Source organism: Photinus pyralis, unplaced genomic scaffold (genome assembly GCF_008802855.1).
Source record: "Photinus pyralis isolate 1611_PpyrPB1 unplaced genomic scaffold, Ppyr1.3 Ppyr1.4_LG9, whole genome shotgun sequence".
Lineage (NCBI taxonomy): Eukaryota > Metazoa > Arthropoda > Insecta > Coleoptera > Lampyridae > Photinus > Photinus pyralis.
The window spans coordinates 16,016,572-16,262,916 of NW_022170878.1; the positions used below are offsets into that span (position 1 = coordinate 16,016,572).

At 37.7% G+C, this 246,345-nt stretch overlaps 3 protein-coding genes across 10 annotated transcripts; 1 reads left to right on the forward strand and 2 right to left on the reverse strand.

The window, feature by feature from the left end:
• Positions 1-5,330: 5,330 nt before the first annotated feature.
• Positions 5,331-6,642, reverse strand: LOC116180017 (histone-lysine N-methyltransferase SETDB1-like). The gene is made up of 2 exons (XM_031499838.1): positions 6,625-6,642; positions 5,331-5,627 (listed from the first exon to the last, which is right to left on the reverse strand). The coding sequence occupies exons 1-2, from the start codon at positions 6,640-6,642 to the stop codon at positions 5,331-5,333; spliced, it is 315 nt and encodes a 104-aa protein (XP_031355698.1).
• Positions 6,643-13,803: 7,161 nt separating this feature from the next.
• Positions 13,804-212,707, forward strand: LOC116180512 (paired box protein Pax-5). 6 transcript variants are annotated; one of them, XM_031500527.1, is made up of 11 exons: positions 13,804-14,012; positions 59,578-59,718; positions 67,200-67,238; positions 153,627-153,792; positions 166,022-166,219; positions 191,211-191,446; positions 205,106-205,191; positions 205,241-205,457; positions 205,843-206,055; positions 206,141-206,251; positions 211,667-212,707. In XM_031500527.1, exons 2-11 carry the CDS (start codon positions 59,604-59,606, stop codon positions 211,876-211,878), a joined length of 1,593 nt encoding a protein of 530 aa, XP_031356387.1. In that variant the 5' UTR covers positions 13,804-14,012; positions 59,578-59,603; the 3' UTR covers positions 211,879-212,707. The 6 variants fall into 6 exon arrangements, with proteins under 6 accessions (XP_031356387.1, XP_031356388.1, XP_031356390.1 ...); XM_031500528.1 differs by having other exon boundaries at positions 67,203-67,238; XM_031500530.1 differs by having other exon boundaries at positions 206,141-206,262; positions 211,667-211,805.
• Positions 197,979-243,511, reverse strand: LOC116180510. Of its 3 annotated transcripts, none has more exons than XM_031500525.1 (4): positions 243,432-243,511; positions 219,949-220,325; positions 219,666-219,897; positions 217,657-219,620 (listed from the first exon to the last, which is right to left on the reverse strand). In XM_031500525.1, the coding sequence occupies exons 2-4, from the start codon at positions 219,973-219,975 to the stop codon at positions 217,711-217,713; spliced, it is 2,169 nt and encodes a 722-aa protein (XP_031356385.1). In that variant the 5' UTR covers positions 219,976-220,325; positions 243,432-243,511; the 3' UTR covers positions 217,657-217,710. The 3 variants fall into 3 exon arrangements, 2 of the variants coding, with proteins under 2 accessions (XP_031356385.1, XP_031356386.1); XM_031500526.1 differs by having other exon boundaries at positions 219,949-220,052; positions 243,432-243,494; XR_004147137.1 differs by lacking the exons at positions 217,657-219,620; positions 219,666-219,897; positions 219,949-220,325 and adding an exon at positions 197,979-198,351 and having other exon boundaries at positions 243,432-243,506.
• Positions 243,512-246,345: the final 2,834 nt, after the last annotated feature.

A 246,345-nucleotide genomic window follows, 5' to 3' on the forward strand; every position in this document is an offset into this window, starting at 1 on the left:
CCTCGCTTTAGGAGGGGAAGAGGGGGGGGGGGTTGTTATCTTTCATGGTACTCTAATTAAAGGTCTCAAAGAAAGGAACTAATTTCAACCAACCATAATCCTCCTTCACGACCCTCAAGAGCGGATTGTCGAAGAAGGTGCCTACTTCCCAAAGGCGATTGGAACGCATGGTAGAAATAGGTATACCTACCCATTGTGGTGATGAAAAAACTTGCAGTGCGAGTATCTCAAGATTTGAATGGCGGAGTAGAGTAGTCCCAAAGGGTTATTGAAACTTCTGGAATAGAGGCATATTATCTAATGGTAGGGTCAAAATGAATATGTCGAGAACAGTGTGTCGGAAGATGCGATTAGGGCGTTGGAGGCAACTACAATTTGTAGTTGTTCTTCAGCTGTTTTCTCGATATAAAACTTCATGTTCAGAGTTTTTGCGAATGATTTAAACAACAAAATGGCGCTAAAAACTGGAATGCGTTCGATTAATCCTTATGAAGACGGTTCCCAGGTTAATGCAGTGGGAACTGCACTCACGTGTGCGGTAAATTAATAAAAATGATTAACACGTATCTATATTTTATATTTACAAGACGTTGTCGTGTACTTTGAGTATTTAACTACTTAAAATGATGTACATGAGTGCATTGTGCACTTCGTTAGTTAATTGGCTATCCATTTAGCTCGCCGTTACAAGTCCCGAATTCCAATTACCCAAACAACTAAAGCACGCGTTCGGCCTCTATAAATAAAATCACTCGGTTATTAAAAAGATCGTCACGTGGCACGATTCCAGCAGTTCGACCAAACACTTCCGGCAAAAATTTCACCTCCTCGCGAGATAAACTCATCATCGTTAAAGCGGGATCGCGTCCAAGTAAGCAAGACGTTAAGGACGACAAAGTTACGCGGATGAATGATGCGACAACTCAAATAAAATAATTACAGACCTGCCCGTACAATAAATTATAAATTTATTAATATTATAGAACCGGCTGAGGTTGGGAACCGCTCAGGGGAAGGTTTTTTCGCAAATTGTAGGTACATAGTAGCAATTATTTGATGTGCAATTTACCAGCTATAATTTATTTGCGTCTCGTGTATTTAAATTTTATTAAGTGGGTTGTTATATAGATTTAAGCTTAGGCTGGCATTGCGGCGACTAACTAGCATACCAAAGTACCAGGAAGTCGCGGTACCGGTGCATCGCCCGCATTTATATACCCATTTTTTGATAAAACAACACTCATTGGTATGCTACGAAAAATTTTTAGCCTGCAAACAATGTTAACGCAATATCATTCTGTAGAACTGCACTTTCCACCTACGTTTCCTTCTCTACAGCTCTTATTACATAGGCCACGTCCTATACCAGGGCTGTTCTCGTCAATCAAACTGCACGTGCATTCACATTCACAGCCAAAACTCACTTTTGGCTCAGCGACGTATACGTCTGGTTAATTTCCCATTGCGAGTACCCTCTTCCGACAACAGCTCGCTAGTGTAAATAATCCTCTAAATAGCCCCAATAGTTTCAATAAGTTTCAACGGCATCAACGGTTTCAATAGTATCAGCAGTGTGTCTGAAAGTTCGGAACCTCGGTGCTAAATGTACCACATCACAACAACTTACCCGCAATGTCTTCAACTTGGAGCCCTTCGAAAATGATGTACGTTAACCTTGGAAATAGACTGGAGTAGTAATACTCTAATTCACAGTAAAATGACATTACGACAAATAAGTCTCTTAAATGTAGATCTCGATCAAGAAGTCTAATCAGATAAAGAACCAAATTTACTTCGTGTAATTAGTACTCGATCACAAGTGCAAAGTAAATTTTAATTAAATGAATGTAAAAATTCAGCGTTAACTAATTTCGGTTAAATCATTGGTTATGCTGTTATTGATGTCGTACATGTTATCTAATATAGTTCTTCACAAAATGTCGGCAGGATGTCATGAACGGACAGTTTTCCTTTTCGAAACCTTCCAATTGTCCTCAGTACACAATTTACAGTGAGAGCAATACGAGTCTCACTGACGAGGCCAGACCCAGTTGACGTCCTCTAAAAGTTAACCCATCAAGGTCCGCTCTCCTTCTATTCGAAAATGGAATAACTTCGGATTTTTTCGGGTTAACGGAGACAAAACGGAGAGACCATGGCTACTGCACCACCTGCCCACCTGTTCAAGAGCCCTCTGCATGAGCCCTTTCACGGTGTTTGGAAACTTTCCAATTATGATGATCGCCAAATCGTCCCGCGTACCCCTGTGAGGTTTTGCCCCGTAAGGATCTTACGAAGTTTTTGACCTTCAGGAAGACCCCCATGTTACAAAAGAAGGTCCTCCATGATCCTCGTTTAGACCTTCGCTTCCCAATTCACAAGCAGCTTCGTTTGCATGGTTCCATTAAAGAGAACCTCCTTACGAACATTTTCTAGGTCTGAGTTCGACCAGGGTGTTCTCTCCGTTCCTCAAAAGGTCTGCAGTTTGTAGCTGTCCTCATACGCCACTGTTATGACTGAAGGTTACCTTGTCCATCACTGATGTACTAGGTTCCCCACTTCCCTTGTGGTGCCGACGATTCCCACCACTGATCGAATCCAACAACCGCCACACAACCCAAAATCACTTGGGGGTCACTATCGAGGTGAGCCCCTTCCGTCGCAACAGAACTGGGCCCCAGGTTCAACAGTCTCAACAATCTCAAATATACAACAGCCTCAACAATCACCAGTCTCAACCTAGGGGGAAACAACTTTGAATTTTCGTGTACACCCCTCTGAATTAATTTGAATTAACGTGAATTAATTTGAATTAGCCTGAATTAATTAGAATTAATGTGAATTAATTAGAATTAATGTGAATTAATTACAATTAATGTGACTTAATCTGAATTAACGTGAATTAATTTGAATTAATGTGAATTTATTTATTCATGTTCATGTTAGGGTGCAAAACACACAATTGTCAAAAAAATTTTACATGTAAAAGTGTATATAACATAACAAGTCAAAATTAATTTGAATTAGCGTAAATTAACATGAATTAACATAAATTAATTTGAATGTGAATGTTTGGTGTACACCAAAAATGGTACTTGTTCCCCTTAAGAAAAATTCGTTTCTAAAAAATCATCGATTCCTGAAAAAATTGCCCTTATAAATCCCCAGAAAATTCGCTTCAGAAAATTTTGTTGCGCTTAAAAATTCGCCCTTGGAATGTTTCATCCCTAAAGGCTTGTTCCCGGGAAAGTTTCTCACTGGTGATATTCGCTATAGAAAAATTCTCATCCTGAAAGTATAGCCTCGAAAAAATCGCTATTGTGTTTGATCTTGAAAGACTTGTTCCCGGAAAATTTCAAAATTCCCTATGGAAAAATTCGCTTCGGGAAAATGTAGGCTTGAAAAAGTCGCCTTGGGGATATGCGCACCGGAAAATTCTTTCCTGGAATAATTGTATAACAAATTTTTGACCTGGAAATTTAAACACGAAAAAATCGTTTTTGGAAAACTTTTCCCTGGAAAAATTTGCCCCCAGAAAATTTAGTCTCGAAAAAATCTCCGTTGGAACATTTGAACCACAAACACTCGTCCTGACAAAATTTGCCCCGGAAAATTCGTTTCTCAAAAATCGCCGATTCCTGTAAAAAATCGCCCTTAGAAATCTCCTGAAAATTCGCTAGGAAAAATCGCTCTCATGAAAAAAGGCTCGTAAAAATCTACCTTCGCTAGAATACTTGCGTGGATAATTCCAGAAAAGTTGATGCGCTCTAAAAATCGCTCCTGGAATATTTGACCCCTAAAAACTTGCCCTCCGAAAAAAATATACGAGACAAATTCGCTATGAAAAAATCGCCTTTTTAACATGGTTCCGTGCTTCAACCCGTAAATTCATACAGGAAATATTCGCCTCTATGAATTTTCCTCCCGTAATATTTGCGTGAAAATTTCACCCCCAACAATTTTCGGGAGGGTTCTTCCTGGAAAACATCTTTCCTAAAACTCCCAAAAACTACAAGGAAAATTGTTCTGGGAAAATTCGCCTATGGAAAAATTCTCTTCCGAAAATTTTGCGGAAAATGTAGGCTTCCAAAATTGCCCTTGAAACATTCGTCCAGAAAAGGAAATTCGTCTACAGAAAATGTTGAAAAAATCATCTTTCGAATATTTGGTCCACAAAAAATCGTCAAAGAAAAATTTGCGTTGGAAGTTGACGCCCTGGAATACTCGCTTAAAAAACTCGCCCCGGAAACTGGCGTGGAAAACTTGTCTTCAGAAACGTAAAAAGATCGCCCTTGAAATATTTGACCCACAAAAATTGTCCCCTCAAAATTCGTCTTGGGGAATATTTGTCGTGGAAAAATTCATTTCCAGAAAATTCGCGTACGGAAAATTTAGCCTCCAACAAAATAGGCCTTGGAATATTTGACACTTAAAATCTCGTCTCCGAAAAATTCGCTCTGGGGAAATTCTCTATGGAAAAATTCTCGTCTTGAAAATTTAAGATGAATAAAATCGCTCTTGGAAAATGTTTCCCTGCTATACTTGTGTAAAAAATTTGTCCCCAGAAAAAATCCACCATTGAAATATTTTACTCGCAAACCCTAGTCCTGGTCAAAATTTGCCTTGGAAAAATTCTAGATGGAAACAACATTGAATGTTTGGTGTACTGTACACCCCTCTGTGTTAATTTGAACTAACGTGATTTAACGTGAATTAATTAGAATTAACGTGAATTAATTAGAATTAATGTGAATTAATTAGAATTAATGTGAATTAATTAGAATTAATGTGAATTAATTAGAATTAATGTGAATTAATCAGAATTAACGAAAATTAATTTGAATGAACGTGATTCAATTTGAATTAACGTAAATTAATTGATTTAACGTGAAAAAATTCGAATTAACGTGAATTAATTTGAAATGTGAATAAACGTGAATTATTTTTAATTAAAGTGAACTAGTTTGAATTTTTGATGTACACCAAAAATGGTCCTTGTTTCCCCCTAGGTCTCAACAATGTCAACAGCCCCAACAATCACAACAGTCTCAACAGTCTCAACAGTCCCAACGTCTCAACATTTTCAACGGTCTCAACGATCTCAACAATCTTAACAGTCCCAACAGTTTCAACAGTCTCAACAGTTCCAACATTCTCAGCAGATTCAACAGTCACAACAATCTCCAAATTCACATAGCCTCAACAATCACCAGTCTCAACAGCCCCAACAATCACAACAGTCTTAACAGTGTCCACATTCTCAACAGTCTCAACAGTTTCAACAGTCTCAACAGTCCCACAGTTTCAACAGTCTCAACAGTCCCAACAGTCTAAACATTCTCAACAGTCTCGACAGTCTCGATAGTCTCAACAGTCTCAACAGTCTCAACAGTCTCAGCAGTCTCAACAGTTTCAACAGTCTCAACAGTTTCAACAGTCTCAACAGTCTCAATCGTCTCAATAATCTCAATAGTCTTAACAGTCTCCATATTCCCAATAGTCTCAGCAGTCTTAATTGTCCCAATATTCCCAATAGTATTAATGGTCTCAATGGTCGCAATGGTCTCAATGGTTTCAATGGTCTCAATGGTCTCAATGGTCTGAATGGTCTCAATGGCCTCAATGGTCTATTACCCAAAGTGCACAGACTACTCAAATTACTCACACCACTCAACCTACGCTTACAACATTTTGAGCCAAGGAACAGAAATATATCTGCAAAATGGTATGAGTTTGAACAATTTAAGTAATTTGAGTAGTTTGAGTAGCTTGAGCAGTTTGAGTAATTTGAATAGTTTGAGTAGTTTGGGTAGTTTTAGTAGTTTGAATAGTTTGAATATTTTGAGCATTTGGAGTATTTTGAGTATTTTGAGTATTTTGAGTGTTTTGAGTATTTTGAGTATTTTGAGTATTTTGAGTATTTTGAGTATTTTGAGTATTTTGAGTATTTTGAGTATTTTGAGTAGTTTGAGTATTTTTAGTAGTTTGAGTATTTTGAGTATTTTGAGTAGTTTGAGTAGTTTGAGTAGTTTGAGTAATTTGAGTATTTGGGTATTTTTAGTAGTTTGAGTATTTTGAGTGTTTTGAGTATTTTGAGTATTTTGAGTAGTTTGAGTAGTTTGAGTAGTTTGAGTAGTTTGAGTAGTTTGAGTAGTTTGAGTAGTTTGAGTAATTTTAGTAGTTTGAGTAGTTTGAGGAATTTGAGTAGTTTGGGTATTTTTAGTAGTTTGAGTATTTTGGGTAGTTTGCATGTCTAGGAGGACCAATTTTGGGACATTTCCAACAAGATGGCCAAGTCATACAGCAAACCCCACAACAGTTGGTTCAATTAATCAGGAGTTATGGTCTGTCAGGATCAAGGCCAGGATTTAACCCCATTAGATTTTTGTCTATTTCCCATCTCACACAGTTACCTTCGTTTTTTCGTACTCCTGGAAGTTGTTTATTAAAGATGCAAGAAATTATGCCATAAACCCAGATTTCTTCATTTAAAGGTTTTTAGAAGATATAGTATAATTGAATTCCGTGTCAGTAAAAAAGGCAATAAGGCTGTAATGAGGTGTGTTAAAATTAATTACACCTTAGAAAGTGCACTGGTACTGCGCTTACGTAACTTCACCTCACCATCAACTTTTTCACCATTTCGAATAATAAAGAGAGAGATTAAATGTTCAATGTATAGCAATGTTCATTTAAAACGGAATGATAAATCGTTACACGTCTTGTATTCAAGGTGTTATCAACAAATCGGCAAGAACGCCTACCTTTTTCCCCCGCATGTACGTTGTTTACCCAGCACAACACGCGGACGTGAAAAGCCTTTTTTCAATTCAAAAAATTTATTACGAAATGTTCCAGTTAGCGTACAGATTATTAATGAAGGCTCATGCTGCACTCCCATAATTTACGACAACTAGGAGAAGTGATGCTTTAGGCTGATGTGGGAGATATTAGAAATACAATTACAGGCAATTGAAAATGTTAGAGAGTAATCGTAAATTACGATACAAGTTCATATTTCCTTATTAATAAATCTAAATTTGAAATTTACATATTTCACTTATTCACCGTTAAATTATTGCTCAATCCACGAGCGCAATCTTCACCCGGACCACACGCTCGTAATTAGCGAAATCAACCGTCAAGATGATGGCGATTTAAATATAAACGCAATTGCACTTTGCGGGTGATAGGCCACTGGGTTACTTGTTTTATTCTGCACGATTAAACCGCCGGTCTGCATAATTATACAATTGAGGTGTATTAAAAGTCGCTCTTTATTAGAGTGGATATTGCGAAACTGCTTCAATTTTATTATCGTAGCTTAATTACCTGGTAGGTAATAGCAACTTGCCCATTCTAATTTAAAACGTTTCACTTCTGTCAAGGATTATACCAATCTAGACAATCATTTTATTACTCTCGGCTTCCTCTTTGCCGTATTGTTCAAACGCGACCGAAAATCGAGCGCGGATAAAAATTGTCCCAAAACATAAGGATGGAAATAAAGGACAATGACGTTGGCTTGCGCCCCAAAGGGTTGGAGACCGAGCGTGTTGATGTAGAGGCACTCTTCCGCGTGGCAAGCTGGATGAGAAAGACTGATGAGAAAATAATGGAAGTTATACAAGATAAAAAATCTTCACCTGAAATTGGGATGAGATTGGGCCACCAGGCTGCAGGGCTACGTAAACTGACAAGATGGCACTTATATACGAGGTGGTACGGAAGGTGAACCGATCACCGTCTAGTGAAGGGAATGAGAATGGAAGCACCAGGAGTATCTTCGGGATAGCCAAGGAATAGGACAATTTTTATAGCGACTACGCAGACGTTGTCAAAAGATTCTACATACGATAGTGGGAAGGCTTAATTCTTCACCAACTATACAACCACTCCGCTCAAGCATGCGGATGATTGACTTGAAATTATTTAACCGCTCAACGCGAATGCCCTCGTGGCTTGACGCGCATTGCTTCACAGCTTACCACCAACGACCAATTTTTGACTACTAATTTTTTGGCGCACATCGCACATTCAAAATCTGCTAGCTTCCTTCAGCCAATCCGTAGAAAAACCAAACTGACAGTTCTTCTCAAAACTTACACCATGCTCTTGTTGTGTCCGGCAGTCATACCACGAGTGTCGTTAGGTCACACAGACGGCTGTTGATGCGATCTCAAAGCGTCATTCACGGGCAATTCCTACGCAACTTGACTTACCGAAACAGACGTTTACTTTGCCTAGGTTTGTGCCGGCAGTCGATTTTGATTTGATTGGCACTGGTTTTAAGACTATATTTTGTTCAAAAGTTCTATAATAAGAGCCTAGGTCTATTTTATTTCGATGCGTAGAAAAGCACAATTTTGACACAAATTAATTTATCAAATCAAACTTTGCCCAGACTAGTAGTGCCGAACTCATCTTTTGTTTGCTGGGATTTAAAATAGATCTATTATACACTTTTCAAGCCGATTGTTAGTTCGGCACAAACCTAGGCAGAGTTAAAGTCTGTTTCTGTAGGTCAATTTGTGCCGAACTCATTTTCGGTTCACTTGGCACTGGTTTTAAAACTGTCTTTTGTTTAAAAGTTCAGTAACAGATCTATTTTAACGTGAGAGCAAGAGAATTTTCAGCACAAATTTACTTACCCCAGCAGACCTTCACATTCCCAGATTTGTGCCGTAATCGCATTCTGTTTGATCTACAGTTAACTGTTCAAGAAAAAGTAATAGTTACAAAACAAGTGCCGAGTTAGGCACAAACCTAGGCAGAGTAAAAGTCTGCGGCAGTAGGTCAAATTGCCAAAAGTGCTCTTTGATCGCTACGCATTCTGTTCGTGAACTTTTGAATAACAGGTGGTTCTAAAACCAGTGCCGAGTGAGTCGAAGGCTGATTCAGCACAAACCTAGGCAAAGTAAAAGTCTTCTGCGGTAAGTCAATTTGTGCCGCACCCCCCTTCGGCACACTCGGCACTGGTTTTAAAACCATCTTTTGTTCAAAAGTTCTATTCTAATGCGTATAGCGATCCAATAGCAATTTGGGCACCAATTAACTTACCGTACGAGGCTGTGACTCTGCCTAGGTTTGTGGCGTAATTCGGACGGACGTCGGACTTTTGTTCAAAAAGTCAATAACAGATCCATTTTAATGCGTAAAAATACAAGCACAATTACGGCACAAATTTACTTACCGCACGAGAGTTACTTTGCCTAGGTTTGTGCCAAACTCATCGTCGGCTTACCGCTCACTCGGAACTGACTTGACTTTTTTAATAGTTCAATAATAAATTCATTTTAATGCCTAGCGTGCAAAGGGCAACTTCGGCACAAATTGACTTAAGGTAACAGACGTACTTTGCCTAGGTTTGTGCCGAACTCGCCTTCTGTTTGCTCAGCATCAAGATAGATCTACTGTGAACATTTGAAGCAAAAGTGATTATTCCAAAACCAGTGCCGGAGCCCGAAGGCGAGGTCAGCACAAACCTAGGCAGAGTAAAAGTCTGCTGTGGTAAGTCAATTTGTGCCGAACACATCTTCGGCTCACTCGGCACTGGTTTCAAAACCCTTTTGTTCAAACTTTATATAACAGATCTATTTGCGTAGAAATACAAGCACAATTTCAGCACAAATTTAATTACCGCAGCAGAAATAGTTTGCCTAGGTTTGATCCAAACTTGTTCGTTGCGCTCGGCGGTAATTTTGAAACTATTTTTTGTTCAACAGTTCATTAACAGATCAATTTTAGTGCTTAGTGAACCGAGGGCAAGTTCGGCACAAATTGACTTTCAGCAGCAGAATTTTACTTTGCCTAGGTTCGTGCTGAATTCGTCTTCGATGTAAAAGAGATCTAGTAACAATATTTTAAGCAAACGTGCTTATGCAAAAACCAATCAGGGTAAAAGTCGAAACCAAGGCCGAAGGCTAGTTCGGCACAAACCTAGGCAGAATAAAAGTCTGCTGGGGTAAGACAATTTGTGCCGAATTCATCTTCGGCACACTCGATACTGATGGTTTTAAAACTGTCTTTTGTTAAATAGTGAAATAATATATCTATTTTAATGCCTAGAGATCATACCCTGGCAATTTCGGCCCAAATTGACTTACCGCGGCAGCCTTACTTTGCCTAGGTTTGTGCCGGAATTGTCTTCGGCTCGCTCGGCACTGGTTTTAAAGCTATCTTTTTTACTCTGCCTAGGTTTCTGCCGAACACACCCTCGGCGCATTCGGCAAACTACCATTTGTTCGAAAGCTCACTAACAGGTGTATTTTAATGCGTAGAGACCTAAGAGCAATTTCGGCACAAATTGACTTACCGAAGGAGACTTTTACTGTGCCTAAGTTTGTGCCAAATTCGCCTTCGGCTCGCTCGGCACTGGTTTTAAAACTGTTAAATAATCGACTAATTTCAATGACTAGCGATCATGGGGCAATTTCGGCACAAAGTGACTTAACGTAACAGAAGTACTTTGCCTAGGTTTGTGTCAATCTCGCTTTCTGTTTGCTCACCATTATAATAGATTTACTGTGAACATTTGAAGCAAAAGTGATTGTTCCAAAACCAGTGCCGGAGCCGAAGGCGAGGCTAGCACAAACGTAGGCAGAGTAAAAGTCTGCTGCATAAGTCAAATTGTACCAAACAAATTTTCGGCTCACTCGGCACTGGTTTTAAAGCGTTTAAAGGTTTGTGCCGAACACTCCCTCGGCTCATTCGACACAGGTTTTAAAACTTACATTTGTTCGAAAGCTCACTAACAGATCTATTTTAATGTGTAGCGACCTAGGAGCAATTTCGGCACAAATTGATTTACCGAAGGACACTTTTACTGTGCCTAGGTTTGAGCCAAATTCGCCTTAACTTTGCTCGGTATTGAACGAAACTTATTATTAACCTTTCGAACAACCGTGATTGTGCAAAAACCGGCACAAATTTGCCTAGGTTTGTAACGAACACGCCTTCTGTTTGCTCGGCACAAAAATAGATCTACCTACTACTAACTTTTCAAGCAAGATTTATAGTTCCATAGCCAGTGCCAAGGGAGCAGAAGGCGCGAGTTCGGCACATACCTAGGCAGAGTAAAGCTTTGGTAAGTTTAATTTGTGCCGAACTCATCTTAGGCTCACTCGACACTGGTTTTGAAACTATCTTTTTTTTTTCAAAAAATCCTAGAACAGATTTATATTAATGCGTACCAATTCAAGCACAAATTGATTAACCGCGGTAGAATTTTACTCTGCCTAGGTTTGTGCCGAAATCTCCTTCGGATCGCTAGGCACTGGTTTTAAAACTATTTTTTTTGTTCAAAGGTTCAATAATAGATCAATTTTAAAGCGTAGAAATACAAGCGGAATTTCGGCACAAAGGTTTGTGCCTATAAAACCAACTTTTGTTCAAAAGTACAATAAGAAACGTATTTCAATGGGTAAGAGATGCAAAGACAAGTTCGGCACAAATGGACGTACATCAGCTGCAGACTTTTACTTCGCCTAGATTTGTGCCGAACTTTGCTCGGAATTAAAATAGGTCTACTTTTAATTTTGACAAGCAGAAGTGATAGTTCCAAAGCCAGTGCGCTAATTTAATTTGTGGCACACTAATCTTCGGCCCATCGCTCACTCGCCGCTGGATTTAAAGCTATCTTTTGTTTAATAGTTCAATAATAGACCTATTTTAATGCAGCCTAGCATTTCGGCACAAATTTACTTACCGCATCATACTTTTATTCTGTCTAGGGTTGTGCTAAACTCGCCTTCGGTCTCGAAATAGCTTTCCTAACAACTTTTTAAGCAAGCGTTATTGTTTCAAAACCAGCGCCGAGCGAGCGGAAGGCGAGATCGGCACAAATTTAGTCAGAATAACGGGTCTCATGGGGTTAGTCGATCTCACATTCCGCTCACTCGGCACTGGCTTTGTTCAAAAGTGCAATAACAGATTTTCAATACCTAGCGATACAAGGGCAATTTCCGCACCCCGTTACTGTGTCTAGCTTTGTTTCGAACTTACCTTTCATTTTAGAACTTTTGTTCGAAAGTTCAGTAACAGATCTATTTCAAGGCCTAGCGATTCCAGGGAAATTTCGGCACCCCGTCACACCTTTACACTGCTTGGGTTTGTGCCGAACGACTATCGTTTTTGCAAAAATGCATCAAATTATCTTCTTAGGCATCGAGCTAGTGCGTTTAAACGTTTTCCTAACAAAAGTCATTTTCGATGTACCTATACCATTGGGTTTGGGTCCACCCCAATTTGCCCTTCCTAGTCAGTTCTCATTCTAGCATCCATCACACGTCTAAGGAAGAGATTAAAGGCATTATCTAAATCTTTCAGACCCTCACTTTATTCTTCTAAAAGCGTGCTTGATTTAAGCCTCTCTACCACTCATTTTTTATATACCTACTGCTGTGTAACTCGCAGAGTTCCCGAGTACCTATCGGTAACTCAAAGAAAAGTAAAATGTCACTCAGAAACTTACAAATCACCACTCGACTTGCCCAAATTAACCAGTAACTCACAATTTTCCGAGTTCATAAACACACGGAACAATGCCGTTCAATAATTATCTTATCCAAACCCCATTAACTTTTAAGGCACTTCTCCATTTTTCAATTTCTGTATAGGGTGATAGTCATTCTTCCCAAATAACGTGCATATCCGCTTGGCTTTAGACACTTTAAGGTTCCTTCTAAAGGCTATCTTGAGGACACTTGAAAACCCAAAGATTTCTAAATCCACACAAAACCTGTTAAAGGCTCAGGTTTCAATTAGCCTATAACAAACGTCAGAGGCTTTAGGTCATCTTACAATTTCTACGAACCCTTAAAGGTTTTCATTAGGTATTGAAGAAGCAACTTCCGACATAACCGCAAGTGTCGCCATATTGGAAATGTATCAATTAATCAGTTCACTTTTTAAACTAATCAATTTTTGTTCGTTTTTAACATCAGCATATGAAAAAGCTGGATACGGACATGCATTACAAAGTAATAAAATAACCATTAAAAAGTCGTTTTACTAGCTGCAGATAATACGGGAATGGATCTGATCACGGCAATACCATTTCGTGGCAAGAAGAAGATTGCCATTTTTTAAGCATAAAAAGGCGACAAGGTTAGTAATGGTGTAATGCGTCTATTGTTATACATTAAAACAATTGTTTACATAAGATTTTTTCATCTCTTAAAATTAATGTCAGTTTAATGATAGAAATGTCATAGCTATTGTGTGTAATTTCCTGATTATAACTTTTACAGGTATGTCACGCCTCGTACCTGAGTGCCGAACGTGATTGGCCACAAACTTTTACACTCCTACTGAATACACTTCCTGTCAAACAATTCGGTGCTATACCGGTTTTGTGTCCGCATCAAGGTGGATGATTCGGCTTGGTCCGCTAGGCGCTTTTTTTTCTCCTCTCCGCCAGATTTACCTTTACTTCTATTTGTCGACAGTTTTCAATTATCTATTGCGGTCAGCGATTTGGGCCCTTCTCGCCGCTAATTACTTTCGTAAATTGGGTTTCTTGCGCGCAAAAAGGTCCGAAACAGTTATCGCAAAAAGCGCGAGCTCGACCGCAAGATTACAAGGTTTCGCGCGCGAAAGCAGCGGTCCCGATTCGAGTCCCTGGGGAGCGTTGCACCCTAATCGCCGCACGCTAATCGGAATGTTTCATTAACCCCAAGCATTTAAATTCATAACAATAATACCTGTTGGTAGGGTGGTAGATAGTCATATCCCTTCCACCTGAACAGGTGTACCTGGTTCTTGAAGCATAACAGTGCGTCGGACACTCACTCGTCCGGCACAGTCGGAAGAGACCAGTCTGTGGATATCATCTTCAGGTAGCCTTCAGGCGAAATTACGCTACTTCCGTTTTTGCGAGTGATCGGCAGTGTGTTAGTGCCCCGAGTGCAAATTTTCCAAAAATTCTTCTTCGATGTGATACCTAAACAAGTGCGCGGTAAATGGATAGTGTGAAGTGACTTTGTGCTGTGCTTTCTTTTTGAGGATTTAAGGTAAATTATGCATTAGATCCTTAAAATCATTGGACCGAGAAAAAATGAACCGTAATACCAAACAATTATGGTACCTATACGGTAATTACCCCGAAAATATTGAAAATTAGGCCAACAGTAAATTACATCACTAGTACAATTAGGCTGCAAGTATATAAGCGCAAATGTTAATTAACGGTCGATTTTTTACACAATTTAGCGATTACGGTTCTGCCATTATCCGCGCCGAACGCGGAATTAATTTTATTAGCCCTTCGCTGTTACGTAACCGGATTTTCAAAAAATTCGCGAAAGTAACGCCGTTTTCGAAATGCCTCTCGCCCAATCTAATTAACTTATATGAAGGTAATTAATTATCACATGACGTGTTTGCAGTAGGTAGGTACGTCGCTTGCAAAACAGAAATTTGCCTCGGCGTTTCCAGACCGAAATAATTACGAGCTCTTCCGGAACTGAATTGAGCAATCGGTAGTATCGATACTAAATTACCACGTAAATATTTAGATCTCCAACGCAAACTATTGTGCGTTTTCTAGACATTAAACAATTTTGGAATTGAATTCTAAGTTACTGTCCAGACGTATCGTTGAAGTCTCCAAGGATATTACTCGGCGCCCTTTAAATAAAATGATATTAATATCGCCCAGGCACATCATAGGTAGATATTTTAATTCAATTCTTATATAATTTGTGCATTTTCGAAATTGCATAATACAGCATAATAGAATTCAAAAAAGTGTAGGTAAATATTTACATCTCCCACGCAAATTAGTTTTGTTAAAAACGAAAAATTTAACCATAGGCTTAAAATGCATCTCGCTATAGTTAACGAAAGTGTCCCGCCGTTAAATATTATTTTTAATTTTTAGATGGATAAAAACATTTATACCTAATACTATTTAAAGTGTCAACGGTTAGAGCCTTAAAATTAACAAACTCGAAAGCGTCAATACTTCTAATCTTAGATAATCGTATATCGTATTAAAATCACCCAAGCAGATTATTTTGCCCCAATTCCTATTTTTGTATTGATCACAACATTTTGAAATTATGTCGAAAATTTGTTAATCTCCCACGCAAATTGGATGATAAAATTCTAAGCGTTTCTATATAAAACTTAAGTTACCAGTTCTTTTTGAATTAAATCGAACAGTAGACATCCGAAGGATAATAAAGTACAAACGTATATCGTTGAAATTTCCATACGTCAATGCATTTCACTGCGCAAACGATATCACTCACATGCAATTTGAATAAAGCCAATATTAATACTGTCAAGGCGTAGGTACAATATTTTGACTCAATTTCTAATTTCTGAATTCAAATAAAACCTCTTTTTTGTAATTTCACTGAAAAATCCAAAATGCGTCAAAATTGATACTCTCATAAAACATATCGTTGAAATCTCCAACGACAATTATTAAACTCCGTTTCGTTTAGCTAGTCGGCGTTTGCAGCGTTTAGAAGTAGAATATACAGAAGTACAGTATTTTATACCTCCTACTCAATTGTTGTTCAAATAAATTTAGTGACTATGGTCTAAAATTTTTCTGTAAAACGTAAATGGTGGAGCTCTTGTGGAATTGTACTGTAAAATGGCCATCCAAGAGTAGAAATTGCCTTAAAATAAATTCTTATTGTGCAGCGTTAAACCGCTCATTGAATAAATAATGATATTAAGATCGCCCATAGAATAGATTATCGACATTTTCAAAATTATTAAGTTGACGGTTACACAAATATTTGCATCACCCACGGCCCACGCAACTTAGTTTCTTGTGAAGATTTCTAATTTTTTATCGATCGCACAATTTTCAAAAATGTTGTATTCGACGTTAGTGTTAATAGAGATAACACAAAACTGTTAATATTTAGATCTCCCACGCGGCTTATTAAGTTGTACGGGGAAAATCAATATACTTTCAAATCTTCGAGGTTCTAATTAGTGGCGCTTATTGCACCTAAAAATTCCTCTATTAAGATCTCCCACGCATAAATAACGTAGTACTTGACGTCTGTCAGGTAAACTTTTTTTCGTCAAATTCCAATACAAGAAAGGCTTTAATTTATGGCCCCCACACCGTACATAGTTTCATAAGCAGATATATGCAAAATGACCCAGCGTTGAAATCTCCAGCTACTGGTGTTCATTTTCTATAAATCTCCACGACAAACACTCAAATGATTATAGTAGAAGCTGATATTAACATCTCCCATATACGTAGTGAGTTTTCATTACCGGGAAGTCTAGTAATTTTGTCTCTAATGCCTGTTGAATTTGTTTCAAATGCTTGAAGATGGAGTGCACAACGAGTAATTTGGTGCACGAGAGCAATAATATTAGCATCTCCCACACGTATAGTGAGTTTTTTTTAAGTGCGTTTGTAGCCGAAAGCATTATCGCAAAGTTGAACGTGTTTTAATACTTGGGAATAGCTTGCGCAACGAGTAATTCGGTCCACAAGAATATCAACTTTGTAAAAATGTTAGCAGTCGATATTAACATCTCCGACACGCATGTGAAGCGTTTTGTAGTTGAAATAATTTACGGAAAATGTAACAATTTGAATTTGTTTGGATCCCTGAGGATCGAATGCGCCAGGGGTATTTTGGCGCAAACTTACAGCGATCAATATTAACATCTCCGACACGTGATAAACTTGCAAGGGAAACGAATAAATCTATATTAACATAGATCTATATCTCAGTTTCAAATTTTCTTTCTGAACAATATTGTGTAAGTAATTTAAGAGGAGATTTGCCATCCCGGCAAAAAGTTTGTTTGCGAGTATCGATGTTAGTATCTCCCACGCGAGTAATTCTGATGCAGGTAAAGTGCCCCGTTAATGAATTTTCATCTCGTTTGGACCCTTGAATTAGCAATAACAACTACTTATCTTAAAAATAAGAACTCGTTACCTTTTGTGTAATGAGTAAATCCATTCACACAATGCGAAATCTCCCACACTTACTTTATTTCCATATGTTTTCATCGTAGCAATGAATGCAAAATTTAAGGCTTTTCTCAAATGATCTTAAAATATCCCAGTTTTTGAAACAACGGCTTCCCATTATCGATATTTACCTGGAATCTTGAACCCTGGAATTTGCTAAGACCTTGCAGGGACTGGAACTGAAAGCTTTAATTTTAAAATTCGCACAGATTTTTAGAATCGAAAGTTAAGCTTAGTATTTAGAACAATGAACCTTTAAACCTGACTCTGAGGTTTTGTCTGAAAATTGAACCTTAAAGCTTAACCCCGCAATTTTTAATGCTTGGGCTTGGCAGTGGATTTGAACCCATACGTTTCAAAATTAACTACGGGCGCAAAAAGTAGGTATGTAGACCCGAGTTGGAGCCGCAGAAGAATAGAAATAACCGTTCGATCCGTTATGAACCGAGTTTCCGTGTTCTAGAAGCAAAGATCGAAAGTCCAAATTTTTTTTAATTTTTCACGTGTCTTTATGAACCCAGTAAATTATGAGTTTCTTTTAAAATCCAGTTGTTTTGAGCTTTCTCAGTCCTTTTCGGTGTAGTCAATCTTATTTATTAACGATACTCGAGAACGTATTTCTGTCTGTTTGTCCGTCCGTCCGTGTACACGATAACTGTTGAGAAGCGTCCAATCGACTATCGAGTCAAAGAACGAACCAGTACCGAGTGAGTTCGAAAACGAGCCGAGTTTCGAGTTGAGCTGAACTGATTTTTTCGACCCGAATTGCGAGTCGAGCTGGAAATCCATAATTTCGAGCCGAGCCAAGTTTTCAAAAACTCCGGCCCGGTCCGATTCTATCCCTAATGTTCTTAAAACATAATCAAGCAGTTACAATCTTGAAAATTAAGGGATGAAAGCTTAGCTAAGAGACCTTTGTCATTAAATCTTGAATCTTCACTTAAATTTCAAAATGCAAAACCTAGGCAGAGTGAAGGTCTGAGGAGAACCGAAATTTCCAAGGTATCGCTAGGCACTAAAAAATTGCCATTGCACTTTTGAACAGTGCCGAGTGCTGAGTTCGACTAACCCCCTCAGGCCTTTACTTTGACTAAATTTGTGCCGAACTTCCCACTGGTTTTGGAACAATCACGTTTGCTTAAAAAAATCTATTTCAATACCGAGCAAACCGAAGGCGAGTTCGGCACAAATCTAGGCAGAGTAAAAGTCAATTTGTGCCGAAAATGCCCATTGATCGCTAGGCACTAGAATATAGGTCTGTTATTAAACTTTTCAACAAAAGATAGTTTTGAAACGAGTGCCTAGCGAGCTGAAGGCACAAATCTAACCAAAGTAAAGGTGAGACAGTCAGTCGAAATTGCCCTGGTATTCTTGGTTTCGCTAGACATTAAAAATCTACTGTTGCACTTTTGACCAATCTTTCGAAAAAAAAGTTTTGAAACCGGCACAAAACTAGACAGAACAAAATGTCAATTTGTGCCGAAATTTCTCTTAGATCTCTAGGCAGTAAATTGATCTGTTATTGAGCGTTTGAACAAAAAATAGTTTTGAAACGAGTCCCGATCGATCCAAAGGCTCAAATTTAAACAAGGCAAGGGTGTGACGGTGTGCCGAAATTTCCCTTGGATCGCTAGGCATTACCATACATTTAATATTAATCTTTTGAACAAAAGATCAGTGCCGAGATAGCCGAAGCCGAGTTCCCTACAAACCTAGGCAGAGCATATGTCAATTTGTGCCGAAATTTCCTTTGGATTGCTAGGCACTAAAATAGGCGAAGGCACAAATATAAGCAAGGTAAAGGTGCGGCGCTGCGGTGTACCCAATTTGCTCTAGGCTAGGCATTAAAATTTTATTTGCACTTTTAAACAAAACCAGAGTCGTCCCATCGGACCTTTACCCTATCTACCGTGGCTTGTTTTGGAACAATCACGTTGATTTAATTATTAGCACATCTATTTTAATACCGAGCAATAAGTCAAAGGCATAACTTTAGGCAGAATAAAAGTCCGCTTCAGTACCTAAGTCAATTTGTGCCGAAATTGTCCTTAGATCACTATACTCGTAGATTGTTATTAATCTCTTAAACAAAAGTTAGTTCTAAAACCAGTACCGAGCGAGTCGAAGGCGAGTTCGGCACAAACCTAGGCAGAGTAAAAGTCAAATTGTGCCGAATTGCCCTAGTAACTCTAGGCATTAGAAATATGTTATTCCATCTGCGAACAAAACCAGTGGCGAGTGAACCGAAGGTGAGACCTTTACTTTACTCGCTCGGCACCGGTTTTTGAAAAAACCACGTTTGCTTAAAAAGTTAAAAGCTATTTCAATACCGAACAGACCGAAGGCAAGTTCGGCACATCTCTAGGCTGAAGACCCTATACACAGAAAACAAAATCTAAGGCCATGAGTTTTGAGTCCTAGGTCCTGGGTATCTTGTTCTTTAGGTGAGTGTTCAACTATCGATTATTGAGTACCGTACCACGAGCTTCATATGAGCTGTTGATTTTGGCATTAACATATCTGTTGGATTTTGAGCTTTAGTTTTTAGTCCTATGCCTTGGACCTTGAACCTAGTCCTGTGGCTTCAGTCTTGGGAAAACCCCAGACTCTTCATTTCGTGCTTTAGGTTTCAAGTTCCAATTCTTGAGCTCTGTGTTTCGAGTTTCGAGCTCAAAAGTGATTTTGAGCTTTCTGATCCAAATTGCAGGTTGCTCAGTTTGAATTTCGACATCGGAGTGCCGGAATGCAAAGCTCGGGTTTCACGCTCCTAAATTCGAGTTCTGAGGAAGAATGAGTCTCATATTTTTGATATTTTGAGGTTTAATTCATGATTTGAGGCCCTGATTTAATTCGTTGGCATTTTCAAGGTTCACATATCTGGTTTGGGATCTTTAGTATCCTGAACCGTGACACGTGAGGACTCGAAACTTGATTAAGGTTAGTGGAACAAAGCTGCTGTGCATTAATAATATAATCTTAAGAATTCGAGACTTCTCGTTCCGAATTTCTGAACCCTGAAGATTTCGACCTCGGTTTCGACATTTTAGATATCAATCTCTCTTCCATGTTTTGGGTTTGGGTTTTCAAATTCAAGGTTTTAATTTCGAGTCCTGGCTTGGGTTCGTGTTTGTAACTTTACTTTCAAGCTTGGCATACGGTGAAGCGTGTTTTGAGTACGAGTTTCGAGTTTTGGTACTCAAGGTTCTATTCTTGGGTTCTGAGCCTTGAGTTGTGAACTCCGATTCCTTGGTACTAACTCCTCGGTTCCGAGTTCTGAATCCTAATCTTTAGGTTTTGCGGTTCTTGTTGGATTTCTTGCCCCTTGGGTTTGTGTGCTAGGACTTGCTTATTGAATCTTATTCCTTTAGTACTGAGCTTTCTGACATTACCTTTGAATAGGTTTTGAGTGTTAGATCTCGAGTATTTGATCCCGATGGTAGACTCTTTTTCGACCAATTAACTTGTTGCTTTGGTGTTTGGGTCTTAAGCCACGCGCTATGGTCCTTTAATTTTTCACTTGGATTCTTGCGCCTTGAGACCCAAAATTTGTTACGCTATATTTTGAATTTCGATCTATGAATTTAGAGTTCTGGGTTTTGAGTTTTGAGTATCAGATTCGAGCTTCAAGTCTCGATCCAAGTGCCTAGTTTCGAGCCTTGAACTTCTGATTATTGAAGGTTGAGTTCAAGTATCGAGTTGTTGGTAGTTTCTAGATTTAAAATTGACCAGTCGAAATTGAGCATTAATATTATAGATTCGATTGTAGGGTTTCCAAATGCGAAGTTTGAGGAAATCTTGGGTTATGAGCGTCGAGGTTTGGATTTACGAACGATTTTTTTTAGTTTCAGTTTCAAATTTCGGATTTCGGTATCGATTTTAGACGCCCTAGGTTCGACTCCGAAATTTAACCTTTTATTCGAGCTCATTCGTAAATTCCAAGTTCTGGTTCATGGCTCCTTAATGTTTGTTGTATGTGTCTTAAGCTGTAGGTCTGAATCTTGGATCTAGGGCCTTTGGTTTGGGTCTTTAGTCCTTTGTCTTGGGGTCTTTGGTTCTTAAGATTAAGTATTTTAACTTCAACATTGATACGTGAAGCTAAGCCCTTGAGCCATGAGCCTTAGGCCTTGAAATTTAATAGTGGATCTTGTGTCAAGTGCCTCGATTTTTTATTTTTGACCTTTTCACATTGCACCATCATACTTGAACCTTGGCCATCTCTTTCTTTGAAATTGTGGTTTGTGTCGAACTCACTTTCGGCTCGTTCGGTCCTGGATTTGCAACTGTTACTTTTTGTGCCAAAATTGCCCTTGGATCGCCACGCATTAAAATAGATCAGTTAGTGAACTTTTGAAAAAAAATTTCAAAACTACAGGCACAAACCAAGGCAGAATAAGTCTGATGCGGTAAGTCAATTTGTGCCGAAATTGCCCTGGGATGATCACTAAGCGTTAAAATAGATCTATTATTGAAGTATCAAACAAAAGACAGTTTTAAAACCAGTGCCGAGCGATCCGAAGGAAAGTTCGGCACAAACCTAGGCAGAATATCAGTCTGCCGCGGTAAGTTAATTTGTGCCGATATTGCCATTGAAGCGATAGGCACTAAAATAGATCTGTAATTGAACTTTCGAACAAAAGATCGTTTTAAAACTAGTTCCGAGCGAATCGAAGGCACAAATCTAAGCAGGATAAATGTGTGATGTGGTGCCAAAATGGCCCTGGGTGTCGCGAGGCACTAAAAACCTTTACTCTGCCTAGGTTTGTGCCGCACGAGCACGGCTTTTGGAATTATCACTTGCTTGAAAAGTTAATAGTAGGTCTATTTTAATGCCGTTCGAGCCTAATAAAGCGAGTTCGGCACAAACTTAGACAGAGTAAAGGCCCGACGGGGTGCCGAAATTCCCTTGGCATCGGTATGTAAAGTTTGACTTTGAATCATGAGACTATAGTTTGGATTTCTTATCTTAAAAATTGAATCTGGATGTTTGAATATGTATGAAGAATACTTGAAGCAATTTCTGTCCGTTCGATTCTGGATCCATCCGTGACTGAGAATTGAGTGAATGTTAATTTCTTATACGTAATACAGATTGCTTTCCTTTGGAATGGCAACCATTGGACCTATTCGTTTCACTTCCACGCGAAGAGATACCGACCCATAAATCCGGCAGTTCACTTAGCGCAAAACGTTATCATTCCACCACGGCAAAAAAATCGTCCTCCAGTAATACGATTTTCGTGTAAATGAAGTTGGTATAGATGAGATTAATCAATTTTATGGGTCTATTAATGGCGTTGTCGCCGAAGAAGTGCGTGACCACACGTTGTGTCGTATGCCTCGCACGTACGGCACAACTCTATCGGTGCTAAATTTCTGTTTACGAGAGATTCGCACGAAGACGATTTTCGATTACGCCCTCTCGCCGCCGCCGGCCCATGTTTGGAAGCGTACCCAACGGAAGTGCGCAAGGTTTTTTATCGCTTCGTCCAACTACATTGTATTAAAGTGACTACAATCGGACAAATGAGCTACGTACTCGACTGTAAACGTGTTGAAATTAATCGCCCTGCTGGTTTACTGGAATGCAGTCATTCTGTCAGTTCTGTATGAGTGGTGCCAGATTTATTTTTGTTACACGTTTCATCATCCGATTTCGCTACCGATTTTTTTTTGTAGCGATATTGCGAGTTGCGGTATTTTGTTGCAATTCCGCAAAGCTAGCGGATAATTATTGAGTTATCTTTAATGTAATCAATTCTGAATCGCAGGTGTGCATGTGGGTACAATCCCACAAGATGATTAAAGGATTTAGAACTGGTAGTATAACTACTTCTAGCTTAAAAAGTTCAATCTTGTCAATTAAAATCGAGACGAAGGATTGTGATGCAAATATGCAAGAACAAAGAAACTTAACACGAAGAATGGGTCGTTTTGTTAAAGGCCAATCATCAAATGATAAGATTCTCGGTTAAAGCCTAACGTTTTGGGCTTAGACGCCATCGTAGTGCCAAATTTGAAGCTGTCCATGGTCCTAGACTGCATTTGGTAGATGCTTATATTCGCAACATGGAAATTGTGAATTATCAACTACAATCTATACAGACTTCTACAGATAACCGCGAACAGAAAGAGGTCTACAGACTGCAGTCTACAGTCTACCGTCTACAGTCCACAGTTCACAGTCCACAGTCCACATTCCACAGTTCACAGTCCACAGTTCGCAGTCCACAGTTCGCAGTCCACAGTTCGCAGTCCACAGTCTACAGTTCAATGTCCACAGTCCACAATCTACAGTCTAAAGTCTACAAACTACGAACCTTTTTTTTGAAGACGGATTTTTTAAACTTGCAAAGACAATATGTATGGATCGCAGGTAAAGATACGCGAAAACGATCAAACGACTCCACCCCTCTCGAAAATCCGGCGTGTGGTCCCGGCGACTTTTCTGTATCTGTTTTGGATTCTCCGAACCTCTAGGATCCTTGGAATCTTCCGATTTTTTTAGATTGATCTGATATGTTTTCCAGGTCTTTTGGACCTTCTAAATCGCATAGATCTTGATTTTCTTAGATCTTCTGGAATACTCGGTTGTTTTGGGTTGATCGTCTAGATCTTTAAGATTTTTTTAATTTTTTGACAATTTTTCGTTTCCTCTTCTTCAAAATCAATGTTCCTGGATGGCTTAGAAGTCTTCGGTCTGTTAGATCTGCGGGTTTCTCAGGATCTTCTGGAGCATGTACACCTTGTAGATATTCTATTCTAGGTGCTCCCGGTTTGCGTCTTTGGGATTGTCTAGACCACCTAAAACTATTGAACTTTTTGTTTTTCGAAGCCAGGCCGTTTTTCTTCCTTGGTATCGAGTTTTCGGTTTTGGTACTCAAATTTCTGGTCCCTGGTCTATAGTGGCACCTGAAATTCACAATCCTTAATTTCTGGCGTTTCATGATCTTCTAGATCTATTAAGTTTTCTGAAGGTTTTAGAATTTCTGCACAATTCCTACCTCTTCCTAGCTTACTAAACCTTCAGAACTGAGAACAGTTCCATTGTCATCTCTGGTCACTGGGATGACGCTTATGGGGAAAGAGCTATCGAGTCCTTGTTTCTTTTTAATATTATTTTTAGGAAAGGGTCATTGAATCTTCCTTTGCTGAAGAGTACCCACAGATCCTCTGGTGCTACTTTTTCTGCAGTATTTCTTAGGAAAAGAGAATCTGATGGTCTTTTTTGGAAAATAGTGATGAGATTCCAGAAGATCGTTTTAAGCAAGATAGTGTAACCGGGGAGTTTGGGGGGTATGGAATTCCCAAAGCCCCCCCTCCAGCCTATTATACGGCAAAGAGAGGAGGCTGATGGTGAAAGACATGGAGCCCTTAATTGCTTTTAATGTGATTTTCCGGAAATGGGCATTGAACCTTCCTTTGCTAGGGGATGTCCCATACGTCAAAGACAATCATGACATTTCCGAAGGGGGAACTTTTTAATGGGGGTTCTGGGGGTATGGGATACTCAATACCCCCACCAAATTATACGATTGTTCTATTGGCATGTTCAGAAAACTGCAATGGCAAAAGGATGAGGCCTATGGGGTAGTTATTGAGCTCTTTGCTTTTAATATTATGTTCGATCCCATACCCCTAGCCCTCCTCTCTTTCCCGGTGCAAATTCGCTGCAATACTTCTTAGGAAAGGAAGATCTGATGATTTTTCCCAAAAATCATCATGTGATTACTGCAGGTTAAACGTTTTACTTAAGAAAGTGTTAATACTTAACCAAAGAAAACTGGTTATTGGTAAAATCCCCCCTTCTTGTTTACCTGTATTGCAGAAAATAATGTAAATTTAGTGTCTAACTGAATCTGCCTCAGAGCAGTTGAATTGTAATAAATTTTACATTACAGCAAGTATTTTATTTATTCAGTTTAATAGGCACTCGATAAGTTAAATTAACAATGGTCCTTCGAGCCGGATGTCCGGTTAAAACATTCAAACGCAATCAAATTTAGTCACAATAACGCGAATCGTGAGTGGTTACCAGTCAATTATTACAATTTCATCGGCAGTCCAAATACAAATCCATCGATACAACATCCAACAACAAAGAAAAGGAAAAGTGCATCCATTCATCTACCTGGCAAGCTTACCATAACATCAAGTAAGAATTCCTTATTTACCTATTTTTAATCCTTCAAGGCTTCGACACAATAACATTACTAACAATGCCCGATTCCAATAATACTGAAAAAATTAAAGAATTGCATTACAAACGCGGAAATTTTAAGACAAAGGTAACTTTATTTCAAAGGTTCATTAATGGTTTATCTCCTGATAATATTGCAGAAACAGACCTCATTAACCTGCAACAAAGATTAGCTAAATTTCAATTAATATATGACCAATTTGACGACATTCAAAATCAATTAGATAGATTAAACCCAGATTGTGAGGATAATTTAGAAGAAAGGGAACAATTTGAAAACAATTACTATTCATTATTATCTCAAGGTCAACAATTAGTGAATCTTAGAAAACCGCCAACTGAAATAGCAAATGTTTCCCAAACGGCCAAATCGGCTAACGTTAAATTACCTAAACTCACAATCCCATCTTTTGATGGCAGTTTTATTAATTGGCGCACCTTTCATGACACTTTTGTAACAATTATACATAATAATTCAGATTTAACAGATGTTCAAAAATTATGTTATCTCAGATCCGCTTTAAAAAATGAACCTGCAAATTTAATTAGCTCCCTTGACACATCAGACACAAATTATTCTATTGCATGGAAATTGCTACAGGAGAGGTACAATAACAAAAGGCGAATTATATACAATCACGTTCGAGAAATTCTGGATGTCAGTAATGTTAGCAAAGGATCTCACGTGACCTTAAGGCATTTAATTGATACAATTCAAAAACATTTAAACTGTTTAAAGGCAATGAACCAACCGGTTGAAAGCTGGAACGCTCTTTTAATTCCTATGCTGTTACCCAAATTAGATTTCAATACTATACGTGAATGGGAATCATTTCTCAATAAAAAATATGAATCGCGGGACGATATTCCCACTGTAGAGGAATTTATAAAATTTTTAAACGATAGACAGGGTGTATTAGAATCTCTTTCAATTAATCAGTCCTCATCAGTCAATTTTAAACCTTTTCCAAAACACAAAACAGATAACGTCAGTGCATTCGCTACAACTGCAACAGTAGATTCTCATTGTGCATCTTGCAAGGGTAAACACTACTTGTATCAATGTGAAGAATTTTTGAAACTCCCGGTCAATAAAAGAATTGAAAGAACAAAAGAATTACATTTATGTTTAAATTGTTTGAAAAAAGGTCATAATTCATTTCAATGTAAAAATGCACACACTTGCAAATCATGTCATCGAAAGCACAATACTTTGCTTCATATTTCCAATTCAGAGCAAGAACAATCCAAGGGCCCCAATAGGAACAGTAGCGAAATTAGTTCAAGGCAGGTACAGGCAATTAATGAATCATCTCAGGCATCGACGTCCTTAGCAAGTTACAGTTACAGTACATTACATAAAGGAAGGACGTCGTCCCAAGTTTTATTATCTACAGCATGTGTAAACGTTAAAGAGACTAAAGCTGGAAACATAATTATAGCCAGAGCCTTATTAGACTCTGCATCACAATCCAATTTCATTTCGGAGGAATTATGTAAAAAATTAAACCTTAAACGGCATGAAACAGATGTATCAATTGTAGGAATCAGTCAAACTCCCATAAAAACGATGGCGCGCGTTGAAATCAAGATTTATTCCCGTTATAATCATTACTCAGTCACATTGTCATGTTTGGTTATTCCAAAAATTACGGACAACTTGCCATCCTCAAACTTTAATGCAAATATTTTAGATATACCTAGCAATTTAGTATTAGCTGATCCTACTTATAATAAGCAAGGTAAAATAGATATTTTAATTGGCGCAAGTAACTTTTGGGAGTTATTAAGCGTTGGACAACACCAACTCGGTACAGGTAAACCGACCCTGCATAAAACTAAATTGGGATGGGTTATTTCTGGAAATTTAAGCCCGAACGAAGGTCAAATAAAAAGAACATTAGCTTATTTGTCACTAAATAAGTTACAAGATGAGGTTTCAAAATTCTGGGAGATTAACGAATGTATTGAAAGAGTGAGTCATTTAAGTGCAGAAGAAAAATACTGTGAGAAGATGTTTAATGAAACGACCCAGCGTGCCACAAATGGTAAATTTATTGTTAGGATACCGCTAAAACCTAATTATTCAAGCTTAGGTAATTCCAAAAACATAGCCATAAAACGATTTTGTTCTTTAGAAAAAAAACTGCAGGCCAATTCCGAATTTAAAGACAAATATGTAAAATTTATGTATGAATATAAGCAATTAAATCACATGACTGAAATTGAGGATACTTTAAAGGCTACATATTATCTACCCCACCACGCGGTACTAAGAGATTCCTTGACCACAAAATTAAGAGTGGTGTTTGATGGTAGTTGTAAAACTGATACAGGTATTTCTTTAAATGACATTATGTTAACAGGAAAAATAATGCAAAGCGATTTGTTTTCAATTATTCTTAGATTTCGATTACATCCATACGTCGTAACAGCAGATATTTCATCGATGTTTAGACAGGTAGTTATACATTCAGATGACAGGCACCTACAAAACATAGTTTGGAGAGAAAACGTAGATGAACCTCTAAAGGCCTATCAATTAAACACAATTACTTATGGTACAAAGTCAGGGCCGTATTTAGCAACACGATGTCTGTATCAGCTTGCATTAGATTTTGAAAATTCTTATCCCTCTGAAGCGCAAATTATTAAAAACGACTTCTATATAGATGATTTAATTACAGGGTGTGATAGCATAGAAGACTTAAGAGTAATACGAAGTAACATTAAGCACATACTGAGTACGGCTGGATTTATTTTACGCAAATGGTGTAGTAATGTGCACACACAATTATTTCAGAGTGACAAGGAGACAATAGAGCATGAATTTGTCCAGTTAGGTGACAATACAATAAAAACATTAGGGATACGTTGGGAACCAATTTCGGACGTTTTATACTATAAATTTGAAAATTTAAAGATCCAGAATCAAGTTACAAAACGAACTATATTGGCGATTACGGCTCAATTATTCGATCCTCTAGGGCTATTAGCGCCTATTATTATACCTTCCAAGTTAATTATTCAAGAATTATGGCATTTAAATATCACTTGGGACGAGTCAGTACCGACAAATCTATATACACGTTGGATAGAATTTAGGGATAATCTTAAACATTTGAAAAACATTAAATTACCACGTTACGTCTGCAACAAAAATCCAAACAAAGTTGAACTGCACGGATTTTCCGATGCTTCCGAACGAGCATACGGTGCAAACGTTTACATACGTACTATTACGGACGGTAAAATATCAATTTTTTTGTTGGCAGCTAAATCAAGAGTTGCACCCCTTAAAAATATAACTTTGCCCAAACTCGAATTAAATGCGGCTGTCCTTTTGGCACAATTAATTCACAAAATCCGTTCTATTTTAACGATTACCATTAACGAAGAGTATCTCTGGTGTGATTCCATGATAACTTTGTCATGGATAAAAACTTCTCCTTCAAAATGGAAGACATACGTCGCTAATCGAGTGAGTGAAATTCAAACATGTACAAACATTAATGACTGGCATCACATTAAATCGGCAGACAATCCCGCGGATTTAATTTCACGAGGCTTAAAGCCACAATCTTTACTAGATTCGAGACTATGGTGGAAAGGGCCACATTTTTTGAGTTCCAATAAAGAGCTACCAACCGATACATTCAAAATGCTTAATAATGTTACCGACGCAAAACGAGTTACCTTCACCACCACAATTGAGTATGATATTTTTTCCAAAATTTCATCTTTACGGACTTTGATTAATGTTAGTGCATATTGCTATAGGTTTTATGACAATACAAAGAAAATCCTTATAAACAAAAATTCATTACACATTGATCCAACTGAAAGAGAGGAAGTTCTTAAAAAATTGATAAAGGTAGCACAATCGCAATCTTTTCCGACTGAAATTAAATCGCTACTCAAGAATTATGCATTGAAACCCAATTCAGTTTTACTATGTTTAAAGCCCTTTATAGACAAGGATGGTTTGTTAAGAGTGGGAGGTAGATTAACTTTATCAGACTTAAATTATTCTGCAAAACATCAATTGATATTACCCAAACATCACATATTGACTAAATTAATTGCCGAAAACGAGCACGTGAGATTGTTGCACTGCGGATCACAAACATTATTAAATTCATTACGAGAACGTTATTGGCCCTTATCTGGACGCAATTTGAGTAAAAAGATTATTCATCAATGTGTAAAATGCTTCAAGGCAAACCCAAAAATTTCCAATATTTACATGGGCAACCTACCAAAATTGCGTACCACACCTACACCACCATTCTACAATAGTGGCGTAGATTATGCAGGTCCATTTAAAAGCAGAGATCGACGTGCACGAGGTTATAAAATTTATAAATGCTATATATGCCTTTTCGTTTGTTTAAGCACAAAGGCTTTGCATTTAGAATTAGTAAGCGAGTTGTCCACCGAATGTTTTCTTGCTGCTTTAAAACGTTTTGTTTCCCGCAGAGGGAAACCGAACACAATATTTTCGGACAATGGAACAAATTTTGCAGGTGCTAATCGCCAATTAATAGAATTATATCAGTTTTTAGAAAATAGCGCTACAAATATTATCGAAGAAACAGCCAATGCAAATATAAGCTGGAAATTTATTCCGGCAAATTCACCTCATTTTGGAGGCGTTTGGGAAGCAGGTGTAAAGGCAGTAAAGATGAATATGAAAAGAATTTTAGGTGATAGTATTTTAACTTTTGAACAATATACCACATTACTAACACAAATAGAAGCCGTCCTCAACTCCAGACCTCTTTCTCCCTTAAGTACCGATCCAAATGACGTAAATCCTTTGACACCAGCACACTTCCTCATAGGCAGAAGTTTGGTAGCAATCGCCGATCACAATCTAGTGGAAGCTCCAAACAATCGTTTAAACCATTACCAGCAACTTCAAGCCATGGTGCAGCATTTCTGGAAGCGGTGGCAGAAGGAGTATTTGCATGGGTTACAAATGCGAAATAAATGGAGAAAACCAACGACACCCATCAAGGTTGGTGATCTAGTAACCATAGTCGACGACAACTTACCTACATGCACATGGAAAATGGGGCGTGTAATACAACTTCATCCTGGCAAAGACAACGAAGTGCGCGTAGTGACCATTAAAACAGCCACTAGTGAAATAAAACGTGCAATAAATAAAGTTTGTGTATTGCCTTTATCAGACAATTAATAGGAAAATACGAGTAGATTAGTTATGTTTAATATGTTTGTATAATATGTATCTCTTGTTTCATATGTTTATTGATATCTTGTTTAATATGTTTTATTAATATCTTATATTGTTTAAATTACAAAAAGGGGGCAGTTTATGTTAATACTTAACCAAAGAAAACTGGTTATTGGTAAAATCCCCCCTTCTTGTTTACCTGTATTGCAGAAAATAATGTAAATTTAGTGTCTAACTGAATCTGCCTCAGAGCAGTTGAATTGTAATAAATTTTACATTACAGCAAGTATTTTATTTATTCAGTTTAATAGGCACTCGATAAGTTAAATTAACAAAGTGTTACGGGGGGGGGGGGGGGGCTCCAGTCAATACCACTCAGCATATCATACGACAGTTCTATTGCTATTTCCAGAAAACGTCCATGGCAAATGGACTAGGTTTATGAGGAAGGACTTATCCAGCACTTTTTCGCTTTTAATATTATTTTCGGCAAATGGTCATTGAATCTTCCCCCCCCCCGTTCTATTGTTATTTTCGGAAAACTGTAATTAGCAAATGGATGAGGCTTATGAGGAAGGGTTATCGATTCCTCCTTTACCTTTAATATTATTTTTGGGAAATGTTAATTGAATCTTCCCTGCCTTCCATGCTGCTCCGTCGGGAGGGTGAAATTTCAACCCTATGGACACTTATACGATTGGGAAATGGGACGCATTCGATAGCTGAAGTTCGATTTTTGAGAAGATTGCAAAAAATGGCCACGTGGAAGACGGAAATATGGAAAAAAAACAAAATCGCTCGAGGAGGACGGCGCCCTGCTTAGGGGTCGATAGGAAGGGTTCGAATTTAGTCGAAGACTTTTATCACCCCCCCCCCCCATGTGGAGGTGTGGGGACTGTTGTACACATAAAAAACCACATTTTCGGCCTTGGAAGTGAAGTCGTAAGTAAAAAAAAAATCGTATTGGACGAAGAAGAGGAACACAAGTAAACGTTGCCAGGATTTTCATTTCCTCCACTGTCTTTCCTCTTTCCATCCCTATTTCTCGGATTTTGCCCATCCTTTTTCTTCTTGGTCTTCCCCTTTGCTCCTTCCTTGGTTTTCCCATCTCCATTATTTTTCTTGTAAGTTGTTTCTTATTTATTTTTTTTAGTTATTGGCTCTTGTTCTGCTATTTCTCTGATTTTGTCATTTTGCACTCTGTCCCATTTGATTTTTCCAGCAATTTTTCGATATTTCATTTCTATAGCATCAGGTGGACTAGGTCTACTGGGGATACCACGAGAAAAAAACTCGTCATTGCTATACCTCAAGGTTGTGTGGGAATGAGAATTCCGCCAATGGGAGTGTTGTGATCTCATTCGCGGCACTCGCACACCTAAACTATTCGTCTGACGAAAAAATGAATGACAAAATTTTCCGCAAAATTATTTTTTATCTATTTTTGTTGACAAATCAATTGGTAAGGAGAAACGAGGTTGCACGGTGAAAATTCGGATAGAGCACCTCAAGATCTATTGCTACCAATTTGTAAAACTTCCACTAAACTTTCCTGCTAACACTGCCACTCTGTAATCCTTTCTTGTATATCGGAATTAAAAGGATTCTCGGGATTTTTTGTTTTTCCCACGCTTCTATACAGATCTACCATTCTACTCCTTTTTCCTCCAGCCATTTAATCATCTCCGGTCAAATGCCGTCTTCTCCACTTGTTCTTCTTTTGTATTTTGTCTTCTGGCTATGTCGTGTTATACTTTCTTCTGTAATGTTCTTTCATGTTTCAAGTATTTCTTTTGTGTCCGTTAGTGTTTTTTTAATTATCAGCGATTTTCGAGTAAAATGCGCTTTTCGAGGGTGAAACTAATTTTCCGTAGGAAAAAAGTAGAACATGACGTTTGGAAAATTGTAGATTCAAGATTTACTATTAGATCTTTCAAACATTAAATCCTATACCGACTAGGGCCTACAAGTCCTACAGCCTACAAACTACAGTCTACAGACTACAGTGTGCAGACTACAGTGTACAGACTACAATGTACAGACGCAGTTTACAGACTACAGTCTACAGAAAACAGTCTACAGGCTACACTCTACAGACTACAGATTATAGATCACAGTCTACAAACACAGTTTACAGACCACAGACTACATACCACAGTCTACAGACCACAGTCTACAGATCACAGTCTACAGACCACAGTCTACAGACCACAGTCTACAGACCACAGTCTACAGACCACAGTCTACAGACCACAGTCTACAGACAATTGGTAGGGATTGCAAATAAAGAAATGCAAAAACCAAGAAAGTGAATCCACCCTCCTCCTCAAAGAGTTTTGGATGAGCGCATTGTTTGAACGGAGAGAGGGGCATGCCATGCCGCTCCATCGAGAGGGTGAAATTTCGACCCTACCGACAATTGAACCTGAAGATGGATTTTTTTAATTTACAAAAGTAGAAGGTAAAAATAGGCAGCAAGATGGGAGAAATAACCCAAATCTCGTGGGAAAAAAACTAAAAGGCACAAAAACATACACAGAAGAAGATTATTCAAAGGAGACCGAAGAAACTAGAAAAGAGCTGAGAAAACAGGAATAGAATCAGAAAAGAGATAGATACATTACGCAGCGATTAGGTACAATAAACTAATAGTAAATGGAGATGTCTACAAAGTAGAACAATCAAACGGAATGGAAAGAACTGCAAGAGGAGTAGAGAACATAAGGAAACGCCTATAGAAATAAAAGGAGGAAGAACAATCAGTGGAAGATCCCCAGAGGAGGAACCGCAAGCACAACTAAGCAAAATAACACTGGCATGACAAAAAACTGAAACCAAAAACTTAAAACGCTATAGAAACAAAGCAACGGGCTATGAAAGAGGCAAAGATATAGGAAATGAGGAGACTCCATATATGTTTGAGTAATTAATTATAGACGTAAAGAAAAATTTGAGACTCAAAATGTTTTTTTTGAGTCTCAAATTTTTCTTTACAGGGATAGGAATTTGGAACATAAACACGCCAACAGGGAAGGAGATAGAAATAAGAGCAATAACATAATAATCTTAGGGCTAAGTGAAACTAAGAAAAAGGGCGAAGGAAGCATGCACTACTGGAGCAGGAGGAAGTGAACAAAGGAATAATTGATTTTAAAGTAATCAATTCGAGAATAATAGCTATTAATATAAAAATGGAAGAAACAACAAATATCATACAAATATATGGGCCATCACTAGAAGGAATAGCAGAGGAAGAAACATAAATCTACAACAAAAGATGAATTGAATAAAGAAGAAGATGAGAGGCCAATCATAATAGGAGGCTGTAACAGTAAAGTAGGAAAGGACTACAATAGAGAGATGGGATGTATGGGAGTACATCAGGAGGATACGATAAATAGAATTGGGATAAAAGACTTCTGCAAAGGGAAAGACTTAATAATAAGAAACACACCACCAAGATACACTACTGAAGAACAGAGAAAATTTGTGGGGAAGAGAAAGTACGGTAAACACGTCGTGTGGTGGTGGAATAACGACCATACAAAGGCTGACTAAAGAGCATGAAAGTAATATATACAAACAAAGATACAGAAAGACAAATAGGAATATATTCCAAGGAGAAACACAGTGAAAAGTGAAATCAAAAGAGTAAAGAAAGAATCCTGGAAGGAGTTTGGAGAATCGATTACCGAAGAATACAGAACAGATTGTAGAGAATGAAAATATTAAGGGGGGATAATAAGAAATTAATAAAAGAAATTAAACAAACACTAACGGACACAAAAGAAATACTCAAAACATTACAGAATAGAGTATAACACGACAGAGAAGACAAAATATAAAAAAGGAACAAGTGGAGAAGACGGCATTTCACCCGAGATGATTAAATGGCTGGGGGAAAAAGGAATAGAATAGATATGGGAGAGCTGGATAGAAGTGTGGGAAAAACAAGAAATCCCGAGGGACTGAAAAAGAAACCTATTCTTAATTCCGATATACAAGAAGGAAACTGCAGACCAATCTGCTATAGTCCAATCACCTGGCAGTATTAGCAAGAAAGTTTAGCGGAAGTTTTGTAAATTGGCAGCAATAGATCTTGAGGTGCGCTATCCGAATTTTCAATGTTATCATATTCATTTTTTCGTCAGACGAATAGTTTCGGTGTACGAACGCCGCGAAACACTCCCATTGGCGGAAATCTCATTCCCACACCACCATGAGGTAGAGCAATGGCGCGTTTTTTTTCTCGCGGTATCCCCAGTAGGCCTAGTCCACCTGATGCTATAGAAATGAAACGTCGAAAAATTGCTGGAAAAATCAAATGCGACAGAGTGAGAAATGACAAAATCAGATAAATAGAGAACAAGAGCCAATAACTAAAAAAAAAATATGAAACAACTTACAAGAAAAATAATGGAGATGGCAAATCCAAGGAAGGAGTAAAAGAGGAAGAAGAAAATGGATGGGCAACATCCGAGAAATAAATCCTGGCAAGAGAATGGAAAGAATGGAGGAATTGGACACAGGACAAGAAACCCACAATCCGCGCCTGAAAGGGCATAAGGATTAGAGAAGAAGAAAATATTCTAGGTAAAGTTTTTCCATGTTTTCGAGGTATCGAACATTCTCACGGTTGAATAGGCCACTTAAGGTTTTCCCAAAATTGCTTGGCTATGTGTTAATTAAAGGTGATTTCTGGAGGGATTCATAATTAAAAACGACACAATGAAGCGTGAGAACGATTTTTCGCAACGAAAAAATTGAATGACTATTTATACGAAAACGTGAATAGAAGCGAACCACTAAATGAAAAACGTTTTCAGATGTAAAGCACGAGAATCCCCCTCGTTCTCCCCTTCTTCGTAGGAATTTCAGATGAAGATACACTTTGACTTCGGTTTATTGTTTAACAGTTCACGTGTGCATAGGAAATTGCCTCCATTGTTTCGGCCGTTTTGAGGAAGTGCGCGTGGGGTTTTTGGCGAGTTCACTTTGTGCGCTCGCAACAAAAGATATCTATTCAAATTTCGCTCAAACAAGGTTGTTTGTTTCATTGTAATTTTCGGGGAATATTTACAACGAGCCAAGGTCAGTTCGACAACCTTCGCCATTTTTATCAAACTTTGTTTTCGCGAGCATCCGGCCGAGATTTAAGCCCGAAGAGAAAATCGATCGCATAAATTCCCAAGGCTTGTAATTATTGATGAAATTCAATTTCCTTCATCGGCGATGGTGCGCGCTAATTGAGATTCTGCAAGAGGAAGCTGTTTTCACTTTCATTTCCAATGAGTTTTCGCGCCGTGCGCAAGGGGCGAAAATTGCAATTTTTTTGGTCGCCAAACAGCATTTGCATACGTAAAAAATCGGCAGGCACGTAGCTGGAAAGTATAGACATTGCAAGAAACTTAAATTGCCTTTTTTGTCTTCGAGAATTTTGTGAATGAAATTTTCGGTCTAATACTTCCTATACAAGACAAAACCAACGCACGCTTTGATTCGTCTTTTAATCGTAAACAGACATCATTTGTGTGAGAATGTTTATAAGAAATAAATAGTGGAGAAAGAGTTAATCATGCATGGCCGCAATGCTAACGGTACATATTCTTGTTATTTACTTATCAGTTAATTTGCAGGCATTAAACTGTTTGTTCGGCTTATGCTAATCGCTGTTTACTGCTAGATTTGGGCGATTTCAATATTGATATCGACGACGAAAAAATCGAGGAATGATTTTCAATTAGCGTTACGTTTAGAAAACAATAACGTTTTTTAGCGGAGAGTTTTGAAACATCATGAGTCACTTTGTAATAATATCTTTTTATATCGATCTGTAAAATTACAATTTTCCATTGCTTTTGTTTTAGTGGTTTCGTATAAAATATCTAATTATTTTAGAAAGTATACGCCGTGCCGCCCTACAAAATGTAGGTACGAATTTTTACATTTCCGGTGACGAGCCGCGGTATACGCGAAATCATTGTCATTAGCGATTTCAATATCGACCGATATACCGTGGCGTAATTACGGGAACGAATTTTTCTGTTTAAATTTAATTAGGGTTTTTATATTGTTATTATTTATAAATAGCATAAACGTACTTAATTAGCAATAAAGTAGCGTGTATATAATATTTGAAAGGTTTACCGGGTAGATATAAGATCGCGTGACCAAGCAGGTGCCGTATTAGTTTTTTTTTTATTATTTATTAGTTAGATAAAATTATTTTTATGATAGTATTTCAACGTTATTGCACAACCTAACAAATTAGTTTGAAAATGTAATAAATGCGTTTCTCAATGCACTCTCTGATTTATTTTATGGCCGTCGGTAACAACCCTGCCCGTTAATTTACCGACGATATTTGTAATTTTCATATGAGAGGTAATCGCGAATAATTGTGGTCAATAGGCCGAACCATGAGGAACGCCGGAAGTATCTAATTTAAATAGTCCACTACCATATTCTCATACAACCTGCAATCATATTAATTGCAATAATTTGCACAATGACCTACCAGCGTTCATCAAATGTGTTCATCTCGCTTAGGTTAGTCGTCTTATACCACACCCCATAGGACAGTAGTGTCACATGGTTTTGGAAATATTCCCTTCTTCCATCCCCCTAGCTTTGGTAGGATTAATATGAAATCTCTCACCAATTTTTCAATCATTGCCTAGTTCTGAATCTTTTTTCTCAGGTTGTATTTTTCTTAAATTCGTTTCGTTTTCTTCTCAAACATTTTCCATCACATCCTTACTCTTAAGATTCTCTGCACATTTTCCCCCAGTTCAATTTCTGCACGTATCCTTTAATTTCCAATGAAATTTCCCTCAAGTTATTGTTACTTTTTAAGCGTCTCCTGATGATCTCAGTTTGCTTTGAAAAATGCTCTCAGTGAAAATCGTCCCTTCGTGTGCACTTTTCTTATTCCCTTCAACTTCGTATCAAATTCCTTCTTTTAAAATTCGTTGTTCCTTTCAGCTCCCTTCTATGTTCATCTTTAAGTATTCCCTTCAAGTTTTCTTCACACGCTTTCCTAAGCATCTCTAAATTTACTCATAAGAATTTTTTTTAAGTATCTCATGCCCTGCTATACTTTATTATCCCTGAGTTACTTATCCGTTATGGTGCCGCCGGTTTGAGAAAAAGCATCTTAACTCATGTCACATGGTCTAAGCAAAAACAACGATAAACCGGGTCCGTGTAAAATGCGAGAAGTGGCCCTTCCCCTTTCCCATGTAAGAAGCGCCAGGTACAAAAACTGTAGTCCGTGCAAAACCAGTAGGCGTCGAGAAAAATGTCTTCAATAGAGATGCGCCACTTATATTTTTTGCCCATTATGATGTAAATGGCAAATCCAGATATATCCTTAATTTGCTGGAGGATCCTACTTAGGCGTGGCGCTAAGCAGTGCCTGGAGGTCCAGTGGAGTGAAAAATTGAATGCACCGAAAAATTGCTCGGAAATCGTTGGTTTTATTTGCCCGGGAATGCTCAGGGGTGGGGTTACGGGGGTGTACAAGAGTAAAACCTATCCGTGGCAAGAAATTGCTCGGAAATCATCGAGCGGTTTTTGTGTGTATTATTCTAATTTACTCCGTCTTGAAACCTCAATTCGTTATCGATTACGTTAAATTACGGCTTTATAAAAAAAATCCCCGAAATGCAAAATTATTATCACAAAATGGCGCCGATAAGCTAAGGAGAAGTATCCCATAAAACAATCGTAAAACCATCTCCCCTTTAAGGAACACATAGCCAGTATAGGCAGAGAGCTATGTTCCCACACTTCCAGCAAATCGCACTGAAACAAAGGAAAGACACTTTGGTCCTTGAAATGACAGTGGCCTGAGGAATCAAAATACTCGTATTCGGATCCACAATCGACTGCGCTAATTAACGTGTTGTCCTGAATGAGAAGGTACGTTCACATTTAAATCGATCATGCGTCATTAGGCTAGTGAAGCTAATAATATTAAAAAAAATTGCATTGCTGTAATCCCTTGAAGAGGAACTACTCATTAATTAATTGCAACTGCAACAGCTAACATAAATGACACCTTGATCCAATTTCGCTATCTCCGCTCTACGCGCTGTTTGTCGTAGGCCATCTTAGATCAAGTGTGGTCCACATGTGCATCCCCAATATACTCCGGACAGATGAAAGTGCAATAATTGGACAAGTATCAATTATTATTAAAAATCTAACTCGTCATTAAACGTGGATCTAACACTTGAAATTAGAACATACTTACGTATTTGGGAAAATAACATTTGAATCCTCCACAATGAGACAAACGTGTTTAAACTGGATCCAATATTAACTCGAAGAAAACACAAAACCCGGTTAATCGCCAGAAATAATACTTAATGAATTTGCAATTATACCGACACTCACAACTCAACTTAAACATCCGTCTTCCATCGTGTTCGTAGTGAGAGAAGGGGTGAAAAGATAATCTAACTTGCGAATTCCAACGTAAGGATGCACCAATAAGAATTTGCCACTAACGTAAGGGCTAATTGAAAAGTGTACAAAATGTAAAAATGCACATACGCAAGTGATTAGGTGCATGTGTATAGATCGGTACACGAAATAGTAGAGTGCGACATAAACGAAAAAGAAGACTTGACTTGACCGGAGATGCTCAGGGGCGGAGTGCCTAGGGTGCAGTGGGATGGAAAATGTTGTTATTTGGGAGTTTTCGCAGTTGCCCAGTCCATATCTGCTCCAGGGGTGGTGGAGACGGTGGTAATTTTTTTAGTAAATTCAAATAATACACACAAAAAAACCCGAGTAACGATTTCTGCGCAGTTTCTCGACGCGGTTAATTTTTCCCTCCACGCCCCCGTAGCACTGGCGAGCACACACGGACCAATAAAATCGGAAGAGGGAAAGGTCACTTATCGCATTTTACATGAACCTGGTTTTTCGCAACAACCGCCGTTTTTGCATGGACCATGTGACGTGAGTAGCCGGTGCCTAAACGGCCAACTAGTTCAGAGATGATACCGTATCATAGAGCATGAGATACTTCACATCAGCTGATTGTTCAAAGGGCATATACAACCTTCGTAAATTTTCTCAAAATCTTCGAAATGTAAAATTATTATGACAAAATGGCGTCGATCATGAAAGTACAAGTATCCCTTAAAATAATGATAACCATCTTACCTTGAATGAAGAAATAGCGAACGTAGGAAGGGAGCTCGCGTACGTGACGTTATTAATCATCGGGAAGGGGCGGCCTTTTCAGTATCGGCTACCGAGAGGGGAAATCCGGCGCACCTCTCGCGTCTTCCATAGACCGATTCTTTCGCATAGACCGCCGATTAACTTCGATCGCCTTTTTCGTCTCGACTGCCTTACCACTCGAAAGGGGAAGGAATATCTTTCGCATCTTCCATATACCGCCCTGTTACTATCGACCGCCGATTAACTTCGAACTATTTTTCGTGTCAGCTGGTGACCAACATCGACCGCCTTATCACTCGAAAGGGGAAGGAACATCTCTCGCATCTTCCATAAACTACTTTAACTGTTAATAAACAAGCTAAACCCAGAATGTTTCAATTTAGTAGGTAGTGGAAGAAGTTAACATAACCTCTTACAGTCTTAGCTCTGACATTTGATTTCTCAGTTTCACCAACTTAAGAATGACAAAATAAAAGCAACATAACCTCAGATTTCAACGAAATGAGGTGAACTGTTAATTATGATTTCGCGCTTCTCCCGCAAATTTTTTTTTGAAAACGCTTAATTAAGGTATTGAGATACCCTCTACCCATTTTTATTAATTTCATGATCGTATCTGGGGATTTTAATAATGCCACGTATCGGAGAGCTCTGTTCCGACGCTTCCAGCAATTCATTTAAAACATCAAGAAGAAAGAAGGAACCCGAGTTTATCCACACGTTCTCAATCTCAAATACCTTTATAAAAACATCAAATGTAATATACCTCTGATTAATAAGAGAGTTATTTAAAAAACAAGAAAAGAAATACGACAATGGTTGACAAGTAAATTGGTTCAAACTTAGAATGGCAAAATTCTAGAACGTACAATGGTAACAGGGGGTTAAAAAAATGAACGTACTTACGCATTCGTGACATTCAATTTAAAACCTCCACAATGAGACAAAGTGTTTAAACTCGATCCAATATTAGGTCGAGAAACACACAAAATTCGGTTAATCGCCAGAAAGAATACTTTTACAATTAAGCCGATATTGAATTTATGTCTTCCAACGTGTTCGTAATGAGAAATGAAGTGAAAAGATAATCTGACATCCAAAATTGCAACGGCACCAACTAAATAACAGATAATTGAAAACTACAGTGACCCTCAAACAAGTGAAAATATTACAACCACAATTTACATCGGAATAGAGAAGGGTTAATTGTCGCATATTCCATGGACCTCATTTTATCGCAACACTCGCCACTTTTGCACGGACTGCAATTTTTGCAATGCCCACCGTTTTTACAGGGACTGCCGATTTAGCATCGACCGCTTTTTACATCGGAATGATTCAGGAAGGGCTGCTTTTCGCATCTTCTACGAAGCGCACTTTTAGCGCATTTTCTAACGAAGCCACCTTCTCAGTCCGTCCGTTTGCCCGGGGGCTTAACTACTCCTACAGTTTTCAATATATTTAGTTCGTTCTAATTGAATTCGGTAGCTTATAGCTCTGGCACCTGAACCAAGAAACATCTTGATGATTAATGTGCGCATATGCAGATTGCACAATGTCAACTTTCTTGGGTTTTCTTTGAAATTTTAGCCACAGATGCTTCTAGTACAGGCAAACATTTTTTATTTTTTCAAACCGGCTAAAGCAACTTTCACTGAAAGGAATCACACAACTGAAACGCACCCTGCGCCAAATTACAGGTGACTGACTTAACTGAGTTGCCCGCCCAACGCGTACCGGTGCTCTACGCAAACTCTCTCACGATGCTATGCCAATTTTCTCGTGGTTCAATGCTGATTGTCTCCCGGTTCTCCGGGATTTTACGCAGGCTGCGAAATAAACAAAATTCCCCGAACTGACTCGCGTCTCATCCCACTATTTATCGGTACCATCAGCATTCACACGCATTTACAAAGTCAGGACTGTATTCAAATGCCCTTTGGGTATGGAAAATCAAAAAAAGGAATTCTAAAACTTCAAACTTTTGCTCGTCTGAAAGTTTAAAGATTTTAACACACCTTCGATTGTTTTGAATTATTTAAATTTAACGTATTGCTAGACGTTTACTGCAAAGGTAAAAAATAAACCATCTTGCTAAGGAATGGCGTTGTTGGGGAATTTGGACAGCGTTGGTGGGACGCAACGAGAATTCAAGAACCGGAATGTAGTAGAAAGGGCTGTTGGTTTTAGAAACCCCGTCAGGATGGTTTTTTCGTCTATTTTGTTAAAATTACATCCCAATATTGACTACAAAAAAGGTGCACAATTAGCAGAAATTAGTGTTGTTCAGATTTTTTAAGTCGGCCATTTTGTATTATATACATACATATAAAATGGCGGCACCCCTTCCAAAAATAAACAAAAAAATCTCTACAAAGATCCCGATAAATTAGAGCGCGTTTAAACAAAAGTAAAGCGTAAAGTACCGAGTTCATGGGAACCTCTCGGAACTGACCCAATAATTACGAAAGAGTGGGTGTAACACATATCTCTGCTAATTACAAACCAATAACTTGTTTATTACGCTAATAATTTTCTAACACTGTCAGTTAAAAGGATCGCGTGAATTGCAAGTTAACATACGTATAGTGAGTAGATATAAAATATTTGATCGTCATTTTTGCTTAAGTTCAGTTCAACATTCTCATGTCCAAGTTCTACTCCTTTAAGACTTGTAGTAAAATGTGTAGGTTAAACTCCTCCATGGTAATTTATTGCATGCAAAAACACAGCGCGCGCTGGCAGTGTCTCTCTTTCTAAAGCTTTGGCCTGTCTCGACTTGGGTAAAAGGGAATGTTACAGATTTCTGAAATCTTTTACATATTTCACTTATAATTGGCATAATATATTCAAGGAGAGCGCAAAAACATACCTCTCGGTTATAAATTTCGTAATTAGCGAAATAAATAAAATCGTCAATGCAAATCGAGTGGAATACAGGACAGCCGTTGAAAGTTCCTTAATGCAGTGTCATGTTATTTATGTCCGCATCTTGAGCGTATCCATCATTCGCATTCTAATGCTGTTAGATGGAGACCTGCTTGAAATAATCCTTGCAACGACCGTCGTTGAATTTACTGGATGAAACCAACTAAAACCCGTCATAACTGTAACGTGATTGTCTTAAAAATCTCAATCACGATCGACGGTAAAGCAATTTTTACTATAAACTACGCTGAATCCTTTCGGGGGTCACGTGTGTAGATTGGATTTCTAGAAAACGTAATAGTTAGCAAGCAAGTCACTCATTATGTGCGAGAAGCGGACGATGCATAACAATTCGATTACGTATGCGAACTTATGAAAGTGATTGGAGGGACCAAAAATCTTGCTAGGAAAATGTCCCAAAATTAAGTACAAATTGTACACAACTCTTTTGCAGATGAAGCGCATTTTTTAACACGCTCCTTCTGGGTAACATCGTCCGACACCGGTTCTCGACATATTCGCACTTAGTTTTGAATCTACCATTATATATACCTAGTCCAGATCTTCCAATAGCCGTTTGTGAGTACTCTCCTCCGTGATTTCAATCTCTCTCTGTCACTGCAAGTTTTTACATCACCGATGGGTATATTTCTACCATACGTTGTTACGTTCACTTTGGGCCAACGTAACAAAATTACCCTAGATAAGCACACGATAAGCTCAGGCAAGGTAGAGGTGGGCGGGGTGAGTATGGGGTTCTTCTATACAAACACCAATAAGCCAAAAAGGGAAGGAAACAGTAAAAGTAATCCGGATAGGTGCCACTTAGTGTTTGATAAATCTAGAGGGAGAGGGAGGAATACTTACTAAAGTGATAAACAAGGCAGACTAAGAGATCCTTGTTCTCGTCTTACTAAACTCGAAGGAATGCAAAATTATGGGGAAAGAAACATAAACAATATTTGATATCATAAATGCGGGTGGTTTAATACTTTAATACAATGATCTCGAAATATCACAAATCTGACACTGTAATATATAGATCTGGCATGTCAAAATGGGAATTCAAAATAATCTCTAATAACAACAAATGAGAAGCCAACACGTTGCCGGGGAAAGTATTTATCCAAAAGGGCTTCCGTAGAAACAACTTTCAAACAAAGTAATAAGCACCGCTCGTTAGTATCAAAAACCAAAATGTAATCAAACGTTAAAAGGGAAAAACGACGAAAACAACTAAATTTACCTTTGAACTATGGTCGCAACCTTCTGAGCTCAGAGGACGCGAAACTGCAAATCTGTAAACAGACAGACACACAAACAAACAAAAATATAAGAAGGGTAATGATTCGCGTTGCACAATATATCGCATAAGCAATGGTTAACGTAAGACACGAAAGGTTATTCTTATACGTAGAATTGCAATCAATACTAAAAAGAATCAAAAATTCAAATGACTTTACGACAAAACAAAATTTGGTTCGACTAAGGGTTGGTTTTTACAATCGGTAAGAGATATCAAAAAGTAACATGAAGTCTTAAGGAAAAAAAATACTATAAAATGTACAAATAGGTGAATCTCTCTTCAATGACAAGGCAATCTTATCAATTCAAATGAAAACAAACTTACACGAGCAAGTTCTTCAGAGCAAAATACATAACGTTAATTAAAATTGTAGAAATTTACTTCGGACAAAGTCTCGGCATTTCTAAGAACTAGATCACAAACAAAAGTAGTTAAGGAATCAATCGTAGGTCAACGAACTTCGCAAAATTGGGTCATCAGTTCAAATCGGTTTCACAAGGAATGGCGGTAATTCTTCCGTCGATAAGGTAGAAATATGCAGGGCGTTTTTGACTGGTAATGGCGTCGAAATTTCAATGGAATTCTCTTGCACAATATCGAAAATCGGGAATTCACGTTTCCACTTAGAAATATCAATTCACAATCAGGAAGCAATTGATAACTCCAAAATAAGAAGTAAGAAGACTCAGGAGGGAGTACGAAAGTAGCCTGAAATGGATTATTTAAAGTAAAAAGATAATGCGTCATAGATAACATACCATAAACGGCCTTAAACTTGTAAGATAAATCCGCAGGAATGTGTCAGCGAAGTTGGAAGTAAGATAATAAGACAAAAACTTCACTAATCTTAATACAAACACCACATATAATATCCCAAAAAGCTAGACAATAATGTCAAGTAAGTGTAATGGCGTGTGGCTCAAGTACAAGTCAAGATCGATTTGAGTTCTTCAACAGGGCCTGCGCGCGCCAACAGCAAGTGGGAGAAAAACGCGCAACAGAAATCTAGACGGGAAGGTTTTAAAAGAAAGCTATATCACAGATAACGGATCAGGTTACAATGTGAACACCTAGCTAGCGTAAGGATTGCTATATAAAGGTAAGAGTTCGCATAATGTTATTCGAGAAGGATTCCACATCGTAATTCAAATGCAAGCCAAAGCAAAGATTAAACGGTAAAGAAAATAACGTCACAACGTCCCATTTGCTCTTTGTAGGTACCCTCCTCCGACAATTCGCTCTTGAAGTGAGGAATTATATTCGATTACGATATGGGGTCCAAGACGAGGACTATTGTTGGTAGAAATTCATCCCTTTCGTTGAGACCTCTCTTTGGAGTACCATGAGGGATAAAACCAGCCCCCCCCCTCTTCTTTATTTTGCAAAAATTCCAATCCCTTAAAAGTAGTTCAACACGGCGGAAGTGGGTCCGGATGGACAAAACGCAAGCAACAGAATTTTTTTTAATTAAAGAAATGCGCTAAAAACGCCATTCCACAACATCGATAAACGGGCGATGGCCCCTTTTTGAAAATTGTGTTACAAGTGCCAAAAGTACTAACAATTTGGACAAGAATGTAGTATCGGGAGTAAATGCAACGTTCATTTCTGTACACATAGCATGTCATAGGATTCTCGTGGCACTCCCCGGTTCTACATTCTTCCTCAAGACGTTCAGCTAAGAACCCTTGTTAAATAGTAGTGCCAAAAATACTAAATATTTTGGGGAAAATATAGTACCGGGGGGTCTGGGAGGTACGGAATACTCTCCAAGAAAAAAAGAAAAATTCTACATTGATTTCCTTACACATACCATGCCATGGAGTCCTGGTGGCACTGGGGAGTATTTCATATTTCCCAGACCAAAGAGTACTACGTTCTTCCTGAAGACGGTCAGCCCTAAAGACTCCTCTGTTGTTTTTCATAGAAGACAATCGAATATTCCTTTCCTAAGGAACATATTTACCACACAAACTTCTTGCGACACATTCGGCAGCCTCTTTTAGAAAATTATGCTACAATAAGTGCCAAAAACACTAAAATATTTCAGAGAAGAATGTAGAGCAGGGGGATGTGGGGGGTATATAATACCTCCAAGCTGTACACCCCAGGTAAAAGAAAGAATTCAACATTTATTTTGTTCCACAAACCAAGTCATAGGATCTTCCTGGCACTGGGGGGTAATCCATACCCCCCGAGATGAACGTAATACCGGGGGGATATTCAACGTTCATTTTTTATATACCGCGTCATGGAATCTTGGTGACACTGGGGAGTAATCCATACCCCCCAGACCGCTCGGTTCTACATTATTCCACAAGACGTTCAGTCGTAAAGACTCTTCTTAAATACTAGTGCCAAGAGCACTAATATTTCGGGGAAGAATGTAAAATCGGGAGGTGTGGGGGGTATTTAACACAGAAATATTCAACATTGATTTCCTTACACATACCATGTCATACAATTCTCGTGGCATTTGGGGGAGTATATTACACCCCAAGACGTTCATTCGACGGCCCCTTTTTGAAAATTATGCTACAAGTGCCAAAAGTATTGAATACTTCGGTGAAGAATGTAGAACAGAAGGTTCTGAGGGGCATAGAACACCCCGAAGCTATACACCCCATGGAAAAAACAATTCAACGTTGATTTCCTTACACACACTATTTCATGAATCCTTGTGGCACTGGGGGGTATGCCATATCCCCAGACCCCTCGGTTCTACATTATTTCCCAAGACGTTCCACCCCCCCGGTTCTAAAGGATTCCACAAGACGTTCAGCCCTAAGGACTCTTCTTAAATACTAGTGCCAAGAGCACTAACATTTCGTGGAAGAATGTAGAACCGGATTGTCTGGGGGGAAATGCAATACGTTAATGATGCAATTCACCCCCCGCGCCCCGAGGATTCTGTGACATAGCATGTGTAAAAAAAATTAACGTTGAATCTTTCTTCCCTTGCTACTGCTGCCAAATACAAAAGATTAATAGTATAAAATGGGCAAATGCAGAAGAAAAGTTCAAACTTCATTTTTCAAGATGATAGAGTCAACATCACATCACATCCCAGTGGGCTCCAAACTCACCTTTCACTTTTCCTGCGTTAAAAATCGTCTTTATTGATTTTGGTATCAAAGGAAAAGTAAGCTGCACCTTGGTAATTCCTCCTGATGCCAACCAACCGAATCAATTTTTCTACATAAAGATTGTTATCTCATTCGTTTTTGTTGAGACTTTGATATCAGAGACGCACACGAATAATATTGTAACGTAAATTTAATTACGTGTTTATAACAGTCTTCAAATTGATTAATTTACAGCAGTAGATAAATCACACCACTTATAACAGCGCGAGCTATTTATTACTTCGGCGTCGAAATGGGAACTGTATGAAATGCAATTCGATAGATCGCAAACTCGAAAGCTCCCGAACGCAACCGACTCTTCTAAAATGTTCTCGAACGAACACGTCATATTTCTCGAAAATATTACCTCACATCCGCCTTCGTTCTTTATTGCCGATGATTGTTCTTACGTGGCGCCTCGTTTTCTGGAATATGCGCTACAGAATTTTACCCGCGCTTATAATACAACTTACTTTGTTTCATCATTCAGTTGTGCTCCTGACAACGAATTCGATTTTTGTATCAGACAAATATGGCACTATCAGCCTTTAGTTACTCCTTTGTGTCAACGTAATTGAACTGCGCTCCTGATTCAACCAAGTTCTCTTTACAATCACATTCGGATTTGTGGCGATTATAGTGTCAGGGATATTGCAAACAAATGGTACTTTACCAAAGCTTGTAACGACATTGCCGTGATTCAACTCTGCTCCTAATACAACGAGCCGAATCAGTGTTTATAGGTAGCAGGGTTGTTAATGAGATTCGCCTTGTATCAAAGAAACAGTGCCAATAAATTGTTCCATCCATCTCAACTCAAATACATTATAGGATCGCTATCACATTCGTTTTTGTTAAGATTCGGATATCAGGGATATGTGACGAAAACGAGTAGTATTTTGCTGTGCTCCTGGTACAAGTTTTATCAATTTTTGTACGCAGCAGGATTATTATGATATTCGTCTTTGCTGAGAATTTGGTATCAGAAGAAGCACCCCTTGGTTCCAATAATAGGTACCGATACTCGTCACTCAACTGCGTTCCTGATGCAATCAATGGAATTAATTTCTCTTTACATTGCAGTATTGTTATTACATCCGTTTAATACTCGTATGTTGAAATTCTGACGTCAGGGATATGTTTATTTAATGTCATTCGGGATTACTAAACTGTGCACCTGATACAACTAATTCAATCAATTTTTATATGTAGCAGGATTACCGTGGGATTCATCTTTTCCGAGATTTTGCTACTAGAGGTATATGACGGATCGTACACAATCCCACTGTAATGAAATTTACCGTGACTCGATATTTAACTGTTCTCCTGATACAATGAACCATATATGTCAAACGGTATCACAGAGGAGTATTTTACCCCCCTGATAAAATGAATCAAATCAATTTCTTTTATAAAAGAGGGACAGTGCACAAGTAGCCTGTGGGAATCGTTGGTCTTTTGTAAAGTTTTCTGGTGTTGGTAGTCCAACTCCACTCCTGATACATGGCGCTGTGTTCTCCGATTCTGATACAACGATCCTGACACCATTAAACCAATTAATCTTGTTTATGAGAGATTTGTTATCGGGGGAACAGAACCCAAACGGCATTCAATGTATAAAAATACAGGCCCCTATGCTCCTGATACATAAAATTCGTTGGATCTTAAAAATCCTTCCGGTTTACATTTAATTGGAGGGATGAGGAAAAGACATACAGAAAGGCAGCATTCCACAGAGAAATGTCATTTAATTCCGGTTGCTCAGGCGAACTTGGGTCGTATTCGCATAATCTTATAAGGTCAATCAGCGTTAGAAACGAAGAAAATGAAAAAAAAAACCTCCGAGTAACTTCATTTTATTACGTCCACTTATAGGTAAAGGAATGCAAATGAAGTAAATTTTTAATAATAATTACTCCATTACGTTCTGCAATTTAATGTTCTCTAATGATAGCTAATACAGAATGCTAAAGTAGGTTGCCGATATTTATTACGAATTAAACAGCATTAGAGCCGAGTATTTTGATTATTTACTCTAAAGAGGACTTCATTTAACTGTGCACGCGTAAATAAATTTACATTAAAATTGTTTAGGGGCAAGGTGAGACGGGAGAGTGTTGCGCTTACCATATGGTGGTGTAGAGGCAGTCGGTGGAGACATTTCTGAATTGAATATTAATCGTGGAGCTTTTTCGAAAAAGGCTCTATGGGTATGGCGTGACGCCTTTTCAAAGGTAATCGAGCGTTTTTCTTTTTTTAATTTGCTTACGATTATAAAGCAAGTTTAAAGTTGATCTATTCCGGTGATGAATTTGGGATTAATTTGCTGTCTCATTGTATAAAAATTAATTTTACCTAATCTGTGTTACGGTTTTTATACGTTTCGTGTGTGTTTTTTTATCGGTTATGTCAAGAAACGGTTGTTAAAACTTGGGCAATGGAATAATGATGGATGGCGCGATCTCTTACGTAAAATTTACTGCAAGCCTTAGGAATATAATGACGACGAAGGACAAATTTATTGAAAGCTTGTCCCAAAAATTCTTTGAATGGTATTAATACAATTAACTTTGGTTATTATTCTTATGTACATTTAGCAAATTAATGAGTTGGCAAATTGCATTCAGAATAGAATTGAATGGTGACTTAAAAAACGTTATTACTGATACTCAAACAAAAGATTTACAAATGCTAAATAAAATGAGCAATTGAACTGGAGACACAAATTACTCCGTTATCGATCAAGATTTCCCATTTTCTATTTATTGACTGTTTAGTTGTGTCGAGGGTCCGTGAAGTTGGAATGACGACTTGAAAGGAATTAAGTTCCAAGTATCTCATAATTTTGTGCTAATTTTGTGCTAATTTGTGCTGCTAATTTAAAATGTTGTGCTCATCACGTTAAAGAGTAATTCATTTTTTTTTATCGCACTCACTTCTAACTTCGCATTAATTTGGACTCATTTTGTGCTAATTTGTCCTGCTAATTTAAAGTCTGGTACTCATCCTGTCAATGGGCATTTAAATTCGCCTGACTCGCTTGTGCTAGGTGGATATAATTGCGATCGCCGTTTTGTGGACAAAATTTCATCAAATGTTGACATTTTAGATCATTTTAAGCAAATTTTAAAGAATAAAATACCTATGTCCTATGTACATTGTACACTGTGCGTTGGCCGTTTTCCTAGGTAACGGCCCGACGGATTTTGTTCAAATTTAGATATGCATTGATGTGTGCAATTGTATGCGGCCACTACACTACTCACAAAACACCCGTCCAGCTAGGTCAAAACAAATCAAAATTGAAACTGAGAATTTTATCATCTCCCCTGGTACACATCCGGCATATGCTAAAAGAAAAATCGTAATAATGACTTTAAATTTCTCAATTTGAGAGACTTGGTGGCCTCGATCAATTTCCGAAGAGTCAACCACACACATTTTCATTAACACCTGACATAATTCTTAGGCACGAAAAGAAATTGACATGAAAACTCTATCCGGGTGGCACAATGGATTCGAATAAACACAATTAATTTATTGACAAACATTTCTTCCAAAACACAACGAAACAAAAAGAAAAGCTTATAAAGCTTGTTTGGACATATTACACCGACGCAGGCGGGCGATGAATAAAAAAAGAAACCTTAAAATTACTTACAGTGTTTTTCTTAACAATCCAAATAATCCGGCCGAGATTAGCGACATAAGGAGCACTTATCTCACTCACTGTTTATGAATTAATAACATTGGTCTCAATTACAACGGAATTTTGTGATAAAATAGTTACCCAATTTCCCTGTATAATTAGTCGTAATGAAAATTATCAGGCTGAAGAACGTAATGAAGTCTGTGAGTGGAAAATATGTTTGCACACTTTGCAACCTGTTTTAATTTAAAAAATTTGCTATTCTTAAATGTTTTCTATTTTTTTTAATGGTACAACCTAGTATTTAGCGCATTTTCCAACTGATGTTGGAAGACGCAACCATGGTCACTTTCTCTAGTCGTCCATGCAAGGACGCCACTATTCCTACAGCTAAGAAAAATCTTAACGATAATTGTGCGCATGTGCAGTCTGCGCAATGTCAACTTTCTTATTTATGGAGATATTTCTTTGAAATTTTAACCACAGAGCTCGCCACAGATGCCGGATATTATAAAAATGATATACCTACATCCTGGGCTATAGCAGTAACATCTGTTTATCCTAAATCAGTCTATTTCAAGCGCACAAGTCAATATTGTAAATGGGTAAAAAGGCAACCAGGAGTAAAACAAGCAAAGGAGCGTGTAACGTTCTTTTCTTACCAATTGATATTTCAAATTTGTATTCCATTTAAGTAACTTCGAATTTTACTCGTTGATCGTTGAGTGAGAAATATTAGAGGCGTAACTGTAATGTAATTGCGATAAATATTCCCCATCTCACTCACCGAAGCTTCCCGCACCCCACAGTCCACAGTGGGAGAGGTGTGATTGTGTTAGACGTGCGACTCTGATGCTTAAACGTCGCTCAACAACACGAACGCTACTACAACTGCGGTAATCGACTAGTCTTTACGAAATCGCCGATGTGCAGAAGCATCGAATTGCGCTTCTTTAAATTTCTCACTCGACGTTCTAATTTAAATTTAGTATTCTCGCTCTATCTAGGTATTTCCTTTGTAAACCCGTTTAATTTAGATGTCAGTTATGTCTGTAGTAGATTTGATATTTCCTTAGTTCTTTGGTTCGCCACTAGAGGTCGTAATCTTCTTTTCTTTTCTGAATACACATTCCCTGTACTTCTTTCCTTCAGAGACGATCTGGCCATCATATTTGTTGTGTGCAAATTTTTCTCGATACGCCGTCACTTTTTACTTGACCTCGTGTCTACCTATTTTGGCTATCAGCATATTCCTTTGGAGTATTTTCTCTCTATTTCTAATGTGCTGTGGTTGTGCTCCATTGAATACGTTTTGCATATTTGTGTTTGCAAGTAATTAGTGTGAGGTATGTACTTCAGCATTTTTCTTAACACGTATTTTTTAGGGCTTATCTTCCCTCAAAATTCCCTTAAACTTCTCTCTTAACTTCTTATAGTTTTCTCTTTTGGAACTTAACTCTTTTTCGAACTGCAATCGAGGTTTCCAAAATGATTCAAATGAATTCCAAGAAATCCTAGAGAGGGTTTTAAGATTGTTTCAAACTTTGGATGCTACAGAGTTTTCAGCGGGCTACAATAGAACTTTACCGGAACCATATTAGAGCTTCAGAAGAGTTTCAAAAGAATTTAGAAAAATGAGACGCTTTCAAGGAGCGCAGAGCTTTTCAAGGGGTTCAAAAAAAACTTGAGAAAGATGCACGAAGATTTCGAAGATCTTCAAGCGGGTTTTTAGAGAGTATGGGCCGTTTTGATACTGTCTTAGTTGGGTATGGGGACTTTTTCAAGAAAGATTAAAGTATTACAAGATGTCGATATCAAAGTGTTACAGACAGGATAGCTTGGGGAGGGTTCGAGAGGAGATTCACTATAGTCCAGGAAATAGAGACTGAAAATGGACCATTTCCTGCAAAACGAGAAGTAGTTCCAATTTTTTTTGCATGTCATGAAAGAATATCTGGTGGTTAAGAATCCAAGTTTTCGACCTCCCACCCCTTGTGATTCCCCCGCACCACCCTTAAAACCAAAGAAATTTGGTTGGTTTTTTAGTTTTTCAATCATATCTTTTTATAGATTCATTTTACAAAAAAATATTGTTATCAGAAATTGTAGATTATAAAATTCTACACAACTTTGATATACATTACTTTTTTGTGAAATGTTTATTAAAAACGGTATAGAGCTTCAGAGTTGCTTATATTTTTAAGAATTCTGAAATTTCTATGTAGATGTTTTAACCAAATTTTATACTTTATCTCTATAAGAGTTTTATGAGAAAATATCTTGAACTTATCGTGGTATAAATCCCCTACGCTGCACCCTTACCAAAGGGGATGCATAATAATTCAACTTTCAACCCTTGCTAGTGGGGATATTTGAATCACTGTGAGATTGTAGGGCTTTCTAATATTCGTTTGAAACAAAAAAATTATCTCACTTCAGTTCAGATTCATCCTTAAAATCCTTCATCCCCCCCCCCAACCGCGGTAGGAATAGATGTTTAAAGAGGAATAGAACACGTATGTAATAAGCGTTGTACTCTCTGACTAACTTCACAATCGCCACAAGAGCATTTAAATATCTATTTCTACCGCGGGGGGAGGGCGGGTGAAACTGAACGGAATTGAGACAATTTTTCAATTTTAAAAGTATATTAGAAAGTGCTACAATCTCACAGGGATTCAAATATCCCCACTAGCAAGGGTTGAAAGTTGAATTATTATGCATCCCCTTTGGTAAGGGTGCAGGGTTTTATACCACGATAAGTTCAAGATATTTTCTCATAAAACTCTTAATTATAAAGTATGAAATTTGCTTAAAACATCTACATAGAAATTTCAGAATTCTTCAAAATATAACCAACTCTCAAGCTCTATATCTTTTTTAATAAACATTTTACAAAAAAGTAGTGTATATCAAAGTTCTGTAGAATTTTATGGTCTACAATTTCTGATAACAATATTTTTTTCTAAAGTGAACCATTAAAAAGATATGATTGAAAAACTAAGAAACCAACCAAATTTCAGGGGTTTTGGGGGTGGTACGGGGGAAGCACAAGGGGTGGGAGGTCGAAAACGTTGATTCTTAACCACCAGATGACTGTCTATGACATGCAAAAGAAATTGGGACTACTTCTCATTTTGCAAGTTAAAACCCTCTATTCCCTGGACTACTAGATCAGATCAGATTATGTTACGAATTGTGTAATAATAATAATGATAATAATAATAACCGACTTTACGGTTCAGAGCGTTGGACTATAAATCCGGAGGTCGGGTGTTCGAACCTGGGTTGAGGTGAATTTTTCATCTGTGGCAGAGACGGAAATTACCGAGACCAGTTTCGAGCATTCTGCCGGCTACTCCGAATTAGGTTTTCCTGCAGTTTTCCTAATTCGTAAGGTAAATACCGGATTTGTATAGAACAACTTAAGACCTTCTGCAGAGGCAACTATAAAAAGCATTATGCGGGTCACTCTGTAATTGGGCGCAAGCCTGTTGAGGGTCCAGAACAAGAGAGGGATAATAAATAAATAAATCAGATCAAGAAAGTTTCGAAAGTTTCAAAAAGTATTGCCTCGAGGCTAAACATTTTGTGAAAGAAGTGTGTCTGGAGGGTGAGGAGTACCCTCCAGTATGCGATTATACCATAGTCATGGCCAGAAAACTCCCATGAAGGTATTGAATGTTCTAGGAAGGGAATTATCGTGTTCTCCTTGTCTGAGAGAACCGCTGGGAGTATTTCATACTCCCTAGACCCCACGGTGCTACGTTATCTAAAATTCTTCTTTGGAGAAGAGGACATGATAATCTTCCCAACAACTATTCTGAGATCCCTGAGGGCTAAACGTTTTGTGAGCGAAGGTGCTACCGGGGGGTCTGGGGTGTATGGGATACAGGGACACCCCCCAGACCCTTCGGTACTATGTTCTCCCTCAAACCATTTAGGGAAATATTTTTTGTTAAGGAAATCGAATTTTTCCTTCTTTGGTGCTACTTCAAAATGCGTACAGCCCTACAGCGTTGGTTTAGGGCTTAATAATACATTTTGGTGTACCACCAGGGTGTGGGGGTCGGGGGATACTCTTCGGGAAACACGGATAAAAGACAAGTTTACCAGAATTTCAATGGTGTCATAGTTTAGAGAAAGTTCCATCATAATTTCCAAAAAGCAAAGGTTTTCAGAGTAACTCAAGAGAGGACGCTTAACAACGTTTTGTGAAACGAGGCACGGAGGGACCTGGATTTCAACAATGTCTCACCATCGTGAGGAAAAAATCTGTATCAGACCTTTCAGAGACTTTCGAGAGGTTTATCAAATTTAATGTTTTCAAGAATTTTTGACATTCTGGAATCTCCGACCAGAGATTTTCAAGAATATTTACAAATTCCTTCAAATGAACTACAAGAATAGGGAAGGTTTCACACTTGTCGAAATTGGGTGCTACTGGAAAGTGTTCAGCAAAAGTCTGAGAAAAAGTTCTACAAGACTTTAGATAAAAGATACTTTCAAAACACCAAAGCTTTTTATCAGTGCTTCAAGAGGATTTTCAGAGAGCATGGGCCGTTTTGAAACTGGTTGAGAGGGTGAGGGGGGATCTGTAGTTTTTCGAGACAGTCTCAAGAAAACGTTACAAAATGTCGAATATGAAAGAGCTACAGATAGGATAGAATGAGGAGGGTTCAAGAGGAGTCATCTCCAGATATCGCCCATTAAAGTACAGCAAGTTACAGAAAAATGAGTTAGTTATCGAATCTTCCTTGCCTAAAAGTACCACTGGGGGGGGGGGGGGGTCGAGGTCGATATCCGTGCTAGGTTTTCTGAAGAAATTTTTCTTTGGAGAAGAGGATCAGATAATCTTCCCAAAAACTATTGTGAGAACCCTGAGGTTAGCCCGTACTGTGAGAGAAAGTGTTATCGGGGGTCTATATGCGATTATGCCATTGTTCTCCCCAGACGAAGCTCGTGAAAATGCAGCAGGAAATGGAGTTATCGAGCCCCCCCCCCCCCCCCCGGTGCGAAGTTGTCTTACATTTTGGAAAAGAGGACCTGATAATCTTCTTTAAAATTATTGTGAGAGCCCTGAGAGCTAAACGTTTTGTGAGGGAAATTGTTACCGGGTGGTCTGGCAGTATGCGATAGTTCTATTGTCATCTCCAGAAAACGCCCATGAAAGTATAGAAGATTGTAGGAGTTATCGAGTCCCCTATGCTGAGAGAATCCCCCCCCCCCTTGGCGCTTTGTTCTCCCCCAAACCGTTTAGGGCAATAGTTCTACAAGACTTTAGATAAAAGATACTTTCAAAACACCAAAGCTTTTTATCAGAGCTTCAAGAGGATTTTCAGAGAGCATGGGCCGTTTTGAAACTGGTTGAGAGGGTGAGGGGGGATCTGTAGTTTTTCGAGACAGTCTCAAGAAAACGTTACAAAATGTCGAATATGAAAGAGCTACAGATAGGATAGATTGAGGAGGGTTCAAGAGGAGTCATCTCCAGATATCGCCCATTAAAGTACAGCAAGTTACAGAAAAATGAGTTAGTTATCGAATCTTCCTTGCCTAAAAGTACCACGGGGGGGGGGGTCGAGGTCGATATCCGTGCTAGGTTTTCTGAAGAAATTTTTCTTTGGAGAAGAGGATCAGATAATCTTCCCAAAAACTATTGTGAGAACCCTGAGGTTAGCCCGTACTGTGAGAGAAAGTGTTATCGGGGGTCTATATGCGATTATGCCATTGTTCTCCCCAGACGAAGCTCGTGAAAATGCAGCAGGAAATGCCCCCCCCCCCCCCCCGGTGCGAAGTTGTCTTACATTTGGGAAAAGAGGACCTGATAATCTTCTTTAAAATTATTGTGAGAGCCCTGAGAGCTAAACGTTTTGTGAGGGAAATTGTTACCGGGTGGTCTGGCAGTATGCGATAGTTCTATTGTCATCTCCAGAAAACGCCCATGAAAGTATAGAAGATTGTAGGAGTTATCGAGTCCCTTATGCTGAGAGAATCCCCCCCCCCTTGGCGCTTTGTTCTCCCCCAAACCGTTTAGGGCAATAGGACTCTGTGATCACATTTGAAAAGAAAACCGATTTTTTCCTGTATTCCGGCCTGCTTGGGACTACGCCCAGATGTATTAAGCCCTAGACGTGTAGAGCCGAATACATTGCAGTGTACCACCGGGGGGGTCTGGAACACCCTTCAGGAAAGATACATTCGGGTTATCAAGAAGGCATCGGGCGGGTTTAGTAGTACTTAAGTAGAGAGTTTAGAGGAAGCTCATTGGCGTCTCAGGGACACTTCAACAGATTTTCAAGAGAAAACATTTAGGGTTCCCGAAAAGTTTTAGTTGAGCTTCGGAAAGGTTTCTACAATGTTCTAAAAGAGAGCTCCAATAGGACTAAAAGCCATCTTTACCAGGATTTTGATGGTTTCGGAGACTTACAAAGAAACCATCATAATTTCGAAAAACCCCAGGTTTTCAGAGGAACTCAACGGTCGATCGAAAGAATAAGCACTAGAATTTCAACAGTGTCTCACCGTCTTGATGAAATACTGTACCAGAGCTTTCAAAGTACTTTCAGAAGCTTATCAAAGCTGTTAAGGAATTTTCAACCTCCAGTCGACCTTCAGGAATGTTTCCAATGCGAATTCAAAGAGAGAGTTTCAAGAAGGTTTAAAACGTGAATCAAGAGGGCTGCTAGAGTTTTAAGCAGAGCTTTATCGGAATTTTGATAGAGCTTCAGGAGAGTTCCGCGGGAATTTAGAAAAAAAAGGCTTACAAACGGTGTTTGAAAGAGTGCTTCACAGGAGTTCAAAAAACTATTCAAAAAATAAAATTTTAACAGAGCTTCAAGAGGGATTTTAGATAGTATGCTTTGAATGTCTAACCTTGAAGGTTGAAATCTGAACTTTCGGTGTTGAACCTTGGTGCTTGTACCTTGTGTGTATACTTAAGACTTCTTGAATTCCTCTGATCTCTTGGGTTCTTCAGATTGCTTAGGTTCCTTGGATTCCTTCCATTTTGTAAATTCCTAGTATTCCTTGGAGTCCTCATATTCCTTAGATTGCATGGATTCTTTGGATTTCTTCGATTCCGTAAATTGCTTTGATTCCTTGGACCTTATATTTCTGGTATTTCTCAGTTTGCTTAGGATTATTTTTAATCAATCGTTGGATTCCTTGGATTTCTCGGATTCCTTCGGTGTCTGGAATTCCTTGGATTCCTTAGATTTCTTAGATGCTTCCTTTAACCCTTAGATTTTTAATTGTTTTAAGATTATTTGGATTCTTAGTATTTCTTGAATTCGGTGATCTCCTGGGTTCCTCAAATTGCTTAGGTTCCTTGCATTCCTTACATTCGTTCTAGTACTCCTTGGAGTCCTCAAATTCCTTAGATTCCATGGATTCCTTGTATTCCTAGTATTTCCAGTTTACTTAGATACCTGGTATTCCTTTTAATCGTCGGATTCCTTGGATTTTTCGACTTTTTGGGTTTGTGGAATTACTTAGATTCCTTATACGACTTATATGCCTTCTTTAACCCTTAGATTTTTAAGAATTCTTAAGATTCCTAGGATCTTGGGTACCTCAGATTACTTTGGTTCCTTGGATTTCTTAAATAAATTCGTTGGATTCCTACGATTCTTGGGATACCTGTTTGTCTTTGAATTCCTTGGATTTGCTTCATTTCCTTGACTCCCTCGATTCTTTTCAGTTTCACATCCTTCATCTTCTTAATTTCTAGTTTCTCTGATTCTCTAGACTCCCTAAACCCTTAAGCCCTTAAGCTTTCGCACGGGGAGTCCACTTACAAGCAATAACTTCTTGAAACTCCAGCAACCTGATGGGAAAGTTTTTTACCACTCACACGTTAGTAAGGGAGGTATTGCATAGGGGTAGAAAATGACCCCCTACTTTTTTTTACGGAAATACACGTTTTGAAGCAAAATGAATCCGAATTAAACAAAATCTCGATTATGTCGGTCGGTCTGTCTGCCTGGACTCTCATTTCCGGCTAAACGGCTGAGCCGATTGGAACTAAATTTCGTACGCGTATCCTTAGACATAGAAGGAAGATCTGAAAAGTAGAATTGCGCAAGGTTCGTATAAAGGTTGCAAAGAACTAGAAGCACTTCTCGAAAAACTGCAGTCGTTAAACGAAAAATCACGCTTTTGTCATTAGAACGGCCGAAGGCAAATTCGCTCCATTAAATAATTATATAGTAAGTGCTCTTTTTTTCGACGGACCAAGCAGTAGTCCAAATTTCTGTAACGGAATTTGTCGACCGAAAAAAAATTCAATGCAGTACACGAAGCAATGTAGGCCGCTCCAAAAATCGAAAGAAAAAAGCACCACGTCGCACGTCGGCCTGGTCTGGTATTTATTTTAATGCCATCAAAACGTAATTTTTGTTACGAACTGATTACTACAAAATATTTCATAGGCGATTGCGCAAAAGGCTATTAGAAAAAAGGCTTAATACGTTTTAAATTACAGTGTTTAGGAATGTAAAGCGCGGTTTTTAAATTAAAATCGACGTGTCCCATATTGTGCCGTTTTAGCCTCTTCCGGTAGTACCTGATAAACCATAAACCACAAGATGACTACCGGAGAGATTTTAAAACAAACAAAGGTGAGACGACAGGCTGCGGCAGAAGCGGCCCTTAATTTAAGTTTTCCGTTTTAACAATAGTTTACGAGCACGGGGGTAGAAATGATGGCATATGGCATTTTCGTTAGTAGAAATTCCCGCGCGTCGAGAAGGACCGTTTGCTAGTAAAAGGTCGGCGCCCGACTTTTACCGCGCGCATTTATTTATAAAGGAAAGGGCTGATGAGGTTTCGGTTAGGAACGAAAGTGATTAGGACTAACGACCCCTTCTGGTGTTGTATACGTAATCTTACGATCGAACAGCTGGACGGCCTTTTTTTCCGTTTTAAAAGTTAAGGACGCGTTCGTCCCGCGACTTTCACTGGCGGAAGCTCGAGAACGTACGAAACTAATCTTGGGATCTTTGTTGCAGATAACTTGCCCACAATTGAGGGCACTATGATTACGATGGAGTGCCAGCCAGGGGGTCATGGGGGTCACCTGGGGCACTCCATGATGATTGACCCCTCAACTGGTACGTTTCATCAGCAGGATCAGGAGCACAAAAAGAAAAGTAAGTATTACTTGATAGTTTCCCAAATTATAAGAAAAATCTTAGTCGACTTTTAGAAAATGCTCATTTGAAGCGCGAGGAGTTGCATAATTACAGGCGTTTGCCCTGTTAACACCCTATTTGGGGAGGATCTCGCCCAAGCTGCGTTAACCCCATCTACCAAACCAATTTAAACGTGGTGAACCCATCTCTTTTTTTTTGGAAACTGAGATGCTTGTGGCCACCAGTCTACTCCGACTTCGCGAGGAAGGTAAACTGGTTGATGAAGCTCCAAAAACTTGAAAGCGTGGATTTCTACTCGAACTTTAAAATAACTGGACAATAAAAATGCTCTAAGAGGATTCACCCGATTTCACTGATTCCTCGAATTTTTTGACGCAACTGAGCACGATAATTCCACGATTCATTGAATAGATGCTTCCTTTAACTTTTAGATTTTTAAGTTTTTTTAAGATTCTTTGGATTCTTAGTAATTTTTGAATTCCTCTGATCTCTTGGGTTCCTCAGATTGCTAGGTTCCTTGGATTCCTTACATTTGTTGGATTTCTAGTATTCGTTGGAGTCCTCAAATGCTTTAGATTCCACGGATACCTTGGATTCCTTCGGTACTGTAAATTCCTGGGATTCCTCAGATTTCTTAGATTCCATGGATTCCTTGGATTTCTTAGATTCCGTAAATTCCTTGGATTCCTTTGACTCTTTGTATTCCTCGTATTTCTCAGTTTGCTTAGATTCTTCCTCCGAGTGTTTGATTCTTGAGATTTTTGGCTTTTGATTTCGATGACCTTCGGCTTTCGAGACCTTGCATTCTGCTGGTCTTTCTACCGCGGATTTCTTTCGCTGCCCTTATTCATTCTTTGAAGGCTTCGGATACGTTGGATTCATTAAATTCCTCAGATTTTTTGGGCTCCTTCGGTTCCTTGGATTCCTAATATTCCTTGGTTTCCTCATATTCCTTAGAATCCATGATTTCTTTGGACTTCTTGGATCCCTTGGATTTCTTGAATTGCTTGGATTACTTGTATTTCTTGGATTCCTTGGGATTCCGGAATTGCATACCTCTAATCTCTTGGGTTATTTTCATTGCGTAGGTTCCTTGGATTCCTAACACTCGTTGGATTCCTAGTATTCCTTGGAGTCCTCATATTCCTTAGATTGCATGGATTCTTAGGATTTCTTCGATTCCGTAAATTTCTTGGATTCCTTGGACTGTTCCTGGTATATCTCAGTTTGCTTGGGATTCTTTTTAATCACTGGATTTCGTGGATTTCTCGGATTCCTTAGGATTCTGGAATTCCTTGGATTCCTTAGACGTCTTAGATGCTTCCTTTAACCCTTAGATTTTTAAGTTTTTTAAGATTCTTTGCATTCTTGGGATTTCTTGAATTATGCTGATCTCGGTTCCTCAAATTGCTTAGGTGCCTTGGATTCCTTACATTCCTTGGGATTCTATATTTGCTTTGATTCCGTAGCAAACTTAGATGTTTCCTTTAATCCTTAATCTTTGCATACTTAGGAATTCTTGAATTCCTCTGATCTCTTGGGTTCTTCAGATTGTTTAGGTTCGTTGTATTTCTTATATTCGTTGGATTCCCAGTATTCCTTGGAGTCCTTAGATGGATTCTTTGGATTTCTTCGATTCCGTAAATTTCTTGGAATCCTTGCACTCTTCATACTCCTGGTATTTCTCAGTTTGCTTGGGTTTCTCTTTAACCGTTGGATTGCTAGGGTTTTTTTCGGATTCCTTAGGTTTCTGGAATTCATTGGATTCCTTAGACGTCTTAGATGCTTCCTTTAACCCTTAGATTTTTAAGTTTCTTAAGATTCTTTGGATTCTTAGGATTTCGTGAATTCTGCTGATCTCCTGGGTTCCTCAAATTGGTTAGGTTCCTTGGATTTCTTACATTCGTTGGAATTCTAGTATTCCTTGGAGTCCTCAAATTCCTTAGAGTCCTTTGATTCCGTAAATACCTAGGATTCTTCAGATTTCTTAGATTCCGTGGATTCCTTGGATTTCTCCGATTCCTGGGACTTTTCATATTCCTGGTATTTCTGAGTTTGCTTGGGATTCTTTTTATCCGTTGGATTCCTTGGATTCCTCGGATTCCTTGGATTCCTTGGATTCTTTATATTCCTCGTATTTCTCAGTTTGCTGGTAATGTTGCGATTCTTCTTAGTCTTTTGGATTCTTTGAATTTGTTGGATTCCTTGGGATTCCGGAATTGCTTAGTCGTTTCGATTCTTTGAATTTCTTGGATTCTTTGGGATTCCGGAATTGCTTGGATACAATAGCGACTTAGATGCTTCCTTTAACCCTTAGGTTTTTAAGGTTTTTAAGATTCTTTGGATTCTTAGGATTTATGTTATTCTTCTGATCTCCTGGGTTCCTCAAATTGCTTAGGTTCCTTGGATTTCTTACATTCGTTGGATTCCTTGGAGTCCTCAGATTCCTTAGATTGCATGGATTCTTCGATTCCATAAATTTATTAGACTCCTTGGACTCGTCATATTCCTGGTATTTCTCAGTTTGCTTGGGATTCTGGAATTCCTTAGACGACTTAGATGCTTCCTTTAACACTTATGTTTTGACCGTTTTTAAGATTCGTTGGATTCTTAGGATTTCTTGAGTTCGTCTGTTCTCTTGGATTCCTCAGATTGCTTAGGTTTCTTGGATTCTTTACAGTCGTTGGATTCTTAGTATTTCTTGGAGTTTTCAGTCCTTACATTCCATGGATTCCTTGATTTATTTGATTCCGTAAATTCCTAGATTCCTGATATGATTTTTAATCGTTGGATTCCTTAGATTTCTTGGAGTCCTTAGACGACTTACATGCTTCCTTTAACCCATACATTTTAAAGTTTTTAAATATTCTTTGGATTTGTAGTATTTCTTGAATTCTTCTGATCTCCTGGGTTCCTCAAATTCCTTAAATTCCATGGATTCCATTGATTCCGTAAATTCCTTGGAATCTTCAGATTTCTTAGATTCCATAGTTTCCTTGCATTCCTAGTATTTCCAATGTGCTTAGATTCCTGGTATTCTTTTTAATCGTTGGATTCCTTGGATTTTTTCGATTTTTTGGATTTGTGGAATTCCTTAGATTGCTTATACGACTTATATGCTTTGATCCTTAGTTTTTTTAAGTTTCTTAAGTTTCCTTGGATTTTTGGTTCCTCAGATTACTTTGGTTCCTTGGATTTCTTAAACAAATTTTTTGGATTCCTACGATTCTTGTAATACTTGTTTGTCTTCGAATTCCTTGGATTTGCTTCATTTCCATGACTCCCTCGATTCTTTTCACATCCTTCATCTCTGATTTCTCCAAGTTTCTTTGATTCCCTGATTGCCACGATTAGCATGCTTCTTCCAATTAAATCTGATCCCCTTCGATGCCTTTAATTTCTCTGATACTTTTACCCTTGGTTGCATCTGATTCTTTTTATACCAATGATTCTTTTAGTCATCCTAATTCTAACGAATCTTTTAGTGTTCTTGATTGCTTTAGATCCCCTCATTCCTCTGGTTTATTTATTCTCCATTCCATAAAATATTTTTTTGATTCCCAAGTCCTCAAATTCTTTAAATCTTGGGTTTATTCATTCCTCAAGTACTTCCATCTTCCTTCTTCAAATTCTTCCTTGGGTTCCCTCCCTTGGTTCCCCCGGATTCCTTATATTACGTGGGAACTTTTGGGTCCTATGGTTCCTTAGAACCCATGGGGTTGTTGGACCTCTTGAACTCCTTTGGTTTCTTGGACTCATCAGATTAGACTTCTTCAAATTCTTTAAATTCCTTAACCTTCTTGGATTTCTGGGTACATTAGTACCTTAGATTTCTTGGATTTGAACTGTTTTTGAATTTTTTTCAACTGTAACCTTCCCCTCGACCAATCTGTTCTATTACTTAGTGCTAGTTTAGGTAGTCTAAAGAATCGCGAGAGTCAAGAATGGTCTGGGAGATGATGGTGACCTAGGGAATTCCTCAACATTCTTTCACATTCCCCAAGAGTTCCCAAGATTCTCTGTTTCATCTAACTCATTTGATTCCTCTGATTACTGACAATAACTTTTTTTAGGTTTTTCTCAGGCACATTTTTGTATACCCACAATTATCTCCTTACCTCTAGAATTCCTTCTTCACACATGGGATTCCCAATAGAGTTCCGTGGGTTCCTGGGGAGCTTTTGCTTTTCTTGGTTCTTCAGATCTATTAGGTTCCCTTGGTTTCTGTTTCTTCCTTAATTTCTCAGATTACTTAGTCAATGTTATAATATTCCCTGGATCCATTGGATCACTCCTCACGTTGCAGGGAATCTTAGGCTCTTCAGATTCTTTAGAACCTATGGTTTCTTTCGATTCCTTGGATACCTCAGATCCTTTATATTCGTCTGATTCCTTGGATTTCTTGGAGTTTCTGGTTTCCTTGGTTACGTTACACTTCAAAATTTTGCTTGAGGAGTGCAGGATAGTCTAGAGCACCTAGGGAATCTAGGGATGATGGCGGACCTAGGAACTTATTTACGTAATCCGAGCAATGTAAGGAACCCAAAGGCTCTCAGGAGTTCACGGAGTCTACGGAATTCCAGAAGTCGACCGTGCTTAAGGAGTTTGGGACGTCTACAGAGTTTGAGCCTTGGGAGTTTAGGGAATCTATCAGAGAGTCGGGGGAGTGTAGAAAACCTAACAAATTTACGGAATCTAGCGACTCCAAGCAGCGTAAGGAATTTAATGACTCTTAGCGAGCCTAAGGAGTCCAGGGGTCGAAAGAAGAGTAGGAGCAATAGTACTTAGAACACCTATAGAATCCATGGGAGATAGGGGACCTAGGAATTTAGGGTATCGGCTAGTCTGAAGGCAAAACAGTACCGTTAGTTATGTTAGCCTATGTACCAAAGAAATTTAAAACAGATTTAAGGGATCTAAAGGATCTAAGGGATCTAGGCATCTAAAAGATCTAAGCGACCTACATATGGGATCTCGGCTATTTAAGAGATCTAAGAGAACTGAGGAATCTAAGGAATCCAATAGCTCTAAGGCATAATAAGGGATCTAAATGGAGACATACCACATTTGCGAAACAAGGGCACATACAGTTATGTACAGAGCACATCCGGCGATTGCTTTAGCATCGTACAATGTACAGGGTGGCTAACTAAGAATGCGAGGTAGGTACTGTATCGGAGAACCTATCCATCGTAGAGGCTTGCGGTAAAAAAAGTTATTAGTAAAACGGCCACGAGCAAAACCTGTATTTTGTAATATTTTTAAGTTTCTGAAATGGCCGCTAGGGGGCGTAACTGCAATCTGGAATCTAAAAAAGTGATTTTTCTGTGAATTCCGCTATATTAACCTAACAAAAAATGTCCTTTTTTGTTTGACAATTTTTCCTGTATCTTTAAAAATTAGGTAGTGGGGGGTATTCCAAGGTTTCCGTAAAGAACACCCTGTATCTTCGAAACGGCTGAGCCAATTTAAACAAACTGGGGTTAGTTCAAAAGAGCTATTCCTCAGATACCGATATTATACTATTTGAAGTTTTGTTAGTTTCATATATCACCGCTGGAGGGCTCTTTTCGACATTCTGAGAGAAATGGTTAATTGTCTCAAAAAAATTAAATGCGTTGGTTCGATTTTTTGTTCATGAAAAAGTAGCTAAATGATGCCTCAACAAGCTCGCGAAAAGAGCATCTCGATAATATCTTGAGATAATATGACATAGGTAGATAGATATGTATCGTAATGGTCAGAATTTACGACGACATTAGGGCCACAAATTATATAATAAAAATAATTCCGGAAGTTAAAAAAAAAAAAATTTTGGGGGTATACAATCTTCTTTGTCCTAAATTTTAGGTTAGGAACAAGATATCGAGATGCGGGTTTCTCGAGCATGTTTAGGCATCATTTAGCTACTTTTTCATGAAAAAAAATCAAACCACTGCATTTAATTTTGTTGAGGAAATTAACCATTTCTGTCGGAATGTCGAAAAAAGCCCTCAAGCGGCAAGATGTGAAACTAACAAACTTCAAATATTATAATATTTGTAGCCGAAGAATAACTCTTTTCAACTAACCCAAGTTTGTTTAAATTGGCTCAGCCGTTTCGAAGACAGAAGGTGTTCTTTACGGAAACCTTTAAATACCCTTCATCATTAAAGATACAGGAAAAATTGTCAAACAAAAAAGGTTCATATTATAGTCGTCTTCAAAGACCGGATATTTTTTTGTTAGGTTAATATAGCGGAATTCACAGAATCACTTTTTTAGATACCAGATTGCAATTACGCCCCTTAGCGCCATTTCAGAAACTTAAAAATGTTTTCCAGGTTTTTCTCGTGGCCGTTTTAGTACAAACTTTTTTACCGCAAGCCTCTACGATGGACAGGTTCCCAAATACAGTACCTCGCATTCTTATTTGGCCACCCTGTACATACCTGTTATTTGTGCTGAATTGTGCGAAAAAGGAGATGTACTGCGACCGACGGAACACACGGTGTTGTTTTTTGATCTCTACAGTAACTAATCGAAAAGCCATGTCCATTGTCCATCGCACGTCCGGTAAAGGACATGTACACTCGCTTGCTTTGAGCATTTAGCACTGCTGCTCCTGCTTTATATAAGAACCAACATTGTCATTCTTCAGAGATATCTCTGATTGTCTGTCTTAGAGAATGTCCATTGAACGTCCAGTGGAGAACCATAGGCGCATATACTGTTGATTCCAATTTCAAGGGTTGAGTATTTCTGTTTTTGATCTGGATATTCAACAGAATTTGACGCTACTGTGCGTCTGGTGTATGGGTGTAGGTATTGACAAAACAATGGATGGCGTTTGGTTTCGATATGCAACATTGGCGAGGTGAATTTGTGCAACACGTGCATCGTTTAAGCTTCACACGAATTCGTCGTTAACCCCAAATTACCCGCAAATTTGGGCATACGTGCTCGACGTTCGCCCTTTAATAAGTAACTCGAGCACCACATTACCAACTTACGTCCGCTTAAAAATCGATCAGCATCACTTAAACTTCCAATTTCGATAAATATCCACCTACCGTGATTAAATCGAATCGAAATGTACTCGCATCGTCGAAAAAGGGGCAGATCTCGTCTTCGGGAGTTTAGCTCGCGATCGAGTCGAAGAACGGGTTGGTCGACTTCTTCGATGTTTATGAATGTCCCAAGTATAATGTAGAGGCCGGCGATCGGTTGTAATGGCTTGTAAATCGGTGCCAATATGATCTTTAGCGAAAACACCGACAATAAAAGTCGACGATTCTAAATTGTCTCTCGAGAAAGTTATGAATTTTACTTTTCCACCCACTCGTCGAGCAATATCAATAATAAATCGCACCAACGCTCCACGTTCCTGACTATGTAAACGCGAAAAAAGGACGAAACGTTACATAAATCTCCGATTTAATTAAATTACCTTAGACAAGCTACGACACCATAACTCTTTGCGATTTTTTTTGTTTCAGAAGATGGTGGTTCACATGTCGGATCGTCCAGTGGCGATGGTAAGTGCAAGATCATAAATAACAGTTTATTGTGCTGCGAAGTAGATCAGCGCGTAGGTCGAAAAATCGCGGAGCAGTTTCCAAAAACCGACAGTATTGCGGCTGTCATTAAACAACCCCTACCTGCTTCTAATCGCCATAATACATTCCAATATCAACCGATTTTACGCCCAATTTAATTCACATGCTTTCTCCGCAACCCCGCGGTCCCCCGATCAACAACCGACAATTACTGTTAGTACCATATGCAAAAAGTGCGCGGTAGGTAGGTATTATAAATGAGTATCTTTAACCGGCATTGCACCATCTTTAAGTATATACGTTGGGTATGAGAATGGATTGTTAGCATAATTTGATTTACAACGATAAAGTCGGCTATTGCGAAATTGTCGCTTGTAAAAGACTGGAAAACGTGATTCTTTAACTATATATAATCTTGCCCGCGTACACAACTTGACCCCGTTAAAGACGAAAATTTTTCTATCATTTTACAATAATAACAACATTACGATTTCAGCGTTGCGCAAAGGGAACGAGTTTGGTATTTAGAGTGCGCGGAATGCGATATGGTTTACGTTGGTCGAACGCCTTGAAACGCCAAATTTTTCTTCTCTGCACGTTCCTTTTGCTAGCAAACTCCAGGTAAAAGCTTCCATTTTCTAAAGCGTCTATGTACATCTAAATCTCTATCAAATTTCTAAAATTTCTCCTTCATTTAATTAACCCTTTAAGGTTGAAGTTGTCAAAGTCAATGTCCAAAATGTAAAATTATGACAACATGGCGCCCATAATGACAGTACGAATATGTTCTGACGCTTCCAGCAATTCACTGTAAAACAAAAAAAAAACAAGACTACTCGGTACTTGAAATGACGATGGCTTGAGGGGCCAAAAGTTGTATTCCGATCCACGATCGACTAAAGTGTTCAAATCCCTAAATGAAAAGGTATACTCACATTTATACACCATCAAAATGATGCCTCAATTAGGTTATTGAAGTTAAGTACTCATTAATGACTAAAATTTTAAGGAAAATTAATATTGGTGTAATCCCTTGAAGAGGAATTACTCATTAATTACAAACTTGATTAACTGAAGGAAATAAAATGATCCATTGACCCAATTTCGTTAGATCTCCGCTCCAAACGCCATTGTAGATTATATGAGATAAGGTGTCCCTGTACACACGTCTGCATCCCTTAAATTAATATATGCCGGCCAGGCCAAAGTGTCACGGTCACTATTGGAAATAAAACTTTGAATGGCAAAATCCTAATACGCAAATGAAACAGGCAGTTAAAGAACTGGTCGCGGACTCACGGATTCTAGCCATTGGTATTCAATTAAAGCCTCAACAAGGAGAGATACGGTTCAGCACTCAACCCAAAAACCACGATGGATATACCATCACTTCGATTTGATTATATTTAGTAATTATGCAAATAAATAGACATTGGTTTTCTCAAAAATGGACCAAACGACCCTAAACCTTACTAATTTAGGAGTGAAATATCAAGAAACGGAAACGAAGTACAAAAACTTTCCCTCCCTTCCCTCCACCACTAAAGAATAGCTTGATAATCGTCCATCCCCAGAAACACCATGAAACTATTCGTATATTCTTATAAACTGATAAACATAATCTTCGTATATTGGAGGAGGGGGGAGTATTCCATAAACCCCACCCCCACCCCCGGTTTATGTTTTTAAAAGTGTTAGTACTCGCGCTATACAATGTCTGGAAGGGGCCTTCGAACTTATCGAATAGTGTTCAAGAAAGCGAAGCTTGGAGGTCTTCCTTTAAAACTATCACAAGCGTCTTTCGGGCTGTAAGTTGTGAAGGAGAACCTAGCGCCAGGGGGTTTGGGGGGTATGGAATGCCACCCAGGAAACGAATATGAGTATCAGTATATAAACGTTTTCCCTACAATCATCACTATACACACAATTAATAAAATCTTCGTATGGTGGGGGTATAGAATACCCCACTCCCCGGCAGTTCTATGTTTTTAACCAAACAGTATTGCTCTTTAGTACTCCCCCTATTCATTTCGGGAGGAGGCCCTTGAGCTTATGGAATACGGTTCAAGAAAAGGAAGTTTGATGGTCTTCTTTAAAACTAGCCCGAGCGTCCTTAGGGGTGAACGTTTTGAAGAAGAACGTAGTACCGGGGAGGTTTGAGGAGTATGGAATACCCCCAGCATACGAAGAGCTCATTTGTACGAGTCTACATTGTTTTCTCTACAATTCATCACCATGCAGGTATTCATATATATTCATGTTAATAGAATTTTCGTAAGCTGGGGGGTATTCCATACCCCCCAGACCCCCCGGTTGTATGTTTTTCACCAAACAGTATTGCTCTTTAGTACCTACACTTCCTTAATGATTTCGGGAGGAGGCCCTTGAACGTATGGGATACGGTTCAAGAAAAGGAAGTGTGATGGACTTTTTTAAAACTAGCCCGAGCGCCCTTGGGGGTGAACGTATTGAAGAAGAACGTAGTACCAGGGAGGTCTGGAGCCCCAAAATACGAAGAGCTCATTTGTACGAGTCTACAATTTTTTCCCTACAATCATCACCAATGCAGGTATTCATATATACATGTTAATAGAATCTTCGTAAAATTCCATACCCCCCAGACCCCCCGGTTGTACGTTTTTAACCAAACAGTATCGCTGTTTAGTACTCTCCCTATTAATTTCGGAAGGGAGCCCTTGAATCTATGGAATACTTAAAAAAAAAAAGGAGTTTGATGGTCTTTTTTTAAAACTAACTAAACTAATCCTAAGGGTTGAAAGTTTTGAGAGGAAACGTAGCATCGGGGGATCTGGGGATGTAGATGTGGAATACCTCCCAGCATACGAAGAGTCCATTCGTATGGTTACCTATACATGTTTTTATGTTAATAATGATGATTGTATGGAAACAGTCATTGAATTTCTTTTTATGAGGGTATTAATTCTATAATCCCAAGCCCCACTCGCCATCCCACTTTCATTTCTCTGCCCAATACACGTACCGCTCTTTAGCACTAGGTACGCCTCCGGAAGGGACAGGTGAACGTACGGAATACTCTTCAAAAAAGGGAAACTTGATGGTCCTTATGGTTCAAAGTTTTGTGGGAGAACCTAGCACCGGGGGTGCAGTGTTGCTCTTTAGTGCTCGCCCTATATAGGGTCGGTGATAAGTCTGGCAACGGTGGATTATCGGGGTAAATACAAGCTATTATACAAAAGATTTGAGGTTCATTAATTTCTATTAGGCAGTAGTAATTTTAATTATATACAGGCGTGGCACAAAAATATTACCTTTTTTTAACCGGTACACCCTGTATATTATTCGATATTTCAATTCTTCTCTCAATTTTGAGCATAATTTGTAAGAAGCATAATGTACCTAAATCCAATCGCAGGTCCAATCGTTTCCGAGTTATCGAGTTTTGAAAATAAAATGTATTGAATAAAGAACAATAATTAATGACATCACAAATTGAATATTAAAATAATAGCGTTGATTTTTAAAACTCGATTACCCGGATGCGATTGAATTTAGGTACATTATGCTTATTACAAATTTTGCTTAAAATTGAGAGAATTGAAATATTGAATAATGTACAGGGTGTTCCATTTAAAAAATGCAATTTTGGTGTGCTGTGCCTCTATGAGCAACCTTATATAATTAAAATTATTACTTCCTAGTAGATATTGAAGAACCCCAAATCTTTTGTATAAAACATATTTCGATATCTTGTATATTTTCCCCGATAATCGACCGTTTCCAGACTTATCAGGCACCCTGTATACATTGGGAAAGGACCCTTGAAGCATGAAAGGGAATTTTACCTATGGTCAGACGGCATGTCGACCCAACATTTTACCGTAATGATCGCGTACGATGTGAAATTGTGCCTAATATATTGGTTCTTTTGCCAAATGAGCCTTTCTCCAAGTGAACGCCTAGTTGTCCTGTTAACCTGGAATGTTCGCCTAATGGTAACGTATGCGTCCCTAAACAAAACAAAACAAAACAAAACCAAACAAAACACAACAAAAAATAAAGAACAAAAAACAAAAAACAAAACAAAACAAAATAAAATAAAATAAAATAAAATAAAATAAAATAAAATAAAATAAAATAAAATAAAATAAAATAAAATAAAATAAAATAAAATAAAATAAAATAAAATAAAATAAAATAAAATAAAATAAATTGGTTATGTATTTGAATTTTCTGCCATGTCAAAATTTGACAATTCCGTGTTTATTTTTTCTGATGATATTTTAAAAGATACAAAAAAACACAAAACACTTTCTATTGCCACTATTTGAGCTGAACAAGTAACGGATTTCGGAGAAATCAACATGAACTTTATTTTTTTATATGGCAACGATGTACGGCACAAAAATCAAAAGTTACAATTTCTATTGGTTTCAACAGCATGGAGCACCCGTGCGCAACGACTAATCGTGTGGGAAAACCTATCGGGCAAATTAACATCTTACAATAGGTATTCTCACACGATTAGGGTGTTGTGCGCGGGTGCGCCATCCTGTTGAGACCAACCGAGTACTGAATCTTCACAATGCTTAACAATAACGGTCGACCTTGTGCCAAAATCCACAGTGACAATCTCGGTCCGGAATCCAAGACCACGGCCTTGATCCAAAATCCAAGGCCACAACCTTGATTCAGACTCCAAGGTCGGGACCTGGTGCCTGGTGTCCGTGTTCTACTATCTCTTTGTTTTACAGAGCTTTCTACGATTCTTCCGAAATCATTTAGGCAAATGTCTCTTACCTTTTAAAGTACTTTGTGGGTTTTTTGACAGCTCCCAATCACACCAGCCTTTTTCAAACTTTCAATGCTGACATGGTTCCATGAAATTGACGTAAGGTTCTTATCAGCTTTAGAAAAGATCAAGATGTCCATGATGTGCGCACTAAATACAGCAAAGTAAGGCGTCATTGTTTGGGCTAGTACAGATTTTTTGTTGAAAGTAGCTAGTGTTAATGCACGACTTCCAAAATGAACTTTTTTAGTGTTTGGTATAATTTGAGAAAATCCTCAGTAAGCACTTGCACAAAAAGGTGATTTCCAATACGTCTCTCACAATGAGACCGATTGAACCAAGTTTATTGTTGAAAATATCGACAGTTTTAGTTACAATTTCACCACTTAGTTTTATAAAATCTCCCGAGTTTTATTTACTACTTCAAAACTACAACACAAATTCTTCAAGCTCTGACAACGTTTTACGTTCGAACCCTCAAAAAATCGAATGTCTAATATGACAAGAGGTTCTATCGATATATAATACTTTAACTTCTATACTCCATAGCAATATTTTCTTTAAGTTACCTAATTAAATCATGAACGATTAGAAAATCATTGGCAATTTGTACCCGTTGCCTCCGAAAATTCCAACAGATAAAGTTATTAGCCTCAGAGCATAACGTGCGTAAACTGTTTACATTTATTCGGTTGTTAAAATTGAAGTGCCCACGTCAAAAAAAAATGACAGAATGATTAAATTAATTAAAGCGTTTTTCGCCTCGTTCCTTTCAGAGGATAATCACCCTAAACGATTGCAATTCCAATAAATTTTAAGACTCGATCTGTACACGATTCGTATCGACTTTTGCGTGTATCATGAATATCGAGGGTTACATAATAAATTAGGTAAGCGCTCGGAGCGCAATTGTCTGTTATTTGCGCTACGTTGCCAGCAAGAAGTTAAAATAATTAAGACGTGATTTTCGCTACTTTTTCCACAAAACTCGTCTAATCGATCCGGCATTAGCATAAAGTAAAGTACCTTCGCCGGCCATATAAGTCGAGCGCACCTACGAGGTCTGTACAGTTATTGCTGTCGAACACTTGTCATTCAACATTTTAACGCAACGTTTTACTAATTGATAAATTAATTGTATGTGTGTGTGTGAGTCAAATAAACACGATCAGCGTGGAGTACTTTCACCTAACCATGTAAACAAAAATTTCTTTGCGCGAGCTGGAAAACTTTCCAATTTCCATTATGCCTCCGATAAAGAACATCTAAAGTGCTCGTCGTACACAATAACTAGAAAAAAATTAATCAACTTTTTGTTCGATTATTATAATGATATTCGTAAACTTTTACCGCGCGCAGACTGCATTGTAGCGGCGCATACTTTCGGAAATTACGCTGCTTAATTCTAATTGTAATTAAACGTCATGTGACGGTAATTAATCTCGCAACCAGTTGGCGCGTTTGGTAATGATTGATTGTATCGAGGCGAAACTACGAGGTTACGCAAGTTCACACGATTAGGGTTTCGTGTCTGCTTTGGCGTTAAAGTCTCCTGCAAAGAACTTTACAATCGGAGTGTTTGGGGGTTGTGTACCATCCCAAACGGCATGCAGGTAACTAATTATCGAATGCAGATGGGTTGATGTAATTTGATGGGGGGTGCATGGGCACTGGTTAGTGTGATGTGGAGGTTTCTTTGTGCTACTTGGTGCTGTAGCCTAGATCCACGGGGGTAGAATAAATCAGAAGTTTAGAGTAACAGTTTCAATCATTTATCTAACTCCGAAAGCGAAAGCTTCGAGAAACAAATTAAATCAGGTTTAGTTTGGCTTTCCATCAGGGCACTATTAATAAATTACATTGGGAAATTGGACAGCTCTCAGATGTTTCTTTTATGTCAAGGAATATGTGTACCAAATTTGGTTTCAATCGATTCAGCCGTTTAGCCGAAAATGAGACTACAGCCAGACAGACAGACATAATCAAGATTTTGCTTGTTTGTCATCCGTAAAAACCCCCATGCAATACCTCCCTTACTATCGTGCGGGTGGTAAAAATAGACAGTTAATTGCTCGATAAATTGCGGAACAAGAAGTAATCATACAAAAAAATCAAAAAAAAACATCAGCAGTATTCCTTCCGGAGATCCAGGTTTCATTCTATATTGTCCCGTTGAAAGGTGCGTCCCTTTTTAAAAAGGCGGTACTGATATACTATCATCAATTCCAGAAAATGCTATAATTAAGGTAACAAAATTTTTTTTGATTTGTAATCAATTTAACTATCGGTTATCTTTAAGAAATCTCAATCAATTTTATGTGTGTGGGTAATCAATAATCGATCTTTGTTCATTGGCTGACTAGAGTAGAACTGTAGCATATAAAATAATTATGTTTGAACTTACCAACTTTACCATTATCATCCGGATATCACATTTTGTTGAGACCGAAATTTTTTTCGCACCCCGTTCAACGGCACATTTTCGAATTATTCAAAATCAAACGGTACCCGGCACATGCCTCTGTGATACAGCCGAAATTACAAATGCTGGCATACCGTGCGATTGCCACCTACAAAAATTGAAATTTGGCAACTGTGTATCACAGAAAAACATGCTTTAATAGTTGTTTGTGACTTCTGGTTAACAATTTTTGATACGACATCCTCTGTACATTTTGACATTCGTCTATAGAATGACACCTCATGTGTCAATTGTTGACATTTTAATTTTAATAATTGATTAATTCCAACGCACTTATTTATCAATACCGCAGAGGTTATTTTGACATATGACACATTTTTGCCCATTGATATTTAAGCCTACTTTTCTTTCCTCTTCTTCCTCCTATTGTTATGTACCTTTCCTCATTTCTTTATTATCGAATTTTTTCTCCTCTTTTTATTTTCTTTGTTTTGTTCTATTACCTTTCATTCATTTTTGGAGATTTGCGTTCACTTCTAATTTTGCATTGTTTCCTTCTTTATCTTGATATGCTAACTACCTCGCCTATACACAAAAGTCAAGAGAAAGTTGAGGAAGCTAAAATACGAAGCCAAACGAGATAAAACGAAGAAGTGAGGAGACGAATGGTGTGACAGAATTAAAGAAAATGAATAAAAATCTAACGGTGAAATAAAAACAAATAAAGGAAAAAAGAGAAGCAAAACAGGGGTATTAAAAATAACAAATAAAACAAAGACGTACAAAAATGAGGAAATCTGAATCTGAAATAAGTCAATTATGGCAAAATTGGTCAAAGACAGAGAACACAATAGCTAAAAACACTGAAACAGATCAATAGAAATGACCAAAAAATAGGAGAAAGAATGGGGAGGACACCGAAGTAAGCTAACTGTGAGGGGACTGAGAATGAAAATGGCACAAGAGACCAAAGAGAATTACTTGAAAACTAGAGATAACCAATAGAAAAGGAAAGAGAACAAATTAAAATTGAAAGCCACACTAAAGAAGTATGGGAGAGAGTGTACTAGAGAGACAGAAAAATTGTTTTATTTTATTTTTGGTCTTTATTTTTAAGTGGGCGGAGTCTCAGCCGAGTTTGTTCTACCAATCCAACCCAATAAACATTTAAAGGTATCCATGCACGAACCCGGATTCGAACGAGGGACTCTCAGTATCGCAGTCGAGCTTCCACACCCCAACGCCACACGGGCCGGCAAACAAAGAAGCAGTAAAGAAGTTAAAGAAGAAGAGTATAAAAAAGAATCAATTGGCGCCTTCAAAAATGAAATAAAACAAATAACAAGATAATAGAAAATTAAGGCATCCAAATTCGACTCCTTACCCCTTTTCATTTGGTAGTTTGCTTCTTTGGTTTCTTCGCTGGCGTTGTTCATCACTGACGTATCCATCCATGTCACCTTTGCCTAATTTCATCTTTTCTTTTAGCGCCTCTCTTTTTCTTAACTGTGTCATCTCACCCCCATGCTAGCCATACTCATCTGGGCGACCTTTGCATTTTCTAATTGAAATGTTGCGTGAGAGTCCATTCTAAGACCATAAGATCATGTGTGTAACCATAGTGTATTCTATTCTTGCACTATGGTGTAACGTACGAAGCTGAAGTATTGTTCAGAATGGAACGCTGCCCATGTGTACGACGGACTGGATTTTTGTAGCTTCGTTACTAGAGTTAAATTTTTTCTGGCTCCGGAGTACATTTTGATTTCTAGCGTTCGCGTGGCTGTCTCGCGGCCAGAAAATATTGTTTAGATGCAACAAAGCACACATATACATGAGTGATTACGGATCGCTCTAACCTAAGTACATAACGTACAATTATGGTATTTATAACTCGAGTCTTATTTTGATTCTAAAGATTTACATTTTAATTTGTCCCCAAACTTGAAGCTTCATGGAACGATAGGGTTTCGCGTCTAATGCGCCATTAAAGTCTCCAATGTAAAATACTCATATGGTCGTGTAATAAGTGCAGATGTCTATAGTTACCATATAATATCGCTTAGTGTTAAAGAAAGAAATATGAAATTGCCATTATGCAGATGGTACGATCGTAAATTAATACGGACGTCGCGATTTGAGGTTTTCCAGATCGGCAAAAATGAAATAGCCGGCGCCAATATCGAATTTCACTCGCGCCTTAATTTGCATGCGCGCGCCAGCCTCTACCCATATTTCGTTTCTTTTCACTCAAACCGCTTTCTATTTATGCATTCCTGATAATTACCGGCAATACCACCTACGCCGCTACACGTTCGGCAATTTGTTTTTACCTACACGCGGCTTTTATATTTTCTGAACGTCGGTAACCTGTCCCGCCAATCATAACGCTCGTCGCAGGTGTTTTGCGCGTATGACGGTGCCGTTTTCGCAATATCATCCCGAATCGTTCGCTTTGTATGTGTAAACGCAGAACTACCTGTATTGTAAAACGAGTTCTTCCTTTACATTTCAGGATGCGGTTACATTGCGTGCCGGTAATAAGTGTTCTATAAACGTATATGACAATCTAAACCGATACCATTAATTTGCTGACGTCGCGAGAAAGTGATTTCTTCTTGTCACGACAGACATAATAAAGAGAACAATTTACCTTTACCGGACCACGCTTCACTTATGCCGAACTCGCCTGAGATACCCTCGTTATGGACAATAGAATACCAAAAGGATAGCAGATATAGGCAATCAGTGGAAATTATGAAATTCAGTATGCGAAAATAAAGGTGGTATGCTCTGGTTATTCCTTCGGTATTCTCCATTACCCCCGGCATTCTCGTGTGGTACAAACTGAAAATAATATTAAGATCCCAATAGACTACCATCCAATACTTTTCCGCTCTAGGAAAGCGACGTTCATTCCATATACCTAAAAACACGCATGAAACGTGGAAATAGACTAGAGTAGTGGTACTCTAATTCACAATAAATTGACGTTACGGCAAATAAATCTCTTAAAAGCAGATATCAAGTAAGAGATAAAATTAGGTGACTTCAAAGAAGACGCTATTTTACCAAATAAACAAACCGCAAGCAAACAGAACAAACAATGCGTTGCAATTGATAAACAATGCGCTGTTTTTCTTTGACCAAATCTAAAATGTGACATTAAACCCCGTCAAGTATAACCTACGTCTCGCGCATTGCTGTTCTGGTACATTTTTCAGTTCTCCACCGTTTTAATTCTACACATTCGCGCACATACACGCCTTATCTCTACATTCCATGCTATAAATGACTTCGTTTATAATGTACAAGAATTTTCCCTCATTAGAAATAGAAACTCCAGAACTAAGAGGTCAAAGGGTATGTTCCACCTTTCAAATTTCCGATCTTTCGCTTCATATTGGAAGTTGTAGGCTTCCAATCCCGGTCCTTAGAATAAAGACTCCAGATCCATAACTTTCCTTTGGGAAACGAGAGATACGTGAAATCTAGACCTCTGGACGTTTCGCTGTAATGACTAGAGTTAAATTTTCGCTTTCCAGGCTTCCAGATCCATTGCTCTAAATATAGACTTCAGATCTAGAGCTTGGTTTCCAGGTTAAGGAATCGAAAGGTACACTTTTCAGCTTTTGAAATTTTTATAGCTTAGACCATTTGCTGTAATGTCCAGAGCTGGAGCTTTATTTTCAAGATTGCAAGTCTCCGTGTTAAAAATAAAGGCTCCGGATCTCTAGTCCTGGTTTTAACTTAGGCTTCTGTTTTCGAAATCCAGATTTAAACTTTTAAATCTCAGCTGTACTGTCACAAGTGAAACTTTCATGATCTAGTCATAGAGCCCAGAATAAGAACTGTAGGGTTTGGTTTCACGGTTATAACCAAGGAACGAACAGGCATGCTTTCGTTACGGACTCTCGAATGAAACTTTTAAGCCTCAAAGGTTTGGTTTTAATGTATAGATTTAGGGCTTTATGATCTAGTTTGTAGGCGTGCGCAGGATCAGACTAGGGTTCCAAACTGCAGGGCTTGTGTTCAGAGTCATAAGGAGCACATACATGCCTTATCTTTACATTCCATGCTAAAACTACCTCGAAAACTACTTGATTTTTTAATTTCCTCTACATTTGGAATACAAACGCAAGTAAATTTATATTGATAAATGTACCCTGTTACCATGCTTCAGTTTTCGAGTTAAAACTTCCTTGCCCAAATTGTAGTACTACGATTTCAGTACACAAAATAAAAAGCACCAGGTTCCAAAATTTGGGACGGGGTTGCTAAGGGATCTTCAATTTGTATGTTTTTGATTTGGAATCTCAAACCTATAGACTCAAAGCTTCAGGACCCAAATTCTGGTCTTTCAGTTCCAGTGCTCCATAGCTCCAGAACTTATAGTTTGAGTTCATATATAACATATTCGCGCACATACACGCCTTATCTCTACATTCCATGTTAAAAATTACTTCGCTTACGATACAATATAAATGTTCATAATCGACAATAATTTGCTCTACATTAGGAATAAAAACGCAATCAAATTTATATTGAAAAGTGTACCTTGTTACAATGCTTCAGTTTTCGTACTCTAGGTGTAATGTAAGCGTTCACACCTCAGGTGTTTGCTGAAATTTCTCAGGATCTCTCTGAGATCAAAATAAATGCTCCAGATGCCAAATCTTGGATTCAGGGTTTGAAAGAAGGGATAAAGTGGCGAGCTTGAATTACCAAACTGCAAATTTACGCTTTCAAACCCTAGACGTATCATTGTGATGAGTTGAAGCTTCATGTTCAAATTGGAGCTTTAACGTCTAAGTGCTCAAAATTAAAGCCTTCAGACCCAAAAGTTTGGTTCAGGGTCAGAATTAAAGGATGGCCAAACATGTTTGAGCTTTTCACCTGTATCTCACACGCACACAGCTTGGTTTCAGTGTCAGCCACTCAAAAAATACAAAAGCCTAATTCCTAAACTGAACTAAAAATATTCCTGCTGTCCAGATAATTTAACCGATCTTAGTAAACAATGTAACGATTAATTCTAAATAAACAAATTCAAATCATCCATTGAATAAATTCCGTAATACGCGCAAAACGTTAATCGATGCCGTTTATTTACTGTTCTCCAATAAGATGCGAGAAATACCTTTTTGTACTTTCCGATCATGTAAATTTCCTATTCTCGGGTTTCCGTTGTGGAGAAACCAACGCCTGCATATACGGATTCGATGTACTGCATCTTCCATTAGTATCTTTTTTACGTAGGTCTGATGGTGGTTCCGAAAAATCTATCAAATGCTTGGATTCTCGTACCGATTATCCTAGGCTTTAGTCACAAACAGGACGCTAGTTTTCCAAATAAACAAACCGCAAGCAAAAAGAATGAACAATGTGATACAGATAATAACTTTGGACAAATCTGAAACGTGACGTTAAACCCCGCCAGCTATAACGCACGTCTTTCTCTTGCGAGCGAAAACTCGTCCCTCCTCGCGCACTGTTGTTCAGCTACATTTTTCTCTTTTCCGCGGCTTTAGTTCTCCATATTCACGCACATACACGCCTTATCTCAACATGCCATGCTATAAATAACTTCGCTAACGATACAATATCAACGTTTATAATGTACAAGAATTTCCCCTCATTAGGAATAGAAACTCCAGAACTACGAGGTCAAGGGGTACGTTTCACCTTTCATGCTGCAGGCTTAGGTTTTCAAATCTCCGATCTTTCGCTTCACATCGGAAGCTGTAGGCTTCCAATCGCGGTCCTTAGAATAAAGGCTCCAGATCCATAACGCTTCTCAAGTCCTGGTTTTAACTTAGGCTTCTGTTTGTGAAATCCAGATTCAAACTTTTAAATCTCAGCTGTGTCTCTGTAATGTCAAAAGTGAAACTTGTATGATGTAGTCATAGAGCCCAGAATAAGAACTCTAGGGTTTGGTTTCAGGGTTAGAACCAAGGAACAAACAGGCATGCTTTCGTTGCGGACTCTCGAATGAAGACTTTAAGCCTCAAAGGTTTCGTTTTAATAGACCTCGGGCTTGATGATCTAATTTGTAGGTATACGCAGGATCAGACCAGGGTCTCCAAACTGCAGGGCTTGTGTTCAGAGTCATAAGGAGCACATACACGCCTTATCTTTACATTCCATGCTAAAATTACTTGATTTTAAATTTCCTCTACATTAGGAATACAAACGCTAGCAAATTTATATTGATAAAATGTACCCTGTTACCATGCTTCAGTTTTCGTACACTAGGCTTAAGCCTTCAAAAACCTCAGGTGGTGCGCTGCAATTTCAGGGCTGCAATTGAGGTCAAGATACATGCTGCGAGCTTAGGTTTTCAAACCTCGGGCCGTTTGTCTCATATTCCATGTTGCAGACTTCCAATCTCAGTACCTTTAAAAGCTCGATATCCATAGCTTGGCTTTAGGCCTATGGAATCTAGAGCCACGTTTCCGCTTGAAATCTAGGCCTCAAATGTTTCGCTCAGACTCTTCGCCTCGAGTTAAAACTTCCTGATCCAAATTGTGGTACTACGATTTCAGTACTCAAAATAAAAAGCTCCAGTTTTCAAAATTTGGGACGGGGTTGCTGAGGGATCTTCAATTTGTATGTCTTTGATTTGGAATCTCAAACCTATAGACTCCAAGCTTCAAGACCCAAATTCCGGCCTTTCAGTTCCAGTGCTCCATAGCTCCAGAACTTATAGTTTGATTCACATATAACACATTCGCGCACATACACGCCTTATCTCTACATTCAATGTTAAAAATAACTTCGCTTACGATATAATATGAATGTTCATAATCGACAATAATTTGCGCTACATTAGGAATAAAAACGCAATCAAATTTATATTGAAAAGTGTACCTTGTACCAATGCTTCAATTTTCGTACTGTAGGTGTAAGCGTTCAAACCTCAGGTGTTTCGCTGAAATTTCTCAGGACTTCTCTGAGCTCAAAATAAAGGCTCCAGACGCCAAATCTTCGATTCAGGGTTTGAAAGAAGGGATAAAGTGGCGAGCTTGAATTACCAAACTGTCAAACCCCAGACGTTTCACTGTGATGAGTTGAAGCTTCATGTTCAGATTGGAGCCTTAACGTCTCAGTGCTCAAAATTAAAGCATTCAGACCCCAAAAGTTTGGTTCAGGGTCAGAATTAAAGGATGACGAAACATGTTTGTGCTTTCCACCTATATCTCACAACTCTTCGCTGTGATTTGTAGAGGTAAAGCCACGTGTTTCAGATTGCAGTCTCCCATTCCAGTCTTTTGCTCTAAGTAAAGGTTTCAGTTTGGTTTCAGGGTCATCCACTCAAAAAATACAAAAGCCTAAAAACTGAAGTAAAAATATTCCTGCTGGCCAGATAAGTTAACCGATCTTAACAAACAATGTAACGATTAATTTTAAATAAACAAATTCGAATCATACATTGAATAAATTCCGTAATACACCTTTTTGTTCTTTCCGAATGTAAATCTCTTATTCTCGTGTTTTCGTTGGGATGAAACCAACGCCTGCATATACATGTTCGACGAAATCCACCAAATACTTGGATTCTCGTACCGATAATCACAAACGCTAGATTTCCAAATAAACAAACAGCACGCAAAAAGAATGAACAATGCGATACAATTAATAATTTTAGACAAATCGGAAACGTGACGTTAAAGCCCTCCAGCTATTAACACACGTATCTCTCTTCCGAGCGAAAACTCGTCTCACCCTGCTGTTCTGCACCATTTTTCATTTTCCCTCGGCCTTTATTCTCTATATTAACGCACATACACGCCTTATCTCTACATTCCATGTTAAAAATAATTCGCTAACGATACAATATAAATGTTTATAATGTACAAGAATTTCCTCTGCAAAATTATATTGAAAAATGTACCCTGTTACCATGCTTCGGTTTTCGCACTCTAGATTTAAGCGTTCAAACATCCAACTTACTATCGATTTGACATACGCACATTTCTGCGCGAGATTTTGCTTTAAACATTCAAACCTCTAGCTTCATCTTCCACGTTGGAGACTTCCGGTCACAGGACTTAGAATAATTGCTTGAATCACCTGACCTTGGCTCCAGTGTTGGCTGACTGAAACTTGAGGCAGGTTGAAATGCTTGGCTGTTGTTCTTCATGAATGAATTTGTTATACGGTTTATTTCAGCTCATTTTGTAAATTTGGGCCTTGATTGAGAAATGTAAAGGTTGGGGAAGCGGAAGGCGACTTCGGCATAAGTGCAACTTAAATCACTGTCTAGATCGAATTGTAAAAGACTAGAAACGAAGTTGAACTCTGATATTATAAGAGGAAATGGTATGCTAATCGTGGCCAATTTTGGATTACAAGAATCCGCACAAGAAGGAAAAGTAAACGGTATGCGAGAGGTCAGTCGCAACCTTGACATAAACGCGGATTATACCGGAGGAGGAAGCGTTAGAAGTGGAGGACCAAAATTCGGCCCGTTTCGAATCGAAACCAGAAGCGCCCGTAATAATGTCATTATGAAGTAGAAAGGCGAATAAATGAAATAAAAATAGCTGTTTCACATACGGATATCCGACACCTATAAACATAAGCCAGGAGAGTATAATTTAATTGCACACGATGCTTTGCCAATACGCTCGATAATTACAGTTTGTGCAAACTGGGCTATAATTTGAGGTTAGAGCGTGGCGTGCAGCGAATTAACAGAGCACCAGAAGAATGCAATTAAATAATTGTAATATACATAAATCATTGGGCCGCGAGGGTGGGGACTTTTAAGGTGCAATGATAATAATCCAAAACGCTACAATTAACTTAACGGGTTACGGCTGTGACCCGTCGTTGAAGTCTCCGTTACTTCAATTTAAATTTGAAGCACACGCTTACTTTCGATAAATGCACGTCGAGTCGCAGATGCAGATACGGATTCTAACGGTGGTCCTATCTACATTCGATTAGGCATAATTAAAGCTCAATCATTCTAGATCGTCCCAAATCGATAGTTGCGAAAGACGTCGAGCCGGAGGGCGACCGCCTATACATATTTTCCAAACCCAAACAAAGAAAGGCTTTCCCACGTACTTACCATGTCGTAATGCTCTTATTTTCTGTGCTGCGATAGTGCAAGTAGAGTGTAACAATGCTGGATGACTCGAAAAGTCGGTAGGGGTCAAGTCAAGGTTGCAATTCTCCTACAGATTCCAGACAATGCGAGGCGTGGGACCGATTAAGTAATGGACGCTGGGAACGTCCTTGGCAGCGTCGTTTGTTTTCGAAACGTGTGAACTGACTATGCTAATTTACCCCCGATTCCTCTTCGCGCGCTCCTCGTCGTAAAACAAGATCTTAATTACGTATCCGTTTGAGCATTTTTGAGTTAATCGCCTGAGAAAACGGAAACCACTAAATTTTGTATACAATGACCCTAACAACTGGAGTCGGTTGTAGGATATTAGCGAGACGCGTTACCAAAATTTCCCAACCGAACTGAAACAATCGGTCTTCAACCCTGACCCACGCCTTTTGCCAATGGTGCAAATGGTTTGGGCGTTGGTGACAAACAAACTCTCTTTTTTGAAAAAGTCCATTGATTTACCAAAATAGATTCTTCTAGTTTGACGCTTGGGAAGCAAAGTACCTTTCAAGCTTCCAAGCATTGTTCGCCTTAAAATTTAAGTTTTATGTCATTGACACTATTGTTGTTGTTCTAGATTATCTTCATTTTTCTCCAGTTATGATCCATTTCTCGGCAACGGCTTTTCATTGAAGGCGCCCCTAGAAATTTACGCACTGTGCGCTGTCCTAAAAGTCGTTCAGATCTTCACATTTTTTGTCGCCGAAAGAAATAGGGGCCGATTATTTTCATCCTAACTCCTTCAGTTCGAATGCTAGGAACCAATGAGATAAGATTCTTTCAAGCACAGGTTGTATTCTATTCATAAGGGGAGCACGACCAAGCATAACGTAAGGCCCGTTTCCTTCGCAACCAGGTTCAGAGCCCGTCTGTCTGTCCAACCCTATGTTTCTTTTGTTTTTTTTTTGACATAAATAATGGCATGCTTTAGACGCGGATGTCAAAAGTGTGCAAAAGACCCATTTTTAAAAAATTGCGTTTTACCAGAAAACTATACCTACCTATAAATGGCATAATTTCAATTTGATGCTATAGTCCGTATTCAGATTGTATTATATCTAGAAAGGAAAAATCACACTCTATAAACAACAAACAAATAAGAAAACTTAATTCCGGTGAATTGTTTCAATATGATAAACATGAATTTGCTTCATATGTTTACCGCGTCTTAAATGTTTTCCATCCCCCCGATCGCAGAGATCAAATTATCGGGACGACCGAAGCCGGGATTGCCCATTGCCGGGTTTAGATCGCCGGGATAACCGAAGCCGGGAAGTAAAGGGTCGCCGGGATGGCTTGTCGCCGGAAAATCGATGCCAGGATGATCATCGCCGGGATCAGAATCGCCCGGACGACCCAGATTAGCAAAGGGGTCCTGTTAAAAAGGCCCTGGACTGCCTGAGTTTCTTGTTGCACAGATTCGTCTCATAGATCTCATCGAGATCTACAATCGCGCAATTTTACGTTTTGCTCAACTCTAACGGTTTGGCCTGTAGAAAGCCTCAAAGTTGGAAAATGCGAAAAAAACCCTTTTCGAGAGTGGCGCTTCGGGTCGCGCCGTTTCCAAATTCGAATTAACCCCAGAATGCTACCGCCCCACGAATGCGCTCCTCCACCTCCCCCGCGATCTTCCGAAACCGCAAGAGGAAATCCGGTAACGTTTTCGAGTTACGAATTTTTTTCTAAAATTTTCGCTTCTTATGGCAGCTACCCCGTAGGTCGCAGGGCGAATTTTTTTTACCTCGCCGAAAGTCGCGCCAATTATCGAACCCCCCCCCCCTCCACCCGGCGCTCCGACGTCCTAACCCCAACCGTAGGGAAATGGCGAATTTTTTTTTGCCAATACGTATCATCCTTTTTTATTGGATCTACAGACTGCCTTTTGAAGACGTAGACTTTTTTGGTTGACAAATCTCGATCAAGTCTTAATTTTATCCGTTTAGGAATCTCAGCTGCCTTGATCATATTCAACAACTCCAAGGAATTACTTAAACACATTTTTAATGACACCTAGCATAACTCTAGACACGAATATCAAATTTAACATGAGAACTGGGTCGTAAAATTAAGGTTTCGATTAAACACAACATTGTTCATTGACAAATAAAATAACATTTATTCGGGTTACACACAAATTGGCAAAACTCAAAGAAAGAAAGGCTTTTAGAGGCTGTTTACAGATACCACGCATGCAAGCGATCGATAGAAAATTAGAAAATGAATCGCGTCGTTAATTAAATCTCCTAGCACCATTACTTAAACTTCCCTCTACAAAACTTTATTAGGAAAATGACATCTGCGTCTCCACTTCCAAAAAACGTATAAAACATGAAAATTCTGGAATCGCCACCGAAAAAGAAGCTTAGTTTCTAGTTATCTTCTCGTAGGCAATCAAAACCAAATCTGAATATTACGCCAGCTTCGAAATAAACTGCGCACCTGTTGGTTTCTTGTCGCCAATAGCACCTGCGTATCTTGAATCTAATTAAAATTCACCTTTCATATTTCAAATTTCATCATTAAGTGTTCGTAAAGTTCCCCTAGAGATTTTTTAACCTGGAATAGTTAAAACTACGTAAACTGTACATTTTTCGGCAAGGATAGATACAATTATTTGGGCAGTGATTCCAGGTTTGTAAAAACAAAGAACAAAAAAATTGAGTAGGTATACTTTATGGCGACTTTATCCTTCTGCAAAAGATGTTTTATATAAAATCCAGATTCAAAAATTTTAAAAAGAACAAAACTAAGATACTTAATTGCCCATTTATCCTTTTGCGGAACATGTGAAAATCATTTTGTAAAAATCTCGGAAATTTAAAAAAAAAAAATTACGTATAATTATTAGTAAGTAGAAGTAAAAAATCATTTTATAAAAATCAAAACAATTTTATCAAAAATTCAGAAATTGGGACCCCCTGACAAGATGTGAAATATCATTTTCCTTTAAATTCAGAAAATTTGGACAAAAATAACAATTTTTCTCTTATGCAAAAAAATCTGAAAAATAAAACCAAAATTTATAAAATTTAGACAAAAAATTAAGTATATTTTTTGACGATTTCCTCCAACACAGGATGTGAAAAATCATTTTATAAAAAATTGATCCAAAAATTAAGAACATTTAGGCAATTTATTAAATAAACTTTATGGCGATTTTATCCTTTGCAAAAGTTTTTTTAAAAAATCAAGAAAAAATTCAAAGTATTCAAAAAGAACAAAACTAAGATACTTAATTGCATATGTATCCTTTTGTGGAACATGTGAAGATCATTTTGTAAAAATCTAGAAAATTTAAAAAAAAACAAAAAATTACGTAAGTATTATTTATCGTATGTTAATCTTACGATGAAGAATTTAATAAAAAAATCAGAGGATATAAAAACAAAAAATTAGGAGTACTTTATGACAATCGTGTGCTTTTGCAGTAGATGTAACAAATCCTTTCATAAAAATCAAAACAAACTGATCAAAAATTCGGAAATGGGGGCCCCCCTGGCAAGATGTGAAATATCACTTTCCTTTAAATCCAGAAAATTTGAACAAAAATAACGTTTTCTCCCTTATGCAAAAGATCTGAAAAATAAAACCAAAATTTTAAATAATTTAGACCAAAAATGAAGTGTGTTTTTTTACGATTTCGTCCTGCACAAAATGTGAGAAATCATTCTATAAAAAGTCAAAATAATTAATCCAAAAATTGAGAACATTTAAGCAATTAATTAAATATACTTTATGGAGATCTTATATCCTTTTGCAAAAGATGTTTTTTATAAAAAATCCAAAAAAAAATTCAAAAAATTCAAAAAGAACAAAACTAAGGTGCTTAATTGCACATGTATCCTTTTGCGGAACATGTGAAGATCATTTTGTAAAACTCTAGAAAATTTAAAAAGAACAAAAATTACGTATAACTTATCGCGATAACGTCATTTTAAAGAAAAATTTAAAGAATTTAATAAAAAATCGGAGTATATAAAAAACAAAAGATTATGTGTACTTTATAACAATCGTGTGCTTTTGCAGTAGATGTAAAAATCATTTTATAAAATATGTAATGTAGTTCTCCATTATTTTGGGTTCGTTGTAAATTCTTAGGCTTATCATCCTTTTAGAAATTTAATAAACATTTTTGGTTCCTTTTATATCCTAATCATTTTATAAAAATCAAAACAAGTTTACCAAAAATTCAGAAATTGTTACCCCCTGACGAGATGTGAAATATCATTTTCTTTTAAATCCTGTAAATTAGAACAAAAATGATTTTTCTCTTATACAAAAAAATCTGAAAAATAAAACCAAAATTTAAAAAATTTAGACAAAAAATTAAGTGTATTTTTTTACGATTTTCTCCTTCGGCACAAAATGTGAAAAATAATTTTATAAAAAGTCAAAAAAATTGAGATTGAGAACATTTAAGCAATTAATTAAATATACTTTATGGAGATCCTTTATCATTTTGCAAAAGTTGTTTTTAAAGAAATGACAAAAAACATTCAATAAATTTAAAAAAGACCAAAACTAAGATACTTAATTGCACATCTATCCTTTTGCGGAACATGCGATCATTTTGCAAAAATCTAGAAAATTTAAAAAAAAACAAAAAATTACGTATAATTTATATCTTATGATGAAGTCATTTTTTAAAATAATTTAAAGAATTTAATAAAAAAATCAGAAGATATCATAAAAACAAAAAATTAGGTGTACTTTATGACAATCGTTTGCAGTAGATGTAAAAAATCATTTTATAAAAACCAAAACAATTTTATCAAAAATTCAGAAATTGTTACCCCTCTGGCAAGATGTGAAAGATCACTTTCCTTTCAATCCAGAAAATTTTAACAAAAATAACGATTTTTCCCTTATGCAAAAGTTCTGAAAAATAAAACCAAAATTTAAAAAATTTTGACAAAAAATTAAGCATTTTTTGACGTTTTCCTCCAACACAAGATGTGAAAAATCATTTTATGAAAAGTTCAAAAAATTGATTCAAAATTTAAGAACATTTTAAGCAATTAATTAAATATAATTTATGGTGATCATATCTTTTACAAAAGATGTTTTTAAAAAAAATCCAAAAAAGATTCAAAAAATTTAAAAAGAACGAATTAGGATACTTTGTGGCAAATGTGTCCTTTTGCGCAATATGTGAAAATTATTTTGTAAAAATCTAGAAAATTGAACAAAAATTACGTATACCTCGAGGTATACCTTATGACGATGTTAATCATATATATGTGCAAGATATGAAAAGTCCCCTAAAAAATCCAGAAAATTTAAAAAAAGTTAGAAGTTGTGAAAAGTAATTTTAAAAAATAATTTAAACAAAAAAATCAGAAGATATCACAAAAATCAAAAAATTAAGTGTACTTTATGATTTTTGCAGTAGATGTTAAAAATCATTTTGTAAAAAAATCTAAAAAATTTTATCAAAAATTCAAAAAATGTAAACATACAACAAAAAATTAAGTATGCTTTATGAGATCTTGCTGCGCTAGATGTGAAAATATCATTTTTTTAATCCAGAAAATTTTAACAAAAATCATGTGAAAAATCATTTTGTAAAATAATCGAAAAAAGTTAAAAAAAAATGACGATTTTTCCTTGTGCAAAAAGATATGAAAAATCAGTCAAACATTTAAAACATTTAGATAAAAAAAATTAAGTGTACTTTTTTGCATACGATGTGTAAAAATCAAAAATTGTATACAAAATAGAAAAAATTAAATATACTTTATGCCGATCTCATCCTTTTGCTCAAAATGTGAACAATTTTTCAATTCAACATTTCAAAAATTTGTAAATGCGCTGTCGCGAGGGTTGGGGATTTAATTGAGTTCATGTGGATGCCTATTTAGCTTCCCTTTCAAGAATTATCGACTAATTAGGCCACTAATTACCCAAACGAACGTTGTATACCAAAAAACGCAATGAATCACGCTTGGTTCACTATGTATTTAGTTTTATTAGACACGCATTTTAATTTAATTAAAAAATAATTAAATTTACAACAGTCAATTATAAAACAGTAAATTCCACCTGCCCCCCTCCCGCGTACCACATCTTTCTATTAACATACGCACATAAATTTCAAGTAGGTAACCCGATTGCCCCATATTTCCAATTAATATTGCGTATGCAAACTGCCGAGATTTTATCACTTTATTAATGGAATAATTTTCCTGTACGCATTTTTCGACAGATCGCCTAGAAATGACAGGATTTTTGACATGGTAATCGGCGAAGTCGAAAAAAAGAAACGGCGGCGCTGACAAGTTGCGCGATGGATTACTTTAAAAACCGGTTCGTTTTTCATAACAATGTTTTTTTTACGGCATCATCTTCGGAGTTTATGAATCTATAAATAATTCAGACGTTAACAAATAGTTCGATCGAATAAATACATTTATCAATAAATAATAAACGCTAATTGGCTCGGCGAGCTCGCATGGTAAATTGATTACTCCTCAATTGCATTACTGCACTTAAAATTCTTTTCGCCGGTTTACGAATGGGATTTTTCATCTCGGACTCGAACTGTAATTAAATAGGAACTAATGCAATCGGTAGCGTGGTAGAAAAGTGCTTTGGCCTGAAGTTATTACATACCGAACCGAACAACGTTTAAATGACCAACAACGATCTTTCACTTTTGTTATGTGAAAGCTGCATTTTTCGCGAGCTTTTTTTCGGTCGCGAAGTGAACGTGTTACGTTACTAATTTTACAGCCGTAATGTAATAGATTTCTATCTGGTGCTCCACGTCTCCGTGATGGTCACGAAACTGCCCATGACTACGTCTTCTGCACCTAGTAATAGATGGGTCGACGTACATAAATTCAAATTGAAAGCATCGAATTTGCGCATTAGTTGCGTACATGCACTGCGATTGCACCAAAGTGCAATTGCGATAGTTGGTACCCGTCTCGCGATGGAGTACTTCTTTGGCCGATTGCAGAACGGACACAATGATTGTTGGGTAAAGTTTCCGATGAAGAATTGTACCACGACGCAGTAGGCCATGGTTTTATTGCGCGCCGATCATCGAAGGCTTTGCCCATTCTCGAGCAACTCGTTTTAATTACTTTTCTCTACTATGAATTGCAAAATTATCCGCCTAACCGTCACAGCTTCTCTAACACCTACACCAATCTTAGGTAACATAAAAAAGAAAAGGAAACAAGTAAAGAACAAAAAGGGAACTAAAACTAAAAACTTTGATGGAATTCAGGATCACACAAGAAATTAAAAAGAACTAATAAACAAAATAAACAAGATGGAGGTAAACAAGGAGACAGAAACACAAAAGTACTGAACTAAAAAAAGGAACTAGAGCGGATTAAAAATGCATCTTGAAATAGAACCAAAAAACCTGAAAAAAAACTCGAAAATAAATTCCTAAAGGTCGCTAAGGGTGCAGAACCCCATAACACGCTTGAAACCCTGCTTGGAACCAAATTTTTTAACGTTCCCTAGATATGCTAGAGTCACGTTATCTCTCAAAAGATCAACGGATCCTCAGGATACCGAAGGAATCATTACCGATCTCGAAAATCTTAAGGTATCAGGATCTTAGGGATCACAATTCAAACGTCACGAAATTGCTAAAAGTCCTACCTAACAATCGTTAAGCTACAAAAGGTCCCCAACGTTTTAACTCCTAGGAATTTTCAAGAAGCTAAAAAAGATTCGTAAAAGGCCCTCTATGGATTGCAAAAATCTTGCAGTAGAGATCTAGGAGGCAAGTCCCAAAAATACATGATATTTATGATTTCTATGAGCGATTCGATCCTTCTAATCCTTGCAATCCCTATGACATTTATAATCATTAATTAATACTTTATGATATTTAAAAATCTTCATGATCCTTAGGAGCATTATAGCTCGTGTGATTGTTGGATTGTTGTGGTCCTTATGATCCTTCTATTCCTTGCGGTGATTATGGGTATGATAGATTTCATAATCCTTATGATCATTATGGCCCTTACGATCCATCGGGTAATTATTATCTTTATAATCGATATGATTGTTACGGATTTTATTATCCTTCTAATCCTTGCGACCTTTTTTTTACCCTTGCGATTCTTGTGACCTTTATAAAGGTATTACATAATTATAATTGTCATGACTAGAAAGATCAATGTGGTGCTTATTATCATTGTAATTTAAATGCTCTTTATTATCTTTATAATCCTTGCGATCCTTATATTTATAATTTTCATGATCATTAGGACTTTTATGTTCCTTATGGCCCTCCTAATACTTGCAATCCGTATGATTTTTATGATCCTTATGATATTTAACACTATTTTACCCCTTACGATCTTCATGATTCTTCTAATTCTTGCAATCCTTGTAATTCTTATGATCATTATAAAACACGATCCTTATAATCTTTATCATCATAGCGATCCTTGTGATTCTTTTGATATTTATAATCTTCGTCATCATTATGACTATTATGATACTTAACCATTATGATCATAATGACTATTATGATCCTTATAATCCTAGCGATTTTTTCGACCTTGATTTGATATTTATAATGACAATGATCCTTAGTATTACTTATGCTTATCATCATTATAACCAACATGATTTTCAAGATCTTTATAATCCTTGCGATCGTTGTGATTTATATTTTTCATGGTGATGACCCTTATATTCCTTATGACGCTTTTAATCTTAATGAACATTGTGATTCTTATATTTATATTCGTCATGATTTTTATTATATTCTTGCGATCCATAATACCATTATGTTTGTGATATTTATGATCCTTGCAATTCTAGCAATCCTTGTGGTCGTAAATCTTCAACAACAATCCTTGCAATTCTTCTGATACTTATGACATTTATAGTCTTCATCATTCTTATTATCATTATGACCCTTATGAACTCTATTAATCGTGATTCATGATCATTATGATCTATATGATCCTTCCAAGCTAATCGCAATGGTTCTTATGTTCTTTGTAATGATTTTTACCCTTGAGATTCTTTTATAATACTTATAATCATCATGATTCGTATGATCAATGCGATGCTTATCATCATTGTATCCAATATGATTCTTATGATGTTTATGTCCCTTGTGATCCTTATGATATTTATAATTTTCATGATCATTATGTTTCTTATGACGCGTCGCACCCTTGAGAACCTTACGACCTCTGATATTTATAATCGTTATGATTTTTATAATTATGACCCATATGATCCTTACGATATTTATGATTCCTTTTATTCTAAGGATGATCCTTGTAATCCTTTTAATATTTATGTTTGATGTTCATTATGGATACTGTTATCCTTCTAATCCTTGAGATCCATATGATCCTCGTGGTCCTTCAATTCTAGCAAATCTTGCGATCCTTATACTTATATAATCTTCAACACTGTTATGGCCCTTATGATCTTTAGGAATTTTGTTATATATGTTATACCCTTCTAATCCTTGCTCTCCCTCTGATTCTTATGATGGTTACAAGCAATGATCCTTATGATCTTTATAATTGTTGCGAGTTTTGTGACTCTTATTGTTTTTATATAGTCGTCATTATCTTTATTATCATTATAGCCCGTATCACCTTTGTCATCGGTGTGATCATTTAGATATTTATAATCTTCATTATCCTTGTGATATTTTATTATTCTTCCAATCCTTGTGATCCTTTTCATACACCATTATGGCCCGTATGATCTTTATCATTCTTGTTATCTATATGACTCTTCTAGTCCTTGCGATCCTTGTCATCCCTATGATATTTATAGTCGCCATAACTCATGAACTTTATGATTATTTTGATATTAATAATTTTCATGATCATTATGATCTATATATTGCTTCTAATCCAATCTCAATCATTTTTACTTCCGATTCTTGAGACCTTTATGATGTTATGATCTACATTATCATTATGATCATCACCGTTGTGACCCATATGGTCTTTATGATATTTATGATCTTTCTAATCGTAGCGATTTTTCATAATCATTGTGATCTATATTATGATTTTTATAAGCCTTCTAATCATTGCGATCTTTGTGATCTTTATTATATCTATAATCGTCATGATTCTTATCATTATTATTACCCTTATTGTTTTTATGATTCATATTATCTTTATGATCCTTGCGATCCTTGTGATATTTATCATTGCTTTAATTGAAGCCATCCTTATAGTCCTTCTAATCCCATCGATTTTTTTTATTTTTATGATATTTATAATCGTTATGATTCATAAATGTGATGCTTATCATCATTAAAACCAATATGATTCTTATGATATTTATAATCCTTACGATCCTTACGATATTGATCATTTTTATATGATCCCTTTACGATCATTGTGATCCTTATGATATTTATGATTCTTCTAAACCTAATGATCCTTGTGATATTTATAACCTCCATGACCATTATGACTATCATGATCCTTCTCATCCTTGCGATCCATGTGATCTCTACCATGCTTATAATATTTACAATCCTACCCATACTTGATCATTTTCATACTATTTATTATTGATTGTGATCCTTATGACTTTCTACTCCTTGCAATCATTGTGATCGTAATGATCACTACAAGCCATTATTTGTATGATCCTTATAATTCAATCGCAATCATTATAATCCTTACAATCATTCTTTACCTTGTGAGTGACCTTTAGGGTATTTTTATAATTTTTATACTTATGATCATTTGATTCGCACGATCCAGATGATCTTTATGATCCTTACGATCCTTCTAATTATAGCGACCCTTGTGATATTTATGATATTTATAATCTTGATAATCATTATCATCCTTATGATTCTTATCGTCTTTATAATCATATGACCATTATGAACTTCATGATCTTTGTGATCCATTTGATAATCATGATGAATATGGTCCTTCTAATCCTATCTCAATCGTTATGATCCTTACAATCATTCTTATCATTGTGGGTCTAATCACCTTTATGATATTACTGTAATCTACTTGATATCTCTTATCATTAGGACCTTTATGATATTTGTGATCTTCCTAGTCATTATGATTCTTATGGTCCGTAAGATTTGTATGATCCTTATCCCTATGATCCATGTGATCTGCACGATTCTTATAATATTTATGATCCTAGCCATCCTTGTGATCCACATCACCATTATAACCAATATGATCTTTATGACACTCCTGACGGCCGTGGTGATTTTTATGATATTTATAATCGTCATGATTTGTATGGTCATTATGAGCCATGATGTGATCCTTATGATTCATTTGATCTTTATGATCCTTCTGATCCTTACGATATTTATCATTTTCATTATCATTATGACCCATATGATCCGTATGACATTTATGATTCTTCTAATCCTAAGAGGATTCTTGTGATCTTTTTGATATTTAGAACCTTCATGATCATTATGCATGTTATCATACTTCTAATCCTTGCGATCCATGTCATCCTTTTCATACCTACATGATATATATGATTATTTATGATCCTTATAAAAAATAATACCCTTATGATATTAATAATCCTAGCGATCCTCGTGACCCTTTTGGAATTATGGACCTACAATCCAAGAACCCGTGACCATAAACTCCGACATACCGAGTTCCTTTTTCTCCTAAAACATTGCGATTTTAAAACCTTTCGGATACGTGAGCCATGTTCCAAATATTCGCCAAGACTATAACACGTAAAATCTTATGGCTATTAATATGGGTGGTCTAGTGTAGACGTGGTTCCTTGCGAGCGACGAAAGCGCATTTTCCCCCCACAGAATCAGCAATAACTCGGGAAGTAAGTGAAATCCAGAAAATCTTTTGTCGTTCTGGGGTTCTGGTAACAGACAGACGGGCAGACGGAGAAAGAGTGGACAATAGCGTTCATTTTCCTTTTTGAAAATGCGCTAAAAAGATAACAATGGCAATAAGCAGAAACTAAAAATGGAAATATACAAAAAAGGAATTAATAATAGAAAAAATAAACAAACTATAGAGGAGACTCTAAAAATGAGAAAGGGAACAGAACGACATAAAAGAAATAGAAAGGATAAAAATGAAATTAAAAAGGGAAATGAGGAAAAACTGAACATAGTACTAAAAACCAAATGAAAGTAATAGCGGAAAAAAAAATTACATGCGAAACCCAGAAATTGAACTTAAAGAACGTAAACAAAAGCGAACTAAATACAAAGAGACTGATCTAGTTAAAAGAACTAAAAAACCAAAACAGAAACCAAAAAATTAAAGAAATTACTACAAAGGAAGTAAAAGGGAACTAGAATCTGGATAAAAGAATCAAAAAATGGGAATGTAAAGGGAAGTGAAAAAGGATCTAACAGAAAGAGATTTAAAGTGGAACTGAAAAGAAACATACAGAGGAACTAAGAATAGAATTAAGACCCTTCGCCCTTCACTTTGAGGGAAAATGTTCTTTCTTATGCGATCCGTATGCGATTTTTGAACCTTATCCAGTTAATTGTTCTTTTACTAGTTGTGTCTTTAGAAACTTCGAAGTTTCAAGGAGAAACTTGGATTCAGAGAATAGAAGTAAATTGTCAGTAATTGGAGAAATGAAGACTTTTGAAGGTGGAACTTTTCAGGCCAGAATTAAACGGTACGGTAACCACAACTTAATTCTATTAAAACGTCATGACTCAGGCAGGTGTCTGGAACTGAAATAATACTAAAGAAATATTCGGTATTTGTAAATTGAAATTGCCTGATGATGGTTACTGATTGATTAGTAGTAGTGGATTCAATAGTAAGAAATTGGTAGTATCCATATGTTTCCAACACTTTTTCGCTAATAGTGGCATAAGGAAAATTTAATAGCAACCTCTCTCCTCCTCCTCCGCGCCGTCTTCACCAACAATTATCGTAATTAGAAACGATTTTAACTAATGAACGTGAACAGTAAATTATTATTTATCGGCATATGCGTTTTGTAATAGAAAATAGAATCGAATATTATAAAATGAAAGGTCACACGGCAGATGGTTTGCACAAAATTTGTATAATACAAAAGGCCATCTTTATGAAATCTGTCAAAATTTCTACCGGCAGCAATAATGAACCTAACGAACGACTTAAGCTCGATGATGTATTTCGATTCATCAATCCTTGTTTGGACAAACACCACCTTTTGTGGCCTGTCTTTAGGTGCGGAAATATGGATTATTGTACGCAATTAAATGGATGAAATGTATACCTAAACAAATGCCGGGGGCGGCCTTTTTTTGTCCCTCGCTTTGCGTAATTATTGATAACGACTTCGCATGCACATCCTTTTGCGCCGAAGGCGAGACGAATCGGAATTTGATAATAGAATCCTAACGGTGCATACATAATTATTTTCGTGCGCGATTAATTAAGATCCTCTCGGTATTGTCGCATTGGGGCACGAAAATTAATTAAGCTACAGGACCTCATAGCCGCTTTAGACAAGTCATCCTTTTCGCAGACCGACGCCAGCGTCCGCGTTTCGGGAGGAACCAAAATTAATCGACATGATCGGTTGATTGACCTTATTAGGCACAATCGAATACCAGCACACGCTTATTATACCCATAATGTTGATATATGGACCACTTTTTAATTTAGGTTAGAGATGTAGACGGATACACATACAAAGTTCTCGTAATGGTCTTTGTAATTGTAATGGGCGGGATTCTGCTTATGAATTCTAGTCTAAATAATAGCATTCCAAGTGAAAGCTTCCTGCTGAAATTTCACTGCTTAAAGCATCAACCTATGACTAAAGCTGAAGCCTGACGCATTTAGTCCGCAGTCTGAAGCTTATCCAACCTTCTTATGACCCAATTCTAAGTAAAAGTTACAAATTTCCTATGACCCTGATTTATTTTGAGTAAATACTGAAATCAAACAATCCTCTAAAAGGACAAATCCTAAATAAACTCCTTATTCCTGCTGGACAGATAATTAAATTTATCTTAGTAAACAATATGACAAGTAATTCTAAAATAATCAAATCTGAATTATTAAATAAAGCGTTCATTATTACTACATCTTGAATCCCAATAAGACTGTTCCTCGGCCATATCTCGGGAACGCGTCGTATGACTAATGGCCGTTTGCATCGGCAAATTTAAGTAGAGCTTAGCTTAAGCATAGCTTAAAAGCCATGGCAACGATTATTGAGACAATGATTGCCATGGATTTTAAGCTACGCTTAAGCTAAGCTCTACTTAAATTTGTCGTTGCAAACGGCCATTAGAGGTAAAAAAATTAATGGGTAAATCGGTTATGAAGAATCGCTGGAAAATATTTTCAAGTTCTAAAAATTACCATCAGAGGGCGGAACTACCATCTTAAATTTTAAAATTGCATTTTCTTTAAATTTCGCATAATAAACTAAACATTCTTTCTTCACATTTTTAAAGAGAACCAGTTTATCTATCAATTTCGTGAAAACAAAAAGTCAGTTATTTCAAAAACAAAAATGGTTGTGGGGCGTTCAATTGTTTTTGCAATAACCTGCTTTAACTTCTTAACCGTTTGACCGATTGTAACAAATTTAGTATCGTTAAAAGAGCATTCCTTGGGCAACAAGGATCAATAGATCAAAAATATAGTCAATTTAGTAGAATCTTTCTCCGCCAGAGGGTTAGTTTTGAGTTTTTGACACTATGATCCAAAATCCTAAAAAAATCAAATGGAATGATATGACTTTTTCTTTATGAAGAAGTAGCCAAATAACACCCAAAGAGGGCACTGTAAACCGTTTTAAAATCTCGTTCCTAACCTCAAATATTGGGAAAATGAGATTAATTAATTAATAAATAAAAATTCTTAAATGGTATCTTCTTTGACGTATTTCCGGTGTTTGTCGATGGCGCGAAAGATTGTTTGGAAAAGGACCCTACACTTTTAGGTAGGCCCTGGAAAATTAAACAAATGAAACACACGATGCATTATAAAATAATAACAGCCGTAATTTGTAAATTATTCTACTGTGTTTACATTCAGAAAGTACAGTTTTTGTAGTCTTTTCTAAAATACCGATCTTTAACCAAGAAGCATTTAATATGCTGGAGGCGATGGTTCGTGGTCGATTCGGATAACGCAAATAGAAGATGACGGCAGCAATGGTCGCATTTTGAAAATACTCAAAATATATCGCAAGCATATTAAATGCTTCTTGGTTAGAAATCGGCATTTTAGAAAAGATTACAAATTCAAAAAACTGCACTTTCTGAATGTAAACACAGCAGAATAATTTACAAATTACGGCTGTTATTATTTTATAATGCATCGTGTTTCATTTGTTTAATTTTCCAAGGCCTACCTAAAAGTGTAGAGTGCTTTTCTTTCGCGCCATCGACCAATACCGCAAATACGTAAAAGGTAAATTTAAGATACAATTTAAGCATTAATAATCTCATTTTCCCAATATTTGACGTTAGGAACGAGATTTTGAAAAAGGGTTTTCACTGGCCTCTTTGGATGTTATTTGGCAACTTTTTCATAAAGAAAAAGTCATATCATTCCATTTGATTTTTTTGATTTTTTTTAGTATTTTGGGTCATAGTGTCAAAACTAGGCCCCTAGCCTAGAAGATATTGAAAATCGCGCAAAACCGTTTCGGGGGTATCAAGAGGAAACCAGAATGACGTTTCGAGTGACAACCCCCCCAGCCCCCTATCTTCCACAATTCTAAATGGCAACCCCATACTTGTGACACATCGTTGGAAAGCTACTGAAAAATGCTTTCCAGTGGCACCAATGAAGTCAATATTCATTAAGACAATTTTAGAAAAATTTAATAATTAACAAAAAAAAATAAAAATTAAGCCACGCCTATGTTCAAGATTTGGTCGATAAATTCGAAGCAACGGGATCTGTTATCAATAAAAAAAGAAAGCAACCCAGATTGCTTAATGAAGCAGCTCAGGTTGAAGTTCTTGGCCAATTTTCCATAAATCACTCAATGTCAACATTAAATTTTTTTGTTAATTATCAAATTTTTGTTAAATTGTCTTAATGAATATTGACTTTATTAGTACCACTGGAAAACATTTTTCAGTAGCGTTCCAACGATGTCACAAGTATGGGGTTGCCATTTAGGATTTTTGAAGAGGGGGGCTGGGAGGTTAAGGGGGGTGGAGGGTTGTCACTCATAACGTCATTCTGGCTCCCCCTCGAAACCCCCGAAACGGTTTCGCGCGATTTTCAATATCTTCTTTAGTTTGGATCATATGGCCGACTGCAAGTTTTAAAATTGACACACGTTTGACACGAGGGGTTATTCTTATACGTAGAATTGCAATCAATACTCAAAAATTTAAATGACTTTACGACAAAACAACATTTGGTTCGGCTAAGGGTTGGTCCTTACAATCGGTATGAGTTATCAAAAGGTGACATAAAGCCTGAAATAGCTAGTCAAAGTAACAAGATAATGCGCAATTGATAACATACCGTAAACGGCCTTACACTTGTAAGATAAATCCGCAAAAATGCGTCAGCGAAGCCTGGAAGCAAGATAAGAGAGAAACTTCACTAATCTTAATACAACACCAGTATATCCCATAAAATGGTAGACAAAAAAAGTCAAGTAACTCTTACAAAGTAAGAATCGAATACGAGTATCCGACAAGGACTGCGCGCGCAGGCAAGAATGGGAGAAAAACGTACGACAAGAAACCTACTACGGGAACGTCATAAAGAAAGCTATATCCACAATTAACGAAATAATCACCTAGATGGCGTAAGAATTGCTATATAAAGACAAGAATTCGCGTAATGTTATTTGGGCGGGATTCCACAGCGTAATTCAAATGAAAGCCTGAGCAAAGATTAAACGGTAAAAAAATATCGTCACAAACTTGTGGTTAGCATTTTTTGAAAGTCATGCTTTCAAAGGCCTTTGAATCACATGGGATGCATTTATGAGTCATCCACAGTTTTCAAAACCTACAGAAACTTCTGAAAATGCTTTTAGTGTTTAAAGAGTGTTTTGAAAAGCGTAAGACGTCTCCACGAGCGTGATAGAGCTGTAAGGAGAGTCCTTCAGATTCTCTTCTTTCTTCCAGAGTTGACTCATTAAGAGGGTTTGTCTTTGAGAGCTTTTAAAAGTTATAAATAGCTTTTCATTGCCTTTCAGAACATTAAGAGTTTTCAAAAAACATTTAAGACCTATATGGACCGCGAACCACCTAAATGCACTAGACTCTTGGCCAGATTTTTGGTCATTAAGGGCCTCCAAAAATGTTTAAGGAACGTCAAAGGTCTCTTATAATAATTTTCTTGGATCTTTAAAATTAAAACAAGTTGTAAATCAGCATATGCATGATTAAAGCGCATTTTTGGTAATGCAGGTGAGTATTTTATTAGCGAAGTTTAAAATTATCGATCTCACGAGTAATTTTGGCTGCGTTAAATAATTAATTTTATTTAATTTCAATTGACGGTACGTCTTCATTTTGTAAAACAAATCACAAAGTAAATAATAAGTTTTTATACTGGTAGCGCTATCTAACGGTAAAATTATAGCACCTACGAAACCCATATCGAAATTATTTTCTTCAATTATCGATCTCATAAGTAATCTAACTCAAAATAGACTAGTGCCTGCACATCTACACTATAGCAGAAAGCTTTTAGTGAAAATTTGAAGTCTCTAGCTATTGTAGTTGTGGAGATCTAACGCGGACAGCCGGCCTGCCAGCAATGACGAATATAATAGCGTATTTTTTTCAAAAATGCGCTAAAAAACATTTAACTTTTGAAACCAGTGCTTTAATAACCCAATAAGACGCCTTGAGTCCTCCATACTCGAATAATCAACACAGCTTTAGTCTTTACGAGACTTTTATTGTTCAACAGTGTTTATGAGGCGTAAATAGTCGAGCGTCTTAAAGGTTACTCCAGAAGCTTTTCGAGTTATAGAGTCAAGAAGCTAGAGTCACTAAGAGATTTTGTCTTTGAGAGTGTTTGAAAACCATGTAAGAGCTTTCCAAAAGATTTACTATCGTGTTTTAAAGCTCTTTATTAATGTTTGAAAGTACCAGGTTTCCAAAGCTTCCAAGTTAAATTTAGTACACTCGCGACTATTTATATAAAGAATTGCGATGTCTCTGTCTCTCCTGAATGTGAATTCCTTCTTCTCTAAAGAGATTACAGATGTTACGGATGATACGGATGCTACGGATGTTACAGATGTTGCAGATCTTACAGATGCTGCCGATGTTGCAGATGTTAAAGGTGTTACAGATGTTACAGATGTTACAGACGTTGCAGATGTTACGGATGTTACGGATGTTACAGATGTTACAGATGTTACAGATGTTGCAGATCTTACAGATGTTGCCGATGTTGCAGATGTTACAGATTTTACAGATCTTACAGATGTTACAGACGGCCTTAAACTTGTAAGATAAATCCGCAAAAATGCGTCAGCGAAGCCTGGAAAATATCGTCACAAACCTGTAGTTACCATTTTTTGAAAGTCATGCTTTCAAAAGCCTTTGAATCACATGGGATGCATTTATGAGTCATCCACAGTTTTCAAAACCTACAGAAACTTCTGAAAATACTTTTAATGTTTAAAGAGTGTTTTGAAAAGCGTAAGACGTCTCCACGAGCGTACTAGAGCTGTAAGGAGAGTTCTTCAGATTCTCTCTACTTTCTTCCAGAGTTGCCTCTTTAAGAGTCTTTGAGAGCTTTTAGAAGTTATAAATGGCTTTTCATGGCTTTTCAGTTTTCAAAAAACATTTAAGACTTATATGGGCCGCGATCCACCTAAATGCTTTAGATTCTTGGCCAGGTTTTTGGTCTTTAAGTGCCTCCAGAAATGTTTAAGAAACGTCAAAGTTCTACAAAGGGCTTTTATAATCATTTTCTTGGACTTTTAAAATTAAGAAATATTTTGAAACCCGTGCTTTAATAACCCCATAAGACGCCTTGAGTCCTCCATACTCGAATAAGCAACACAGCCTTCGAAGTCTTTACGAAACCTTTATTGTTTAAGAGTGTTTATGAGGCGTAAATAGTCAAGAGTCTTAAAGGTTACTCCAAAATCTTTTAGAGTTATGGAGTTAGAGGTCACTAAGAGATTTTGTCTTTGAAAGCTTTTAAGAGCTTTCCAAAAGATTTGTGAGTGTGTTTCAAAGGTCTTTATTAATGTTTGAGAGTACCAGATTTCCAAAGCTTCCAAAATCTTGGTAGACTCATGAATAAACTTGTTTTATAAATATAATGTTTCTAACAATCATTAAAAGCTCTAAGAGCCGTCGAGTGTGTTAGAAGCCTTTGGGATCGTTCAAAAACATTACGTTTTCAAGTACCTTTATGAATTTTCAACGGTCCTCATAAGCCTTTTAGAATCTTAATAGTCTTCAAAAACCCTTTAGTAGTCGCCTACATAGTCTCGATCAGCCTCCATATCCTGCTAAATCGTTTAGGCTTTACGAGGGTATTGAGACCTGAAGTCATGCATGAGTACTATTATAGCGTTTCCCGTCAACTTCGAGAAGCTTCTAATTCAATGCAAAGTGAAAAAATGTTGATTAACGCAACTTAAATTCCATTGCAGTGGTGGATATGGGGCCGAGTACCTACGTTATATTTGACTTTTGCCAGTACGTGTGATTTAGCTGCATTGTGTGAGCTTTGCACACCTGTACATCGTTGGATTCCTGTCAATTGAGACAATTCTCTCTATTCTCACACACGCATTGTGCCGTGTGCGTATAATGTTTGGAGGTGCATGTGTTTGATGTAAATAAATTTTCGATTGAGCGCTACAAACACAATCCGATGTTTATTCCAAATAAAGGATGACTCGCCATTAACCTGCGGCCAGGAAACGTATCATTAATCTATCAATAAATTCACTTCAAGGATGTGAGTTACTAACAAAAAACAAACAGGACAAAAACTAGCGGGAAATGCAAAAATCGCTTATGTAACTGTCGTCCTTGCGGGCGCCCGAAATTGTCCGAGAGCGGACGCGTCATTTTCGAAATTCGTCCCCCTTTCGGCTCGCGGCGGACATGCCGTTTTATTCAATTTGCATAATAATAGCCGGCGTTTACTCGATGCCCCATCGACCTCGCAAGCGCGGGAGAAAAATGAAACCATCAAACTTGTAATTTAAGATCGCGATCTTCGCGGTTGGTCTTCTTAGATCTTCTGTGGCGGTCAAATTTGTAATCAATCATTTTTTAGGTGATGTTAATTTCTCTATTATCGTCCTTTGATTTGATTTTATCGTCCGGCTATTTGCATAATTAAGTTTGCGAAAATCCTACGTGATGTAGGAACAAGTTCGAGATTACGTACTCGTATTTTAACATCAATCAGTGGCGTAGATAGCCGGCTAAGTACTGGTAGCGACACATTTATCGAACTATCAATTATAAATTACGTTTCTTTCGCCTTGTTTTTAATGAAGTTTGTGTTATTAGCGGGTATGGTAAGATTCCGGGGTGCCTTTAAGATAACGCACGCTATGTACGCTAATGGCTCTACCCAGCTTTTATCATTAGCGATGCATTAAAAATTTATACACTTGCGTCTAGTTGTGCCATAACTCTCCGTTTCGTTCAGGCTTTCGTTGTAAATTCCTCCTTTTTATTACATGTTGTGACATTTTTATCGGTAAGGTTTTTGCTACCATTCGCAGATGGATGCAGTCATTCAATAATCGAAACGAATACGATGAGCCAGTAATACCATGGTAGATAGTGGTACCATCTATTACCGACGTGTCGCGCATTCGTCAACTTTTTGCTCAGATTCTCCTGCACGGACTTTTGCTGTTGTTCAAATTAATCAGCAGAAGTGACAGAGAACATTCTAAATCAAAATAACTTTCAATCCCAGCTGCAGCATTTACAAAAAAATCAAATCTCATCCCCTCCATTGAGTTCAGCGAGTAACTTTTCCAGAATAACCAGTCGTTTCAATAATAACCAAATTCAAATACATGGAATAATTTCCGAATTGAAAATTATTGGAGTAAACACCAACAATTGTGGAAGAATAGTGGAGAAATTAAAAGTGGCCATAACAACTCAAGAACCAGGTGTCAAATTCTTGACAGAATAGCTTCCTAGCTGAAACCAAAAATTGCCAACATATGTACGCACTTACAGACGGGAAAAATTTATTCTTTAAAAGTTGCTTAAAATGATCTAAAACGTCAACATTTGATGAAATTTCGCATTGTACCTAGCTCATGCTATGAAGAGAAAACCGTCAGCATTTTGTTTGCTTTTATTAGAGGGACCTACCATCCAATTTTCGTTAAAATTGCTCCATAAATAAGAAAGTTGGATGTTGCACATGCGCAACACTATTTTTTGCGCATGCATTTTGCTAGCTTTTATTAAAAGGACCTACCATCTAAATTTCGTTAAAATTGTTCCATAAATAAGAAAGTTGCATTTCTGCGCATGCGCAACACGATTTTTGCGCATGCATTTTGTTTGCTTTTATTAGGGGACCTACCATCCAAATTTCGTTAAAATTGCTCCATAAATAAGAAAGTTGGATGTTGCACATGCGCAACTCAATTTTTTGCGCATGCATTTTGTTTTCTTTTATTAGGAGGACCTACCATCCAAATTTCGTTTTAATTGTTCCATAAATAAGATAATTGCATTTCTGCGCATGCGCAAAACGATTTTTGCGCATGAATTTTGTTTGCTTTTATTAAAGGGACTTACCATAGAAATTTCGTTTAAATTGCTTCAGAAACAAGATCGTTGCGTTTTGCACATATGCAACACAATTTTTTGACTTTGACAATTTTTTTCTCCGTTTTTTGATAATATAACCCGGCCCAATTTTTTGTAGGTTGTACACAGGAAAATAAGGTCTTCCAAATAATAGAATAAAAATTTTAGGTTGCTATTTGAAAAAAAAAGTTCGATGCCGTTACGGCGCTCCAAAATTTTTTTTCAAAAATCCGGCCCGTTATTTTTCTGTTCGGTATGCCTAAAACATATATACAAAATTTCAACAAAATCCGTCGAGCCGTTTTCTCAGAAAATTGCCAACAAACGTACGTACGTACGTACGTACATACAGACGGAAAAAAATTTTATTCTTTAAAAGTTGCTTAAAATGGTCTAAAACGTCGACATTTGATGAAATTTTGAAATGTTCAAAAAACGGCTATCGCAATAGCTACCTAGCACATGCTAGGAAGCTAAAAATGAACTTCTATGCACCTGCATTTTCCGTCGGCTTACCTAATTTTACGTGACCCTAAACTTGAACTGCCAATCAAAGGTGCCCTTCATTATACCAGACTTAAGACTTTGTTTCGATATTCCTTTTCAATTTTCACTGTATTCAAAATAGTGAGAAACCAATTATTTTAAAGATATTGAAAATTAGATTTTTGTATCAGTTAAATAGTAGGAGAGGTCTTTAAGTTTCGGTCTCTTTCTTTGGCCGTTTTAAAAAATCACAAGAAATTAAATTGTACATTTTTTCATATGTGGACCCATCTTGAGGAAAATAAATATTTTCGAGATTACTCACGAACATAACAGTGCCTGCCTGCTGTACTTCAAGTAAGAAAGCACAGTTGAAATTCGGAGGAATTTCGCAAGGTCTCATGCAGGTTTCAGACTTAAAAGTTTGAACCTAAAATCCCAAGATTTATGCGCCGAGTTGTAATTCCTCGCACGTCTGAAGCGGTTGATTGTACGCAAAGAATTTTTTTTCCACCTACATTTGCCGTCGGCTTACCCAATTTTAAATGACCCTAAACTTGAACTGCCAATCAAAGGCGCCATTCATTATACGAGACTTAAGACTTTGTATCGATATTGCTTTTCAATTTCACTGTATTCAAGACAACCAATTACTTTAAAGGTATTGAAAATTTAGATTTTGTTATCAGTTAAATAGAAGATTCGGTCTCTTTCTTTGATCGTTTTAAAAAATCACAAGAAATTAAATTGTATAACATTTTTTCATATGTGGACCCATCTTGAGGAAAATAAATATTTTCGAGATTACACACGAACATAATAAAGTGTCTGCCTGCTGTACTTCGAGCAAGAAGGCAGAGTTGAAATTGGGAGGATCAAACCTTTGAATTTGGCAAGATCTCATGCAGGTTTCAGACTTAAAGGTTTGAACCTAAAATCACAAGATTTAAGCGCCGAGTTGAAATTCTTCGCACGTCTGAAGTACGTAAAGAATATTTCTATTCACCTACATGTACCGCCGACTTACCTAATTTTAAGTGACCGTAAACTTGAACTGCCAATCAAAGACGTCATTCATTATACGAGACTTAAGATTTTGTATCGATATTCCTTTTCAATTTTCACTGTATTCAAAACAGTGAGAAACCAATTACATTAAAGGTATTGAAAATTTAGATTTTTTTATCAGTTAAATAGTAAGAGAGGTCTTTAAGTTTCGGTCTCTTTCTTTGGCCGTTTTAAAAAATCACAAGAAATTAAATCCCATCTTGAAAATAAATATTTTCGAGATTGCACACGAACATAAACAAGTTAAAAAGTAATCGTAAACGATTTACATAAAGCGCATTTCCACTTGCATTCATTTCCCATTTGTAAGATGCAACTTCTGTTAAAATCGTAAAAATCCGCCCACAAATATGAAAGATAGCGTTGCACGCATGGGCAACCCATTGTTGACGTGCTACTTCAATTTCAGTTTATGAGAAGAATTTCATTTCAATGCTTTTCTAAATAAGAAAGTTGGAACTGCGCATGCGCAAACCCTTTAAAACTAATTTACTATAACTAACTAATAAACTAAGATTTTCCTTTGTTCCAAGCGCCTAAGTATCAAATTTCACTTAAATAGTTCCATAGATAAAAAAAGTTGGAACGGCGCATGCGCAAAATAAAATTTTGAAACTGGCGCTAGATTTTCCTTTATTCCAAGTGCCTATGTATCACATTTCATTTAAATTCTTCCATAAATAAAAAAAGTTGGCACTGCGCATGCGCAAAACCAAATTTTGAAATTGGCGTTTGATTTTCCTTTATCCCAAGTGCCTATGTATCAAATTTCGTTTAAATTCTTCAATAAATAAAAAAGTTGGCACTGCGCATGCGCAAAACCAAATTTTGAAATTGGCGTTTGATTTTCCTTTATCCCAAGTGCCTATGTATCAAATTTCGTTTAAATTCTTCCATAAATAAAAAAGTTGGCACTGCGCATGCGCAAAACCAAATTTTGAAATTGGCGTTTGATTTTCCTTTATTCCAAGTGCCTATGTATCAAATTTCATTCAAATACTTTTATAAGTAAAAAAGTTTGCAATTCGGTTTATAAATGGTCGAGATGCGAAAAGGGCACTGTGAATTTTGAATCGATTCGATTCAACTTTTGGCATTGCGTATTATATGGCTAAAGCTATGCCCATATTGAATTTCATGCAATTCAGTTCATAACTAACGGAGATGTAAAAGCGATCGAACATTTCTAATCGTTCACACGGACAGATAGATGGACAGACAGACAAAGGAACAGACGGAGAGACCAACCGGCAGGCGACAGATAGCAATGCAAAATTATAAACGATCTCTAGGATCGTTAATAAACGGCAAAAGTGTAAAATTATGGAACATGTAAAAAACGGTTTTTTTTTTTTTACAATAACTTTTTTTGTAAGCGGTACAGAAAAAATTCCTTCCTTGGTACAAGACTCGACACCATAACGAACCAAATAGCGAAAAAAGTAGAACAATAGCTCTTAAGATAAAAAACTAGTAGCGTCGCAAAGTTAGCGGACGGACGGACGGATGGACGGACGGACGGACGGACAAAGTGGCCAAAATAGCGCATTTTTTTTTTTTTTTTGTGGAAATGCGCTAAAAAGGGTCTGCCTGCTGTACTTCAAGCAAGAAGGCAGAGTTGTAATTCGCAAGGTCTCATGCAGGTTTCAGACTTAAAAGTTTGAACCTAAAATCCCAAGATTTAAACGTCGAGTTGAAATTCTTCGCACGTCTGAAACGGTTGATTCTACGTAAAGAATATTTCTATTCAACTACATGTACCACCGACTTACCTAATTTTAAGTGAGCCTAAACTTGAACTGCCAATCAAAGGCGCCATTCATTATACGAGAGAAAATTTTGTATGGATATTCCTTTTCAATTTTCACTGTATTCAAAACAGTGAGCACTTTAAAGTTATTGAAAATTTAGATTTTTTTATCAGTTTTAAAAAATCACAGGAAATTAAATTGGATAACATTTTTTCATATATGGACCCATCTTGAGGAAAATGAATATTTTCGCTATTACTCACGAACATAAAAAAGTCTCTGCCTGCTGTACTTCAAGCAAGAAACCAGAGTTGAAAATAAATTTTAAAAAAAATAAAAATCGTATGGAGTAATGCGATTACATGAGCATTCCTACAAATATTTCCACGGATAGTCGCACCTAGATTGCACTGAAACGTACCAGAAGGCGTTAAAACCTCGCAAGAGGACCGACTCGACGTGGCAACAAAGTTCATGGAAAGTGCCCAGAGAGCTCTTAGGGAAATGTTCATTGGGCTCGTTCTAGAGTTGAGGCCATGGCAGGTAGGCATGAAAGGCTCTGAAAGAGAGAAAGATCGAATGTTCGAAGTACACGGTTGTAGAATAACAGCGTTGCCAATCCAAATGCCAATGTGATTTCTACTAATTAGTTACTGGTGGATAATTAGTTAAAAGCAGTGAACACTAATTACTTTGCATTTTAACACTTCGCCTTCTTAAAATTTAGTACACTTGCAACTATTTTGACATCGATATGACACAAACGTCTGCAGTTAACAGATAGCCTGCCTGCGTAGCTCAGATGAGCTTACGTTAGTAACTCTAACTTTGGCTACAAGGGTCCTGGGTTCGAATCCCAGGTAAGGCATGGCTGTTTGTGATTGTATAGTGGGTTGAGTGAGAAGAGTAGCAAATTGCTAACACTCCGCTCACTATGAAATAAAGGCAATACAAAAAAAAATAGTATTTGGCAACATTGCAGGTATTATTGCATATAGAAAGCGATATCTCTGTCTCGCCTGAATGTGAATTCCCCTATAGAATAATGGTATCAAACTTCTGCAAATATGTTACAGCTGTTACAGATGTAACGGATGTTACAGAATTTACAGATGTTACAGATGTTAAGACGGGTTCAGACTTGCTATATAACATTGCTATATAGGAAAGTTATATAACATGTTACAAAAATTTAAGCTAAATGTAGTAAATTTCCTTGCTATGTAACCTACTAGATGTTATTCGTCTCGAGTCGGTAAGATCAAAAGAAGTTATGCAGCACTGCTATACAAACGCATCCATACTTGCTATATTAGTGTGGACGCAACCATGTTTTGTAACAACAGCTACATAGCAGAGTTATATAGCAAAGTTATATAGCAATGTTACTCAGTCTGGACTCGGCTTTACAGATGTTACAGATGTTACGAGACGCTACAGACGTTACAGATGTTACAGATGTTGCAGATGTTACAGACGTTACAGATGTTAAGACGGGTCCAGACTTGCTATAATATAGGAAAATTATATAACATGTTACAAAAATTTAAGCCAGATGTAGTAAATTTCCTTGCTATATAACTTGGTAGGTAGATGTTATCCGTCTCGAGTCGGTCAGATCAAAAGAAGTTATGCAGTACTGCTATACAAACGCGTCCATACTTACTAGATTTACAATGTTAACGACCGATGTCGACATGTCGTCAGTGTCCCACATTGAAATAATTAAAGCTTCCCCTGTAAGCCATTCCGCAATTGATGGAACCGAAATCGTCTCGTTTCAGATCTTCTAATAAATGAGTCCCACTATATTCACTTCTTGATCTTAGTGTAGGTCGAACCCAAAACCTTTTTTTTTCGTGATTTTTTCTTATCCTTGGTAAGTAAAATTACGCACGCCGCTGCTGCGCGGAGTTGGCCTTCTGCATTTGAATGGTTCATCTTGACTAACATTAAGTGTGGACACCACCATGTTCTGTAACAACAGCTACATAGCAGAGTTATATAGCAAAGTTACACAGTCTGGACCCGGCTTTACAGATGTTACAGATACAGATGTTACAGATGTTACAGATTTTACAGATGTTACAGATGTTACAGATGTTACAAATGTTACAGATGTTACAGATGTTACAGACGTTACAGACGTTACAGACGTTACAGACGTTACAGATGTTACAGACGTTACACATGTTACAGACGTTACAGACGTACCGATGTTATAGATGTTACAGATGTTACAGATGTTACAGGTGTTATAGAGAATTTTTCTCTGTTTGCCTTTTACTTATGAGTGGAAATAATATAACTTTGTTACGATTTATTATTCCAAAAACGCTAAATTGTGGTTATAGTTACGCCTCTAACAATGGGACCGATTGAGTTGAGTTTACTGTTGAAAATATCAACAGTTTTAGTTACATTTTCGCGACTGTTATGTACTAAATTGACTGTTCGTTTATCACGTAATCGGCTGCGCAATTTCTCAGACTAATAACTTTACGGAAAATTTTACACGGCCAATTATACGTTTTCTGGACCGCCCTTATCATTCGATACGATCGTTCAAGAAACGTAACCACTAGTACAACAGAAAAGAGTCTAAATTTCCTATTTGTTAACATTTTGAGATCTCCCCCCCCCCACCCCCCACCAATGACAAATTATCTTCAAAAATGGCGATGCCTAAATTTTGTATAGGTTATCAATCTCAAACGGCTGTTATTGTCAAAAACAAAGAGATTACCATTTTCCACGATACCTTTACCTCACGATGAGCTAAGAACTACAACTTTATATCCCTTTCCCTACGCTCGTTATCTAGGCACCAAAACCAATTCACAACAAAAGCCCATTGAACAGATGAACACCTCCGCGTACAAATGACACATACTCTGTTGACTCCAATCATCCAGATAAATTCGTTACATTATCACGAACAAAATTTGTTTACAATCATGTAATGAACCCGCACATGCGCCAAATTTTTACGCTCAACGTTGATGGTTCTGGAACAAAATTATCTTAAATGTGGGGCTCCGCATGGTTCAATTTGAGGGCCACTATAATTCGCAAGTTCGAAGCAATACAAAAAGAGAAATCAGTCCGCGTTTTAAAGTGCATTAAGAGCGGAATGCGCGAAGACAATTAGACGGAACCGTTTCGGAGACGCGTCAACCATTAATACCAACCTTTAAGATTCCGATCTTAAATAATTGTGCCTTTGAATTCGAAAAGTGGATCAACGTATAAAAATGATATAAGTAATACTCTACGTGCCGGAATGCTTATCTTTAAAATTAACTTTACTCAGTCATTTTCTTATCTCAAAACGCTATATATGGCGCAAAATAAGGCTCGAATATGAAAATTATACATTGGATCTTTTTTTTGTTGTTGAACTTTTGATGTAAATAGGAATGCTAACGGCTGCTAAAATCAGGTTAGTCGATAAGAAGGTTTCTAATGATCGTTCACTTTGTAGGAAGAGATTGCTTCCTGCCTTTAGGATGCCTGTAAGTATTGTTGCGAAATTGCCGATTTAACTCGAAGATTACGTACGCCAGGTGAAAATTACTGTTTTGGTTTCGCGTAAGAGAAAAAAGGAGGCGGATTCGTAATGAAGTTGTACGCTATGGAGATCTCAATAACTCGAGGCGGCGAAAAAAAAAGTTGAGTGACCACTAAAAGGTGAAAATGAATGGGATTCCAATTCCAGTAGCGCCTTTCGCTGTTAAATAAAAAAGCGGACGCTTATACCAATGTCCCGCATTCTTACCAATTAATTTATGACCGGTTTTAATTATTTTAAGGATTTATTTCATTCGTCATGCAGGAAACTGGCATTAAAAAAAATCTATTTAACTACATATAATCAGACTGACAAGATCTAACCTCTCATCTCACCTTCCCACCGCTTGAATAGGCTTCACTGTTGACTATTACAGTTGCTAATTACATCCTACACACACATGCGAACCTTGAAAAAGTGTGACTAATTTTTATTGCTGTTAATGTTACCGATATGTGCCATATTTTTTGGGATCTGTCGTCGGTCGTCACCGTCAATTCCGAAAAGTGGGTGTAACGACCCTTAATTATAAACTGAAAACGGAAGTTTGTAATGTTTAAAATATCAGATTGTTAATAAAACGCCTGGGAAAAGGCGTTATCTTTGAAAAACATTAATTTTTTATTCATTTTCAGTTCCAACGCCACCCATGATTTAAGGTGGCGTTTTTGTTCAGTAAGGCAGTGTAATACGAATTGTCCCACGATCTAACAATGCATTAACTCTTCCCATCATTACACCTGATCTGCATGAACATCCGCTCGCATAGGCACTCTCGATTTTCAATGTCACTTAAAATACCACGATCGTAATTAACTTCTTCGTCCACGAAAAGGGCTCATCCGCCGCGCGACGACTTCCTGCGGACCTGGTTCAAATGATCGTTTCGTGTCAGTATCAACGTTGATATCTCCCACTAGCGAAATTGTGTTGATTTTACCGCCGAAAGCGCGGAGAGTTGAGGCGGCGCAATTTTTCCACAGAAGCGTATAATTTCAAAGTCATCAGCGTACGTAAAAACCGCCATTGTGGATTGTGAGAAATACAAAAACCTCATAATGAAATTAATACCGCAATTTTCTACAAGATTACTTTGTTTCACACCATTAGAACGCATTAAGTAAGCTGACAGAGGAATTCCTTCGAAAATGCCCGTTTGAGCGTGTGGGAAATTTGGACGCCACTTTTTGGACGTCACGGTCGATCGTCTGTTTCGACAATAAGGCCGCCGCGTTGTCTAAAATACGGGTGCGTATTGTTGTACCCTGCTTGCGTTTTGTTTTTCCTTGTCTCTGCTAAAAACAATTGATCACTGCAAAATAGCTCGTGGATCGTCTGATGGTATAATAGATCTTCAACGTGATATAATTTTTAGAACTGGCCAAAGTCACACTTCAATATTGAAAGGGGATTTTAAATAGTTAAAAGTTCAGTAATTGATACTCCATGTGAACAATTCATTCCTTATCCGGCTCCATTTTTAATCCAAAATTCAAAACTCGAATCGCGACTTTTGGCTCATCAGTCTTGTATTTTATGTCTTAGTCCAAGACTTTGGGTCTGAGAATTTCCAGATTAGGGCTGGGATTCTGAACATTGAATCTTAAACCATAAGTGTTAGGCTTTTAGTATTGAGCGCTTCACATCCCCAAAAGAGGAATCCCAATTTGATTCACGATGAGCCATCTTCAGTGGCCATGAGTCACCTTGATGATTTTGACCAAATTATCTTGAACTGAATTGAATTTTGACTCACTGTGAATCATTTTGAATCATTATCATCACGTTTTACCACCTTGAATCGCTTTGAATATCCCTATCGTTCATCTTGCATCTCCTTGAAATACCTTAGATCGCTTTGGGAGACGTTCAATCACCTTGAATGATTGAATTTTGGATCCAAGCATTTTGATTAAAATGAATCATTCTGAATTATCTCGAAATATACTGACTGAATCATTTTGCATGAATCATCTCAAATTACACGTTAAAAGTTCGAGTCATTTTGATTTAATTGAATCGTCCTGAACTTTCCAAACATACAAAATCATGAATCTTGAATGTCGTAACGTTTTGGATCAACTTGACCCTTTTTGAATCACATTGAGTCATTTTGAATTATTCTGCATCATTAATCAACTACTGTGAACCACCTCAAATTATATCAAAGCAACCTAAACCATATATCAAAACTGTGTACCACCTTGAATTACTTTGACTCCTCCTGAATCATTTAAAAGCGAAAATTATTTTAGATTTGAAATCATTTGTATTATCTTGGCTAATCTTCAATCGTCTTGAATCACCATGACTCACTTTTATTCAGCTTCTATTATCATGACTCAAAAGCTGGAATCTCGAGTCATATTGGATTACCTTAAATTATATCAAACCATTTTAAATCATAATGAATCATATTAGACCATTGAGTCATGCTGAATTATTTTGAAACTTATTTAATCATCTTTAGTAACATTTCTTCCCTTGGCTCGCCTTTTGGATCAATTTGAATTCTGTTGAATGAATCTTCTTTAAACCATCGTGAATCAATTTTGTTTATATTGATTTACTTTGATTCATATTGAACCACCTTGATTCGTCTCGGATTACATTGACTGATTTGTAATAGTATCGAATCATCCTCAACCCTTTGAATTAATTCTGGATCACTTACATTTGCCCCGAATCACTTTGAATTCCCTTGATTCCTTCGGAATCACTGTGTATATCCTAGAAATATTATGAACCAACTTTTTAGTCGTGAATCGAACTATCTTAAATATTGAACATCTTACACCATCTTCAACATTCAAATGATCCTGAACCATTTTAAATAACAATGCGTCATCTTAAATCACCGTCACAAACCTTTAAACACTTTGAATCACATTGAATTTGTGAGAATCAAATTGAAAGGTCTTGAATTAGTTTGGGCACAGATCTACACATACACAGATTGCTAACCTTATGCATTTTTTGGGAAACAAATTTAGGTATACTTAAAAGCGCCCTCTATTGCGGAGCAGTATAAACATGTATCGTTTAAAACTGTAATATGACGCTTATGGATTTATGCGTTAGATGTCGCTGAAACAAAATTAAAGCGCTAAAGTTTGCACAATTCGAATTCCTTAATATTCGTATTATTACAGTGGTATGATATGATAGGAGGTACGTTGAGCCATAATTGTTTAATTTAACACTGGAGCTACTCATTCGTCGTAAGGAAGTTATTAAAAGCGGGTCCCTGTGGTCACAGATACACACGAACATAGGGCAGGTTCTTAAAGAATTGTGAAGGTTTTTTGAAGTTGGCGGACTTTAAAGGTCTTGACAGATTGCTAACCGCAAAGGCATACTTACAAACTATGTATATCTCTGCCATCATTAACGTTACACTCTTTACCACGCCGATAAGATATAAGATAGGGAGGTTATTTTCGAAAAGTTAATAGTTTTCGAGTTGTAAGCACAAAACTGCTAAAAAAATATCTTATTCAACTTTTTTTTGTATTGTTTTCAATGTTGCGTCATGAAATTTTGTTAGCAAACCTCAGATTCGGATTCAGCACCCCAAAAAACATATAGAATCAAAGAAATCAAAACTACCCCACAACCTTCCTGGTAAAATACAATTAAACTGGATTATATGCACACTTTACCGCTTTAAATTTTTTGCAGCGACATCTAATGCGTAAATCCATAAGCGTCATATTACAGTTTTAAACGGTACATGATTATACTGCTCCGCAATGGAGGGCGCTTTTAAGTATACCTAAATTTGTTTCTCAAAAAATGTATAAGGTTAGCAATCTGTGTATGCGTAGATCTGTGGTTTGGGTCATCTCGCATTATTGAGTCATCTTTAAGCAAATCATCCTCAATCGCCTTGAATCCACTTTAATTATCACACATCATCTTATGATGTATTATTGGTTTTCGATCGCCTTCATTCAGCTTGAATATGTAATGTTCCTAGGGGGTCTATCAAGCCGACACGGAAAACGTTGACTTACCCTATACTTACGGTTGGCAACTCTGGCAAAAACTACAAGCAGAGTCACCTACCTTTCAAATCGAAACGATGGTAGTCTCGCGGCACTTTTGAATTTGGATGACAGTCGGCTCGATATGGGTGGCACGAATGGACTCCTACGTTGTGTAATCGGTTCTTTTATGTGTTGGGACGTGAGACATAATCGGGAAGGGAATTAAATAAAAAGACAGAACTTTTGTGCGTAAGAAATGACAAGATCAAATAAATATATTAACGCACACACAAGACCATGCCAGGGAAACCTTCTACGGGACTAAAACCCTGGCACAGGCCACACAAATACATGAAATAAATCACCTACAGCAATAAAATGCAAGAGAAAATACACATAAATAAAACGTCTCAAATGGTATGATAAAAATCAGATAATCAAATCAAATGCAATTAAACAAGTTCATAAAATCAAAATACACAAGACATCATAAATGCAGTGGTAAAACATGATAAATCAATTCAGTACAAAAACACATCAAAATACCTGTACGATCAATAGAGATAACACAACTCGTCAAATAAACAAATTGCATGTACATAGGAAACATGTAAATGGTATGGCTCTACTCCAGCCTGCCGTTAACATAATTTAATTTAACACGAAAAGTACATGTGAGAACGCCATTGGCCAAAAGCAAGTATTCATGTGAAAATCGATTATCGCTCAAGCAGAACATATTTTAAATAGAGGAAATGTAAATGAGAGGGTCCCCACTCGTATTGCTAAGATGTTAAGAACTACAATCCGCACGAGACGAGTAGGCAACAGATACAGCGAAAGATCTAACTGCATTAGGTACCTACTCCACGGAGACAGAATGACCCACTCGCACACACAAACATCGAAACATCAAATAAAAGAGCCCCCCTTCGTATAGCTAACGCACAAGACCTGTAGCGAGCCACGAAACAGAAAGTAACAGATACAGCGAACAATCAAACTGTATTAGGTGCTTCCCTCACGGAATAGTTACGGGTCAATCGAACAGAGCAACATCACACCGATAATCAACTCCTCATAAATAACAGAAGTAAATACTTAATTAAACAAAATAATGGCATAATCATCTGTACAGTATTACAAACATGATTCATCTAACGGTACACGAAACAAAGGCATGGAGTACGCCATGATTCAGATATCGTAGTTTATGCAAAATCAGCAAAATGTAAATAATATCAAATTGAGGGAAGAAATTCAATGATTAAATATCTAGTACAAGAAAGAATAAAATGGTTACTACCTGTAAATACACCTTCAAAACACCATCACCAAAAATAATCAAGAATAATAAAAAAAACCGGGAAAGCGTGTGCCTTCCGTCAACCTCGCCGCCATCTTCTTCCCATTCTCCTCGCTTCGTTACGAAAATCCCCTAGTATTCGGCATCTGCGCAAAACGGTCGTTGGTTATATACAGAGCATATTATATTTTTGTTTCAGATGTAAAATGTGTGTTGCCTAACCATCAGGGTGGGTTATCACAAATAGTATTATATAACACTGATCACTTTGAAGGATTATGATTCACATTTTCCAAAATTTGCTTGAATCACCATTCTTATCACCTTCATTCCGTGGTCAAGAATTATTATCATCTTGAGACATGAGTAGGTAATCTCACCAACACTTTGAATCGTTTGGAATCATCCTAAAACTTTAATAATCTTGAGTTTTTAAACGGCCTTGATCAACCTTTAAATCCCTGGAATCACTTTGAATCGTCTTTAATGTCGTGTTAAGTCATCTTAAATTACCTTGAGTAATCTTTAATCACCTTGGATTGTCGGCATTGATGCTGCTAATCATTATGAATCATCTTAATGATGTTCCTTCTCCCTTAAATAATTTCGAATCGCCTTCAACCACCTTCATTACCTCATAATGTTATCGGCCCGTGTGGCGCAGTTCAGTTGAAGCTGGACTGTGGTGTTAAGGGTCCCTGGTTCGAATCCGGGTTCGGGCATGGATATTTGTAAATGTATAGTGGGTTTGGTTGGTAGAACAGCCTTGGCTGAATAAGGCAAATAAATAAATTTTAAAAAAACCCTAAGAAGATCATAAGAATCACACGGGCGATAATGATCATAAGCATCATGATTACCACTATCATAAAACTTTCAGGAATTTGAAGGATTAGACACATCGTTACGATCAGGAGGACTATAAATATAGGGATTAGTAATATTAGGAAGATCATATGGATCATAAAATCATAAGGGTCATAATAATGACAATTATAGATGTCCAAAAAATCACACGGATCATTAGAACTAGATGAATCATAAAAATCGTAAGGATCACACGAGTCATAAAAAAACATAAGGAGCATAGCGGTCATAAGAATCACGACAATTATAAATATCCTAAGGATAAGAATCATACGAATCACAAAAGTCATAATGATCATAAAGATGATACGTATCATAAAGGATCACAAGGCTTGTAATGTCGAAAAGAATCATAGAGATGACAAAAATTAGAAAGCTCATAAGGGTCATAATAGCCTGGAGGATTATAAATATGAAAAGGTTCACAAGGATCGCTAGGATTAGAAGGACCATAAAGAACATATGGTTCGCAGGGATTAAAAGGATCACAATAGTCATAATGATCATGAATATTATTATAAATATCAAAAGGACGACAAAGGTCGATATGATTATAAGAATCATAAGGGTCACAGACGGATCATAACGATCATATGAATCATAATAAACATAAGCGTCATAATAGAAATTATAAGAATCATGAGTATGATAAATATTACAAAAAATAACCGAAGACTCGAATCTGGTAACCCTTGTTCCGAGTTCGTGTCTTGGGTGGTTGGTCTTGAATCCCCAAGAACTTGTACAACCAAAGAGATCTGATTGAAAAATTTTGTTCTTTACTTACCACATCATCTTGAGATGGCGTTAAAAGTAACCATTTTAGGAAGCATCTTAAATTATACTAGCATTAGTTTTTGGCCTCATAGCCACCACCTTTAGTGATTTAGAATCACTCGTTAAATTCCCGTTAATTCTCACGACTCATCTTGAATTATAAACCTGGAATCGTCCACTTTCATCTGGAATCTTGGGATTTCCTGAATCAATCGGCCTGCACTATTTTAAACCACCTTAAACCACCTTTATATTGAATGTCGTTCAATCATCTCGAGTCTAATTCATTTTGAATCATCTTCATTTGTTTTTAATTCAACCTGGATCACCTTTGATCATATGGGCTTGCCTTGTATCACGTTCAACAACCCTGAAACGCATTTAAACTACCTTTCTATTCACTCTGAACCACATCGAACTTTCAGATCACTCAGATATTATAAATCATTTTAAATCGTATAGGATCGTGGGTTTTAAAGTTTAACATTAACATTCTAATCCAATCAGCTTCAATCTGAAGAACCATTTAACATAATCTCAAATTACCTACCTTGATTAGCCTCTAAAAACCCTAAACCACTTTGAATTAAGTGCAGTCATTTTAAATCTTGTTGGTGCATATTGAATTATCTTGATTCATCCTAAAACAGTCATTTTGGATTATCACGAACCACTAAAAATCGTATAAAATGAGCTTGAATTTTGATGAATCGCCTTAAAATATTTTGAATCATTTTCAATCATATTAACCCACCATGTACAATAATTTTGGTTCATGCTAAACGATTTTGTATTATCATCTCGAACTGTATAAAAGCATCTAAAGTCTGGATTAGTCTTGCATCATCTGAAATCCATCGATCACTGTAATACTTAGTCACTTTGTATCATAAGTCCTCCCTACAGAAATTTGAATCATTTTTAGTCACCTGAAATGGACTATATTGCAGCATCATGAACCACCTTGATTTATATTGAGTTACCTTGATTCACTTTGAGTCTAGATTGCCTTGAACCGTCTGGATTTATTTTGATTTGTATTGAATCTTTCATTATCTTGAATCACTTTGAATTTCTAGTAATGTAGGATCATGAATCTTAAGGTTTGACTTGTTCCTGGATTTGTTAATGTAGAACATCTTCATTTGTATTGAAATTTGAATATTCTTACACTGTTTAAACCATTTTGAATCATCCTAAACAATTGAACCATTTAAATAAACTTGTTCCACCTCGAGTCATGCTCAGTCACCTTGAATCACCGTGAATTGTCACGAATCATCTCCACCTAACTCGTTTCGTCGAATAACCCTGAATCATCTGAATCCATCCTGAATCCTCACGATTTGCATGAGTCACCTTAGTTCAAATTGTCTTGATTTTCACTTTAGGCCATCTTCACTCAACTTGAATCATTTGGGATCATCTTAAATCACTTTACTCAACCTCGGAATACATCGGTCTTCCTTTTTATTCGCTTTAAATCGGATTGAAGATTTATCCTACCATTTGCTTCAATCATGAATTACTTTCATCCAGTTGTCATGAATCATCTCGAATCATATAAGATCATGAATTTGTGTTTCCTAAATTTAAGTTTATCTCGAATAATATTGATTTTTCAATAGACTTATGTAGCATTTTGGATCATCTTGAATCGTGAGCAAAACCGGCAACTCGAGATCAAGAGGTCCTGGTAAGACTCGAATCTGGTAACCCTTGTTCTGAGTTCGTCTCTTGGGTGGTTGGTCTTGAATCCCCAAGAACTTGTGCAACAAAACAGATCTGATCGAAAAATTTTGTGCCCTACGTACCACATCATCGTGAGATGGCGTTAAAAGCTATCATTTTAGGAAGGTAAAAACCACTAACCGAAAGGATTCTATGTATATAAAGATGCTGGGCGGAGGGGGTGCACATTTTTTGTTAAGATTTCGAAGTTGCTTGAATTGCGATTAAGAGTTATAACGGCAAAATGCTTTTACCATAATAATAATGTTTAAGTAAGTAATAATTTTAACGTTTATGCGCGTTTGTAGTCAATCATACAGATTGAAACTAACGTTCTCGTCTTTATCTGGGATCTAAAAACACAACGCAAGTAAAGTTGTTCGTGTTAATTTAAATAAACCGCAGCAACTGAAAGGCGAATAATGATAGTTCACTCATATAATTTCAAGTAAATAAACATTTCTGGGCTAGAAGAGTGATTTGAATTTCTATTCCAGTCCATATAAAGACTGCAGGCGAATGCTGTACAGCATGTAATGATAGCCACCGTTAAATAACTACACTGTTCGCCTTCGGTACGATTTTATTGTTATTGTTCTTCCGATTGACAATGCTTTAGATAAGGGTAAATTACTCCGTGCCTCTCCGCGCCACCCACACGGGATCGTCGTCGCCCTCAAAAAATCGCCCGGCGCCCATTTTTTTGCGCCTCTTGACACGATGGAATGTAGGCCGATCGAACTATTTGGGACGGCTTTTTTGTTTATATCAATTATGCTCATGCTAATGTCGCAATTAAATCTTGCACAACCAGGCCGATCGCCTTCTATTCATACACGCCATTATCAATACTCCAGAACTTCTCTATCGGACGCTGCCATCTAGAAAGTACACAAACGCGGAAATGCAATTGATTTTTTTGTAAAATTCGTAAAAGCGTGAAGTTATTCCGTAATTAACACCGTGCGCGCGCGCGCTCTTAAAAATTAATTCAGTTTCTCTTTTTTTTTCAATCGCCCGATTGGCCCAAGTTGCTCAATTTCGAGCAGAAGAGGAAAAGTAGACGCGCGCGATTTATTGGCGAGATTAATATTGATCGTTTGCATGTTAGTTTTATAGGTGTTGCGCGAGGGCGTTAAATCTGAGGTTATAGGTCATGCAAATCGCTATAGAAAGTGCCCTGCCTCCACTTAATGGGCGCTTGTTATCTGCGTTACAACACTTTCGATAATAAGGCTAAGTAATGGTTATGATTTATTTTTTCAATTTGATTTTATACACGCGCGCAATTTACAACTTCCCTATCAGATATTGCGCTCGTAAACATAAACGGGGGGAGATACCACACTTGAGGTGTTTATTAATTTCGAGTACCTACTCAATAATGTGCACCCCCTCTATTATTACCATTTCTTACTGTAACATAATTCACGCTTAAATCTGGTCGGGTCTGCAGCTGAAGTTGAAAGAAATTATTCGTGAATTACAGAAATTTGAACTCTTTCACCCTGAACATCGGAAAGTGGACAGAAAATAGATCGTAAAACGTAATCCCGGCACCGCCGACCGCTATTTGCGCGTAGATAGTTTCCTCAGTGACATTTTCGTCTCCCGTTGGATTGCGTCATTTGGTGCAATCGAATGAAATGTCAATATACGATCAATAACCATATCCATTTACGAACTTTCCATCGGATTATTGTGGAAACTCAAGCACTTCTCTTTACTGTAAATAGGATAATCTTGGACAAACCGTCCAGTAGGTATTATCGCTATTGCTTTAAAAAAAAGGTTAATTGAGATAAAGAGTGGTCATAGATAAAGCACGTACGATTGTTGGTGCTGGATTTAAGTAGAATTTAAATTATAAGAAATGTTACTAGTGCCTAAGAACCGGTATCTTTCGGTTCTTTCTCCCTGGTGCTGCGCGTTTTGAGAGGGAATTCCGTTTTATATTGTTACTTTTAAAATTCGGTTCCAAAGTGGAACCGAAACCGGAACATAATATTATTAAAGTCACAAAACCGGGACACCGAAACCAAAATAATTCTACCTAAGTAGCACGGAACCGCAGCCCCTAATTGCAATATGTAAATATTTGCTGTAACGGGAGCCCGTTAAAGCGTTTTTTAGTTTTTGTAAACTTTTTTGGCGAAGTGGGTGCGTGTTAAAACTTAGAACTAAGCACCAGTTTATCACAACACAACTCAAAATTAACGTATGCGATAGTCCGGCTGATTCAGATAGATTTAGGGCATGAGAACTGCCGACTCCGAGGCTTCCGGAAGTCGAGATTTCTGACCGAATTCGAGGATTCGGGCAAATTGTTTTTATAGAAAATAATGTGATTGATGAAAAGAAATTAATCTTGTAGGTAAAACTGTTAGTGGGGCATTAGGATATTACAGTATAGTTTTGTGCTCCAAGTGCAAGCAAATATTAAGTGCAAATTATGAATCGGCCTTGTATTTCTTAATTCATACAGCAAAATTTTGAATTCTTTGAGAGTGGTAACGTAGACGCTCTTTGGGAAAAATGCTTCTTCAGATCTTTCAGATCCTTCTTCACCGCCTTCGGGTTCCTAAGATTAATCAGATTCTGTACATTTTTTGTATTTTTCGAATTTTTAGCTGTTTTAATTATTCTTCAACGTTTCCCTCTTCTTCAGCGTCTTCAGATCCTTTTTCTTTTTTCCATTTTTTGACTTCTTTCGCTTCGTTGGTTTCTGTGGCTTCATCGACTTCTCAGCATATTCTGCTTTTTCAATGTTTTCAACCTCTTCGGATTATGAGGCCCCCAGGAGTTTTTCTTCGGTTTTACAAAAAAAATTCAACTCCTTCAGTTTCTAAACTTCTTTCCGTTTCTTTAGCCTCTTTGGCTTCTTCGGTTTTCTCGGATCTTTTCGCGGTTTCCACGAATTCTCCACTTTCTTTCAACTCCACCGCTCTTCTTCAGCTTCTTCTGTTCACCTTTTTCGCTTCTTCACTCTCTTTTAGCTGTCTAACTATTTTCTTCCTTCATTCTTCTTCAGATCTCCATCAGCTTCTTTACATTTCTTTGGCTTCCTCAGTTTTAGATTCTTCTGATCCTTGAAATACTTGAGAGACTTCCGGGTTTAAGGTGCTTCAGGTTCTTCACCTTGTAGCCCTATTCGGCATCATTGACGTCTTTAGCATATCCTGCCTATTTGAGCTCCCAAGCGTATTCGTCACCTTCCTGGTTTTTGTACTTTTGGGTCGATTCGGTATTTTTTGACTTCTTGGTTCCTTGTTTTCTTTTTGATTCTTCTGCTTCTTCAGCTTTTCCGGCTTCTTCATGTGCTTTCGCTTCTTCGCCCTTTTCGGCCTCTTCGACATCATCGGCTTTTTGGATTTCTTCAACGTCAACGCTTTTTTTTAAGGTTCGCCCTCTGTAACTTCCTCGCAATTTTTGAAATCTGCTTAGGTCTTATTTGTCCTATTAGGCGTCTTCAGAGTGTTCGACCTCTTCAGACTTTTGGGAATGTTTGACGTCTTCTGGTTCTTTTAACCTTCTTTACGGTTTCAATCTTCAGTTTCTTAATTCTTCTTTAGTTTCATTATCTTTATCTTTTTAGGTTTGTGCAGCTTCTTTAGCTTTTCCAACTTCTTGAGGTTCTTCGGATTTATAAGCTCCTTCGATTTTATCGGCTTGTGCAGTTTTCTCGGCTTCGGCGTTCTAGGCTTGCCCTTCTCCTTGGCTTCCTCGGTTTCATGGACTTCCTCGGCTTCTTCGACTCTACCAGCTCCTTCGGATTCACCGACTTCTTAGGATTCCGCGGTTTCTTCGATGTCTTGGGCTTCTTTTTCGGCTTAATTGGCTTGTTATTCGGCTTTTTCCGCTTTCTTGACTTCTCTGGTTTCTTCGGATTCTATTACTTCTTCAGCGTCTTCGACTTCTTTGATTATTCTGCCTTGAATAATTGGCGCATGCTATGGAATCAGCAGTCAACCAAAAATGCAGCTTTCCATTAAAGAAAAATGAGCTAAAGTAGGTGAAAAGGACAGCTGGATCCAGAATACAGAAAGCAATTACTATTTCTCACTATAAGGGAATATAAGGAAGGTGTTGTGAATCTGCACCTAATTCTGAGGTCACAAAACAAATGGTAAAGGGACGTTTTGTGTTAGGAAGCATAACAGGTGAGAGTTACAAATCATCTCGTGTTTCAAACGTCATCGAACGTACCACCGAGGCGAGGGAGGGGGGTCTGAGGAGTGTGGAATACACGAAGAGTACATTTATGGTCTCACAGTGATAATGATGATTTTAGGGAAAGGGTATCGAATTTTCGTTAACTGGGGGGTATTCTATGGGTGTTGCATTCTTCCCCAATAACGTCTATGTTACCAACTCTTCCATTACAAAATTCGATAAGACGCCATCAGAAGTAGCACCTGTGGATCTGAGAGGTATGGAATACTGCCCAGTAAAGGAAAATTAGATGACCATTTCCCTACTAACAATCGTCATTATTTCCATGAGACCATTCCTATATTCGTATATACTCTTCGTATGCCAGGGGATATTGTATCCCCACCCCTAGATCCCCCAGTGCTACGTTCGATGGCGTCTTACCGAAAATTGTAATGATACAATGGCAACGTCGAGGCTCTTGGTGAAATGCAACACCCGGGGAGAGGAGGGTCTGAGGGATCCCCCAGTAAAGGAAAATTCGATGATAATTTGAGACCATTCTTATATACAGGGTGGCCAACTAAGAATGCGAGCTACTGTATCTGAGAACCTATCCATCGTAGAGGCTTGCTGTAAAAAAAGTTATTACTAAAACGGCCACGAGTAAAACCTGGAAAATATTTTTAAGTTACTGAAATGGACCGCTAGGGGGCGTCATTGCAATCTGGGATCTAAAAAAGTGATGTTTCTGTGAATTCCGCTATATTAACTTAACAAAAAATGCCCGGTCCTTGAAGTGGACGATAATCTGAACTTTTTTGTTTGACATTTTTTCCTGTATCTCCAAAAATGAAGTGGTGGGGGGGTATTCAAAGGTTTCCGTAAAGAACACCCTGTATCTTCGAAACGGCTGAACCGATTTAAACAAACTCGGCTTAGTTCATTGGTTCGATTTTTTTTCATGAAAAAGTAGCTAAATGATGCCTAAGCAAGCTCTCGAAAACAGCAACTCGATATCTTGAGATAAACATATATATAACATCAGATCTTAAAGATATTTTCCAAGTTTTTCTCGTGGCCATTTTAGTAATAACTTTTTTATCGAAAGCCTCTACGATGGACAGGTTCCCAGATACAGTACCTCGAATTCTTATTTGGCCACTCTGTACATACAAATATAGTCTTCCCCGACCCCATGGTGCTGCGTTTTATGGCGTCCTGTCGAAAATTGTAATGAGAGAGTGGTAACGTACACCCTTTCTGGGGAGAATGCAACATCGGAGGGCCTGAAGGTATGGACCCCCCCCCCCCCCTCTCCAGTAGAGAATATTCGATGACCATTTCCTTAGAATCATCTTTTTAACCAAACCATGAGACCACCAGGTTTTACTGTAAAATGTGAGTTATGGGCCATTTTACCGAGTTGGAAGGAAGTTTTGTGGTATAAAAGGAAATCGCTAAATACCAAATACCGAAAATCGAACACCGAATACTGAATACCCAATACCTAATACCAAATGCTAAATACTTGGGTCAATGGAATTGTACTAAATGCATTTGAATATACCGTGTGTCCCAGGTTAAACTCACCATAGACAATCGGAATTAATGCATCCTTTTTCGAAGGATCCACGTGGCCTTTGATATGTATTTGAAGTACGTTACTGCTTGCATGATGCTAGAAAGGGATGGGAGTAGTGCGCCACTTTCAAAGGCATCGTGGATCCTTCTCAAAAAAACATTGTCCTTTCCCTATGGTGCGTTCTATCTGGGACACCCTGTAATTGTACACTTGGTCGTGCCTATTTATGAAAATTACGAAATTTTGTACTACTACCTACCTAGAGGGAAATGACTTTGAATTTTTGGTGTACAGCCCTTTGAATTATTTGAAATAACGCGAATTAATTTGAATTAACGTGAATTAATTTGAATTAATGTATATTAATTTGAATTAACTTATATTAGTGTGAACCAATTTGAATGACCGTGAATTGATTTGAATTAACGTGAATTCATTTGAAATAACGCGAATTAATTTGAATTAACGTGAATTAATTTGAATTAATGTATATTAATTTGAATTAACTTATATTAGTGTGAACCAATTTGAATGACCGTGAATTGATTTGAATTAACGTGAATTCATTTGAAATAACGCGAATTAATTTGAATTAACGTGAATTAATTTGAATTACACGTGAATTAACGTGAATTAATTTGAATTAACATGAATTACTTTGAATTAACGTGAATTCATTTGAATTAACGTGAATTCATTTGAAATAACGTGAATTAACGTGAATTAATTTGAATTACACTTGAATTAATTTGAATTAACATTAATTAGTTTGAATTAACGTGAATTAATTTGAATTTGAATTTTTGGTGTATACAAAAAGTGGCACTTGTTTCCTCCTAGTTTGATTCTTTTTGTATTCGATACTTTAATTTAAAGCCTTTGAAAATTGTTCGGGATCGATTTATAAATACCTTTAAAGGTTTTCTATGTCTTTAATTGCATTTGAGGTTCTTGAGGGTTCACAAAGACACGATATAAAGCTCTTAAAGCCTCAGGTTTTCAGAGGAGCCTCTTTGAGGCTTATGGAGACCATTTTTGATATTTAAAGGCTTTTGAAGTTCTTTAAGAAACCTACACAATTTCCTAACGCGCACCTCTTAGAGGTTACCTATTAGGGATTTTAAAAGGAAGCTCTAGATGACTTTCAATTCTGGAAGACTTTAAGATTACACAATTAAATTCTAAGTCTCTAGCTTGAGTACTATTGAAAACGAGATTCATGGAAACTCAAATATTCTTAAAGGTATAAGCGAGTGTATAAGGTTCTAATGGCACTTTGGAGGTTCTTATACTGTTGATGGATTTTAAAAGTGTTAGGGACCCTAAAGGACGCTTCAAGGCTTAGAAGCCCTCAAACTACTTCAAGGCTTTTAAAGTGTCTTTAAGTGTTTTCTCTTGGGGGCTCTCATTAGTTCGTAAGTCCTTAGTAAAGACCAATGTAACGACGAATAAAAGTTTCCTCTCCTTTCGAAGGCTTTTTAACCACCCTTAAGGATTAATATGCCTAAGCTTCCTAGATTTTTCCATTCAATTAATCATAATTTGTTTATAAATATGCGTTTATGCAAATACCGTGAGCTACGTAAATGAAACTACCCGGACGGAGCGATTACAAAACAAGGGTGGCGCGTGCGATGATTAAAAAAAGGCTACAAATTGATGGAAAACAATTTCGTCGTCCGGTCAAGGCGGAGGGCCCCTCCGGCGTTACGTTATCACGATTCGTTTGTAGTTCGTGTCGCGATTTGCATTTGACTCTTGCTGCATTAAAGCCGTGCGCATTGAGTTATCAGAATATCGTTTGTTGCCGCTAATTTATATCGCTGTTACGTCGGACGTACTTTACATACGACGACGGCGCGCGGACATTTTCTTTATTGCGCTACTTCGATTATTTAGTTGTAGATTAGAGAAATCCCACATTGTGTCGATTTATACGATTTATTATGCCTACCTTTAATGAGTTAGTGGATAAACCTGCGCTAAAAAGCGAAAACCTTAACCTTAAATTTTAGTTCCCATGGCGAACAATACAAGGCGTCTCGTTTATAATATTATAAAACGCCTGAGAATTTCTCTCGAACAAAGAAAGGGAAAACTATTATAATAACAGAAATGGAAATCCCATATTAATTACGAATTACGTTGTTTTACTTAATGAAGAACTTGTGACAGATTAGTTTTTTTCATTGCAGGTAAGTTGCTGACGGCGGCGGTAAGTTATTTCCGTTCCGGACGAATTTCCTGTCAACAAGCTAATTTCCCACGTAAATACTCGTCCGTCAAAATTGGGCGGAAAGGTTCGGTCGCATAAATAAGATTGGTTGCATACAAACGAGGAGTAAAGCGAGTCAGAAGAAAAAAGAACTCATATTTCACGGATCGTGGTTCAAGAGGACACCGGCAGGGTCCGCCACCCACACAGATGAGCTTTTCCAGTCGATCAATTCACTTTTACACTTGATCGCCTATTTTTAGTTGCGGCCTTTTTTCGTCTCCTAACGAGAGATGTCATTAATCACGCAATTTTATATTAAACCTCTCTCACTTAATTAACGTTAATTTTCGGGAAGTTGCGGTTTAATGATTTAATTAATCATTTTCGCTTACCGCGGCGAGCTTTTCAGTTTTTCGGCAATTACCTGACAACCAATTAGGCATTTTTTTGCATATTTTGAGCACACGGTTTTGGCGGAATGCGGAAGTTTTTACACATGGTAGGTAACGATTTAATTTTTAATACATTACTCTCATTACGTTAAATAACCAACCAATCTACAGGACTTTCTACCCCATTCTAAAGTCACGCTAGGAATGCTTATGGGTCCGTGAAGTTATATAGTGCCGATTTGAAATTAATCTCATATTTTGTGCTAATTTTGTGTTCACCCGGTAAAAGAATAATTCGTATTTTTCACAAGACATTCAACACTCATGTTTTCAAAATTTTCGTTTACTATAATTTTGTGCTTATTTTGTGCTAATTTGTGCTGATAATTAAAAATATTCTATGACTTTGTGCTCACTTTCTGCTAATGTGTTTTGTTAGTTAAAAATGTGCCGAGTAATTCATATTTCCCGTTACAGTGCCGACATTGATATTTTAAAAATTTTATTTTATTCACGTTTTGTGCTAATTTGTCCGCCTAATTAATAGTGTTGATTCCGTCAATGGAAAATCCAAATTTTTTGCATCACACTCGAATTGATATCAAAATTTTCCTTCACTCTAATTGTGCTGCTAATTTCAAATTTTGTGCTAATCACTGACATTTTTGTGATTACACTCCAACTTCGCGGAATAATTAGCAACTTGACACTCCACTGTCTAATGTCAATTAAATTTTCCATTTCTCTAATTTTATTTTGTGCCAATTGAATTTTTACTTATAATACTTATGTCAACACAGCGTACACTATATACAGTGTGAAGTTGGATTGTCATCAGAAAAAATTGAATTACTCATTAACGCGAGGAGCACAAAATTTTAAATTAGCAGCACAAAGTTTTAGAATTCAATTCCTTTCAAATGGACGTTACAACTTCATGGACTCTTTATTCTGAAAGCTGTGATGTGAGACTGAAATGCCCTTTCTGGAATACTCTAGCTGAGGAAATCGACATGGAAAATGACCTAGAAAGCTCCCCTAAAGCGTTTAAACTACTTTATCTATGGGCATTCTGGAAACGGTAAGAGATCCTGTTCCTCAACCTCTTACCGTGGTCGGGTATATTCCCTTATACCTCAACAACGGATTGTCGGAAGAGGGTACTCACGAAGGGCGATTGAGACGTCTGCAAGAAATATATCCATTGGTGATGTGAAAACCAAAGCTATTTCGGTTTAAAAAATGCGCTTTATCTGCACAAGAGTTGTGCACAATTTATACTTGTTCAAATATGGCTTTGATATTCCGATACCATATTCTTAAAGCCCTTTTTATTCTGTACTCAATTACGTAGCACTTTATGGTTTAATTGAGGTTTGGTCTTTTTTCGGTCGTAACGGGCACTTTTTTCGGAGAATGTGAATCTGCTATCAGAACTTTCATAACATGCGAGGTGTAGAAGATACAGGCTACCACTATCTTATTTCTTATGGACGCCATATTGGATTTTTACGGATTGACATAGTGGACCAAAAAAGAAATTCATTTGAATGCATCGCCATCATAGCCAACAAGATCTAGTTATCCGTGGATGTTTTGTTGAGAAATGAATGTAAAACTTTTGATTTTTAAATTTTTCTTGTTCAATATAAATATAAATATATTGGCAAAACGAACGTGAAAGTCCCAGCATGTTGTGTGATCTGTCAAGTTTTTCAAGGGAATCAAGTGCTCCGTGAAAAGAGGACACTCATTTGCTTAAAGTTTGATCTGTTGACTCCTTCATCCGTAAATTTGCAAAACAAATCTTAAAACATGCACCGATGACGTCACCAGTGAAGCGTTTTTTGGCGATTTTGAGTTAAATAGGGGTCTTAAAAAAACGTGTATTTTCCTTAAAATGAAATGTTCCGCCATTTTAAAAAAATTAAACGTCCCGGAAACGGAAGGTGGGTCCGGGGTCGCGGCGCTATTTTTCCGAAAAAGCTATATCATTATATCACTATATCACTATACCAGTTACCACTATATCACTAATCACTATTCACTATATTACTATCATTGCTTGATCGTTGTGATAATGTAGTTAGGGTGGTTTTAAGTGTCGTTGGAGTATTTTAAAAGACAAAAAGAAATTTGATGCGACCCAAAAAAGTACCGATACATTGATAGTCTTTCTTTAGTCAATCTAATCGTGTAACTGGTAAAAATGCTTCGCATTTTGAGACTGTAATTTCTATCTTCACTTTTTGAGTGTAGTCTATTCGGCACAATACGCTTCTGTTTGCTACCATAAAAAAATTTTTTTCATCTGTGGCAGAGATGGGAATTTCCTTAGATCAGTTTTGATCATTCTGCGGGCTTCATGGGCCTGTTTTAAATTTTCAAACATCACACTTGCCGGTTCTCCAAGCTTAACACAAAATTTAAATTATGGGAGGGTACTGATACACTTGCTCTAGCAAGACAGCAGCGCAGCGTTGCCAGACCGCTTGCGGTGTTGATAGTCTCATTACTTTTCTGCCACTCCTCGATTTAATCCAAGAGAGCAAATGAATTGAATTTGTGAACATTACTAAAATTTTAAAAAAATGCGAGGTTGAAAATATTTCAAAAATTGTGTAAACAAAATGAAACGGAAGTCACAATTCTATTCAAAAACATTTTACACAATTTGTAAAATAAGAATATTACTTTATAAAGTAATATGAAAGAAATCAAAAAATTGAGAGGGTATTTCACTATATCACTATTCATTGTATCAACATATTACCATTTTACTATAATACTATATTATTATATTACTATATCACCATCATACTATATTACTATAGTACTGTATTACTATATCACAACAAAATGATCGTTGATCATTTTACGATATTACTATTTATTACTATATTAGGTACTATGTTCTATATTCTGTAATTTCTTTAAATTAATATTTTGCTTGATCATTAGAGAATGTAGTTAGGGTGGCTTTAACTGTCGCTGGAATGTTTTAAAAGGCGAGAAAAGCGAAAAGAAATTTGATGCTGCTCAAAAAAGTACCGATACATTGATAATCTTTTTTTAGTCGGTCTGATCGTATAACTGGTAAAAATGCTTGGCATTTTGAAAATTTGGTTTTTATCATCAGTTTTGGGATGTAAGTAATCTATATTCGGCACAATACGCTTCCGTTTGCTTTTATTAGAGGAACCTACCATACAAAAAATTTGTTCATCTGTGGCAGAGATGGGAATTTCCTTAGATCAGTTTCGAACATTCTGCCGGGTCCTCCGACTTTAAAAAGCATTATGTTGGTCACTCTGTAAACCTGTTGAGGGCCCAGAACAAGAGGGACAATAAATAATTAAAGTATGAAGGATAATGATCGGAAACATGAAGGGTGAGAGTGGAAAACAGAAAGATAAACGAGTACAAACTGTGCACAAGCCTTGTGCAGGTAAAGCGCATTTTTTTAAACACTCCTACGAAATTTCTTCCACAAATAAGAAAGTTGGCACTGCGCATGCGCAAAACCAAATTTAGAAAATTGCGCAACATTTGCTTTTATTCCAAGTAGCTATGTATCAAATTTTATTTAAATGCCCAATGGTTATATTTCTTCCAAACGTCACAATCGCTCTTTGTAGGTACTTTCCTTTGACAATTCACTCTTAAGATATAAGGAATTATAACCTATCGCGACAACGGATCGGGGAGGAAGACTATGGTTAGTATAAATTAATTCCTTTCGTTGAGACCTTTCATTAGAGTACCATGAAGTACCAAGAACTAGTTCCACTCCCCCTCCACCTTCTCCCTCCACCCCGTACTTTGATAAGAGTACAAAAAGAAAGTATTCCATGAAGGGTAGAACATGTGTTTACCCTCCCCCCCTATTTTCTAAAGTTTAAATGCGCAAGTGCGCACCACTAAAGGTATGCGTATGCAAAATCTGACACCAATTGGAAAGAAGCGTTTGATCAAATCAATGTAATGGTGAAGAAAAGGGAAGAAGAAAAGAAGAGATAGGCATAGATGTCAGAGGAGATGACTCCCAAGAGAGGGAGGGATGCAGGGCACCATGAACTGAAATGGATAAATCAAATATGGAAGGGAGGAGGCGTACCATAAACGTGGAGCGGGTTCTGTTCACAAAAGAGATGACAAATATGACGATTATGACGAAAGCGTATAGAGTACACGCTATGCTTCTAAATGAGAGAGAATGATAGTGGAAGAGAAGAGAATATTGGAGACGACAAGTGAAACGATAAACGGTGTGTACTACAGCAAATTGTGGAAGAAGAATAAGGGAAAATGACGGGATTCTAGCGTGTGCAGCTGACGGATTGATGATTGGAACGGAAAATTGTGGAAGGTAATAGAAGAGCTACAGGACAAAAAAGGTGGGAAGTTACGAAGAGAAAATTAAGAAGAACTGGTGAAAGAATACTTGCTAACAAAAGTATACACAGAAGGAAAATAGTGGGAACAAAGAGAGAACTATTACGAAAGAAACGAGTATGGAATGGACAATGTGGATAAGGAAAAGGGGGAAAGTATGGTTCAATCAGGGCTCTTTAAAGTATCCCATAAAAGTTCCAAAAGGCACTCTTTAGACTTCATTCAAAGCCAATTTAAGCCCAGAAGGCTTTTGGAAACCTGGGCATGGTCACAGAGGTCCTTGAAGACTCCTATACAGACTTTTAAAGTAATAGAGTATCATTTTTGGCGCATTTCCACAAAAATAAAAATAAAAATGCGCTATTGTCGTCCGTCCGTCTGTCTGTCCGTCCGTCTGAAGTCTGGACGCTACTAGTTCTTTATCTTAACAGCTATTGTTCTACTTTTTTTGCTATTTGGTTCGCTATGGTGTCGAGGCTTGCACCAAGGAAGGAATTTTTTCTGCGTTTATTGCTAAAAAAGTTATTGTAAAAAAAACGAAAAACCGTTTTTTATATGTTTCATAATTTTACACTTTATTTGCCGTTTATTAACGATGCTAAAGATCGTTTATACTTTTGTAGTGCTGTCTGTTGTATGTCTGTTGGTCTGCCCGTCTGTTCCTTTCTCTGTCTGTCAATCTATCTGTCTGTGTGAACAATAACAACACAAAGTAAAATTGATGCTTATTTAAAAAATTTGTTTTGCGCATGCGCAATGCAATTTTTTCAATTGTAAGGAATTTAAATGGAATTTTGTACGTACGCACCTCGAATAAAAGTAAAACTAATGTAAAAAATTGGGTTTCCGGAATATAATTTTTTTTAATTTGTCAGGATATTTAAATGACATTTTTTATATAGGCACCTCGAGTAAAATTAAAGTTACTGCTCTTCAAAAAATTTCCCTTGCCCATACGCAATCCCATTTTTTTCATTAAATTCTGTATCTAGACTAGGGCGGAGTGAATTTTTCAGATTTTGAAATTTAAAACCCCTGTCTGTCAAAAGGGTGTCTATTTACCTCGCTAATAAGATGACCAAATTTGACTTTCCAAAAATAATATCTTCGGCTGTCGAAATGGCTCTATAATTTCAAAATATACACGGTGTCCATTTTTCGAGTGCCACTATGGGGATCTCGCTTACCTTAAGAGATAGAGAGTTGGTTAAATGGAGGCAAAGTTGCGAATTTTCGTGCTGAATAATAACCTGAAAGGAAATTAAAAATATCTTTAAAAATATCGCAAAAAAACCAAAATTTCTGTTTTTTGGTTTTTAATTTTTTCATAGCAAAGTAATTTTAAGATTGCGGAGAAGCATGTAGCAACTTTAGTTTTTCTTATAGGCGCCATTTTAAATTTCGACATTTTGAGATTACGTCTTTTTTTTTCTTTACAACAATGTATCACACATCGTGGTTCAGTATCACATTTTTCCTAAAGATACAATTTTTAATTTTTTGGGAAGAGTGCTTTGGAAAAACAAAACGTTCTTTTATTGTGGACAAAAATTTGACAGTTTGATCCATCTGTCTGGTTGCAGCGTTGGCAGGGAACTCGTGTGAGAAAATTCGATTTTCATCTTAGCAAATTTGAATCTTAATTCGTTTTGCAAGAAAATTATAATTCAAATTAGAACAAAATAGGTACGTAAGAATAAATAATATTTTCGCAATAAACACTACTTGATAGGTATAAGTCAACCTTTTGTTCATAATAAAAGAACGTTTTGTTTTTACAAAGCACTCTTCGCAAAAAATGAAATTTGTAATTTTAGGCGAAATGTGACACTGAACCACCATATTGTAGTAAAGGGAAAAAAACGTAATCTCAAAATGTCAAAATCCAAAATGGCGCCTATAAGAAAAATTAAATTTGCCACGTGTGTCTCCGCCATCTTAAAAGTTCTTAAAAACGGGATGTCATATTCGAAATCTCCATTAAAAAGTGTCTGAATATTATGTGTTAATTATAAATGTCTACTACGATTAATTTACCATGAAAAAATTAAAAACTAAAATCAGAAATTTTCGTTTTTTTGCGATATTTTCAAAACTATTGAAGATATTAAAATTTCTTTTCAGATTACCTATTATTGAGGACGAAAATTCGCTACTTTGCCCTCATTTAGTCAAATTTCTGTGTCTTAAGGTAAGCGAGATCCCCATAGTGGCAGTCGAAAAATGGACACCGTGTATATCTTTTATAGATTTTTTTATTTTTAAGTTTATGTCGTCCCTTGCATTTTAATTAGGCCCTAAACTATTAAGCGGCAGAGTAAAGTGATGCAAGCTTTTTAAGGGAGTCGATGACGTGCGTCTGTCTGTTTGGTTGTCTGCGTGAACACGATAACTGGCAAACGCCCACACCGATTAGGTTCAAACTTTTCACGGTTGACCTATATGCCACATGTAGCAAACCCGTTGAAAATGGGTCAAATCCAATGACCACGTGGGATCACATCCACTTGCCGCTTTTATTACTTTTGAAAAACAATTTAGTGCGTATACTGGACCAATCTGAAAATGTACCTCACCATTAAAAAAAGGCAATAAAATAAAATAAAAAAAAACGTTGGGATTATATCAGACACACATCCTTCAAAAATTTTGACTCGAAGGGAGGGAGGGGATTAAAAGTCGAGACAAATTAAAAAGAGAAAAGATTTCCTTGCCATTTACAGGTGGTGGAGGGATGTATAAAATTAGTGACATAAGCTTCTATGGCAGATTATGACTGTGATGGTTGGTACTTGGGATTTGTATTAAAATTACGAGATGTACTCGTATTACGGAAATTTGAAGCATTTGAAACGTTTTAAAACAACACTAATAAATTTATTTTTATTTTTTTGGCGAGAGGGGTAGGGTGGAACACGACGTGCAACCTCCTCGTAGTGAGTTCTGGGTTGTCTCTTTAAAAATTAAACATTTAATTTTTTGACATTTCCAAGAAATTGTTTTTTTTTCATTTTCAGTGTCATTTCGACAGCCAAAGATATACTCCTAACATTTTCAGATTTTTTTTGGGTGACTTGGAAACTCAGAAGACATCGTTTGAACACCCGGGTACACCATTTTCGGAAATTGTTAATTTTATGCTTACTTTCGGCCCTAATGTAGGCGCCTCAAGTAAAAGTAAAACTAATACCAAATCAAGAAATTTGTTTTTCGCATGCTAGATCTAATTTTTAGCGCATTTCCACAAACATTATAAAAAAATACGCTATTGTGGGCACTTTGTCCGTCAGTTTGTCCATCCGACTGTCCGTCCGTCCGGTCGCTAGTAGTTCTTTATTTTAAAAGCCATTGTTCTACTTCTTTCGCTATTTGGTTCGTTATGGTGTCGAAGCTTGCACCAAGGAAGGATCTTTTTCTGTGCCGCTTTAGAAAAAAGTTATGGTAAAAAAATCTATATTTTTCATGTACCATAATTTTACACTTTTGCCGTTTATTAACTATCCTCGAGATCGTTTATAATGTGGTATTGCTGTTTGCCCGTCTGTCTGTCTGTCTGTCTGTCAGTCTGTCACTGTCTGTCGGTGTGCAGTTGTAGGTTGTCTGCACGACACCTCGAATTAAGGTAAAACTAATGCCGACTCAAATAAATTTTTTATTCGATCCGATTAAAAACACGCAAAACGATAATTGTTGTGCATATTATTATATTACCCAATTATTCATTATTTGTGAACCTACTCTTTTAAAATTGTAAGGTAGGATTTTTCTAATAAACTGAAATTGAAGTAGCAGGTCAAAACTCTAAATTTCTTATTTGTGGTGGATTTTTACGAAATTTTAATAGAAGTTGCCCCTTACCGATGGGAAATGAATGCAAATGCTTTTTGTAAATCGTTTACGATTACTTTTTTAACTTGTTCTTATTGAGCGTCTGATGCACAAGACAAGTTTTTCATCGGAACGAAAATGGCTAATCGCAAAAAAAGTAGTTAATACAAGATGACAGAGTATTTTAGCGAATATACAAGGCCATAATTTGTAAGTGTAAATTGCCCAATTAATTAGTTAATGTTGTCATAATTTTAAATCCGGTTCTGATCGAGTTTTTTTATTCGCCGCACCACCTTCAGGCCGGCGAAAATCTCGATTTCGAGTATTTTTCTGGTCGACTGGTCGGTAGTTGCCTCGTATATCATCCGTTGACGTGTCGTAATAGTATGATAATATGTACACACTCGGCGGCAGGCAATTTTTACTAAGCAGATTACAATATCAATCTCTTTCCCGGGAATCCAAGCAGATTTTCTTATATCCCGCTTACTTCCCGTTGTTATAAAGAGCGGGGGTGCCCCTCGGTGTATTCCTTATGGAAATTAAACTAGGATGTACCGCGCGCAAACGATTTTCCTCTCCTGGCTTCCTCTTTTATGACGGGCGCGCAACGGATCACTATCAGAAAGCAACAGTGTTAAATTTTGTTCAATGGGCAGAAGTAAGTACGGGTCACGCGCGGTTGATTCTTGGCACACCCGACACTTTCGACCCAAAAACCGTATCGACCACACGCACAAAAATTTTTCGAATCGCTCTCCGGAAAAAAATGGCGGCGTTAAAAATCAGTTGATGATTTATCGCGTGTTACGCACATGTGAGCTTCGACTGATGCGGCATATATTTAGTATTCCGTGTATTTAGTACTTGTCAGGGTGTTAAAGGCAATAAAACCGCGCGTTTGTCATACGTATACCGAAACTTCCCCAAAAGAAGCGCGCAAGAATTCGGGCAACGGCGACGGGGGTGGTTTTTCGCCATGAATTGCGAAATAAATTAGTATCATTTCTCAAGCGGATTTATCGTCGTCATTTTGAGGCCTTTTTTTCCTCGACTCTCCAACAAGAAATTACTAAAGCTGCATTTGCTTCGCAAATAAACTTCAAAAGCCGAGCGGTTTAATTTCGGTAGTTAGCGAGTGCTAAAAAACACCCCCGCCCCACAATCGTCGGAGCGTGCGACACACGCGCTCATTTAACTAAATAATGCACTCAAGAAAAATGCATTAACTGATTGCGAGCCGTAAAAATATTGACACGTCATGTCGCCGGCGAAGATTCTTCACCGTTGCAGACGATGATTATATTAGAGGTAGGTATATACGCGCGGGTGATATGCAAAATAGGGTGCGGGGATGTAAAGTAATCAGTGTTAGTGGAGAATAGTTGGGATAATCCCGGGAGAAAAGTTTGCAATCACGCTACAAATTCAGTTCAAAATACTTACTGACGTCTCATTAATCACTTTTATGCACTACGCTGACTTCTAATTTACTCGTTTATGTTATGACGGAAAAGGCCATCAATAATTTTTGCGTTCGCTCTGTTTTTCTAATCCTTATGTAGCACGCTGCGGTGAATGGAATTCATTAAGGTTTATTGCAGTTTATGTAATTACTGCGATTTGCATTGCCGTTTCCGATCACTTGTCATTTATTCAGGTGCCGCGATCGCTCAACGTCAATCGTAAAATATCGAGAAAATGGCGAATCCAAAATTTGATGCAAAATTTGCCATTATATATAGAAGTGTGGCGAGCCAAAAGTTTATAAGTACGAGTGGTCTCATGATGGTAATGACGATTGTATGAAAGGCGTCATTAAATTTTCTTTTAAGGGTAGTAGAGGAACTGGTCCGAATATGGTTTATCCCTTATAATTTTTGCAGTTTTGGTAATTTGTTTCTAAAAATTGTTAGGCCTATAGCCCAAAGTGTTAGATACACAGAGAAAAATTTACAAACAGAAAATAACTGTTCGTGAAGGGTAAGTTTGAGACCACCTCATTTTTGCAAACAGTATAGCAGAGTGAGCCAAATGTGCCCCCCCCCCCCTGGAAAATTATCGAGAAATGTTATCTAATGAACATGAAAAATCTGTAATCCAGAAATACGGCTAACGGCAAAAGTCACAAACGTAGAACTCTTTCTCCGCCCTCTTCACTTTCCGATTTATCTTGCCTCTTCGCTCTTTTCTTTGAATTGGTAGAATTTACTGTGGACTTTGGCAATTGCGTGGGCTTGGTCGTTTCGGCATCTTCTGGAGTGATTGCTCCAAATGACCTGAGATTTGCTAGATTTCTTCCCGTTCCTTTCTTACATTCTTCGCTTCGTACTTAGATTTTTGACGCGGCATGATATTTGAAAGAAGATTTCAATTTCAGATGCTGGTCCAAATATGGGCCAGAGCCCATAGTTAGACCTACCGAGAGGCCCGTATTATCCACATTGTACGTTGTGTAAGAAACTGACGTAAGTTTTTTTGCGGTTACATAAACGCGAAATCGTTTGAACAGAACGAAGCTACTAGTCCAGGAGGCAGCGACATTTTTTGTGCACTCATTTCTACAAAGCTGATATTCTGCCATTTTATTGTTTTGATAAACAAAACAAAACGGTAGTCTACCGCGTCGGCGGTGTTGCCTAAATTTGCAACAATGTTCTGAACATGTTAATAAATAATATGTACAGGGTGTCCCATTAATAATGGTCACAGGCCATATCTATGGAACCGTTAATTGCACAGCTTCAGGAAAAAAATATTTTCAAGTTTCTAGCTTCGCCGCCAGAGGGCGTACAATTCATGGTTAAGAAGAAACATGACCTTTTTTCTAAAATATTCCCAACAAATATGCATAAAAATACATGCATAGCAAGCTTGTATTAATTTTGCATCATTTTGATGCAGCACATATTGCACTAACTCATAAAATATGAGGGGTAGGGGAAGGAGAACATCTATTTAAAGAATCGAATGTAACTTCAGTTTAGGTTAACCGATTTTCACATAATAGGTCTTGTTGGAAAGAGCTGTCTTCGTGGAATCAGATTTTATATCAATAGAGTCTTTTTAGTAGATGTGATGAGTGGTAGAGGGCGCGATGTGACATTAACATACACTTTGCAAGTTTTTTGAAAATTTCATATAGAACGATATAATTATTATATGATATATGATATCAAGTAAGATGAAAAAGTGAAAATATCAGTGAAAACCGCATTTTGATATCTGTTTCTTAAACAGAGATATGGCGAAAATACCACCAATTGTAAAATGATAGTGTTATTAGTAGCTACCTTTTAAGAAGCTTACAGCAGATGGCGCTGATTGCGTTAGGACCTATTCTTTGGTGGCCTATATTATATGCACAGCCCATATTAGGACCAGTTCCGCTACGGCGCTACCTCTTCCATAACCCCCAGTGTTCCATCCTCCCAAAACCGTCTAAATCGCCACTCTCATTACAGTTTTCGGTAAGACTACATCAAACGTAGCACCGGGGGTCTGGGGGAGTATGGAATACACCCCAGTATACAAAGTGTATATGAGTATACGAATAGTGGCACATTGATAATGATGATTGTAGGGAAATGGTGCTCGAAATTTTCCTTTACTGAGGGGTATTAAATATCCCCCCTCCACATACCCGCATACCACCGGCGGTGTTGCATACTTTCACAATACCGTCTGCATTGCCGCTCTGATAACAGTTTTTTGGTAACACATCAAACGTGGCACTGGGGAGTGGGGAGTCTAAGGGGTATGGATCATACCTACCATCATACGAAAAGTTTATTTATACGAATGTTCTCATGGGACTAATGACGTTTGTGAGGAAAGGGTTATGAAATTTTCTTTTAATGGGGAGAATTCCATGCCCCCTTGTGTTGCATTCTCCCCCAAGACCGTCTAGATCTTACTTTCATTGCAGTGTTCGGTAAGATTACATTAAGCGCGGGGGGTCTCGGGGATACGGAATAGAAAGAGTGTGTGTATATGAGTACACAAATGATCTCATAGTGATAATGATCATTGTTGAGAAATGGTGCTCGAATTTTCCTTTACTGAGTGGTATTGAATATCCCCCCCCCCTTTCCTGGTGTTGCATTATTCCCCACAACCGTCTGCCTCGCCACTCTCATTACAATTTTCGGTAAGACGCCATCGAACCGGAGGTTTTGGGGGGTACGGAATACCCCCAGCATACAAAGAGATTTATTTATACGAATGGTCTCATGGTGATAGTGACGATTGTAGGGAAAGGTTCATGAAATTTTCTCTTAACGGGAGTATTCCATACCCCCCCCCGTGTTGCATTCTCCCCCCCCCCATCCCCAATAACCATCTGCTGATCACTCTCATTACAGTGTTCAATAATGCGCCATCGAACGTAGCACCGGGAAGTATGGAGGTATAAAGTATAGACCCCCCCCCAGTTCAGATGGGAATTTTCGTACACCAGTTTCGGACATTCTGGCGGCTACTCCGAATCAGTTTTTCATGAAGTTTTCCTATTTTGTAAGGTAAATGCCGGAGTAGTATAGAACAACTTCAGACCTTCCGCAGACGCACCCCTAAAAAGCATTATGCGGGTCACTCTGTAATTGGGCGCAAGCCTGTTGATGGTCCAGAACGAGAGAGAGATAATAAATAATTAAAATTCTGGTTTTTTTACAATTTTTGGTAAGCCGCCATCGAAAGTAGTACCGGATGCTCCTCAAATTTCCTTTCCAACATAGCAGTTTATGTTGGTGCAACATAATTTATGTAATCCAACTTTGTTTAATGAAAAAGTAGCCAACCAGTTTGCATATAATAAATATGGCCAGCCCCCCCCCCCTCAGCATAAGAGAAGGGTTTATTTATACGAGTGGTCTCATGGTGGTAAGTAGGAAAATGGTAATTAAATCCGATACCGCCCTCGTAGGAAATCTATGACTTAGAGGATCTCACACTCCAAAATTCAAACCGTTCGACCAAAAAATACCCGAAATCGAAGTTTTTGCCGATCTGAATGTGCAGGGGCGAAAAAATTCGATTAGGCCCGCATTTAAAATTAAATGAATTCGATGAAAGACTTTTCAAAAAATCGCTGCGTCTTGTGCATCAGATGCTTTTCATCCTCAAGAACTAAAATGATTTTTTTTTCTTTAAAAGCCTGTAAAAATCTTCAAGAACTTCCGTTTCCAAAACCCTCCGAGGGATACCAAGTGCCCTTAATTAGCCTTGAACGTTGTAGTAATACCATTGTTTAAGTAATACCTAGGTACCGTTTCAAAAGTTTTAAGTGTTGTGTTGAACTTTCGGTTCTTTTAAAAGCTTTGATGCCGTTGAACCACACTTTCCCTTCTTCCTTTCCTTTGCGTCACATTTTCCTATCCATACTATTTTCCTTTTGTGCGCGCGCAGATTCTCGTTTACCTAATCCCGTTTGGCTCGTTCAAATTTAAATTAACTAATGAAAAATTTCCTGTATTCACTATAACGTTTGATATTGAAACGTTGTATGTACATGGTAATTCGAAGAAATGTACTATCTCAGGTTCGTTATTTGTAATTCATGCGTGGCTTGTTGCAGAAGCGAAATAAAAGATGGTACTCGCAAAATCCAAACACAAAATCCTATTATAAAGAATGTGAAAACTTGTTGGCGTAAATGAATAGGAAGCGTAAAGTCTTAAATGAATCGATAATGCTGAAAAAAATGTTAAAGTGTCTGGGGTTAAGATTTTTTATTTTACTTCACTGCAATTGAGGAATCTTTGAATTGTGCAACAGGCCATTTATACATATAATTTCGACCTCAACAGAAGAAAGAATTTTAGATTTGGGAAATTGCAGTTTTTCAAAATCTTGGAGCTTACAATTTACAGAGATGTTTTTCGAAAAGGTATTTTAGTATCACCTCATTATGTATAAATGAGTGAACAACTGCACGCATTAGCGAAATGCGTGCGGAACATTTTCCATTGAAAAATCGCGGAAAATTAATCGAAACCTTTTTGTTTTAACTATTTTAAGCGAGCTTCCTCTAAGCCGATTGTGCCAAAACGCATTCCTGGAATGCCCAATCAGCGCTGACGAAATAAACGTAAAAGAACGTTTTCGTGAATGAAGGTGGTTACGTTTGTTCCCAGCATACGATACTCAGCTATCGATTTCATCGAAAGATCGGTTACACCTGAGAGTCCTCCGCGGGCCATAACTCCACGCTTTGGATACCTTCCGGCCGCGCGTTTTGTAATACCATACGCCGTCGGTCGGTACGTCAGCGACAATTACGCATTTCGCCCGAAAAAAATTATGCGACCAATTTGCGCTCGGGGAAACCGCGAATTTCCCCAATAAAATCTGTGGGAAACCGGTAATGCGATCCGCTCGAGAAAACGAAACCCCTGAATTTCTTCGGGTGGGGGTACGTGTGAATTAAATCTAGTAATCTGAAATATTAATTTCCTCTTCGATTTTAGTTTCGTTTCGAATCCGAGCCGGATTAGGTGCGCCCCCCCATTTTGAGTGCGATTAAAGCGTAATTCTCGCATCGGAAATGCGACGCACCAGACGCGAGCCGAATCCAAAAGTGAATTGAAACAGCGATGGACCACAAACTTTTCTAAAAATAAACGGTTATTAGCGCAGGCGTCCGTCCGCCACTTGAAAACCGCCAATCCTTAATCAGGGGTGGGTCCGATTAAAGGCATGCGCCTGAAAATCACCCTTAATGCGTCCGAACTACCCTAACGCTAACCTCACGTGTGGATTAGTGGAAATGTCGGCTTGTTCACGTTGCGTCGGCGAAATTAATCGAAAACGGGGAAAGGCGCGCGGGGGCTCGGTTAATTAAGTTATTAATTTGCCAGATTTTTGACTTTGAGGTGTTATGCATCCACGTTTGTCTTCCAACCACTGGCTCCTCCCCCGAAAACCGTCAGGACTCGCTTATCCGTTCAGTATTCACGTAAACATCGCGACGCGTTCGGCTCCCTAACAGCATCCCGACGGATAGCGTCGCATCTGGTGGTCGCAGCGGCGATGAGTTAGTGAGGAAAAAAAGTTATGGAAAATCTCGTCGAGTTTTTCAGTTTGGCAAAGTGCCGGTCTGTGTTGGTAAAACAAAAGTGAAGTGGCCGGCAATCTGGATACCGCAAGTTTAGCGTCGCTCTTGTCGTTTCGCCAACCGGGGGCGGCAATGGATCTTACAACTGCCTACCGTTACAACCAAAATATGATGGAATATTACACTTGTAAGTTTCTTTCCCATTCTCAGGCATCGGACACCAAACACCTGGTGACTTTCGGCCGAACAATGGTCCTCGGAATTTTTGTCACCCAACCAACTTGTAAAAGGTCCTCGTTTGGGAAAACGAACGCGAACCACTCGCCCGACTCGCCAAAGATCACAAAGTAATTCTCGCGAATCTAATCTCGATCGTAGCCACCCCAACTTTATATTTAAGAGGATTATCGCTGTCGGGCCTGCCCTTAAAAACACTCAACACATGTTATGATATTTATCTACTTATCAGATTACACAATTAAACGAGGGTGGAAATCGGAATTAATATCATCGAGGCCGGTTAAGCCGTCGGATCGGATTCACCATCAATTGCTAATCATTACGGGGTGGTTTTTTCAACACCATTCAGAAGGTGCTGGCCATAAGATCTCTTTGGCGGTTGTGCCAGCGAGGCACAAGTGTGTAGGGATCAATCTTGAAGCTTTAAAGAATCTTTACCTCTAAAATTAAGCTTCTCCATTCAAGCTTTAAACTCAAAAGTGCTTGATTCTTTTAATTCAGATCAATTTACCTAAATAAAGAACTATATATACCTATAAGATGGAATTGAACAATATTTAAAATCGAAACTTCAAACGTCCTGATCTTTGAGACTTCGGATTTAAGCGTCAAATTAATCTTCTCTGCAGATTTAAGCCTTAGTAATAAAAAGAAGGTCTTCAAGACCAATCCTTCATTTTGAAAGAATCATGTAAGAACTGTACAAAACCTAAGCTTTTTACGCCAAGGGTGCAAAGGTATTTAGTAAAATCTGATCATGAACCACGTTAAGGGCTTAATTTTTAACATACTCGATGTCAAACCGCATTAAGAAACTTGAACCTTGGCTGAAACTTAGTTTGAAGACAGAAATCTAAATCTTCAAAGGGGTTTATCAAGTTTGAGGGAATTGAACTTAAAACTCGGATCGATTTTTAAATTTTGACGCATAAAAATCCATCCCTTAAATCTAAAGGGTGCGCTCGTGCCGCAAATTTTGTGCGTAGAAGTCCGATCATCTCTTCCGTTAAGATTGAACAGAAAGATCTGTAACTTGGTTGGTTTCCAAGTATGAAACAAGTGACAAGTGAAAAACTCCAATATAAAGATTTCCTAAAGGAGTTCAATTTCAATAAGTTTCAAATTTCGAACTCAATTTAATTCCTCCGTTTTGGCTTCACGCGGCAAAATTTGAAAAAGTTATTCGCCTTCGCCTTCAAAAAATGAAATCAATTTAATTATGGCGACTTACCAAAGAAACGACTATTACAAGATAGTAAATTAACGTGGTATTAGTGAATCCAAACACTTAATTTGGGTAGAACCCAAAAAATTGGAAACGTTGTGCCCAGATAAAGCACCAAATTTAAATATACTATCAAGATCAAAATCGATACGTTACCTAAATTAAATCTTTAAATCAATAAATACTGTCAAATGCGGGTAATACATCGGATGATTTATTTATGATGCAAACGTTATAGGTTACCATTCAACAAAACGAACAAATACATGCATTTTTCCTAACTAAGAAATCTGGCTATTACAAAATGATAAAAGCTCTACGTTTGAATAATTGTAAGCTTAAATATAATATAAGGATATCTATCAAAGGAAATTCGGATAATGTAGAAGATGGTTAAATTAGGGAGAAGTTGCGCAATCAAAGAGTAATTATCATGCTGATGTAAAGAAAACCAGAAAATTTTCATTACTTCCGAATATATGCCAGAAAAACCGAAATTTGCCGATTTTATTTTTTTCTAGTGTTATTTGAACAGATAAAACGCTTTCTCAGAACTACAAGACGGCGTTGAGTGATTTTCAACACAGCTTTTCGTTTCGGAGAAATCATCGTCAACTGTATATTTTTTATGTGGTCCCTACAAAAGTACATACGCAATTGAGTAGCATTTTTTATTACAAATAAAACGATGTAAGGTACACAAAAAAAACAAAATTTAGAAACTGTCGGTTTCAACAGGGTGTAGCACCCGCGCATATGGCCCTAATCGTGCGAGAATACCTATCAGAGAGATAGGTATTTCATTTTCCAGGAAATTTGTTAGATAGGTATTCTCGCACGATTAGGGCGTTGTGATTGCTGAGAGAAATATAATTTTTGTGAGTTCTAGACGCGGAAATTATTTACTTGAAATACGAAAAATTTCGAGTTACATACATTACTGATCCAGCAGTCTGTTACTTTAGATAAGGGAAAATGTATAATGAAATATTAAAAAATGTTCGGGAGATGCCTCCGATTTCATTTTGTGCATGATTTAGTTTTTTAGTTTTTGTTTTTTATATATTTGGCTGCAAAAATAAAAACCTTTTTTTGGTTAGAGGTATTTTTATATTTATCATTAGGCATATTATTCCATTATCTATAAAGTGCTGGATCAGTAACGCATAAAATTTTCGTTTTGAAACGAATCTTAATTAAAATTGAAAATCCGTTTAGTTTACTAGTTCTGAAGAAAGCTTAAATCTTTACGTCTCTCTATCAGCAACAACTAAATCCGCCAAGTTTATTTAATTCAAACCCCAAAGTTCTGAAGGAATTTTAGGTACATGAATCATCATACAATTTCGAATTAATTTAAAACTTCTCTCTCTCTCTTTTGAGATAACCTCAATTGCGTAAGGTGAAACGCTAACATTTGGAACATCCGGAAAGACGCACAACGGCCGAGCACGTGACCAGCATTTTTCCCCGGTGAGAAATGCATATAATTGTTCATTTTGGTGAATTGTAACCTATAACGTTTGCATCACAAATTACCTGAATTTGGCAGATTTATTGATTTAAAGGTATAATTCAGGTAACGTATCGATTTTGACCTTAAGGGGATATTAAAATTTCGCGCTTTATCTACGCACAACGTTCCCAATTTTTCTTGTTCTACCCAAATTCAGTTTTGGATATACCAATCCCACATTATTTATTTACCACATAATACATAACAGGTATTTATACAGGCAAAGCAAAAAAGATAAATTTTGTACGAGTTAATAAGCTAAGGAACGGCTACAAGTCGACGAGTCAGTAAGTAAAATTATCGAACAGTACCGTAACAACCCTACGGCGAAACATCACAAACCCACTTAATCAGGAATGTATTCTAGTAAAACGTCAATATGAACTTACTTAATTTCCCTTATTTTTAAATTATATTGCGGGTATAATAAAAAATGCTATAAGAAACGCGTGTATAATTGGTCTTTAAAGCACTTGCAACAACATGCTTACCAAAATATTAGGTCGTTTTAGGGTCGCCTAGTTTTGAAAAAGACTGCCCCAGAATGCGCACAGAAAAAGTTTACAGATAGATACAAATGGGGTCCTAGGAGGATTACAAGGTTACGTTTTGCTTTGTGAATGATCTGAAGTCATTTAAGAACCTAAAAACCCCGATGAAAAGTCCCTAGGTGTTTTCTAATAAAAATATTCGAACACTGGGAGAAGCACTTCACACCCGAAAACTACGGAAGGTTTCGAATTTAATTAATCTCTCTTTATTTTGAGTTAACCTCAATTATATAAAGTTAAACGCTTACTATTGTACCAAAAACCATTTTTTTAAACAATCCGGAATGACGAATAACGGCCGAGCACGAGACCAGGACTGTTTCGCCGGGGAGACTCATCTTGCACCATAAAACAAGGTCACTCCTTAATAACGCAATCAGACAATCACTAAGCACTAAGTTTGACACTTGAAAAAAACAGTTAAGGGGCAGCGTTGCATGAAGCGACCTCTGGCGTTTTAAAAAACGTGCAAGGGCGGCCGAAGAGCCCCCAATAACTTTCTACCTTCAAGTGTTTTTAACGGCCTTCTTGAATGTTTTAGTATTTAAATGCTTTCAAGTAGTTTCATGAGTCATCACCCAAAAACCTTTCATACATAATCAAGAGAAGTGTTGGCACTTAAATTCACTTTAATGCCCCTTAAAATCCCTTAAGAGACTTAATAACAATCTTGAAAGTATTAATACCAACACCAGAAGCTTAGAAAGACCATTTACGTGCGTCAGGAGGTTACAAATGCATAAAGGGCCTGTACAGTCCTTGAAAAACCATTAAGAACCTTTTTATTCACCAATAAACGTCTTTAAGTGTTTAAAAAAACCTGTAAGATTGAGTAACAACATTTAAGAGCCTTGTGTCTAGGAACATTTACGACACAGCTTTACTAGTGAACTTTAACAGCCTTTTTGCAGTTCTTAAGGGCCTTTAATAACCTTGAAAGGACTTAATATCCGAAATTGAAGGCTTCTTTACAACTTTGTGCGCGTTAGGGGTTTATAAATACATAGTGGAGCTTTTAAAAGTTTTTAGTTACCTTTAAGAGCCCTTAAAAGCACCTTAAAGGGCCTTTAAATATTATTAAAGAGCTTTATAATGCTCCCTACGAATATTTACGAGTTTTAATGAGTTACCAAAATTATCGCGCCTAGCGTTTCACAGTTTTTAGTGAACCTAGAGTTTCCAACAGCTTTTGGAAGTTCTTTAAGGGGCCTCAAGGGCTATTAATAATCTTGAAAGTACTTAATATCCGAATCTTAGATAACCTTTTAGAATCTTTGTATGCGTTACGGGTCTCCGAGGGCATGTAACAGCCTCTAAAAGCTTTTGGGAGGCCTTCCAAAATCCTACAAGTGTATAACAGTCTTATAAAGAGTCTTAGAAAACTTTTAATCTTTAATAATAATAATTTATACTCCTGTGTCTTAAAATAGGCAACTTGTTCACATAACAAGCAGGCATATATTTAGTAAATAAAGTTTCTCTCTTAACAATTTCCACTAGTTTCATTTTAAAGACTCGCCAAGGGTTTTCTAGGAGCTTCAAAATCTGTCTTTGCTTTTTCCAGTATTGAAAAACGTAGAAAATGCCCCTTTAGAAACCTTTAGTACGCTAAGAACTGTGGGTTTTTAGAGGATAGTTTGCAAGAGCCCTAAAAAGTCTACAAAACTCTTTCAGAAGCTTCCTTATGGATATATCATCGTTTTCAAACGAGAGGTTTTAAGACCTTCTGCCATTTTTAAGGATTTTCAAGGCTTGTATGCGCCTCCAAGAACCTTTAAGAACATACAAAGCAATTTATTAAAATATGGGAATATTAAGGAGTTCTCAAAAGTCTCCAAGAAAATTTTAGAACCTGTAACATGTGATCTTTAAGTACCTTTAATATTCTTAGCTTTTAGGACTACTTGAAAACCGAACCTTGAAAAGTCTTGAAGACAATTAAAGGTCTTCATTGGTCTTGAAAAACTTTAGTAGTGTTTAAGCGATCTTAAGAGTGGTCTGAAATCTCACAGAATTCCCTAGAAACTTTTAACTTTAACTTTTAACAGTCTATTATGAGACTAACGGCATTCAAGGCCATTTTTGCTGCCTTTGCTGCTTTTTGGATTTTTTAAGGCCTTTAGAATCGAGAAGAAAGAACAGTTACGTGCCGATTTATGCGTTCGAACAGAATTAAAAAAAGGGACCAAGATAAAATTCGGTGGAACAAAGAAACAAGTATAGATTGTGCACAACTCTTGTGCAGATAAAGTGCAATTTTTTAAACGGAAATAGCTTTTGTTTTGACATCACCAATGGATATATTTCTTGCAGACGCCTCAATCGCCCTTTGTGAGTAGTCTCTTCCGACAATCCGATCACGATAAGAGGTCGAGGAGGAGGGTTATGGTTGGTAGAAATTAATTCCTTTCGTTGAGACCTTTTATTAGAGTACCATGAAGCATAAAACTAGTTCCACTCCTCCCCCCTCCCCACCCCACCCCCACCCCTCCAGCTTGTACTTTGATAAGAGGACAGAATGAAGGGCAGTAGTTGGTAAAAAAACGGTTCCTTTCGTTGAGACCTTTAATTAAAATACAATGAGATACAATTAATTTTTACCCCTCCCCCCAGGCCCCGTCGCTCACTGATCTCGAAAAAGAGTTGCACGGGAAAGTTGTACTTTGTACAAACCAATTTATTTCGATTAGACCTTTCATTAGTACTATGAAGGGTAGAACATGTGTTAACTCCCCCCCCCCCCCCAATCCATCTTCTGAAGTTTATCTTGGCACCACTAAAGGCATTCGTATGCAAAATCTGAGGCCAATTGGTTATAAGTTATGCACGTTTTACTTTCAAAAACAGCATCTCAGGAAATAATTTGTGTGTGGGGGGGGGGGGGGGGGGCTTTTAGACAGCGAAATTTTATGGCCGTCTGGCACACCTTCAAGGTATAGGCTACCTACTGCAAAAAATTCCAGGACTGTAGGACCATTCCCCTAGGAGTAGTTCGAAACGGCAGAAGTGGGTCCGGACGGACGGACAAAACGCAAACAATAGCACATTTTGTTTAATTCTTAAAAATGCGCTAAAAATATTATAAAAGGAATGGATACGAATGAGGCTGAGGTCTAAAGGAGGAGAGAAATAGGGGAAAGGGTGGAAGATGATCTTACAAAGGGGACATAGATATACTAAGTACAGCAACAAAGGGTGAAAATTTACGGGGAAACAGTAGGCACAGGGATCTGATAAGGGAGTGGTTAACGAAATACCTAAGGGAAGGAAGAAAAAATATCCTGATAGTAGCGAGGTGTTGATGCGGAAACGAGGAGAGACGGAAGGAGAAGTGGAGAAAAGAAGAAAAGAAATGCATAATTTGTGGAGAGAGGGATGAGGAGAGGAATGGAATGGTACTCGATTCCTAATTCAGAATCCGGGGAGGTCTTGTGACTCGTAAGATCCGAAAATCAAGCAAGCTTCCGGTCTTGGATGACAAAATCCAAGACTATGTGGCAACGCCGTAACGGCATGCACGATGGAGGCAACACTGTTGCGAACTGCGATGTAAAACTTGAATGATTTTTCGTCTCGACTGCTATTTCCAATACTACAGCCGAAATTACGTTAGCATTTTCCTTCACTACAGGTCCCTCATCGTCGGCATTGTTTCAACTTAGAGAAACGACACTCCACTATAGGAAATATAGTCGAAAAGACTGGAGAGGGGGAGGAGGTGAATGAAATGCCAGAACACGAAATTAAAAAAAATGGTTAGAGAAACACAGGATAGAAAATCAAGAGATAAAGAGTGAAACAAAGAGGGAGAAGTGTTAAAGAGCGGTTGGAGAATTTTAACCGGGCGCATGGAGGGAGACATGGACGGGCAATACACATAGGTCCATGGGAGGAAGAGGGAGGTCGGTAAACGAAAAAATACTGGAAGAAATAGTCTAAGAGGGAAGGGAGAAAGATTATAAATGGGAAAGATACAAATACGAAGGGAGATACTGTTATGGGGAAGAGAAAGCAAAGGTGATAGGAAGGAAAAGAGAAGGGGAGGGAAAATATGACGGCAAGTATTAAAAAGGCAACCACTTGGAAACAAGTAAATTAAGAGGAAGAGAGAGATAATAGAAAGGAGTGGTGCAGGTAGAGGAGAAGGAGTTGTGAAAACAGAAAAAAATGTAAACAAAAAAGATGGAGAAACGGAAGAATATGAAGAACAAATCAGGGGAACAGCAGAAAATAGAAAAATAAGTGGGAGAGTAATAGAGGACTGAAAGAAGCACTTTACTAGGGTACTACAAGGAAAGGAAAAGGAGGTGATAGAGGATGTAGGAAGAGGAGAGGTGAAAAGAAGCGAGATTTCAAGAGAAGGGACTAAGCAGCAATCAAAGAGATTGAAAAAGGGGAAAGCGGTAGGAAGGGATAAAGTAAGACGCTTGTTCTTTCGCCACAGATATCTTCAGGAAGAAGCTGAAAAATGTAATGAACAAGATGTGCAAGGGAGGGAGACTACCGGAAGCTGCATTTGACATTTAGAGCTGTTACTGCTTTAATAGCGTGACAGTCCTCTTTCCCTGGAAGCTCCGCAGAAACAGAATCGCCTCAATTATTACCACTTCCCACGTCGTGAGCTCAGGGAAGAAATCGCCAAAGTGGCGACAGTTATACTAGCTAGAGCATCTACCGCTGGCTCTACCTCTGATTGAACAGAAGCCCACGTTGAAACTCTTGTTTCCCCGGCGCTTAAAACGCTAAAACTCAATTTCCAAAACACAAAATTGAAGATTTGTTCCGATACAGGTCTCAAATCAGGACCATAAATTTAGAATTTAGTATTCAAAATCTTTTTAGAGACGAAGGAGCTTTGGACCCTTTCAATCCGTTCGGATTGGATGGTTCTTTAGGGTCTATGAGGCTTTTGGGACCTTTAAAAGCAGTTGGGAGTCTACAATGGCACAACAAAAACAAGTTTTGTTGACTTTTTGGTCCTTGATTTACTTGATCTGGTCTCCAATACACTAACGCCCTGTATACATTTTTTAACACAGTACATTGTGGGTCAGTGCGGATGCGGTTTTTATGTAAGGTTTCGTAGAAGCTTCCTTGCCCCATCTGCATGCAGCTGACACTTTCGGCATCGAAATTCTTCTTTTTTTGCCACCCCCCAAAATGAGCTCGAACATTTACACCACTTTTTTCGCCAATCAAAGACGGCGGACCGATGCGAAACCGCAATCGCCGCGTGCTACATATGCAAGTGTGAAATGATGCGGTTTGCGGTTCTAGACGCGCTCGTATGTTAAATTAAACACACGTACGATCCGTTGTGAGCTCGCGAAAAAAGGGCGACATCTGTAAAACAGCACGAAACTCATTTGCAAATTCATGAAATTAGTGAAAGGATCGGGATTAATTGATTCTTAAATACCGACCGTCCGATGCTTATTTATGAATTTTTTCGCGCTCGACTTTTTTATAATCCGGTCAAGCGGCGGAAAGGGTTGATTGAAATTCAGAGTGTATGGCTAAATGTTTTTCATAAATCTGTAATTGCACATTGGGAAAGTAACAACTTACAGTTCTTGAATGTTTCAAGTGGAATAGATCCATTGACGGTGATTTACAAAAGAAATTATTTTCAGGTCACGGCGGCGTCAATCAACTGGGGGGCGTCTTTGTGAACGGCAGGCCGCTTCCCGACGTCGTGAGGCAGAGGATCGTCGAGCTCGCACACAACGGCGTCCGTCCTTGCGATATATCAAGGCAGCTTCGGGTCTCCCACGGATGCGTATCAAAAATTCTCTCGAGGTGAGTTACTGTTTTGTTTTTCAAAACGCGAGAGGGTTATTAGCGAAGTTTAGATCGCGAAAAAGTTTCAACCCTCCTCTCCCGCTTCGCATAATCCCCCATAATCTCGCCCTCTGCGCTGTTTCCCGGTTCCGGCGTACTCCGACAGGCCTGGCTAACGCGATCATGCGACCTGCTGGTAATGCTTTCCCGTTTTTTAGTGCGCACTTCCCAAAAAGATGAGCTTTATTTTATATAACCAAAGACCGCATGGGGGTTATTGCATTTATCATCGTGTCCCGCGACCGCCGAAAATAAGTTACTTCCAACAGCATACTGCGAACTACAAAACTAACCCCTCGCTTGTAAAAAAGAAAAAAAATGATGCCGCAAAAGTGATTTGTGTGTTTGCTCTTTTCGGAGTACTTGCAATTAAAGGGCCCTAAGTCTAAAAGTTGCATGATTAATTATCTTTTTCACTTATGTGTCTTCAAAGTTGCTACTTTAAATAAGCAGAACGCATTTTTCTGTGCTAAAGTCATCGATTATTTTCATTGCAAATTACAAAAAAAATGTGTGACGAAATCCTGCTATTTGTTGCTATATTACACACATTGTGTGCTCCTAGTAATTTTTAGTATAATCTTTGACTGTACCTATCGGAAACTTATAATCTCTCATTCTCGTACACATCCAGCATCTGCTATAAAGAAAAATCCCAAAATTAACTTAAAATTTCTCAATTTGAGAATGCAAATTTTGATCAACACTTGAAATAAATCCTGGGCACAAATAAAGCAAAATTCCCGTAAGAAACAAAAGATTACATTGGTTGGGCATATTACCCCGCACGCATTCGGGCGACAATTTTTAAATTATTTACACTTTTTTCGTAATAAACCAAATAATCTGGTCTTAAAAAGTTTGCACTTAACTTACGTGCAAATACTGACAACTTCTGAACTCCACTTTGCTTTATAACAGAGAATTAGATGGCAAACAAAATTGGAATAACATGACAAATTTTCGGGTGGGTGTTTAGACGGTAGGAAACTTTTAATTTTTAATAAGAAGGAAGGCCTCGCTGTACTACAACTGCTTGCTCTTTCAACTTCGAGGAAACGTGCGTTAAACACTACTTTCGTTAACTTTGATTATAAAAATTGCGGATAAATAGGGCCGACTGACCTTAAATTAGCGCAAAAAAAACGTACACGCTCTTCAACCGTCGCGAAACAGCAGCCCCATTTTTTTTATTCCGGTATTTAAAGGACCACCACTTCCATTACAGCATCATCCCCTCCTTTAACAAAATTTTAAAAACCTCGCCAGCCACGACGGAACGCGCCAAACGTCCTCTCTTCTCGACATGAAACGCCTTATCTCTTATCAGCGAATAAAACGTGTGCGTTAATGAAATTTCGTCTGATAAAACACCTTATCGCGGCCAACAAAACACGTAAATTTGGTGAAATGTGATCTAAATTGAACTAAAGTGTGGCTATTGTATGTTTGTGGGGGGACCCGCGCAAGTCAGGTCGTGGATTTCTTTCATAAATTTGAACATGTCTGGTGCGAATGCACTTGAATAATGTTTTTTTTTAGAAAACTGGGATGTGTCGGTACTACTTAGGGCCTATCACCGCCTTTTAATTAGCAACCGCCGTTTTAGATTGTTTTACGGTTTAGAATTTCTTTTTCTTTTTGCTTAATTCTTGTGAGAATGTAGTTAGGGTTGTTTTTAGGTCACGTTGGAATTGTACAAAGTACGAAAAAAGGGAAGAGAAATTTGATTCGGTTCAAAAAAGCACCAATAAATGTATAGTCCCTTTTTTAGTCAATCTCATCGTATAGGTTGGTAAAAATGCTTGGCATTTTAAGACTATGCTAGCGTGTTTTTATTTCGCGATTTTTGGGGCGTGCATTTATAGACAATTCGATTCTAAAACGTGATCGATCGATATAGACCAATGTAAACAAGTATAAATTGTGCACAACTCTTGTGCAGATAAAGAGCATTTTTTTAAAACGAAATAGCTTTTGTTTTGACATCACCAATGGATATATTTCTTGCACTCGATCACGAAGAGGTCGAGGACGAGGGCTATGGTTGGTAGAAATTAATTCCTTTTGTTGAGACCTTTCATTAGAGTACCATGAAGGATAAAACTAGTTCCCCCCCCCCCCCCCTCTCCCCACCACTCCGTACTTTGATAAGAGAACAGAAAGAAGGGCAGTAGTTGGTAGAAAACGATTCCTTTCGTTGAGACCTTTAATTAGAATATAATGAGAGATAAAATTAATTTTAACCCCCCCCCCCCTCAGGCCCCGTCGCTTACTGATCTCGAAAAGAGTCGCACGGGAAAGTTTATAGTTTACGCCCCCCCATATTCGAGATATATTTAACATCTCTTTAGGTAATGTTAAATTACGAATTTATGATTTTGTTACATATATGGTAAGGTTAATTAAACGTAGGTGTAGTAATTTCAGTTAAATTTGATGTATACTCGCTATTCCACTTACTTTATTTGTTTAAACTTTGTCCTGTAATTGGATTTTCTGTAAGGACAATAAAGTTATTATTATTAAAGTTTAACTTCGCACCACTAAAGGCGTATGCAAAATCTGAGACCAATTGGTTGTCGTATGTAAAAGTTATGTACGTTTTACGTTTTACTTTCAAAAACCGCATCTCCACCCTCGCCTTTCCGAAACGTATTGTTCCTTTTACGCCCCCCCCCTCCCAACGTGCAATTAGCTTTATGAAAAAATTACAGATAACGTGTGCCCACGTGTACCTAATCGAGACGGTGAAACTTTAATTAAATATAAGATCCAGTTTTCGAGTAATTGGCGAAAACCGGTCACTCGCAGCTCCTCACACCCCCCCCCCCGCGGCCTAGGAGACCTTCCTACCACGCTACGGGGGGGGCGGGGGGGGGTGACCTCGGCGTTCGAAGTGTTTCGACGTCCCGCGTACAATTCACCACCTGCGTCTTCCGTAACCCCCTTTTCTATTTGTCCTAGTGGAAAATCCGGTTTACCCCCAAAAAGCGACCTTTGCGCCCTCCCTCTACCTCCCTGAGGGGGGGGGGAGGCGAAACGGACCGAAAAATATTCTGAAAGTGCCCAACCCCGACGGCTACAGATTCCGAAAGTACCGAACCCGTAAGTCGAATAACTTGTCGTCCAGGTCACCTCTTACGGGCGATAAAAAATTCTACCCTACACGGTTCGACGCGCCCATCATCGGTGCCCCCTACGCCGCGGAGACGTCTACGAACCTCTTACCGTTTGCCCTCCGAAGGTGGTTTTATGGGGAAAAACACGAAAGTGGAGGTGTGACTATGCAAATATATGTTTAGAGATCCACTACAACTCCTCAAGGGTTCTCCAGAGCTTCTTGAGAAGTAGTTGAGGAATTTTTGGAGATTCTCCATATTCTTTCAAGATATTATATATTCTTTAAAAAAACTCCATGAATTTTTTTAAAAGATTATTTAAACGTTCTTCCGAATGCCAATAGATAATATTTTTGAAAAATCATTGAGCAATTTTTAAAGAATCTACAAAGATTTGTTTAGAGATCCGCTGCTCCTCAAATGCTCTCCATAACTGCTTGAAAAGTTGTTCTTCAAAGATTTTCCAGACGTTCTTTTAGCATACACACAAATTCTTTAAACAAATTTCAGAATTTCTTCGAAGATCATTCTTTAAACCAAAGAGACGATAACCGTCAAAGATTTTAGACATTTTTTTAGAGATTTTTAAGGATTCCACAAAATATTTGTGATTCTCTTGATCTGTTTCCAAAAATTTGCCTCCCTAAAGATTCTTCTTCAGAAATTAGTCTAATAGTCCTCAATCGCCGTTCTGAGATGCTTCTTAGATGTTTGTGGTTGATGTTTTGCAGATTGTTACATGATATTTTGCAAATATCTTTATAAAATGTTTACTAAATTTATTGTTTTCTTTGAGAGATCCGCTGCTCCGCAAAAGTTCTCCAGAGCTGCCTGTGGAAATGTTTGTTGAGGAATTCTACAAAGATTCTCCAGAAGTTCTTCCAACATTCTGAAAATTCTTTAAAAAAATTTTCGAATTTCTTTAAAGATTTTTAAAGCTTTAGAAAGCAGAGGGAAAATATTTATTGAAGACGACATTCTTTGAGAGTCTAGTCTTGCGAGACCATTTAGAGATACTTCGCGGTTTTCTACTAAATTTGGTGACTTCTTGAAGATAGATAGCGAACTTTTACTCGTATGTATCAAAGAAGGGAAAAAATTAAATATCAAAATGGGTTTTTCTGATACTAGACACACTCTTTTAGAGATTCGCCCACTCATGAGGGAGTCTTTACATTTTCTCCTCACATTCTGTCAAGAGATTCAAAATTATTTAGTCTTACCGAAATTTTTTAGAGATTTTTAGGCGTTCCTCAGAATTCAAAGAGAAAATATGTTTTTTGAAGAATTCTTTGTGGTTTTTAAAGATAATATAGAAATTTCTCTGATTTTCTGGTGTTTTAAAAAATTGACTGCTTAAAGATATTATCCCGAAGTTCTTCAAAAATTTATGTATAGTATCCTGAACTTTTTCCGTTTTTAGCGCAATTTTTAAGAATTAAAAAAATGTGGTATTGTTTGCGTTTTGTCCGTCCGTCTGTACGGACCCACTTCACTCGTTTTGAACTACTTGTAGGGGAATGGTCCTAGAGTCCTGGAATTTTTTTGCAGTAGGGTAGCCTATACCTTGAAGGTGTGCCAGACGGCCATCAAATTTCGCTGTCTAAGAGGCCCCCCCACGAATTATTTCCTCAAGTTAAACTTTACAAAATTAGGGGGGGGGGGACACATGTTCTACCCTTCATGGTATTCTAATGAAAGGTCTCATCAAAATAAATTGGTTTGTACAAACTATAACTTTCCCGTGCGACTCTTTTTCGAGAGCGTCGGGGCCTGAAGGGGGGGGGGGGAAATTAATTTGATCTCTCATTGCATTCTACTTAAAAGCTTCAACGAAAGGAACCGTTTTCTACCGATTACTTCCCTTCTTTATGTCCTTTTATCAAAGTACGGGGTGGAGGGGGAGGGGGTGGAACTAGTTTTATCCTTCATGGTACTCTAATGAAAGGTCTCAACGAAAGGAATTAATTTCTACCAACCACAGCCCTTCACCTCGGCCGCTTATCATGATCGGGTATATTCCCTTATACCTCAACAACGGATTGTCGGAAGAGGGTACTCACAAAAGGCGATTGAGACGTCTGCCAGAAATATATCCATTGGTAAGGTCAAAACAAAAGCTATTTCGGTTTTAAAAGATGCGCTTTATCTGCACAAGAGTTGTGCACGATTTATACTTGCTTGTTGTCTATTTTGTTTTATTTTTCCATTGGTCCGGCTTCAATTTCCGGAAATGTCTCAAATTTAATATGATAATTGCGTCTAATCCGCACACTTTGTTGCTGTTGGAGGTTACGTTAGTGCAGGTTTGGGAGCCATCATGTTGGTTTTTGGCAAAGAAGCATTGAGAAGTTTTTTAATGCATTTTGATGTCTGCTTAGTTTGTTATCGACTAGTGATTTCTATCGAACACATTCAGAGGCCTACGAAACGCAATATCTTTCAACGTGAAATACGATAATTACTCTGAATGGAGATTTTGCAATTTTAATGACATCGAAATTGTTCAAATACCTCGCTCTAATTAAATACAATGACATCAAAATTGGACCATCATGCACCCCCGGGTTAAGATAAATCCATAATTAGCTACCCGCTGCTTTTGTAAAACAAAATGAAAGAGCAAATTTTCTTTCGTCCCGCCGCCTAAGATCATATCTGTTACTGCTAACGAACCTGTATAATTAGGCCTTATATCCGCGTACACTCCAAACCGAAAGTCTGGCCCTCGCGTTAGATCTAACCATGCACGGAATGGGCGTCCACATTAAAAATTTTCGCAAAGATCCCGTGAAATGCGTTACACATGTCGGAAGATCAAGGGGATGCGTCGCATCTCACACATTTTGCATTGCAAACACATGTAACTATTTCAATGGGATGCATTGACGAGGTGTATTTCTGTTGCCAGGAAATATGGCACTGCACCAGAGAGATTCAATTAAAGGCGACCCGCAAATCAATTAAAGTGCGCTTCCATTAATTAATAAACGAATATAATTCGTTTACCGACGATATCAAAACCACCCTCGATGTGGAATGACGATGATGTGAAGTATGAACTCGTCACGGTATGCCCACATGTATTGCGCAATCATATTATTTCGGCGTAATCTCATTATTTTGAATTAACTGTATATAAACTTCATACCCCCGATTCAGTATGCGCTCACAAAGGGTTTGCGAAATGTACGCCTGGGGGATCGAATGATGTTTGTGGTTTATTAGCTAATGAAGACAAAGTTGCTCGGTTGATAACTTGATTTTTTTCGGGAATGGAAATTATTAGGCTGCTAACGCTAATTTAATATTAAGCTACGTGTGACCTTTATACGTTGTCTTCAGAACAGAAATTAGAAGAAACGCATCAAAAGTCACTTTGCGTTTTCCTTTTCGGGCACTTTTTCTCAAAAACGCGCTAAACACCTTTGCAACCGACCCAGCGAATAACCAAAGAAAATATATAGGCGCTAAGCAAAACTGAAAAATGATTCCATTAAATTCTAAAGAATTCCGTTTACTTCCAAAAAGGATTTCATTGAATTCCAGTTGCTCGGTAAAATACAAAGCTCTTCTGCAAATTATACGTGATAAAAATGCATGAAATCATCATCAATTGACACAACACGAGTGTATAAACTCAAAAAGTCACTAGAAAAAGTCACTAGAAAAGTAACTAGGTTTGGAACTCTGCTAGGGACCCCGTAATCTGTTGTCGATTCTAATTCAAAGAAAAACTAGATGTAAAAAGTGCCTAGAAATGTGCCTTGGTTTAAACCTCTTCTAGCGCGCATAGGGCCGATTCTAAATCAAAAAGTCACTAGATATTTGAAAGTTACTAGAAAAGTAACTAGGTTTGAAACATTGCTAGGAACGCGTAATATAGGGCCGATCCTAACTCAAAAAGTTTCTAGAAAAAGTAACTAGAAAAGTAACTAGGTATGGAACTCTGCTGGGGACCCCGTAATATGTTGTCGATTCTAATTCAAAAAATCACTAGATGTGAATAGTGCTAGAAAGGTACCTTGGTTTGAACCTCTGTTCGCGCATTCTAAATCAAAAAGTCGCTATATTTGAAAGTTACTAGAAAAGTAACTAGGTTTGAAACATTGCTAACAGCGCGTTATATAGGGCTGATTCTAACTCAAAAAGTCTCTAGAAAAAGTACCTAGAAAAGTAACTAGGTTTGGAACTCTGCTAGGAACCTCGTAATATGTTGTCGATTCTAATTCAAAAAAATCACTAGATGTGAAAAGTGCTTATAAAAGTACCTCGGTTTCAACCTCTGCTAGCGCGCATAGGGCCGATTCTAAATTTCGCTGCGTTGAGAACGTTTAAAGGTTTCTTTGGCTTTCTTTACAATGATAGAAATGCAGGAAATTATTATCGTGAAGTCTTTAAATATTGAAGTCATCTTTTAATCGAACACGACAACATAGTTTCGGATTTGACTGCTGCGCCGCCTCACCTCGCTACTCCACAAACTTTTGAATGCTTCCTTTGAATTTATTTACAATGATTAAAATGCACGAAGTTATTTTTGTAAAGGATTTAAATACTATGGCATCATGACTCAACACAAGAGCACAACTTCAGCTTCGGCGCGACTATGTCGCCTCACCTCACTACCTTAAAAACTCTTGAAGGTTTCTTTGGATATATTTACAGTGATAAAAAATTCCAGAATTTGTTTTTGTTATTGAAACGTTTATGAAAAGTAACGAATCTGTGATTTGATGCCATCATGGGACATGGTAGAAAGTTCCGGACACCTGAAATTGAAATTGAGTGATGGAAACTTTCAGAAATCAGCTTTATGTTATTTGGACTCTGTAATTTTCACTTAATAAAAACAAATGGCATAGCATACATTTTCAGTTAATAAAGACAAAATCTATATAACATTTACAATGGCGTTTTTATTACAGATTAAAATGTGGGAGATCGCCGGACGTATTTACAGTGATAAAAAATTACAGAATTTGTTTCGGGAAATATGATGCCATCATGGGACATGGTAGAAAGTTTACGGTTTATCTTATATTTATGTTATAGTTTCACCTGCAGCTGCTGCGCCGCCGCGCCTCGTTGCATTACAAATTCATAATTTCTTTGGCTATGCTCGCATGCAACCATTTACATGAAGTATTTAAAAATTTGTGGAATCATTTGACTCGGATTGGATTGGATCGCTACCTCAATAACTAACAGGATTTGTTTTACATTTTTGCAATGAAAAAAATGCACGAAATTATGCTTTAATGGTGTATATTGGTCGATTTTAAAGAAACGTCGATAATTTTAATGCAATATTTTCGTTCAAACTTGAATTGTCTCGTGACGGAGCGTCTTGTAACGAATGAGATGAATTCCCGTGCGAAACATACCAGACGATAAGAAAACCTCACTTCAAAAATGTTGAATGAATTCCAAGTAATTATATAAAAATATCAATTTAAAGTGAGCCATATCTGGGACTTGTAAAAATGCTTAGAATTCCAAAAGAATTTCAAAAGAATTCCATGAATTCCAAAAAAAGTCCATGAGTTCCAAAAGAATTCCATGAATTCCAAAAGAAACCCATAAATTCCATATAAATCCCTGAATAACCTCCGGAATGACCCTTTCCTTTGTATCTTCTGTAGTATATGGAAATAGGTACGCCACAACTCACCAAGGGCGACTTGCCACTGACTTACCGACAGACCGGCCGACGAAACAGCCAAATTGAATACTCGTATATAAGCGCTACTTTTTTTCAAAAACACGCTAAAAATAGAAAACGTAAAAGAGAGAGAGAGAGAGAAGAAGAAAAACGAAAGCTCTAAATAGGTCTGCAAACGCCCGATTGCCTAAAACGTGATTTTCTACACGTACCGGGTGACCCAATAAAAGTGTTCTCGGGAACCGTTCGGGGTAGAACAAATTATTGGGTAAATCGGTGATGAAGAATCGCTTGAAAATACTTTCAAGTTTAAAATGACCACCTGGGGGATATATATTTTCTAATTATGTACTTATATTTTTTAGACTCACAATTGCCTCTTCAACACCTTATTCATTTTGTAGCTAAATTTTGAGTAGTTTTAGCAAATTTACCGCGCGATCCTTGACCTTCAAAGATCCATTAATCTCATTTTCCCAATATTTGAGGTTTTCACTGGCCTCTTTGGATGTTATTTGGCTACTTTTTCGTAAAGAAAAAGTCAGATCATTCTATTTGATTTTTTTGATTTTTTTAATTTTGAGTCATGGTGTCAAAACTAGCCCCCTGGCGGAATAGGGTTCAATTAAATTAACTATATTTTCATTCATTCTTATTTCCCAAGGAATGCTCTTTTCAACGATTCTAAATTAGGTAAAATCGATGAAACCGTTAAGAAGTTAAAGCAGGTTATTGCAAAAACAATTGAATGCCCCACACCATCTTTGTTTTTGAATTAACTGAGTTTTTTTACGAAAATAATAGATAAACTGGTTCTCTTTGAAATTGTGAAAAAAACATTTTAGTTTATTATGCCAAATTTAAAGAAAATGCAATTTTAAAATTTAAGATGGCAGCTACGCCCTCTGGTGGTCATTTTTAGACCTTGAAAATATTTTCCAGCGATTCTTCTTGCCACCGATTTACCCAATAATTTTTTTACCCCTCAGTCATACGACGAACTGTTCCCGAGATATGGCCGAGGAACAGTCTTATTGGGTCACCCGGTACAATAGCAATTTTAAACCCGCAGTGCTCAGTAAAATCGGACAGGGACAGATAGAACGACAGACCGTTCTCGATCCATAATTTGTGCCTAGTTCGCCCCTATAATATTGTAGAATTGAACTCAATTTGTGTTATTTTGTGCTACTTTTGGCACACTTTGTTCTCTTATAATTTTTGTGATATTGCACTTCCAGCGTATATACCATGTTGCAGCACCCGAATTTCTTTATGCTTGAATTTTATTCCCTTTTTGGGCCGTATTACACATTTTTGTCACTTTTAGTTGTTGCTATTCGTTGCTATTTGTAATCGGACTCCAATTTCGCGCCTAAACTTGTGCTATCTCCTCGATTTTGTGCTACTTCTTGTGCTATTACCTATGCTTTTTGAATTACTCAACTTTTTAGAATAGGTATTATGACTATTTAGTTATATTTTTGGCGCGAAGACTGTTCACACGTTTTTTATAAGATGTACCTTGATCCTTGAAAGATATTTTAGGTAAATTAGGAAGATCTCGTTTGATCTCTATAGGAGTAAGTTATTTGGGAACTCCTCAATGATTTTTCTGTTATTTTATAAAGTATTTTTAGTGCCTAAATATTCAAGAGTCTTTTAGAGGTTCCTCAAAAGCTATTCGGAAAAGGTTTCCACCTTTGAAGAGGCCCATTGGATTGGATTTCATTCACAAATTCGTGATTGATTCATTAATGATTCTTCAATATAGTTCTTCAGGGACTGTTTTGATTCTCCATAGACTCATCAGTAATCCTTCAGAGAACCAAGCGAGATTTCTAGAGGAATTTATGGAAGACTAAGTTCCAAACAAGACGGCTTGACCATTGAATCAAGGTTCCGAATAGTCGGTCCCACCCTGTAGAGATTCTCCACAGAATCACCGAAGATTCTATGAAGAATTCCACACTCTCCGAAAAATCTCTGGGATATCTAGCTAAAGGTTTTACTAATTTACAAAGTTAGTTGCGTAGTTTTCGTTTTAATTTTATCGTTTTTGTAATTTGTTCAATTTAGATAAGGTGCTACAAGTAAGACACATCTGGTCAATTTTGCGTACTTTATAAAAGGTTTTTATTTATTCGTTTGCGATAAGTAGTGCTTTTATCAAGCGAAATTTAATTAACGCACGTGTTCTTTCGCTGATAAGAGATAAGGTGTTACGAAAACTTGCGCGCTTCATATGGAGAAGTGGAGACGTTTGGCGCGTTCCGTCATTACGCTAATGGTGAGTGGTGAGGTTTTTGAATTTTTGTTAAAGGAGATTATGCTGTAATGGACGTGGTAGTCCTTTAAATACTGGAATGAACGTAAAAAAGTGACCGATGGTTTCGCGACGGTTAAACGCGAAATTTGTAAGTTGAAGGCGTTTTTTTATAATAATCTGTGCAGAAGCAGGTTACCCCAAGTTGTGCGAGAAGTTGGAGAGAAAGCAGTTTGTAGTACAGCGAGGCATTTCGTTCAAATTCCTTTTTTATTAAAAGTTATTTACGATTTTTTTATTTTAATTGTTGCCCGCCTGCGTGCGGGGTAATATGTTCAAACAGGCTTGTTTTAGTTCTTTCTCGTGTTTCGGAATCAATTTTTGTCATTACCAATCAATTAATTGCATTTATTCGAATCCAAAGTGTGATTCAGATAGAGTTTTCATGTCCGAAAGTTGCTAAGACTAAAGAATTTTCAATATCTTGACAGAAATGTGTTGAAAAATCCCTTTGAAAAGTAGCGGATCTCTCAAAGTGTGTATATATCTGCAAGCAGTCAACGAAAAACGATGTTAATGTAAAAATTGTTGACAGAATTTAATTTGAGAATTGAGTGTCTGAGAGCTAGTCTGACGATGAGAAATTGCAGTGCGTTGCCATTTTTCATGTCTAGCGCCCTTGTGCGAGGTTCTTTAAGATTCCAACTTTAGAAAGTTTCGCTCATTAGTGGGAGTGCGCCCTACGCTTTAAGGGTTGCGTTTAATTTGAATAACAAAAAAAAAGTTATTGACGTACTTAATCGCCTAAAAGCGAATGTCATAAAGCACAACATCTATAATTCTGTTGACAAAGCCACAAAAACACCAAAACAACAATTGTAAGCACTTAATTCTATTAGAAGAGTATTACTTTAGAGTGCTCTACTTCAATATAGTGAATAGAGCGACACGTGGCCCCAAAAAACGACATGAAAACTGCATATAGCCGTCGCTCGCGTCTGGCTCTACTGTTTGATGTTAGACTATGACAGGACTGCATCGAGCGAGGGGTAAATGCTAAAAAAAAATTGGGGGGAAATTTGTGCGGAAAGTCTCTCTTTATATGCTCACGATCGATTTCTTTTTCTTTTGCAGATATTACGAGACCGGTAGCTTTAAAGCGGGCGTAATCGGCGGATCGAAACCAAAAGTAGCGACGCCACCTGTAGTCGACGCAATCGCGAATTACAAAAGGGAAAATCCTACCATGTTTGCCTGGGAGATACGCGACAGATTGCTCGCCGAAGGAATTTGCTCTCAAGATAACGTACCTAGTGTCTCGTCAATAAATAGGTAAGCCCTTTTTGTTTTGTTATTTCCCTCCCCGTTGAATCGCATCTGTTTTACTTAATCGAAAAGTGTGGGGGTTACTGATATGCAGTAATGGACAGCACTCGTGGGACTACCGGTCAAATTAAATGTGTCAAATCTGCCCCTAACACATATACAGTTGATTTTATCTCTTAGGATTATAAATTTAGGGGTGGCTATGATTACACAATTGTTTTGAATGGATTGTGTTGAACGTTATCGCATGTTAAGATATTACGTTGCCAATTCATTATTTTTGGTGTCAAATGGGATGAAATTACAATTGATTCCTTTGAATTAGTTCAGTTAAAGCTATTTTGCAACAATACCAATGTTGTGTGTGTTATAAATCATTCCTTATAACAAGTTATTGCCAAATATACAGGGTGGAACACCAAAACAAGTTTTTTATGGCATTCAAAAATAAAAGTCTGCCACCAATCTACATACTTTAAAATTGTGATCAGTGGCGTACGTCTACAGAGCTAAGGGGAGCATAAACCACTATTTTTTATTACATATTCTGCAAGTGCACACATTTTATCCAAAAAAGTGTACCCTTTAATAATATCTAATGAAAACTAGTAGTCCCCATTAAAAAATATACCCTCTTGAACATGCAGAAGTACGCCAGTGATTACAAATCTAAAGTACGTAGATTGATAACAATCTTTTTGTAATTTTGGATGCCATAAGAAACTTCTTTGCTTAAATGGTAGTTGTGAAGATATCTGCAGTGTGCCAGACAACAGTTCCGCCCCGTATAGTTAGCCACATCAGTCGATGTCTTGTGGAGGTGAACATATGACGCCCTCAAATTTGGTCGATATTTGTCTACTTTGCTCCATTGTATTACAGACAGACCTCAATGTTTAGTCTAAACGCAAACTAACATTTTCAGAGAATTTTTGTTGTTCTTAACAGACAGAAGTTTTCCAGAAATCTGAAAACCATGCCGAATTCATGAAAGGTGATCCGGATTTATAAATCAAACGTAACTTGGGCGGTATGAGAATACTTAAATGAAGTGAGTAGGTAATTCAAAATTGGGATTAACCAAAAAAATTTTAACGAAAAGAAAGCAATGGAGACTATGGAAAAGTATGTAAAGTAGCTAGAAATGATGAAATATGTTAAAAGTGGGGTTTTTACAAATTCAAAGAAATTCTGGTTCTGGTTGGGTATTGCAACGGGTTTGCATATTAAGGGGCTGACTTTTCGAGGTCATCTTGGAATTTTCTAGCAACAAATTTTTCATCAGGTCCACGGCTAGCAATTTTACGGGGACGTGATTACTGAAAATTTCCCCTTTCCTGAAAATTGACTGCGTTTCTAAAATTGCTTACCCGTAAAATTATAAACACAAAATGGGCATACAATTCTGGATACATTGATGAGAAAAAGTAATGAAATAGCTCCAATTTACATCTAAATAGATTAATTTTCGTGGCCACGGTCTACTGAAAACTACCTTAACTTAATATCGAAATATGATCCTCTTCTTTTAGAAAGTATTGCAGAGAAAATAGCAGCGGGAGGTCTGGGATATGGAATACTCTCCCGCAAAGGAAGATTCGATTCCCAAAAATTATATCAAAGGTAGGGAACGGCTCGATAATTCCTCCCCCAAGCTTAATCCCACGGCACTTTTCTGGAAGTTGCAACTGAACTGTCGTATAATATGCTAGAGGTATATGGTCTATGCCATACCCCCCAGACCCCCTCATAAAAGTTCAACCTTCAGGAATCTTATGATCAGATTTGGGAAAAAAGATCCTCTATGAATGGAACACCCCCCAGCAAAGGAAGATCTATAACAATTTCCCGAAAAATTATATTAAAAGCAAAGAGGCGCCCCCTCTCCTCAGATCCCCATAAGACCGCCAATTTCAGGAATGTCATGATCATATTTGGGAAAAAGCAATCCAATCCTCTTTTCCTAAGTGTTGGAAGGGGGGGGGGGGGGTTATAGCCCCCAGTAGACTGTGGTCTGTAGAGTGTAGTCTGTAGACTCTACTGAACGTAGTTTTTTGAACGGTTAATCTCTGTGTTTGTGGATTGTAGGCAAGTAAAGTTTTATTGCCACATTATTTTTCCAAAAATGCGCTAAATATAAACCGTATAATTAGCACAATGGCGGTAAGAAAATGGAACATCCAGCGGTAATTTACAAGTCAAAATCTGTAAACAGCGAAACGGAAGTGTTTCGGGCACCACCGGAAGATTTCGGTCTCTCTTGCCTCTGGACAAGATGGCGGTCGGCGATGGTAAGCTCCAGGCAACTCGAATAGAGAACGGGCGGCGATCCCAGGTATTCTAACGAACAAGCGCTGGGCGGCTACTGGTGGGTGCTAAAACAGCTTCAAAAGCAATCTCCCTAAGCGAGAATAGTAAATAATCGGATTTGGTAGCTGTTTCTACGGGAAAGCAATTGCAGGAAAACGGAACGATATTCCCCCTTATAATTAATGGAACAAAAAGTACCAAAAGAGTTTACCTTGCAATGAAACGGAGAGAGAAAAAGCAAAAGCTATAGATACGGCGGCGCGGCAAACTTAATGTAAAAGACGGCTTGAATGCAATAGTTATTTACATAAAAGTCAGTAAAATGATACATTACTGGCGAGGAAATATTGAAGTACAAGGCCCCTTTGGGGCCGAGTACTTTAATTTCCGAGTCAGGTAATGTCATTCTACTGACGAGTTTTGTATTAAATTTTACCCGAAATCGCATTTTAATATAACATTTCAATTTTCATATAGAACTTTTGATTAATATCAATCTGTCAGTGATGACATGAGTCATTATAGACAGTTGGAAATGTCACAAATGCGTCCGGTAAAGTGACGGTGCGGCCGTAAAAGTGACAGTGCGGCCAGTAAAATGACAAGTTGCCGGAAACATAGTCTGCTCTGCCTCTATCACAGAAACTACAATTTCCTGACAGAAAGTAGGCATGAAAATTAAAGCATACAGGACGATTTTGGGTAATAGTTATCTACATATAAGGGCGAGGCCCCTTTGGGGTCGAGTACTTTAATTTCCGAGTCAGGTAATGTCATTTTACTGACGAGTGTTGTATTAAATTTTATCCGAAATCGTATTTTAATGTAAAATTTCAGTTTTTATATAGAACTTTTGATTATGGTCAATCTGTCAGTGATGCAGGAGTCATTATAGACATTTGGAAATGTCAAAAATGCGACCGGTAAAGTGACGGCGCGGCCGGTAAAGAGACAGGTGCTCTGCCTCTGTCATGGAAACTGAAATTTCCTGACGGAAAGTAGGCATGAAAATGAAGGTTTCAGGACGATTTTGGGTAAAATAAATTTACGGAAAGGCTCCAAATTTAATACGGCACTTACAAAACGTAGTTTTCAAAGACGCAAAAGGCAGAAACCAAAAGATTACGGATACGGTGGAACACCAAAGACAAAAAGATGTAAAAAAGTGCAAAAGATTTTACCTTTGGGTTAAACTTACTTTTCGGTAAAACCCCCAAAATATTCGGGACCGGTGTCAAAATTCAAATTTTTAAGAGCGCACCTGACGGATGTAATCTCGACTTAATCAGAGGTTATCACTGTAATTCTTTCAAATAATTACGGTTAGTTATGCTTGTCCAAATAGTCGGATTGAAATCTCCAAATTTGACAATCCCGTTCATTGGAATGTAAGGGCAAATTGCGGGGTTTCCTATCACGTTGATATTTCCGTAAACTGCACGACTTTGTCGGTTTAACGCTGTATTTTCGTATACTATGTGAAAATTGCAGTCTATTAATGGGTAATTAACGGACCTAAAACTGAAGAAGATCGATTTTGTCTTTTCCTCCCTGGCCAGAAAGCTTTCGGCGACTGTAAAAACAATTTAAATATTCCAACGGGAACGGTTGCAAACGGCGTTGAAAACGGCCATATTTAATCATTGATTCGTTTCTTTCGTACCTGTCCTGCGACTTCAATGAAAGCTAAGGTGACCGTAATACAGATGCCACTTGATCCTTATTCTGTGGTTCGGAGCAGAATTCAAATACGCAGAACAAAGATAAGTGCGAACCTTGACACAAATCTAAATTTTCCTGCTTTCTAAAAAATGAGATCCAAAGTAGGAGCTACCGTTATAGGATTTTGATATTTTTGGTGGAGAAACATTTTCGACCTTGATTTTGATTTGGTCTGGCGCCCCACCTAATTTTTTGCTATCATTTCATCGTCATACTCTGTACAGCAAATTATTTACATTTTTCATTGTTTAAACAAAGTCCATAGAAGTGTTAGAGAAAATGTCAAAAATGTCAAAAATTCGAAAAGAACTGCGGATTCCTTGAGAGAGTTCCGGAGATGTATCTGAATTGAGGAAAGGCCATTAATATAGTGAGATCCAAAATAATATTTTTAGAGCATTCTAAAAACAAAGATCAAGGAGGAACAAAAATTAAGGATATTAAAATATTCTACAAATTTTGCCCTTTTCTTTTATTGTCAATAAGAATTATGCGCCCACTTTGAAGCAATTAGCAATTTGAGATATTGAGCGGCAATTAGGCAAAAAGGCACAGAGCTTCTCCGTCTAAGAAGCCGTGGGTTTCTTCAATTATCAATTGGTTTATTGCTCAGACAGTAAGCGCAAATTGTGCCAAATTTCGCTGTCTCAAGTCCCCCCCCCCCATGAATTATTTCCACAGATGCTATTGTTGAATGTAAAACGTGCATAACTTTTACATGTGCCAACCAACTGGTCTAAGAATTAGCGGTGCCAAGTACAATGTTTAAAAATTGGGAGGGGGGAGGGGGCGAACACACGTTCTACGCTTCATGGTATTCTAATGAAAAGTCTCACCGAAATGAACTGATTTGTACAAACTATGACTTTCCTGTGAAATTCCTTTCCGAGATCAGTAGGTGGGAAGGGGGGCGGAGGGAGGGGTAGACATTAATTTTATCTCTCATGGTATTCCAATTCCAATTGTCTCAACAAAAGGAACTGTTTTCTACCAACTACCGCCCTACTTTCTGACTCCTTATCAAAATAGGGGTTGGAGAGGGGGGGGGGGGTTATCCTTCACGGTACTCTAATGAAAGGACTTAAGAAAGGAATTTATTTTTACCAACCATACCTTCCTCCTCGACTTCTTATCGTGATCGAATATAAATAATTCCTTATATCTCAAGAACGGATTGCCGAAGGATGGTGCTCACAAAGGGCGATTGCGACGTCTGGCAACAATATATCTATTGTTTGGGATTATTTGTTATAATTATTTTTTATTCATTATCTCTCTCTTGTTCTGGGCCCTCAACAGGCTTGCGCCGAATTACAAAGTGACCCGCATAATGCTTTTTGAGGTGCCTCTCCAGAAGGTCTTTAAGTAAGTATACTACTCCGGTTATTTACCTTACGAACTAGGAAAACTGCAGGAAAACCTAATTCGGAGTAGACGGTAGAATGCTCGAAACTAATCTACGGACATTCCCATCTCTGTCACAGATGAAAAATTCTACCCTCAACCCAGGTTCGAACCCCTGACCTTCGGCTTTATAGCCCAACGCCTTACCATTGAACTACAAAGTCAGTCATTATGTTGCATAATTTATATTATTTGAATAGGTGGTGCCCGCTACTTGTGTTTTGCTACTTATACCTTCTATATTCTATAAGCGAGTACTTAGAGGGCACTTCTCCTTGTTACCTATAATTCTTGCTACTGGGGAACGCATATTGCATGATTAATTTTCTTTAGGAAGAATCCACGGGTGGTTTGCGTGCGTACAGTGTTCATGACATTCACGGCCAGTTGCAGGAAAACAAGAATTTTGACATTTGATTGGCTGCCTACTGCAATATAAAGCCAATCAAATGTCTTAATACCGGATTAAATAATAATCCTGGATTTTTTTTTCTGCAACTGGCCGTTACTGTGTTTTTTAATACAGCAACTTACATTAAATAATGCCGAAATCATTACTTTCTTTACCAATTTCGTTGGGAAAACGTCCTCGATGCCCAATACGAAAATTGTTGCTTGTAGTGAATTAGACTTTAATGGGTCGCACATGGTTACGTTTTGCCTTTAATACAACAAAAATGATCGTGCAACCAAGGAAAAACAAATGGATCAACAGGTGCGTGTACGATCTTGATTTGTACGAAATTGCGCTTTAGATAAATAGATCTACGCTCTGAAAGAATTGGTAATAAATCGCGATTAAAATAGTGAAAGTAGGGAAAGTAGTAGGATACGGAAGTTTGTACGATTCATGTCTCGATTGTGTTACAGTTTCAAAGGGGACGAAAAAAGGCACCGTATCGGCTTTATAAATTTGCCACGGCTATACGAATGCGATCGCAATAAACCATCGTCCTTTATTAATGGCAAATGCAATTTTCGCATTAAGATAGTGGAAGGAGAGGGAAAAAATGGAAACGGAAACGGACATGACGCCATGCTGAGTAGAAACAGCGGAAGTCTACTCCAAACAATAGCTTGCCGCTCTGTTTTTATGTCATCGCAATTAGAACGACCGAGATTTCAAAAGAGAAATGCTTTTGCTTTTTGTCCTCTTTTAGTTTTCGGCGCGACGCAGGTGAATTAATTGGATTGGGTGCGAAAGAAGAGGACGCGCGAGAGAGAAAAATGGAATCGATCGCCGTCGAGCAGTTTCATGTAAATCTGACAGTTGGCCAAACAAACAGTTCCTTACCATTTTGCAGCATCGTCGAGCGGAGCGGATATCGGTTTGAGCTCGATTTCACGAATCTGAAAATCAGCCGAGCGTTCCGGAACCGGCTTTCTTCCCTTATTGATTTTCTCTCGCTCCTTTACAGTTGTATAGAAAGAGTATCCTTTCGGCTAAGGATCCCTCAAGGCCTCTCTTTCCGCCGCCTTAAATAACAAAGACGCAGCGTCGAGACGCTACTGTAAAATCATCACTGATCAGGGCGACCCCCTTGAGAAGGAAGAGAGACGGCCCCTCCCCCAGAAAACCACTCGAGCAAATCGCGCCTATGCCGTTACTGTTCTGTTTGCGATTGTGAGCGTCAAGGGGTGAATTTCTTGCCTATTTAAAAGTTTTTCTAAAGTTGGATTATGTTACGCGGTTTGAGGTAATTGGGGATTAAGCTTGGATGACGAGAAACTTTTTCTTTCGCGCTTGACTTTTACGTGAGAGAACCGATGTAAAAAGGGACCCCCCGAAGTTTCGCATAAACACTTTAATGAAGTATCTACTTCTATAAAGTCTAGTTTAATAGACATAACATAGAGTCCCGCATTGTCCTGCAATGACACGACCAGCTGCTCACGTGAAAAGGGAGGAAGCTATGAAAAGGGCAATGGGCCAGAGAAGGATATCCGTAAAATATACAGTAGCAAAATATTTGCCGTATTGAAGTGTCAACTATTGTTTGGATGCCTTTGTGTCGCTGTTAGATTTGTTAGAAGTGGCCGGGTTGTAATTCTCATCCCCTTTTAGAAAAATGAGCTTTAAAGCGAGAAAGGAGAGAAATGAAACGTGGAAGGGAACAAAAAAGAGCAAAACATAAACAACCAAGAAACAGTTCCATGTTATTATCACAAAAGCTGTTGCGGTGGGCACAAAAGCTTTCCTCCCGGTCGGGGTGTGCTTGAAAGCTCGGCGCAGTAAACCGAGTAGCGCATTAAGCTCGAGCTTCAGATTATGGCTTCTTGTCCTATGGCGCGCCGCGGCTAACTTTGATGCAATTTTATACCTCCTTTACGAGCAGCCATCTTAGCGGGAAAGCTTTTTATTGCTGCACTTTAAAGCGCAACGCAACAATCACTTATAATTGCCTAATTCGACTAGAAATTGTCATCCCTTATCTACGTCGGGGGTGCGGTATCTTTAAACGCATTATTACACCGACTGCTCACATGGATATAACGCCCCTACCAGATGCTCAACAGATTATTTACATTCCATTGCCCACTTTTCTTTAAATCACAATTTTATACACGACCCGAAGGGCCATTACCTAAATTATTCCGTCGCCGTATTTTCGCATAAATCAGCGTCGGGAATAATCGAATGACAGCGAACGCGCACTTAAAAATTATCATTACATCTCAATAAGCGATCGCATAGTGTCCGTATGTGAGTGTAAAGGGACACAAACACCGTATGTCACCGTAGATGTTGAAAGGAGCCACTCATCTGATCATAATCAGCAATTCTCTCGGGTGCGAGCCCTTGCCGTCTACATTAGGATATCAAATGTTCCTATGCGTGAGTTTTCACTTTTACCATATCGTCCTGCTGCGGGCATTTTTACAGCCGTACTTTGTAGAAATTCGCGAACGAACAAAACAGCTACGTACGGCCCTTTGATGATCGATTACAAAGTAATTAAGAAGCTTTCGAATTTAATTCGCCCATTTTTCCGATTGGAAAATGAATCGAAAGATTTTCATGTTCGTCACTGCCACTATCACCATCACCTTATGACTTGTGGAAAATCATTCGAAAGATCTTAAAGACATTCGGGCCAGAATATTCCATCAGACTCCTTGAAGTACATTTACACATGATTTTGCAATCTTAAAGGTTCTCAGATGTTTGTAAATGTTAAAGCGCTTTAAAACGTCTCGAGAACCTTAGGTTCTATTTCGTAGATTCCAGGGATATTAAGAAGCCTTCAACTACTGAGGATCAACGAAGGATCCTAAATGATCACAGGAAATATTTGAAGACCTAAAGATCGTATCGTACCTTTGTATTTGAAGAATGTGAACAATTCGAAGAACTTAAAGGATTCAACGGGTCTGAAGGCATCGAAGAATCTAAATGGTCTGGCGCAGAATAGAAATCTGGATAAACTCTCCAATCACTCTGCTGCCGTATTAACAAAACACAATACAATTGGTAACCTAACCCCCTCGACTAGGTAACTGGACCCTCGTTCCCAGAACATGCAGAACAGGGTTGAAAATATATGTATTCTTCTATTGATTAATTTTGATGATTGCGATAATCTAATAGTGCGTAATAGCCCAAAAACCTTCAACAGCAATCGTTCATTTCAATTTTCCCGGCCTTTATAATTTCGTGTTGTTAAAGTCTTGAAAGCTACAAGTAAAACGCGCTACTTATCGAAATCAAAGGTTGTCCACTCTTACAAAGTTTGAAGGACTATCAGGTTTTTAGGGAATGTTTTGAAAGAAATTCCCCTAATAATTCGTGTTAAGACGCAAAAAAATCCGAATACTAACCAGAAATAGAAGTGATCACTTTTATATCCTATAACTAGGAACGTAGTCGAATCCTAAATATCATAAGAAGTATTTGAAGACCTAAAGAATCTTAAGCACCTTTGTATTTGAAGAATGTGAACAATTCGAACAATTTAAAGGATTCAAAGGGCCTAAAGGCATTGAAGAGTCTAAATAAACTGAATAAACTCACCAATCTCTCTGCTGCCGTATTAACAAAAGACAATACATATTGGCAACCTTACAAAATACATAGACACCTCCTCGGCTAGGTAACTGGACCCTCGTTCGGAGAACATGCAGAACAGTGTTGTAACCATATGTATTCAGTATTCTTCTATTGATTAATTTTGATGATTGCGATAATCTAACAGTACATAATAGCCCAAAAACCTTCAACAGCCATTGTTCATTTCAATTTTCCCGGCTTTTATAATTTAATGTTGTTCGAGTCATGAAAGCTACTTATCGAAATCAAAGGTTGTCTACTCTTAAAAGTTTGAAATACTATTAAGTTCTTAGGGAATTTTTTGAAAGACATTCACCGTACGTGATGGTTTTGTCGGTCCGTCGGTTCCTCGTTGAACGACAAGAGATGGCGATTTGAAACCTTCAGCTCCAATCGATTTCTACGAAATAAAGGTTCATTGTTATGGAATATGAGCCGGAGTGTCAAAAAATTCTGCTACTGAAAATCGTACACGATTCTTCGTATCTTGTTGAATTTTTGAATTTTTTATCACAGCAAAAATGGATGTCCTTCTTATGCAAGCTTTTTGAAATCGCTGCAATTCATAGTCGGATGTTTCAAAAATTAAAAACATTGGATTATACCTTATGGAACTGCAACGGTTTTTGAAAACCTTTGATAGTCTTTAATGGTAGTAGAAAACTGACACTGCTGCGCTTCTCCTCCCGCTTCAGTAACCCCCTCTCCCTTCCTCCGCGTTTGTGGGCATAGGTTCAAGATCCTTGGAATTTATGGACCAAGATCTTGGTGCCGTAACTAAGGCGTGACCTTGTCTTAATGGTGTGTTATTATACCAATATATGAGAAGAGTGCGAACAAGGCAAACGCAAGACCTTCAATAAATAAATGCTGTATTGCAAAAACCTAAGCGACTTCGAAAAAGGAGATAGCATCAGAACGCGAAAAGAGCGAGCGAGGGAGATGTCATATTGTAAAAGCTAAGCTACACTTAGAAAATGACAAATTATGCATTTCTTGCATTTTACACAGAGGAAAAGCAAAACGTTCAAGCAAAAAAGTAAAGGTTTTCCACTTACATGTATAACATTGTTTGAAAATTTAGGAAATAATAAGAGATTAATAAAATTGGTAATAGGTAATTCGTGTTAAGGTGCAAATAATCCGAATACTAACCAGATATAGAAGGGATTACTTTTACACCCTATAACTACGAACGTATTCGGATCCTAAATGATCATAAGACGTATTTGAAGATCTAAAAAATTCTAAAGAGCATCAAGTATATATTTATTGTATTGTTAGCTCATTTTTTAAGAATTAAAAAAATTGTGCGTGTTGTTCGTCCGTCGGTCCGTCCTTCCGGGCTCACTTCTACGGTTTCGAACTAGTTTTAGGGGAATTGTCCTATAGCGATCTGGAATTTGGCAATAAGAAGCTTATACCTTGAAGGTGTGTCAGATGACATTCACCCCCCCCCCCCCAAGATTTATTTTCCATGATACTGTTTTTCAAAGTAAAACGGGCATCACTTTTACATGCGGCAACCAATTGGTCTCATATTTTGCTTGCGCATGCCTTTAGTGCCAATTAAAGCGTTTGAAAATGGGAGGGGGGCGAGGGGTGAACGTACGTTCTACCTTTCATTATATACTCTAATGAAAGGTCTCATCGAAAGGAAAGAAAAAAAACTATAACTATAACTACTGTCTTCCGCTACTCTTTTTCGTATCATAGGGCGTCGGAGAGGGGGGGAGGATATTGAGAGAGGTAGGACACTAGTTTTATTCTTCATGGTACTCTAATGAAAGGTCTCGACGCAAAGAACTAATTTCTACCATCTCCCTCACAAAGGGCGTCTGGAACGTGTGAAAGAAGGATATCCATTAGGGTCAAAATTGTAAGAGAAAAACACGGAGCCGAATATACAGAATGTGAAGAACCTCGATTATCTGAAGCACGCCATTTTGGAGAATTCCAAAATCAGAATAATCTGCTATGCTGATCCAGATCCAGATTTAGATTGCTTTAGGTGCACTAAGTATGACGCAGACGCACAATAGTTTTTATGCGTATTAATTTATATTACGTTGTGAAAGGTAGAAAAATCTCAACCCCACGGATAGGTAACTACTCCCTCGTTCGGATTTTTTGAAGAAATCTCAACACTCTCTAAATTAGGTTTTTTGTGACCGAAATGTACAACAAAAGGTGTGGAAACCTAGTAAAGTGTACTTTTGCTGCCATAATAGAAGGACTAGATACCCCACAAATAAAAAAAAACAATGTTCTTCATATATCAAACATTACTTGCAACTTAAGTGCTATTTTGGCCCTTTAGAAATGCTTACGCTCGGAAAGGACTTACTGCAGGGATACCACCGACGCAGCTAAGTTCACAAGCGAATTTGATTTACAGTTTTGGTGCAAAAGGTCTCATCGAAAGGAAAGAAATTGGTTTATACAAACTATAACTGTCTTCCGCTATTCCTTTTCTTATGACAGGGCGACGGAGGGGGGGGGGTCAACATTGAGAGAGAGGGAGGCGAGACACTGGTTTTATTCTTCATGGTACTGTAATGAAAGGTCTGGACGCAAGGAACTAATTTATACCATCTCCCTCACAAAAGGCGTTTGGAACGTGTGGAAGCAGGATATTCATAGGTGTTAAAATTGTAAGAGAAAATCTCACGGAACCGAAGAATTCACGAAATTTGTTGAATATAGAGAATGTGATAAACCTCGATTATCTGAAGCACGCGATTTTGGAGAATTTCAAACTCGGACGCGATGCTGATCCAGATTCGGATTTAGACCGGGTTTCAGCACTAGCTTCAAACATGGATATGATCTAGGATGCGTAGTGGGGTTCGGACTCAGCAACAATTTATTAACGAATTGTTTAACTTATACATAAAACACAGCTTTCAACTGAAACACTTTTTAGCGCGTTTTTAAGAATCAAGTTTAGTCCGTCCGTCCGTCTGTTTGTCCGAACCAGGGTCCGAACCCACTTCTGCGGGTTTTAACTTACTTTTAGGAGAATCCCGGAATGTTTTGCAATAAGATGCCTTTACCTTGAGAGTGTGCCAGACGGTCATCAAATTTCGCCGTCTTAAGGGGGAGGGGAGGGGTGGGGGGGGATGAATTATTTCATGAGATGGCATTTCTGAAATTAATAAGTGCATAACTTTTACATGCTACAACCAATTGGTCTTTTCATTAGTGATAACAGGTAAAAGTTTTGGAAGGGGGGTGGGGGGTGGGGGGGGGGTGAACACACGTTCTACTCTTTATGATATTGTAATGAAAGTTCTCATCTAAATGAATTGGACTACCAACTACTACCCTTCTTTTTGGCCTCTAGATAAAAAGAGTTTGGGGGGGAGGGCGGGCTGGTTTTATCCTTCATGGTACTCTAATGAAAGGTCTTAACGACAGGAATTAGTTTCTACCAACCATAGTCCTTTTCCTGGACCCCTTGTCGTGTTCGGATGTCATTCCATGCATCTCAAGAACAGATAGTCGGCGGATGGTACTCACAAAGACGATTAGGACGTCTGAATAAAAAATATATCCATTGGTAATGTCAGAACTTTAACAGCGGATATCTAGAAAACGATTTGTAGGAGGAAATTTGGAGTACTCTCAAAGACAAAATTAATCGTCTGGACGAGTAGAAGCGAATATCTTGAAAACCAAGTGTCGGAAGAGAGTAATCGTAAAGGGAGCGTCAGGAGGAGACATATCTATTGAAGATGTCAAAATTTTCAGTGCAAATATCTGCAGAACGGAGTATTGGAGGAGGGTACTCTCAAAGGGCGGAAGGATCGTTCAGACGAGACACATCTACTGGTGATGTAGAAACTTAATTGTGAATATCTCGAAAATGTAGTAGGGTACCTACAAAAGGAAACTGCAATTCCTTAGGTATTCGTGTAATTCCGTTTCCCATCCACAACTTTTTTTTTAAATAAAAAATAAGAATTTTTTGGTTCTAATTCGGATTCTAGTACTATAAAAATAATTCCGATACAATTTTTCATGTCTATTCGGTCCGTCAGCGGATTCGTGCTTCAAATGTGCTCCAATTCATTTGGAATTGTCCTTTTAAAAGTTCTCAGGGTAGTTTTTGGGATCGTAAAAGGTCGCTAGATTCTTCATTGTTCTAATGGGTAAATCTTTCCAAGAGCTGTTAGGACACACTTTTTACAGTCACTAGCTGTTTGAAACTGACTCTTTTTTGTGACTTAAGAATCCTCCATTACTCTTCAATGATTCCATTTTTTAAACTTCCTAAAAATCATTAAATTCTCTAATTGACCTTTGAAGAGCTTAAAAAATGTATTTAAAGGTTTGCAAGACGATTGGAAACTTTTTAGAACCTTTCAAAACCATTTCAGCGCACTAGGTCTTTTTGTCCCAATTTTAAAGACACTTTCAAGCTTCACATAGTCGTATCTTTACATCTTTTGATCTTTCATTAACAATATCTTTAATGTCGTTTCCGTGTAGAAAAAAGACAATCGGAAACTTCGCTATATTGAAATGCTTCAGGACTCTCATTACAAATGTTTCACACTTGCAAATTGTTGAAGACCGTCAAACACTTGTAGTGTACTTAACCCCAGGTTGGACGACAAACTCAACGTTTAAAACTATGAAACATGTGGAAATTAGTGAATTACAACTCATAGATTCTAAACCGAAGAGTTTTTATCCCTCAGTCCCAGCGTATACTTGAGATTAGGGTATTAGGTGTTATAACTAAATGTGGTTACAGTTATTTACCAACCCGTTTTGTTAGTTTACAAACAAGTCAGTACACATACACACAGCATCCACAAATTTAAATGATCAATTCAAATTGGGGCCGAAACCATGTAATGGAAATTGCGCAAACCTTTACACAAAAAATGAACGTGATTTCAAAAGAATAAAAGTTAACGGTATCAAACTCGTGATTCCGCATTGAGGTTATATCAACTCAATGTCAAAAACAAAGATGGAAAATTGTAAAATATACAAAATGTTGCATACAAAACTTGAGTTTTGTATGCAACAAAAATACATTATAAAGAAAGGCAACCTGCATTAAACAACAACAAACCTTTACCAAACCATACCTTCCCAACCGCCATTAAAAATAAGATGATTCTCGCGTAAGTAGCAGCGTTAGACAGCTTTTTCCCTTCTAAAGGTCGCGCGATTGCCTGCTTTCAAAAATGTGTGCATCATCGTAGGTTGTGTCTTGTATATACAGGGTGGCACCTCTCACACTTGAAGGTCCTTCAAGGCTTAGCACACATTTTAATTGTCTAGAGGGTTATTTCCGACGGAATTTCTTCTACAAGTTTCATCACCTTTCAATGATTACAGATTCAAGCCTTTTTGACCAAATCCAATAATCCCGTAGGTAGAGCTGGATACTGTTCGCGAGTGTTTCGCTCGAAAAAGCGCTCCAAGCGGAAAAAGCGCTCGCCAGCACTTTTCGGAGCGGCCGCTTGGTGCTCGATACTCGAGCGTTTACTTAAAGTGCTCGGCGCTCGAGCGCTTTTTTCTGCCCGCGAGCGGTTTCTTCGCTCGCGAGGGTTTTTTCCGCTCTCGGGCGCTTTTTTCGCTCCCGAGCGTTTGTTTTCGCTCGTGAGCGCTTTTAACCGCCCTCAAACGCTGAAGGATTAAGCGCCGCTCGCGAGCGTTTTTTCCACTCCCGAGGGCTTTTTCCGCTCACGAGCACTTTTCCCGAGCGCCCGCGAAAAACCGCTCGAGCACTTTTAGGAGTGCTCGGAACTCGCAAGCGGTTTCGTTTTGCAAAACAACTCGATGCTCGCGATAATTTCTGAGAGAATTAGAGCGCTCGCCGCTCGAGTGGTTTTTTAGAACGCGCGACTCAGCTCTGCCCGTAGACATACCGCTTTTTTTTTGGATCCACTTGACACGCGGTTTAGTTATGTATTCACATGGAAGTATATTATCAGTGTGATGTTGCCCTGTATGAGTCGACGACTAACCGTTTATTCCGTGGAGGAAGCACCTCATACGGATTCCGATTTTTTGCTGTATCATGTTGCTTCCTTTCGCGTGCCCGCTGCAGCACGGTGCGTAAGCAATGTGAGAAAGAGGGCCCTCTAAACTTTTGTTCTGTTTGGTATGTGGATTTTGCTTGTGTGATAATCGACTTAATGAGTACTAGTTGCACTTTCTTATCGCAGTTGATTTATTCCTTGTATTTCTATTCTATCAGGGGACCCTTTACAGGCAGCACTTAGGCTCATCAACGGCCCATTGTGCTAACCCCCTCTCTAAACAACCAAAGCTTAGAGCCCGTTCCCTTCAATGAAGGATAAGACCCTATTTAGCCTTAGTTTCCTCACCTCCCTCGGTTCCAAGTAACTGTCACCGAGGAGTTTATGTCTGTCCCTGATCAGAGCGTCACAGTAACAGACTACATGCTCGGTAGTTTCCTCTACCTCACCACAAAACCTGCACGCAGGGTCTTCCACAAGCCCAATATTGTGCAGGTGATAGTTGACCATCCAGTGTCCCGTGAAGACACCGACGATCTTCCTAATCTGACTTCTGTTTAGGTTTAGAAGCTTAGAAGACTCAGATTTGCCAAGAGGCCCTGTTAAAAAGGTCTTGGACTGTCTGAGTCCAGCTGCCTGTTGCCATTGAGCCTGGAATTGACTGGTCGCCCAGTTCTTAATCCTGGCCCTGACAACTGAGGGAGCAATTCCAAGGGTGGGCTCAGGCCCGACAAGGACCCCACTACTGCCTTCGCGAGCCAACTCGTCCGCCCTTTCGTTGCCCCCTATTCCAGAGTGCCCCGGCACCCATATCAAGCTTACCCTATTAGACTCACCTAATCTATCTAGGGTTCGCCTACAGTCAAGCATCGTATTCGAGCGGACCCTGTCAGCTGACAGAGCCTTTAACGCCGCCTGACTATCACTACATATGTATATATGCTGGTTACGATAACCTCTACGGAGGTTTTCTTGCGCACAGGTCGTGATGGCTAGCACCTCTGCCTGAAACACAGTACTGTGCTGGCCAAGGGAGAGGCTGATGCCTACTCTCGGCCGGTCACCGTGTATACCCATGCCCGTTCCCTTTTCCGTTAGGGACCCATCGGTTCCTTGTATTTACGTGTGGACTTTTTTTATCCAGTGAAGGTTTTCCCTGCCCTTTTTATGTGTGTCTAAATTTCACTTGTGTTTGACGTTTCTTACGAACGAAACTCTTCGTTTTGATTTCCTTCCTGATTGTGTCTCACATCCCAACACATAAAAAGAACCGCCTTAGTATAACATAACGTAGGAGTTCTATTCGTACCACACAGTCCTAGCCGACTGGTACCGAGATTTGAAAGTGGTGCGAAACGCCAGTGTTTTTGACATGAAAGTGATGGATCTGCCACAGCTCTCAGAGCTATTCAAGGCAGACACTTGAACAGTTTTTTAGATCAGTCACCGTTCCAAACAGACCGTCCAACATTCACAAAAGCCTTTCATGACGTTTTAGAAAGGTTTTCAAAAAACGTTGCAGTTCCATAAAGTATCATCCCAAGTTTTGAATTTTTGAAACCACCGACTTTGAATTGCCGGGATTTCAATTTTGAAAAGGAAAATTCAAATCTGGCTTGATCGTCGTAGGCATGAATTCAATTGTAGCATAGGGCATAACTTTTGGACTTAATCACTTTAATCGTAGTCGAACGAGGGACAGCTTACCTACCCGGGGGATCGGGGTGGATTTTAATACATTGAACTTTATTGTGAACGCGTCTTTTCTGTAGTTTTAAAATTCTTTGCTTTACTGTAATGACAACGATGTGTGACCTTTCATCTATGCTGAGAAAATTTGCGCCTGTTTCATTGCGAGAAAGGTGAATTCGCATACGAAAAGAAAAATGGAAAATTCCCAGAGGGAGGAAGGTTGATTAGCAAGCAAAATGGATTTAAAGCCGCGAATTCCGCAAAATTTGAATTGAAAGCGTCAAGATCCCTCGCTCAAAGTATTAATCATAATATCAATGAGAGAGGTAGGTACTTCAAACACTTTATAAACAAACGCAACTCCCACAGAGCACAAACTAATAAGTCTCATTGCAAATTAGATTATCGGATTCAAAGCTTTGTGCTTTGCTAATACGGCAGCAGAGAGCTTGGTGAGTCAGCGCGCCATTGTTTCGGAAAGCTTTACCGGAAACGACGTTCATCTGCGTCGCTTTGCTGGACCTCTGTACCATACTAGCACTTAACTGCGGCTTCCTGTGTGCTGTAATTGTTCCGCAAATTATATTTGTGGATACAACTATAAGCTCTCAGTGACGCAAATATGGTTATTTTGATGTATATTCATGCTCTTTCGGGCTGAGGTCGAATTTGAGAGTAAAATATTCTTTTAAAAGCGCGCCTCGCATTTCGAATCATAACTCCCTCCGAACATATTGGCCAATGGTCCTTCGTATCGCCTTTTACTTGACCGATACAAGCAAATAAAGATGTCATGACCGGCAGCGAATGCAAATAATAATTTTCCAGCTTGAAAGTTTCTACAATGTGACTTTTAACAATCGAAAATAAAGTATCGATTGTAAAGTCAATAGATTGATAAACAATTGAGCCATTTTGCCTTTAAGACATGCTCGTAGGTGTTTTAAACTACAACTTACGGTTATACAACATACATTCTACCGGCTTTAATTATGATATAGAGTCGCTAACGTCCGACTGTCACAGGTAAATGCCAACAACTTATTTTTATCTTTATTATTATTACTATTCGCATTATTTCTTATTGCGGCTACAAATAATATCCCACCCGATCTAATCGAGAGAAGGCTAATCCTTCGAAAATTCTTATTAATGAGTTTCGAATGCGGTGCATCGCCGCACAACGCGTGCCGTTACGCTTTACAGGCGTACGAATTTTTCGGTCACGTGTTGATTTAAATTCACCCCCGTTGCAAAACGCGGGGACCGCTTCCAATTTATTGTTATTACCCGAACTTGAACTTGATTGTAATATCATTCGGTGTAATTACGCCGAACGAAAGAAGTGCCAAGCACAGACTGTCTTGGCTGGTGATCGAGAGCTGACGAAATTATTTATGTCAAACTCACCTCGTCATCCTTTGTGATATTTTTACAGTATTCATAAACTACAAACTACTGTTAAACGTTGCGTAATCAGCCCCAATTTAACTGTCCCTTTATTTTTCAAGAACAATCAAGGACTTGTGACTTGCGTGATCAGGAATGCCAATTAAATATTTTCCGCTTTAGGTGCACTAAGTATGACACAGACGCACCATAGTTTTTATGCGTATTAATTTATATTACCTTGTGAAAGGTAGAAAAATCTCTACCCCACGGATAGGTAACTGCTCCCTCGTTCGGATTTTTTGAAGAAGTCATTAAAATACTCTCTAAATTAGGTTTTTTATGACCGAAATGTACAACAAAAGGCGTGGAAACCTAATAAAGTGCACTTTTCCTGCCATAATAGAAGGAGTAGATACCCCGCAAATTAAAAAAACAATGTTCTTCATATACCAAACATATCCAAATTATGTGATATTTTGCCCAGTTAGAAATGTCTACGCTCGGGAAGGAATACCACCGACGCAGCTAAGTTTAAAAGCGAAATTGATTTACATTTTTGGCGCACAATTGCATTTAGCACATATTGATGGAGGTAACTGGGGCGAATCAGAGTAAACTACTACCGTAGTCGCCTATTCAAAACCTTTAGATCCTTCGCATTATTTAGTTCTAATACCTTTTTTTGTCAGTTTCGTTAGATCACGTGGATTCTTATAGTTTCTCTGATTCTCCAGGTTCTTCAAGATTATTCAACCCTTGGAAATCGTTCAAATTTTAAAATTCTCTAGATCCAAAGGTTCTTTAGGTTTCTAAGATTTTTCGGACTCTTAAGTTTCTTTAAATTCTTCCAATTTGTGGGACCGCTAAGACTCTCAAATTATTGTATTTTTCAATCTAGTTCTTCATATTTGCCTTTGTCATTTTTTGTATCTTAGACCTCTTCCGACTTCCAATTTCGGGTTCATGATAAATCTTCGCCATGGGTCCAGAAATGAGAGCGATCAGAATATTTGGACCCCCATCCTAATTCCGTCTCTACTTGAGTCCTTCGATTCTTTGTATTTGCCGTTTGTACCAACCGCACGTTAGTAAGGGAGGTATTGCATTGGGGTAATAATGGCCCCCTCTTTTTTACGGAAATACACGTTTTGAAGCACCAGGAACCCGATTCGAACAAAATATCGAAAGTGTCGACTGGCTTGATGAATAATATGACAAATTTTCGATGGCTGTTCGGACGGTAAAAAACTTCCAACTTTTATTATAAAGAGAATCTTAACAAAAGGCCTACAACTGCTTGCTTTTTCAACTCAAAGACATTTTTTCCGTCAACGGGAAACGCACGTTAAACGCTTCACACAACTTTAGTTAACTTGCTTCTGCACACATTTATTATAACAACACAAATAGGGCTGACTGCCCGAAATTTAGCGCACACGAAATGCGAAACTAGCAGCCTCGTTTTCTCGTTGCCTACACTTTCACAATTAATAAACTCTTTTAGGAATTTTCAAATCTCGAATGACAACGGAACGCACCAAAACGTCAATGAAACGTGCAATTCTTCGTAAAATCTGCATCTCATTATCAGTACCAGAACACGTGCGTTAATTAAATTTCACCTGATAATAAAACTCCATACGCAAATGGCAGAATCGCGCATGCGCAGATGTGGAGGGTGGTATCTGTGCTAGCAACAGCAAATGTTTACCACCCGTACGTTAGTATGGGTGGTATTGCGTTGGGGTAAAAATGATCCCACCTTTTTACGGAAATACACATTTTAGAGCACAAGGAATCCGAACCAAACTAACTCTCGATGAGGACGATCGGTCCGTCGGTCTATCGGACTGTCGGTCTCGGTCTGTCGACTTTACGGTGTGTCTGTCTGTCGGTTTGTCTGTCTGTACCGACTGGAACAAAATTTGGTACACATACTCTCAGACATAAAAGGAAAAGCTGAAAAGATATTGGGAGCAATCGCGCATGCGCAGGTGTGCGGGTGGTCTCTGTACTAACCAAAGTTCAAATACATGGGAGTCTTCGAACTCCTAAGTTTCTTCAGATTCATTAGTTTATTTAGATGATTCAAATTCTTTATTCGTAGCATTCTTCGAGGTGTATAAGTACTAAATCTCTAAAAAGCACTCTGTAATGGGGCGCAAGCCTGTTGAGGGCCCAGAACAAGAGAGGGATAATAAATGAATAAATAAATAGATCCATAATTCTCCTAAAATTTTTTGAATTCATTTGTTTCATCGAATTCATTGAAAATTTCCAAACGTCCATCAAGGCGCATGTATCGTTTTCGGTAAGCGAAAAAGCAGAGTGCGACATCAACGGGAAAACAGTTTTTTTTAATAAAAACAAAATCCGGATATACATTTAGGAGTTCAATTAGGAACACACGTACGTAGAAAAGAATGTTATATACAGGATGGTGTAATTACGAAAGGGGCTAATTCTGTGGCTTACTCTCGGACTAAAAGTTTGTTGACCCATTTTAGTCATGAAATAAGGCAAAGAATTAGGCTCTTCCGTATTTAGGAACACCCTGTATAAAGATATAGTTTAATAAATTGAAATATCAAACCCTGTACTGAACAGACATCACATTTTATATCAGTACGGCTCAAATGGTAATTCAAAGTGATCAAAGAATTGGAACACAATTTAGTGCCATTTGATGCAAATTTTGTGCTTGTTGTTATAAGATAAACATTTTTGTTACTATAGGTATTGTGAAGTTGGGTACTACCACGATTTATTACGGTATCATCAAAAGGTAATTTTGGGCTATTTTTGAGGTGGGATAAACATTTTTTGTTTCTATTGAATTTGTGTTCTTGGGCGTTTGGGTACGGTACAACCCGAATTTCAACATGGAAGGTAAATTTGGTGCCATTTGATGCATATTGTGTGCTATTAGTCGAGATGGCATAAACATTTTTGATTGGAAGACACATTTTTGTGCCATGTGATGCAAATTTTGTGCTATTTGTTGAGTTGGGATAAACCTTTTTTATTAGATATTTATCGCGATTGCTGCTATTTTTTCAACTCTCCTCGTACACATTCGGCATCTGCTAGAAGGAAAATCCTAATATTGACCTAAAATATATCAATTTGAGAGGTTCAGTGACCTCGACCAAATTTTGAACTTTTGATAACACCTGAAATAAATCTCGTGCTCCAATAATAAAAATCAAACATGAAAACTCTATCCGGATCGTACAATGGATTTGAATAAACATAGAATTTGACAAAAACTGAATCCGAAATACATAAAAAAATAAAACAACATCTCCGAAAGAAAGAAAAGCATAGAAGGATTGTTTGGCCATACTACCCCGCACGCAGACGGTTAACAATTAAAATACGAAATTTGGTAGTACAAGGTTTGCAGTAGAGACGCACTAAATTCACGCAAACGCTAACAGTTGCTGAATTTCACTTTGCTTTATAACAAAGGATTAGATGACGGACAACTTTTAACAAAACCTTGACTAACTTGCTGCTGCACATATTTAGTATTTAAAAAAGTGGCTAACTGCGTCTTCAGTAAAACGAAAGGGCCGGCCTGGCCGCAATTTAGCTTAAACAAATGAACACGAGCAATTCTTCGTAAAATATGCATCTCCTTGTCAGCACCACATTAAATTTCGCCTGATTATAAAACTCCCTATCGAAAACGACCAAATGCAACCTTTTTTTAAACGCAAATTTGACCAGATGTGTCTTACTTCTAACAGCTTATGTAAATTGAATAATTTACCGAAGCGATAAAATTTAAACAAGAATAACGCATTTAACAAAAATTTCTAAGGGGAAAACCAATACTGAAATGCAAATTCAAGTAAAACAAACCCTTGTGTTTATTCGTAAATAACCCATCGAATTTACTTAACAAATTGAAATATTCCCCATAGATTCTAGCAACTTTCCTGTCCAGCTCTAAAACTTTTGATTTTGGAATCTGGTCGGCAGTTTAGTTTATTGTGTGTGAATTGACTTTATGGATTTCAGTAGCACACAATTAATTGATTGGCAATGACAAAAATTTATTCGGACACACGAAAGATATAAAACAAAATCCCGGAAGGAAAAAAAATCTTACAAAATTTGTTTGGACATAATACTCCGCACGCAGACAGTCTACAAATAAAATAAGAAATTGTCCTACAAGATTTGCGAGCGAGAGAGCCGCAATAAACTCACATAAACGCTAGCAGTTTTTGAACTTCATTTTGCATTGTAACACAGAATTACTAGCTTAATGAACAAAATGACAAAATTTTCGGTGGCTGTTCGGACGGTAGAAATTTTTGACTTTTAGTACGTACACTGCTTCCTTTTTCAACTTTTTCCATAAACGGACACCCGTTAAACTTCTCGCACAACTTTGGCTAACTAGTTCTGCACAGATTTATTTAAAAAATGACGAACTTCGTCTTGAACAAAACCATGTCCGTAACTTAGCGTAAACAAATGAACACGTTTTTTTTACCTTCGCGAAAACTACCAGCAGCAGCAGCGAGCTCGTTTTTTCTTTGTCTTTAATATCTAAGGAAACATCCCTTTCACCATAAAATATACTCTTTCGGAAATTTTCAAATAACTCTTCAATCACAACGGAACGCGCCAAACGTCCCAACTTCTCCAAATGAAACGAGCAAAATCAGCACCAGAACACTTGCGTTAATTAAATTTCGCCTGATAATAAAATTCTTTATCAAAAACGATCAGAAGTAGCCTTTTTTTTAAATATCGCAATTGTATAATTTACAGAAGCGATAAAATTTAAACAAGAATTACGCATTTAACAAATTCAAGTAAAACAAACCCACCTTGCCTTCATTCGTAAATAACCCATCGAATTAACTTAACGAACTGAAATATTCATCATATACAGGGTGTTCCGGCAATATTTTTGGTGTTTAGACCGAAATAACTTCTACACGGCGTTGACATTTTAATTTTCCATGCCGGAATATGAGTATATTCATGTCCTCTAAAATACGAAGAAAGTTTTTTTTTATGTTTAATGGGACATCCTGTATATTTTTACATTTTTGGATTCTACAGACAATTTGACACCTGTTTCGGTATAAAACTGGTTTGGTAAGTCCGTATTTTTGGATAAATTACGCAAAATCGTCGTTGTAGTCAATGAGGAAGGATTTTGGTCCAATCATAGCCATTTCAAAATTAAATTATTTCTTTGACGAACTTCGTATAAATTACCAAAAGCGAAGGTGTAAAATTGTTAGTTCTTGTAGTTCATGCTAATTGTGTGCTATTTTCGGTTGTAAGAATATTGTTGTGCTTCGATTGGCTCTATACATGGTTAGATAACCATGTCGCGGTGCTACTTTTTCGCAGCGTTGCCAAGTTCACGCATGGAACATTTTAATCTCTTTGATCTGTTTAGTTTTTACAGTACATTTTGAAGCTGTATATAGATTCTTGATTGATTTTGCAGGTAATTGAAGTCACGACGACGACTGGATCGAATTTGGAACCTCCTTAGGAAGATCTTTAAGCCTTTGTTGAGCATGTCCGTGAATGTGTACTTCAACATTGGGTTTTTAAGCCGATTGAAGACCAGGATCTGGAGCCGCTCTAGTTTTTAGAGTCTTTGAACTCAGTTTCCATAACTTCTAAACAACATTAGAACGGCCCGTAGAGTCTATTACGTTCCCTTCATGCATTTCGATCTTTCAGATCTTAGAGCTTTTGAGCCATCTTTTTTTTGCATGTGCGGTTTTTAGAATCCATTGGGGGGAATTTGCAATGTTTAAAGTTTCTTAAGTCTGCCTTGAATTTTCTCAATATTTTGTCTTGAGTGCATTTTAGAACCATTTGAATTTCATTTTAGAACTGGTCGTGTATCGAGCATCGAGATAACATCGTTAGTTCTTTTCTCAACGAATTCGATGATTAAATAGCTACTAACTACGTAAGTGGCTTTTGCTGAAGGACCAGCAAAATAGTGGATAACCGATTTCGAACGTCTTCGTTCAAAAATCTTTTGGGGGTTGCGAAAAAATGGCATTTATAAATCTGTCCAGTTTGGCAGCGACTTAGTTTAAAAGAGAAGGTCAATATTTGCACCCTCCCGAAAGTCAATTTAGAAAAGGGTACATCGCGACCGACGGCGGCGGCGGCACGTGACCGAATGATGTTTCGAATTGATATGATTTATCTTACACTGTTTCGCGCAAAACAGAAATTAATTACGTTAATATTGATGATCATTTAATTCCGTTTTGCGATTAGTTAGAGTGTAACAGTTGTTAAAGCCCATTACACGCATCACTAAGTGCTAGTTAAACACGAACAGCAGTAATGTTTTGATAATGCCTACATAATTGCATTAGAACTAATTTCCCCTTTATTGCAATTACAAAGTTTCATTTTGCAGGATCGTAAGGAATAAGGCGGCGGAGAAGGCGAAAACCGTCCATCAGCAGGCGACGCTCGGCGGCGGCGGCAACGTGACGAACACGGGGACCGGCGGCCCCGTTTCGGTAATCGCCCACGCGCCCGCGACGCAATTATCGGAACCAAGAACTGGAGCTTATAGCATCAACGGCATCTTAGGACTACAGCACGACCCCAACGGCAATAGCATAAAGAGGAAAAGGATCGACGATCATGGTAAGGGAATTTTTAGAAATCTATTCTCGCTCGTTCCGCGATATTGCAAAAGTATAGAAACATACTGTATAGCGATTCGAGATTCCACGGCTGAAATACAGCGAGGCGCCTTCAGAAGACACTCTAAACTTAGGCCATTAATTGGCCGGACATTTTATTTTAAAACGCGCGCGATTTCGGCGCGGATAACGCGGCTAAAATGGACGCGGTGGAACAATAATCGTTTTGCATTTAGGGTAAATCGCGTCAGCGTGAAACGAGCGAAATGCAACCCTCCCAAGCATCCCCTGACCAATCAGCGCCGGTGGCGGATTATGAAGACATCAGGAGCGTTGCTACGCGACCGCGGAACTCCATAGTCAACCAAATAAACCACCAACCCCTAATATTCCACTCTATTGACTCGATATCTCAGGCTTCATCCAGATTTCTATCGAAATTGGCGTATTGTGAGTATTTCGTGGCCGCCAAATTTAAAGCGTCGCGGCGGCGGAGGGGTGAATTTATATCATTTTGAGTCTTATAACAAATAACAAAGTCGCGAACACATACGCCATTATGAGACTTCACGGATCGTGAGCATCCATGGGTTCGGTCCTTTGGACCGTGAGATTTATAATTTTATATTTTGACAATTGCATATATATAGTAATTTAGGGGAGCTATTTATGGTCTAATCGCGATCGGGTGAGGGATGCGTGTGCGGTATTGGATTACGTTTTGATTAAAAATAATTTAGATACGGCTCGTGGTTTCAACGTTTAATTTTCGCTTCGGGTATATAAGGTGAAGTAAAAACAGTAGGAAGTTTCATGCTTTAATTTCTAATTAACTTAGAAAGTGTACCGATCAGCGCTGGTAGTTAATTAAGGTTAGAAACTGTTATAATCTTTTTGTTACATCAAAAGAACGAACGTTACGCTGCTTACCTACCTAAAAAAGTTAAACGTCACATTTATGCACCCCAGGATCGTTCATTATTGTCAGCGTAAAAAAGTTCATTCAATTCCACGATGAATTAGTTTAGAGCTCATCGTCGCAGTGCCGCTGGAAAAAATTTTGACTTTTAGAACGATTTCGGTCAGCTTTGCCCTTACGTCAACAATACTTCACCTTTTTATTACAACTTGGTGCAATTGTTTATTTCACTTCAATTGTTTCTTATCGTCTACAGCGTTCCAAGTAAGCATTTTCCAATTTTGAAAATTGTCTCTTTATTAATGCCAATTAAAGGTTTTCCAGATAATACCGCAATCTTTAGATTGGTGCACCAGTTTCAAATTTATTTTGTGCTATTATAGCAACTTTTTGTGCTATTTGGCAGGGGTCCGTGAAGTTGGAGTGTCGACTTGAAAGGAATTAAGTTCCAAGTATCTCATAATTTTGTGCTCATTTTGTGCTAATTTGTGCTGCTAATTTAAAATTTTGTGCTCATCACGTAAATGAGTAATTCATTTTTTTCCTGATGACATTCACTTCACAACTTCGCGCTGTAGTGTCAACATTGGTATTTTCAAAATTGTTTATTGCATTAATTTGGTCTCATTTTGTGCTAATTTATTCTGCTAATTTACAATTTTGTGCGAGTCACGGTAGAATTTCAAATTTTTTGGGATGTGCCGCCAGCTTCTCACTGTAGTGTCAACATTTATATTTTTAACATTTCGTTTTATTCACGTTTTGTGCTAATTTGTCCTGCTAATTTAAAGTCTGGTACTCATCCCGTCAATGGGCAATTCAAATGTGGTGGATATAATTGCGATCGCCGTTTTGTGGACAAACATCAAATATTGACATTTTAAGCAAATTTTAAAGAATAAAATTTTCCGTCCGTGTGTACGTAAGTACGTACCTATGTACAATTGTGCGTTGGCCGTTTTCCTAGGTAACGGCTCGACGGATTTTGTTCAAATTTTGTTATTTTGCTATGCATTGCTGTGTGCAATGGTATGCGGTCACTAACACCACTCACAAAACACCCGTCCAGCTAGGTCAAAACAAATTAAAATTGAAACTTAGAATTTTTTCATCTCTCCTCGTACACATCCGGCATCTGCTAAAAGAAAAATCCTAATGTTGACTTAAAATTTCTCAATTTGTGAGACTTGATGGCCTCGATCAATTTCCGAAGAGTCAACCACACAAATTGTCATTAACACCTGTCATAATTCTTGTGCACGAAAAGAAATTGACGAAAAACTCTATCCGGATGGCACAATGGGTTCGAATAAACACAATTAATTAATTGACAAGCATTAATTTTCCAAAACACAACGAAACAAAAAGAGAAGCTTATAAAGCTTGTTTGAACATATTACACGGGCGCAGGCGGGCGACGAATAAAATAAGAAACTTTTAAATTACTTACAGTGTTTTTCTTAACAATCCCAATAATCCGGCCAATATTAGCCACACCTGGAGATGTACCTAATCGTTCGTGTCTAACTGCAAGTATTTACGAAACCTTTTGGAGTATATTAGCTTTGTGAATCGCTTCGATATTTCTGATCCTACGTAATTTTCTTTTGTCGTGACCGATTACCATTCCAAATTACGTTATTTGTATCACTCCGAAGAATTTGTTCATACTATTTTGTTTACATTTTGAATTAAGTAAATTACATTGATGTTGTATAGAAATTTAGTTATTTGTGCATAGTAAAGTAGTTTTTCTTGAGTTCATGCTTTTATTCACCGATTTGTACGGACGATCCGTGGTTGAGTCAAAATTTTGTTTTTGCTACTGTAAAGTCATTATTACTGATTCTTATTGAGTATTAATTACGATTATAGTATAAGATTTACCTGATTACTAGCGGACGTTAAACATTCACTATCCCTCTTGTTTGTTTGTTTGCGTTGTTATCTGTTACAGATAAGGCAGAAAAGCGCCGTGACTTTAGGAGGCAGTTTGAAGATATCATTATTATATTACGGCTTATGGATAATCCGCGCGGCTCCACTATTTATTTTTTTTACTCCGGGTCCGTTTAATACAGAGCCACGAAATTTCATTGAGAGCTTGTCAACAGTGCATGTACTTAAATGATGGTATTTGTAATTTTTTAATAACACTGGAAATAATTAATTTTAAGGTTTAAAGTATTTGAAGATAAAACCACGATAGTAAACACGTGTTCTTTTATCTTTACACCATCATACTTCTTTTTCTATGAGCAATATCGTTACAAATATTCCGGTATCTTAAACTAGAATGATATGGGCTTCCAATTGTAAGTATGTAATAAGTAATATAACAAAACTAACATAACTAATCTGGTATTAGCGCAGTTGTAACAGGCCCTTCAAAATCGCGCATTAATTTTCCGCGCAGAGTAAAATTCATTACGCGAGAAACTTTTTTGTTTTTTCTAGAATTGTATCACACATTTCAATTGAATTGTGGCCAAAGAACACAAATGTTTTTCAGACGAAATTGGTTTTTTGTCTCCTTTTGTCAGCAGTTTTAGTAAATAGAGCGACTTGAGGAACACCAAAACGCGCAAAGGAAATTATTATTTTTCAAATAATTATTATCCCGAGTGGGAAGCATGTCCATCCGGGATAACTAAGGTTTTACCTGCAGGTTTCCGGGGGTACAAATACTTGACGCCGAGTGTCATCTTCCCACTTTTTCTTTATTTTTTCTTTTCATTGTACACGTGGGAGGAAGAAAGGTCCTTTCTGCATTACAACAAGCTATCGCAGATGATGAAACACTATACATACACCTTGACATCCCTGTGCGGCGAGAACTTTCTCTGGACGAGTGTTGAGCTACAATTCGATTTCACCCAAATTAAAAATATTCATAAGAGACCCAAAAAGGTCGTTTTTCTCAAAAACCGATAGTAACAAACCAAAGTAATTTTGAATTTCATCACACTTCATACTTTCAGCTTTTGCAATAGAAGGATTCTCTGATTTTCGTACTGAAATGTCTAAATGTCTTCATAAAATTTGGCTAGCACGTGCGATTCTGCCCTTCTATGTCTAAGAATGTATGTGTACTAAATTTGGTTCCAATCGGTTCAGCAGTTTAGCCGGAAAAGAGAGTACAGACGAACCGACCAACAGACCGACATCATTGAGATTTTGTGTGATTGGGATTCCTGATGCTTCAAAACGTGTATTTCCATAACAAAAAGTGGGGGAGTCATTTTTTTACCCCAATGCAATATATAACGCGCAAGCTTAGAATGCAAGCGCTATAAAATACCATGTGCAATTTGAAATCAACACACGCCATTGATCGGCCAGCTACCTCCCTTAGCCAAATAGTTAACAGCGTAGACAGATATGCTCTTACTTCGGGTAGTAGGTAAGTGAATTAAACACTTTGACAACAATTTATAAAAGGTTCCAAGTAAATCTCCGCCATTAATACTTACTGGTGCTTCGATTCATGCCTTTCGGGCGCCACCTAATTCCGTTTACAATTCTATCTGCAGCCACCGGAATTAGGAAACGTAGCTTCAGTATAAGAAGAGAACAATTGACCCACAAGGAAAATTATCGTTTATTAACCAAGGAGTATGCAAAATACAAAAAATGAAATCTTCCCATGAACTATTAACACAAAAATTAACCCACTAACCACCCCTGAAGTTATGTGCCACCTCGTACCGCTAAGCAACGGTAAATATAATTAATAGAAATTAAAATTTAAATGATGTACTATAATCGGTAGCTTGAGGTTTTGAAGTTAATCGTAGTAACGAGCTCTGTACATTCCTTATTCAGAGAGTACACAAAAGGAAAGAACTAGATACGTCCCAAATGACTTCAACATTTACTATATGGTCGGTATTTTTTCCCCTAAAAAAAGAACATCGGTAACTTCAATTCGTGCACAAGAAAACAAGTTAAAGACAAGTTAAATCGGAGAGGCAAACACAGAAATGCAAAAGTAACTAGTAATTGGTCGCATTCAATGACGAGAAAATTTAGAAAATATACAGGTGGAAATTGAAATATGGACAGATATGTTAATATTATTTTAAAACTGTTACAAATACCTCCCTTAGCAACGTGCGGGTGGTAAAAATAGTTGCAACCCAACATATCCAGCTCTTTTGCTTTCAATTTCGTGCTCGTGTTCTTTTTCAAACACTGAATCTGTCCTCATTCTACCTTTAGTGCTGTTGTTTTATTTTACTCTTCTTTCTAACGTTTTTAGTGGAATTCTGTAGTCCTGTGACGCTTGTCTGACCGATAAGTTTCGAGTATCAATAGCATTAAACAGGCGCTCAAAAAACACCATACGCGTTTTTGGATTCAGTACTTATAAACTGTAGACCATCTAGAAACAGATAATTAGTGATAATTTACCCTTTACACTTTCGCGATCAAATGACGATGTAAACAAAAATGAAAAATGTTGATACAGTGATGATACCAAAGGAATAAAAATGTTGGACCTTGGAATACGGGAGCAGTTTTCGCGATTGAAAACTTTATAATAATACACTCCGTCCATAAAAAAGGAGACAACTCAGAGCCACAGACTATAGCTATACTATGGGTATGAGTCTTTTAATTAATATTTCGATGATGTCTCAAGCTGTACTACAGATAAGATCGCAGGAAATGGTTAAAGCTGAATTAGACGAAGCTCAAAGTGGATTTCCGAAGGGTAGGAGTATATAAATCACTTGTTCACGACAGCTAACTAAAAAACCAATAACAAAGAAAGACAATGTGGCACTTGGTGAGTGACTTCTTAACGCTTCCCTCTCGCCGCAAATTTCCCCTTACCGCTTAACCGCGGGTCCATTTGGGTATCTTTTCCAGTTCCATTTTGCAGAACCTAATTTATTTCGATGACACCTTTCAATAGAATATGTATTATTAAGGGTAGAACGTGTGTTCAGCCCCCCCCCACCCCACGCTCCACTTTTAAGTTTTACGTAGCATCACTAATCTGAGACAAATTGGTCGTCGCATGTAACGGTTATGCACGTGTTACTTTCAAAAGCATCTCAGAAAATAATTTATGCTCCGCTCCCCCCCCTCCCCCCTTCCTTAAGACAACAAAATTTCAGAGTTACCGTAATTTTCAAAAGTTAGGGGCCAATTGATTACTCGCATGTAGTGTTTACGTTCAAACGTTCAGTTCTTACCCATCGAATGGGAGGTGCGCTATCCGGGGGATAGGAATTTTGTTTACTTTTCTTCAAAATTGAAGGACATATCCATACAACTTGGGAATTCCGTTAGTCCCATCCTTAAACGTGTAAGAATTAAGTCGAATCTTTTGGTTATAGAACTGAATTTTTGGAAATTTTACATTCTTTAGAACCACCACAATTACAGTGGTAATGTACAGGGTGGTACATTGAAAAGGCTGTTAGTTTGCTTAATATCTCGATAACGCTACTCGTCGACTCGTATGAATGTATCTTCTTTTACTTTGCTGAGATGAATACCTGTTATGCATTAAAGTTGTGAGCCAGAAATTTGAATGTCCCACGAAGATCACAATTGATACTTTACCTGAATTATATCTTCAAATCAATAAATAATGTCACTTTATGTTTGCTGTATTTATGATGCAAATGTTATAGATTACAATTTAAATAAAATAAACAATTCCTTGTAAATTTCCATTCGTAAGTGAAAATATTTGTAGAATTTTTAGGATCCTCTTACAATCGCCTTGAGTTTTTTTTTCTAATTACTTGGTTAATCCAGCAACAGATTAAAATTAAATTATACTTGCACAGTCTGTACTGACAAAAAAAAATTAACGTTAACGTGCAAAAAATTTCTGGTTCTCCTTGATCCAGACCTCCTATTTTCTCTTTGTGAATACTCTCTTTTGATACTCCGTTACCGAAATATAAGAGAGGAGTTGATGGAGTGGAATCCTTTCGTCAAAATCTCTTATTGGAGTACCGTAGGTGCTGTAAGGGGAAAAAATTGGTGTAAAAGCCACAACAAAAGAGGCTGGAATAAAAGCAAATAAAGTAAACTAAGTATCAATAATTTTCCAAAAGCCATTCAGTTTCTAAATTAAATTAGAATTGTAATCCAACCACTTTAACGGCAAACATTTAAACTTCCTCCTTAACGCAATTTGCATTAAAACTTCGGCGGAATGTACGCCAGAGCTTCAATTAGTCTACTCTAATGCAATTGTATGAACTTGAAACCGAATTCGCGAGGGAGAAATTGCAATCTATTGAGAGGAATCGGTCACGGGTCCGCTAATTATTCCGTCGCCCCCGCGCGCGCGATTGCCAACTGGCCGCAAAAAAATGTAAAATTTTCGCGACCAGTTGTTCGCAATTTATATATAATAATACGAGATGTAATGAAGCAAATGAAATTGAATTCGTTTCGAAGGGACCAGAAATGGTCATCACTAGCATAACAATGCCTCGACTTCACTACACACTCTCGTCGATTTATTTCAAATGTACCCTGCTGTTCCCCATGGACCAGTCAATATAATCGCAATAACACAGCTCTAGCGTCCAATCGTCCAGACAAACATTCGCGCTTTTCCCTCTTTTCGAATTAAAAAATAAAAACCCCGAACTCGGGCGTTCGCTCGCCGGCTGCGGGGGTTTTATGAAATTTAAAAGCGCCCCGTTCGAAATGGGACAGCGTGCGCCGGCTTGATTTGCGCGACTTACTTGGACGATTTTAGTCCTTTAGCTCTTGTATGTATCTATATAGACTAATGTATTAGGGTGAAAATTATAGGAGGGTTATAAAGTGCAACTTCTAAATGTCAGAAACGAAATCAAAGGTGAGTGGTAGCTACGTTTAGTACCTTTTTTATGTTGTTATGCATATTTTAATACGCAAAAATGGCGGATTTAATGAACACTCGTTGGCGATATAATCACAATTGGATTATCAACGCAGGATTCTGGGGGTGGAAAGTGGTAAAGTTTCCCTATTGCACAGTTAGAATCATCGAAATAATATTATATTTTATTAGAAATGAAAGGATTTATGCCGAATTCGTCATCCGTTCCCTGAATCATTACAATTTCTTTCCAAACTAAGTGTCATACTCGAAAATTCGTAAATACACATTTATAAGTTTATAACACGAGCACGGTTTCACTATTTATCATTTCGGCATCGACATTAAAACAATTTGTTTATATAGCAAAAGTAAACCTTTCCGAAAAATCTAGAAAGCATACTATACTTCAAAGAATGAATCACATTCGCTTTCATTCCTTATCGCAGACGGGTAATCCATGATCGACTTGATGGCACCTCGATGTTGGAAGGAATGTTTGATACAATTTTATTTAAAATTTTTTTCATAAACCATCACCTCATATGCGCCAGTTATGCGCGGTTTCCCGCTGCTGAAAAAAAATTATTATTATTAATTTTGTGTAAGCGCCTCGGTAAGCGCAAATTATGAATCGTTTTGAATTGCTGGAATAAAATCTTGCGCTCAAAATTGTTTCGTAACGGTTAAATTTACAGCTATGAATTTCGTACACTAAAGTTTCGAATTTTAAAAGGAAATTATGCGCGGTTTTGCGTTGCGGAGTAAAATGTTGCGCTCAAAACGTCCCCAAATCGGTCAAATTAACAGTTTTGAATTTCTGCATACAGTAAAAACAACCGGTCCGGTCTTCATAAACCAAAAATTTGAGGGTTGGAAGCGAATTATGCGCCGTTTTTCGCTACGGGAATGAAGCATATTCTAATCTGCTCAATTAGGAGCCTTAGATTTTGGATATTAAAAGTGAGCTGGTCGAAGTCACGTCCTTCAATTTCTTCATACACCAAAATTTTTAACCTTAGTAGCGAATTATGCGCCGTTTTGCGCTACCGAAATAAAATTTTGCGTTCTAGATAACATGGTCTTACACTTACACTGTTTCAAGCCTTAGATTTTCATTGTTAAAGGCGAGTTTGTTTCGTTTTAAGCCATTGGAGTGGAATTTTGGGCTCTAACAGTATAAAACACTTCACCATTTTCTATAAATATTATGCAGGGATTATGAACCGTTCTGAAATGCTGGAATAAAGTTTTGCGCTCAAGATTTCCTACAAACCGGTCAAATCTACAGCGCTCAATTTCTTCACAAACCATCAATTTGAAGCTTGAAAGCGAATTATGCGCCATTTTGCGCTTCCGGAGTAAAAGGTTGTCTCTTAGACACCAAAAAATGTCTTCTACTCTACTCAGTTTAAAGCCTTAGATTTTAATATTCAGAATTAATTTGAGCCGTGTTTAGGCGATTAGAGTGTAATTTTGTGCTTTAACCGTATTGGCTGATGGAACAAAATTTTGCGCTAAAAATTGGCTCCAACCTACAATTAAGTTCATAACTGCTAAGTTCTTCGGTAGCGCGAATTTCTATAACCGTAAAAAAATTCCACTATTTTCTACAAATACTATGCGCGATTTATGAACCGTGGATTGCTGGAACAAAATTGTGTGCTCAAAATTTCCTCGAATCGGTCAAATTTACAGTTTTGAATTTCTGCATACAGTAAAATTTTGAATTTTGAGATCAAATTATGCGCGGTTTTGCGCTACCGGAATAAAATTTTGCGCTTTACATAGACTCCAAAAACATCTGCTACCCTGCTCAGTATAGAGCCTTAGATTTTCAATATTAAGGGCGAGTTTGGTTGGTTTTAAACCATTAGAGTGGATTTTGGGTTCTAACCGTATAAAACACTTCACCATTTTTTATAGGTATTATGCGCGGATTATGAACCCCACTGCACTGCTGGAATAAGGTTTTGGGCTCAAAATTGCCTACAAACCGGTCTTCATAAACCAAAAATTTGAAGGTTGGAAAGGAACTATGCGCCGTTTTGCGCTACGAGAATGAAGCAAATTCTAATCTGCTAGGAGCCTTAGATTTTGAATATTAAAAGTGAGTTTGGTTCGTTTTGAGCCATTATCGTGGAATTTTATGCTCTGAGCGCACAAAAATTCTACCATTTCCTATAAATAATAAGCGCAAATTTTGAACCATTTTAGATTTCAACCGAGCCGGTCGAATTTAGGGCCCTGAATTTCTTCATAAACCAAATAGCGAATTATGCGCGGTTTTGCGCTTCCGGAGTAAAAGGTCTCTTAGACACCAAAAAATGTCTTCTACTCTACTCAGTTTAGAGCCTTAAATTTTTAATATTCAGAGTGAATTTATGCCGTTTTTAGCGATTAGATTGTAATTTTGTGCTCTAAAGGTATTGACTGATGGAACAAAATTTTGCGCTCAAAATTGACTCTAACCTACAAGTTCATAGGTAACTACTTCTTTGCCACCACCATTAAACGCGAGTTATGCGCCTGACAAAATGTTGTGTTGTGTTGAGTTTTTTATGGACGAAATTTTTTAATATTGAAAGCGATTTATGCCCCGTTTTGCGCTCAGGATAGAATTTCACATTATCGAACAGGAAGAGAGTCACAGTAAAATCCCGTTGCAAATTCGTAGTCGCGGAATTTTTGGCCCCCTATCATTTTACGTATGCATTAAGCGCGAATTTTGCGCTACCGGAATAGAATCTTGCGCTCTACATTGCCGAGTCTCTTTCACAGCGAAATCATGTTCCACTATACTCAGTTTAGAAGCCTTCAACTTTTCATAATTACTAAGGGCGATTTTGTGCGCTATTCGTAAGTAAACACTGAAATTTTTGGCACTATTCGTTAACCTTGATACAATAAGATTTTGCTTCAAAAATTCCCTCGAGTCTTGAATTTTTTTATAAACCAAAATTTGAATCTTGAGAGCGAATTATGCCCCGTTTCGTTTAAAAACGAAATATGCGCCATGTTGCACAGTCGGAATAAAAATTTTTGTTTGATAATAGAAAATAACCTACATCAAGTATTGTTCGATATTGGTGCAAGACTGTGCCATAGTTTTTTTCTACCCATTATTAGGCGCCAAAATTCCATTCCATTAGCGCATAGTTAGTCCTTGATGGTTGTTTGTAAATATCTCTTACGAACATTTATTCATGTTGATCCAAATCGCTTTTTTTCTGCGGAAATCCAATACGTAGGCATTAAGGGATAATTATGCGCCTTTTTGTGCTTCCGGGGTAGAATCTTGCGCTCTACATATCTTTCACAGCGAAGGTATTTTGTGTCGTGTGTACTGAAACATTGTGCTCTAACGGTAAGCAAACATTTCCCCATTTTCTGAAATATTAGGCGCGATCTGTGAACCGCTTTGGGTTGTTGAAATCGAATTTTGCGCCCAAAATTACCTAGAGCAAATTTACAGCTTTGAATTTTTCATAAAACAAAGTTTTGAATCTTAAGAGGGAATTATGCTGCGTTTTGTACTCAGTTGCAACTTCATAACTGCGAAATTCTTTCCCGACCAGAGAATTATGCGCCGTTTTGCGCCTACTAGTAAAGAACCACCACTGTACAGCACACTTGAAAAATGAGTTATGCCCCATTTTTTTATAAAATTTTGGGATGTAATACGAAAAGACCTAGTATGTTGTCGTGATCGTAATGATTTTTTTTCTAATACTTATTGGAGCGCCAAAATTCCACTTCAGTAGCGCATAACTAGTTCTTGATTGGTTGCATATAAGTATTTATTTGCGAATTACGAGGCACAAATTTGTCCAAGTTGATCGAATTTCTTCCGAATTGGACAATTTTCGAATATTTACAAAGAATTATGCGCCAAGGAGTGCCTTTTGAATACAATTTTGTTAATGCATTTTATGCAAATATTAAGCGCCGTTTTGTACACACAAAATGAACACTGAACAGTAAATGCGTTTCAGCAAAAATCATTCGCAAGTTCACAGCCGCAGATTTTTATCATGAATCATCATCCAGTATTAAGCGCCAATTATGCGCTGTTTTACTATGCTGGAACAAAATTTCTTGGTCTACACTTTGACCAGGCTGTAGCCTCGAATACCTTTACAATCAAATTTTTCAATTTTGAGGGGGTGTGCTTTATACAAATATGAAACTCAACTCAAATTTTGCGCGTTTTTAATTCGTCCTTCTGAACAAAGCCGTGGCGAAGAGAGTTTTGTCGTTTACTTTTGACACTTGGGGGGAAGAACGGCGGTTGGTATTTGCATGAAGATAGCTCAGTGGTAGAGCGTTGGGGTATAAATCCGGAGGTCGGGTGTTCGAACCTGGTTTGAGGTGAATTTTTCATATGTGGCAGAGATGGGAATTTCCTTAGATCGGTTTCGAGCATTCTGCCGGCTACTCCGAATTAGGTTTTCCTGCAGTTTTCCTAATTCGTAAGGTAAATGCCGGAGTAGTATAGGACAACTTAAGACCTTCTGCAGGGGCACCTCTCAAAAGCATTATGCAGGTCACTCTGTAATTGGGCGTAAGCCTGTTTAGGGTCTAGAACAAGAGGGACAATAAATAAATAAATAAAAATAAATTTAATTATTGGTTCACAGTTGGGGTGATGGAAGCTGATTTAATTCTTTTGCCATTTGAGCGCAAATTTTCATTGCCATGGCATCGCATAGTTGCCGCCTAATTTGGATTCAAAGGTTACTGCAATTTGAGGCATTTTTAATTAGTAGAACCAATTGAAATTTTGGTATAACTCCGATGGCACATAACTAGGGCCTAATTATGGTATTCCAACCAATTACGTAACCGTTGCAGTTGATTATAATTCAGCGGGTAGGGGAAGATTGGCAATTTATAATGCTGATGAAATGGACGGATTTATTCCAAAAGGCTCTGTCGTATCGACTTTGTTAAAGGCAAAAAAAGCCCTAATTTAAATTACCGCCGGCAAAAGGGAGATTTTAACAGTTCGGTCTAAAATATACGGACACTGACGATGTTATTTTAGTCGGGAGTGTACAACTCTCACGGGATGCAAAATAACAGCGACTTCACAACGGATTTAACTAGAGTGGACAGGGGCCACTTCATTATCTCAACACGACCCATTTTCCTTCCACCTACCTACCATTCTCACTCTTTCCCCGTTCGGACATATGAATGCTTTATCGGAGAATCCCATTAGGTCAGCTCGAATAGCGACCGGCACTAAAACGATATATATTTACTTGGTTATTTTAGAATCGATCCTCGAACAATGGGCATTGTGCTATTAACAGGAATTTGAATGGCGAGTGTCATAATTGAAATTAATAGAGAATTCCCTATTGATTTCGTTTTATTTTCGAAAACGAGGACGTTTAAATACAATTGCGGCGGAGAGCGAATAAATCTCCTCGTCCGGCCCTTGCGGTCGACGTTTAAGAGAGTCGGTAATTGTCTAAACTAAAGGGCCAAGTTGTTTCTCAAGTTAAAGGTCCGAGGACAGGGAACTAACCGCAAACTTAAGACAATAACTAAGACCGGATGGAAATCCGGTTAAACTCCGGTTTCCGGTCAGACCATTACTCCGAAATGTTTCCTGGGGGAGTTCGGCTAAATGAAAACACCTCTACATTTAATTATAGTTCTTTCGAGGCGCAATTCTAATTAAATCGCGCGTCTGGATCAATTAATCTTGGAACAATGACGTCGGGGAGTGATTGCTAAGTTTGCGACTATTGTAACGATTGGCACGGTCCGGTGGGTACGCATTAGCGAGGCTTTGGGGGTGAAATATGCGTGCTTTGACAAATAGATATTAACGCAGGCGTTTAGTTCTTAAAAAAGCCGTTCCGGACTAATTGGCGCGCTTGTTTCAGATGAAAATAGAGATATTAACGGACATCCGGAAGATGACCTCAAAAGACAAAGATCGCAATACAATGGCGACCAGCTCTATTCGAATGTAAGTACTTTCCAGTGGTGAGACAGGCGTCACTGATGAGCATTTTCAGTTGTGGTCAAGCAAGTGGGGGATAAAGGAGGAGCACAAACTGCTCTCGGAATTAGGCTCCGGTGGCACGTCAGGCCAAACGGGATACTATGACGGCCACACAGGATTTCCCGGTGTTGGTCCTGTAAGCTCGGCCACCGATTTATACGACACTATCAGCACCATGAGCCAGGCGACGTCCCAAAACCTCTACACGCCACCACTCGGAGGAACTCTAGGTACGTACGCCCGCACCCTTCTCCCGGTTTCTAATTTCATTGAGACTGCGCTGTGCACGAGATGAAACTAGAAACCTCTAGGATACTCGACCCGGCCCCGTCCCCCTACCACACAGGTGAGCCAGTGCACCCCCAAAAGTAGGTACGCCACTGTACACTTTTGCATGTTCTCTGCATGCCTTGCATCATATCGCCATTAACATAGACCGTCCTTAGATTCGTTCCCACATTATCTCATTATTTCTACTAATTTAATTACCTCACCGCACGAACCGCCCTAATTTGCCATTAGAAGACTAAGGTCACCCTGACGTCGCTTGTTAAACATAATTTTGATTTTGTTTTTGTGTGTGTGTATGTCTAATTTTGTGTTATTGCATGATAGCTGAGAATAGCTCGCCGTACAGTGGCGTAGTTGGGCTAGGCTCGGCGGTAGACGGTGCCTCGCCAGGCCTACCCCTCGCCGTACAAGCGGAACCGAACAGTCAGCCGGCCTCGCACACGGGTTCGCCGGATCCGACGGCGCTAACCGTTTTGCAACCCTCGAACGGTGCGTCCCAGCACTATTCTATGTTACCCAGTTTCGGCTACTCGACAGGTAAAAAGACAGCCCCCACCTAATCGGCGAACTAGGCGCCCTCGTCGAGTCGGTGGAGAGATGCCTAAATGTCCATTGTTTTCAGGTGGCGGCACGGTGGTTTCGGGATCGGATTACGCGTACAGCACGGCGTACAGTCAGTACGGCGCGGCGTACGGAAGTTATGGCTATGGTAGCGCGTCGAGCGGGTTGCTGAGTAAGTAAACAGTGAGTATATTGCCGAAATTAACATTCCGCATCATCACGGAAAATCAATCGCTCTTAAATTTCATTTCTGATGCGTTGACGGAATCTGTGATTTCAATTTATTCAAATACCGCATAATGCGATTACGCTCTATCAATCAATTCTGTGGTTCTCTTGCCACTAAAATCTACTAAAGAGAGGTATCTCGACCTCACCAGTAGGTACTTGAGTTACTGTGTATTAGAAGCGCAGAAGTTGAACACCTTCCACATCTTAAATATCATTGATTGTTCTAGTCATTTCAATATCTTGAATATTACCAATATAGGGTGTTCCTAAAAATGGTGTATATACAGATACAATTTTCAGTAGGCCTTGGCTTTATTTGCATAATCTCTTGTTTTTATTGGTTTTGACAGTTCGCAATATTGTTTAATTCTATCTAAGAGTGAAATTTTGAAGCGAACATTCCACAAATACCATAGACTTTGAAGCGCCATGAAAGATTAGTCATCGACGAAGGCGGATGTGACCTAATCTTTCCTAGACATATGACGTGTTTGTTCGATAACTTTCTAGAGTAGTCTGTTGCGTTCGGAAGCGTTCGTGATCTTTCGAGAAACAGGGGGCACGGTTTGTTATATAAGCAAATCGAGTTTCAAGAGCTCCAAATTCATTTCAAGACTATATTTATTGTTAATTCATTATAAGCAGTGTGTTCCCCGGTCGTTTTAGAATTTAATTTTGAGCTTCTGGGGATCAGCCCTCCTTGGCTGGAAACTAATTTGTGAAAATCCAGCAAAAAAATTTAAAAAATCAAAGTGGGCCTAGGACTTTAAAATTGTGGAAAGTTTACTCAGCACTTTACTGATACGCAAAAAAAACGTTTTTTTTTACATTTGAAAAACACCCTTGGTGTTTCGAAACTAAAATTGTCACATATTAGTTTCCAAGCAAGCAGGACGGATCCCCAGAAGCTCAAAATTCAATTCGAAATTTTTTTTCTTCTACAAGAGACAACAAAACAATCTGGACACACAGTGTATGCCGTAGAGGCTTGCGGTAAAAAAAAAGGCCACGAGAAAAACCTGGAAAATATTTTTAAGTTTTTGAAATGGCCGCTAGAGGGCGTAACTGCAATCTGGAATCTAAAAAAGTGATGTTTCTGTGAATTCCGCTATATTAACCTAACAAACAAATGTCCGGTCTTTGAAGTCGACGATCTGAACCTTTTTTGTTTGAAAATTTTTCCTGTATCTATAAAAATGAAGTGGTGGAAGGTATTCAAAGGTTTCCGTAAAGAACACCCTGTATCTTCGAAACGGCTGAGCCGATTTAAACAAACTCGGGTTAGTTTAGCATTTACGGCGTCATTAAAAGCTTCCTTTTTTAAATCGATCCACCTTAGGGCGACAAATTATATAATAAAAATAATTCCGGAAAAATTAGCTTAAAGAAATAAAATTTTGAGGGTATAAAATTTTCTTTGACCTAAATTTTAGGTTAGGAACAAGATATCGAGATGCGGTTTTTGCGAGCTTGTTTAGGCATCCTTTAGCTACTTTTTCATGCAAAAAAATCAAACCAACGCATTTAATTTTTTTGAGAAAATTAACCATTTCTGTCGGAATGTCGAAAAAAACCCTCAAGCGGCGATATGTGAAACTAACAAAACTTCAAATATTATAATATTTGTAGCCGAAGAATAACTCTTCAATTAACCCAAGATTCTTTAAATTGGCTCATCCGTTTCGAAGATACAGGATGCTCTTTACGCAAACCTTTGAATACCTTCCACCACTTCATTTTTATAGATACAAGAAAAATTTTCAAACAAAAAAGGTTCAGATTATCGTCGTCTTCAAAGATCGGATATTTTTTGTTAGGTTAATATAGCGGAATTCACAGAAACATCACTTTTTTAGATGCCAGATTGCAGTCACGCCCCCGAGCGGCCATTTCAGAAACTTAAACATATTTTCCAGGTTTTTCTCGTGGAGGTTTTAGTAATAACTTTTTTTCACCGCAAGCTTCTACGATGGACAGGTTCCTAGATACAGTACCTCGCATTCTTATTTGGCCACCCTGTACATCATTTTTAGTAAGACATTCTATATTTGACATCTTATCATGCGTTTTCATTGATTCACCATATTGATTATCTTACTGGGACCATTATACAGGGAGTGCCCAACAGAACACTTTTCAGTATCTTTCACGGGACACCCCGTATTTTTTATAGACTTGGGAATGGGGAGCCTTGTATTTCCTGAAGATTTTCGATTTGGTAAAATTTGCGCAGCGTGACCACTGAAACCGAGCTTTTGTCTCACCCGGAAGTGGAACATTGACAGATAACGCGGTACGAAGTTCGGGGGGCCCGCTAGTAAATAATATAAAATAAGGGATAACTTTATATTATAGTTGGCTATGCCATTGAATTTATACTATGCATTAGAAGATAGAAAATAGATATCAGTTGCGCATATACAACAATGGTGATCACTTTGATTTCTATCTTAAATAACATGGTATTGTAATTGTATACTAACTGAGTCATCAATTTTGTTTACTACAGGGTGGCCATTATGTATGGAATAGAGTATATAACGCGGCAAACATCGACTGTATACAAAAATTTTTCTATACAATGAAAGTAAGTTGTTTAAGTTTTTATTTCCCTTAATAAGGCAGCATCAAGTTGTTTTTATTTCAGCAAACATATGAGTAAAGAAAAATAATTGAAGTTTTTAAATCGCAGTATTATTTATCATTAGACTCATTTGATAGAGATTTTTTCCCGATCGATTTGTATACAGTCGATATATACTATATTCCATACATAATGGATACCCCATATAGTGGGCGGCTAAAATATGGAACAAATTTATTTAAAAATCAGGTGATTTTGATACCAAAGTTGATCTTTTTAAATGGAAAGGTCTTTAATCTATTTACACGGGCTACTCAAAACTATGAAAATATATAGGTTGTCCCATTATTGAAAACGGTGTTTGTTGGGCGCTCCCTTTATATTGCATTCAATCAGTTTTTACATTTTTTGTCTTAACTAAAACTTTATGTTCCCAAAATTAATGAAAATAAGTGGAGGTACTGAGACACCCTGTACCTTCATCATCTTGACTATATCTTTAATATTTTCAACAACGTCAATATCTGGTTATTTATTTAATACTTAAGGATACTCAATGCTTTTCATGCTGTAAAGTCACATGTTGACGTTTAGCCAGATTAATACCTAGCTATTTATTAATCAAATCTCAAGTGGATAAAGAACCAATGACACACGAGTCAAATACCAGATTTTCGCCAAAACCGCTCAATCAGCAAGTTCCGAGGCAAGTTCAGACCTGGCATGATTGTGTCGAAATGGGCCGTGAGTGTTAATGTGACAATTATAAGTTCGTTACCTACATGAAACAAGTCGAAGGCACTTAGGACGAGGTTTCCATGGAGTTGTGGTTATTTATTAGGGTAGATACCTCAATATACATCACTGCAATAATACCAATTCGAATTATGCAAGCATTTGCAGCGACATCTAATGCATAAATCCATAAGCGCCATTTTACAGTTTTAAACGGCATCATAGTGCTCCATGTCGGCTATGTTTTTTTTTTCCAATTTATCATTTTTGGTATGGTTACAATAATGCTACCACAATTATGTCCAGGAAATTAAATTCATCGCCTTGGTCTAGGTTAATTTCCACCAATCCGCTGTAGTTGGCCAAAACAGGGCGGATTTCCCCAATAGAAAATAACACCACCGTATGACCCTATAGTCACTGGATACCTAAATACAATATGGCTTTATACTAACTGGTGGCCATACGGTGGTCAAGCTTTGCGCCATGTTTCCTCCAGATTTGAATGTAACCAATGAGAGTTAAGTCTGTATATTTAAATTTAAAGTTGTCAACCTAGAACGTTAGGCGAAGTATGCAACACACAATACACGTATGACTCATGTTGCGTACACTTCAATACAAAATTAAATATACTTGCTGCAACATGGCCGGCGATCTTAGCAATCTATTAAAATTAGACACCTTATTGTCACTGTATATACTTTTCAGGGACCAGGACCAAAATGAAATATCGGTTCCGGTTCTGTTTATATTTAAGCAAAAATATTCCGGTCCGCTTTCGGTTCTAAGAAAAATAACGGTTTGGTTCTGCGCATTTTTTCCGGTTCATAACGATTCTTTTCGGTTCTAGTCTTTTAGAAAGTATGGCATTAAAAAAATTCATTATAACAACGTGATTTGTTAATTAATAAGTGTGAAAAAGTAGTAAAAAGTCATAAATACCAAAACGTGTAGTAGGTAATGTTTTTTCCACTAGAATTGAAGGTGTAATAAAGCATCAAATAAAGAAATCATTATACATTCAATTTATGTGGTAAAAATTACACACTATTCAGGATAATGGAGTACCTACTCAAATAAATAACAACCACTCCCATGGAAACCTCGTTCTAAACGCCTTCCATTTGTTTCATGTCGATAATGAATGTTAAATTGCTACATTTTCTAGTTTTTGAGACTTTAGTTGCAAAAAACCGACTGTCTAGCTCAGTGATGGAGCGTTGGGCTACATAGCCGGAGGTCGGGTGCTCGAAACTGGGCTGAGGTAAGAATTTTTTTATCTGTAGCAGAAATGGGAATTTCCTTAGATCAATTTTGAGCATTCCACCGGCTACTCCGAATTAGGTTTTCCTCCAGTTTTCCTAATTCGTATGGTAAATACTCTAGAAAGCATTATGCGAGTCACGGGTAATTGGGCGAAAGCTTATTGAGGGACCACAACATGTGATAATAAATAAATAAATAAATAAATAAATAAATAAATAAATAAATAAATAAATAAATAAATAAATAAATAAATAAATAAGTACATAAATACATAAATAAATAAATAAATTCACATCCAACAGTACAAAGGTGTAAGCTTCAACGCCCCAAACTAAGAGTTCTCCGGCTCCAAACTTTAAGCTTCATTTTAGTAACGGACTTCAGGGTCCAAGTTAAACTTGAAATGTCAAACATTTAGCTTTAAGTTTGAAGCTTTAAGTTCAAGTACACTCAAGCTTTATGCATCAGATGAAAGTTTTTTCTTGTGCCTTCTAGCTTTGAAGACAATTGAAGCTGGAATTTTTATCCTTGAGAAGTTTAGCCAAATTTTATAATGGGCAACAGGTTCATCTTCAGGGTTCAGAGCAAACGATGAACTATTGTCTCAAATGTTATTAAAACTATTCTTGAAAGTTCATTTATTTTACTGAGTGTTAGTCAAAATCAGCACTAATTTCTCCACTTGCCAAAATGGATTCCCCACTCACATTCCATATCTTCGGTCACACGGAACGGAAGATTCTAATTGTTTTTTAATTTCATTTGCAGATTCGCCACCGTATTACTACAGTAACGGCGAGGGTCCAATTTTAAGCACCGTCTCGCAGTTCGCCGACCCGTCAAACGGCGAACAGAGCAGCCGTTCGCCGCTGGCGGCGACGCGGGCGAACTCGCTCGCCTCGGCGAACTCGCCGACCGACAGCGGAAGTGCGTGCCTAAAAATTGAGGTTCTCTTCAGCGACGAGATGAATCTGCGATAGACTAAACCCGGAACTGATTGGGGGGAGGTTGTTATAAATTTAAAAAAAAAAATTGTATAAACGGGACACTGAGAGAAGATTAATTTTAAATTGCGTGTAGATATACAGATAGTTAGTACATATTAGCTAATAATTCCCAAATAAATTTATATTTTCTGGAAAACCGGAAAAACTTCTGGATTATATGAATAATGGACAAGAGCAATGGTCTCATAAAATACGAAACTTTCATTTTTTTATTTATTACTCAACATAATAATTTAAGAGATGTGTTTTTTATTCATAGATTTTATATTATTTAGCTTTACGTTAAGGCACACCAAAGAATGTTTTCTCATATAGTAATTGCACATTGTACTTCTGATCATATCATGGCACGGATCCGTGTCAGATTTCCTTGATTCTATCATTTATATTGTTAAAGCCTAGCGCACACCAAAATACGTAGGCGTTAATTTTCGAAATCTGTTAACTAGTCACAGTGAAGCGTACTCTTAAATTTACTAAAGAATGCAAGGGCGCCTGCACGGCCAGTAACTAAATTCGCAATAACTGTGGACGTGCAGGGGTCCTTGCGGTTAACGGCCCTCAAAGGGCGCCGAGTACGTGAAAGTATTATTTTTCAATTTTTATTTTGTAAAATGTGTAATAATATACCAAAGAGATGGCCTACTTATCAAGCTGTCACGGTATGTAAGTATTGTATTGTAAAATGTGATAGGCCCAAATGTTACAGGCCCCATCTTGCCCTTTTCACTCCTGTCACATTCACTCATAGATGTAGGCAGTTTCTATTAGCAAAAATAATAAAAAGTTACAATCAACCTTACTCTATATTTATTATTAAGGATCCTCAGATCCTTTATAGTTTTGTATTGTCGTCCGTCCGTCCGTCCGTCCGTCCGTCCGTCCGTCCGTCCGTGTGCGCTCTAACTCTTTTTAAAAGTGACCGATTGTGTTGAAATTTGGTGTACGGGTACGTTGGACATTAAGGACGGACGCTATTGATTTTCAGGAAGCTGGTTCAACAGGAACAAAAGTTATAGGACTTCGAGTGAATCGGGAACAGGAAAAACTGCGTACTCAATATAATAGAAATCAACATATTTCATTCCCTAGGTCATGTATCGAGTTCGGACTTTCGCTAGATTATTCCCTATGACTCTTAGATGTGTAACAATTCAATATAACTCTTCTCTGTGGTCTCGGTCAAAAGTTTTAGAGCAAAATGTACCCAAAATTATTCTTTACACATGAATTTAGAGTTGTAAAAGCTTTCAAACGCATTATCTTGATGCTGAAAGAGTTGATAACGTGCACGTTTGATAACCGCATGTGTGTGATTAAAAAATGTTAAATTATTTTTCTGAGGCCACATGGATTTTGATCAAAATATGTCAAAACCGTTATTTATGCACCAAGATGGTTGAGAAAAAGACCAAGAGCATTATTTCAAAGACCAAAACATGAATTTGATCTATTTTTGGCGACCACATGGATTTTGATCAAAACATGTCTAAATCGTTATTTATGCACTAAGATCGTTGGGGAAAATACTAGGGGCATTATCTCAATGCCCAAGACATGAATTTGATGCATTTTGGGCGACCACGTGGATTTTGACCAAAACATGTCAAAATCGTTATTTATGCACCAAGATCGTTGGGAAAAAAAACCAAGACTCAATGCCCCAGACATGAATTTGATGCATTTTTGTTAACTATAAAATGTATTTTGTAAGATTAAAATAAATTGTCGTTAAAAGTGATTGTAATACTGAGGATCCTTCGATATTTCGTTGTATCGGTTTATTACCTTACAACGTTCAGTGACCCCAGATCCGTAGTCTGTCCAAAAATTGGAATACGACAGCATATCGTCAATGGTTCTTCCTCTTTTTTCTTGTACACATTTCAATAAATTTATCTATTTTCACTGTTGTGTTGGCTTCCTCTTTGCTTGATATAATTCCTCCATATATTCTTTCCAATATTTCGCGTTCTTCAGTCAACAACTTGCCATCCTTATTTTCTATTTCTGTCTCTGATATAGTTCCACCTCTTTTCTCCCGTATTTTTTTTCATTTTATTATGTGGGTACCAAATTATGTCTACCTAATTTCACTATACTCTTTTTAAAACCATTCTGTTCTTGCCTTATCCGTTCTTAATTTCCTCCATCTTACCTTATCATTTTTATTGTTATCCAAGGTTTCTTTGCCCCTGGCCCCTTGCTGAAACCCACGCACTCTTAGCCAACTTTGATTACACATTCCTTTATCCTCTCCCAATGTTTCTCCACACTCTACCATCTCACGCTTTTGTTTCTCTTTCTTCAATTCTTTCAACTATTTCAAATTCCATTTTCTTCTACCTCAGTCTTATTTCTAAATTTGCAGCTAAGAGAACATAGTTGCACGCAAACTTTTTTTTACTCCGTTCCTATTAAAATCTGTTAGTTTCCTAAATGGGCAGAGCCTTCTTTTACGGTTCTCAAACATCGTGTTCGTAACAATCAAATGATTTTCTTTACAAAACTCAATCAACTTATCTCCTCTTTCTTTCCTTTCTCCAAGTCCGTATTTTCCAACTGCATCCGTACAACCTCTTCCTTTCCCACATTGGCGTTCCAATCTCACCTACCTTCATTGCTATGATTCATAGTCATTGATTCATTTGGCTTGACTGTACCATAAATCCCACTTCATTTCTTCTTTTTTTATCTTCACTATAATAGAAGGTGGAATCCACCTCGTCTCACTTCACTGACACTAATAAAGTCCAAATTAGTTTCTCATTTCTTTTTTTAGATGTTCTAGTTTTTCGCCTTGATTTTTTTTCTGTCATTCTTCTTGGACGCACACTGTATATTTTGATTGAGGAGCTATTTTACTTCCTGTATTAACTTTAATATGCGAAGTATCAATTATCTCTCTCTTCATTTCTGTCCCCGTCGACTTGGGAGGCCAACAGATCTTTAATCCCAGTGGTTTCCCGTTGCCTACTGCATCCTGTGTCGTTGCCTACAGTGTTTTATTACAAACGACACTTTTCCAAATTCTTAATTACTTATTCTCGTACCTATGCCCTAGCTCATGCAGAGTAAGAGCGAAAAGACGAAACATGCTACAGTTTTATGCCCGGAAAAACCTGTCACAGAATCCGATCTTATACCGGTAGAAATAGAAAAGATAACTACACCTAGCAAGTCCACCGTTCCAATGTTTCATGCACACCTTGATTGCCGTTAATAAAGGACATAGTGCTTTATCGCGTTCCACAAAATGCATAGTAGCTGCAGGCAGCGAAAAAAGCAGACCTAAAAAGAAACGTGTTAACCAAATCCTTTACCTCAAAAAGATACAACAGCTTTAAATTCGTGTAAATACGTCTAAATATATTTTTCAGACAATTTTAGCTTGATGCCTCTGGATTTTCAACGCGAGATTTCCACATTTTTCGCAAAATAAGAACCTGTCATTTCAATAACAAAAGCAGAAGTGGGATTTTCCATCCCCAGTTGTACGAACTAGAAATTGGGAGAAATGTCTATTAATTTTCTGGTCCTTCTCTCCACCATTATTCGTCAGGACATTAGCAAAAATGTACGGCAACGGAAACGACACGACAATGGCAATTACATATTATCTGCACTTTGACAGCTACTCCGATATTTCACCCACATTATTGCAGAACTTCTGATCCTAAATGAGTTCTAGGTAAGCAGGACATATCAGTCATAGGTGAGTGAACTCGTTTTAGCATTTGCTAAAAGAACGGTACTTCACAATACCAATATCAACTTACGTGCCCCATTAATAAGTGGATTTCGGATTGCGATATAGATTTAAAAAAGGGTAGGATATTAAATTTAAACATATGGCATAACCTTAAAAAAACGTGTTAACTAAATCGTTTACCCAAAAATGATACAACAGGTTTAATTCGTGTAAATACGTCTAGATAGACATTTTAGCTTAATTCCTCTAGATTTTCAACATGAGATTTCTACATCTTTCGCATAATAAGAATCTGTCGTTTCAATAACAAAAGCAGAAAGTGGATTTTCCATTCCCAGTTGTACGAACTACACATTTGGAGAAATGTCTATTAATATTCTGGTCCTTCCCCCCACCATTATTCGTCAGGACAATAGCAAAAATGTACGGCAACGGAAACGACATTCATAAGAGAAAGGTACTTCACAATACGAATATCAACTTACGTACTCGATTAATAAGTGGGTTTCGGATTGAGATATAGATAAAAAAAGGGAGGATATTAAATTAAAACCTATGGAATAACCTAAAAAAGAACGTGTTAACCAAATCCTTTACCTCAAAAAAAATACAACAGGTTTAAATTCGTGTAAATACGTCTAGATAGCCAATTTTAGCATAATTCCTCTGGAATTTCAACGCGAGATTTCCACATAACAAAAACAAAAGTGGGATTTCCCATTCCCAGTTGTACGAACTACAAATTTGGAGCACTGCCTATTAATTTTCTGTTCCTTCTCTCCGCCGTACCATCGGATTGCGGGTGCAATGGAGTTGTCCTGGTTTTTCGGATATCGATCACCTTGCATGCGTCTTGGAGTAGCAGTGGCTCAAAATCGAGCTCAGAATTCATTACAGAGGCTTCTGCTTTGCTTTGCCTTATTCGCGCCCATCCATAGAAATAATACCTACTCATCAGAACCTTTTGCTTCTTTTTTTTGGAATTTGAAATGATGAAGAAGTAGATATTATCAAAACAGAAATGGACATACTTTGATAAGAGGACAGAAAGAAGAGCAGTAGTTGGTAGAAATCGATTCCTTTCGTTGAGACCTTTCATTAGAATACAATGAGAGATAAAATGATTTCCCCCCCCCCCCTCAGACCCCTGATCTCGAAAAAGAGTCGCACGAGAAAGTTATACTTTGTACAAACGAATTTATTTCGATGAGACCTTTCATTTGAATACCATGAAGGGTAGAACATGAGTTGACCCCCCCCCCCTTTTCTAAAGCTTAACTTAGCACCACTAAATCTGAGCCCAATTGGTTGTCGTATGTAAAAGCTATGTACGTTTTACTTTCAAAAACAGCATCTCAGGAAATAATTCGTGGAGGGGGGGGGGGGGCTTTTATGAACAAGCGTAGCTGAAGTGAAGCGATATAGTGGAAAATGAAGCGAAGCAAAGGTCTGTAACTGTTTTTTTTTAAGAACCCGGTACGTTTGGCTCTATGAGAATTTTGTACATCCTAATAAGAAACGAAAGGAGACACCTGGAGGAGAACCTAAAAGAAGAAGCTGAAGCAGTAACTGAAGAACGTAAAGCAAAGGTTAAGAGATAAGTTGAAGTAAAGGTTGGAAGCCCTACGAAGATCTGAATGCTGAAGAAGACCCGAATGGCGAAGTTTAAAAAATGTGGAAGGAGCTGAAGGAGAACCTGCTTAGATCCAGACTCAGACTCCGATTGTGAAGCAGATGTAGAAAAGAGGTAGAGGAAGTCGAAAGAAAGAAGGGGAAGGACCAGAAGGAAAAGTGAAGTAATCGGAGATGTAAAGGTGATTGCGAGGGCTGCGGTAACGAAAGTGAAGGTGGAACATGGAGGAGTAATCAAAACGTCGACGTTTTCGCGAGGGGAAAAATATCACATTGCAATGGGGAGGGGATCCTGCTACAGATATGTCGCTAAAAAGTAGGCAGCAAGATTCATCGGGGGAGGTTCTTCAAGGGATGTACAGAACAGCAGCACTCAACTATAAATTTCGTGAGGAGAAAATCTCATGTATTTTTTAACAATTTATTAACAATAATCTATTACTTAAATAATTACAATTAGATCATTTGCGGCCTTTGGACGAGGACAGGTCAAAGTCCCTTTCGTAGTCGGTCTTCTCCACCATGTACTTCGGAAGTGACAACCCCAACGCATTTACGTAGACCGGTTTCGTTTCGGCCGAGTACAGACCACCCTCGTCGTTGACGTCGAACTCCGGTTTCGGATCGGGCTCGCGTTGCTTCGTCTTCTTCTGCTTCTTTTTTTCGGTCGAGTAAGGTCCACTATTGCTGATTAAGTCGAATCCGGTCGTCGGTTCCTGTCTCTTCCTTTTGTCTTTCTTGGGCCCGTCTTCGGTCGCGATGTCGGGTTTCGGTTCAGGTTTCCTCTTCTTTTCGCGTTTATTTCGTGCGTCCGTCTCGTGGACCTTCTTGGGGTGCACGGCCAGTTTACGGCGGGTTTCGCTTTCACTTTCGGGCTCGTCGACGTCTTTTACGGTTTCTTTCTCGTGGTAGGCGACGAGTGAGCTGTGCGGGCGCGACTCGGATATGTACATGCACTCCTCGTGCTTAATTCCCTTCTTGTCAACGCATAGGTAGCACGTCATGCCCTTCTTCTTGACCTGCTCGCAGTTGGATCTATCCTTTTTCGAGAATTCTTCAAGTACCCTCTCTACGTCTCGCTTGCCGGTGGGGTCGTAGTAGGATTCTGGTTTGACAATATCCTCGCTCTGTTTACTCTCTTGCCTCGCCACCTTGGATCTTTTCCTCGATTCGGGGCGGCCGTATAAGGTGGGATCCAAGCCGACCACTCCGTCTCTGCGTAGTTTGCCGGTGGTTTTGGCGAAGTGTACCGGAACCTCCTCCTTGTACTTTTCGCTTTCACCTTCGGGCGAGTCGCTCTCATTATCGCCGTCGTACTTACTTTCACGCACGTACGCGTACTTTTGCTCATTTGGTTCCGATTGGTACGAGCACTGCTCGTAATTGCCACCGGTCTCGGCGTTTTTGCACACCAGGCACGAGATGCCGTCCTTGTGTATCTTCTGGCAGCTGTCCTTCTGCTTCACGAGCTCTTCGGATTGCTTCTCCGAGGAGCTCTTCTCGTCCTCTTCGTCGTCGTCGGCGCGTTCTTCGGCAGCGGAATACTGTTCGTACTCGCTAAAGTCGGGTGCCCTGTAGCGCTGGTCGGCGAACTCTTCCGGTTGCGAGTTGTAGCGGTGGGACCTCGCCTTAACCTCCTCGTAGGGGTCGTAGGCTTCGGAATCCTCGCGTTTGGCTCTGGTCGGTTTTTGCGTGTTGTAGGATTGGCTCGAGCTTGTGTAGTAGGCCTTCGGTTGCTGCTCGTAGGAGCAGTGCTCCGACTGCGCTCCGGTTTTCGGATCTTTGCACACGTAGCAGGTCATGGGTGTCTTGCTGAATTTCTCCGTGGGTATCTTCTTGTTGACCTTGACGCAGCCGGTATGCCTCGCGCTTTGTGTGACGGTTTGACTTGGCACGTACTCGTAGCTGCCGTCGGCTGGGGATGTGTACTTCAGGTAGGTGGGGCTGTAAGGTATCGGCGTTGGTTGAGTTTGGAAGCTGTACTTTCGGTAGGGCGACGCCACCGGCGTTTGCGTGTACTTGGCGTAGTACCCCGGCTGGGTCGGTTTTATCGGTGACGAATCCACGGGGGACGGTTTAAAGTTGGTGTACGATTGCCTTTCTTCTTCCTCTTGGGGTTTGGCCGCCGGTAGAGGGCGGAATTTTTCAGATCTCCTACGAAAATTTTCGATGTTTTCGTGATAGCCCCCCGGTGTCGGTATATTGCTGGAGATATAATCGGGAGTTTGCTCAGTATTCTCGACACTTTTCGTCTCTTTTTGTGCCTGCTCGAAGTAGTCCGTAGCGCCCAAGCCTGGGCCGTTAAAAAATCCACTTGCGGCGAAGCCATTGTCTGATTTCACTTCATCTTGTATGTTGGCGGAGCTGAAACCTGTGATGGGATGTTAAAGGAGTATGATGGAAATAGTTTACTTGCCTCCTTGTGGTGCTCCGAAGAACGACTGGAAATCTAATGGGGTAACAAATCCGCTCTCCGAATTTTCCTCCTGTTGCGGTGCCGAGCCTGGCGAGTTGAAGTACTTGGAATAATCGGGACTCTCTTGCTCGTCGGCGGTGTAGCCCGCACTGTCGTCGTCAGAGTCAGCTACGTTGTAATCCGAATCGTAGTGCTGCCCTTTGGAAAGGGCGACCACTGACAGCAGTAGTACCTGCAGGATACGGTCCGTGCATTCAAGAGCTGACGAAATGGGGTTACTCACCTGAAGTGGCAGGTTTCCAAAATGCATGGTGTCACAGTTAACTAATTGTGAAACTGGTGCCAGTTACAATTTATATAGAAATGTCCCACCTCAGGCGATTACGGCTGGAAAGTGAGGTATCTCGAATCAGACGCTGACATTTCTTACAAACATTGACTGATCAAGCGAAGAAGAATGTAAACACAGTTAATCAAGCGTTAAAGGCACTTTTTGACTATTTTATTAAATACCCATGTGTGGAACCGGAATCTCCTAATTTAGTTCGACAATTAATTCTCTCGTCCGCGTCGCCGTAACCACCCTCAAAAAAATATCCAAGAAAGGCGCATACGGGCTCGCTTCTGATGGTTATACAATCCCTTATTGCCTCAGCAAATCTGTGAAAAATGTAATTCAAGCGATTAAAAAAATGGTTAGATAACTCCAATTCTTTTGGATAACCGCGCAAATTATCGACAAAAGCAATTAAATAACAGCTCGAATTTCGTTATTTCGAAACGAATTGTCATTCTGGATTATTCAATGCTCTGGGGTAGTCGAGATGTGAGCGCGACGGTGGTTTTTGCGCCTGAAATGTAAGCAACCCCTTGCGCTTTCTGATGTATTGTACTTTGTATAAGTTACGGGGGTTGATTCTCACTGTAAACGACAGATAGGCCCGAATGTCTCCCAGATTCTGAAACAAAACAAGCGCACCTTCTGCTGGAACGGTATAAGATCCCCAGAGGAAAAAGAACGAATGCAGAAAGCAAAGAGACAGAGAAGCAAAAATTATCAAAGTCCTCGTGTGAGATCGAAGGGACTTCAGCGCATTTTTGTATGGCAGATCAGACTCCACCATCAGCAAGATCTCTTCGAGGGTTGCCATATTTCCTTTGTCAGTACCCACCTCCGACACTCCGTGCACCCGCGCAATTAGAGTTTGATGTTTTGACTGCAGCAACAGAGATCTTATCGAAGGCTACCGCATTGTCTTTGTGGGAGACAAGGAAAGTTGACAACACTTTGGAAGCAGAATCACTCAAACCTCATCCTGCTTCAAATTTCAGGTCAGCAGCATCATCCGTTCAAGAGATACGAATTTTTGAAATTTTACTTTCCTCTCAGCAAAACATTGGAAGCAGGATCCCCCCCCCCCTCCCAAATATTATCCTGCTTGTACTGCTAAGTGTCCAGGTCATCCTGCTTCAAATTTGGTGCATTTCACTTCAAAGGTGTTTTTGAGAATGGAACTTTTGTTTAGGAAAGTTTCAATCATTTCATATCTCTTGAACTGATGGTGCTGCTGATCTGAAATTTGAAGCAGGATGGTCTTGACACGTAGCAGCACAAGCAGGATAATATTTGGGGAATCCTGCCTCCCAATTGTTGCTGAGAGGGAAGTTAGCAACAAAATTTCAAAAATTCATATCTCTCGAAAGGATGGTGCTGCTGACCTGAAATTTAAAGCAGGATGAAGCAGGATGCTAGCAGCACTAGCAGGATGAGGTTTGAGTGATCAAGTGTTGCCAACTTTCCTCGCCTCTTTGAGGGTACACTCGAAATTCGCATTTTGGTGGATTTCGCTAAAAACACGGCTATTGGTGACACGAGAAAGAGAGACCGCGATTCGAGCTCTAAGAAACTTTTGGGCTTCCAAAGTCGACTACCCCTCGAAGCAGGCCATGCAAAATGTGGTTCATTTCGCTCCTAAGAAAAAAAAACAAAATTCCGCGACGCAGAAGTTGTGCGCGTTTACAAGATCTCTCCGACGACACCAATTGGAAAACAATCGGAGAAAAACTATAGAAGATAGAAAAAAAACTGAACAATCTCCAGGTTAGCGTAACACGTTTTTTTACAAGCGTTCTTCTACGAACTCGCATTTACTGCTAGCCAGCCAGCCATCCAGTCAGCCAGCCAGCCAAAGTGAGATTAAAAGCTACCTTTTCACAAATAAATTTGCAAAACTGCGCCAAAAAGTGACATGAAGAAAGAGCAAGGGACAAAATTGGAAAGTATACTAGATTACAAATAATGGGAGAAAGAGATAAAATGAACAAATAAGGACGAGGCACCTTGTGTGAACTTGGCCCCCCAACTTTAGGAAGCAATAATTTACGTGATTGAAATGGATTGCGCTTCGTTTGCGCTTCGTTTGCGCACAATTGCACTTTGTTTGCGCGCTGCCGGTTTCAAAATTACGAAGGAATCAAATTTGGAGGGGCCAACTTCATAACTGCCCCCCAAGTTTACAAATTTGACATTTTTTTTCTTGTGATCGTTTGCGCTTCGTTTGCGCACGTTTGCGCACAATTGCACCTTGTTTGCGCGCTGCCGGTTTCAAAATTACGAAGGAATCAAATTTGGAGGAGCCAACTTCACAACTGCCCCCCAAGTTTACAAATTTGACATTTTTTTTCTTGTGATCGTTTGCGCTTCGTTTGCGCACAATTGCACTTTGTTTGCGCGCTGCCGGTTTCAAAATTACGAATGAATCAAATTTGGAGGGGCCAACTTCACAACTGCCCCCCAAGTTTACAAATTTGACATTTTTTTTCTTGTGATCATTTGCGCTTCGTTTGCGCACGTTTGCGCACAATTGCACTTTATTTGCGCGCTGCCGGTTTCAAAATTACGAAGGAATCAAATTCGGAGGGGGGGGGGCAACTTCACAACTGCCCCCCAAGTTTACAAATTTGACATTTTTTTTCTTGTGATCGTTTGCGCTTCGTTTGCGCAGGTTTGCGCTCCCAATACCTTAGTTTGCGCCCCCGTCGTTTTTGAGTTATTCCAAATACAAAATTCCATACTGGCCCCATTTTTCAAATTTGCTATTTTTTTTCATTTGATCGTTTGCGCTTCGTTTGCGCACAATTGCATTCTGTTTGCGCGCTGCCGGTTTCAAAATTACGAAGGAATAAAATTGGGGGGGAGGGGGCAACTTCACAACTGCCCCCCAACTTTACAAATTTGACTTTTTTTTTCTTGTGATCGTTTGCGCTTAGTTTGCGCTCCCAATACCTTCGTTTCCGCCCCCGCCGTTTTCCAGATATTCCAAATACAAAATTCCATAATTGTTCAAGTTTGTTATTTGACGCTTTTTTCCGCAAAGTTCGACTGATTCACTTTTATTTTAAATAGTTGGGTTTTGTATCATTCTAATACGATAATAAGCACGGACAGTGTTTATTCAGTAAACAGACAAGAAAGCTATGGGCCGGTAAGTTCCCCAAATTCTTTTTTAAGTATCTTTAACTGTACTGTAACTTTAACTCTAACAAATATAAATGTGGGTACATTTTCGATTATGTAAATCATTGTAAAACTTGTGAAATTTCTAAGTTTAATTTGGACGTAAAAATAATAAGCTTAGATTCTGCTATGGCGATCGTTTCCATAGAAACAGCATTGTAGTCTGTTCTGAATTTCATTTTATTTTGCGCTCCGCGTCCCATTTTCAATAAAAATGACAAATATCATTAGAATGCACAATCATTTGTTTCACTTTATTTACCATTAAGGTTTAAGGGCGACTTAGCCTTCTCATTCAAACCTATTAAAAGGTCAGTTTAACATCTGCTATAAAATAAAAGATATAAATTAGTACATCAACCCGAAATGACTAAACCTATGGGCACTATGTAAAAAGAACAAAAAAAAAGAAAAAAGTTTTTGCCCAAAGGCGGATTTTCCATGCATTGATCAATACTTCCCTAAATGTCATAGAAACGGTCTATTTTTAGGTTAAAGTTTGCTTTCACCTCGGCTTTCACTAAAAGCATCTGTGGTTAAAATTAAAAACCAAAGAGTTAACGCCTCGCATTTTGATTTTTTCCATATGCGATATGTTTATTTTTAATAGAAGCATCTGTGGTTAAATTTCAAAAACATATCTCTATAAATAATAAAGTTATCATTCCGCGTGAGCACATAAGTAATTATGATTTGTACAATATGGGATATATTTGTCTTTACTAAAAGCATCCGTAGTTAAAATTTCAAAGACATATCTCCATAATTAAAAATGTTGGCAAATCGCAGTCTACGCGCATGTGCACATTTGATTTTTATATGTTTGACTTTAGTAGAAAGTATCTGTACTTAAAATTTCAACAAAACTATTAATAAATAAGAAAGTTGATATTGCGCAACCGGGCATGCGCACATTAATCGTCAAAGTATTTTTTTGATCAGGTGCCAGAGCCATATGCTAGCGAATGCAAAAAGAACGAACATTTTGGAAACTGTATGAGTAGTTAAGGCCTCGGACAGACGGACAGGCGGACGGACAGAGAAAGGGGCTGCAACAGCGCACCTAACTTCGTTGTAAAATGCGCTAAAAAGTCATCGTGTTTCATTCCTTTGACATCGCGACTACAGAGACCCCGGAGGTGAGCTACTCAGGGTTGTCAGACCCTCTTCATCCAGAACAATGGAATGTAAGGATAGGTAAAGTTAGGGATGGGAACGGCATTATGCGAAGCTACGTGTACTTGAGGAACCCGCCCCGACAAAACCCAAGACAGAGCAGTCGGCTGCGGGATTCGAACCCACTACCTCCCGAATGGCAGTCGATGAGCGCAGCTACTGCGCCATGCGCCTCGGCGGCACTATGCACAGGTACCGCCAGGGCTAGGCTAAAGAGGCGAGAGGTGACGTATCTCCACTATTCATATTCTATTGATTGCACCTATAGTGCCCGACGAGGTGCAAATGATCAAGAGAAAAAAATGGCAAATTTGAAAAATGGGGGCCACTATGGAATTTTGTATTTGGAATAACTCAAAAACTACGGGGGCGTGAACGAAGGTATTAGGAGCGCAAACGATCACAAGAAAAAAAAAGTGAAATTTGTAAACTTGGGGGGCAGTCGTGAAGTTGGCCCCCCCCCCCCCCCGAATTTGATTCCTTCGTAATTTTGAAACCGGCAGCGCGCAAACAAAATGCAATTGTGCGCAAACGAACTGATGAAACACAAGTCGATCTGCGTATATAGCATACGCCCCTGTTTCGAACGCTTCCGAACGAGTATCTTAGAATCTTCTCGAACAAAACACGTCATATTTCCCGGAAAGAATGCATCACATCGTTACCAGCCTAAATACAAACGGTCACATCCGCTTTCGTATCTTATCGCCGATGACTAATCTTTTATGGCGCCTCGATGTCTATCGGGATTTCTAAAATATTCACTACTTAAACTTTTCACTTTTAAAACAAATGTAGAAAAATTCTTGTACTCACAGTTCAGACAGTATACAGGGTGTTACACGACCGGATGTTAAAAAAAATTGGGCGATAAGAGGGGACAACCACTTTTTCCCAATAAACCGAGGGCCCAACTTGTTTTGTTTGGGAGCCACCCCCAAAGCGAAGTGCTGAAATGTGGATTTCTTCTTTAATGTTTTTCTCAGCAACCATAAGAGTACAAAGATGGGTGGCACGTCTTTGATAGGTTTTCGGGTATGCCCTGTCCGATTTTGAAAAATGTTTTCCAAAATTCCTACCACGAAAGGGCGCACCCCTACTTGGGGGTGCGAAAAAATTTTGATTTCGACGAAATTTGGTATCTGATGGGGGTTTTTGAACATGAAAATGACGAATCTGAAATTATTTATTGAGAATTCGAAAAAAAAGTTCCACTGCAATTCTTGGCCGGACAACGAAAATGGAGAGAATTCCACGAAATTTGTTGTGTGCATACTTGATGAGTTAACGCAAAAAATTGTCGGACAGTTTTTTTAAATAACTTTTGAAACAAAAGTTATACTCATTTGAAGATTGGGCCTTCAGATTACAAAGTGTCCCCCCGCCTACTAGAAAATGTCGAAAATAACAAAAAACATCGGTTTAAGTCCTTATCCCTTATCAGTTATCTAGGTCGTAATTTGGACTCGATTAAAAACAAAACTAACCATTTACAGATGAAACAAATTTATTCGACATAAATAATGAAATGAAACAAAAATATGCACTCAGGGTCAGATGACAAATAGCGCGCACATGTGTTCAATTGAGAGCAAACGATTCATTTTGCCTTTGAGAGTACTTTCCACTGGCAAACCGTTTTCGAGATATTCGCTCTTAAAAGTTTTCACGTCACCAATGGATATATTTCTTCTAGACGTCCCAATCGCCCTTTGCAAGTAACCTGTTCCGACAATCCGTTCTCGAGATATAATAAGGGAGTATATCCTATTACGATAAGGGGTCGAGGAGGAGGACTATGGTTGGTAGAAATGAAACAATAGCACATTTATTAAAAACTTTTTTTAAATTTATAAAAAATTTGCTAAAAATTCAAAAACTTTAATGTGGGGGGCTAACTTCACGCCCAAAACTTACAAAATTTATTCTGCAGATACGATACGATAAACAAGAATAAATTGTGCACAACTCTTGTGCGCATTTTTTTTAACCGAAATGGCTTAGTAAATGGTTGGGTTATAAGGGGAGAATGCCCTTTACACACAAAAATTTGAAGACCGCTTGGATTACATTCAAAATCCTCTGTTAATGAGCAATTTAAACTTGCCGCGATTTTGTTACTCTCATGATAAATAATACAATTTCTTATTTCTTCCCAATAGTCCTTTGTGAGCACCCTTCTCAGACAAGCTCTCCTTGAGATAAAAGGAATTATATGCGATCACGATAAGGAGTCGAGGAGAAGGACTATGGTTGACAGAAATTGATTCCTTTCGTTGAGACCTTTCATTAGAGTACCATGACCTCATCCCAACCCCTCTTTTGATAAGGGGTCAGAAAGAAAGGGCGGTGAAAACAGTTCCTTTTGTTGACACCTTTGTATTAATACAATGAAAAATAAAATTAATTTCAACTTCCTCCAGCGCTCCGGTCACTCACTGATCTCGAAAAGGAGTCGGGAAAGTATCCCGTTACTGACACTAACTTTCTCTCCAGCTTCGTTATGAAAAATCCCTGTTCATTGCTGTACAGGGTCATTCTTGACGAGCGTCAGTTAGAAAGATATGGAAAACCTTTGAAAATTAAGCTGAACTGATAAGCCCTTTAAGGGTTTTGGCACATGATGAATTGAACTAAAATATTTTCAAGATGGCGCCACTTCCGGAAATACCGGAAGTAGCCATCAACTTTGGTATTATAAATAGGAACCCCCTATTTTTTCTACAGTTTCGGTTTTTACGTCGAATTTGGAGTACAAGTTGACCCTTTGCTCCAAGGGCTTCGCCGATATTCAAGTTTTATGTCAAAAATTGAATTCGCAGGGGTAATTTTAAAAATTTATTATTCGAAAACGGTGAGAGATATTGCAACACAGTTTTCACTGATTTATTAAAGAAAGATCGAATTTTCTTATGGTATGCGTAACAGTCTAAGAAAGTGAGACTACGTCACTTTTTCTCAACTTTTAAACTTTTAAATATCCATAACTCCATTTTTTCAAATGGCACCCCCCATTTTGTTCTTCACTCTTGTTTTCCTTTTTCCTAGACCTTTAATTTGATACAAAATGTCAAAAGCTCCTTCAAACGGTTTCCGAGATATTCCATGTTTTAGTTACTTCTTGTGGCAAATTGATAAAAAAATTAAGTCGCTTGATGTTATTCTTTTGTTTTTATTATGATAATGTTTAAACGTCAAATTTTCGCTGCTTGAACTTATACTTCTCGTCAATAATGGCTTGTTTGGGTTACACTAATGAAGATTTTTTGAATTTAATATTAATACACGGTGAATGTAATCGAATAGCTGCCAGGAAAAGCAGCGAAAATTTGACGTTTAAACATTATCATAATAAAAACAAAAGAATAACATCAAGCGATTTAATTTTTTTATCAACTTTCCACAAGAAGTAACTAAAACATGGAATATCTCGGAAACCGTTTGAAGCAGCTTTTGAAATTTTGCATCAAATTAAAGGTCTGGGAAAAAGGAAAACAAGGGTGAAGAACAAAATGGGGGCTGCCATTTGAAAAAATGGAGTTACGGATGTTTAAAAGTTTAAAAGTTGAGAGCTTTGAAAAAGTGACGTAGTCTCACTTTTTTAGACGGTTACGCATACCATAAGAAAATTCGATCTTTCCTTAATAAAGCATTGAAAACTGTTTTGCAATATCTCTCACCGTTTTCGAGTAATAAATTTTTAAAGTTACCCCTGCAAATTCAATTTTTGACACAAAAACTTGAATATCGGCGAAGCCCTTGGAGCAAAGGGTCAACTATGGGGTATCGTTGTACTCCAAATTCGACGTAGAATCCGAAAATGTAGAAAAAATAGGGGGTCCCTATTTAAAATAACAACGTTGATGACTACTTCCGGTATTTCCGGAAGTGGCGGCATTTTGAAAATATTTTAGTTCAATTCATCATGTGCCAAAACCTTTAAGGGACTTATCAGTTCAGCTTAAAAAAGCGTTTCGTATGTTTCTCTCTCATGTGAGGTGAGTTGCCTAACCGTAGGGGCATGTGACCACAGTTGCAAATTATTTAATAAGAACACCATGAAGGAAATAATTTGGGAAGGATTTTATGCGAATTTAGGTACTTTGGGCGATGTTGAAGAAGTCGAAGAGCGCTTACGGATCAATGGAGACACTGCACGAGAGCTGATGAGAACTTAACAGGAAATTGAATCACCCAGGATGGAAACTTGAGCAAGATTTAAATAGGAACTTGATGGTATAGTTTAAGGGAAGCGGAAGAAAAACTTGAAGGGTAAGTATGTGGGCACAACTGGAGAGCCATTTACGGTCAAAATGAGACACGCGCCGGCAGAGTATGAAAGAAATTGTGACAAAAACTTTTGAGTGAAAGAAACATAAGAGGGGAAAACTTAAAAAGGAACTTGAAACTTGATGTGAACCTGAAAGGAATCTATCTGCCCACTTCAACCGAGAAGAGTACTTCAAAAGAATTTTAAGAAGCTTGCTGTTAGTACTTGCGTGGTTCCTCAGCGATTCCTGGAATATTCATTTCTGCACAATATCGCTTTGTACAGCACTCTTAGAATTAAATTGAAATTCAACGTTAGACTGTCACCGTCGTATTTTTTTCTGCATTTTTGAGATCTCTTTCACAGTAATTTCATGTCACATGCATTATCCAAGAGCTTTCAAGGGATTAAGAAACCTTCCAGAAGCTATTTCTTTTTTTGAAAGCCTTAAAGAATTTATACGAACCTTAAAGTGCAGGGCATTTATAACAGTACCTACCTAGTATTTATTAATCTTTGAGAGACCTCAAGAGACGTATTCATTAAAAATGTTTAATGGATGAACCTTGTCGAGTGGCACTCTTTAGGGTTCTTCAAAATTCGCTACAGTCTGCTAAGGCCTCTAGAGCATTATAAATATTAGATTGGTAGCCACAATTGATTGGAAGATAGGTACCTATATTTCCCATTCTAATATTTTTAATCATTAATTTACCTTAATCATCGTCTGTGAAACGGGGCATTAATGTCTTTACGAAGCTCCTAGTGATTGGGATGCTTTTGGAGATGCATTTTAGAGGTTTCGGGGTCCTTTAAAAGCCCTAAAAGTATTTAAATTGGCTAATAATCTTAGAGCCTCTCCAGAGCTTAGCCTTCAGCAGGTTTTATAAGTTTCGAAAGTGTTTTTTAAGGGTATTTAATAGCTTTTTCACAGATATTCACTTCCAAACGTTTCAAATAGATTTCTAGAGGCTAGCTTTCTATGATCTATATCCCCCAACAAATTTTAATAGTTATTCACATAAAAGTCCGGAAAATGATACATTACTGACGAGGAAATATTGAAATGCGAGGACCCTTTGGGTCCGAATATTTTAATTTCATAGTCAGGTAATGTCATTTTACTGACTAGTTTTGTATTAAATTTTACCCGAAATCGTATTTTAATATAAAATTTTAATTTTCATATAGAACATTTGATTAATGTCAATCTGTCACTGATGGCAGGAGTCATTATAGATATTTGGAAATGTAAAAAATGCGGCCGGTAAAGTGACAGTCCGGCCGGTAAAGTGACACGTGCTACCATGACAAGCGCCAGGAACCGTAGTCTGTTCTGCCTCTGTCATGGAAACCAAAATTTCTTGAGAGAAAATAAGCATGAAAATGAAGGTTTCAGGACGATTTTGGGTAAAAAAAAGTTTAAGAGCTGTCAAGAGTCATCCATACCTAGATGCCCTAGGAGTGTTTAAAAGCAATTAAAAATATGTTTAACCTCAAGTACTCTTAAGAGCCATTAAAGGTTTTCAAGAAGCCTGGCGGGTATGGAAACCGTGGGTTTATTAGAAAATTCAGTGTTGGTTTTGGAGCTCGGGACTATTATAGGTAAGAATGCTTGCGGTTGGTGGAAACGCCTGGCGGAAGCTATCGAAACTTTCCGGGTTCGCACGAGGTCGGATCGGACCCTCGGTCTCGTATTAATAAAGCGTAAGATCTGCGGCCCGTACGAGAAAGATAGTAACAGATACAGCGAAGAATCGGAATGTATTAAGTACTGCCTTGACGGAAGAGTTAAATCGACTCATACGGAGCAACAGCACACTAATAATAAACTTTCGCGTGAATACATAAATAAATACTTAATAAAACAATGTAAAGGTAGCGGTATATAGACAGAAGCTTGAAGTACGCCACGCTTCAATAGCAGTATTTTATGAAAAATGTAAATAATAAGAAATTGTGACACCAAATTCAATGGTTAATATTACAAGAAAGAATAAGAATAAACACACTTTTCAAATAAAACAAAAAGTAGTAGGTACATACGTTTTGTATTTTTTCACATACTAGGATTCCTTCAGTTATTAGCAGTGTTGCCTAACCGTAGGGGTATGTTACCCCAGGGATGAAGTTGCTAAATTTAAATGCGACCACGATACAGTGTGAGTGTATCGTGCATGCGACCCACTATCATGGGATGTTTCTTTTTGTGTGATGATGAGATATTAACATCCCTTCTGTCACATCCCAAAATCATCACAGAAGGAATGAGATTATATGTGACAATGTGCTGCTACATGCATTTAGGGTGTTTCCAACAGTGGTTTTTTCTAAGTAATGCGTACGCAATCCAAGCAAAATTAGAACTTTTATGTGACTATTTATTTGATGAAGTTTGTTTTTCATGTTTTAATAATAAATGCTTATAGAGAAAGAAGCTGTCGTATTGATATTTGCAGAAATGGCCCTTCGCGAATACGACGTTCTCGAGACGACTTTTTGTTACAAGGTTCCGATTCACTGCTGTATTCGCAACTTGGCGACTTGTGCTTTTCTGCAACTAGACAACCTCAAACAACCACGCTTTTCGATATCAAGCACCTTGCCTGCCAAAAAGGTCTATTTACGGACCGGGAGGAGGGCATATATGCTCATATATTTCGTTTACTATGCCCTTTTAATTTCGTCCTAACGAACGAAGGCATAAATGACAGTACTCGGGATCCATTAACTACGAGAACGCGAACTGGCATTAGGGATTGAAATGAACAGCGGTTCACAGAACTAAGTTGGAGATTCTATTGACCCCACAGCAGATTATAATAGGCGTATTTCAAACTAGGTATGTTACTCACAGAACCAATATTTAAAGCACCATTTAGCCATAGTAACCAATTTAATACCTGCCTAAAACGCGTGTAACCTTCGTTGGAACATTTTAATAAAAAAATGAGTCAATTATAAGAGAAGGAATTAATTAATACTTTCAGTTAAGTTACAATGGAAGAAATTGGTAACAAAGTTGACTCTTTAAAGCAAATCATTCCGATAGCATATCATTTTTGCAAATTAATTCAAACTGCACGGAGTGGACTGGAGTGGTAGTGGTACAGACGGACAAACAGACTGACTGACGGACAGTAGCGTTCATTTTCCTTTTGGAAAATGCGCTAAAAATAGTAATTGACGTGAAAAGTAATAATATACATTCACATTTCAAGTGGCACTACCAATAATTTTCAAGAATTCTTTTCTTTTTCGCGTACGCTCGGTACTGTGAGTAAATAGCCGAGTGAACAGCTCAAATTTTGTATTTGTAAAATATTAGTTTTGTTGTGAGAAGGCAGATTCATACTTACTCCAGAATTACGAAATTAATTAATTACATATAAACTTAAAAAATACAACTGAATGCTGGGAGGGGGATACAGGGTTAGCTCTTCCAGTATAAAATATGGGGGGGGGGGGCCTTCGGTTCCTATGCCACAATGACTTCTTATCTTGTAATCTGCGTTGTAAAGACATTAAATATATATACAGGGTCGCTATTAAAAATGCAACCCAAAAAGCTCTCACGCTCACACCGTTTGAAATACAGACATGAAAATTAGACCTCTTCCATTTGAAATTATTTCACAATATATTTTAAGGTTAAAAAAGATTTTTTTGGACACATTTTTGAGTGCGGTCACCATCTTGAATTTTTTAAATCGCAACATATAATAGGTCATGTGATACGTCATTTGAAAGCCTTTATTTTTTCTTTCTTAGCTTTGGTGTTATACTAAAAAATAATACAGAAAAATTAAAAAACCCTTATACCATACGCTTGGCTGGCTAAAGTATTGTACTTTAAATTAAGATACCTGTGAATTAACAGAACGTGAAAAATTAACAAAAAAACCGGACCAGGTGTTTAATAAGTGACAAAAACGCATTGCATATTACGTGCGAAATAACTCCGGATTGAAATACGGACGATTTGACAGTATTTTGTCCTTTATTTTCTAATTTAACACCATTTATGATTAATTAAGTAAGAAAGAGAAAAAAATAAGCCTTCTAATGATGTATCACATGACCCATGTTGCCATTAAAAAAAATTCAAGATGGCGGTCGCACTCAAAACCCTCAAAATAGGTGAAATAATTGCAAATAGAAGCTTTTTAATTTTCATGTCTATAGCTCAATTCTGAAACGGTGTCAAGTTAGCCCTCACATTTTGACGTTTGTTGGTTGACCGTTTTAAAAATTTGGGCGTATAGTTAACCCCCCACGATTGATCACAATATGTTTATTGCAATCGTTTGTTGGGGTTTGTTGGTTACATTTTCACGTTTTTTGGTTGATCGTTATTGAATTATTCAAAATTCAAAAATTTGGGAGTTTAGTTAACCCCCACTTTTGGAATTTTCATTTTAGAATTTTTATTGCAATCGATTGTTGGTCGTTTGTTATTGTTTCATAGTTACATTTTGACTTTTGGTGGTTGACCGTTATTTAATTATCCAAATTCAAGATTTGGACCTATAGTTAACCCCCCCCCCCCACTTTTTGAATTTTAAAAATATTTTTTTGCAATCATTTGTTGGTTTTTTATTGGTGTTGGTTAATTACATTTTCACGGTTGTTGGTTGATCGTTATTTAATTATTCAAAATTCAAAATTTTGGGCGTATAGTTAGCCCCTCTCCCCAACTTTTGGAATTTTCAGAATATTTTTATTGCAATCGATTGTTGGTCGTTTGTTGGTGCTTCTTAGTTTTGACGCTTGTTGTTTGACCGTTATTTAATTATTAAAATTTCAAAATTTGTGCGTATAGTTCCCCCCCTCCCAGTTTTTGAATTTTCACAATATTTTTTTGCAATCGTTTGGTAGTTTTTGTTGGTTACATTTTCACGTTTTTTGGTTGATCGTTATTGAATTATTCAAAATTCAAAAATTTGGGCGTATAGTTAGTCCCCCCTCCCCCCCTCACTTTTGGAATTTTCAGAATATTTTTATTGCAATCGATTGTTGGTCGTTTGTTAGTGCTTCTTAGTTACATTTTGACGCTTGTTGATTGACCGTTATTTAATTATAAAAATTTCAAAATTTGGGCGTATAGTTAGCCCCCCACTTTTTGAATTTTCCAAATATTTTTTTGCAATCGTTTGTTGGTGTTTGTTAGTTACATATTCACGTTTGTTGGTAGATCGTTATTGAATTATTCAAAATTCAAAAAGGTGGGCGTATATAGTTAGCCCCCTAACTTGCAATCGTTTCTTGGTTGTTTGTTGGTGTTTGTTGGCTGTTTTTTATCATTTGCTGGTTGATAGTATCTTCAGAATAAATTTTGTAATTTTTGGGCTAACCCCAACATTAAAATTAAAATTAAGAATTTAAAAAAAATGTGCCATTGTTTGCGTTTTGTCCGTCCGTCCGTCCGTCCGTCCCTCCGTCCAGGCCCACTACTGCCGTCGTTTTGAACTACTTCTAGGGGAACGCTTCTAGAGTCCTGGAATTTTTTTGCAGTAGGTAGCCTATACCTTGAAGGTGGGCCAGACGGCCATCAAATTTCGCTGTCTTAAAGGGGAGGGGGCATGAATTTGATCCTGAGATGCTGTTTTTGAAAGTAAAACGTGCATAACTTTTACATACAGCAACCAGATTTTGCATACGCATGCCTTTAGTGGTGGCAAGTTAAACTTTTGAAAATTGTGTGGGGGGGGGGGTAAACACACGTTCTACTCCGAAATAAATTGGTTTGTACCTAGCTTTGTACAAACTATAACTTTCCCGGGCGACCCTTTTTGGAAGCCCAATGTTTGGCGGGACCCGGGGGTGGGGGGGTATAACGCTGATATTAAAAATTACCGTTATAGTAATTTATTTTGAAAAATACTTTTTACATACGTATACCTCTCGCCAGGAAAGGTTGCCGGATTCCGGATTCCGGGATAGTATCGTGTCAACATTGGCACGATCCTATTCCGGAAGTCGCTCGCATCTTAAGAAAAACATATTAGACTGTAGATTGACACAAGGTGTGCTGTGACCGGCAATCTTTCCTGGCGAGGGTTATAGTTCTTTATGGCGTGGCGACGCATTCTAGATTTATTTGACAACTACTAAAACAAAAACATAATAAAATGGGCCGCCTGTCGTAGTTCGCGGGAACGCGGCCATGCCTTCTGCAACCACTTTGGTTTCCAGTACAACTGCCCTCGTTAGGTTACAAATTCATTTCATGGTATTCTAATTAAAGGTTTCAACGAAAGGAGCCGTTTTCCGTGATCGGATATATTCCCTTATATCTCAAAAAAAAGAAGAACGGATTGTCAAAACAGGTTACTCACAAAGGGCTATTGGGACGTCCGGAAAAAAGATATCCATTGGTGATTTCAAAACTTTAAGAGCCAATATCTAGAAAACGGTTTGTCGGAGGAAAGTGTACTCACACGCAAAATGAATCGACTGGACGGGACATGTCTATACAGGGTGTTTTTTTGGGAGCTTTAGTTAAACGTTTCTGGGAAAGTAAAATAGGTAGGTTTTTGAAAATTTTTACTTAGAAGTTACGCTGAAGGCCGAATCGATGTAAAATATTTTCAAAATGGCCGCACTTCCGGAAACACCGGAAGTAGATAGTAACTTCGTTATTTTAAATAGCATCCCCAATTTTTTATTGGGTTTTTGGATTCTACGTGAAATTTAAGTTCTTTGGATACCCATATGTCGATATCTGTCATTTATGGTTTTTAAGTTATTTTGACTTTAAGAAAAAAAATGGCGGATGCAGATGGTACTTTGATAATTGATTACTTGAAAACGGTTGTAGTCATGACAACCTATTTTTATCAGTGCATTTAGAATTAATACAGCTTTCTTTTAGTGTACTTAAAAAAAAGTTAAGCTGCGTAAGACCGCCCCTATGGAGATCCAAATTTATGAAACTTCAAAGATTAAAAACTCAGTTTTTTTAAATGGAATCACCATTTTCTTAATATTGCATGAGATAAAGAATCGAAATGGGTATATTTTGACAATACATGTTCCTATAGCTATCTTTAACAGTTTCTGACTTATTCCCATTTTATTGAATTGACACTATTTTTTTCGAATTTTCTTTTTAGTAGTCGGCCATGATTTTATAACAATTGAATTTTAAACAATTCTAGTGACACTAATCCGTCACCTACTGTTATAGGTTAACATAAGTTTTTCAAAAATCGAAAAATGACTCGCAGTGGTTTCACCTATTTTTGAATTTAATTGTTATTTATGGTGAAATGGACAGAATCGCGGCACGTGCTTGCCGTACATTCATTCGAACACTGGAACGAAATTGTATGAATTTTGGAAATTTGGTACCCCCAAATGCACTACAAACCGTTGAAGCGCAAGTGATACAAAGCTCTACAAGAGAATATTTAAGAGAATGAATTGAATTGCAAATGCAAGATTAACAAAATAAATTCAATGTATAATATAAAAAACTTCGTTGAAACATTTTTTGTATGGAATTGTTGCTAGAACAGATATCGCATTACCTCTCTGAATTTTTAGACTTATACGTTGTTTAACAAATTCAGTTGAACGACTCAGTCTAGATTTCTCAAAAATTCCGTCCTATATCCTTAATAAATGACTTATTTATTAATGAATTATTTAGACTAGAATCAATGATATTAAAAATCCTTTTCTTGATTTGTTTAAAATTCGATTGTTATAAAATCATGGCCAACTACTAAAATGAAAATGCAAAAAAATGGCATCAATTCAATGAAATGGGAATAAATCAGAAAATGTTAAAGATAGCTATAGGAACATGTAATATCAAAATATTCCAATTTCGATTCTCTATCTCATGCAATAGGAAGAACATGGTCATTCCATTTAAAAAAAACTGAGTTTTTGGACTTTGAAGTTTCTTAAATTTGGATCTCCATAGGTGCGATTATACGCAACTTAATTTTTTTTAAGTACACTAAAAGAAAGCCCCATTCATTCTCTATGCAATGATAAAAATGGGTTGCCATGACTATAACCATTTTCAAGTAATCAATTATCAAGGTACCATCTGCATCCGCCATTTTTTTTCATAAAGTCAAAATAACTTAAAAACCATAAATGGCAGATATGGACATGTGGGTATCAAAAGAACTGAAATTTTACGTAGAATCCAAAAATGGAATAAAAAATAGGGGTTGCCATTTAATATAACGAAGTTACTATCTACTTCCGGTGTTTCCGGAAGGGTGGCCATTTTGAAAATATTTTACATCGATTCGGTCTTCAGAGTAACTCCTAAGTATAAATTTTCAAAAACCTACCTATTTTACTTTCCCAGAAACGTTTAACTAAAGCTCCCAAAAAAACACCCTGTATTGGCACAGATTTAAATAGTATATTTAAATCTGTGATATTGGTTAAGTAAAAATATTTTGAAAATTCAAAAAGTAACTATACCTACCCCCAAATTTTGAAATTTGAATAATTAAATAACGGTTAACCAACAAACGTCAAAAATCAAAATGTAACTAACAAACACCAACAAACGATTGGAATAAAAATATTCTGAAAATTTCAAAAGTGGTTGGCTAATTTGACACCGGTGAGTATTGGTTCCATCTTTTCTAGCGACCCTGTATAATAGTGTCGATAATTAGAAACGTCCTTTTCCATTTAACTAAAACTTCCTGTCCACGACCCACGTGAATTAGTAGTGCAACTTATGGGGGTTGCACAACGGTGGAAAATTAAAAAAACGTCTTCGTAATATCAAGACTAATACGGCAATTTCCTTCTCGATATGGAAGACCTGTACGTATAATTTATAATTTATACACAATTACAAAATTAATTGAAGTTCCCCCGTACAAGCAAATCTAAGCTTATGCATCGTTTTGACTGAGCCAGATAAGTCAGGAAAAAACGAACAAACTGCAATAAAAACAGCACGGCACGCATGAGTGCCAACAACCTCTTCAGTCTTCACTTCAAACTCGACCAAAGCAAGAAACAGGCTTCGTTGATGACGTAAACCTGCATACCTCCCCCACCTAATTCTTTCAAGTTTCCATCTACTTCTACTACAGTACAGGTGGATTAAGGATTTAGGATTTAGTCTTGTTTTAGACTTAGTTCGCGTAAAGTTCCGCACGAAAGAGACGTCGTCATGAAGTTTGCTGCTATTTTGGTAAGATTCTTTTAAATCATTCTCGAGCTGTAACAAAAAAAAGTGCATCGCAAGGTCTGCAAGAACGCGATCACTTTCATTATTTTTCTGCCACATGGGCGCCGAATCTCGAATTGTAATTGTAATGCACTCAGCATTTTGCGGAGGACACCCATTGAATACTGAGTACCTTCTAATGAGGGGTACAGTTAAATAAATTCGTGTAATTGTCAACTAATTTTTTTAAATCGCTCTATTTCCGGCTTCAGGTGACAGTTTTAATGTTTTAGGAAACGTCACTACGGGATATTGTTTATATTTTGGTAATTGTTCCATTATTAATTCGTTACAGCTGCGGCGTGGGCCAAAGTTTGATTGGGTGTGTAGGTCAATGTAGCAGTTAACGTTACAGTAAAAACAAAATTGTTGCATTTCGGCACAATCGCGAATCGACGTCATCATTTTATAGTAGTTGTTTGAACTACCCACTATCCAAAGTACAAGTTGGACATTTGCATTTAACTGTCCCAGGGTCACTAATTGAAACCAACATTATACTAGAAGTACAAAATATACGACCTATATTTTATCGCACTGAGAAATTAGAATTTACCAAATTCGTATTTGCGTCTGCTGGGCCCATAACCTGCCCGTTTAGGATATTTCGCGAAATCGATCCAGCAATTTGGGCTTGTTGCAGTTCGATGGATGAAAAATTCCATGGCATCGCAGATTATTGAAAAAGATGCGGGTTTTATTTTTCCAATTTTCCGTCTTTATATGAAAAAAATTGAAAACTAATACGGTTGATTGACGTAAAAAAATTTTTTCTACAAAAAACCTTAATACATTTTTTCCCTAAGATAATTTGGGGAGCCAATAATCGCATGTTATGAATTTTACATTGAAATCCCTATGATGCGTTACGCAAGTCACCACCCTGTATATTATTATAAGGGTTTATATTTTCTATAGGCTGCTTAGTTTGCAGCACCAAACTTCCTTTATTCCATTGCACCAATAAATTCCCTTATTTTTATTCTAATTATGTGGAAAAATACACACTTAGATAAATAGGGAAATGCTCAAAATAACAGTATGTTAATAGAACTTGTTCATTTATCTTAAATCTGACTGAAAGCGATGTACAGGGTGAGTCAACGATTGCGCGGAGTAACGTAATGCCTTGAAGATAAGATTTGTCGATAGAGTGCTTTTGTATTATGATATGGTTGAATATTCTCAACATTTTAAAAATATTTGGAATTATACAGGGTGCGCTCACAAAGTAGGGCGCCAAAATGGTACATTTTTTAAAATGGAACCCCCTGTATTTGAATGCATTTTTTTAATTTGCAAGCGTCAGTATATTGTCAAAATTATTGCTTAAATTTTGATTCCAGGTTCTATATCTTTTCTGCCGGCGAGTATAAGTACATCTACTATGAAACATTAAAAAATAGCTTACAGGGTGTTTTTTTTGTAGGTCAAAAGTTGCAAAACTTCATATTAAAAATCTCACTTCTTAAAACGGAACACCATGTATATTTTTCTGTCATCTTTTAGCTCCTCCAAAAACCTTTTAATAATAATGTTCTATTCCTATCTCCGATAGTTTTTGAAATATCTTGGTTTTCCTGGTTTTTATATTCTAATCTTAAATAAGTTATGTGTAGTTTACATAATAACGAGGCGGCCATGCAAAAAAAGGCAATTTATCTTAAGGGGTTCTGTCCCAGATTTTTTGAATGGGCATTAGTTTTACTCTCGGTTTTACTTTTATTCGAGGTGCGTACATACAAAATTGCATTTAAATATCTAATAACAAATAAAAAAAAATTGAGATTGCGCAAATACAAAAGTTGGAATGCGCATACGCAATATTTTTTGCATCTGCCTGAGGTTTAAAGATTATTTACTAACACAGAAAACTGTACATTCATATGTTCTTTGTAACAAGAGTTATAAAAGAAACCCTTTTTGGAGGTTTGAACAGTTTTTGGACTGTAACTTTTTGGCCCGTTGGTCTACGTCGCTGAAAAACAATAGTGCCCTTTCTTATACCCTGAAGAACATATGTATCAATTTTCAAAGAGATCGCACGTTTCTACACAAAGTTATCGACCACACCGACAGACGGACAGACAGACATCAGCAATACAAAATTATAAACAATCTCGAGGATCGTTAATAAGTGGATCAAGAGACTTCGAAACCGACAAAAGATCTTTCAAAGATGTTTGCACTTACATTTTACGATTTGAGTTCCTGGGATTTAAAATCGTAACTTCGGCGAATACGTCATATAGAGACCCGTTAGTTGCTTTATGTATCCAACTTAACGACTGTAGCGAATCTTCCAGAGGGACATCGGGGCGCCACCAGGTCGCCATCAACCCGATAAAGGATTGGTCATCGGCGATAAGGAATGAAAGCGTCTTCTTTCCGAGAAATATGAAGTGTTTATTGGAGGATGTTCTAGAAGTTTTCGTTTGCCATATATGCAAATTGATTAATTTGAGTGCAAGTGAGTGATAAATAAAAATCCGATACGACAGAATACCGAAGTCAATTTTCAAAAATGCGCTAAAAAGATTCATTGTTTAATAGTAAAGTGTGCTCTTTAATAATCTGTAACGAAACTAGTAATTGCCATTAAAAAAATATGCCTCCCGTGAGCATGCAGAAGGACACCACTGATTACAAATTTAAAGCACGTAGATTGGTAGCCAATTGTTTGTAATTTTGGATACCATGAAAAGCTTCTTTTAAAAAAATGTTGTTTTGAACATATATCCAGTGTTTCATACAAAATGTACCCTGTATATGTAATTTATTTATTTATATAATATTAATTAACATTAAATTTAGAACAGTTTTGATATGAATTGATTTATAACATTGAACATATTATTTATCGCGGACATATACACAGTTTATAACTATTATTACTTCGGCGTTGAAATTGGAACTGTCCTGAAACGCAATTCGATTTGCTTATATAGCAAACACGAGTGGTCCCGAATATTCTCGAACATTCTAGAACAAAACACATCATATTTCCAGGAAAGATCTTTCATGGCGCCTCGATGTCTATCGGGATTTCTAGACTATTCGCTACAGTATTACTGAAATTAAATGCAAAATTCAATGAACAAAAATGACTAGATTCCTTTCTTTGAATTTAATTCTTATCAATAAGTGCAACACAAAATCCGTTAAATGGTTTTCACGGGTCGATTCCTTTAGGACTATTAAAATTACTCCAAACAAAATTATTTATGCAAATTCCTAAAAATAATCGACCACTACCTTATATAATTCAAAAATTTTTAGTAATTGATGTGGATGAGATTCCTGTCAGGTTAGAATTGGCAGAATTCTGCACCCTTCAGAAATGGCTAATGATGCAACTGACACTGATTTTTGCCCAATTTATTAGTTAGATTTTTTGTTGCGATCAACGTACCGATTAATTGTCTTCAAATCCCTTACATATGCCTTTGTAGCAAAATTTTATTTATCACATAATGCATTGCTCTTAACCAGCCGATACTGTTCCAAAATTCCAAAAAAAATCTCTGTTTTTTTATTTTTAAGTCGTTCCTGAAATTATCGTTTGCCTTTATCACTTATAAATGAACGACGTTGCTACGAATCAGGCTGCGACAGAGTTTTTTTTCTTCGCCCCGCAATTCACTGTCAACTTATAATAAATCTTCACCTGTAGAAAAATTTTGCACGTACAGTATACAGTGTCATCCCTCGCTAATTAGTGTTCCAATATAATTATTTTTAACGCACCCATTATAGTACGTTTTGACTCGAACTTTTAGGTATTGTGTGCGCTCGTTTTGCGTAATACGTTTCTTGTTATCACCAGACATACTTACGTTCACGTTCGCTATGAAGCGGTACGTGTATCAATTTTCCTATACTGAACAAAATACAAATTCGATAAAATACTTTTTTACTTAAGATCTTCGAGTGAACAAGAAAAAGAGATAGCTCTCTAACGCTGTAGAAGCAGTTTAATGAGTTTCTTTCTGGAACGCACCACTGGAAAGTTTTGCAAAAATTGTCCTATATTTTATTTAAAATTCCCTTTCTTGCGCTAATTTTGTTCAATCACACTGTGTACAGAAAATAAATGAGTAGGTACAGTCAAGTGATGTACCTACACTACGAAATAAATGTTGAACTCCAACAACGAAATTCTCAATTATATCCATCAACCCCTATTTTAAACGGTAACAAATGTTACGGTTTACTAGGTGAACTAATAGACAAGCAGGTCACCTGGGATGACCGTGTAACTGCATATTAATTGTTTACCAATTGTTAACCAACATTAGAGCAATGACACTTGATTGCAAGTCTAATTTACGGTAATTATGGGAAATGGAGCTCTAATAGTACTGCAGACAAGTAAATCGAACGGTGAAGTTGATCGACGTCGTAATGAAATGAAGCTAACCAACGTCTTCTGTACAGTCACTGGCACTGAAATTAATTGTTGTTCGATCAGGAAACCGGAAAAGAGCGCGTATGCGTAATTAGAAATAAAAGGTACAGGGATGTGTGTTTAAATTGCTCTTAAGGAGTTTGTGTGATAAATTTCCAATTTTCAACAATCTTGAATGAGGGACGCCGAGGAGGACGCACAAAAGCTATTGTAGCGAATTTTCCAGAAATCTCAATAGACATCGAGGCGCCGTGAAAGATTAATCATCGGCGATAGACGACGAAGGCTGATGTGACGCAATCTTTTCGAGAAATATGACGTGTTTTCCTGGAGAACATTCTAGAAGGTCTCACACTCAGCTTTGCTATATAAGAAAAGTTGACTATTCAAGACTCCAAATACAAAGTAATTCCAGAAACTTATGAGCCAAGATTGTAAAGATGATCGGAACATAACATGATTCAAGGTTCTCAAGATTCTCCAGATTCAAGATTTTAGAAAGATCATCAAGGATCAAAGATTGGAAATTTAAGATTAGAGGTCCGAGGATCGCTCTTCGTGGTTCGAGATCCGCAGAATTCAAGATTCTCCAAGTTCAAGATCACCGAGGGTTAAGATACAAAATTAAAGAGCCTCGGAATTCATTATTCAAGATCAAACTTTTATTCTCAAGAAGGCTTAAAATTTGAAAGATTCAAGATTGTAAGGTTAAAGAATTCAAAATTTCTGTTTTCAACGTTTAGAAACAATCAATTTCCAAAAGAATTCAAGAAGTCTAAAGATTTCGTCAATTTCAAAAATCCAAAGCAAAAAATTTCAAATTTCAAATTTTACAGAGAATTCAGGAGCAAACAAAACCCGGAAGCTCTACTTTAACGACGTTCATTAATAAAGTTTCCGAGGTTTCCAAAATTTTCAAATCTTTGAAAAATACCAAAGATTCCCGAATATTCAAAGAATTAAAAAGATCGAATTCAACCCAAAATTTAAAAATCTCAAGCAGTTCAAAACACTAGAATAGCCCTAACAAAAATTCAAAAATCAAAAAAAGAAGATTCTAAATACCCCAAAGAAGGGTTGCAAAATTAAAAAAATAAAACAATCCAAAAAAGGTATTGTAACTTGATTCAAAATTATGTAAGCACTTCTCCCCCATGTTAAATATTAATATCACATACCATACGGGTGGATAGATTTCCATTTTGTCACCCGCATACTTTCACTAAATGGCGGTGCACTTCCCTTTCATACTCAATAAAAATAAAGAGGTAAACAAATTTCAAATATAAACAGTTTCGCAATTTCTATTCATAGCTTATATCGATCGTAAATCTATCGTAAAATAATAATTATTGTAAATGGAACCAGGCATGTAATTAAATTTTGCGTAACAAGAGGTTAGATGGGGGTCTAAAAAAAGCTCGTGTATCAAATTTTTCAGATGACTCTCGTCATTCAATAACCTCGAAACGATCAAAGGTCATTGTTTTCGTGCCGTAATGCCCGTAATAATTTAGTTTTAACGAGAGAGGAGTTTTTGCCTACTTCATTACACCGCAAATTTCGTTTAGGCAAAGGTGGCAATTACGTCACTATAATTTATTCTCTTGATACACACAAAATCTAAGAAAATCTATCTAGTCGAAACAAAATGTAGCGGAAGATCTACTATACATACGGGTCCATGAAGTTGTATACTTGAAACCCCATAATTATTTTGTGCTGATTTGAAATTTTGTGCTGATCACCTTAATGACTAATTGAACTTACTCAGCTGACACTCCACACTGTCAACATTTACATTTTCAAATTTTTTTATTATAATTTTGTGCTCATTTTATGCTAAATTGTGCGGATCATTCTAAATTTGGTGCTGATCGAACTTTTTCAGATGATACTCCACACTGTTGATATTTTCAAATCTATTTACTACATTTTGTGCTAAATTGTGCTAATATTTTCAATTTTTTACTGTAATTTTGCGCTCATTTTGTGCTAAATTGTGCCGATAATTCTAAATTTTGTGCTGATCGTCATAATAAGTACTAGAACTTTTTCAGATGACACTAAACACGGTCAATATTGATATTTTCAAAGTTTTTTACTATAATTTTGTGCTAAATTGTGCCGATAGTTTCAATTTTGTACTATAATTTTGTGCTTATTTAGTGCTAAATTGTGCCCATAATTCCAAATTTTGTGCTAATCATCTTAATAAGTACTAGAACTCTTTCAGATGACACTACACACTGTCACTATTGATATTTTCAAATTTTTTACTATAATTTTGTGCTAAATTGTGCCGATATTTTCCAATTTTTACTATAATTTTGTGCTCATTTAGTGCTAAATTGTGCCCATAATTCCCAATTGTGTGCTAATTATCTTAATAAGTACTAGAACTCTTTCAGATGACACTACACATTGTCAACATTGATATTTTCAAATTATTTTACTATAATTTTGTGCTAAATTGTGCCAATATTTTTCAAATTTTGACTATAATTTTGTGCTTATTTAGTGCTAAATTGTGCCCATAATTCCAAATTTTGTGCTAATCATCTTAATAAGTACTAGAACTCTGTCAGATGACACTACACACTGTCACTATTGATATTTTCAAATTTTTTACTATAATTTTGTGCTAAATTGTGCCGATATTTTCCAATTTTTACTATAATTTTGTGCTCATTTAGTGCTAAATTGTGCCCATAATTCCCAATTGTGTGCTAATTATCTTAATAAGTACTAGAACTCTTTCAGATGACACTACACATTGTCAACATTGATATTTTCAAATTATTTTACTATAATTTTGTGCTAAATTGTGCCAATATTTTTCAAATTTTGACTATAATTTTGTGCTTATTTAGTGCTAAATTGTGCCCATAATTCCAAATTTTGTGCTAATCATCTTAATAAGTACTAGAACTTTTTCAGATGACACTACACACTGTCAACATTGATATTTTCACATTTTTTTACTATTATTTTGTGATAAATTGTGCCGATATTTTCAAATTTTTACGATAATTTTGTGCTCATTTTGTGATAAATTGTACCCATAATTCCAAATTTTGTCCTGATCTTCTTAATAAGTACTAGAACTTTTTCAGATGACACTACACACTGTCAACATTGATATTTTGAAATTGTTTTGCCATAATTTTGTGCTAAATTGTGCCAATATTTTCAAATTTTTACGATAATTTTGTGCTCATTTTGTGCTAAATTGTGCCCATAATTCCAAATTTTGTGCTAATCATCTTAATAAGTACTAGAACTCTTTCAGATGACACTACACACTGTCAACATTGATATTTTCACATTTTTTTACTATTATTTTGTGATAAATTGTGCCGATATTTTCAAATTTTTACGATAATTTTGTGCTCATTTTGTGATAAATTGTGCCCATAATTCCAAATTTTGTCCTGATCTTCTTAATAAGTACTAGAACTTTTTCAGATGACACTACACACTGTCAACATTGATATTTTCAAATTTTTTGCCATAATTTTGTGCTAAATTGTGCCGATATTTTCAATTTTTTACTATAATTTTTCGCTCATTTTATGCTAAATTGTGCCGATAATTCTAAATGTTGTGCTGATCATCTTAATAAGTACTAGAACTTTTTCAGATGACACTAAACACTGCCAATATGGATATTTTCAAATTTTTTTTACTATAATTTTGTGCTAAATTGTGCCCATAATTCCCAATTTTGTGCTAATCATCTTAATAAGTACTAGAACTCTTTCAGATGACACTACACACTGTCAACATTGATATTTTGAAATTGTTTTGCCATAATTTTGTGCTAAATTGTGCCGATATTTTCAATTTTTTACTATAATTTTTCGCTCATTTTATGCTAAATTGTGCCGATAATTCTAAATGTTGTGCTGATCATCTTAATAAGTACTAGAACTTTTTCAGATGACACTAAACACTGCCAATATGGATATTTTCAAATTTTTTTTACTATAATTTTGTGCTAAATTGTGCCCATAATTCCCAATTTTGTGCTAATCATCTTAATAAGTACTAGAACTCTTTCAGATGACACTACACACTGTCAACATTGAT

Coding starts and splice junctions, on each gene's coding strand:
- LOC116180510 (XM_031500525.1), bottom strand. CDS start 219,975: ATGCATTTTGGAAACCTGCCACTTCAG. Junction 219,898..219,948: donor TTGGAAACCTGCCACTTCAG/GTGAGTAACCCC, acceptor CGTATCCTGCAG/GTACTACTGCTGTCAGTGGT. Junction 219,621..219,665: donor CTTCGGAGCACCACAAGGAG/GCAAGTAAACTA, acceptor ATCCCATCACAG/GTTTCAGCTCCGCCAACATA.
- LOC116180512 (XM_031500527.1), top strand. CDS start 59,604: ATGATTACGATGGAGTGCCAGCCAGGGGGTCATGGGGGTCACCTGGGG. Junction 67,239..153,626: donor CGGATCGTCCAGTGGCGATG/GTAAGTGCAAGA, acceptor AATTATTTTCAG/GTCACGGCGGCGTCAATCAA. Junction 206,056..206,140: donor CAGTTTCGGCTACTCGACAG/GTAAAAAGACAG, acceptor CATTGTTTTCAG/GTGGCGGCACGGTGGTTTCG.